The sequence below is a fragment of the Sarcophilus harrisii genome, chromosome 2 (genome assembly GCF_902635505.1).
Source record: "Sarcophilus harrisii chromosome 2, mSarHar1.11, whole genome shotgun sequence".
In the NCBI taxonomy this organism is placed as follows: Eukaryota; Metazoa; Chordata; class Mammalia; order Dasyuromorphia; family Dasyuridae; genus Sarcophilus; species Sarcophilus harrisii.
Window position 1 is genome coordinate 14851048 of NC_045427.1, and position 278479 is coordinate 15129526.

The following is a 278479-nucleotide window of genomic DNA, read 5'->3' on the forward strand; positions in this document are numbered from 1 at the left end:
CCTTAAGAAGGTTTTTTTTTTCCATAGAGGGAAGAAAATATATACTTTCATATTTATGCGCAAAATAAAATAAGTACATATAAATATAAATAAAATAAATACAAAGTTATTTAGGGGAGAAGCAAAATGGATAAACAAATGTAAAATAATTTGAGGAGCATGAGAGCAATCACAAGCAAGTCCATAAATAAGAAGCTGATAGCAAGGAGAGGTAGGGCCTGATCCACATTTCAGTATTTCCAATATCTGTGATTTATCTAAGTGACTCTTCTCTCCAGCCACACAGATCACAGCCCTTCCATAGACCTCAGAGACACCAAAAATGGCAGGAAGGGAGGGAGGGAGGAAAAGAGAGAGAGAGGGAGGAAAAGAGGGAGAGAGGGAGGGAGGGAGGAAGGAAGGAAGGAAAGAAGGAAGGAAGGAAGGAAGGAAGGAAGGAAGGAAGGAAGGAAGGAAGGAAGGAAGGAAGGAAGGAAGGAAAGAAGGAAGGAAGGAAGGAAGGAAGGAAGAGGAACGAAAAAAGAAACAAAGAACTTGAAGGAACCTAACTGTCATCTGACCTAACTTCCTCATTCTACAAAGGTGCAAACTGAGGGTTCCAGTAATTTAATGACTTTTCTTTGATCACAGCTTTTTATTAGAGGTGCTCATGAGGCATCACAAAAGCCCACCTAGTACAACTTATTTGAAATGAGCTCTCAGATGGAAAGTAGGGACAGGAAGGAAAGGAAGAAATGGGCTTGGGAGAAACCCCAACTCACCATTAGACAGCTTTGATTGGAATCCATTGTATTTGATAATTAGCTGCTGAGCTCTCCTGTTTGATGTGCTCTCAGAATGCTCCACTCCCTGAAAATGTGGTGTCCCGGGCAGAACCCCTGGGACCCCAAACTCATTTCTGCCTATAGTCACATGAGTAGGTGTCGAAGTTGGGATTCAACTTGCCTGACTCCAAGCATAGTTTACTTCCCACTACGTCACTTGCCTCACTAGTCCATTGTATACATAAGATAAAAAATTAATTTTATTTCAGGTCTGTTGATCTTGCTTCTCCACTGTTACTTGATGGTAAACATTATGCTTGATATACTTTTCTTGTATTCACTACAACATTTAGAATTTATGTTGTTTTTCAGATAGAGATTCCATATAAATGCTGACTATTGTCTCTGTCTCTGTCTCTCTCTTGTTCTGTGTGTGGCTCTCTGTCTCTGTCTATCTGTCTCTCTCTGTGTGTGTCTCTGTCTGTTTCTCTCTCTCCTTGCCTCCCTCCCTCTCTTCCTCCTTCCCTCTTCTTCAATTTTTCCTTCTTTGTTTTGCTCCATTTTGCCTTCCCCTTCTCGCTTAACCATCATATACATGAATATTTGAATTTCTGCACCTTAAGAGCCAATGGACTGCTCCAAAAGGAAAAATTTAGTCAAGACACATTAAATGGCTTTGCTGTCAGTAACGATCACATTTTCTCATCCATCATCTCAGCATCCTAATGCAGCTGACAGTCAGAGGTGGCTTATGGTTCAGCATCTCTGTATTTAATCAAGTACTTAAAAAATCTCCCTGCACAAATCTGAATACATTTTGACTTGGTGTTTTCCCTGACTTTCAAAACAAGACTCTGTCTTCTTTCTCCTTCTGGCTTCTTTAACATGTTCCAGCATTCAAGCTACAAAACTGTGGTATAAATAAAAGGATGTATGTATTCAGTGTTGATGAGGATGAGTTGAGAGAAAGAGAGAGGAGACAGAGAGACAAACACAGTGAGAGAGAGAAGAAAGAAAGAAAGAAAGAAAGAAAGAAAGAAAGAAAGAAAGAAAGAAAGAAAGAAAGAAAGAAAGAAAGGAAGGAAGGAAGGAAGGAAGGAAGGAAGGAAGGAAGAAAGAAAGAAAGAAAGAAAGAAAGAAAGAAAGAAAGAAAGAAAGAAAGAAAGAAAGAAGGAAGGAAGGAAGGAAGGAAGGAAGGAAGGAAGGAAGGAAGGAAGGAAGGAAGGAAGAAGAAAGAAAGAAAGAAAGAAAGAAAGAAAGAAAGAAAGAAAGAAAGAAAGAAAGAAAGAAAAACTCAGTCCAGTCTACAGATGATCTCTGTATCATACAGTTAGAACACATGGCTAATATATAAGTAAGGCAGGATTTTTCAAGTTTTCCTGAATCCAAGTCTAGATCTGGTTTCTGAAGCCCTGGAATATTTCGCCGGAGAAGAAAAAAGAATGGTCTGTCTTCAAGAATTCAAATGAGCCTTTATGTTTAAAAAAAGAAAGGAGACAATCCAAATGGGAATATGAGAGGGTATCAAGAAGTAAAGTAAGTCTTGCAATAAGGAAAAGCAGTCTAGCTATTAGAGCTCTTCTAAATTGGAATGGGATACCTGAGGAAGGGCAGAGCAAGGGTTTCCATTCCTGGAGACCTTCTAGAGTTAACTGGAAAAATTGCACAGCATTTGGGGGGAATAGGATTCAAGTCACATCCAACAGCATGTGCCAACAATGCATTATAAAGGAAGTAGTGATCTGAATATTTTAATTTTTTTAAGTGATAGAATAATCATGCATCATATTTACATGGGGCTTTGAGGCACTTTGCCAGTAGTATCTCATTTCATCTTCAAAGTGTCCTGTGAAGTTGTGACTACTATGATCCTCATCTTATAAAAGAGGTCACTGAGGCTGGTGAAGTTCAATGTGGCTTTCCCAGTGGCTGTGGCTAATAAATAGGTAAGACAGTGTTTACACTCAGATCTTCTTGAATCCAAGTTTAGTATTCTAAACATTGAATCATGTACCAACCCCAAAATCTATTGTAATTTTGGGAAATTATTAAATATTCCAAAAATGGAATAAATTATAAGATATATAACTAGACAATTTAAAAATTCTAGTTAACAAACTCCTTAATAATCAGAGAAATGCAAAATAAAATCATGCTTATACCATCTTATAGTCATTAAATTAGCAAAAAATAATTTAAAATATGACATTTATTATGGGACAAGAAAAACAGGTATGGATATAGAACTGAACTCTTAGCCAAGAAGTCTTGGATTCAAGTTTTGCTTTGCAGACTTGCTGGTTATGTGACCTAGGCAAGTAAGTCACTTCAGCTCTGTTTACTTCAATATCCTCACCTATTAATGTGGGTTTGAACTCAGTGGCTCCTTGGGTCCTTTCAAGTTCTAAAAAAAATTAAGTTCTATGATATTATCACACTACCTTTGGGGCTGGCAATCAGTGCAACCTTTTTGGAGACTAATGTGATATCCTTCAATCATAGTTACAAAATTGTTCATACTTCTTATTACTGAAAGAAAAAGAAAGGCCTATCAATTTTTTTATTTTATTTTAATGTATGGAATAAAACAAGTATTTCCATAGCACAATACAATTTCAAAAAAGAAAGAAAGGGGAAAAAAAGCCTGGCAAAATTATTTGTAAAAGCAGACAACTATTAAAAAATCTGATTAATAAATTGTGACAAATGGATGAAATAGAATGTTATTTTGTGGCAAGAAAGAGCAAAAATGGAAAACACAAAGAAAAAAGAAAAGATCTGTAAGTCTTTTAAAGCAAGACCAAAACACAAAAAACAAAGGGAATGCAACTATTTAAGCAATAGAATTTAAGTAAAAGAACAAAAAAATACACTTAAGAAATACTTCAGAAAGAAACATAATAATCATCAATCAACAAGTATTTGTTAAGCACATACTAATGTGCCAAAGACTATGTTAAGTTGGTTATTTGTTGTTCTTAAACTGGATCAAATGACATGAACATGAAATGAAATGTTGGACTTAAATTACAGTATATGCAACTGTGACTGATCGGACCAAGTTCAAGTTCAAGTTCAGAATCCTCTACCACAGGTCAAGCTCAAATGAACATTTGAAGTGGATTCTCTAAATTTGTGCATCTCATGATTCTTTTGAACTACATTGATGGTCCTTTGCTCATAGAGTACAGCACTTTCCTTAATGAGAGTACTCCATGCTGAGTGGTCCTGTAATGCAATCAAGACTTAGAGAGTGTCCTTGTCTTTTTAATTCTGACCACAAGTGAGTGATTACCTTGTGTGAGTTTTCCATAAAATAGTTTTTCAGGCAAACATAGGTCTGACATTCAAACAGTGTGGGCAGCCCATCTGAGTTGCTCTATCTATAATAGAGCTACAATGTTTGCCAGTTGAGCTTGAGAAAGGACCTCAGTGTCTACTACTTTATCCTCCCAGATGACCTTTGAAATCTTCAATTCACATGGAAGAGATTCAGTTTCCTGGCACAGCACTTTCTGGTAGATTGTCCAAGAGCTTACAATAATGAAATCAGTACAATAGTTCTGTAGACCTTCGATCCAGTATTCAGTCTAATAACTTTTCTCTCCCACACTTTCCTTCAGAACCTCCCAAACGCTGAGCTAATTCTGGCACTGTGTGCATCAACCTCATTATCAATATGCACATCTCTGGAAAGTATATTGCTAAGAAAAGTAAATTTATCCACAGTGTTCCAAACCCCTACATTTGTTATAACCAGTGGTTCTACATATGGATGGCGTGGTGCTGGCTGGTGGAGCATTTATGTTTTCTTGGTGTTAATTATTAGGTCAAAATTAGTACAAGCAGAAGAGAATCGATCCATATTTTGTTGCATCAGGCTTCAGAGGCTACATTGAGTGCACAATCATCTGCAAACAAAAATTAGCGCGCAAACTGTCCCTCCACTTTGGTCTTGTCTTGTAGCCTTTTCAGTTAAATAATTTACCATCAGTGTGGTAGCTGACCTTAAGTAGTGAGGACATAAACACACAAAAAGCTCACTATTCTCAAAGAGCTTATGTTCTATGAGGAGAAAGAAGGGGTATATAGATAACCATGTGCAGAACATATAAGATAATTACCAAATCATTTTTGTTGTAGACATTGGCAGCCGGGAGAATTGGGAAACCAATGGATGTTTTTGCTATTATATGACTAAAGTGACTAGACCCATTTTGGAGCTTTGAAATTATAAACAGAAGTTTAGGATTTTCTACAAAGTTATTTTTTAATTCTTATTTGCATGTTTGAAAGTTTTAGTTGATTTGAATTCATAATAAATAAAATGAAGTTGGACTAGATGAACCTCAAGGTGTGATCCAATTCTAAAACCCTGCATCCAGGAGATCTAATAATTGGATAATTCATGCTACAAAGGATTGGAAGGGCTGTAACCTGGAAAGGGGATAAGCTTAATTCTGTTTGGCCCTAGAGAGCTGACCTGGGATCCATGTATGAATATTATAGACAGGTATGTTCCTGATATAAGAAGAACAGAGCTTTTACTAGTGAATGGAGCCAGAATGAAAAGCAGTATCCCTTATGCAAAACCAAAGTGATTGTCAGATATATTGTAGATTTTGATTTTTACTTAGGCAAGAGTTACACAAGATGATTACTGAGGTCCCTTCCTATCCTTCCTGTCATTTGGTTTACAGAAATATTAGGAAAATAGAATAATAGCTTTCTAAATTTCCAGATCTCTTCTTAAGACTTCCTGGACCAACTTCTAAAGCATGTGTTTACGTTCCTCTGGGTTATGTTTGACCGCCATTTCCTTAAATAGCGTCACTAAAATACCTCAACTAGCTTTCTGTTAAGATCTTCCTTTTGTCAAGATAGCATATTCCCAGAAATACAAAAGTGAGCTAGAGACAAGTTGTTTTTCACTTGGTGCCAGGCTCACTGGGAAATACTAGCAGGAAATCCACAATAATAAGGAGAAGGAAGAAAAACAAAGAACAAACCCCCTTCTAAGATAAATTCCCATCATATTGGGAGTGGTCTAATTTCATGCTTCTGGGTACAAAAGGATTTATTGTTGGGGTAGAAGCAGAGAGACCATCTTCGATGGGAAACTTCAGCAAGACACAGACAAGAACCCTAGAAGATCGCTACTGACTACTTTGGCTCCCTATGACCTCTAGAATAAAATACTCAATCCTCTGTTTAGTATTTAAAGCCTTCATTGTCTTACCAACGCTAGTGCAGAGGTATTATTTTCTCTTTATTCTTGGAAGCTCTGCCTTTCATCACTCAATCCAAGATCACATTGCCATTTTTTTTTTTTGGCTACCATATCACACAGCTAATGAAATTGCTTTTGTGGCCCACTAAAACCGCTTTTCAGACAAACTTTGGGCTAACAACATCACCACTTCTCGTACTTGGGAAGCTGCTGTATTTTAAATCCAAGTGTAAGACATTAAAATTATTTCTATTTAATTCTATTTTGTTAGATTAAGTTTTATGGTCTAGCCTGTCAAAATTTTTAATATCCTAATTCTGTGTTTATAATCCCATCCCAATTTCTTGAATACTGAAAATTTGACAAGCAAGTCATCTGTGCCTTTATCTCTGGTAGCAATGCCCTTCCTCCTCAAGTAAAAGGAGGGGAGATGACAGGTATAAAGTATTGCATGTGCTGTTGGACATGGTCATTTGGGGATTAGTTTTGCTTAACTGTTTATCTTTGTCACACAGAATACTCAGGAGGAAGTTATTGGGGAAGGATTGTGAAATTACAAATGAAAGACATAAATAAAACTTTTTTTTAAAAGTTATTGTGGACAAGAAATTGACTCATAAAATCTGATGCCTAGATGCTCTAAAATCTTTTTTTAAAAAAATGATTATATTAAATTAAATCTAGAATTATATTACAAAGTGTATCCCTTAGGAGTAGGAACCATTTCATCCCTTAAGAGTACTCTATAGAACATTGGAACTAGAGTCAAGAAGATCTGAATTCATATCTGAATTCAGACACTTACCATATCTGTGATTCTGAACAAGTCACTTAACCTTGGTTTGCCTGTTTCTTCATCTGTAAAATAAGGATAATAATAATATCTATTCCTCAAGATTATATAGTAAAAAAAATGAGTTAATATTTTTTCATTGTTTTGCAAATCTTGAAGTGCAATTCAAATGCTAGTCAATTATTTTTGTTATTATTTTGGTCTTTGTATCTCCAACAAAACTGGCATCAACATTGACTATATTAATTTCATACTAAAAATTAACCAATGTAAAATAATTACCATAATGAGGAAAACAAAGGTTTAAAATATAAACTCTATAAGAATTATGAGTATTTATAGGGACAATTAGATGATAAAGCAGAGAAAACAATTGGGGAGGAAGCCAGTCTTAAAAAAAAAAAACGGTAAGTAAACCAACTAAGTCATACCAAGGACAATCAAAAAGGAAAACAGAAAAGTTCTACAAAAAGAAGAAAAATGGAAAAGATTTGCAAAACCTATTTTAACAAATGATATTCTCCATCAAGGTTGGTGGAACCATTGCACTTGGATCAGAAGATCACATAGTTCCTGGGATGCTCATAGAAAGTAAATATGTTTTTTTTTTCCTTTTTGATCTGATTTTTCTCATGAAGCATGATAATTGTGGAAATACATAATAGAAGAATTGCACATGTTTAACATATATTGGATTACTTGCCACTTAGGGGAGTGGAGAGGGAGAAGGGAGGGAGAAAAAAATTTGGATGCAAGATTTTGCAAGGGTGAATGCTAAAAATTATCTATGCATATGCTTTGAAAATAAAAAGCATTAATTATTAAAATAAAAAAAGAAATTTAATATGACACTAAAGAGAAAAAAAGTGAGACAGGTCCAGACAGACTGGACCAAAAGAGATCCATACTGAGGGTGATATAAGTGTGAAAACATTGAAGGAGGAATATACAAAGTATCTGAAAGAGAAGATGCTGAAGATATGGGAAATGCCTGTAAATCTCCTAATACTAGAAAAAGTTGAAGAAAACATCTGTAATTCTTAAATCTTTATGAGTGCATATGTACATGAATGGAGGATACCTTCCATGGTTATTAATAGGAACAAACAATCTTCTGCCAATAGCATTTGATGATGGATCTACTTTCAGGGAGCTTATGTTCTGCAAGGTACATCTATAACTATGAATAGAACAGATAATATATATAGAAGATTATTTTTGCTGGTAAGATATTAGCAGCTGGGAGAATCAGGAAACGGATGGGTGATTTTGTTACTATATTGTCAAAGTAACCAGATGTACCTTAGAGTGTTGAAATTATTAGCAGAAGTTTGAAGTTTTATGTAAATTTTTTTATTTTTATTTGAATGTTTGAAAGTTTTAATTAATTTAAATTCATAATAAAATAAAATAAAGAGATTGGATTTGATGGCCTCATCTCATAACTAATTGAAAGATGTAAAAAATGTAATCTTACATTTGGGTTTTTATGGTTTGTTAATTTTGAAAAGAAGAATTTGATTAAGCAGAAAAAGCATTGCCTTTTAAACTCTTTTAGAGCACACCACTATATCATGATCATTTTAAATTTCTTAGAAAATGTAACAACAGAATGGATCCAACCATTCTGGGGAGTAATTTGGAACTGGGCACAAAGGGCTATCAAACTGGGCATACCGTTTGATCCAGCAGTGTCCCTACTGGGCCTGTATCCCAAAGAGATCACAACAAAAAGGAAAAGGACTGCAAAAATGTAACAGCAAGGAAATGAAAATTGAGTGGAAATCCATCATTTGGGGAATGGCTGAATAAATTTTGGTGTATGAATGTTATGGAATATTATTGTTCTATAAGAAACGATCAGCCGGATGATTTCAGAGAGGCCTGGAGAGACGTAGGTGAACTGATGCTAAGTGAGCAGAAACAAGAGGACATTGTACACAGCAACAACAAGATTGTGTGATGAATTACTGTGACAGGCTTGGCTCTTTTCAACAATGAGGTAATACAAGGCAGTTCCAATGGACTTGTGATGGAAAAAGCCAATCGCATCCAGAGAGGATTATGGAGACTAAAAGTGGGTCAAAGCATAGTATTTTCACCTTTGTTTTGTTGTTGTTTGTTTGCTTGCTTATTTTTTCTTATTTTTTTCTTTTGATCTGATTTTTTTTTGTGCCACATGATAAATGTGGAAATAGATTTAGAAGAACTGCACGTTTAACTTACATTAGATTATTTGTTGTCTAGCACAGGGGAGAAGAAGGGAGAAAAATTTGGAACACAAGATTTTGCAAGGATGAATGTTGAAAACTAGCTTTTGTTTGCTTGCTTATTTTTTCTCATTTTTTTCTTTTGATCTGATTTTTTTTTGTGCCACATGATAAATGTGGAAATAGATTTAGAAGAACTGCACGTTTAACTTACATTAGATTATTTGTTGTCTAGCACAGGAGAGAAGAAGGGAGAAAAATTTGGAACACAAGATTTTGCAAGGATGAATGTTGAAAACTAGCTTTGAAAAATTAAAAAGCTATTTTATTACTATTATATATTTTTAAAAAGGAAATTTAATAAAAATGTAACAGAAATAACCCTTTTCAATGACCCTCTGGTGATAAAAACTGAACAAATCATAAAATAGGGATGTATATGCTTACTAAAGGTAGAGATGTGATAGAGGATTTCCAGCTCTTCTCTCTGTTAACGTTGACCATGTGATCACTAAAAGTTCCTGGAAGGCCAGCAAAGGCTGGTGAGAAACAACAATCTCTCCTGAATCCACTGAAGTCAGAGCAGCAGCAATCGGGAACGGGTGCCAGAGAGAAAGAACACACTGCAAAGAAAATCTCTCTTGGTATTTGGTCCCATCTATCAGTGTAAAGTGTAATGTCAAATGGCTAATTAGCAACCCCCCAGCCCTGTTTTTATATCCTAAAAAGGCCTGGATAATAACCTCCCGACTGACTATAAAAAAGGCAACTTGGCAGAGAAAAAGAGTTCTCCTAGCAAGTCAGAAGGTGTTAGTTCAAATCTTGACTGATATAAACCGCACGGATCTGGGCAAGACATTTCACATCTCTGTGCCTCAGTTTCCTTATTTATAAAATTAAGGGATTGGATTCAATGACTTCTAAGGTCCCTTCCAGCTCTAAATCTTTGATCTTACAAAATAATCATCTTTTCTTTTCGCCCTTTTTCAGGAAAGGTTTGGACTCAATGACTCTAAGGTGATCTAGGACCCTGTGATAACTCTTCCAGAATCAATACTTTCATCACTCCTTCTGTGTCCATAAACTAAAATTGCCATAGCCAGAAATGTATTGGCAAACCTTGTTGATGAACCTCTCTGAAATTAGCCAGGCTGGTCCTTAGATGAGGGCCCATAAGTGTTCTGTAAGTTGTAGAAGGCTGAAACTCTGAAAAGGTGTACTTGAATCTGAGACAGCAGAGCACTTAAGACTAATTACCTTTTCTTTTTTTTCTCTCTCTCTTTTTTCTTTTTCTAATTATCTTTTCAATGTGAGATAATGGTTCAATATACACATATTTAGATGAGATGGTGATGAGATGGCTCTCCTCACCATTGGTGCTGGCTGAATGTATGATGGTGAGATAATAGGCAAGGACTGGAGGGCTGAGGGAGAGAGGTCAGTCACTCTGCCACAGAATGAGGAGGAGAGAGACTTCAGGCTCCAGACTCCAGAGTCCAGGATCCATCTTTGATGAGCCATGTGGCAGCTCACCTGCCTCCTTCATTCTCCCTCTAAAAACCAAGGACTTTGATTGATCCTGATTCTGACTGATCCTGAGGCCCTCCAGAGAGTTAGCTCAGACATTAAAGTACGTGATCCCCTCCCATGATGGTAGGATCAGCCACAGCCTATGACCCACTAATAATCTTCAAAAACACAGTGTTTTCTTCACTCTCTAAGGAGGCACCATTGAAATGGTGACCACTTCTTCAATAGCCATATTTTTATCCCCCTGTCCCCGCTGGAACAAATAGGCTAGTTTCTTGTTCCTCCATTTTTCTAAGTATTGCTTTTTCATGTTTAATGCTTTGACCTACATGGACCGAAGCAGTCAGTATGCCATGAGATATGACGCTAGCTCAGTCCCCTACATTTATATGATAAAGCCAACAACTTTTTACTAACTAGTAATTTTCCCCTTTTTTGTTGTTTTGCTTCTAATTTGTTGTTACCCGGCGCTGAGTTATTAGAGCTTGAATCCAATTATTGAATCTCTATTCTTCTATTCCCCTAATTAATTTTCTTGTTTTCAACACCAGACCAGATGGTTTTGATTATTATTGTTTTACAATATGCTTTTAAAATGGCTAGGATGAGTCCACCATCATTACCTTTGAAAATATAGATATTGTTTGCTATTTGTGCCTGTTTATTCTTCCAGATGAATTTCACTATTAACTTGTCAAGTTCTATAAAATATCCAGCAGGGATTGTAATTGGTATTGCCTCGAATCTATATATTCACTAAGGGGATATTGTCATCTTTACTATGTTTAGCCAGCCCGGCTAGAGGCAAAGTATATCTCTGCTTTTATTCATGGCTTTCTTTATTTCTTCTATAGAGGTTTGTAAATTTTCCTCGAATAAATCTTTCATGTCCCAAGGTAAGTTAATGCCTGAGAATTTAATAGTGTTGTTGCTAGTCTGAGTAGAATCTCTTATTTTGGTATTTCAAGCTGTGAGGTATTAGAGCTGGATGGGTACGGGTACCAAGAAAGTGTTTCTCCATTCACCATTTTTCATGTCAGAGATAAGGAAGTCCTCAGGGAAAGGAGCTTGGGACCTTGTTAGGCATAAGTGGCCGGGTATGGCAGATGTTTCCTGGGAAGCCCGTTCTGCTAAGAGGCATCTCCCTCTAACGGTCGAGGATGGATGTAAATAGATGACCGACAATGATCATACTTGAGATGTGACATAAAAGGTTTATGGAGCAATACATGGACCTAGTGTCTCATTAGCATTGGAAAATGGAGATTGGCAACTGCCTAGCAACTTATAGTCTTAGAAAGATGAGCCAGAGAATGCATAGGTTCATAGATTTGGAGCTGGAAGGGATCTCAGAAGTCATTTTGCCCAACCCCCTAATTTTATAGATGAAGTAACTGAGAATCGGAGACTTCTACAATATGTCAAAGACAATACTTGAACCTAGATCTTCCTGACTTAATAGAAGATGTGGATAATATATGCATTTAATAAGTATAATAAAGGAAAGGAAATGGGCCCTCATTTATTACTTGGACAAGTCAATTCATTCCTGTTTGCCTCAGTTTCCCCAACTGTAAAGCATTCTAATGATCAAATGAGATACTATTTATAAAACTCTTAATAGCCGACATGGAGCATTATATGAATTCTAGCTATTATTATTATTAAGATCACCATTATGGTCACTGTTATTACTGTCATTTAGTGAGACCAAAGCAAAACAGATAAATAGTCTTTGCAGTATGAGATGTCCTGCATGGACTGAGTGACTCACCTATAGAAGTGTCTCCATCGCCATTGAAGTACCAAAGCCAAAGTTACCTGGATCTTTGTGGTTGTTATTGTAGCTGTCATTTTGGTCACATCCAACTCTTTGTGACCCCATTTGGAGTCTTCTTGGCAAAGGTACCGGAGTGGTTTTCCATTTCCTTCTCCAGCTCATTTTACAGATGAGGAAACTGAGGTAAATGGGGTAAAGTGACTTACCCAGTATCACACAGCTAGTAAGTGTCTGAGGTTAGATTTGCACTCAGGAAAATGAGTCTTCCTATCTCCAGGCCTGGCACTCTTACTACTGAGCCACATTTTTAAATCTGTTATCCTATAAACCCCATGAGAAAAGGAAGCATGTTATATCTAAACAGAAGCAACTACATAGTGTAGTGAGTAGAGTGCTGGACCTGGAATCAGGAAGATCTGAATTCAAATCCTGCCTCAGAAACGAACTCCGTGACCTCTTCTTATTTCTTTGAGCCTCAACTGTTTGGCTGTAGAATGGGGAAATGAAATAGTGAAGATCAAATAAAATATCCCATGGAGTGCTCTATAAACTTTTAAGTGCCATAGAATTGTCAACTATTATTGTTAATATTTGTCTCTGTCTCAGTACAGATTTCTATATGTCATAACAATGCTTGTTGAATGAATTTTTTCACTGAATTGCCTTGTTTTTATTTTTCTGTACATGTTGTAGCTCTCAACAATACATCAACAAGCCTTTGTTAAGCACTGTGAGCCAGGCAAGAGGCAGCAGGAAATGGGAGTAAATGGAGAGCTGGCTTCAGAGTCAGAAAGAAGCGGATTCAAATGCTCCTTTGGCACATTGTTCCTGAAACCCTGGACCGGGCTCCATCTCTCAGTTGCCAAGGCAACTGCCTAATACCGTAGCTTGTAGAACAGTTCCAAATTTGCATCACCTGAAGTTCCTTCCTTCCTATCACAACCATCCCCCCCTTCCAAAATCCTCAGACACTGTGCCAGGGATATAAAGTTAAAAATGAAAAGTCTCTCGTCTCAAAGAGTTTATATTTGCTAATAATAAAGAAAAAATAAATGTTTTATTATCATTAATTTCTTGAGGACAAAGATATTCCTTTTTGTCCCTGTACTCAGCACATAGTAGATAGTTAATAATTTTTGTTCCAGTTGAAGTCATTGTCTTTTTTTTATCTCTAATAACTTTTCAGTGGATACTCTTGGATTTTTCGCAGCAGACAAATATGCCATCTGAAAAGGTGACTATTTTATTTCCTTCTTCAATTTCTGCCTTTTATTTATTTTTTCTTGGCCAGTTTTTCCTATTGTGCATTGAATCAGGGCAGTGACAGAAGCAGCCTCATTTTATTTCTGTTTTTAAAGGGAATGACTTCAGTATTTCACTATCAAATATAATATTGACTCTTTGCTTTAAATATATGTTCTTTATCGCGTTTTTAAAGAACCATTCTGTGCCCATTTTTCTTGTTTGAATCTGAGGCCATAAGAATTTCTTTACTTCAATACTCCAAGGATCCATATTTCCATTCATGAGGGCACTCGCTCCCACCTTGCACCAATAAAGATCATAGTCTCTCTGTGCCTTAGTCCATGTGCCTAAAATTTTAGGAAATGAGGGAATGGGAGAGGTTTGGAATCTGTTATTTACTACTCTTATCTTCATCTTTCTAAGTCTCAGTTTCCTTAACTCTAAAATGAAGGGGTTAGACTCAGTTTCCTCAATGGTTTTTTCCCATGATTCCTCAAAGGCTAGACAAGCAAGTTGGAGTGATTCTGTAGAAGGCCTTAAATGCCATATCAAGTGAAAATGTTTGCTCTGAAGAAGGATTATTGGCTTGGGATATGCTGCAAAGTAAAAAGGATTAGAATGATACCATCTTTTCAACCTCAGAATTTAACATAATTGTTTAATTAAAAATGTTCAGTTTTCAATCACATCACCTTCTGCACACAACTGTCCCCTAATCAGCAACCAGTGAATAAAAAAATTCATTTTAATTACCAACCTGTACTGAGGCTCAATGGACAGCTACGTGGTACAGTGGATAGAGCTTGGAATCAGAAAAACTCATGTTCAAGAGTTCAAATCCAGCCCCAGACACTTACTAGTTGTATGACCCTGATCAAGTCACTTAACCCCAATTGCCCAAGCAAAAAAAAAATCTTTCCTTCAGAATGAAGTGAAAAACAGATGGGAAGGGGAAAAAGTAAGCTCTTTTCAAGTGTTTTCAAGAATTTTCAAAGTTGCTCCTTGTGTCCACAGCTTGAATGCTTTGCTATTAACATGGAGATTCCCCGGGGCTCCAAAAGGCAAACCTCTGAATGGAGTAGTTTTACCCAGTGCCCTTTGCTCAGCTAAATGAGATCATCACAACTGAGAGGCTAGAGGAAGACTGAAATCCCGAGTGTGTGGGAAGATGAAAGCCATCTCATATGGGAACAACTCCTTTATTACTGCCACCTCTGCCAGACGCATTTAGCCTTGGTCTAAATTAACCAGTGGGGCAGCTGGGTGGCCCAGTGGTTAGAGTGAGGACTTGGAATCAGGAAGACTCATATTCCAGAGTTCAAATCTGACCTCAGACACTTCTTAACTATATGACTCTGGCCAAGTCACTTAATCCTATTTGCCTCAATTTCCTCAAATGTTAAATGAGCTGGAGAAGGAAACGACAAACTGTCCAGTATCTGCACCAAGAAAACCCCAAATAAAATCATAAAGTCAGACACAACGGAAACGACTGAACAACAAGCATATTAACCAGTATTCAAGATGGTGCTGCTACTGATGATCTGATTGTTGCCCCTCCATATATACTCCACCTGTCAAACCCCTAACTAACCACTGTGCTGAAATACTGTTTTAGAATGAGGGCTTTATGGATGTCTGTGGTGAAAAAGTACATGCAGAACTGGAGCTTGTGGGTCTGCAGTAGGTGGTACAATACCTCTACTAGTTTTTTCTGTGTGAAAGTCTGTGCTTCCCAATCAATCCTTCTTGCACTGACCCAAGGAACATCAATTTTCATTCTTCTGGAGAATCGGTATCCTCCAGAAAGATGGTGGGGAAGGAGAGCAGGGAAGTTCTGTTGATCAGAAATCTGGAAAGTCGAAGAAATGACCCAAGCTGGCCAACTGCAAAGGATGTTAGCTACTGAAAAGAGTTGGTTCCACAGGGGCCTACTTAGACAGAATGGTCAGTGTTAAAGTCTGTCTTCCCCAAGTCCTTCCCATAATCATTCTCTGCCGTGAAGAGAAAATGCTAAAAAATAAAATAATATATCTATTTACCAATGCCTTTATATTAAGAAGCTGGGATTCTGTCAGGAAGAGAACTGTCTGTAGCTCCATATCCCATATATAATTTGAATAGATAAGTTTCAGGACTTTCCTGAGTCTCAGGGAAGTTGGTTGACTTGACTAGAGTCACACAGCTATTTAAGTGTCAGAAGAGAGAGTTGGACGCAGATTTTCCTAAGTCTAAGGTCATCATTTATCCATTATGTCTTTTTTTTTTTTTTTGCTTAGGTAATTGGGGTTAAGTGACTTGTCCAGGGTCACATAGCTGGGAAGTGTTAAGTGTCTGAGGTCAGATTTGAACTCAAGTCGTCCTGACTTCAGGGCTGGTGCTCTATCCACTTTGCCCCCTAGCTGCCCCTTGTCCACTAGTCCTATTGCCTCTTATCCTTTTACTTAGAATTTGCCCAATAGAAATCATTCTAATTTCTTTATTATAGCAGACCCCCTAAGGCTCTTGATTGGCTCTTTAATCTGATTGGATTTGCTGGGTAAACTTGGATATCATAAAAACCGATTTTCTCATCAAATAACTCAGAATTCAGATTTGACTCATATTTATCCAGGCCCCACTCGGCCAAAAACCAGCTCCTTGATCTACTTTGACCTAACACTGAACCCCGCTGTTGACAGTAAAAGCCAGGTGATCACCAGCCCTGACCTGTGCCCCAGCTAATTCGATTCTGATGGCGAACAGCTGCTGGGCACAGCCGGCCATCCACAAACCAGAGGATGCTCCAAGGTCGGGCACTGAGCTGAACCTCCAGCTTGTGCAATTCAAAGGTGCCAGGAGACAGAAAGCAAGCGGAACCAAATCAGGGCCAAAGATGCCTTTGGATTAGAAGTGAGGCAGGAAAAGCTCATCATTTTGCCTTCCCGTGACGTGTACGGGGAATGGAAGAAGCCACTGGTGAGACTGCAGAACTGGAAGCTGATGGAGCAGCAAAGGGGGAGCCACGGAGAAGCATGTGTCACTGGGCGAAAACTGCTTGGCGACAGCTCTCCATCTGGATGCTTTCCCTCCTCACACAGACTGGATAGCTGTACACACAGAGCAGGTGGCTCTCGAGAATGGCTCAATAAGGACCCGGCTTCTGGGATCCAGGCTGCAGAGAAAACAGCGCCAACAGCACATTATGTCACAGCTTATTTCTTCACCATGACAGGAGCAAATTTCCAAAGACTCCTCCCAGCTCCACCAATGGGAATTTTGCTCAGCCTTCAAAACCCTGGCTCCTACGCCACCTTCTCTGTAAAGTCTTCCCTGATCTTCCTTTCCACAGACCTTTCTCATGCCCTGTTCTACTTTATGATCATCATAAACATAGGGAACATTTGGCTTGGCTTGTCCTCTTGACAGATCATCCATTGTCTTTATCTTTGAATCTCTACCCCCTCCCCAAATATATCATGATATTTTGTAGATATTAGGTACTTAGCAAATGGGGGAAAGAGGAAGGAAGGAAGGAAGGAAGGAAGGAAGGAAGGAAGGAAGGAAGGAAGGAAGGAAGGAAGGAAGGAAGGAAGGAAGGAAGGGAGGAGGGAGGGAGGAAAGGAAGGGAGGGAGGGAGGAAGAAGGGAGGGAGGGAGGAAGGGAGGAGGAGGGAGGGAAGGAAGGAGGGAGGAGGGAGGAGAGGGAGGGAGGGAAGAAGGGAGGGAGGGAAGGTAGGGAGGGAGGGAGGGAGGCAAATTGACCCTTATATTATTAAACTTCTTCTTGCATATTCCTTCCATTCCTTGAAATCATAGAAATCTATATCCCCTCAGAAGACAGGGACTCTCTGGCTACTTTCCAGAATTAAATTCCCCTTCCCTCTTGCCACATACACACCCCAAATCCACTTTCTCCAACATGTTGGGCCAGAAGAAGGAGGAAGCCCTCTTTTCACTCTCACTGAAGATTCTGACCCACTCCCATCTGAGGGAACGAACCACTCTGACTCCATCTTGTGACTGATTTCTAGATCTGGCTCAGTTATGGGTCAATTTCTTTCTTGAAACATTATTCAGATATAGGAGTGTGAGAACACTTCACTGAGTTGTTTAACCTCAGTCCTGTTTGGCTGGAAAGGTAGACCACCCCCCTACCATTGCTTACCTGAGGACCTAAGTTATGCTGGCTAGAAACCTAGTCAGATCCAAAGATTTATGCAAGGGGTTTTCTCAGAATTATTCATCTTAAACAACCTATGTATCAGAGACCTGGCCCTACTGGGCAATCAGTTCTATCAGTTATTGATTCCATCTTCCTTTTGATTGAATACAGACAGTTGGGGAAAATGTGATACCTCTTTTTCTGATTTCAGGGAATTGCACCTGTTCAGTCTCCTTTTCCCAACTTAGAATGTCCTTAATCTTTTTTTTCCCGATTAGAAATCAGATCACCTAATTCTGGCTTGTATCCTATTAATTGTCTTCTTTTAATATATAAAATCTGTCTCTCCCTATATTTGGGGCCCCATGCCAAAGCTGAGAGGCCTATTCCTGACTTGTGTCACTTAATAAATCCACGTGTCCAGTTATTAGCCCCCAGATTGTCCTCCCACTTTCTTAAGGAGTTCACTAGTTGGCCCTCAGTCTTTCCCTCCTCCCCAATTCTTGGTCTAATTTCCCCGATTATATATGGCAGACTCATCATTTGAGCCCAGATTATTTGACTCCAAATCTAATGCTCAGGCTAATATGAGAAAATGGCACTATGGGGATTAAAGCGTTAAAGGAATACAAGTTGTTGCTGTTATGTGTTTTCCACCTGTACCTAGGGCCATTCCTAAATGACCTAGACAGAGTTGGCAAAATAAGAGAGCAAAATCTTGCTTTGAGATCTTGGCTTATTTGTTGCTTTTCTTCCATCACTTTCCATCTCTCCCATCTTTTATGGTTCCTATCATGCATGAAAAGTCCTTCCTCCTCAGCTCCTTCTCTGAGCAGACTGGCTTCCTTTAAGAACACCTCAAACCCACCTACTGAAGGCTTTCCTGCTTCCTCCCAGACTGGAATATACTCAGAGCAACTAGGTGATCATTAAATAAAGTGAGGCATTTATTCGGGGTCAAGGAATTGCACTTTGGGACAACATGGTCCCCTGTTTGATAAGGAGGCCCAGGGAGAGAAAGGAGAAGGGGATTCTTAGAGGGCGTAACCATGGGAAACAGCAAAAAGGAAGGAAATGTTGGAGGTGTTAAGGGACTGCAAAAACGAGGGCACAGAAACATCCTTAGAACTCTCTGTGTCCAGGAAAAGGGACAGTTAGAAATTTCTGGTCAGAGTAAGGTAGGGGCCCAGATTTTCTCAGGAGGTGGCACTTTTAATCTCCTCTGTATATATCTTATTGATACCTAGTTATCTATATTATCTCCTTCTTTGAGGTCAGGGATTATTTTTGCCTTTTATAAAGCACTTAGCAGCAGTGTCTGGCACAAAATAATACTTATTAAATGCTTACTTTCATCCTTGCTTCTTGCCTGCTTCCCCTCTTTTCTTTTCTTCCTTTCTCCCTCCTCTTCCTTTCTTTATTTCTTTCTTTTCTTCCTCCCTTCTTCACTCCCTCCCTTGCTTCTTTTCTTTCTCCTTCCCTCTTTTTTCTTTCCTTCTTCCTTCATTCCTTCTTTCCTTCCTTCCCTCCTGTCTTTTCTGCCTTCTTCCCTCTCTTCCTTGCTTCTTTTCTCTCTGCTTCCCTCTTTGCTTCTTTCCTTCTTCCTTCCTTCCTTCCTTCTTTCCTTCTTTTCTCTCTTCCTTTCTTCCTTCCCTCCTTCTGTCTTTTCTTCCTTCCTCCCTCCCTTTCTTGCTTCTTTCATCTCTCCTTCTCTCTTTTTTTTCTTTTTTCTTTTCTTCTTTCCTTCTTTTCTCTCTCCCTTTCTTTCTTCTTCCCCTCCTTCTGTCTTTTCTTCCTTCCTCCCTCCCTTCCTTGCTTCTTTCCTCTCTCCTTCCCTCTTTCCTTTTTTCCTTTCTTCCTTTCTTCCTATCCCCAGAACTTAGTAGTGGGCACAAAATAAACACCTAATACATGCTTGTTGATCAACATATAGGAGGGGATACATGCATAACAGAAAGAATAGGAGCTGGAACTTGAGTCTCGCCTTTATCCACATCTCCAATAGACTTTGCCACAAAAATATTAAACGATTCCTTTAGGAAGCTACGTCTGCCCAAACCAAGCATCTCAGAGGTGACTTTGAATGTCCTCCCTCAGCGACAACCTGGCAGTTCCACACAGGTCAAGGCTCGAAACCAAAAGACTTGTTGGGACCGGCCCGGGTAACGGGTAACATTCTTCCATGGATTCAGTAACAAAATGCCCCTTTGTTCTGAGGAAACTCGGTAACTCTTCTGGCTGCCAGTGTGTTCCACCTGGTGCAATTGCCCCGCGTTCCCAAAGTCTGTTTGTCTAGAGACGCTCCAAAAGCTGTTCAAACATTACAAGAAAAGCTGGACACTGTGTGGAGCAGGAGGAAAGGCAGTTAGGAAGCTCGGGTGATGTCTGAGGCTTTGGCCCTAGGTTAATAACTGCCATTGAGGCCATGGGCCCCTCCCTTTGTAACTGGCTACAGAACCTAGGGCCCGCCAACAGACTCCCCATAGTTACCAGAATGTAAGGCTGTCTCTGTGGGTGGTCTGTTTGCTTACCACTCGCTACCTGTTGGAAATAGGAAAAGCTACAAGAAGCAAATATTGGGCTTCGAGCCTCTTTTCAAGCCCTCAGACTATTGTTATAAATGCTATTTGAATGAATGGATTCCTAGGGGGCTCGCAGGAAGAAATTTCTTTCCATTGTAGGGGCATTGGTGCCACCTAGTGGAAAGAGAATGAGAAATAGGTTCTTTATCAGTTCTAGCTCCTTCCTCGTCTAGTGTTTTATGAAAACTATAAGATCAGAAACTGTGAATTGGAAGGGACTTCAAAGGTCTGCTAATCATAGAATCCTTGCCCAAATTTACGATACTCTATTCTAAGCTCCCCATTTGACATATAAGGAAACTGAGGCTCAAAGAGATTAATTAACCTACTCAGAGTCCCATTGGTAAATGATTAGAATTTAAACCCAGCTCCTCTGACTCCTGACCCTGACCCTCTTTGTATTAGACTTCTGATTCTTTAAATCCACTTCTGATGTGTATTTATAATACCTTTATAATCACATAATTAATAGACTCGGGTCTTGGTTTCCTGATATGTAAAATGAAAAAGGTAGGACTATGTGGCCTTTATATCCCTTCCAGAGCCAAATCTATGAGCCTACAAAGATTTAGACATGGAAAGGATTGAGATGCCATGACTTCCACCCCACTCCCAATTTTACAGATGAAAAAAAATGAAGTCCAAGGTAGGTTATGTGACTTGTCCAAGATGACACAGATCATAAGCGTCAGAGCTAGGATCTGAAGTCCAGTTCCCCTCCTACAGTTAATGCATAGGATCTTCAGCTACAAGGAGCATTGGAAGTCATCTATTTCAACTCATTTTACACGAGGAAATTAAGGCACAGAAGGGAAGTGATGATGAACATCATCATAAGGAGCAAAAACGGATAACGAGGGCATACAGAAAGAGCTGAAAGGGACCAAAAAGGATTGCTACAGAAGGCCAGTTATTAGCTCATTCTGGATAGAGAAGAGGGTAATGGGGATAAAAAGCAAAGTTTGGTGTCTGCCATAGCGGGGATGGGGAACATCTGGCCCCCGAGCCACACAAGGTCCACAAAATCTGTCCCTTCCAAGGCAGCGACAGGCAGTGATGAGCCGAAAGCTAAATACGACAACTTCCTACTGCTTGAGTTCTTTAAATTGATAATTTCATGTGGCCGACAAATGGTGTCATAAATATCCAAATGGCCCATGGCACCCCTGGGTTGTGGAGAAGAATCCAATGATTAAAAACCAAGCCCTATAAAGTGGCTCATTTTTTCTAGAATAAGTAAGCTATTCAAGGGTATGAATACTATTTTGAAGAAGGGGTACTCCTATTCCTCCCCATCATCCTTCTAAAACTGAGAGAAGTAAGGAAGTTAAACTAATAAGAACCCTTTATATTTACAGCAGAGGCAACAGCATGACATCATCAGTAGAGATCCAACCTGAGTGTTAGGAAGATCTACATCCAAATTCTAACTGCCGTTTAAGACAGAAATAACAGAAATGGCTGAACAACACTAATGACCAGAGGCAGCTGGGTGGCACAGTGGATAAAGCCCTGCCTCAAATGTGGCCTCAGATACTTACCAGCTGTGTGATCCTGGGCAAGTCATTTTACCTGTGTTTTCCTCAGTTTCCTTATCTGTAAAATGAACTAGAAAAAGAAATGGCAAACCATTCCAGTATCTTTACCAAGAAAATCCCAAATGAGATCCTACCTAAAATGACTAAACAACAACATGATAATAAACAAATAATTCCATCTCCCTGTGCCTCGATTTCCTCATCAATAAATTGTACTAGAAATACCCATCCAATCCCTCAAGAGTATTCCTAGAACCCTGGCAGGGAGATATAGCCTTGCTCTGAGGGACTTGTTAGTTATTGGCTGTAAGAGTTAGAATAAAGATTCACAGAATCTCTAAGGATTCTAGCTGAGAGGTGGGGAGGGATCATGGGAAGGTGCTGTTGTTATTGCTATTGTATTGATAGAGATGTGTGAGCAGAAGCAGATGGGAAGAAAGATGCAAGATGACAGAAAGTAGGAAGGGGGAGCGGATAAATAGGAGCAAGGTCCAGAAAAGGTGATGGCAAAAATAAATAATAGCTAGCATTAGCTTTTTAATGTAGCACTGTAAGGTTTGCAAAGTCCTTTGTTATTTCACTTGATTCTTATAATAATGCTATTATTATTTCTACTTTACCAATGAGGAAACTAAGGTTAAGTGACTTGCCCAAAATCCCAGAGCTAGTAAATACCTGAGATAGGATTCAAACCCAGGGCTAATCTGACTGGGATCCATCATTCTCTACAACTATATCCCCCCAAATAAGTTCAAGGCACACAGATGAAATAGGGATTTGATTGGCAAAGTGGAGGGGTCACCACGACACCTTAGATAAGAAGGGAAGAGAGGCTTGGAGATAGGAGAATGGCCTGAATTTCTCCAGAAAGGAGATGCCATGAAAATACAAGGAGAGTTTGGGGCTTGAGGAGACTTGGAACAGCTGCTATGTTGAATGTGATGGGGAATCAACAAGAGGTGAATCCAAATAAATTATGTTGATGTTATTGTCGTCATTATAAAGAATGGGGTTATGGTGTCACTGCTTTGGAACCCTCCAGCGGAGGAAACTCTGGTTCTCGATGGAAGTTACCCAGACACCTTCTTTACCAATGAGAGTCTTAGAAAGTTGCTTGGGAGAGTCAGTCTACAATCGTGTGCCGGGAAGTGGACTAAGTATTGGGATTACCAAGGAATTCAAGGACACAGTCCTTGCCATCAAGGAGTTCATTTCCTGGGGAGTGAGACAGGAAAACAAGTACTCTTGCCAATAATGATAATAACAACAATAGCTAGATTTCCAGAGAATTTCCAAATTTGCAAAGTCCTTTCCCGCTATTATCTCATTTGAATTTCCCAGAAATCCTAGATGATAGGTGCCATTATTGTCCCTGCTTTACAGGTAAAGAAACAGATCATAATTGATCACTACCTTTTAGTATCTCCAGCACTTCACACAATGCTTCGTTCACAGTAGGTACTTTGTAAATGTTTAGTTATTGATTATTGATTGACTGATTGTTTGAAACCAAGGTTAAATAGCTTGCCCAGTGTCATAGCTAAGAGTTATCTGACTTAATTTGGGTCTTCCTAATTCCAGATCCAGTGTTCTACTCGCTCAGCCAGCTAGCTGTCATTACAACTATACCTTTTACCACTGTGTATCTACAAGATACAGACATTATAAATGAGGAATGGGAGGTAACCTCAGAGGAAAGGCAGCCTTGCCAGGATGGGGGTGGAAGGAGAAAGGGCAGATTGTAAGATTTGAACTGAGTCTTGAAGGAAGCCAGGAGGCAGAGGTGAGGAAGGAGTACTTTCCAAGAATGGGGGATGACCAGGAAAAGGCATGAGCAATATAGGTATAAGAGAAAGAGCAAGGTGGCCAATGTAATAAAGTCCATAGAGGAAGGTAAGTAGACAAATGCAGGAAAGGTGGGAAGGAGAAAGATTGTGGAAGGCTTTGAATCCCAGAGCCTTTAGGAAGCCATTGGAAGTTATTAAGTTCCAGTTGGCCAAACGTAGAGTGGGCTGCTATGAAAGATGGTGGACTTCCCTTCCTTTCAGATCATTAAGTAGAGGCTGGTGGATCACCTGTCGGATATGTTAAAATGGCAATCCCCTTGGGGTATACAATGGACTAATTGGCCACAGAGGGCCCTGCCAATCTCATTCCGGGAAATATTTGAAAACACCTCTGAGGCTGCCCCCTGTCTTCCCTCCTTCATCTTTAATTCCTTCAACCAATGCTCATATGATATGTGTCCAGACTCCTCCCTTCTTCTCCATCTCATTAAATATAACATCCAGTCAATAATGAGCTTTAAAAACAAAATGACACGAAGACTTTTGGAATACTATATCCCTACATATTTATTGGTAATTGTTGTTTCTTTTGTATTTAGCTCTTCGTGACCCTAGTTAGGGTTTTCCTGGCAGAGATCCTGGAGTGCTTTGCCATTTCTTTCTCCAGCTCATTTTACAGATGAGGAAACTGAGGCACTGTATTATGTGACTTGCTCAGGGTCACAAGCTAGTGAATATCTGTCACTAGATTTGAACTCAGGAAGATGTCACTTAGCCACCCCATGTTTTATATGTATATGTATATACAAACATATGTGTATATCACACATATAGATACCACCCAGATTTCTGTGTAATTACATATATTACATATGTGTTGTGTGTTCTATATAAGCAAATTTAACATACTTAGATGGGAATATGTTTATGTATTTAAATAGAAGTATTATCTACCTATACATATGTGCATATGCATGATGCAAAAATAGATACATGAATCATACCTCTCAAGCCATTTAATTTTCTTTTCTCAGCTATAAAATGAAAGGGCTGGACTAAATGATCGCTGAACTCCCACCGAGGTCTAGATCAATGATCTTATGATTAATCGTGGCTAAGCCAGGACTAGATCAGGAGGGAGAGCCCAAAGGGGTCATCACCCCATCATTCTTAACCTGTCTAGTGCTCTTTTCCAAGCCCATGACTAACACTGCATTCTGGGAGATGAAACAAGCTTCACTAATGCCAGGAACTGCCTTCATGGGGAATTCTCCCCTTAGCCCATTCTGGCCTTCAGTTTACTTAAGATGGCATTCCTGTCTTCATAAAACCCAAAACTGGCTCCCACCTGAGTCATCTCCATCCCAAGGGAGGAAGCCCAAAGCTAGTGGAGACCCTCCTGGTTTGGGGACAGTTGGAAGGATCTCCTCTGATCACTCACCAGCTCAGAGGACTAGGACCATTCCGTTTTGATTATTGTGTTCCTGGATACAGAGAAATAGGGACTGGATCTGTGATATCATTGCTAAAGGAGAAGAAACTGACCCTCCTGATAAAATCCCACACCGCTAAAAGTTCTCTAGTCTTAGAACTTAAACAATGAGAGCTTAAATAACTTGCCCGGTATATGTCAGGAGGAACTGAAGAGAACCTGGCTCCCTTGTACCCACAAAGCCTCTCCAGCACCCAGTAGGTCTTTCAACCATTGCTGATTGATTAGACTGCAGGGATGGAGAGCTTCTGCCAAGGGCCATTCGGATATTTCTAACATCATTGGCGAACCAGACAACTTACAGTGACAGGAAGGTGATTGTACCCAGCTTTCAGCTCATCATCATCTGCAGTTGAGTTGGCAAACGATTTTGTGGGGCCTGTACGGCCCATAGGCCAGACGTTCCCCACCCTTGGATTAGAGGTATGGAGAGCCCCCACTCCCTCCTCAGAACATCCCAACACAGACACACACCCTGAAACAACAACATTTGTCTTTATTAGGCGTTTCCATGGTAATATTACACAGAGTTCTTAAGGAATAATAAACACAACTTTTTTTTACCATAATTATTTTGCCATTAAGACAGTGGTAAAAAAAAGAAAGGAAAAAAAAGCACTGTTTGTCTACACACATGATCAGCTTTAGCACTTACAGCTCCTTCACTCATGGTTCACAATCACAAATCCAAAGGTTAAAATCCAACTAGTCCGCAATCCTACAAACATCTTAGAGCATCAAGTCACTGCAGTTAGTCCGTTCCAAATCATTGTCAATTCTCTTAGCATTTACATAGGACATTCATTAAACAGACACAAAAAGCGAGCCAATGGGGAGACATGCTTACATAGCCTGCAAACATCGTTAGGGTTTTTTTTTTCTTTTGCTTGCTTATTTGTGAGCTTTTTATCTTTTAGAACAACCAAAAGAACTGAAACTGTCAGAAATAGGAGAAAAAAAGGGAAGATGAAAGTGAATGGTGAGAGGCTGCCGACACGGCTGAGAATGGAAATAAGACTGGGGCTTTCTCCACCTTGTTCCAATTTCCTTCAAATGCAGGTGATAGAAGAACAACGGTTGGAGGGGGGGAGGAACTAGAAAATATTTTAAATTAACCAATTATTTTTTTAAAGTGCTTTTTTTAACTTTAAAAAAATAGAAAAATAAACAATAAAAACAACCCCAAATCTATATGTCTGGACAGATGAAGGGACTGGCTACCAAGGACTTACTGCTTATATTTGAACAAAGCAGATCTCTTTATATTGAGGTTTTTTAAAGAACCTACAGATACCGTTAAGAAAAACCTGTCGACACACAGAGAAATAAATGTCACACTTATCAGGGTAACATTGGAAACTGAGGGGAGGGCAGAGGATTCAGCTAATGGAAACTACTCCAAGATACCAAGACTCTAGGCAGTTTTAAGGTGAGGTGACCCATAGGCTCAAGCATGGCCCATAAAAAGTAAGTTTGCCAGACATTTCCCACCAATGTTGTGTTGTTTGCAAATGTCAACATGCAATGAAGTGCCCTTTGTTTGAAAAAAAAGAAATAAAAGCGTGGCTCCTCCATTTTGCCAAATAAGAGACTTCCCTGTGTCAGAATTCTCAGAGATTTTGTGTAGGTGTGTGTGTTTCTAAGGCCTCTAGGCATTGTTTTCCCACCAAGTTGGCTTCCACAAGGTAAAATCGTGGGCACCAGGATGTTCTGCTGGAGCCAGTTCCCAGTGGGTCTTTAACTCCTCCAAAGAATCCTCCAGGTCAAATTAAAAGGGGCTCGGAGGATGCTATCGAACCAGCCTCCAATTCCTCCAGCTGTTCTCTTCTGGTGGCTGGCCCTGGGATGAGTTAGCCCATCCAATCATATAGGGTGCTCATGAGACCTTGGGCAGCAGTTGGGTGCCCGTTTTGCCCAGGGAAAAACCCACTTTCCAAAAGCACCGACTCTCAACCTCTCACAGCTCAGTCTGACCCATCCCTGCTCCTGGAAAACACTGAGTCAGACACCAATGGCTGCCATGGGTTCCTCGGTGACAACCTGCACAACATGAGCCAACTCAGCACTCAGAGTGATGGGACAGCACCTTGTTTCCCCTGGGCCGGGTAGCTATGGCAACAATGGAAAAGCCAAGGGGCTATTGATAGGGAGAGGCAGCTGGGACAGGGAGAAAAATGTTGTCTAAAACCAAGACCCATCGTTTCATCTACTGGGCCCTGGAAAGGGCCTTCGAGGCTCCCAAATCCAATACCTCCAAGTTACACAAGAAACCGAGGGACAAATAAGTTAAGTAATAATGGCCAGAGGTGGGATTTGAACCCAGTCCTCTGTTATAAGATCCAGTGCTATCCCCACTATGCCATGCTGTCTCTCAGAAGCCAATGAGAGAGGAGCAACTGAAAATGTTCTGTAAAACAAAACAAAAAGCCAGAGAATTTTAAAGAGAGGAGAGAGAGAGGAACCTCAAAGGATACACATTGGAGCCAAATCCAGAACAAAGAGAAATCACATGAGGCATCCTGTCAGGAGCTGAGCCAGACTGAAAGGTCCCAATGTCAACAGACATGGTCTGGAGCCATCTGGGCGGGGGACTGCTGGTCTACCAACTTCACTCAACTGTCAAACACTTTCTCAACTCGTGGACATTCTGAACCCAAGTTAGTATTTGATTGGGTCTTCCAACATCACATTTTAACCACTTTCTGCGACTCCCCCCCTTCCTCCTTCTGGGGAGGAAAAAAAGGCAGCTCTCAGGGAATTCACTTCATCCCTCCCTTAGGAAAAGAAAACTGTTCGTGAGAACAACAGGGATCCTGGATGAAAACCACTCTCTCTGTTGCAGGGAGTGGTTCCAGCTTTTTGTTTTGCATCCTTGTGGTGTCAGGTCACATTCTGTCTCTGGAGTCAGTGTGTGAACATGTATGTAATGCTATCAGAAGTGGATAAACATGGGTGAGCAAAATCGGTAACATCAGGGTTAAGGAGGACTGAGTGTGGGGCCCAGAAGTAAGCCCCATGGACTGACTGCCCCACAGTAACTATCACAGGCTCTAAAAAATAATAATAATAATAATAAACAAAACCCAATGTCCTCAGGTGCCCCACCCCTCACCCCCCTTGCCCAGTCTGCTACTGCTGCTCCACGACTGGGGGGCTCTAGCCCAAGCTGGTGATGTTGGCGCGGCCGCCCGGGGGAGCCACGATGCGCTGGGTGGTACGGCGAGGGATGTTGTCATCGATCTGGGCACCTGGAGGGAGGAGAAGAAAAGGAGGGAGACGGGGTTAAAGAGAGTCCCAGGAGTTCCTCCCTCTGCGCCGGCTGATCTGGAACACGGCATTAGCCCGATCGGACCTCAGTCTCCCTATCAGTAAAGCCCACAACAGATGGGCCCTAAGGTCTGATATTTAATGACTATGACTGGTGAATCAATCGAGAATTAATTTGTGCCACATTATATGCCAGGGATAGTGCTGGGCACTGGGAATAGAGCTGGAAAGTCTGAAACAACTCCTCTTCCTCATGCGAAAGGTAGTTATAGGGTGAGGTCCAGGAAAGGCTTCACATAGGTCTTGTCTGAGCCCAGTCTTGAAAGAAATCAAGGATTTTAGGAGATAAAAAGGTGGAGGAAGCATGTCCTAACCACGTGCCCAAGAACACTTTCTCTTTAGTGACTCTTCATTCATCAGCACTGATGTACTCTGGCTTGTCTTGGGTCCTACAGAGGCAGCCTGGCCTAATCCAAAGAAAAGTGGCCTCCCCTTGGAGGCAAGTAAGATTAGGAGTCAAAGATTCTGAAAGCACTTCATCCATAAAATGGGGGCAATAATAATCTTGAGAGGCAATCCCTGCCTCTCAGGATTGCTATGATACAAGCAATTTGTTAGTTTTAATAAACTACGGGGATAAAGAGATCATAAAGAAGGGAAAGGGACCTGTATGTGCAAGAATGTATGTGGCAGCCCTGTTTGTAGTGGCCAGAAACTGGAAACTGAGCAGATACCCATCAATTGGAGAACGGTTGGGTAAATTATGGTATATGAATATTATGGAATATTTTTGTTCTGTAAGAAATGACCAACAGGATGATTTCAGAAAGGCCTGGAGAGACTTACATGAACTGATGCTGAGTGAAATGAGCAGGGCCAGGAGATCATTGTATACCTCAACAATGATACTGTATGATGATCAATTCTGAAGGACATGGCCCTCTCCAGCAATGAGATGAACCAAATCAGTTCCAATGGAGCAACAATGAACTGAACCAGCTACACCCAGTGAAAGAACTCTGGGAGATGACTATGAACAATTACATAGAATTCCCAATCCCTCCATTTTTGTCTGCCTGCATTTTTTATTTCCTTCAGATTTCTTGCCCTTTCTTTTTCCAAATATAAATCTGTTCCTTTCCCACAGTCCCACAGCTTCAATCAAGAATCACTCAATGAGCATTTATTAAGCACCTCAGATGTTCCAAACAGTGAGAGGAGCCAGTGTTCCAAATAGTTGAGTTATTTCTCCTCCCATTTTCCAAATGTAAATCTGTTCCTTTCCCATAATCCCACAGCTTCAATCAACAATCACTCAATGAGTATTTATTAAGCACCTCAGATTGTTCCAAATAGTGAGAGGGGCTAGTGCTCCAAATAGTGGAGAACTGCAAGCGCCATCCGCCATCCTTGCTACTTGATTTTCTTTAACGTTTTAAGTAATTATTTTTAACATTTATCTGAGACAATTTTGCTCAATGTTTTAAATAAAGATATGTAGCATTTATTTTCTATTTGAGACAATTTTGTTTGTGTTGTTTTTTTAATAGTAAGCATTAAAAGAACACTTAAAAAATCTGCAAAGTATCTGACCAATATCTCATTTTATTATCACAAAATATCATGTTGGGAAGGAGGGTAGTTGGAGGAGTGATGTGCCAAAAAGAAAATGTATAAGCCTTAGAGAAAGAATCTCTGAGAAAGGCAACAGGGCCAAGGGGAAAGAATACGGGCTTTGGAAAGTTCAAATCCCAGCTTCCCCACTTACTACTAAACTGACATTAGGCAAGTAATCTCATCTCACAGGTCTGTTTTTTCATGTGTAAAATGAAAGGGCTGTTCGTATATATATATATATGTAAGATGCCTACTATGTGCTGGGCTGAATGACATGAGATTAAAAGATCTTTTGAAGATCCTTTGAAATTCTAGAATCCATGATCCTTTGGGAGTATGTCAATTCCCCTTTCTGGTCTTCCATTCCCTCACTATGAAATGAGACGGGGTAGGTGGATCCAGAAGATGCTGTTCAGGTCCACACCTATTGTCTCTGCAGAGCTCCAGGTGACTTATTTGGAGTCAAAGCTTTCCAAAGCACATGGCCGGGGGCTAGACTTCTGTTGCCCCTGTTTTCTTGGGCAGTTATGGACTCTGGCTTAATTTCTATTTACTGATAATCAAGAGAGAGTGGAGTTTTACTGCCAGTTAGTTGAACCTTGAATCTGGAAGCCAGTAGCCCAAACCTCTAAGACTTATTAGCAGAGTGATCTGGAACAAAAGACAAGTTCTCCGAGCCTCAGTTTCTGTAAAACAGAGACATCTGTAGCTCACATTGTCGTCATGCTCTGATCAGAACATGCACACAAAGAGCTTATTGTCAGCTAATATGATTAGTATTAAAAGCCCCTTAAGTGGCAAAAGGAAGAATATATATGATCCATGGAATTGGAAATGGAGTAATGGTCATCAGACGTCTCTAATTCTATCAGAGGAGATAACGTATATATAAATGCTAGCTATTATTAAAAAGAGGGATTGTTTCAAGGAGGAGGAAGAAAGAAAGGGATCCTCATAACTAGAAGCCATCTGGCCCAAGATAAATCTGAAGCATCAAAACTTTCTACATTCTCCCCAGTAAATCACTGTCTAGCTTTTACATAAAGGATTTTAATTTTGTACACGGTAACTGCAAGATGATGATCCACTGTGATGGACTTGGCTCTTTCACCGATGCAGAGATTCAAGGCAGTTGCAATCGACTTGGGATAAGAAATGCCATCTGCATTCAGAGACAGAACTGTGCAGAATGAATATGGAAAGAAGCGTAGTATTTTCCCTTTTTGTTTGCTTGTTTATCATGTTTTTGTTTTCCCTTTTTTTCTGATTTTTCTTGCACAAGACGAATATGGAAATGTGTTTAAAAGGATTGCGTATATTTAACCTCAATCAGATGGCTTGTTGTCTTGGAAGGGAGGGAGGGAGAAAAATTTGGAACGCAAAGTCTTATAAAAATGAATGTTGAAAAACTATGTTTACATGTATTTGGAAAATAAAATACTATTGGAAATTTTAAAAAATTAAAATGTTGAGAAACTTACTCCCTATTAAAGCAGCTCCTCTCAGAAACATGGAGTCCCAAGAGTTTCTTTGATCACCTTCTCTTTTCCTTTCTCCCCAAATACATTAGAAAGCTACCAACATTTCCTTCTCAAGGACACATCATGTGTTCTCTGCTGGCTCCTTTTTAGGGTTTCCAGCCATGAGAATCTTCCTGTTATTTCTATGCTATCCTATAATCTAGGTACACACCAGATCATACCCAGCATTCACCTCCTTATTTATGGCAAATTCTAATTTAATCCGGGCAAGCCTCCTTCAAATTCTTACAACTTCTACTTTGTCTTCCTCACTGGCCAGACTCAGGTGCAAGGAGCAGTTCCCTCATGACTTACCTCCAAAAAGTACCAGCCACTTTGTCTCTACAAAGTTTGGCAGATACCTGCCTAGGTAGAGTCCCTATAGGTTTATTCTGCCTCTGTGGCAAGTAGCAAGTGTCGCAGAGCACTGGCATTGGAATAGCTGTGGGACCCTGAGCTAGTCACTTAATTGCTGTTTGCTTCAGTTTGCAAAATGGGGATAATAAGAAGTATGTTTATACCCATTTTACAAGTAAACAAACTAAGGTTCTTGAAGGCTACATGATTCGGCCATGATGACACTGGCTGGACTGGAATTAACAGAAGTCTGGTGATTTTTTGAGTTTATATTCATGATGCCAGAGGTCCCATTTTATCTAAACTTTGTAACTTCCTCAGAATCTGCCAAAATGCTCAGTGAATAGTAAACACTTAACAAATGATTTTTGAATGAATTAGGGATGGATGGTGGACAGATGGATGGATGTATGCATAAATGGCAGGATGGATGGATGGATGTAAGGATGGATGGCAGGATGGATAAATAGATGTATAAATGGAAGGATGGATGTCTGGATGGATGCAAAGATGTACAGATGGAAAGATGGATGGAAGGATGGATATAATGAATCTGCTGAACCCCAACTCTTGTCAAAGACTTCCCCCAGAAGATAATAAACGTTTGCTGACTGATCGCCCAAACCCACATTAATCCACAACTCTTCCGATGGGCACATCAAAGTTCGTCAAATGGAAAACAAAGGCTCTAACTTTTGGAGAAGAGTCACTTTGCGTACGGGTCCTTACCGGACAAGCTGAATCCAGACTGGTGCAGGTTCCGGACGGGTGGGGCCTGCTGTTTGGCAGGAGAAGTCTTGGCGGAGGAGGCCGGAGTCACGGTCTTGGGCGTCACGGACACTTCGCACACCGGCCCGTCGTAGAGGCCCCGGGGAACACCCCTCAGCTCTGCCAACTGAAAACACAAGAGCCAGTGAGCCGGGCCCAAGAGCCAGGGTTTTCTGAGGCAAGGGAGCCAGGGCTCAGTCTCATGAGGGAAGGGAGGTACCTCTCTGGATGAGGATGAAAGGCCGCCTCTGATTGGCTGACTGACCACAAGCCCGGGATTGATAGATGGTCCCCAGAAGGGAGGATGTAAAAGAAACCACGCAGATACAAGATCGCCCAGCAGGTGGCGGGCATTCACCACCGTGTTCCTCACTCCATAACTGACTCAGAAAGCTTGGGAGAGTGGAATAAATGTATTTCGGGATTAAAAAGAGATTTTGCCCTTTAAGATTTCCTGTCAGAAGTACTTCGCCTCTAAACTCATGTATTATTTAAGGGATTCTCTGTCCCCAAGTATGGTCTCTCCTTCCGACCAGAACGGGCGACTGACAACAACTTCCATTAGACTGTAAGCTCCTTGAGGGCAGGGATGCTCTTTGGACTCTTCCCGTATCCCCAGCATTTAGCCCACCGTAGCCCACAGTAGGCACTAGATAAAATATTGATTAATCTCTGAGCCTCATCCCTATTTCTATTTATTTATTTTTAACATTAACATCATCTCTTTTACTTATTTATTTTTATTTTTTAATTTATTTTTTACTTGTAGTTTTTTTTTTTTGAGGTCATCCCAGCTCCATTTCTGTGAACCTCCATCCCTAAGTGAAGCAGAGGGAATCCCCTGTGGAGCATAGCCCCCTCCCCTCTGGAAGTCACCATAATCCTTAGAAAAGGAAATATGGGTAAGTCTTAGTGCCCTTTCCTGACTGACCCTCCTGACTGACCCACAGCTATTGGCTATGGTTAAATGTTCTCCTGTCTAAAAGCAGCAAGGAAACTCCAGCTTCTGGGATCAGAACTCACCATTTCACAAAAATTGCTGGGAAAACTGGAAAATAAAGTCAGCATGGATCTGGGCCAGAGGTTTCCAGCCTCTGTCATGCTTAGGCCCTTAGGAGGGAGACTAGATCTCCCAGGGAGGAAATCCTCTCTACTAAAGCAGGGCGGCAACTAGGCAGCCGGTGTGGCCATCCCAGCACTTAAGACACACGTTTAAGATGATAATCCTAAAACCGGGACATACTGTGCTAGTTTCTACGCCTTTTTACAGCCAGGGGAAACAGAGGCCAAAGAGTCAAAATGATTTGCACAGAATCAATCCCTCCTTTCTCTACAAAGATGCTGGATCCCAGAGGCAGACTCTGACAGCAATCTTATGCAATGAATAAGCCAAATGGGAAGGCAAAGTTGGGACCATTTGCCCAGGTCTGAATGGCTACAGGCAAGAGTCAATGATCCTGCAAGCCCAGAGCCTTCCCATCCGAGGATCCCCAGTTACTCACCCGGCTCCGGGCCTTGATGCGCTTGTACACGAAGTCGGGGAAAGGTTTGCGGGGGATGTAGCGGCCCGATCCCTCAGTCACGTGGAGGTTGCCATCCTCCAAGACGATCTTCCCCTGGCTGATGACCACCAGTGGGGAGCCTCGGCATTCCATGCCCTCGAAGATGTTGTACTCAAGAGACTGGGGGAAGAGAGAGCACCCACAGCATTAGAGCAGAACCAGGAGCTCTGCATTCAGCTACTCCATCATCCAGCTGCCCACTGAGTAAATCCTGCACATAGACTCAGCTTATTACTATGTAATTCTAGGGAACAAGTCAGTACCTCCATGGTACCTCAGTTTCCCCAGCTGTAAATCTGAAAAAATTTCTAACCTACAGCATCAGTTAGAGCTAAATGAACTTTGGATCATTCAGGCCAAATATTCCCTTCAGGCAATAGGAGAAGTGATAGATTCAAGCTCGGGGTCTTGGATCCCAGTTCCAATAGATATCTAAGCCATACTGCTCCCTCAGCACCTAATCCAGTGTTCTGCATACAGCAGGTGTTAAACAAATGTTTACCAGAATTGTTCTTTCCATCCATGGCACTATCTTTTGCTTCTTAATTTGGCGAGCAGATTTATTCAACAAACTTGCTCATTTATTCAACAAACACTTATTAAGCCCCACCAGTCACTGTGCTTTTTAGGGATGCAAAGACAGATGTGAAAGTCCCTGCCCTCACGATGCTTACATTCTATTAGGAGGAAATAACACGTACGCGTATAAGTTTAAACAAATCCGAGACGGTTTGGGACATGGGGCAACATGGGAATCTGATTTGCTGAACTGTACACATTTTCTCCAAGGGCTCTGTTTTCTATTTTCTCTTTTAAAGTGAAAGAGGAATAAAGAAGAGAGAAAAAATAAATCCTTGTTAAATAAAAAATTCATGACAAAGAAATTCAGGGGGGAAGGGGAAGAGCTGCTAGCTTATCTTCAAAGGTCCAAAGACTCTGTGTTTTATCCAAGGGGGCATAGTGCCCCTCTGGAGCTTTTGGAACACCGGAGGGTCAGACCCGGCTTCAGGGACACCCCACTAGCAGCCTCGTGGAGGATGGATTGGAAGGACAGAGCCTGGCAGGAGGATGCCACGCCTGCCAACCTGGATGCCCAGAATGGCTACAGAAATGGGAAAGTCCAGAGCAAAGGCGGGTTATGGGGCAAGATCAAGAGCTCCCAGGTTTCCGCCCCAGCCTCGCCTGCTTCCCATGGCCTCGTTAGAACGTGGTTAAGCCAAAAGCAAAGCAAAGCCCCAAATGAAAGGATTGTGGTGGCTTAAGAGAACCGTCTTCGCCCAAATGTCTGAGCTCACTGAATGCCAAGAAAAACAGAGTGCGGCCCTGTGGCTCCGAGCACGCCCTAGGCAACGGGGCCACATCTGCCCAAGCTCTTGGGAAACACTGCTGGCTCTGTGTTTGGGCACAGGGACTGGGAGTGGGGGGGTAGGAGGGGGAGGAAAAGTTATCTGGGACACAGAAATCGCCACACAGGGCAGCCCAACGCCGCTCTACCGAGTCACACCCAGAGCGGCCCAGTGGTCATGTCTGTCGCTCGCCTTTTAGTCTGGCAACATGATCTGGGCCAGTTGCCTAACTCTCCATCTCCCACCTCCATGTACTTGCACAGGTCATCCCTCCATCCAAATGCTCCCTTCTCACCAGGTTGCTTAGAATCCAAACTTCCCTTAAAGTTCAGCTCTGGTGCTTTGAGAAAATTGTTAGTGTCCAGCAAGCTAGAGTTGGGTTCAAATTCAGGCTCAGATACTCACTAGAATGTGACCCTTAGGGGAGTCAAAACTCTGTTTGCCTCAGTTTCCTCACATGTAAAATGGGAATAACAATGGCACTCACCTTCCAAAGTTATAATCTAATGAGATCACATTTATTATGAGATATAGCACTTCATACAGTAGGTGCTACATAAATGCTCATTATTTTCCCTCTCTTGATGCTTAATTTTAGTGCCTTCATTTTGCTGCGTATTTTAGTGCCTTTATTCTGCTGTGTATCTCCAAGTTATCCTGTAAATATCCTCTTCATATTGTTTGCATGTTGTCTCCCCCATTGTTTGCCTAGAATGGGAAATTTAGCCTTCTTGGAATCCCCCATGCCGGTGCTTACTAAATGTTTACGGCCTCACTAGTGTCATCTATTCCATGATCCCCCTAGCGATTAATTCTTCTCTCACTCCGCGAGTTATCTTGAGTTTACTCAGCTGCTCACGTTTGCAGACTCACAAGCCCCCCGCCTCCTCCGACAGAGGGCAATCGGGGGACAAGGGCTACCTCCTCTCCATCTCTGTGCCCCTCATCTAGTGTTCTATCCGCTGCTAATGGGCCAGCGAACATTTGCTAAGCTGAAGAGAATGGCCCTTTCCCAGGGTCCCCCCGCCCCAGGATGCAGACGCTCAGACGGGCAGCTTCTATTTTGCAAACCGGCCGGGTTTCAGTTGAACCTGGAAAATTAAACATTCCAGCAAGATGACCACAGCCATGCAAACGAGCCCAAGCCCCAAAGGCTGCAAGCCTGAAAGCCATTACGCAGTGGCCACGGAGGAATGGAAGGAAAACAAAGATCTCTCTCTCAGAAGTTGCCGACGGACATCTCAGGCTGTGGGCTGGCGGGGTGGGGATGCCGGTGGCGGGAGAGATGCTATCAGGGCCCCCGGTTTGTTTAGATTCCGCTACAGGAGGGATTAGGACAACCGGAGCTAAGTGGCGGATTGTACCACTTGGGCCGGAGAACACATTTACTACTCAGCCCAATGACAGGAATCAGGGAGGCTCTTGGAAAACTGCAGGCTCATAGGAAGAAATGGAAGGGAAGGAGAGACAAAATTCTTCTCTTCTGCAGGCTCAGGGCCTGGACTCAGGGCCCTTCTTGGACACCCTCCAGATGATCAAAGTCCTTCCTAAAAACCGGGGTGCCCACCCACCCAGCACTAGAAGGCCCAGGTTCATGGAGCCTGAGATTCTACTCCTTAGCCTTCTGGCTGCCATGTTTCCTGGCTGGCCGCAAAAGCTCACACCCATACACCAAGCGACAGCCCCTTTGTCGTTCTCTCTCCTGCTATCATGGGCTGAGCCCCCACCCATCCACTTCCCCGGGGAAGAGTAAATGATGAATAATAATTTTATAATGGGTAAACTGGGAGATAAGGGAGGTTGCTAACGGGCCTAAGTGAGCAAAGCAGAGAAATCAGGAGTAGAACCCAGGCTTGTCTAGTCCTGTGATCAACAGATCACAGGAATGAAAACCTGAGGAGACCTCAGACCACGCGCCAGCCAATTCATGTATTAAATAAGAAAGAACGAGATCCAGGAAAGAGGCGGCCTTTGTCCGAGGGAATCGGCTCCCTCTCCTGCTGTGGCGACTCAAAGCGGCCATTCTGCCGCCATTGATGGAATGGTTGGCCCTCATCTCCATCTCACTTTGTCAGTTACCACCATTTAATACTCCCCTCAAAAAGCATGTGTCCCCTCAAGCCCCTTCCAATTATTTTTGCACATAATACATGCTTAAGAAATTCTCATTAAATGGGCACATGCACGGATGAATCAGCCCTTTGGGTACTGGAGAAAGGACTGAGGTTCCATCCCCTCTCAGTTCCACTGGCTTGTACTAGACTTTTCCGTTATTCTCACACACATTTTCTCATTTGATCTTCACGTCAATCCTATTACAAAGCAGACAGATGCAGACGATGGGAAGTTGGGCAAACCCTTGGGTTCCAGACCTGTTCCTGGGGTTTCCCTGCACTGGGTGAGGAGTTCCTTTGTGGGGGCCCCCTGAACATATAAATCACAGGGTGATCTAACCCTCCCCCAACCCTGCAAGACAGGGGGTTCCACAGATGCCATCAGCCCCATTTTATAGCTCAGGAAACAGGACTTCAGAAAGAGTAAAGACTGACTTGCCCACGGACACAGAGATAGTATGAGTTAAAGCAGAGATTCGAATCCAGATCCCCAGGGGAATCCAAATCTATTCCTCTTCTCCTGGCCTTGCTGTTACACGGGGCCATTTTGGATGGTTCACCAAGGCCCTGCCCCAATCCCCAAAGTCACAAGTCCCGTTCAAAGGGAGCTCTGGCGTGGCCGGCGCAGCATTTACATGCAGGTTGGCTGCGGGACCATTTTACAGTCCCAGAGCTCTTTTCAGAAGAGTTTTGGAATAGGCCCAAAGAGAACAATAGGTACTTTCCCTCCCAGAATTCCCTGGATAACTGCTCTGGGATTCCAAATCTGGAGGGAGCCTGTCAGCAGTGCCATGGCTGTACATGCAGCTTCATGGAAAAAGGGAAAAAAAGACAAAGGGGGAGTCTTCCTGAACTCACTCCCAGGGGGACCAAGCCCCAAGCTCCAGGAACCAATGTGGAGGCTCTGCTCTCACACAATGGCTCAGGATGCTGGCAGCAGCCTCACCCAGTGACATCAGGCAGGGCTTGTTTATCTCTTCAGTCCAGGCCTGGAAAGTACCAGGAGGAGCTGGGAACGTCAGGAGGACAAGAAGGCTGCTTGGGCACAAAAGGATCCAGCCCCGCTCCCTGCCCAGAAGCAACAAAGCAGCTCAGGGCAATCACAGGCATGAGCCCCTCTAGGCCATCAGACTGAGGAACCATGGGAAGAGAGAACTGAAAAAGCCTTCTCTGGTGCTTGCTGCTCCCTGCTTCTCGGTAATCTCACCAGCCTCTGATCTCTAGTGCCCAGAACTGGGCCCTGGCGACACACCGAGTGCTCGGGGATCTCTTCTGGGGGGTCTCTTCTGGACCCACCTCTGTCTTTTCCATGAATTTCACAGAAACCGCACTGGAGGCAAATGACACTGCTCTCATTTACGAGGGAAAGCCAAGCTTTTAACGCTAGGTGACATAATGCCATATGATTTGACATCCCCGGGGATCTGGATTTGAATCTCCCCTTTAACACATACTATCTCTGACGCCAGACAAGTCAATCACATAATCTTACTGATCTCTTATTTTCTGATCTTTTCCCCCCTATTTTTATCTTATTAATTTTATTTATTGATAAATCTGTTTTTAATACACATTATTTTGTGAATCATGTTAGGAGAAAAAAATCAGAACAAAAGGGAAAAAATCATGGGAGAGATAAGAAAAGAATAAAAAAAGGAGTGAACATATGTGCTGATTTACATTGTCTCTTTAGTTCTTTTTCTTGGGTGCAGATGGCATCTTCTGTCTAAATTCTATGGGGATTTTCTGATTTTTTCCCCTGAGGCAATTGGGTTAAATGACTTGCCCAGGGTCACATAGCTAGGAAGTGTTAAGTGTTAGAGGGAAGATTTGAACTACAGTCCTCCTGACTTCAGGGCTGGTGCTCTATCCACTGCACCAACTAGCTCTATCCCAAATTTCCTGATCTTTAAAATGGGTTTAATGGTATCTGTGCAACTTGCCTGCTTAACAGGGTTGAGGGAGGGTTAGCTCACCCTGTGATTTATATGTACAGGGGATCCCCAGAAGGAACTCCTCACCCAATGCAGGGAAACCCCAGGCACAGGTCTCAAACCCAAGGATTTTTGCCCAACTTCCTGGGCCTGCTTCTGTCTGCTTCATAATGGGATTGAGGTGAAGATCAAATGAGAAAATATATTTTTAAATAACAGGAAAGTCTAGTACAAGCCAGTGGACCTGAGAGGGGATGGAGCCTCTGATGGAACACTGGGAGTGAGGCAGTGGTACGGTCAGAACTGAGATTCAGATCCCGGGCATTGCTCACCCCGTTCCCCCCTTCCTTTACTTGGAGAGGTGGGGGCCTATGGGTAGAAACGCTGATGACACATTTTAACTACTTGGTCTTACTTAATTGCCTTTTTTTTCTTTCTTTGTTAAAAAAAAAAAAAAAAAAAAGCCAGTTCCCTGGAGAAGATATTTAGAAATGACTAATAAAAAAAAAGAAAGCAATAAAAATTTTAAAATAGAATAAAGAGAGTACATAAAATAAAAAAGAAAGGCAGCAACTGAAATAAATAAAATGAAGAGCCCATGAGTGCTCCACCTCCCTTGATTCCTTATTGCCAATAGCACTTTAAGGCTTTCCTCACACAAGAATCCAAGGCAAGCATTATTTCCCTGTTTTACATTTGAGGAAACTGAGGCTCAAGGCAATGAAAGGCCTGAAGCAGAATCACAGCCAAATGCTGCATCCAGGGCAGGGAAGCCCCATCTCCTGACTCCAAGTCCAAAGCCGTTCCCCTCCCCCTAGCTGCTTCCCCTAAAATTACCAATCTGGCCTGATGCCTGGAAAACTCCAGCGACAGGAGACAGGCCTGTTAAAGCCCATTAGTATAATGTTCCAAATTAAATTGCATTAGGCACAACCTAGGAAACACTGAGGGAGTGGGGCGGAGACAGGGAAGCCTCCTCAGTGCGTTTTCCAGAAGACTCGGGGTCACTTCTTGGGCCGGATCTCCCCAGCATGAAGGAATCTGGGGAAATGAGCGGAGATGAAGTCACCTGAGGAAGGTCGCCTGAAGGTGAAGAGAGCATCTCTGGGCCCGCTCGCTGCAGCCGGGCCTTGGCTCTCACTGTTCTCCAAGTCTGAAAGACTTGGGCCCCTCCGCTCCTCTCCTACAGGAGCCCTGCTCATCCTCGAGGTCTCAGCCTTGCAAAGGAAAGGGTCTCACAGACAAAAGGGTCAATCAAACAGTTACAGCAGGTGCTAGACACTGCTCCAACCCGGGGGAACCTTCTCTCCATTGGGATCCAGCCTTGGCCCCAGGACCTCCAAGGAATGGGAGCCCCTGGGCACTGCAGGAAGTCCATACCACCCAGGACAGCATTAACCCTTTGCCTCTCCCCACATACCCCTACTCGTCCCAGCCAGTCACTCCTGGCCACTCCAGGAAGTCCATTCCCCCTGAGGTCAACACTAGCCCTTTACCCCTCCCCACATACCCCTACTCGTCCCACCCAGTCACTCTAGCCACTCCAGGAAGTCCATTCCCCCTGCGGTCAGCACTAGCCCTTAGCCCGTGGCCACTCCAGGAAGTCCATTCCACTTGAAGCTAGCCCTAAGCACTAGCAAGTCTTTCCTTCAAAGAGCTTTTCCTAAATTTGCATTTGCAATTTCCCCCATCATTCCTGCTTCTGCCCTCTTACAATATGTTTAACCCCTCTTCTAAATGCTTATTCTTCAAATATTGGAAGCCAGCAACGGTGTCAGCTCCAAGCCCTAACTTCTCTAAGCAAAAGATCCCTCAATGAATCCAATATAAAATTAATTCCAGCCCCTTGATGACCCTTTTCTGACATGGTTCAACTTGTTCATGTTGGTTTTTTTTTTTTCCCAGATGATACTGGAACAACATCAGTCAATCAACAAGCACTTATTAGGTACCTACTACATGCTGGGCACCAGGCTAAATGTTGGGTGTGTAAGGAAAGGCAAGATGGGCCCTCCTGTCAAAGAGATCTCAGTCTAACCAAGCGACAACATGGAGACGGGTATGTGCAAACAAGCCTTAGATAGATCAAAAAAGGCTTCTTTGGTCACCTGCATCCAGAGGGAGGACTGTGGGGACTGAATGTGACTCCCAACATAGTATGTTCACCTTTGTTGTTGTCTGCTTGCCTGTTTTTTTTCCTTTTTCCTTTCCTGATTATAAAGCATGATTAATGTGGAAATACGTTTAGAAGAACTGCACGCGTTTAACCTACATTGGACGGCTTGCTCTCTAGGGGAGGTGGGAGGTGAGGAGGGAGGGAGAAAAATATAGAACACAAGGTTTTGCAAGGATGAATATTGAAAACTCTCTTTGCACGGATTTTGAAAAATAAAAAACTATTTTTAAAAAAGGCTTCTTTTGAAGGTGAGACTTCAAATCTGACTTGCCCAGAAAACTCTTCTCATGTGAACACTGTGTCTCTTAATGGGTTTTTTGTCTCGTGACTGCTATGACACGCCATTAATTCATATTGAATTTGGGATCCACAAGACCCCCAGATCTTCAGAGTTTGTTTTTTTTTTTTGTTAGACTGAATGGTTTCCAAGGTTAGTACAGACAATCTTTTATAACAGCTGCTGGAAAAAAAGTTCAAGAAGTCCCCAAGAAATCTCTAATACCTGGAAATTTTGGAAAAGTAGTTCAAAAGATTCCCTAGGAACAGAAGTCATCTAGGACTTGGTTCCAAAACAGCTTCCCACCTTGGGACGAAGGTCACACTTTTCAGGGCTCTTTCCATTATGATTTCATTGAGGAGAAATTTTCAATGAGATAAGTGCTAATGGAAGGAAGGTTCGACCTGAATTCTCTTTCGAGCGAGGGCACAAAGGCCCAGGAGCCCAAGAGGCTACAGATAAAGAAGCCATGTCCCAGAAGGCTGACTCCACTTTAGAAATAATTCTTTCAAGACACCAGAGAATGACTCATCCTTCCTGCTTCCACTCCTCCGACCCCTGCAACCCCTCCTAGAAGGCCCGGCTCATATCAAAGAAAGGGCTTTCTTTGCTGAGCTCCCCTGCATCCAGCCCTGGGCTGAAAGATGGACGTCCTATTGAAAGAGATCTGTCAGCTGCCCTCCAGGAGGGGACCTTAAAGCGATCCCATCCAGCAACATCTCCAAGACAAAAGCCCAAGGGGCTTGGAGGGAACAGCCCATCATTTCAAAGAGAAGGAGTTATATTTCCCCTGCAATGTTTCCTATGAGAAAAATAAGCCTGATCCCTATTCCTTCTGCATTTTAAAGTCTGTCGCCTCAATCCTGGGCCCTTCACCCTGTCTCTATGGCCTGAGAATCGCAAGGTGATTAGTCCAGAGCCGGGAGGGTCTCCACCTCCACCTCCAGTAGCACAATTTAGCCAGGCGAGGGCTGTAAGGGTTGAGGAACTTACAATGTTATGAGTCTTGGCTGAGATGGTCTTGACACTATCAGGGTCCCAGATGACCAGGTCAGCATCAGAGCCCACGGCAATACGGCCCTTCCGGGGATACAGATTGAAAATCTTGGCGGCATTGGTGCTGGTCACGGCCACAAACTGGTTCTCATCCATCTTTCCAGTCACCTGAGGAAGAGAAAAACAAAATAATAAAACCAATGGCTCCCGGAAAGGATCCCAATCCAATCCCACGTATTCCTGACTTGAAAGTTAGGGAGCTCTGAGTTCAACTCCCAGATCTGACACAGGTTGGCTGTGTGACCATGGGCACCAATCAAGTGAGTCTGGAAGTCTCTACGTTACGAAAGAATGGCAGATCTGTATCAGGGAGGGGGCGTCTACCTCGGGAAGGACCCCACTAAGGTGAAAGCCCAAAACATGAATAACTAAGTAGGGACAGCCAGGGAGAGGGCAGATAGAACAGAATTCAAATCCAGCTTCAGACACTCAACACTTCCTCGCTTGGGTGACTCTGGGCAAGTCTTGCAAAAAAAGTAAAATAAAATAATTGACAAAATAAGTAAACACAAAGAACAAATGAAATACACAATAATTTTTAAAGAAAACCTTCATCAAGAGAGAGGGTACAAATAAGGAAAGGCCTCATGTAAGTGAAAGGGAATTTTGAAGGAAGATTGTAAAGAAAAACTTTTGAACATTTAGTAGCTGATTAAAAAGGGACTGAGCTTCTCTTTATTGGGTTTTGAAAGAAGCTAGGTAAGAGATAACATTCCGCTCACAGGGAGCCACGTGTGCAAAGACAGATGGGAGATGGGGAGCCATATTTAGGGAAACAGCCTACATGACTGCTGAGTCACACAGAGAGAAACATTACAGGAAGGCGCCAATCTCCCGGAAATGTGAACGACCCAACCAATTTGTCTTGCCGTGAAGACAAATCTCTGTTCACGCAATTTTAGAGCAAAAAGGGATTTTAGAGACCATCTCATCTAAACCTTTTATCTTGTCGTTCAGTCATTTCCGTCACGTCTGACTCTTTAGGACCCCATTTGGGATTTTCTTGGCAGAAATACTGGAACGTTTTGCCACTTCCTTGGCCAGGTCGTTTTACAGATGAGGAAACTGAGGCAAACTGTGTTAAATGACCTACCCAACTAGTAAGAGTCAGAGGCTGCATTTGAACTCAGAGCACCTATAAAAGGCCCAGAGGCCCTTTGCTTAAGCAAGTAGACTGAGATCCGAAAGTCACCCAGTTTGAATCTTATATTTACTTATTTTTGTATACATTGTTTCCCCCAGTAGAATGTAAACTCCATTCCTCCTTGGCTTTGTCCTCCCATTATCGGGTACAATGCCTGGCACACAGGTGCTTAATACATGCTGGCTGCCCCCTGGGCCAGCCTTCCTCTGTCCACTATAGGACATGGCCTCTCGGGGCACACGCGCCTCTATGGAGGCCACGACGTTTATAACACTGACATCAGCTTGATGAGATTAGCCTTCAGTGTGCAAACCTATGATGATCCCCTTGCAAAAATAAGGACCATCAACAATGGTCACAAGGGGCTCGCCAAAAAATCAGACTCACCCTCTAGGGTCTGCTTTAAGGGGCAGAGTCAAAGCAGCGAGAACCAACAAGCGAACCAACAAGCCGTGCGTTGGGCACTGGGGCAATGCCCAGGGCACAGAGGTAAAATGGGAAATCACCCTGTGTTCACCAAGCGCATATTCTGCTTTTGGTGTGCCGCGGGCAATCAGAGAAGGGTGTCGGGATGACTGGAGGACATTCTCAAGGACCGGGAATGCCGCCAGCCCGGGGCAGGGGGACCTCCCACCACCGGGGGATGCCCTACCACAGCCTTATCCCAGATGACGGACATCCTCTCCTCAGTTCCATTGGTGCCCTCGGGAATCAGGGTGAAGTTGTCCTTGCCCACAGCCTTCTGCGCAGTGTTGAAGGTACAGTGGGCACTGCCAGTGACCTGGAGATCGCCACTGAAAGGCAAAGAATAGAGACAGTGAAGCGGGAAGACTGGAAAGAAAATAAGAGAACCCCAAATGCTTACAGCTGCTCCACCACTGACCCAAGAGGGAGGCAAGAAGAGCCCCCGCTACCATCTGGATGTCTAGGGAGACACAGGGGCCACAGGCACCTCATTCAGCCTGGAGGATTTGTGCACTATTATATACCATTTATCTGAGTGGGTCCACTTTCCTCCCCCAGAAAGAAGGAAAAGTCAATGGAATCACTCATTATTTCTTTGGACAACACTGCAGCTTGACGGCTACTGCTTCTCAGCAAAAAGATGGCGGCCTATGATGGTGAAATGAGGCCCACACTTTCAGACAAGGTCAGCATGTGCGTGTGCTCTGTTTAAGTGTTTGCTGTGATGGAGAAGCACAGAGTCAGAGTCACCAGTGACAGTGACTTTTTTTTTTAACAGATTGCAAAGATCCTGGGATTTCACTGACTTGGAGACCTCCAATGGGATCTTCTAGAGTAGTTCATTCCCTTTTTAGATAGCTATTAAAGTTTTCATTATATTTTTACATCTATTTTTATATATAATATATAATCATTTAATCTATATTATACATAATAATATGTTTATATATAATAATATAGTATGTTATACATAATATATTTATATAGAATATATAATATACAATTGTGTATTTAATAATATATTAATGATATATTAATATAATAATATATAATAGTGTATTTATACAAATTTATCTATAAATAATTTACAATTATTTGCATTTAACTCAAATTTCCCTCTGTAGCTTCTCCTTTTTCTTGGTTCCATCCTCTAGGATCAAATAGAACCATTGTAGTGTCTCCTCCGTGCGTCAGCTCTTTCAGCTACTTGAAAGCAGCAATCACAGGCTGTGAACCTTCGCTTCTCGGGCTGAACTTCCCTCTCTCCCCCAATGATCGCATGTGGCGTGGGCTCACAGCCCCCGGCCCTATGTCACTCTGCAGCTAGCAGTGCTAACACGAGGCTTCCTGGGTGTCAGGCTGGTGAAATTAGCGACTCCCTGCAAGCCTGTTTTTATCCCTTACATCCATCAATGTGACTGAAGCCGAGTCTACTGAAGGATGAGGGGAAAAGATGGCAGAGAACGCCCTGGGGACCTGGAGGCGTTGGGAAGCATCCACCACTCACCATGAGAGCAAGGAGTTGAGGAAGTCGGGGGTGGTCGGGTCAGGGCTCAGAGGTGGAGAGGCGACGAAGGCCGCTGCCTTAGCCCAGTTCTTGCTCCAGTAGTGAGATCCGTCCGTCCCCAAGCTGGCCGTGATGGGCTCCCCGTACACCACGGTGCCTAGGAATGCAACACCCCAACAATCAGCAACACCCCATGGCTTCAGTCCCCACCCCCCCCCAGGCCACAGGATAATACAATGGCATCACCAGCAGCCCGGGCACCAGCCCTCAGATGAAGAAACAGGTTTAAGGATTCTATTATCTGATGTGCCCAAGCCCCCCTAGCTCATAAGGGGGGGCTGGGATTTGAATCGAGGACAAGGGACCCCAGATTCAGTGTTTTGAGCACTTCCCCAACCGCCTCTGCAAGTCCCCCCAAGCAAGTCCCAGAACATGAGTCTGGCTCTCTTCCCACACCTCCTGAACGCAAACATCTCCGGCAGCTCCGAAAGCCAGACGTTTCCCAGAATGGAATGCGCCTCCTCTCCCTTCGCCTCCGGAGGCCGGGTTATCGTTTGATAAATATATTACGACACCCTGTTTGCTGGGCCTCCCACCTCAGGAATCCCTCAGAGGGTGACCCAGCCGGGCAGGGCCCCCCGGGCGGGAGGCCGTTGGGACCCCGGGGAGAGCAAGAATAAACATCCTCCAAAGCCTCGGCCGCCGACCCGGGCCAAGCGTCTGGCAGCCGTCAGCCAGCTCTGAAAATATCTGTGAGGCACAAAGGGCCCCTGAGCCTACTCCTCCGGGTAGGCAAGTCCCTCCTGCAGCCGGCCCCGAACCGAGCCACGCGGCCTGGGAGGAGGGCGGCCGCTCCGCCTCCAGCCAGCGCCGACCATTAGGGAGTGTCTCCCCATCAAGCCTGAAGGGTGGGTCTGGATTCCTGGCTCTAGCTCCGGCCTCTGGGCCCAAACAGCGTCCCCAGCCACGGTATGATCTCAGGGCCCCTCGGCCCCCCTTTCCACCTGTACCCCCGAGACTTAGCACAATGCCGGCCCACAGCAGGTGTCCCAGAAGGGCCTTTTCTCTATTTTATGTACAGAGAGAATATATTTATATAGATACATACATATAGAGAGATAGACACATATATAGTCTAGTTTATAGAGAAAGAGAATATGTATGTTTCCATAACTATATAGAGATATATGTCTAAATATACATGCATACTCTACATATATACCACATATATATAGATATTGATACATAGATATATTTATTTTACATATATAGCATATACATATCTATATCTGCATATCGATACATGTATGCATACATGTGTAAATACATATATACACACATACCATGCATGTATATACATACATAGATAGATATAGATATATTCCACTTTATACAGAGAATCTATATATGTATATATAGAAAGATGTATATAAATACACACACACATATACTATATATATAGGTACATATGTTCTATTTTACATATATAGAATATATGTGTGTATAGATATATACATATAGGCATGTATGCATATGTATATACATATATACTATACATATAAACTATATACACTCATATATTCTATTTTATATAGAAAAAATATATGTATTTCTATAGATATAGACATATATAAATATACATACATATGTATATACATAAACACACACATATACATATATATAGTATGTACATGTATATGTATGTGTATGGGCATGTACATATATTTATATACATACACATATAGATACATATATTTTATTTTATATGATAGAGAATATATATGTATCTGTATATACATAAGTACATAGAGACATAAATTCATATATATATAAATAATACATAAATATATACACATATACTATTTACATACATACATAGATATAGAGACATATATATTCTATAGATTCAAGTCCAGTCCTTCTCCATAAGAGCCTTTCAAATGCTTGGTGAGAGCCGGCAGAATCCACCCAAGGTCTAGAGACAGGATAGCTCAGTGGGCAGATCCCTGGCTCTAGAATCACAAAGAAAATCTGGGCTCACGTTCCCCCCACTCTCCTCACTGCCTGTGGCTGGAGGCAACTCACAGCTTCACCAAAACTCAGTTTCCTCATCTGTCAAATGAGCTTGAGCAGACGGCTCCTGCAAGCCCTTGAGGCTCAATATATGTGACCTTGGAGCCCCAATTTTCTAACCACTCCTCAATAACGATGACGATGATGATGATGATGACAATGGGGAGAGAGAACAGACATTTAATGTCACTTGCACAGGAACTCCTGAAGAGGAAGTTCCTTCCACCCGTTCAGGTCAGTTTGAGCTCCTTTGCCACTGAGCGATAATCAATATTCATGTAGCATCAGTACTAAATAGATCACATTTCTACATTTAAGATGCACAAAGCATTTTGCATGTGCCCTCACTTGAGTTTCACAACAAGCCTGCGAGGTAAATGCTATTACTACGGTCATTTGACAGATGAGGAAACGGAGGCTCAAGGAAGTTGTCTTCCACTAGCATTTATTAAACTCTAAGGGAAACAGCCCGTCTCCAAGCACTCACACTCCGGTGGAGCAGGAGGGCAGATCTGGCTGCAAAACACAGGATCGGTGGCAGGTGACCTGGGAGGGAAAGGCAGCTCCCGGGGCCCCGGGACTAATAAGTGTCTGAAGGCAGGATTGGAAGCCAGGGAGGTGCTCTAACCATTCCACCACCCAGTCTCCTCAAATGCAGAAGAGTGGACAGGATGCCAGCCTTCAAGGCAGCAAGACCTGGATTCGAATTTCACCTCGAATACTTCCTGGCTCTGGGTCCCCGGCAGGACTCTAAAGCTCACTGCCATCCCCTGTGAGATGAGTGATACTAAGACCCGTACTGCCTTCCTCAAGAAGTAGCCGTAAGGTATGTAAGAAAAAGCTGAGCATACAAAAGCTCTGCAGATGTAAAAGAGCTGGAGAAAGGTCCCTGGGATCTCCAGGGCCGCCAGAGAATGGGGCCGTGCCCAAGGAGCCTCTGGACTCCTCCATTATGGATGGACTAGGAAAAAGCACCGCAATGGGAAGGAGAGAGCCCTGGCCGCTGACCGACAGGCTCTATGAAATGCAAATGGTGGGGGTCGTCACCCAGGCCAGAACCCTGCGTTTCTGTGGGGCAGCAACCCAAACAGGACCCACTGACCGAGTCTCCTGAACGCTCCAGGCCTGGGGCGGCATTCGGAACCACCATCTCACTCAGAGCCTCAAAAGCCAGGATGAGAATGAGCCATCTGTCAGCACCCCAAAGGGCTCAGAGGCCACAGTATGGGCTGCCCATCACCAACCTGGCAAGGCACAGAATGGGCCTCCCTCAGTGCCCCAAAGGGCACAGAGGCCACAGAATAGGTCTAAACTAGCAAATCAGAACTCATGATGAACTTGAAATAGAGAAGGAAACGATCCCAACACTTCCTCCCAGACTCCCCTGCAGAGGAGAAGGCGCAGGGCTGGGCAGTGGTACATTCGCTTTCAGACCAGCTAAGACACCGGGTCCTTTTTAGCTCAGCTACTTTCTTCCTCTTTCTTTTTTAACCACACCAGCCCTGCTTTTATAATAACTTTTTTCTTTTTCTTTCTCTTGTTTTTTCAGGGAGGGTGGGGAGGGATAGAGAACCTGCCATTTCATCAATGTGAGGAACTCCCAGCGAGCCAAGTCCCTCCAGCAGTGCAAATCAGCCCCAGCTCTGAACTTTCTGCTCTGCCTTATGGTTCTCTGCCTCAGTTACTTCCCCGGGGTCACACAACCAGCAGCTAAAGACTGAGGCAAGACCCCTGGCTCTGATAATAAACAAGTGACTGGAGAGCCTTAGCAGAAGCATTTTAGTCAAGTGGCAGGGACAGAAACCAGATTCTATAGCCTTGGAGAGGAAGACATCAGGTACATACTTTTTCCAAAGAAGTCTGTGGGTGCAGAGGGAAAAGGCCTCACATGTATAATGTTTGGTGGAGCGCTTTTTCTGATGGCAAGGAAATGGACATTGAGTGGATATAAATGTAATGGGATATTATTGTTGTACAAGAAATGATGAGGGGGCAGCCAGGTGGTGCAGTGGATAGAGCATCGGCCCTGAAGTCAGGAGAACCTGAGTTCAAATCTGGTCTCAGAAGGAAGGAAGGAAAGGAGGAGGAAGGGAGGGAAGGAAAGAAAAAGGGAGGGAAGGAAAGAAGGAGGGAGGGAGGGAGAAAGGGAAGGAGGGAGGGAGGAAAGGGGGGAGGGAAGGAGGGAAGGAAGGAAGGAAGGAGAGGGAGGGAGAAAGGGAAGGAGGGAAGGAGGAAAGAAGGGAGGGAAAGAAAGAGGGAGGGAGGGAGGAAGAGGAAGGAGAATTTCACAATTTACAAATCAATTTCTTGCCACTGCATCTCAGTAAGATAGGTAGGGCAAGGATTTTTATCCCCATTCTATAGACTAGCAAGGCTGAGTTCTGGAGATTTAAGTTACTTGCCCTAGTTAACGTAGCCTAGCAGTGTGAGTGAGGGGACAGGAACCCCATCTCTTCCCTATTAGGACCCCAGATTCAGGGCTGGACGTCACTTTATGAGGGCCCAACCCCTCACTTTATCTTTCAAAGCACCAGAGCCAGAGGGAGGGTTGCTTGGCCGCTGGCCCAGGGCCTCTGACCTCCCCCCCAGGGGCTTTCTACCACGCCTCTTCTTTACTAACTTAGTAAATGGAGTTTTCAGAAATAAAAGAGCACCTCATGGGACCCCAGGAGGGACCTTGGGGCCTCAAAGTCTAGCTCGCTCATCTGACATATGAGGAAACTAAGGCACTGGGACATTTAGTGACTTAATGAGGATTAAGCCGCTAGTAAGTAGCTGAGGAAGGGTCTAGACCTGGTCTTCCCAACCTGCAGTCCAGTGCCCCATCCCCTGGTCCTGGAGCCCCTTGAAGACCAGGGGACACGGGCACCCAGACCCTGACTGAGGATGGGAACGGCCTCCTCAGTCCTTCCCCCTCCAGCCTTATCACAGAGGAGGCTCCGGGTCTGGGGGAGAAGTTGGGGTCCCAGAGGAGCCCCTCAGCAGCCAGACATGGCACCGTGTGCAGGGGAGGCTCCAAGCCTGGCACAGGGAGGGAGGAGAAAAGCTCGCCACCCACTCTGGGCAGTGCAGGGACTTCAGATGCCAAGCGGCCCCTGGGAGCGGGCAAAGGGGTAACCCGAGCTTTGGTCGCTGTAATTAGGTTAATGCTGGAGCGAGATAAAAGTAGCCGGCTTGGAGGAGCGCCTGGAAGGGGCCCCCGCCCCGGGTTGCCGGCGCCACGGGCCACTCACCCTTCTTCCGGGCCTGGGCGATGACCTCAGCGGCACTTTTGCTCATCACCTTCGTGACGTACAGCGGGCAGTTGGTCTGGTTGGCGATGGTGATCGCCCGGTTCACAGCCTCGGCCTCCACCTGCAAGGCAACATCCACACGTGAGCCCCCAAAACTGCGCCCAGGCTCCCTCCTTCAGCCCCCCAAACACTGCTAAGATCCTCCCTCCTTCAGCCCCCCCTCCCTGGACACTGTTAGGATCCATAGGATGTACAAGTAACGCAATGAGGAGTCCCCTTTTGAAGAGCTTTCCCTACCCAATATTCCTAAAACTCAGATCTAACCATTTCACCTCCACTTAAAAAAACCTTCTATAGCTCCCTATCACCCGCAGGACTCTGCTGTTCGGTCGTGCCTGACTCTGTGACCCCATTTGGAGTTTTCCTGGCAGGGACACTGGAGCAGTTGGCCCTTTCCTTCTCCAGCTCATTTTACAGATGAGAAAACTGAGGTAAATGGGGTGAAGTGACCTGCCCAGGATCACACAACCAGTAAGTGTCCAGAGCCATATTTGAGTTCAGGCTTCCTGAGGCGAGGCGCCCAATCCTTCTAGGACAATACAGCAACCAATCTAGCAGTGAGAGCTTCTGCAACCCCTTCCCCTTTCGGGTAACTTCATGCTTCTCCTGGGCTCCCGCTCCACCATTTCCCACCTGCATTTCGCCTCCACCCTCTGCACCTTGGCACAAATGGCTCCCCACGTGTCTCACAGCACCCTGAGCTTCCTGCACTGTAGGACAGCACCCCCGGCCTTTCCTGCCTCCCCCCAGTGTCAGACCTGCCCTAAGTGACTTTTCATTCACCCGATCCACCAGCTCGCGGGCTGCGTCCCAGACCCCCGCCCTCCTCCTCCTCCCCCAACCAGGTACAAAATCGTGGGGAGCACAGACGGTCTCATTTCCTGAGAGATCTTCAGCCCCAAAGACTGCCTGGCCCATTGGGGACGCCGCAGGAGAATCAGAACCACGGGGTTTCCCACAGCCCCTCACAGATGCCATATCTAACCCTCCTCATTCACTGAGGCTCAGAAAACGGAAGGAGGAAACCGGACTCTCCAAAACCGACACACGCTTGACAGCCTTCGGCCGGGTCTCGGCTTCTGTCAGAGGCCGAGCCTCCCGGGCACCGAACACTGAGTCCCGGGGAGAGGGAGGACGGGGCAGGCGTGGTTCTGGTGCGGAAGATCCGCCAAGAAAAGGCACCGACGGAAGGGAAGGAATGATGGAGGGTCCTGTCTGGGGCTGAAGAGCCAATGCAGGGGACAGCCCCCTCCTCTGCAGGGATCCTGGGGGGACCAGGCAGCTACCACCTTCTTCAGAGGAAAAATAAGTCATGTGAGAGGGCCTTCCTGTAAAGGAAGATGTTGCACAGAGGATAGAGAGCCAGCTCTGGAGTCAGGAGAACTGAGTTCAAATCCAGCCTCAGGCTGAGAGACAGAGAGAGAGAGACAAAGAGACTGAGGGATAGAGAAACAAAGACAGAGGGAGAAAGAAAGAGAAGTATAATGAGAGACAGAGGGAGAGATATACAGAAAGAGACAGAGGGAGACAGAGACAGAAAGAGAGAGAGAGAGAGAGAGAGAGAGAGAGAGACTGACTCAGAGACAGACAGGGAGAGGGGTCACCTTGTCTGCCGTCTACACTAAAGGTAAACATTTGGGTTATTTTTTTAATATCTGAAATTAACATAAGGAATGAAGAGCTTTCAGGTTCGGTCCCAGGTTTCAGGCTCACATCCTGGCTGTGTGACTCTGGGCAAGTCACTCAACCAGTCAAGTTTCCAGGCAACTAAGAATCCCAGTTACGGCCAAGTTGCCGATCCGTATCAGTGTAAGAAGTTCCCACGTCCAGAGCTCTATAAATCAATGAAATCTCAAATCTCCCATGAAAATAAACTACCAACATAGTAAATTTGCCTCGCAATTATTTACACAGAAATAAATTCGTTGACATGCTTGCAATATCAGAATTTTCCTTCAGAATTCTTCATCCCCTTTCCTCCTCCAGATCTCTGGCTCTCTTTCTCCAGGACACTTTTAATCACATCTTGGAGAAAGGATTTCCCAGACCCCTTTGGGCCCTTCTTCCCCGGGAGTCTGGGCAGCATCCCAGCAAACCGCCGTGTGGATGGGCCAGGATTCATCCCCATCAGCCCGCCGCTGAGGATTCGAACTCCTTGCAATCTCTGACCATTACAGCTCACACTGGGATAAAATTATCAAAGGTTACATTATTTTCCTCACTTTTGCTGCACTCTTGGAGACAGCTCTCCTAAAATATTCAACTAGCTGAGAATTCCAGTGAGAGGCACTGTGGGAGTGCACTTGTGTGTGTGTGAGTGTGTGTGTACACTTGAGTGTGTGAGTGCACTTGTGTGTGCATGAGTGTGCTTATGTGCACTTGTGTGAGTGTGTGCACTTGTGAGTGTGCACAAGGGTGAGTGTGTGAGTGCTTGTGTGAGAGTGAGTGCTTGTGTGCACTTGCATGAATGCTTGTGTACTTGTGAGTGTGTATGCACTTGTGAACATGCATAAGAGTGAGTGTGAGTGCTTGTGCGTTTGCATGTGAGGCTCTGCAAGTCTTCCGCACCCCAAGTTTCTTTGCCACTTTCAGGTATACGGAGCCCAATCCCAACACTATTTTAATCCACATCTCTTTGCCGGTTCCTGGGCCTGAGCTTTTTCCAAAGCATCATTACTGAGCCGGGTGCACCCTTTTCCTTTCCTGTTTCCCTTCCTGCTGGCGACGGCTAACAAAGTTTGGATCGGGTTTCTCCTGTGGAGAGTCACCGCCTTCCACAGGGCACACCGTGACCTGTATTACATCTACATCGTCTGAGAGACCGCATCCTAATGAGATTTTCCAGTAGCCTGGCCCAAAGTTCGTACTCGGGGATTCTGCTGATGGCGCTCTGGCTTGATAAGTTCAAGATGATTTCCTTCCCATTCGGCTTCCCGTTGTGTATGACACAAGGTCGCTAAATTGGGAAGTTGACGGGGCGAGGATCTGGGAGGATTAATTATCAATGCATTAAGCTTTCTGATGATGCAAAGCTGGGGGGGGGGGAGGGGGCAATGAGCATCCCAGGCATTGGAATCAGGACCTCACAAGAGCTCTAAAGGCTGAATGAAAGGTAATGGATAAGGATAACCAGAGAGCCCCGCAGTCTGGTTCAAAGGAACCAAAAAGCTGCAAAAGCGTGCAGTGGGGAAATGTGGCTACACCACAGAGAAGTGAAAAAGAGCAGACTTTAATGGACCATGTGGTCAACACATCAAGAGGGCAACGGGTCAAGCAGATACTCCAAAGCCAGCTCACGCTGCATTAGCAAAAGTGTAGTGTTCGGAGAAGGGCAAGAATGAGTCCCACTGTGCGATGTTAAACTTGGGACCGATGCCCTGGGGTTTAAAAAAGAAATTGTGGGACCCTGAGGATCGCCAGCCCATCCAGGAGAAGGCAATTGGGGTAGAGAGGGGTCCGGAGGGGTGGGTTTTGCTTTCCAGGCAAACGGTCCTGACTTCCCTGACTTGTGCTTCTAAAACTGACTTTTCACCCAAGTGGAACTTTCCCTAAACTACGGAACTTCAACTCATCGGCGTCTTCGGTCCAATGCTCCAGTACCTGAGAAACCTCTGAATCCTGATTCTGTCAAAATGCTGACTGTTCCTCCTTGTTCCGTGTCAGCACGGAGGCTAAAGTATTCTAGATGTCACTGATTAGAGTATTCAGTGGCCCCGGCGGCCCTCCCCTGGACGCCTGCCTTAGCACTGGTGAATCCTCAGGCAAAGGACTCCAGCCCGAGTCTCTCCCACAGGAGGAGGTGTTTCAGTAGCAAACATTCAGGTTCCCTTCCAGCAGAGCTTTCAAACTTCCATCATTAGCCCAAGTCTCACGGTAGTCCTAGCAGAAGGGAACTCCAGACATCATTGTCTCCATTTTATTAAGGAGGAGAGAATAAAGAAAGTGTCTGGGGCCAGATTTGAACTCAGGGCTTGATTCCAAGTTCAGCTCTTACTGTGACCTCTGGCTGCTTTCCCCTCTTTGAACCTGTTTGTTCATCTATAAAGAGAAGGGGATGGGGGACAACTCCAACATCATTATCTCCACTTTATTAAGAAGGAGAGAATAAAGGAGGTATCTGGGGCTGGATCTGAACTCAGGGCTTGTTGATTCCAAGTTCAGCTCTTACTGTGACCTCTGGCATTTTCCCCTCTCTGAGCTTTTTTGTTCCTCTATAAAGAATGGATGGAGAAGGGGTTGACCCTGAATTCTCTCGTTTTTGTAGTTAACCTCAGTGGGGTCTTCAGACACTGGAAGGTTTCCTTCCCCAGCTCATTTCACAGAGGGGAAACTGAGGCACACAGAGCTAAGTGACATGCCCAGGGTCAGAGAGCTACCAGGTGTCTGAGGTCCTCCTCCTGCTGGTTCTAGAGCCCAACAAAGTCGTGCCAACTGCCGGATCCGGCTTTTCCTCCTGCCATCAGCAGCAGCCCCGCCCCACCGCTCCCCAGCCCCAGCTCCCACACAAGTAACTTAGCTCTGAATGGGCCGGTTCAGCTCAGGCTCCTCCAGGGTTCTTGGGGCTCCCTCCCTTCTCGTGCCTCTCACAGGTAAACATGGGGCCTCAGAGCGGCCGGCATTAGACTAGAAACAATGGGGTCCAAGAGTTCTCAAGTTCTTATCTCCAATTACTCGGTGCTCTGGCGGCTCCGCTCTCCTGGCTCTGAGTCTCGCTCCCCCATCGGCCCCATTGCTCTCCATCATTTAAAGACCTATCCAGAAGTCGGTTCTTCTGGGAAAGTTTGGGATCCTCCTCCCCAACTCAGCGATGACTTCCCCCTCAGACCTCAGGAAGAACTGGGGGTAGACCTACATACAGACGCTCAGCCTTTAATTCCTGCAGAGCACTTGCTGGACCCCATTATCTCATCACAGCTCCACAGCAACCTGAGGAAGGAGCTGCCATAGGTACCATCATACCCACTTCACAGATGAAAAAGTTAAGCCTCTAAGAATTATTGACTTCCTGGGGGGATCACAGATTTGGACCCCATTCTTTCCTGACTCTAGCCGCTGCCCCACACTGCCTCCCAATTGGACCACATAATCCAGTTCTAATGCTAACGCTTGTGCCCTCTGTTCCCCTTCAGCCAGAAGCCTTCAACACTCTATTCCCATCACTCCCAGCTTCGTTCTCCTCATCTGTAACACATCCGGTCCAGAGACAATGTTTGAACAGCATGACAACATCGTTACAGCATCTCAATGAGGGCTCCCATTTCCACTCAAGGCTTACCGACGCTCTTCTCTAAAAGCAACCCATTTTACAGAAGAGGCAATGGAGAAGGCGGGAGACAATGTCATTATTTGAACCCAGATATCCTAATTCCAAGTCCAGTCTTCTCTAAATCACAAAACTAGAGCAAATATAGCACAAAAACTTTCCTGAAACAGAAGTGACCGATTTGGGGCAAAGACGGAGACTTTTTGTGTTTTAACATAGCCAGTATGGGAATTGGTCTTGTTAGGCTCCATTTGTTTGCAATGGGCTCAGGGAGAAGAAAGATGATATTTTCATTATCAGGGTCTCCACCTTCCCAGTAGAGTATAAGCTAAAGACTTTTAGCCTTTTTGTCACCAGGTTCAGTGTACTTCCTGTCACATAGTAATAGAATGGAAGCTCCTTACAGGCAGAGACTGGGTTTACCTATGAGTGCCAGGTATACAGGAAGTGCTTAATACGTGCTTGTTGAATGGCGTTGAATAAATGCTTATTGGTTAAATGAATGCATAATAAATACTGTTCACTAGATTCAAAGATAGTAATAACTTAGCAAACACCAGAGTCTCAGAGTATCAATCTGGCTCCGAACAAGAGGCCTTGGACCCTCCAAGTGGTCATCCAGTTTCTACTCAAAGGCCTGCCATGATGGGCACCTGACCACCAGGTAATCCCCTGGCCATTGGGCAGCTAACTCTTAAACTCCAGTCCTTCCAGTGACTGAGGGCTCTGCCAAACGTGGGACCCGGGTCACATGGAACACATTTCTAATGACGGCGGATCTTGGAGCTCTCTTTCCAGTTCTAAACCGGACTCTCTGAGCCCACAAAGCAAACGACAGAGAGCTTCCTTCTTCCATGCTTCCCACCTAGGAAGCTGGTTTTCCCAGATCAGCCAAGCCCCTGAGGAAGCCGACTGAATCCACTGCTAGAGCTTTTGGGAAACGCTCAAGATGACAGCTTCAATCAGGGAGAGAATTTTCCCGAGGCTCTGAATATGGTCTTACTTTATTCAAATAAACACTAAATTATTCCCCTCTGTTAGAACATCCTTTTTTTCCCCTTTTTTTAAGGGAAAAATTTGAGGAAGAAGGCTAAAAGGAACCGCTCTCTGCAGGGGAGCTCCTAAAAACATTAAATTATTCCCCTTTGTTAGAACATCCTCTTTTTTTTCCCTTTTTTTAAGGGAAACATTTGAGGAAGAAGGCTAAAATGAATCCATCTCTCTGCAGGAGAGCCCCAGCGATATCTAGAAAACACTAAATTATTCTGTCAGAGCATTATTTTTTTTCCCTTTTTTTTAAGGGAAATATTTGAGGAAGAAGGCTAAAATGAACCCGTCTCTGCAAGGGAGTCCCAGTGAAATCTAGAAAACACCAAATTATTCCTTGTCAGAACATCATTTTTTTTTTTGTTTTTTTTTCCCTTTTTTAAGGGAAACATTTGAGGAAGAAAGCTAAAATGAACTGCTCTCTGCAGGGAAGCCCCAGCGAAATCTAGAAAACATTATTCCCCTCTGTTGGAAGATCATTTGGGGTTTTTTTCCTTTTTTTAAGGGAAACATTTGAGGAAGAAGGCTAAAATGAACTCCTCTCTGCAGGGAAGTCCCAGTGAAATCTAGAAAATATTATTCCCCTCTGTTGGAAGATCATTTGGGTTTTTTTTTCATTTTTTTAAGGGAAACGTTGAGGAAGAAGGCTAAAATGAACCCGTCTCTGCAGGGAAGCCCCAGCGAAATCTAGAAAACATTATTCCCCTCTGTCGGAAGATCATTTGGGTTTTTTTTTCCTTTTTTTTAAGGGAAACATTTGAGGAAGAAGGCTAAAATGAACCCCTCTCTGCAAGGGAGTCCCAGCGATATCTAGAAAACATATTATTCCCCTCTGTTGGAACATCATTTTGGAGTTTTTTCCTTTTTTTAAGGGAAACATTTGAAGAAGAAGGCTAAAAGGAACCCCTCTCTCTGCAGGGGGGCCCCAGCAATATTTAGAAAACACTAAATTATTCCCTGTCAGAACATCATTTTGATTTTTTTCCCCTTTTTTAAGGGAAACATTTGAGGAAGAAGGCTAAAATGAACCCATCTCTGCAGGGAAGCCTCAGTGAAATCTAGAAAACATTATTCCCCTCTGTCGGAAGATCATTTGGGTTTTTTTTCCTTTTTTTAAGGAAAACATTTGAGGAAGAAGGCTAAAATGAACTCCTCTCTGCAGGGAAGTCCCAATGAAATCTAGAAAACATTATTCCCCTCTGTCGGAAAATCATTTTGGAGTTTTTTTCCCTTTTTTAAGGGAAATATTTGAGGAAGAAGGCTTAAAATGAACCCCTCTCTGCAGGGGAGCCCCAGCGATATCTGGGCAGCAATCTGGAGCCCTTGTGCAAAGGGGAAGGGCAGCAGGGCGCAGAGCCCCCGGGAAGGCTCGGAACATTCAACAAAAGACTTGGGCCCTACAAATTGTCTCCGGGGACTGTGCTAAGGGCCACACAGCTGTGCTCACATAGCCACATCTGTTCCTGCTCTTGTTTTTAACAGGAACAAGATGGCCCCAGCTTCTCGGACCTCCTCCACAATTCCCATCCGCTAGCAAACCGGGGCAAGACAAGAGCTCGGCTTTTCAAATGAAACAAGGTCGCAGACAGAGCCCCTGCCTGGCAACACAGAACCCTCCGGTCTCAAGCTAAAGTCTTGGGCTGAGAACCGTTCTACAAAAACATCCTGAGGGCAGGAAAGATTTTGTCTTTGTCTGAATGGCACAGCCCAGGTATTTAATGAAAGCTTATCCATTGATAATGGTAGAGGTAGAGGTAGAGATAGTAAGATGTGAATGGGACTGAGAGGGTCGACTGCTGGAGATGACGGAAGGGTTTGGGGAGAAAACTTTGCCATCCTGCCTCTGAGGAACTCAGAAAGTCCCTTAACTTCCCTGGACCTCAGTTTCCCTTTCTGTAAAATGAGATGATTGAACCACTGGTCCCTGCAGCATTAGAGCCAGAATTCTGGGTACGAGCCCATGAGCCTCTTCCCTCTGAGAACTTACACCCCCCCTCCTCTCCCTCCTGACTTCTTGCCCCTGTTCTTTCCATGCTTCTCTGAAAGTACGAAGACAATGGTCACCAGAGGAACAGACGGTCCCCGTCACTGCAGCTGGTCAGACTTGGTCTGTGTGACAGGAAGGGAAGGAAGCTGCAAGGGGCCACGTTCTGGCCTGGGTTCCCCTGGAGATAGTGAGCTCTCCCCCATGGGAACCTCCGAGGAGGACAGATGGCCAGCAGGTGGGTCTGGGATGGGGGTCCTGAGCAGGACCATCAGGAGCCCCCCCACACATCCATGGGCAGACCGACGCTGCCTTCACTCTCAGTTCCCTCCCGGAGAGGAGATGTCCGAGATTTGGGATCATGCAGCATCGAGAGACAGATTCCCCACCATCTGGGCAGAGATGGCCACCTCTAGAACCAGAGCCCCAGCATTGTGTCCAGCACACAGTAAGTGCTTAATAAATGCTTGACTGATTGATCTCCTTGGACCTATATTTCTTCATCTTCAAGATCAACAGATTCCAAGGCCTCTTCCACTTCCAGGTCTAGAACTCTATCATTTGAAGCAGGGCAAATGAGCCAAGAGAAGAGAAAGCCTTGGCAGGTACGTGGCACCTTATCTGGGCCCGAGTTCAACTCCAGCTTTAGACACTTAGTAGCTCTGTAATTCTGGGCAATTCCCTTCACCACTACCTGCCTCAGCTTCCTCATGTGTAAAATGGGGATAATAATAGCACCTAGCCTCCACGGTTGCTGTGAGGAGCAAATGAGACTTCTTTGCAAATTGCTTAGCCACATATACAGTAAGCACTTAATAAATGATCTGGAAATCCCAAATAGTATTTTCACTTTTTGTTGTTATTTACTAGTTTTTTTTCCTTTCTAATTTTTTCCCTTTTGATCTGATTTTTCCTGTGCAAGACAATAAATAAAATAAATTAGAAGAATTGCATATGTTTACTTGCTATATTAGATTACTTGCTATGGGGAGGGGGTAAGAGAGGGAGAAGAAGATGGAACAAGATTTTGCATGGATGAATGTTGAGAACTATCTTTGCATGTATTGGGGGAATAAAAAGCTTTTACTAAGAAAAAATAAAAATAAATGCTTATTCCTTTTCCTTCCCTTTGGGTGACTGAGGGAAGTTCATAAGCAAGTCTGAGTAGAACAAAGGAGAATACAGAGGGAAGGGGCAGGAGGCAAGGTAAGAAAGGTAAGCTGGGACCAGATTGTGGCAGCCCTTGAAGGACAAGCCAGGGACTCTGGGGCTTATCATAAAATCAGAAAGAGACCGTAGAAGGTTTTACCATAAGGGAGCGACACGATCAGAGGTAAGCATAAGAAGATTAAGCAGGAGACTTCAGATTTTAGGGGGAAGAGAAGAGATGGCCAGAAGCTTGCTACAAGAATGAGCTGCTTGGAGTGTGCCCTTGCCTTATACCTTCCTCAGTTTCCTCATCTGTAAACTGGGGAGACCCCACCCCAGTCCAGTTGTTCAATCCCATCATCCTCCTCCTCCATCCTTCTCTCCTACACTCCATCAAACGTTCTACATTCCAGCCAAACTCCGTCACTTCCTTTGTCCTACCCTCTGTCCCCTTTAGGCTCCTTCCCATGCTTGTGCCCTCTGCCCTCTTTAGGCCCTTGCCCACACTTGTGCCCTGTGCCACCTTTAGGCCCTTGCCCACCCATTTGCCCCTACCACCTTTAGGCCCTTGCCCATGCTTGTGCCCTCTGCCACCATTAGACCCTTGCCCACCCACTTGCCACTACCACCTTTAGGCCCTTGCTCCTGCTTGTGCCCTCTGCCACCTTCAGGTGCTTGTTTCTTGTGTCTATAATGGAATGCTTCTCCTTGTTTCGATAAGTGGGGCTGGATCTTTGACCTCTGAGGTCGCTGCCAGAGGCTACATTGCCTGGCACACAGTAAGCGCTCAATAGACTGACTGATACAGGCATCTGGGCTTCAATCCTGGACAAGCAACCTCATTTCTTTGGTCTCTGCTTCCTACAACTCATAACCCCAATTCCCAGAGGACTATGAGAGCACCAACCAAAAAGCTACAGCACTGGGCGCTGCTCCTCCCCCACACCTCAAGCTGGGAACCTCAAGAAGGGTCCAGGATTGGCCCAGAATGGGCTGTCTCTCCAGACCAGGGGCTGCCAGTCCATGTCCTCCCCAAGCACCCCCTGCCCAGCCCACAAGGGAGACACATGGGCAAGCATTTACCTCTTCAGGCCGGCTCAGGACATGTCCCTCAGGGCCAGTGATTCCCAGGTCCAGGATCCTCTGCTGCTCCTGTGATGTTGGGGAAAGAAAAGAAAACTGTTTAAGTACCATCAGTTGGGGAAACTTGCCAGAGATGGGTGGCAAGCCCGATGGGCAGGTTTTAGGCATGCTGGATCCCCCAGGGGACGTCAGCAAAGAGCCACGAGAGGCAGTGGGGAGCCTGCACTCAGGGCACACTGAGGGAGGTCTGGGAGTTACGGTCGCCTGCGTGTCTAAGGCTCTGGGCAGGCTGAGAAGGGACGTGGTCCTGGCCCAGGAGCTCCAAGGCCAAAGGTCCAGGCTTGCCCCAAGAAGGATGGATTCCCCCCCAGAGCCAGGGGCCCAGTAGCCCTTGGGGAATGGTCCCCCCATAGGCAGAGAAGGACCACTGAGGTCTCCGGAGAGCTCACAGGATTTACCGGTGTGCCAGGCTAGGGCAATGCCCAATGGGCCGCCATTGTCTGCTTTGTTCCCGGCAGGGCCGGCATCCCCAGGCCCGACCCCCTCCATTTGGGGGCTCAGAAGGAAACGTTACCTCTGCGATGATGTCGCCATTTTCAGCATGGACCTGGGCGATGGCGCCGATGTCCCGGATCACGCTCAGGACTTCGTAGATCTGGAAGAGAGTGGACTCCGTTAGTGGCCGTGGCAGGCGCCTCCTCCCAAATCACAGCTTTGCCGCTGGAAGGACCGCCTCTGCTTTACAGATGAGCGCCCTGAGGCCCTGGGCAATGGAATGATCTGGGCACTTAGACACATAAAAGGGAGGGCCAGGATTTGAATTCAGATCCTGCCGCTGCCATGTCAGTGCTCTCCCCTACACCACACAGCTTCCCCTGCAATCCTGCCTCTTTAAGTCTCCTTCCAAGCCCTCAAAGAGACATTTATGGGGCAGGGCTCTCACAGAGGGGCCACTCGGCATTTCAGAGGCAGCATAACCTAGAAAATCCTGGAAGGGGACCCAAAAGCTGCTGAATTACTCTGCTGTTTCAGGCTCACTCAGGAAAACCCTAAGGACGCCCTGGGAAAATGGAGAAAACATCATTAACAAAGCAAGAGCCTTCCAGGCTCAGGAGGCCGGCGCTGTCCCAAAGCACACAATGGGCAGAAAACACGTTCATGGGATGGAGACAAAACACACCTTCATAGGATGGAAAGGAAAAGGTCCCTGAGAAAACACCTTTATAGGATGGAGGGAAAAGGTCCCTGAGAAAACATGTTCATGGGATGGAGACAAAAAATACCTTCATAAGATGGAGAGGAAAAAGTCCCTGAGAAGTCCGTCAGGCTGACATCAAGGGAGCACCAGGCCCAGCTCTGGTCAGGGCCCCACAGCAATGGCCAATGTCCAGAGGAGGGCAAGAGGCCCGGTGAGGGGGCTGGAGGGGGCCCGGGCCACGTGAAGTTTGGGTAAGGGAACCAGGCACCTCTAGCCAGAACAAGAAAAGATTTGGGGGAGTGAAGAAGAGGAACAATGGACACTTTAAGGCTGTTCTGTAAAAAGGATTCTGGACCTTCTGGCTCCAGGAGACAGCACTGGAAGGCAGGGTGGGAGCTGAAAATGGAAGCCAACCAAGGCTGGATCTCAGGAAAAAAGGAAGAGGAGTGCAAGAGGGAACCGGCTGTCTCAGGCAGAGGCAGACATCTTCAACCAGAGGGGTGGGAAACCACATGATGGGCGCCATCGTGAACACTTTTGGGGGATGTGGACTGGCCTGGATGGCCGCTGAGATCCACTCTAACTCCGTGTTCCATGATTCTATAGTCCAGTCCCTGTTTTTACACACCAGGAAACTGAGGCTGGTAAAGATGAAATCAAGAGTCCATCATCACATAGCTTAAGTGAAGGGAAGGAAAAGGAAGGAAAAGGAGAAGGGAAAGGAGAAAGGAAAGAAGGAAGAAAAGGAGGAAGGGAAGAAGGAAGGGATGAAGGAAGGGAAGGAGGAAAGGAAGGAGGAAGGGAAGGAGGAATGGAAGGAAAGGTTGTCACATACTGACAAGTCCCTTGGAGACAAGGCCATAACTCCTACCTGAGAATCTGTGAGCTGGAAGCGATCTTTGAAGGCCATGTACACTAAGAAGGAGTTCACGCCTGGTGAACAGAGAGAGAGAAGAAAGAAACTGTCAGACCAACCAAATAAGGCAGAGGGGGAAAGGAACTTGCCCTTAGTGGGGGAAGGACTTGGGAAGGCATGCTGCCTCCAAAGGGCGCCAAGGGTTTGCTGACTGACTGATTCCAAGGTGCTCTTCTTCCAGGACCTGGCCACCCATCTTTCAGCCAATCTACACCGATTCATTTTTTTTTTCCTATTTTACTCAATTTACTTGATTTTTTAAGTTTTTATTTTTATATTTTATATTTTTATATTCTCTTCCTTTCCCAATACTCATTAGTATTCCCTTAGCCCTTTGAGATTTTTGCATGTTATCATATTTGACCCTCACAAAAACTCCAGTAAATGTTTGTTGAATTGAACCCAACTGAACGTACACATATACATATCACCCATCATGATAAGTAAAAACAGAGGCCCAAGAAGGGACCTCTCCACAAGGGCCACGGGGCACTGCCAACCTACCATGGTCCTTCACCAGGGTTTCCATCTCCTCCTGGATCCCTTTATGCCATTCTGTGATGTCCACGTGCAGTGAGTAGTCACAGCAAGATTTGCTATCTGCCCATTCCCTCCACTGGTCAAAGGCCGTCAGCAGGCTGGTCCCGGGTTCAGGAACAACATGATCAACTGAAAAGAAGCAAACGATTACGGCCATTACTGAAAGAGTACGTTCTTGTCGCCGCTCACAATTAGAACGACCAAACCAAGATGGCGCTCCCTCTGGCTGGTATCCAGGAGTCCACTTGGGCAACCTGATGCCTAAGGATGCGCGGTTAAATCAGAACTCGGCTACAAAAGTTTACGGGTGAAACTGAGTGGGAAAGACGCGGATCCGGTTTCCCGATTCAAGACCCATGAAAACTTAGGCCTCGGGAAAATGCCCTGGACAAGGTTTCCTTAGACACAGCATAAGTGTCGAGTGACCAGCCAGACAATCTCATCTCTGGTTTTAGAACATTCACCTCCCATGAGATGCTTTAAGATGCTGAACCGGGCGAGGGGCCACGGAGAATGGTCTCCTTGAGAGTTCCCTCACCTATCCCCTTTCCCTGGCTCTGATAAGGCAGGAGGGAGTAAGCAACTCGCCCCCACTCCAGTTTCAACAGCATAATATGACTCAGGATTTCTGTGGGAGCTTTCATCTGAAGAACTCGAAGCATTTCAAAAGCCGCTCCCACATTGTGTCTGCTATTACACAGAAAATCTAGGAATCTGAAAGCTGGAACTCGGCAGCCACCCAAACCACGTAGTCTCCACTACAACAAAAAGCACCGGGCTCAGCATCAGAAGGATCTGGCTTCAAGTTCTGCCTCAGGCACTTAATATCCATGCAGACTACAAATTGACTTAGAAAACCACAAATTAACATGATCTATGTGTACTGCATTGGTGTTTATATTTTTAAACATTTCCTAATTTTATTTTCCTCTGGTTCTGCCTGGCAGAGTGGAGAGTTTGACCCTGTAGCCTGGATGAAAAGTCCAATCCTTTAATCCTCTCTGAAAATGTCAAGTGCCTCAGTTTTCTCTTCTGAAAAATGGAGGAGTTGGGCCAGTCAGTTTCTGATTCTCTGACTCTAGATTCAGGGATCTTTCTCCCAAACAGCATTGCCTCTGATTCCTTTATGGAATACAGCTCTGCCTTCTTTCTCCCAACCCTTTTTACCAATGAGGAAACTGAGGTATAAAGAATTCAAATAATTTAACAAGAACTCCACGGGTACCAAGTGGCAAAGTCTCTGGCTCTCTACCTCCACATCATCCCACCAGAAGCCAGCCAGGTTAGAGACAAGATAGGAGGACTTCCCTGCAACCAAGCTCAGAGAGAGCCTGCGAGATAACCAGAAAATGATTCTAACCAAGGATGGAAGTCAATATTTATTCCATATGCAACCGTCTTTTTATTCTGGTGTTATGGAATTGTTTGCTTTATTCCACAAATAAAACATAAAATAAATAAATGCTGAAAAAATAAATATTGAGTGCCCACTTGGAGATGCAGGTGTTCATGTTGGGGATGCCAAAAGAGATCCAGTAGAGATCCTACCCTCAGGAAGGTTACATTTCAAAGAAGGGAAGATATAATCATCACAGGTTCTGACACAAGGGAAGGGATGATGTGGTCCAGGAGGAGAACAGGAACAAGACTCAAAGGGCCTGTTTTCAAGTCCTGTGTCTGCCATCTTCTGCCTACGGGATCTATGACTATATCTTTTCTAGTCTCATTTTCCTCAACAGAAAATGAGGAGGACTAGACGAGATGAGCTCTGGATCTAAGGTCCAGGATCCTAGGATGCTTGTGGCCCAAACACTGGGATTTCTAGCTATGTGACCCTTCTCGTGTCCTTTTCTCCATATATGTAATGGGACCGAGAATAAAGACTGCAAATCTCACCGGTTTGTTGTGAGGACCAAATGGGAAGATAATGTATGGATAGTCCTGGGACTACTTTAAAGTGCTATAGAAATGTCAGTTATTATCTCAGGAAAGTGGGAGGACTGAAAAGAGATCCAGGCCATGGTCTAAGAATGATCAGACCAGATCTGAGCAAAGACCAAGGATCAGGATGGACATCAACAAAAGGTCATGAAGAAGAGAGAGCCACGTGTTGTCTTGAAGGAAGGTGGAGACTCCAACCACAGAGAAGGCTGAGGGCAGGGGATTAGACCTGTGACCTCCCAGATAAGAAGCCTTGCAGAAGCCAGCAGGTCACCTTCTCTAATAATAGGCTCAGGGTGGCTCAGAGGACTTAGTGACTAGGGTCACTAAGGAAGAGATGGGTCTTGAACTCAGATTTCTTGACTCTGAGGCAAGCTCTCTGACCACGACAAACACTGCCTTTAATCTGATTTCTACATGGTATTTATCGCCAATAATTTTCAGAGGCTGAATCTAGGTCTTAAGTGAAAACTCGGGCTTTAATGCTACCCATTAAAAAACAGGTTTCCTGAAAGGATCTGAAGTTTGAGAACTTCATAAAAGTGTCTCTTTCCCCGACTCCTGGAAATTCAATACTTAAGACATTCAGGAACATGTTTCTGAGAAGCTCCCACATGTTTTCCCACAGTGTTGCTTTCTTGATGTCCTCTTGGGAGAAAAGGGCCTGAAGGGGGAAGGACAGAATGTCCTCTGATCTTCTCCACTGGATGGAGAATCCCTAGCTTTGAGATGACCCTGGGAAGGGCTGGGACAGGATGCACAGCCCTGGGATAACTAAGCAGATCTATCTCTCTCTCTCTCTCTCTCTCTCTCTCTCTCTCTCTCTCTTTCTGTCTATCTTTCTTTCTCTCTTTTTCTCTCTATCTCTTTCTCTCTGTCTTTCTCTCTCTTCTCTCGTTCTCTCTCTCTGTTTCTGTCTGTTTTTCTTTCTCTCTCTCCTTTCTCTCTTTTTCTCTTTCTTTCTGTCTCTCTTCTCTTGTTCTCTCTGTTTCTGTCTGTCTTTCTCGCTCTCTTTTCTCTCTCTTTTTCTCTCTCTCTCTTTTCTCTCTTTTTCTCTTTCTCTTTCTGTCTTTCTCTCTTCTCTTGTTCTCTCTCTGTTTCTGTCTGTCTTTCTCTCTCTCTTTTCTGTCTGTCTTTCTCTCTCTTTTCTCTTTTTTCTCTCTCTTTCTCTCTCTTCTCTCATTCTCTCTCTGTTTCTGTCTGTCTTTCTCTCTCTTTTCTCTCTTTTTCTCTCTTTTCTCTCTTTTTCTCTCTCTTTCTGTCTCTCTCTCTTCTCTTGTTCTCTCTCTCTGTTTCTGTCTTTCTCGCTCTTTCTCTCTTTTTCTCTCTCTCTCTTTTCTCTCTCTCTTTTTCTCTTTCTCTTTCTGTCTTTCTCTCTCTTCTCTTGTTCTCTCTCTCTCTCTCTCTCTTTCTCTCTCTCTCTCCTCCCCCCAAGGACACACAGACTTTTATTGGGAATAAGAAAAAACTCAGTTCCTGAGGCCACATGGGAAAACCTCTCTTCAAGAGGAGCTGTCAAGCTGGCAGCTATAAACAAGTCCTTTGAAGACTAGTGTTTAGAAATGAAGAGAAATTCCCTGCAAGAGTGAGTTTATAAGAGAGCTGGGAAGCAATCCCAGAGTGTTTAGATATTTAAGGTAATGTCTTGGAAGTGCTTGTCTCTAGGAACTACTTGGAAACAAAGGCAGAATAAGAGTTCTTGTTAAAAAGAGAAAAAGGAGGGGAAAAAAGGCTTTCCAAAGACACCCATATCTCCCAAAGATTATAAACTTGTTACAATCAAAAGATTTGGAGCCAATTTGGAGCCAAAAGATAATGGAAGAGCATTGATTGGAGTTGGAGGCCCTGAATTCAAATCCTCTTCTGTTTCTATGTGATCCTGATCAAGTCACTTAATCTGTTTGTCTCAACTGTCTCAACTGTAAATTTGGAATAATAATAGCACTTATATTTCAGGTTGTTCTGAGGATCAAATGAGATCAGATTTATAAAAGCATTGAGCAAAGTGCTGGAAGAGTCAGCTCTAAATAAATGCTTATTTCCTACCAACTTTCCCCATTGGGCAAGACACTCTAGTTCTTTGCGTCTTGATTTACCCATCTGTAAAAAAAAAAAAAAAAAAAAAAAAAAAAGGAGTTGAACTTCAAGGGTCCCAAATCTACGCTCCTTTGTCTAGAAGCCTTGAAAAGTCCCTTCCAGCTCCCTATCCAGGGTCAGATGTGAAATTCAAAGTAAACAAAAAGCCTGGGATCAGATCTCAGTCCTGCTAGTCCATGTGATTTATCTGAGTTTCAGTCTTTTTTATCTGTAATATGACAAGGTTGCACTAGATGATCCCGTCCAGTTCCAGAGCTGGGACTCGATGTCCTAAGAACTAATCAGTGGAATTTCAGCTGAGATGTCCCACTGGAAATATTTCTAGCTCATGAAAACAGAAGATGCCTGAACAGCCACTTGAAAAAAAATCTGACATCAGATAAATCTATCAGAATACTTTGTAATTATAAGATCCAATTTTGGCCAAAAGAGAAGTGAAAAAAAGCTTCCCACCTTTTGTGGCAGTGGTGGGGGGTCTGCGGGTATAGAATGGTGCACAGACTGGCAGCCTCAGCTGACAAAACTGGCTGGTTTGGCTTATTCTGCTTTTCCCTAATTATTTTGGTATTCTCCGTTACAAGGGATGCTCACTGGACAGGGTCGGGGAGAGAGAATCAGAAATGAACCTGACGTCAAACCAAAAGATTTCAACAAAAAAAAATTAAATTGTAAAAATATAAAGTTTAAAAACAAAATCTATCAGGGTGGTGGGGAGGTGTTTGTAGAGAAGAGACGGAAGCTAGAACACGCAGAAGAATGAGCTAGAACAGCAGAGATCGGCTGAAATGTAGGCACAGTTTCTCAAAATCATATTTTTAAATAAATAAAATATTGCCTGACTGTGCAACTGTTTTTTATTTTTCTTTTTATTCCAAAAGGAGGAAGGAGAGGAAATTGATTTTTATAATTGATTACAAAGGAAAGCAATTACATGGAAATATAATTATCAAAGTATTAAAAACAAATTCATGAGGTTCGAATTCAAACCCTTTGCCCTTCTACCTCACCTGCTCAGTTTACAAAGGACCCAGAAATCTCAGAAAAGCTAAGAGATTTGCCCAATAAGTAGGATCTGAACTCAGATTCTCCAGGCCTTAAATCAACATCCTTTCCCCTGTGCTGCCTCTATCTCCCCCAGCCCTGAATCACCACAGCTTGGACCCCAGAGTCCCGCTCCCAGCCAAACCCCTCCTTTTCCCAGGCTCAGCACAGCCTTCCCCACACTGTCCCAGATGGACAAAAGTTTGATTCACAGCACAGACAACGTTCAGTTCCATTCCCAAGGCGCCCGTCTATCGGGGCTCCCCATCGCCAGCCCCTCACTCACTCCAGCGGTCATTACCACCTGCTCTCCACTCCAGTGTGCATGTAAGTAGATTGTGAGTCTGTCTCTCTCTCTTTCTTCTGGGGCAAATTAATCAGCTAGAGATTAAAACCAAGCCGGCATCCAAAGGGAGACAACACGAACACTGTTGGCTTATCTGGGTGGTTTTCCTTTGTGAGAGCTGGCACTCGGCCAGCCCTGAAACATTCTACAGCCGTAGAGGCGATGGGTGAAGGCTTTGTGGGGGACAGAAAGGCCTTTGGTCCCCAGCCCAGCCCTCGGAACCATCAAAGTTTGTAATGAATAAAACAGAAGCGGGCCCCTGCCCCAGAGTGGAAGAAGGATTCCATTGAAATGAAAATTTAAATTCTTTTTCAAGGAGAAAGCACAATACACATACATATATGTGAAAGGCTGTCAAAGGGAAGGACTATTAGACTTCTCCTTAGTCCCAGAAAGACTCAGAAATAGGGACAATGAGTAAAAGTAATTTTTTAAAAAATCATGTTGGGAAAAATTCCTAATTATTACAGCTATCCAAAAATGGAATGGGCTAAAATGTTTGTCAACCTTTGACTCAGGGTGTCCCCAGTAGGCCTATATTCCAAAGACATCAAAGAAAGACAGACTCAAATGCACAGAAATGTTTATAGCAGCTCTTTTCATAGCAACAAAGAACAGGAAACTAAGGTGTGTCCATCAATTGGGGGATGGACAAACAAATTATGGTATAAAAGGTGATGGAACACTATTGTGTTGGAAGAAATGCTGAAGGGGATGGGGTCAGCAAAACCCGGGATGAGCTGTATGAACTGATAAGAGTCAAATAAGCAGAACCAAGAGAAAAAACTGTAAAATACCAACACTGTAAAAAAAAATTAAAGTAAATAAAATTGTAAAAATAAAAATATCAACACTATAAAACAAATTACAAATAAAAATAAATAAAATTTTTAAAATAAAATATAATACCAATACTATAAATGCAAATTTGAAAGCTTTAAAGACTTTGACCAAGCAAGACTCTTATCCACATCTGGACAGAGAAGTGATGAACTCCAAGTACAGAAGAAGACACATTTTTTGGTCATGGCAAATATGAGAATTTGTTTCCACTTGACTATGCATGTTTATTATTAGGTTTCTTTTTGTTTTCTTTTTTATCAATGGGAGAGGCACAGAAAATCAACTTTTGTCAATTAAAAAAAATAATTCTAAAAAAAAGTGGAAAGGGTAGTGAGTCTCCCCTCTGGGGGGGGGGGTCTTCAAAAAAAAGGCTTTTTAACTGCTTGTTCAAGATCAATGGGTTCATCTTGAGGTTCCTTCTAGCTGAGATTCTACTATCTCTGCACCTTTTATTATTATTACTATTATTTCCTAATTATGTAGCACTTAAATGTTCACAAAGAGCTTACATACACTATATCATTTGCTCCTAGCAACAATAATACAAGTAGGTGCTATTATTTTCCCATTTTACAAAGGAGGAAACTGAGGTTAAGGGAAGACTCATTAACTCTTCGGGCAACTTTTCCATATTAATATTAATGATGATACACTGCAATGAAGGTAACTAGTTTTTCTGGAAATAATTTATTCTCCACTAATTTACCAGTTGGAAAGTCAACTCTACAATGGAAAGCATTGATCCAGAGGACGTTCAACTGTTTAGAAGCTCTTGGACAAGTAAATTCCTCATATGGTCCTCTTTTATAAAATGAGAAGGCTGGGAAGAATCCTCTCTAAGGTACTAGTCAGTTCTATCTATGATCCTGTTACTTTAATCAAGAGACAACAGTACCTTTTTACAAGTTCAATTTTACAAGATGCCCAAGAACAAAAAATTCCCATCTTCCAATGTCTTCTTGGGGAAAACATGACTTTTTTATATGGGGCTAAGCACACAGCATTTTCTAATTGTCCACCATACTCGGCCTTGGCTAAGCACTCCATTCCATTTGGAAGGACCACTAGTGACCAGCTTCCTAGCATTTCTATTAATAGTACCCAATTCCAATTTCTGTAACCTTTTCAATTATGCTAACAAACCGATCATGCAAAACACATGGGAGCTATCCCTAGAGAGTCAACTAATGATCCTAGCACAGTGGGAAGATGGCAAAGAGGATCCAGCTTGAATAATGCAAATCAACTTGGGGTGCTAGTTAGGGGTTGTATTAAAACTTAAGCACCTCATAAAATGTTCTTTCTTTGAGGATTGGGGCAGCCCATGCCCAGCAGGCCTTCTGGCACTTCAGATCAAAGGCGAGGCTGATGGGATCTCGAGAGAGTGATGAAGAGTCATTTATAATGTGTAAATCCTTCAAGAGTGACGAACTAAACTCTGAACAGAAGTCTTTCCCTTGAATCATTGAAACCAGACTTAGAAAGAGTGGCGGGGTCCCTCTGGCACATCTGTGGGCAACATGAAGGCCATGAAATCTTCCCAGAAATTTGGTGCATTGAAGTAAAAATGGAGTTTGAATGGGGGACTGTCAGTAAGGAACCCACTACCTTAGGTAGACTGGAGTGTGGGATGGATTTTGACTCCGAAAGCCTGGCTCCAAAGCTTGCCTCCGTTGATTACTAGTTGTATGGCTGAGCAATTCACAATAGTTTCCTCATATGTAAAAATGGAAAATAATATCACCTACTTAACAGAATTGCTGCAGGAGAAGTCCTTTAAAATTTTCACGCATATACTCTATTACATGAAGCTTTCCAAGATTGTGGGTGATCAACATTAAATGAATTTTCTACTCATGTAGGTACATTCATACTTCTGTTCTCCCCCAAGCTCCTTGAGGCAAGAGAATGCTTTTTTTATTTTGTATTTGTAGCCTCAGTGGTTAGCACAGAGCCTGACAAATGGTAGATGCTTAATAAATTATTTGTTGAATAACTGATTGTTGAACCAAAAAAAGAAGGGCTAACGAGATGTGGCAACGGAAGAATATTATATAGCTGATTCCTTCCAAGAGACAAATCACCATTTACCCATCTTTCCCCTTTCTTCTCATTCGAGGCCATTCCTTGGGTGATGAATCCAAATCTCCCAACAGGCTGAACACTATTCTCTTGAGTTTTCGTACATGAAATAAGATCCCATACCCCAAGAGTAAAGAGGCCTTCCTAAGCCTCCTCCCACCAAGTCCACAAATCTGATCCTGCACAGTCTTCCCACAAGAATCCAATAGCTGGAATGGGAAATGGGAAGGGAAAGGAGGAAGGGGAAGGTAGCAACTCCTATATTCTATATAAGGATGTTCCCTCATGTAACTTGGGATTTAACCAGCACACATGTGGAAGAAATCAGACTGCATAACTGAAGGAAGTGGAGAAGGGGAAAGAAAGAGGAAGGGAACAAGAAAGGGGAAGATGAAAAAAGCTTGGAAAAGCAAAGAAACAGGGAAGCAAAATAGAGATGGGTGACATCCAGCTAGAGATGCCAGCCAGACCCCCCAGCCAAGGCTCCTCTCCTAAAATGGGTAATTTAAGGAAACAGCCAGCCCAGCTGAGAAGTCATTACACTGAGCCCCATGTTCTGTCTGCACAATCAAACTGGCTCTACCACTGTCAATTGCAGCCAGTCAAATAAAACCACTGGCCAAGCCCAGAAACTGGAGTCTAAGATTATTCAGGAAAAGAATTCTCATAAAGAGACTGCCTACTTTTCTACCTCTTCGAGAGAAAGCCACTATCATAGGTTCATATATCTAGAGCTAGAAGGGACCTGAGAAGCTATTTAGTGCAACCCCTCATTTTACAGATACAGAAACTGAGGCTCGGAGATGTTTAGTGGCTGTCCAAAATATTAGAGTGACCACTCTAGAAGGAGGTGATCGAATCCCCAAAGTACAGAATAGGTCTACCTTGAATAGTTAGGGAGATGCTTCCATCAGAGAAAGTAGCATTTCCTATTTCCTAGATTTTTCAGGATATCATTCCATCACCATTTCTTCTCCTTTTGCTTTTGTTTTGCTCTGACAATGCACTCCACCAGCCTGAATAAACAACCCAAATCTCTCCAGCGATCATGTCAACTGTCGAACTCAATGAACTCCAGTGATTCCATGGCACCTCCAAATGCCACGGTTTACATGCTTACAGATGTTTGTTTAGTATGAAGTTTACAGCTCTTGATAGCTTGGTTTCCAGCCTTCTTCTGCCTCATTCTCCATTATGTTCTATTGGGTACTTCCAGCTACGAGGGCTTGCTAGTTATTCACTCGGCTCTCAGCTTGGGCCATGTCCCTCTTTTGCTGGCTTCTCTATCCCACTCTGTTCATCTCCCACAAATCCCAACATGACCATCACTATCACTCCCACAGGGCTTAGGATTACAGTGTAGAGCCCACATATTTTTTAAATAATGAAATGAACAGCAAATGGCAATATTTCAAACTCTGAGAGAGAAGGAAGTGTAAGAAATTATGAAGGGAATGGCTGCAGAGAAATCTAAGCATTCATGTGAACTAATGCAGAATAAGGAAGGAAGAAAGAGGAAAATCAATTATACAATTCCAATATTGTAAAGACACAAACCTTTTAAAATTTTTAGAACTCTGATCAAGGGAAAGGCTGACCAGGATTCCAAAGGACTCATGCTGAATTAAACATGCTTCCCATCTCCTGACAGAGAGGGGATGGATTCAGGACATAGATTGAGACGTGTATTTTTGATATAGTCTATGTGGAAATTTGCTTTTGCTTGACTATACATATTTTTACAAGAGTTTTCTTTTTTTTCAACCCAACTTTTTGTGGAAGGGGAATGGAAGGACAAGATAATAGATTTTTAATTGAAAAAAAATGAATTAAATTTTAAACAGAAAAGTCAAGCCCAAATGACTAAGCAATTTGCTTGAAGTCTCCTGGGATCTTGTGACAGAGCTATCGATAAATCTAGCAGATTCTGTAATTTACATCTGCATATAAAGGAAAACAGATCCATATTTAAGTGATGGACAGAAACTTAATAAAAAAGATGATTATTAAAAAAATGATATTTAATGGCAAGTGTCACTGGCAAAAATGGGAATGAAATTGTAGATGGGAAAGGGGAGAGGAGGCAGCTAGGTAGCACTGAGTGGATGGACTGCAAGACTAAAGAATCAGGAAGAATTATCCTCCTAAGTTCAGATCTGGCCTCAGATATTTACAAGACACTTCACCCTGCTTGCCTCAATTTCCTCATCTGTAAAATGAGTTGGAGATAGAAATGGCAAATCATTCCAAAAAACCTCAAATGGGGTCATGGACTGAAAAATGACTTAACAACAACAAAGAGGAGGACAGGAAAAGGTGAGTAACTGGAATAAAATGTATTCATATTGAGTGGAAGCTTGGAACTCAAGGGAGAATTGCTATAGAAAATCTTAAAAGAATTCATTAATTTCAGGGAAGGTCATATTTCCCATAATTAGCCAAGTACTGTATTAGGTATTAAAAAAAACTCTTGAACAATTAAAGTTGTCACCAATTACAGTAAGAGGTAGTTTGTTCCTCCTCCTTGACAGTCTTTGAGCAAAAACTGGATGACACCTTGTCAAGTAGGTTGGACAGTATATTCCTGGACTAAAGGGCCTCCGAGGTCCCTTCCCATTCAATGATTCTGGCCCAAGAGATACCCTTATCTCTTACCTAAAATAACAAGAAGGCTTCCAATGCATTTGGTGGTTCTATGGAACAACCATGGAAAGTGAATTCGGAACTGCACAGGCTATTGTTAAAGAGGAAGATTGTAGTTTTCTTTCTTTTTTCGTTTATTTTCTTCTATTCAGTTTTTTTTAATTTTTTAATTTTACTGATTTAATATTTTCCTCAGTTATATTCAAAACACATTTTTTTACATTTGCTTTTAAAATTTTTGAGTTCTATGTTCTCTCCCTTATTCCCACTCACAATTAAGAAACCACATGTGAAGTTATACAAAACATTTCCATAAAAGTCAAGTTGTAAAAGAAAACATAGCTCTCCCACCCTGATAAAAATAAGAACCCTCACGAAAAATTAACTTAAGAAGAGAGAGACAGAGAGGGAAAGAGAATGCTTCGATCTGTATTGAGACACAATCAGTTCCTTCTCGGGGTATGAATAGGAGTTTTCATCATAAGTCCTTCAAGTAGCTGTGGATGATTGTACTACTGAGAACAGCAAAATTATTCATAGCTGGTCATCCCAGAACATCGCTATTACTCTGTATACAGTACATTTCCCTTGGCTTGAGTTCCTGGAGGACTTTACAGGTTTTTTTTTATTTCTGAGAGCATCCTGCTCATCATTTCCCATAGAACAATAATATTTCATCACAAACACATCCTGAAGTTTATTGAGCCATTCCCCAATTGATGGGCATCGAGGGATGTAATTTTCATAGAAGCAGGGAACATTTTCATTGATCAGATCAAGTACACATTTAAGTGTCCAGACTTTTAGGAACTGGTCACAGGATCCTCTGGGAGATATAGCGCAATACTGGGATGATGGCATTATATGAGACAGTACAAGATCCTGAAATGTGTAAAACCTTAGAATGGGGGGGAGGGGAAGGAAGGGCACTGGGGGAGGCTGTGGTTCTCCAGAAATGCAAGAGATGGGCAGAGAAGGAGAAGAAAAAGGAGTCACGGCACAGAATTTGGGTGGCCAGAAGCTTCATGCCCTGCAGGCAGCAGCACTAAGGACCAGATGGGGAAAATAGAGATATTTTCCCCACCACCACCATCTGAATTGTACCAATGTGTCTAACAGTATTCAAAGTGTGTCCATCAGGAGATTATGGCTCTGAAGGAGTTTTGTAGTTCAGAAAATATATAAGCTAGGGCCCAACTTAACTAGCTTGATAGAGATAACCTGAGGGCACTGTGAGCTAATTTTATTATTTATTATGTTTATTTTATATTTATATTATAATTATTTATTATCTATTATTATTATTATATTTTATAACCTTTTCACTCCCTAACAACAGAGAGGGGATTTCATGTGGATCTGGGCTATTGGCTTCCCTGATGACTAAAAGAGCCTGAACTTTCATGGCTGTTCTAACCAACATTAAGGTTTTTAGGAGAGTCCATCCTTCTAGGATGAAATGGACTTGAAACTCACAGCTCTGTATTACTCCCTGCCCCTTGGGTCCCTCCCTCTCTCTGATGGGACAGGGTGGAGGATGGACAATGGTAGAGCTCCCCCCAGCTCATCCTCACAAGGCAAGGGCCCAGCAGCCTCTTCACCATTCATCATCCCATGATACCCTACCTTCCCATCTTCACTTATTTTTGATATGTTGCCTTCCCCATTCAATTCTGAGTTTTTCTCTTTCTTTGTAATCACAGAGCTTAGGACAATGTCTGACACATAAGAGAGTCCTTAATCAATGTCTACTGGCATTGATCCAAGCAAAGAAAGGGCGGCACAAGATGGGACTAGAGGAAAATTTCCTGCCTCCCAGCTGGTCCAGAAGGCAGAGAGAGAGAAGGGGTCTGGGAGGCTTTCAACCCTGCTAGGGTCCCCTGAGAAAGGGATGGAGTGAGTCACCAGCCACTCACCCTTGGGCTCTACAGTGACAGCTAGTACTTACAGAAGCAGTTCTTTACAAACTGCTTTCCCTAAAGCAAATTTAAGAGGTAAACTGCACATGTTATTAACTGCATTTCTGAGTTGGTGGTTTACAGATTAGGAAACTGAGGATGGAGTTTTAAGGTCAGCTGGGCAGCAAAAGAGGGGGGAGAACAGGTAGGGAGCCAAGAGCTTCACTCGTACATGTAAAATGTTAAAGATGTGGAGGAAGGGGAACCTCTAACCTACTGGGTAAAGAAAATTAAAACCCCATCGATGAGATCTGCTCTAGTGTCTCCTGGACACCATATTCTAAGGTTGTCTGGTCCAGAGTCCTGGGACCAGCTCATCTGGGAAATCTTAGAATCATAGAATCTAAGGGAAAGAAGGTCCCCAGAAGCCACTTAAATAAGGGGCAGGGATCTAGGGGAGGGGGTGGGGGGGTAAGAGGTGAAAAATTGGAACAAGAGGTTTGGCAATTGTTAATGCTGTAAAGTTACCCATGTATATATCCTGTAAATAAAAGGCTATTAAATAAATAAATAAAAATAAAATTTAAAAAAAAAATAAGGGGCAGGGGGTTTACAAACTGACTGGGCAAGTCTCTTATGGCCCCTCGATGCCCTTGACAACTTCCTCATGCCACAAATTACAGAGGAGGTGCCAGCCGGCATTGGCAGGAGTTTCCCATACAGGGGATCTTCATACCAGAGAAATCACAGATCTAATCTCTCTCTTTTCTGCTTCAAGGTTTACAAAGCAGCTCTTGGCTCAAAACAGACTTGGGGGGAGGGGGAGAGTAATGGTAATTCCATTTTACAGATGAGGAAGGTGAAGTCCGAAATGGTTAAAAGGCTTTTTCCAGAGTCACTGGGTGGGTATTTCTTAGAGACAGGATAAAAAAAAGATGGCCCCTGCCCCTTAGAGAGCTCACAGATGGTCACTAAAAACCCTTCCAGGCTGAGAATTGTGTGACTAAAGAGATGTGTTTGCCCAGCAACAGTGTCTTTGGCAGCCCACGTAAAGGAAAGAGTTTAACAAATGGCGATGGAGTCCGTTTTAGGGGAACTGGGAGTGCGGAGCTGCCCTCCTCTCTCTCCACTTCCCCATCTTCAATAGAGTTTTTGGGAAAGGGAGGGACTTTCCATTTGGAACTAATCCTAATTGAGAACAAATTCTTGAAGGTAAGTTGGAAAGAAACAAGCAAAAAGACCCCCAAAAGGAATAAACTTAAAATAAAACTCCATCCTGTTCTCCCATCTACTTTCCCCAAGATTTAACGGCTAGGGAACCCCCTCTCTGGAGTCCCCTGGGGTTGGATGTGTCAGGATGATAATGAAGTGGCTGAGAGAAGCGTGTGAGTAATGGGACTTCCTCTGTTTGTCTCAGTGCTGGGTTGCTCGGGGCTACCAGACCACAGATCTGGGCCCGGCCTGCCAAAAATAAGAACTTCCCGGACTGTGTGGCAGAGAGCGCACACAAAGGCTCGGCCTGCTTTGCTTTCATGATTGAAGGCCAGCTCTGTCTCACAGCTTTCCTTCCTGTCCCTTCCCTGCCGAGAAAGGGATCCAAGGGACGGAGAGCCCCGCGTCTTCCTCCTAGAGCCAGGGTGTTCAGAAACACACATGTGCTCAAATGTTCCACTGGCTGCAGACCACGGGCTGACATCAACCGCCAGCGGAGAACAATAAGCAAATGGGTAGAACCAAGTCCTGTTTACATGGCCGTTGCCACGGGTGATCACTTGTTAGCCTAAGACGGTCATTCTTATGCCTAGATTTTTTTTTAATCTTTTAATTTCTGGTCTAAATCTGTGATTTCATCAGGATAGGGAAATCCCAGTATGGAAACTCCCTCCGAAATTAGACTGCCAATTCATGTGTTTTAAAAGAGTGTCTAGAGAATGGCCGGTCAGAGTCAAGAGAAAGTCAGTGAGCATTTATTAAGCACCCATTATATGTCAGGAAAGCAAACCTCTACCTGCCAGGTTCTGCTCTCCCATTTTTCTTAATTACAATGATTGTGTGTACTTATTGACTGAGCTCCCACTCTGAAATGACACTGGTAAAATCTGAATTTGGGGCAGCTGGGCGGGGCAGTGGGGAAAAAAAAGGCTGGATCTAGAGTTAAAAAGACTCATCTTTCTGAGTTCAAATGCAGCCTCCGATTCTTCCTAGCTGTGTGACCCTGAGCAAGTCACTTAACCCTCTTTGTCTCAGTTTCCTCATCTGTAAAATGAGCTGGAGAAGGAAATGGCCAAGAAAATGGGGTCAAAGAGAGTCTGGGTCCAAATGACTGAACAACCACAAAAACATGCACATACTATAGAATTTAAATATCTCGTTTGCTAACAGGCTTAGCAGTGGTGGAAGGAGTGGCTAACCACGCTTTGTATAAAGCTTCAAGGTCTGCAAAGCACTTCACAAATATTATCCCGCTTAGGCTAAACACTCAGCGGCAAAGGCTTTTCCCGGAGACTTAGAAAGGACCTCAAAGATGAGTGAAATAGGAACAGCGAGGCGCTCTAGAACCTCTCCAAGAAGGGGTAATCTGGACTTTGCCTGAAGACTTCAGGTGACAGATCCCTCTCCTGTGGGACATCTCACCTTCTCCCATTTAGGGAGATCATTCTACACTGGGATATCTCACTCTCCTTCTCCCACATAAGGAGGCCATGCTAACACTGGGACATCTCACTCCCCTTCTCCCATTTAGGGAGACAATTCTACACTGGGACATCTCACTCCCCCTTCCCTCTCCCAAAAAGGCCATTCTCCCATGGGACAGCTCTCCCTCCTCTAAGTGGGCCACTCTCCTGTGGGACAGCCCTGTCCCACCTAAGGAGGCTGCTGTCCAGTTCTCATTGGTAGCAGGTGTTTTTCTCCCACTATGTCTACACTAGAGTGAGCATCTCCCATTCTACCCTACAGCTCCTGGGTCTGCCCTCTGGGTCCAGAAATAACAAAGCGGATCCTGGTCTCTTGACAGCCCTTCCAATACTGCTGTCATCTCCTCCCCAGGCTTCCACCCTCGCTACTAGACATGGCCTTGAGGCCCTTCCACATCCTCCTCACCCCTAGCCACTCTCCCCTTGGTCAGTGTCCCTCTTAACCTTTGTGCCCAGAACTGAACACAAGCCTCCAGATGTGGCCGAGGATGGCTGCTCCAAAAACAAGGGAGCCCAGTTCCAACAACACACACTGAACAGCCAACTCACAAACAGGTCCCTAATTAATGAAGGCCCTAACTGTTCCTGGGGATGCTGTGAGGCTCCCTGCCAACCCCCCCCCAATAGGAACATGTATGAAAAATCCAGCTGTCAGCCTGCAGCTGAGGATGCGGGGGCCCACTGAGCTGTGCCTCAAAGGCTACTTCCAAGGTTACACAACTCTCCGACTTGCCCCCCCAGAGAAGGCCAGCCCATCAGGGCAGGAAGTGCAGGTGACGTCATCTGTTATTTAGGGTCTGTCTAGAGCCAGCAGGACTGACAGGCTCCCCCACCCCTAAGCCCCGCCAGGAGCCTGGACCGAGTTCAGGAACTTAACACAACACATCTCTATTCTGGGACACGGCCATTGTGCCATTGTGTGCCCCTGGCTTGGCCAAATTTGGCCGGGCTCCGGCTTGTTGACTAGGGCCCTTTCTCCTCCACTGATTCCAGCCCCAATATCTGAATAAAAGTTGGTGTGTTTAGACAACGGGTTAGGGCCAGATTAGGGGGCAGGGAGTTCAGAGACCCATTAATTATCCTTCACAGTTGTTTGGATTGTCCAAAGTTCAAACCCTCGGCCAAAGCCAGCCTGGGCTTCCTCTCCATGTACTTAAAGGGCCTCCTCCCATAGATCCTCTTCCACCTCGGGGACGCAATGATAAGCTCAGAGGAGCCAAGGGCACAAGGTTCTCTCCAAGGCATTTCTTAAAGGCAGCCAGAATTGGTGAAAAGCTGGCAGGAACATCAGAAGATCTGGGGCTCTAATGGAGAGAAGAGGAAACCCAAGATGGAACGCCAAGGGAAGCCCAGTGACTCTGGGGATGCCCTCGGGCCCCAAATCAAAGAAACCCAAGGAACAAGATGCACCTACCTGGGGCTCCTCCCCATAGGCTCTGAATCCCATGATCCTACAGGGGTGTTCGGGCCAAAAAGATCCTTAGAGCTAGAAGAGCAGGACAGCCCAAGGGGAGAAAGAGTGGTTTTCAGGGAAGGGGTAAAGAGACTGGGAAGGATTTGTGCTAGCAGGAGAGCAGTCTGGGTGACAAAGAAACGTGGATGGGGAAAATGAGAAGAGAGAAAATGGATAGCAATGGCCGAGCTACGTTAAGCAGCTCTCTACCCAACCCTAAACTCACCACACAGCACGTTTCTTAAAGAAAAGGGTGGTACAGGGAGTGAGCACTCCTGACCTTCCAAGCTTTTCCCCACTCCCTCTTCACCTTCCCCCATTAGAACGAAACTTCCCTAGGAACAAGGAATGCCTTTCTTTCATAAATATATGTAATCCCAGATTTCAGTGCGGTGCCTGGCACACAGTGAGCATTTAAGACCTGCTAGTTGTCTGGCTCTGTGACTTTGGGCAAGTCACTTAATTTATTTGGGCCTCAGATTCCTCATCTGTAAAATGAGGGGTTTGGAATAAACAATCTCTAAGGTTCCAATCCTAAATGTATGATCCTATAAACAAGAATGGCCTGAGAGACTAAGCCAGAGACTCAGAGAGAGTCATTTAGTACTTTCTGTTATGAATAAAATAAATAAATCAATAAATCAATAAGTAGATGAATAAAGGAACAAATAAATAAATGGATGAATGAATAAATAAAAAGGTGGATGAATAAATAAATGAACAAACAAATAAATGGATGAATAGATAAATAAATGAATAAGTAAAAATAAAAAGCATCCTTGGGGGAGGTGGAAATAAAGGGGAAATGGAGGAATTGCTCCATCTGAATGGACCTTCTCACTAGGGTTCCACTGCTCAGCTCACAAGTTTGCAGCTCCCTCCCCCAGGGCTTTGGGGACACATTCCAGCCTGTTATTCATGGTCCTCCCAGCTCATTCCTGCTCTATCTCTCCAACTTTCTCATCACTCCCCACTCCTGCCCTCCCTGCTGTCCTCAGGACATTCCAGCAGTATTCAGTTCCTACAAGCTTTGCCCTCCCTCCTTCTGCAAAGCCTTCCATTGCACAGGATGCATCCCACCTGCCTTCCTAGAACCGGGTCAGATCCCATGTTTCCCAGGAAGCTTTCTACGACAAGCATATGCTTCTGCCTCTAATTGCATTAAAGCCCCTGCTTCCAATTGTGATGATCCTGGTTCTAATCCTGATTCTGACACTTATTAGCTCTGTAAGGCCAGACAAGCTCCTTACTAACCTTTCTCAGTCTCAGTTTTCTCTCTTCTTCTGTAAGAAGGGTGAAATAATAGCACTTATTTCGCAGGATTATTGCGAAGATCAAATGAATATAGATGAGTGCTTGATAGACTTTAAAGTGCTGCATATATATTAGCTAGTAGTAGTAATAGAAGTAGTGGTGGTGGCAGTAGTAATAATTGTAGTAATAATAATGGTGTTGGTAGTAGTGGTGGTATAACAGTAAGAGTTAGAGTGGTGGGGGGGTGGTAGTAGTAGTAGTAATAACAGTAATAGTAGTAGTGGTATTAGGAGGAGAAGGAGGAGGTGGAGGAGGAGTAATAGTAAGAATAGTAGTAGTAGTAGTGGTAGTAGTAACATAAGTAGTAGTAGTAATATTGATAGTAGTAGTAATAGTGGTAGTAGTAGTAATAACAGTAATAGTAGTAGTAGTAACAGAAGTAGTAATAGTAGTATTGACAGTAGTAGTAGTAATACGAAGAGGAGGAGGAAGAGGAGGAGGAGGAGTAATAGTAATAGTGGTAGTAGTAGTGGTAGTGGTAGTAGCAGAAGTAGTAGTAACAATAGTAAAAGTAATAGTAGTAGTAGCAGCAGTAGTAGTCATACTAGTGGCAGTAGAAGTAGTAATTGTGGCAGTGGTAGCACATACCACTTTATGCCGTTAACTAAACAGTTAGTGCTTTCTCTGCTTTGCTTCTACACTGAGCTCACAAACTCGAGGACATCACACATTGTTTTTCTATCTTCCATTAATCAATCAACTAATTAGCCAACATGTTATGTGTCAACTGTCCACCACTCCAGGCACTGGGGACATGAGTACGAAGCATGAAATAATCCCCTTAAACCCAGAGGCAACAATTGACAAATGGCCATCCCGGCGAAATGAATTGAGGTTTCTTCCAGCTCCAAGATTCCCTCATTCTGGAACAGTAACACCAAAATTTCAGCTTTAATTCCCTTATAGGCCAAGGGACAGGGCAGAAGGCTATCACTGGACATCCAAGCTGGAAGAAGCCTCAGTGGCCAACCCAAACTTCAGCGAGTCTCCTACTAAGTCGGTCTCATTCCACTCAGGCTTGGAGATCCCCAGCAAGGGGAAGCCCCTCCGAGGGGCACTTAGGGACAACTCTAACAATAGGAAAATCTCACCTTCCCTCTTAAGCTCTCTCTGGAAAAAGATGTCAGACGAAATAACGTTCCAGGGGTCAACTGGGAGCAATGTCCCAAATGGATTTAAACACATTACAGCATTACCAAAGACTGAAGTTTTCCTAATACGACAACAATGTCATTATGAAATGCTGGCTGTGATGACTTTATGAAGACTATGTCTAAACACAAAAGAGTCTAAGTAAATATTAAATTATTAAAAACGCATCAAAGAAATACACTCTTCCCTGCACTGAGCTGTAGCCTGTCCTGCTTGAACCACATCTAGGAATAGCCATGGTCAAAAAATACTCAGAATGAGTCGCTCCCTCCCCACTTTTGAGACTGGGGGGAAATTATGGCTTGAGTTTCATGGAATACTGAGCCACTTTCTGACTGTGGGACGTCCCTTCTTTTTGATTTTCATCTTTACGGTCATTGACCATCGAGGAAGATCATTCCCTGTCCTCCCCTCCCAAAGAGGAGCTCCCTCTTTGAACTTGCAGTCCTCAAAGAGAATCTGCAGTGAGCAGCAACCAAACCGAGCCAGTGACAGAGATGCAGCCATACTGCGGGCCCCCAAACTACACCGACACCTCGGGCTCTGCTGCCATCTCAGGGCTCATCGCTGCCAAGGCAGTAGGGCCTGATTCCAACGCCAGCCAAGTTCAATATAGTTCACAAGTGGGGAGAGGGTCTTCTCATCCCTTAGAATGCTAGAGCTGGGAGAGTCTTGAGATACCCTCAGTTCTGACAATCCCATTCCACAGGGATGAGAGAACCAAAGCTTGGAAAGCTAATGGGGCTTGCTAATCAAGGACACAGCCAGGTGCTCAAATGCTTAACTCTTAAGCAATAAGCATTCATTAAACACTGACTGTGTATCAGCCTTATACTTAATGCATAGAATCCAAAGACAAGCAAGAGACTCTCTGGCCCCCAACTGCTTTATATTTCCTCAGGGAAGACCACAGGTATACGTAAAAGCCTAATTTTTTTTTTACAATGCAAGGTAATTTTTAGGAAACCGCTGAAAGATCGGTGATTCAACCAATGGAGAGCCTCCATTAGTTGAAATTAATGTCCTGATTTGCCTAAAAGCAGATAGGGCCTGGACTTCAAGTGAGGAAAATCTGAATTCAAATCTTCCAAATGTGTGCTGTGACATTGAGCAAGTAATTTAACCTCTCTGAGCCCCAGATTCCTCATCTGTAAAATGAAGGACCTGGACTTGGCCTCTAAGAAAGCAACCAGCTTGTGATGGAGGACTGATGATGATGATGATGATGATGAATTGGATGATGACTCTTATATCACTTTGAGAACTGCAAAGAACTTCACATACTTTAATCTCATTTTAACCTTATAGCAACCCTGTGAGGTGAACACTAGCATCCTCATTTTACAGAGGGGGAAACTGAGGTTCAGGGATCTCAATTTACCCAAGATCACACAGGTAAGTAGCGTTAGAGGCTGAATTTGAATTGTAGCCTTCTAACTGCAGAGCAGTGCTAGAAACCAGTCCTAGGAGATAAAATCAATCTCTCTCTCTCTCTCTCTCTCTCTCTCTTTCTCTCTCTCTCTCTCCAGGAAGGAATAATATCATTCTACAATTATTTATAATAAACATCTCACCATATGCTGGACAGAAAGGTTATCAAGATAAAAAGGAAACAGACCCGCCCTTGAGCAGCTTACATTTTGTGGCGAAAACTACATACCCAAAGAGGTAAACATCAAAAACATCCAAAAGAGCAGCATAGGACAAAGAGCTGGTCTCTGAGCCCAGAAAACCTGAGTTCAAGTCTTACAATGGAAATATCCTGACTGTGTGATCCTGAACAAGTCACTGAAGGCAACTACCCTCTCCCTCCTCCCAGAAAATAATCCCTTCCTCCTTTTCCATAAGGAATCAAGCTTCTGTCATTCTAGAAAATACTGTCGTTATTGTTCTACTAAAAAAAAATTATGTACAACAAGAAAATAACTGTTTGGACATGTATACATATATTGTATTTAACCTATACTTTAACATATTTAACATGTATTGGTCAACCTGCCATGGGGGAGGGGGGGAAGGAGGGGAAAAATTGGAACAAAAGATTTGGCAATTGTCAATGCTGAAAAATTACCCATGCATATATCTTGTAAATAAAAAGCTATAATAATAAAAAAAGAAAAAATAGACTATTGAAGAAAAAAATGATGTACAAGACAATTTTAGAAAGGCCTGAGAAGATTTACATGAACTGATGCTGAGGGAAACAAACAGAAGCAGGAATACACTGTATACAGTAATAGCAACAATGTCCGATGATCAACTATGAAAGCCTTGGTTCTTCTCAGCGGTTCAGGGATCTAAAGCAAATAGACTTTAGACAGAAAGTGCCGTCTGCATCCAGAAAAAGAACTAAGGAGACTGAATATAAACCAACACGTTCTATGTTTGCTTTTTTTTCCTTTTTCTCCTGTTTATTTTCCCTCTTGTGATTTTACCCTTTTGTTCTGATTTTTCTTTCCCAACATGATTTATAAAGAAATGCATATATTTGAAATGTACACGTATAACCAGAAAAATAAAGAAAACAATTAAAAAAAGAAAAAGAAAAAAAGAAAATACTGTCATCGAGTATGCGTATTTCCTCAAAAACCTCTCAGGCCCCTCTCCTCAAGCTCAGAATGGAGAGTCTGGAGCTCCTCTAAGATCCTCCATTACAGGAGGGCCCAAGATCAGCTTTACTGCCCACTGCTCTGGACTTTATCACTCTCCCTTGGGTGCCCTCATCCTCTCTGTCTCTCTCTCTGTGTCTCTCTCTCTCTGTGTCTCTCTTTCCCTGTCTCTATCTTTCTGTGTCTCTCTCTGTCTCTGTGTCTCTCCCTCTTTTTATATAGCTTCTTTTTATGTGTTGCCCACCCTCACTACACAGTGAGCTCCCTGAGGGCAGGGCCCAGCTTCTGCTTTTTTGCATCCCCACTGCCCAGAACAGTGGCTGGCACAGAGTAGCCATGGGATGTTTACTGAGTGACTGGCTCTAAGATGTAGGATATATAAAGGGTGGGACCCAGAGGCAAAAGAGCTCCAATTCAGCCTCAGGACCTGGTGGTGTGACACTGAACAAGGCAGATCACCTCAATTTAGTCATCTGGAAGACGAAGAGAATAGTTACACCCCCAAAGGACACAGTAAGGATCAAATGGGATACTTGTCCAGTGTTTTGCAGATCCTAAAACACAACATAAATGCTAGATATTATCCCAGGTTTCAAAGAATCAGCAATGAGGGAGGTTCCTCGTCTCCAAGTCCCCTACAAAGTAAATTGGGGGAAGAGAGAAGTGGGAGAACCAAGAAGGGCCTCCCATGAGCCCTGGCTCTCCAGCTGAGCCTTGAAGGAAGCTCAGAGGGCTGAAGATGAGCTGAAGATGAAAGAACATTCCAGTCACTGAGAACAGCTCATTCCTCATTTTATTGCTGAGCCATCCACACCGGAAATCCGCCCAGTGGTGACTATTCTGGAACATGGGTTGAGCGTGAGGGCCAATGGGAACAGCTTGACATTTAGCCTCAGGGGGCCAGATGGGGTCTGGATAGTCACTGGTCATCAGCTGAGACAGAAGTAAGCTTGGCTTCCTGACAGCATGGGAAACTCGGAAGCGTCCCCCAAGGAAGACCGCCACACGGAGGCTGACAGACCGATAACCCACGCCATCTACCCCAAGCTGAGAAGCAGAAGGCTCATGGGAGGAGGCAAAGGACGGTCACCCAGCTGAAAGGGGTCGTGCTCACTTACTTCTGAATGATGCATATGAGGAATGGCCCCAAATGGGATCTTGCCAAAGAGCCGGGGACTTGGACCAGGACCCAGGGCGGAAATCTGAGACAGATCATAGCTGCCACAGTGGACATAACACCACCCCCCTTCAGAAATGAAATCTCCATGCCTTGAGACCCAGCCCGTGGATGACATTATTTCTTTCCCAGAGCAACAGGAATTTCATGCAAAGAGTTTCTCATTCCTCATATACAATTTCACATTTCCAGCTTCCATGACTTTGCAAAGAAATCCCTGATCTCCTAACCTCCAGGATGTTGATTCCCTAGTTTCCTTTTTTCCCCTGAGGCAATTTAAGTTAAGTGACTTGCCCAGGGTCATACAGTTAGGAAGAGTTTACAAATTTGAACTCAGGTCTTCCTGACTTCAGGGCTGGTGCTCTACCCACTGGCCCCTAGCTTCTTTAAAAGCACACTTCAGATGATATTTTCTAAGGATTCCTCCCCCTCTCCCCAACATTTACTGCTCTCTCTTTCTTGAGGTTACTTTGTTTTCCCTGATATATATGAATGTTTACACAGAGGGTAAACTCCTTGCAGGCAGGGACTACTTTTGTATTTCTTTGTATCCCCGCACTTTGCATAGTGCCTGACACAGTAACCACTGATTGTTATTGTTTCATTTTTGCAGCACTAGGTGCAATAGTCCCCTCTAGATATTTGCTGAGTTAAATGGAGGGGGCTTGAAAGCAAGAGAGCAGACAATAAAGGAGCAGCTGATTTGTCTCTGTATCTCACTTTATCTCTCTTTCCCTGTCTTTCTCTGTTTCTGTCTCACTGTCTCTGTTTTTCTTTGTCTCTCTCACTGTCTGTCTACCCCTTCTGCCTCTGTCTCTCTCTGTCTCTATCTCTCTCATGTACAATTATGGGACTCTGCAGGCCCCCAATAGGAACTCATCGCCATGGTGAGGGGGCCGGCCTCCAGGATCGCAAAGGCCCTTCTTCTTGCACATCTCTCCTCCCGTGGCCCAGCTGAGCCGGGCCAGCCTCATCCCCTTTCTGAGGACAGGCTCCCTTTCTCGGACCCGGCAGGGGAAGTCCATCACTGACACCAGCGCCATGTAAACAAGGTCAGGGAAGGCGGCGATGAGCCCCCGCACTTGGGAGCACAGTGTGAGTGTCAGGCTGAGGAAAGGGGGAGGCATCCCGGCGGGAGCCTGGAACGAGGCCAGCCCGGACAAAGCAGGGCCGAGAGGACCGGTGGGAAAGCCAGCCCGAGTTCTGAAAGCACTGGAAAATTCAATTCAAACTCCCCTCATCTTCGGGGTGAGTCTGTTTCCCGGTGACACATCTGGTGGGCCAGATGTGCTGTCAAGAAACTTCGGCTCTGGATTCTCCAGAGAAAACAAATAAGGAAAAACAAAAGAGAGCCCCGTGAGAGACCCTCCAAAATGAAAAAAGTGGGGAAAGGGTCCCGCTCATGTCGGAAACTCAGACTCCACAGCACCATGCCCAAGTCTGGGAACAGCTCCCACAGCCAAAGTTCTAAGGTGTCCCCAGCACAGTCACCGCAGCCTTAAAGATCCCTTCCAACTCTGATATTCTCTGCTTGATGTTGTAAGGTCTCTCCTAGCTCAGACATTCCATGTTCTAAGGGCTCTCTCAGCTCTGAAATTCGATGTTCTATGTCCTAAGCCCCCTCTCAGGTCGGAAAAGGAAGAGGGGAGGAGAGGAAGAGGGAGACAGAGACTGAGATTAAATTTTTGATTTTACTGGGATAAGGAATTTCCAGAGCTACAGATAGAGGAGCCTGGAGTCAAGAAGGCCTGAGTTCAAATCCAGCTTCAGACATATACTGGCTGGTGACGAAGGGCAAGTAACTTGGATAGTTTCCTAAAACACTGAGAGACTAAGTAACAACAGTCATGTGTTCAAAGCCAGGTTTTACTCCAGCTCTCGGGGGACCAAAGCCTACTTTCTATCCAATCCCAGACTCTAATCTAGACCTTTCAAGAGAATACACTGTCTACATCTATTCTAGATCTTTCAAGAGAATACATAGCTTTCTCCTAGTCTAGACCTTTCAGGAGAAGACGTTGTTTATTCCTAAAATATTCAAAGAGAAGACAACTGTGCTTTGCTCCTCATTCCACAACCATTTTTCACTTGTCAAAGGAGAATCTCCCAAGTGTAAAATGCTCTCCTCAGCCCCAAAGGGAATCCCAGATATAAAAAGCCTGGGTCCCCCATGGAAGGGAGAAGAGAGACACTGGGCACTGAAGCAGGAGAGGACTATCTTCAAGAGCCCTCTCCGGGGTAAATCTTCCACTTATCTGAGGGATAAACGGAGCCTTGGCTTTTGAGTGATCTGAGTGCCAGGGCACCTCTGGCATGGTTCAGATTCATTCAAGCATCTTCATAAGAAATCACCAAGCACCAGGAATTCCTGTCCAAGTACTAGGGTCCTATAGAGTCACCAATTCAATAAAAGACCATTCAATTCCCAAAATCTCTTCTTGGGGTTTGGTCACTTTGGGCACCGAAGAACACAACTGCTGGCATCCATTCATTAGTTCCACAAATATTCACAGGGGACCTACTAATGAGATTTGGGGTCCCAGAATCCCACCGCTACCCGGGAGCAGGAACCAGGGCTGCTGAAGCTCAGTCTCAGGCTCTTTCGGGCACACTTAGAGCTCAGCCACATTTATGGACTGATATGGAACTAAAACAGATCCTCCATCCAAAACCCTTCATTTCATGGCATGGCCGCCAGCCTGTCAGCTCATGGGCACTGCTGTGTTCTCTGCTCTGCTCCCACCACTTTGAAGTTGACAGCAGCTGGCAGAAGCCCGAGGGCAAGCTCCTGCTGGGAGGAAACACTGGCAGGAAGAGTCGAGTTGCAGGGAAGACCTTGGAAACAGCTCCCAGAAGGCCTCAGAGTTCATTTAACCAAGTCAACACGCTCAGCCCCAAGACCCACATCCCCATGGCTCGTCCCCATATCATTAGGGTAAGAAATAGTCAAGTTCAAAGAGGGCTGCCTTCCGATGGTTCGGCCAAGAAGCAGCTTTGTTTCTAGTTAGCGGAAATTACCCTCTGCCATTATCGGGGCCCTCCACCAAATGTCACTCGCAGCGGCTTTGCCAAGGACAAGAGCCCAGTTCTCAAAATCCAGAAGATAAATAATCGTTTCCTGAGAAGAGGCAGCAGTGGGTTCCTAGGACTATACCCTAAGGACGTTAGTGACGCAGGCGAGGGTAAGTCCGAGCTACTCAATCTGTCTGATTCTTAATGGTCCAAAAAATCTTAGAAATAATGACCAGGAGATAGCTCGCCAAATTGTGCCACAGGATCATAATGGAATATGACAGATAGGAAGAATCATGCACAGAAGCTTATGTGAGGTGGGATAGAGAGAAGAAATCACAATCGGCCCCAAAAATGAAGGATTATGTCATCCCAGAGGCAGAAGGAAAGGATTTTCCTTGAATTCCTCCAGCAACGAGGAGCTTGCTACCTCATAAAATGGCTCCGGATTCTTTCCACATAACGACTCCAGCCACTCCTGGCTCCAGAGAACTGCCCAGCAGAAGGCTTCAGAGATCCTGGGTTCTCTTCCTTACCAGGATTATGTGTCCTGAAGCCCAAGCGCTTTCTCCAGGTCTCCCCAGCCCAAGTGAATTTATCTGGAAAAGGTGATGCTCTGAAGGAAGCTCTCAGGCATCTGGCCCCTGTATAATTTGGGGTATCAGCACCAGAATTACTGTTACAACTCTGATCCCTGTCCTTAAGCACCACGCAGTCTAATAATGTTGACCGCTACATCTCCTGGGGGGACAGGGGAACCCCTAAAAGGTGACTTCTAAAAGGTAGAATAAGGTCCCCCTGCGGACTCAGACACTGGAGATCGTTAACTGGAATAAAAGATAGAGAGAGAAATAGAGATGCTAGAGCTATAGAAATAGAGATGTAGAGATAAAAATAGAGAGATAGATGTAGAGATAAAGATAGAATGAAGAGATAGAGGTGAGATAGAGACAGAGATATATATAGAGATGAGATAGAAATAGAGATATAGATGTAGACATAGAGAGATAGAGATGAGACAGAAATAGAGATAGAGATAGAGATGTGGAGATAGAGATAGAGATGTAGAGATAGAGATGAGATAGAAATAGAAATAGAGAGATATGGAGATAGAGATGTAGAGATAGAGAGATAAAGATGAGACAGAAAGAGACAGATATCGAGATAGATGTAGAAATAGAAATAGAGATGAGATAGAAATAGAAATAAAGATAGAGATGTAGAGATAAAGATGAGATAGAGAGACAGATATAGAGATAGATGTAGAAATATAGAGATGAGATAGAAATAGAAATAGAGATAGAGATGTAGAGAGAGAGAGATAAAGATGAGATAGAAAGAGACAGATATAGAGATAGATGTAGAGATAGAGATGAGATAGAGAGATAGAGAGATATACAGTTATATAAATGTATATAGAGATATAGATTGAGATATAGAAATAGATAGAGATATATAAATAGAGATATAGAGATAGAGACATAGAGATATTGAGACAGAAATAGAGAAACAGATATAGATATATAAATGTATAGATATAACTATATAGATATAGATGGAGATATAGATATAGAGAGAGAAATGTAGCTGAAGGTGTTCAGATAGAGATATATATTTATAACTCTCAATATATACACATTTATATTTATACATATATATTTTTACCAAAATAATTATAGCAGTAGTTTTGTGACAGGAAAGATCTCTCTCTGTGTTGCTGGTACTCCACCAGGAGACTTTCCTCCCAACCATGGCTGCGTGGTACGGTGACAACAGCCCTGAGACAGTCGCAAAGATCTGAGTTTGAATCCTCCCATTGAATCCTAATAGTGCGACCCAGGGGTCACCCTTAAAGGCCCTCAGCCTGTGTCCTCGACTGGGAAATAAGGTGACCAAGAGCATCTGCCCCCCCAGGACTTTGTGAGGACTGAATGAGAGAAGGCCTGTAAAGCGCTTTGCAAATGCGAAATCACCAAGATGATGTTATACAGCCAATAGCTGTGGGTCAGGCGGGAGGACAGGAAAGAGAACTAAGACTTGCCCAGATCTCCATTTCTAAGGATTACGGTGACTTCCAGAGGGGAGGGGATATGCTCCACAGGGGATTCCCTCTGCTTCACTTAGGGACGGAGGTTCACAGAAATGGAGTTGGAATGACCACAGAAAAAATAAAAATCTATAAAGAAATAAAAAATAAATTAAAAAATAAAAATAAATAAGTAAAAGAGATGATGTTAATGTTAAAAATAAATAAATAAAAATAGGGATGTTTATTGTTACTATTATTATTTGTTTCCTGTAGAGACCCTGGCCCAGGAAGTTCAAGGTTACCTCACTCCAACCAAGACATTATCTGTAAGAAAGCCACTTCCTTTCTGTTACCTCAGTTTCCTCCTCTGCAAAATGGGTGAGATGTGCTTTCTGGAGCCTCTGAGACTCCTGACTGATCTAAGTGCTTTCTAAGTACTTAGAAAACAGCTAACAAGCAGTCCAGAGATCAAGGACTCCTCCAGGACACCTCATGGATTATACTGGAAAAGTTAGAGCTCTCGGCCCCAACCAGAGACCAAACGGAAAAGGGCAAAGGGTGCCCCCTCCTGCCCTCAGCCGGGGCCTCCCCACAATGGCCCCATTGTTTGGCCCTCAATAGACGGCTCTGTCTCCGAGGCAATAATGTTATTTTGTGCTGCTGACGTGGCCCCCCGCCCATATTTCAATGAGCTACATTTAGTGCGCTCCTGGGTGCCCGGTGGAGCCGCGTCACGCCACAGCCGGCGGCACCCGGCGCAAGCATCTTGGCTTGCCAGTCACTAAACGGAGGCCCTTGTCTCCCACCATCGTTTCACTGGAAGAAGGAGAAGCCTCCAGCCTCAGCCTTCTCAATCCCTCTGCCCCATTTGCCAACAATGATCACTCATTCCTTCTCAATGATCTCCCTGCCTCCGGACTTCAGGATCCTGCTCCCCCTGGAATTCCGGAGTGTGGGCACCCGAATTACCAATTATGACTGAGCTCTGCCCTCAAGCAGCCTGAGAAGGCCAATGGCTACATCTCACACAACTTTCTTCCTATCTTTCAGACCACTTCTCTCTCCATGGGTTTGCAAAGGAAGCCCTAAGTGAGGGTGAACCCCCTAAAGCGAGGGTGAACCCCAAAAGTGAGGGTGAACCCCCTAAAGTGAGGATGAACCCTGAGGCTGAGCCCCAGGCCCCTGGTGATCTCATCAGCTCCCTCGGACTCAACTGTCACCCTCCACAGGAGACTTCAAGGTCAAATATCTAGCCATCATCTCACTCCTGAGCTCCAGAGCCACATCCCACAGTGTATCGTACATCACCGTCCGGATGTCCTGAGAGCAAATTCACCGTGTCCAAGTTGGAACTCATCAGGGAGAGAGTCCCGGGCCTAGTCAGAAAGTAGGACACTTAGTACTTGTGTGACTCTGGGCTATGTGCCTCAATTTCCTCAACCGTAAAATGGGGATAATAACAGCACCTACTTACAGGGTTGTTGTGAGGATATAATAATTGCAGAGCTCTCTTAGCACAGTGCCAGGTACATAGTAGGTGCTTTATAAATGCAGGTTTCCCTCCCAGCTAAAGCCCCTCTCCCTCTTAATTCTGTTTCTATTGAGGGGACCCCACTCGTGGGGTTCACAGCCTAAGAGTCAATCTCACCTGCCCCCTTTGCTCCCCACCCACTGCTGTCAGCAGCTACTGTGTTCATTCTGCATTCTCCTCTTCCTACCACAATCGCCCTGGCTCGCTCCCTTATTACCTCTTCACTGAACTACTGAAACAGCCTCTCCTCGGTCTCCCTGTCTCCAAACTGCCTCCTCCCAGGCGTCTCCCACAGAGATGAGCTTCCCAGAGCTCAGGCTGCCCATGTTCCCCTTCTCAGGCTCCCCTTTGCCTTTAGAATGAAGTGCCAACCTCCCCCTCAGCATTTCAGACTCTACGATCTGGTGAACATCGCCTCCCCTCCCTCACACACTCTGTGCTCCAACCAGGCTCCGTCTCCCGCCTCCCGGCCTTCACCCCCTCGGCATCTGAGACACTCTCCCGCCAAACAGAAAATCAATCGTCCAGAACAATTTCCTCAACCCATCCCAGAGCGCTGGACATTTATTCTCAATCGCTTCTGTATTTACTTATCCGCACACAGGCTGTATTCCCCAGGAGGAGATCAAGCAATCAATCAATAAACATACATTAAGCACCACTTACATGCCAGGGATACAAAAGGAGACGGCCCTCTGCCCTCGAGACAGACTGACGAGGAGTAGAGACCACCCCACTTGTGCCTCTGTGCGCCCCTACAGACCAGTCATTGATTTAGTGTCCAACTCCCCATGACCCCATTTGGGGTTTCTTGGCAAATAGTGCTTGGCCATTGTCTTCTCCAGTTCATTTTACAGAGGGGGAAACTGAGGCAAACTGACTTAAGTGACTTGCCCAGAGTCACACAGCTAGTACGTTTCTGAATCCGGATTTGAACTCAGGAAGAGGAGTGCTCCTGACTCCAGGTCTGGCGCTCCACCACCTAGCTGGGGGGGAACAACTATACTGGCTCATCAATGCACCCCAAATTCACCCTGATTCCCACGCCCACGTTAAACTGTTCTATTTCTAAAAGAAGTTCTGTTCTGCAGGCCCAGCCAAGGCTAAATCTCTTTCAGTTCCCCTTCTTGGCAGGGAGCTCCCTCTCAGTTTCCTGGTCCCCGGGGACACCCATCCACTCCCCCTCTCAGTCCCTCATCTGGGCTAGCCCGGCCCGGCAGAAGCCGGCTCCCTCCAGGAGGGGCTCAAAGGGACTGGAAGCAGCAGAACTCCCACTGGTTTGGAAGCAAGTGCTGACAAGAAGAACAGGAAAGGGTTAGAGTGGGGCCTGTGACCTCTCTGAAATGGAGGCAGCATCCTCCAGTAACAGGGTCCCAGAGCGGTGCTCTCAACCCGATTAGCATCTGACCCAGATGGGCAGTCCCAGACCCAAAAGCCTAGGGAAGCCTTCGAAGACGTACGATCTTAAATCCACCAAAGATAACGCACAGGATCAAGAGGCTCCTGTTCCGGTGGTCCAATCAACAGCCGTTTAGGAGCCATGGATCTAGAACCTCTTTCTTGTCTAGAGTGCTTGAAGAATTGCTCAGAGAGGAGACTGGACCTGGTCTCCCCGGCTCTTTGTAGCCAAGCTGATAATAACTAAGAGATTGAGGAGACAAGAAGCAAGATGGAGACGGCGGCTCGATCAGCGGAACAGAGAACAGGGAAGCAGCCACACGGAGGAGGGCCTGGCCACGGCCTTTCAAGAAGGCTTGAGAGAAAGTGTGTCTGGATCCACCAAGAAGTCAACAGAATCAGGCACAAAACTGAGACCCTGGGATCTTAGGACCAAGATCCCACAGGCTGGGGACTCAAAGGGAGCCCACTTGGCCAACTTTATCATTGGACAGATGAGGAAACTGAGGCACCAAGGCTCAGGATTTACTCAGGGTCACATGGGGGGGAGAGTCATCCCCCCAGTATCCAGACTTCAAACTCAGTGCTCTAACCACTGTCCTCCATTGGGTTCTGCCTCCATGTGTGTGGCGGGCTGTGCAAAGTCCCAAATTGGATATAAAAGAGACCAGCCTCAGGAGAAGGGGCTGGAGGACCAGACCCACTCTGCAGCCAGCTCCCTCAGGTTCTCAAGCCCATGTCATAAGAACTGAAGGAATTGGGGCATTTGACCTGGAAGAGAAGGGAGTGGCGCACAGAGGGCAGGGTTGGGCCTGGGAGATATTCAAGCATTTCAGGGCTGCCTTTTCTTTCTTGGCCCAGAGCCTGAGCCAGGAAAAGTGGGGGAAAGCCACACCCTCAGGTTCAGGTTTGAGACCCAGAGGGGCTAGGATGCAGGAGAGCTCCCGGGTGAGGGGCCCAGAAGGCTTCAAGCAATGAGGCCGTTCCTGGGGCTTCGGCCACCAAGGACCGGCCCAGAGAGGCTGCCAAGGGCAGTGGCACACAGCGACCCCCAGAAAAGGGCAGGAGCTACCCAGGAGAGCTTAGCCAAGAGTCACGGTGGGGACCGTCCCTGACTGTCAGGTGGAGGAAGGGAGAGAAGGCCCGATAAACCAGTGGAAGGAAGACCAGGCCCGAGAACCTGCTACCCACCAATCCTACTGGGGCAAGCCCTGTAGGAAATCCCAGTATTCTGGCTTCCTCCTCTGTCAGACACAGAAGGGGATGTGGTCAGCCTCTCAAAGGCAGTGGGGGGAATGGGGGCAGGGCAGTAATTAGAAATTCAGATATCAAACCCGTTAGCTAACAGAGCAGGCAAACCTTGATCTGATTCACCATAACCCTAAATCCCTTCTAGTCCCCTCCAACAATGACCTAAGGCTTCTCCCAATCCTGACCTCCTGCGTCCTATGCTCAGTGTTCTAAGGTCTCTTCCAGCTCTAAGCTTCAATGTTCTATGTTCCAATGACCTTTCCAATTCTGAACTTCTATGATCTAAAGTCTCCTCTAGCTCTACCTTCTCTGCTCTATGTCCCAAGGCCCCTCCAGCTCTGATGTTCTATGTTTTAAGGTCCTCTTGTGTTCTATGTTCTAAGGTCCTTCCCAGCTCTGATAGTCTCTACGCTAAGAACCCTCCAACTCTGGTGTTCTATGTTCTAAGGTCCCTTCTAGCTTTGGTGTTCTATATTCTAAGGTCCTTTCCAGCTATGATGGTCTCTGTTCTAAGAAACCATGAACTCTGGCATTCTTTGATTCCTTCCAGAATTGATGTTCTATGTTCTAAGGTCCTTCCCAGCTCTGATGGTCTCTGCTCTAAGAACCCTCCAACATTGGCGTTCTATGTTCTGAAGTTCCTTCCAGCTCTGAGGCATTCTCTGTTCTATGTCCTAAGGTCCCTTCTAGCTCTTGTTTTCTATGTTCTAAGGTCCTTCCCTGCTCTGATGGTCTCTGCTCTAAGAACCCTCCAAATTTGTGTTCTATGTTCTGAGATTCCTTCCAGATCTGATGTTCCATGTTCTAAGGTCCCTTCTAGATCTGGTGTTCATACATTCTACAGCAATATTCTTTCCAACTCTGATTTTCTACATTCTAAGGTCCTTCCCATCTCTGATAGTCTCTGCTCTAAGAACCCTCCAACTCAGGTGTTCTATGTTCTGCGGTTCCTTCCAGCTCTGGTGTTCCATGCTGTGAAGCTCCCCCAGCTCTGATGGTCTACATTCTAAGACCCCTTTCCAGTGGGGACATCCAATGGTTTGATAGTTTCAACCTAACCCTTGGATGATTCGATGGGAAGAAACTTTTTTTTTAATTTTCTCTCCTCTCTTCTTGTTGATGTTTTCATAATCAACTCAGTTGGATGAGGAACTGGTTATGGTACAGGCTAATAACAAAAATAACAACCCCAAGCACAACGAGAGGCACTGGTGCCCTCTGAGCCTCCCAACTACCCTATAAGTAAGTGCTGCAGGAGTCACTGTCCCCATTTTACAAATAGGGAAACTGAGGTTCAGAGAAGTTAAGAGGTTTGCCTGGGGTCACAGAGTGAGTGCGGATCTGAGACAGGATTGACCACATTTTCCTGCTGCCAGCTCCCGATATCTTATCCATTATGCCAGGGATCTGCAACCTGAAGCCAGTGGATTGTATAATTTACCAACCTCTGCACTACACTCTCCTAGTGAGAGCAAAGAACGGGTTCTTTCCCAGTGTGGACGAGTTAGCAGTCAGTTGTCCTCAATCCCTGGGACTATGTTGATTCAGAAAAAGCCATGTGAGTGTCTAAATGATGGGGGGTGAAGGGGAGGCAAATAGAAATGCCCAATTAATGACAAGACTCAATAGAAACACCTTCCAAACCAAAAGACAGTATATTTTAAAATAAATTTCTTCTGTTTCTACTGAAGTCCCATAGCTAGTCCTGCCCCGTCAATTCTCAGAAAGGCCCTTAGTTCAATTCATTTCCAGCCCGGCCCAAAGACTGTTCCTCATTCCTTCCAGTATCAGGGGAGAAATTAGAAATCCAAAGTCCCATCCCACGTCCCTTGCCCAGTATTACTATCTCCCATCCTCATTCCCAGAATGCTATGCAACCAGGGAGATACGAGGAGACAGGCCTCAGGATACTATATTTAATATTTAATAACAACGAAGCTACTGACTATTGGGAAGTTTTTTTTTTTTTTGAAAGAATCAAGCTTCAGAGGATCATGCAAAAAAATGAGTCCATTGTTCTGAAAATAATCCCCGCTGAATCACATTTTTGTTTGAGGAAAACAAACCTCTAGCCTCCAAAATGATGACAAAAGCCCTTCTCTGCCTCCAGAAATCCACCAGAAAACCAGAGGCATCTTCCTTGGCCACTGGAAAAACTCACAGACCACCAGAAAATGCCCCATCGAAGGACATGCCTCCTAGGGAGAACATCCCGCCACCTCCCTTCCTTGGGAACTTCCACAAGACCAGAAGCCAAATGGCGGCCTTTTAGAAAGGCCCTCCAAACAATGGAGACTTATCCTCGGACCAGAACGGCACTTGCAAGTTAAAGGTCAGCTTAAAAATAAAACAGAGACTTGTCTTACTGATCATTGTGGTCCCTCCTGCCAGGGAGGCCTTGGTCCCCTGGAAGAAGTCATCAGCAGAGGTCATCCCCTGGTCTGGCATCTGGAAACGGGTGTGCACGTCGATCCCACCGGGCACCACCATCCGGGAATGGGCTTCGATGGTCTTCACGCCCCCGGGCACAATCAGGTTCTCGCCTATTTGCCTGCATTAAACAAGCATGGGGGTCAGTGAGGAGGGTCATTACGGAGAGTCCATCCCCTTCTCTGGGGAAGCCCCGGCCTTCAAGAGCATGATGGGACCAGGATGGGAGCCAGGGGAAACTTTTCTAAGTTATTCCCTTCTATTCCTCAGAAGGTCCCTCACCCTCGGGAGGCTACTATCTTCAGGTTACCATCATCCCAGAAGGCTGGGATCCCCCTAGCTCTCCAGGTGAGTAATTCAGATGCTATGGATAAACTTAAAAAACTGATTTGCTAACTTTAAAAATTAATTTACTAAAATTGATTCACCGATACCCAAGGACAGAGGATTCACTCTATGGATTAAATTCAATATGGACAAATATGAAAAAATATTTTAAAAGTCCATGGAAGAATGAGACAATTATAAACGTGAAAATATCATTAAAATGCTCTCACAGAATAAGTGAAAATTTGCAGAAGCTTTCAGAGAGCTCATCTGAAGGGAGGGACTTGCCACAGAACCAATAAAGGACCTCATTTGAATAAAAAATAGGAGAGAATAGCTAACATTTAGACAGTAACTATTATCAGCCAGACACTGTGCTAAACACCTTACAAACATTATCTCCCTTTGAGGCTCACAACAATCCTGAGAGGAAGGTGCTATTATTATCCCCATTTTACAGATGAGAAAATTGAGGCAAGCAGAGGCTGCTAAGTGATTTCACACAGCTAGAAAAAGTCTGAGTTTAAATCAGGTCTTTTTAGCTCAAAACCCACTGAGACACCTAGACATTCTCTCTGACTGAGGAAGGATTTGAATTATGGACTGCCTTCTAGTTAAAGAAATTAGATATATAGGTAAAGATAAGTAGATATCAGCATATATATGTATATATATACATAAAATTATACATATAAGATAGATTTATATAATATAACCATGTATTATTTTACAATTCATTTGTGTAAATATAATATATAAATAAATAATGTATGGAGTTTATTATGTATGTTTTTTATTTTTTTATATAGACACATATATATATATATATATATATATATATATATATATATATTAGTGTCTGTTTCTATAACAAGGCTACTGGGAATTTGTAGAAAATGTCACTATTATTCATGGGTTCAAATCCAAACTCTCCCATTTCCTACCCATATGATCTTGGCAAGGCATTTTCCCTTTCTGGCCTCAGTTACTCCATTTGTAAAATAGAGAGGTTGGGCCATATGCTTTTGAAGGCCTCTTCCAGCTCTCTCCCTAGGATCCCAGGATCTCACACTGAAGAGAGAGTGAAGCAGTAGGTGTAAGGTGGCCTCGAAGGCCAAGAAGACCTGATTTTAAAATTCTGCTACCTTTGACTCCTACTGATTGTATGACCCTGGAAAAGTCACTGATAATTCTCCAAGATTAGAAGTTAACAGACAAAGCAGAGATTACAGTTCTTTGCCCAGGATGAGAGTTTAAAAAATGCTTTTTCATTCATCCATTCATTCGTATGAGAGTATGGGAAGTTTCCCCTACAGTTCTCTCACACAGTGAAACCCCAGATCTGGATCTCCCCCAAAACAAAAATTTCCCCAAACATCTCAGAACTGCATGGGGTCTCAACTTCATTCGTTCAATTCCTCCCTCTGCACCCCCCTGCAAAACAGGGGAGAAAAAAGAGAGGGGGCCACTAGTGGCCAGTGACAGAGGTCAGTGACAGAGACCAAGGCAGCACCCTACTCCGCTGCTTGCTCTCTGCGGCCCTAAAGTCCAGAGAACATAAGCCAAAGGCCCTGGGGGGTTCTGGGAGTAAGGTCTGAAATAGATGGACTTTGTGAAACCGAGGTAAGCACAGAAATGTAATAGCTAACTTCCAAGCCGTGTTTAGCACAGCACTTGACACATATGGTGCTTAATATAATAATATATGTATATCTTATATAATATAGTATAATATGATAAAATAAGAATAATAAAATAAGTGCTTAATAAGGATTTATTGGCCAGCCCGATTTCCCTTGGTATATTGATTTAATATCACCATGTGTTCTTTGTGCAATGCATTTACATAAATATAATATATAAATAATGTATGTTTTTATTGCCTATGAGTTTTTTATTTTTATATATACATATGGCAAATGTATACTATATGTCTGTGTCTGTGTCTCAAGGCTGTCCCATCCCTGGCCATGTGGTATATTGGCACCTGGTGCATTCTGGGTACCATGTCATCTGCTGGTATGTTTGTCCCTAATCAGAGTGACGTGCGGCTTCTTTGGGGACACGTGAGCTTCTGGCAGTACAAGAAGGGATGGAGGAGGAGATGACGAGTCCTCCATCCTGGCATGTGCCAAACCCTCCCCTAAGCTACCCCGAGGTACCACGGCCACTTGGTCTCTGGCTTTGCTCTTGTAACACACAGCCTAGCTGAAGCAGTCTTCCAGGTTCCATGCAGAATCAAGGCTGAGACCCCAAAGAGGCCGTTGGAAAGATTTGTTTCTAGTCCCTCATAGTAATTAATTAGACGTCCTCCTCCGGGACCCCTGATTAAGAAAGCCAGCGTGCTGACCCGAAGAGGTCACATTCCAGACTCCCAAGCCCCAGAGGAGCGTCTCCCCCGGCACCACATTCCAAGGGAGCCTTGTGGACACTTAACATACTGGAGATGGAGTATTTGAATAAGAAATACACACTTTCAACTAAGTGAAGAATACGGAACTATCTGGGAGCTCCCATACCCCGATCCCAAGAGGAAGAAGGAAGTGGCAATTGCTCAACAATCACAGAAGCTCTTCCTCCGGGGACTGCTGCCCACCCCTGGACTCATACTGTCTTTGGACCACTCTTTAAGAGGAAGAAAATGTAAACTGATCCTTAACTTTGAATTCCTAAGCCTTTCCAAACAGGATTTTTTAAATTCATCACATGTTACTGGTCAGGCCGGAGAGGATGTGGGAAAACTGGGACACAAATACATCGTTGGTGGAGTTGTGAACTGATCCAATGCCTCTGGAGAGCAATTTGGATCAAACTGTGCACACTCTTTGATCCAGCAATGTTTCTACTGGGCCTGTATCCCAAAAAGATCTTTTGGAGGGAAAGAGACCCACGTGTGCAAAAATGTTTGTGGCAGCCCGTTTTGTAGTGTCAGGGAACTGGAAATTGAGTGGATGCCCATCAGTTGGGGAATGGCTGCATAAGTTATGGCATATGCATGCTATGGAAATTATTCTTTAAGAAACAATCGGCAGGATGATTTCAGAGAGGCCAGAGAGATTTACATGAACTGATGCTGAGTGAAAATGAGCAGGACCAGGAGATCACTGTACAGGGCAACAACAAGATTATACAATGATCAATTCTGATGCATATGGCTCTTTTCAAAAGCGAGGTGATTCAGGCCAGTTCCAATGGTCTTGTGATGGAGAGAGCCTTCTGCACCCAGAAAGGGGACTATGGGGACCGAGTGTGAATCACACATAGTATTTTTGCATTTTTGTGGTTTGCTTACTTTCCATTTTTTTGTCATTTTTTCCTTTTTGATGTGATTTTTCTTGTGCAACATGATAATTGTGGAAATATATATAGAATTGCACAAGTTTAACATATACTGGATTACTTGCTGTCTAGGGGAGGGAGTGAAGGAAAGGAAGGGAGAAAAATTTGGAACACAAGGTTTTGCAAGGGTGAATGTCAAAAACGATCTTTGCGTGTATTTCAAAAATAAAAGCTATCATTTAAAAAAAATAAAAGGGCATCAGGTTGTTTGTTATTCTCATTATAATCTGACACCATATTCCCTCCTCAAAAATCTTTCTGGGATGCTTCATCTGGGCAAGGGGCTACCTGAAGGCTAACCTAGTTCCTACAAGGCCAACCAAGCTGAAAGGCCTTTGAGTGGAGCAACTGTAGTCTGAGAGCCAGCCCCAGAAGGCTCAACCACATTTGGTCATCACATGATAAATACTTTGACTGAAGATCCTCTCAAAGACCACGCAGCAATCTTCACGTGAGGCAGAATGGGCCTGATTTCTATCAGCAATGAAAGAACACAAACCCATAAAAACAGCATAGTCCTGAAGGATTACAATGACATATTAACGAATTTAAAGTTTAGATGGCACAGAGGAAAGCACACTGGACTTGGGAGTTAAGAGAGTCAGAATTGTAACTGAACATTACTACCTATTTCGCCATCGGCGAGGCTGTTTGAGCCTCAGTTTTTTCATCTATAAATCAAAATCGTGGAACAAGATGACCACTAACGTCCCCTTCAGCTCAACATCTGGAATCCTATGTGAAAAAATGTGGTATCATATGGCAGAAAGAACATGGATTTAAGTGTCCGAAGGCCTGGGTCCAAATTCTGACTCTTCTCCTATCTTTGGAATATTCACTTTACCCCCTTACTTCTCCTCCACCCCAAGCTTGTTTCCTCAATACTAACTTTGGCAAGATGATCTCAAAGAGCCCTAACACTTCAAAATGCTATGATAAGATTACTCCGGCTAACGGGCAAGGTTAGTGGCACAAATGGCACTGAAGTGAGTTAGGAAACTCAAGTAGAGTGATCCGAGCTCTTCTGTGAACTCATCTTATCCAAAACATGTTGAGAGAATGGGACTGAATGAATTCCTCCCATCACACTTTCAGCTCTTAAAAGCTATTTGTAAACAGTTCTAAACAATGAATTCTTTGGGGAATAATGTCACAAACCCTGTCAGGGCAGTGGTGACTTTCTTCTTCACCGTGTTTCTTTATTGGCTGATAACAGCAAGGAAATGTCCAGAAACGATTATTATTTTAAAACAATAAAATTTATAAAAATAAAATAAAAATGAAAGCTATCATTAGTTAAGAAAAAATACTTACTTTATCAACCCATCTTCCATATAAATATCTGCATAGAAGGACTGGTCATCATTCACGATCTTGCCACCCTTGATCAAAAGTCGATCACTCTAAAACAAGAAAAGGAACCGGTCAATAACATTCAGCTCATTCCGACCTGAAGGAAGGAGACAGGAAAATCTGTACATTAGTCCCGGGTGATGCTGGAATAAGACAATCAGGAAGTAAACTCAGGCAGTGGGGTGAGGCTGCACATGATCATCCATTTCCTCCTAGATAAAAGACTTTTTTTTATTATTATTGTCATACCTGCAAACTCATAAAAACAAACTCAAACAATCACCCATTGAAAAGCAGGGAACACAGTTTCAGATGGAATAGATAATGGTTTTCCAGCAGATCCTCTTTTTTAAAAAAAAGCATTATTATTCACACCCACACATAGTAAAGTCACTTCTTGGCTAAATTTGAGTCAGTTACAGTCAGAAAATTTGACGAAAAGTCTGTTGCTATTGGTAACTCAACACAAACAAACTCATTTAATCCAGCTGTTGAAGGTTCCAAAGTCTTCCCTTCTAGGCAAATTGCAAAGTAGCAAAGGAAGACCTCCATTTTTTCTTAATAAGGTGGATGACTGGGTATTTTCAGGTGAGAAAATCCTCTCTACCAATTAAAGGCAGCACCTTCTCCGAAACTTAAAGAGTTTAAGAGACTTGTCTGGTCCTGGTTTTAAGTGACTGAACAGGGTAACAAAGGGCTGTACCAAACACAGCACTTGAACCCAGATCCTCTTCCTAGGTTCCGAGACAACTCTTACGTGCCGCCTTCCCCTCTTTGCCGCACTCTCTTCCCAATAAGAATTATCAAGAGGATGTGAAACAGAGATGTCTCTCTGGAAATGCAGAAGTGACAGCAAATATCTCCAGCAAAGCCCCCCTTACCAAGGTCTGACTACCCTTATCACCTCCTTGGCAGGTATCTGTGCAGAATGTTTGTGAACGCTATTCAGCAACCTCAAGGGAGGCTGGAAGAGAAGAAGAAATGCAGCGTGACCCCCCCCCAACTGTTCCCAATTAAATGCAAAATTAATGTCGTATGTTCCCAAACATCTGACTCTATTATTCTGGATTAAATGGAAGCCGTGCAAGCTGGACCAGACCATGACATGTTATGGGACTGTAAGTTTAAAAGAAAGACTCATATTTTGGCTACCAACAGGATGGCTAAGTGACAAGTGCCTGGCTCACTTCAGGGTTGGAAGACAGCAATTATGACTCCATTACTCCACCCATGTGGGTGCTATCTCCAAAGGTGCCGGTCAAATGGCAACCACGTCTGCCAAGCACGGAGGCCACGTTCCCCAGGAAACCCACCCCTGAGGAGAGTTCCCTCGTGTGTGACAAATCAGTGAGGATGTATAAAGCTGAAGATTTGGGCTACATGTGTGTGAGGGTTTGGCTGGGTATGTAAAAATAGGACCACAGGCCATTTCTGGGTCTATAGCTGGAAGGGATTCGTCCACCTAGTCCAGCCTTTTACAAATCAGGAAACTGAGGCCCCAAAATGGTAAGTGATCCAAAGTCACATGGGTCAGTAAGAAGCAGTGACCGGAATCAAATTCAAATCCAGAGTTCTTTCCTGGCAATGTAATATTTTTTTTGGGGGGGGGGAGGGGGGAGGGAAAGGGATGTTCTAGTTATTCATTTTAATCTAGAAACCATTTTCACAGATTCCGCTCTGGCTGTAAAGCCACTAAATGTATATTTAAAAGCTGTACATTACAGGCCTCTTTCTTCTAGTTCATCTTTTCAGAGAGGCAGATTCAAATCCGGTATCAAATAAGCAAATAAATATTCTATTGAGCCCAGGCTCAAGCTCACCTCCAGGAAGTGGATCATAACCTGCATCAGCCATTCCCTGAGGGACTGCATTATCAGAATGGCCACCTTGTCTAATTATCTGAGGCCCCATGCCATGGAGGAACCACTCTCCGCCTCATTTTCCCTTTGTGTTAAATGGAGGGATTGGACTGGGTAATGGCTGAAGCCCTTTTCCTCAGGGAGATTCTGTGAACTTTTTAACCTCCCTGGGCTTCAGTTTCTGTACCCGAAGTGGAGATAATCTCTGAGGTTCCTTCAAGCTTCTTGTAGCATCCAAGCCATGCCACAAGGGATCACACATTCTACAGATGCTATTGGGAGATGGGGAATTAAGGGGGAAGGATGCAAGAGAAGGATCTGATTTTTTTTTTTTTGCTTTCTTATGAAAAATAACATTTTAACCTCCCTGGGCTTCAGTTTCTGTATACCAAGTGCTCGTGATCTCTGAGGTTCCTTCCAGCTTCTGTCATCCCATCCTAGTCATGCTACAAGGGATCACACATTCTACAGATGCTATTGGGAAATTGGGAAATAGGGAATTGGGGGGGGGGATGGAAGAGAAGGATCTGATTCTATTTTTTTTTTTTTGCTTTCTTATGAAAAATAACATTTTAACCTCCCTGGGCTTCAGTTTCTGTATACTGAAGTGCTCATGATCTCCGAGGTTCCTTCCAGCTTCTAACATCTCCTCCTGGTCATGCTACAGGGATCATAGATTCTACAGATGCTACTGGGAAAAGGAAAATGGGAGGAGGGAGAGAGAATGGAAGAGAGGGGAAGAATCTGATCTTATTTATTCTTGCTCTCTTATGAAAAATAACACTAAGGTCTTTCGAAAGGCGAGGCTTTGGATTGACTTGTCGTTCTCCCTCCCCTTCCTTTTCAAATACATTTTGTTCACTTGTGAAGCCTCCTTAAATGGGGTTTAAATGGGGTGCAGCACCCCCAATGCCCCCAGCTTCATCCAGCCCCCTCCCAGCTCTTGCAGGGTGAGAGATATTTAATAGTTTCCAGGAGAGAAAGCTTTCCATGGAGGAAGGGGGGCAAATCCCCATCCCTGGGCTAGGAAGCAGCCAGTTCACACTGAGGCCAGCCTACAGAGACCTCACACCCAAATTCCATCTTTCCATGCATCTGGTTCTCCTCCCTTCTCCCCCTCCTTTCTCCCTGGAAGGAAAGAAGCCCAAGATGGGTGTGCCCTCTGGGCCCGAGGAGCAAGGCTGGCTGGGGAGGCCGGACTGGCAAGGTGAGCTAAGGCCCCGCAGGGAGAAAGGCCCAGAGGATGTCCCCTCACGGAGCATCCTTCCGCCGGGGACCGGTCCAAGGCCTCCCCCTCAGCCTTCTACACAGAAATCGGTGCCGGACTGGAGAAAAACATAGAGTTACATAACAATGACCGCCCTCCCTCCCTCCGTCCCTCCCTCTCCCGCTCCCCCCCCCCCCCCCCCCCCAGCTCACTCAGGGATGCACACCACAAGAGCTGGCAAGATTTTTCCAGGCGAGGACGATGGGGGCGGGGAGGGGGCAAAAATTCTTCTCTGGGGCTCTAAACTCCCGACGTGGATTTGTTTTTGTGGTGATTTGTAAAAGGAGGGAGGGAAGGGGAGGGGGAGGGGAGGAGGAGGTAGCAGCGGCAGCAGCCGCCGCCGACAACAGCAGCAGCAGCAGCAGCAGCGGCCGCCGCAGCATCCTCCCACCCTTTGTCATCATTGTTTTCTGCGGGACTGGAGGGGACGGGAGCTCAGGGGCCATCTGTTCTGTTCAGGCTCGGGAGCAGCGCCATTCCCTCCGGACAAACACTCGGGCGCTGTCCCCCGCTTCCAGCCGCTGCCGTTACGGCGAAAGCCCCTTTGTATGAGCCAGGGCTGGCGGGCGGGCAAAAAGAGGGCAGCTTCCTTCGCACTCGCGGGGGCAAGGCGGGGGAGGGATGGGGAGCTCGGGAACCCAGGAGCCCCGCCAGATCACTAGCGCCAGGAGAAAGAGCGCCAAGCCCAGGGAGGAAAGAGAGGGAGAGACGGAGGGAGAGAAGAAGGGAAGATACGGGATCGGGGGGAGAGGGATTGGGGAGGGGAAGACAAGGATGGGAGGAGAGAGGGAATGAAGGAGGAGGGAAAGAACTGAGGGGGAGGAGAGGGAATGACGAGGAAAAAAAGAGAATGAGAGGGAGAAAAGGAATGGAGGAAGGAAGAGGAAATAAGGGGAGAGAAAGTGGATGAGAGGGAGAAGAGGGAATGGGCAGGGGGGGGGCAAATGAGGAAGGGGAAGGGGAGAAAGAAGTAAAAAAAGACAGGGACGAAGGAGGAGGGAGAGAAGAAGGGAAAATGCGTAGGGAGAGGAGGAGAGAAGAGAGAAGAAGCAAAGAGGAGGGGAAGAGAGCTCATAGGGATCGGGGAGAAAAAAACGAAGGAATTAGGGACAGGGAAGAGAGGTAACAAAAACACGTCGCGGGCGGGGGAGGACGGGGGCCCCACACCAATGGAGCCTCGGAGCCCTGGCTCTCCATCATCCTCGCTCAGCTTTGGCAGCACGTCCCGGGATTTTCCCCCTCCATCCTTCTTCTGTCATTATTTCTCTGCCTTCGTCCCCATCACCCACCCCGCCCGTACACACACCATTCTTTCTCCGGAGAGTAGGATGGAGAGGAGGGGGGAGGCTGACACCTTTTCTGGGAGGGGGAGCGGGCTGGCGGAGCTCCCCGCATCGCTCCCCGCCCGGGCCCCACGTCGCCCCACTGCAGCCCCCGCCGGCGCCCGGGCACTGGGCCGGGCATCCCTCCGCTCCGAACGCCGGCGCAGTCAGGGGCCGGAGCATCCCCGCCGCCCCGGGCCACCGAGGGCCGCCTGGGCCGGACGGGGCTCGGCCCCGAAAGCCAGAAATCTTAATGCAATTAAGCTCCGTGCTTAAAGCCTTTGCTCATTCGCAGATTAGTCCTGGGGAGGGATCCTCATTAATCTCTTCCCCCGCTCCCGCCCTTCCCTCTCCGCGTCTGCTGATCGGCTGCCGCACAAAGGGCGCCTGGCGCTCCCCGGACACCCACTCACCGTGATGCGCGGGATGTTTTTCTTCCCCTGATAAGACATCGCGCTCTCGCTCGGGGACCAGAAACCGCAGGGAACTGCCCGCTCGGGGTGCCCAGAAAGGAGCCCGGCTCTGTGCGAGATGCAGGAACGGGCAGGCGGTGCGGAGGCTGCTACCGAGGGCACCGAGCGAATGCAACCCCGCGCGCTGTCTGCCCCTCTTTCTGCCTCTGCTCCCAGCCCAGCCCCGGCTTAGAGCAAAAGAGAGAGAGCGCGAGAGAGAGAAAGAGAGAGAGAGAGGGAGAGAGGGAGGGAGAGGGAGAGCGCGAGAGAGCGCGAGAGAGAGAGAGATGGGAGGGGGGTGTGCGGGCGTAGAGACAGCAATAAAAGCCTGGGTTCCAGGCGGATTCCGCGGCGCATGCGCCACCAACCACTCCCTTTCCTCCTCGGCAAAAGCCGTCCGCTTCGGCGGGGGCGGGCGCTGATTGGCTGAGGCGAAAGGGATATGCAAATGACTAAGCAAGTGGTGCAATGAGGGGCTGGGCCCGGGAGCCGAGCGAGGCCCGGGGCTGGGGCGGTTAGGGACTAGGGCTCGCGCCAACTGCAGCCGCTGCTGCCGCCGCCGCTGCCGCGCTCGCGCCGTCCCGCAGCCCCTGCAGCTGCAGCATCCCCGGGGCAGGCTCTGCAGCGCCCTGGGCGGGGAGGCCCCTGCCAGAGAGGGGGGAGGGGAGGAGCGGTATCGGTGCAGAGGCGCACGCGGCGAATGGGCACACGCGCACGCACGCCTCTCCCGCGAGGTTGCGGCTGCCGTCCGTTCTCGTCCCCGTCCCCGCGTAGGGTGACTGCCGCAGAGCCAATGGCCTGGGCGGACGGCTGCAGGAGGGGCCGCGGCGACCCAGCCCTCCTCCCTCCCTCCCTCCCTTCCGGGAAGGCTCGCGCCAGGGGCCGGAGCCGCCCCGCAGGGAGGGAACGGGGCACGAGCCGCGGGGGAGCGATGCAGCAGCCGAGCCACGCCCTGCGCTCTGCGGAGCCCCCAGTGCGCGGGGATGCTGCGGCCGGCGTGGCGCACCAGCTCTGGGGAGGGCGCGGAGCATCCAGGGAGGGCGGGGCTGCTCTGCAAAATGCAAAAGCGGGGGGCGGGAGGCAAGGAGGGGGGGCTCCCGGCAGCCGTTGCTTGGCAGCTGCATTTAAAAGAAGGCGAGGTCCTCAAGAGCCTGGGGGCGGGAGACGTGCCAGGGGAGGCTGGGCTGCAGCCAGGCTGGAAGGGCCGAATGGAGATGCTGCTGCTGCAGGAAATGCCCCTCACCCAGCCTGGAGTACGGGGCCTTCCAAGGCCGGGATCCCGCCCGGGGTGGCCCCTCCCACACCCAGAGTTCTTTATTAGGGGCCATCGGCTCTTTTACCGAAGAGAAAACTGGGGTCCAGCTAAGGACGGTGGCACTGAAGTCGCCCAGCAAGCTGGGATTGTGAGCCAGGCCTTTGTGGCATCGGGGAAAGGGAATGCCCTGAGGCCCAAATGCTGCCCCGAGGCTTCTTATTCCCTGGGTGTCCTTGGCAAGTCTGCCTTAGGTTGCGGCTCCTCACCTGTAAAGATGGGGAGCTAAGCTAGATCCTGGCAGAGGCCCCGTGCAGCTCTCAATTTATGGCTCCAAATCTAGACCCGAGGGAAGATTTTCCTCAGCTCCAGTCACCCTTCACCATTCCTGCAGTCAAGCCAGGGGCACTAAAATACCCTGCAGGGAGAAGCCTGGTTGGCCCCAAATCCCTGAAAGTCCCCAAAAGCTCACCTCTCTGATCCCTCTTCCCCAAAGCAAGAAGCAGATCTGAGGAGGGGTCCTAACCACCCCCACCTTTCAAGGAACTCCCAACAGGTTCAAATGGAAAGACAAGGAAGGAGGCCTCCAGCAGGCAGCCCAAAAGATAGAAGGTGGAAGTACTGGGAGGAGGAAGGGCAAGAAGAGAGGAAGGGAAGTAATCATTCTCCCCAGTTTGCAAGGTAGGGAAACAAAGGATCTGCCCCACCCCCCAGTCAAGATCAGAAAAACTATCTGGAGGGACTCCCATAGTCCAAGATTTTCAAACGGATGCCTCTAGTGACCCAGGGAGGGAAGCAGCTTTAGGGGCCTTTAGTTTAGCTGCCATTCTTGGGAAAAGGCTGGAGAACACAGGTTTGACAATAAGATGGCCTGGCCCCAAACACAAGCAGACTCCCTCCTTAGGGATGGTGGGGCAGCCTCCTATAGGGAGGAACTAGAGGCTTGACTTTGGGGCCAGAGGACCAGGTTCAAATCCAGACCCTGCTACTTCTGACTCAGGACAAATTATCTAACCATTCAGCTGCAATTTCAGCTGTAAAATGAGGACTTTGGATCAGAAGAGCTCTGAGGTTCTTTCCAACTCTGAAGCTCTGATTCTATTATTTAATCCCAGCCTTTAGGTGACAAGTACATGAAAATCATCACCATGGGGAGGGGGGGTCTTCCAGGCATTTCAGTATTTACATGGGCAGTGTTGTGACTAGGAAATCAGAAGGGTAAATTCAACTTGGGAAGAGAGGCAATGAGGTTGAGAGCAGATATTTCCATTGTCAGGACACAGACTGACCAGTGGGGGGAGGGGAACAGCAAAAAAAAGGCCACAAGATGGCCACTGTAGAATTTGCTTCGGGAAAAAGTGATAGAGGCAGAAATAGAGTAGGATAGGGCTGGAGTGGACTTGGGAAAACTCACCTGATGTTTCTGAGTAGGTACCTGCAACACTGATGCTGAAGAAATGGAGTCCTCACTAGAATTCAATGCATTACTCCCTTGGATGTCAGCACCCTAGAAACAGCCCAGGTCACCTGCCCTAGTTACAGTTCAGTACATAGATGGGCACATAGGCAGGTCTGTACGATAGATATGATAATATCATCCATATAATAATACATAAAAGAGGTACAATAAGCATATTCCATTGAATTGCCTGGAACATCCACCCTAGCCTAGCCTGCTACATAACCTTCCCCAGCTGAAATCTTGCAGTGGGTTTCTATCCTCCCACTAGATGCAGTCTTCCCACATATGAAAAAAAAGAACCCTCCTTTTAACTAATTAGTATATGATTAGCAAAGCCCTTAACTCCTGCCCTTTGCAGACAGGCCCTAAACATGTCACCAGCTCAGGAAGCATTTTGGTGCCATTCTTCCCTCACCTGACAATTTTGCCAACAGCCACTCCTCTCTGCCATCTTACAAGGATGCCTTTCTACCATAGTAGTAGAAAGACCATTTGGACTTGCTTCTTGCTATATGTAATTTGGGGCAAATCACTTCCTTCGGCCTTAGTTTCCTCATCTGTAAAATGAGGGATTTGGACTTGATGAGCTCTAAGGTACTTTCCAGCACTAAATCTCTGGTCATAAACCTCATGGGACTCTCTCAGAAAGGGAGAGGAAGTCCAAGAGGAGGTCATGGTTCAAATTTTATTTGAAAGCTAGGGCAGCTTGCTCTGGCTGGAATTATGTTCCACTGCCTGATAGAGTAACCTCGAGGCCCTGCATGGGAGAATACATGCTCATAGGTCGACACAGGTTGAGTTAACTTGTGGATCTGGAAGATAATGTGGGAGTCTTCTCCTTCCCCCACCCACCAGCTGCCTGACATCTGGATTTCTCTGCAGAATTGCCTGAAAAGCTAAAAGCAAAGTGAGGTAGTGTCAGCAGATTCTGGTGTCAGCTAGCAGGAGTTGAAATCCCAGGCTGAGGAAGCATAAAGAGCCCTCCCTCACCACCTGGGGAAAAGCAGTATTTTTCAACCAGCACTATTTTCTCTTTGTCCTTTTAAAAGATCTCCTAGTCACAACACTGCCCATGCTTTAAAAGCATCAGAGATGTCATCAACCAAATCAACTGTCACATGCAAATTGTTCACAACAGAAAGTTCCCATCAACCCCGATAATATCTTTTGCATTCTCAAAGCCTATATGATTTCTATTTACAAATTCTAACAAATGTGTTCTCTTCAGTTTTCCCCATATTATTTCTTCAATCATTTTTCATTGGAATCAAATTGAATCCCTAGTTATTCCCTTAACCTTGGAATTCTATTTCCTACCTCCACACCTTTGCATATGCCATCCTGCTTGCTTGCAAGGTACCTGAATGTGACCTCAAGTGCTTCAAGTCTCTCTCTCCTCAAAGGCTCAGCTCAGAGCTCCTCCTCCTTCTAGAAGCCTTCCCTGATTTCCAAACCCTACTGGTCTTCTCTCTCCCTTCAGTTTACTTTTTATTTATTCATCTGAGAACATATTTTCCTCCAGTAGAAAGTAAATCCTTTAAGGTCCAGAACCATTTCATATTTGCCTTAGCCACAGTAAGATTACTTGTTTGGGGACTGTTTGTTCTTGTTTTTGGTTTTTCATTGAGGAGGGGATCATTGTAGCACTAAGATGTCATCAGTGTGGGCAATCCCTTCAAGCAATGTCGGTAGTCTAGAACCTAGAACCCTTGATTTGGCCAGAATCACGTGATAGTCTGTGTCAGAGATGTCTAGACTCTAGGGCTTGGGGACTCTAACCACTCTATAACGCTGCTTCCCAGTAAGTGATTAATAAATGGTAAATAAATTTAATACCTCCTCCACTCAGGTGCTTCTGCACCTTATGTTGATATGCAGATGAGCCCAGCTTCTAGGTACGCCAGTGGAGCCCAAGCTTGAGAAAACTACCTGGAAAGGCATCTGTGATCCAATCCAGTCAGTATTTATTTAGCACCTAGTGTGTGCCAGGCAACTATGCTAACTGCTGGAGACCCAGAGACAAAAATGAATAGCCCCAGACCCCAAAATGAATAGCCCCAGACCCCAAGGAGCTTAAATCTTAGTGGGTAGAGGGGAATATCCATACAGATAAATACAATACATACTAAATATGTCAAAAAGATTTGGGGGAGGGATGATTAAGTGCCACAGTGAAGAGAAGACTAGGCCTAGAGTCAGGAGCACCTGAGTCCAAACCTGGCCTCAGACACTTACTAGCTATATGACTCTGGGCAAGTCACCTGACCCTATTTGCCTCAGTTTCCTCATCTGTAAAATGAGCTGGAAAAGGAAATAGCAAATTACTCCAGTAAATTTGCTCCACACACACACAAATAGAGTCATGAAGAGCCAGACATGAATGAATAACAATTACCAATAGGACACCTGTTTGACTCCCAAGTATGTTGTTTATCCTCAACAAGTGTTCCCCCACCACCACCAAGTACCTCATTTCCTATCCTGGGCTTAGGGTGCTTCATCTGTAAAAAACAGGGGATTAAACTAGGCAACTCCAGAGTCCAAGTGATAATAGATTGGAAGCAGAGAGCATCCAGTCTCATTGCCTCATTTTACAAATGGGGAAACAGACCCAGAGAGATTAATGACTTTCCCAAAAGTTTGAACCCTGGTTCGTCTGACTCAAGTGCAATCTGCTTTCCACCACACCATGGTTATTCCACTTTCAACATTAGATTTTTATGTTCAAACTGTAGAGGGAGGAAGGGAATCAGAAGCCCTTGGGCAGGAGGTGGCGATTAAGCTTAGCCTTGAAGGACAGATGGAAGAAATGCCAAAGGAGAGCATCCAAGGAACGAAGACTGCCCTGTACAAAGGAAGTGAGTCAGATGGGATGTTGTGGACCTCAGAGAAAGGAGATGAGTGTTGTTGAAATGTAGAGTGTCTAAAAGACTCAAGTCTAGTCAACCTAGAAAAATAGAATAGAATCAGAGAGTGAAGAGCTCTATAGGCCAACTAATTTTATGTTGGAAGCAATAGAAAGCCACCGAAGCTTCTTGAACAGGAGAAAAATATGGTCAAATCTATGCTTTAGGAACAATAATTTGGAGTACCGTCCATTAGAAGTGTCATCTGAGGAACAGCGTGGTAGAAAGGGCCCTTGGTTTGAAGTCAAATCATGTCCTTATCATCAGGAGGACCTTGAATAAGTCACTTTAAGCATTCTGGGACGGTTTCTTCATCTGTAAAATGGATGCAGAGAGGAATGAGTGAAATGGTTTATAAATTCCCTTTATGATCTTGGGGTCACCCCAGTTAAGATTAGAGACTCACCAACAGAGGGGAATCCTGGGAAAGGAATGTTCTGAACACAAGTAATTCATGGAAACACACACATACACACACACAGAGGCTTTCCATATCTGTGATGGAAGCAACCAGTCCAGTAAAATCCAGATCCTTTAAACATCAAAAACTTAGAGGGGGCTGGGATCTGAATTAGTTCAATCCCATTAGTTGCAAAATCCAGATTCTTGGCTGATAAATGGATATCAGCTACCCATTTGCAGATGAAATGACTCAAGATTCCCTTGAGTCATTTATCTTGAGTCATTCCATCTATAAATGAAATTCGCGCTGGCTTCTTCAGACAGACTATGGACCAGATTCTCCCAGTGTTTTCTGCCCTCTAGCTCCCAGCCCCCAACCCTACCTTTCAAGTGGAAAAGACTTTCCACTTCATACACTAACTGACTAAAATCTGCTGTGCTTTGTGTCAAAAGAAAAAGACAGCTTGCTCTAACACAGAGAGTCCACATGTTGGGAGTCACATCTGTGTTCTGGACCTGGTCCTAAGGCCAGTCATTAGCTATGTGATCTCAATGGAAATTTCCTTCTTATCCTTAGGTCTCAATTTTCTTATCTCTATAAGGAAATTGGATTAGATGAAAACTCCTAGAACGACTAAAAGACTTAGGATGAGGTTCTGCTACAGGGGACTGGACTGGATGATTTCTAGAGTTTCTTTTAGTATCAAAGGTCTCTTATTCTAAGATTTGTTATTCAGAAGTACCGATGGAAGTATAGAAGCCATGGGACCTGAACGAGCGTTCCCTCTCATAACATACCCAGTAAGTGGCCGTCCCCTGTTGCGGGAGGGAGAATCCATCACCTCTCTAAGCAGCCCATGTTGCTCTACTAGCTAAGAAGCCAGCCTTGGCTTGGAGGCTAAAAGTACTTCCTTGCATTTTCCACTCTTTGCTCCGGTTGGTGGACAATAAGCAAAAACAATTGAAACCTGCCTTGTTCCATGCCACAGAGTATGACGATCAGAACTTGGGGAACCTGGAAGATCTTAAACAATGGCATAAGGGGCAGTTAGTTCCATAAGAAAGTTACAAATGCAGGGAGAAGGCTAGATATAAGTTAACAGCATCGGTTATAACGGATCAGCAATGTTACTATTTAATTGCTTCGCTCAGGGTTACATTATGCTGTATCTTCCCCTACAGCCTTTGCAGTTGACCATGTGATCTCATGCTGGCAGGGACAGGAACAGCTTGGTTCGGGCTCCTGTTTCCAGTAAGCCATGCCCTCCCGCCCTCTGGTTTTCCCGATTGGCCACACGCAGATCATCTCTACCTCTAGCTCAGAAGGGCTTTCTGAAGTGCTAAGAGCAAGACTTTTTAAAATATTGATAGGGCTAATGGACAGTCGATCAAACTTCAGACACCTAAGCAGGAAATGCTGTCAGGGAGGTTTGGGTTTACATCTGAGAAAGAGCTAAAAATAAGAACAATGATAATAATTTTTAAAAGCCCACAAATGTTGCAATTTGAGAGTTCGGGTGTGGTTTTGGATGCTGCTGCAGAGTTTAAAATTACTGCAACAGCAAAGAAAAAGCTCCAGTGTCTGCAGTGTCTAAAGCCAAGGGCACAGCTGAGGACACTTGAGATTCGAATCGTTCCATTTTTCTGTAGGTGAAAAGGGTCACCTATTCTGGGACTCCAAATTTCCAGAAAATACCTAAAGAGCAGCAGCCAATACAACTGAAGCCAAGTTCAAATTCTGAGTCTGCTATTTATTACCTGATTGACTTTAGTCATGTCTCGTCTGCCATTTCTCAAAATGAGGAGGTTGACATTAAAGTCACTGACCTTGAAGTTAGGAATACCTGGATTTAAATTTCACAGAAGACCTCACTACATATGATCTTAGGCAAGTCACCTAACTTCTCAGTGCCTCATTTTTCTCAACTATAAAGAGGGGTGTCTTGGGACTTGATGACCTCTAAAATCTCCTCTAGCACTATCTTAAACTATCTTGCTTACCTAGACCTACCTTTCCTATTCACACTGCATTCTTTTATCTTTCCTACCTTCATTTTTTCTTCCATTTTCCTTAGCCCCCTCATCTTCCTTCCTTCCTTCCTTCTTCCTCCTTCCCTGCTTCCTTCCTTCCTCCTTCTTACTTTCTTTTTTCTTTCACTTTTGAGACAATAAGAGTTAAGTGACCTGCCCAGAGTCACTCAACTAGTAAGTGTCTGAGGCCATATTTGAATTCAGATCTTCCTGAGCCCCCACTCCAGTGCTCTATCCACTATACTACCTTCCTGTCCCCTTTTTTCTTTTTTTCTTCCCCTTTTCATTTTCTCTCCTTTCTTTCTCTCCCTCTTTCTTTTTTATTCCTTTTTCTTTCTTTGCTTTCTTTTTTCTTTACTCTTTCTTTCCTCCCTCCTCTCCCTCTCTTCTTTCTCTCCTTTTCTCCCTCTCTGCTTTTCTTCCTTTTCTAGATATTTTAAACTTAACATTATTTTTTTACCCAAACCTTCAAATCCCTTTAGGGCCCAAACCTCCTTCCCCTCTCCCTTTTCCCTGGCTTTCCCCCCCCCATTCCCATTGGCAAATGGATTATGAATGCCAGGAAAACCCAGTATTCTAGCATTTTTTGAAAGACCCGGAAAGGTTTCACAGTGGGCCAAATTTTAAAAGCTAAACTCTGTCCCCTTTTTTTTCCCTTTTCTTTTTCCCTTTCCTCAAATTTCTTTTTTGGCCTAAATTCCCTCCTTTTCCTCCCCCCCCGGGGCCCCCCAGAAAAGGGGGAAGGGGAGGCGAAGGGGAAGGGGAAACCACAGGGACGGCAAGGCAGGGATCCCAAACAAAAACCAAAGAGGAGGAAAAACAGGACAGCCCAAAAAGGGGGAAAGAGACAGCAGGGATTTTGAGAGGAAAAGCACACCAAGCAGAAGAGGGGAGACAAAAGCAGAAACCGAACAAGACAGCAGGAAAAGAAACAGAGAGGAGAGAGGAAGAGGGGAATAACGTGCATTCAACCTAATTTAATTTAGTGAACTATTTCTTGTCTTTCCTACATGTGAAACATGGTCCAGGAAGCTTTACTTTTCCCATTTTCTTCTTTAAAGCCCCGCCACTAGCAAAGCCATGGAGAAAAGGGGAGAAGGTCCCCTGCTTTCCAGGGAAGAAATGTCAAACCCTGGCCAGAGGGGCAGCAGAACAGGCTGGAGGCAGGGGCAGGGTCTCCCAAGGAGGCGCCCCAGTCCCAGAAGGAGGGCGAGGGATGAATGGGGTCCGCCTGCAGGGTTCACCCCACGGACCCAGCCCCAACTGTCGGGTCCCGCGCCCGGACCGGCCTCCCTGCAAGGGGACCGGGCCGAGGGAGCGCAGGGCTAATCTGACAACAGGGTCCCCAGGGGAAACAGGCTACGGCCAGGGCGGGGGCTCAACGCTGGCGGTTCAGAGACAAGGCCCCTGCCAGGGGCGGGGACAGGAGGGCATGCAGGACATGGGGCGGGAGGAGCGCAGGAGGGAGAAGGCCGGCCCAGCCCTTTTACCCAGCCGCCGAGGCGCTACCAGGCATGTGAAACCGGTGCCCACCGGGCAGCCTTTGGGGCCGGCCATCTTTCAGCCTGGCCGCTCGGGACGCGCTCAGGGAGGGGAAAGGGAGAGGGCCGCCCTCCTTCCAGGGAATGCGCCAGCGGCGACAAGACGGGGGAGAGGGTGCGGGGAGGGCTGGGGCCGATGCGAGGCGCCAACGGCCGTCCAGAAGGAGGGCGCGCTAGGACTGAGGGGACAAGGGAGGGCAGCCACCGAGGGAAAGGAGGAGAGGGGGGAGGGAGGAGGAGGGAAGGGAGAGGAGGAGGGGAGGGGAGGGAAGGAAGGAAGAAGGAGGAAGGAAGGAAGGAAGGAAAAGGGGGAGGGAGGAAGAAGGAAGGGGAAGGAAGGAAGGAGGGGGGGGGAAAGAGGGAGAGGAAGGGAAGGAGGGAGGAGAGGGGGAGAAGAAGGAGAGAAAGGAGGAAGGAGGGGAGAGGAAGGAAGGAGGAAGGAAAGGGGGAGGAGGGGGGAGGGAAAGGGAGGGAAGGGGAGGAGGGAAAAGGAGGGAGGAGGGAGGGAGGGAAAGGAAGGAGGAGGGGGGGGGAGGGAGGAGGGAGGGGGGAGGGGAAGGAAGGAGGGAGGGAGAGAAGGGGGGAAGGAGGAGGGAGAGAAGGAAGGAAGGGGGAAGGAGGGAGGAAGAAGGAAGGAGGGAGGAGGGAAGGGAAGGAGGAGGAAGGGGAGAGGGAGGGAGGAGGAAGGGAGGGGAAGGAGGGGGAGGGAGGAAGAGGAGGGAGGAAGGAAGGGAAGGAAGGAGGGAGAGGAGGGAGGAGGAAGGAAGGGAAGGAAGGAAGGGAGGGGAGGGGAGAAGGGAGGAAGGGAAGGAAGGGGAGGAGGGAAGGAAGGAAGGAGGGAGAGGGAGGGAGAAGGAGGGAGGAGGGAGGGAAGGAAGGAAGGAAGGAAGGAGGAAGGAAGGAGGAAGGAGGGAAGGAGGGAGGGAGGGAAAGGGAAGGAAGGAAGGAGGAGGGAGAGAAGGAGGAAGGAAGGAAGGGAGGAGAGAAGGGAGGAGGGGGAGGAGGAAGGAAGGAGGGAAGGAAGGAGGGGAAGGAAGGAGGAGGGAGGAAGGGAGGGAGGAGAAGGAAGGAAGGAAGGAAGGGAAGGGGAGGAAGGAAGGAAGGAGGGAGAGGAAGGAAGGAAGGGAAAGGAAGGAGGGGAGGGAGAAAGGAAGGAAGGAAGGAAGGAAGGAAGGAAGGAAGGGGAGGGAGAAGGAAGGGAGGAAGGAAGGGAGGAGGGAGGGAGAGGAAGGAAGGAAGGAAGGAAGGGGAGAAGGAAGGAGGAAGGAAGGAGGAGAAAGGAAGGAAGGAAGGGAGGGAGAAGGGAGGGAGGGAGGAGGGAGGAGGGAGGGGAGAGGAAGGAAGGAAGGAAGGAAGGAAGGAGGGAAGGAGGGAGGGAGAAAGGGAAGGAAGGAAGGAGGGAGGGAGAGAAGGAAGGAAGGAGGGAGAGAAGGAAGGAGAGAGGAGGGAGGGAGGGAGAGGAAGGAAGGAAGGAAGGAAGGAAGGAAGGGAAGGAAGGAAGGAAGGAAGGAAGGGAAGGAGGGAGAGGGAGAAAGGGAAGGAAGGAAGGGAAGGAGGGAGGGAGAAAAGGAAGGAAGGAAGGAGGAAGGAAGGAAGGAAGGAGGGAGGGAGAAAAGGAAGGAAGGAAGGAAGGAGAGAAGGAAGGAAGGGAAGGGAAGGAGGGAGGAGGGGAGGGAGGGGAAGGGAGAGAAGGAAGGAAGGAAGGAAGGAGGGAGGGAGAGAAGGAAGGAGGAAGGAAAGGAAGGAAGGGGAAGGGAAAAGGAAGGAAGGAGGAAGGAAGGGAAGGAGGAGGGAGGGAGAGAAGGAAGGAAGGAGAAAAGGAAGGAGGGAGGGAGAAAAGGAAGGAAGGAAGGAAGGAAGGAAGGAAGGAGGGAGGGAGGGAAGGAAGGAAGGAAGGAGGGAGGAGGGGAGGGAGGGAAGGGAGGAGGGAAGGAAGGGAAGGAGGAAGGAGGGAGGGAGGGAGGAGGAGGGAGGAAGAGGAAAAGGAAGGAAGGGAAGGAAGGAAGGGAGGGGAGAGAAAGGAAGGAAGGAGAAGAAGGAGGAGGGAAAAGGAAGGGAAGGAAGGAAGGAAGGAAGGAAGGAAGGAAGGAGGGAGGGAGAAAAGGAAGGAAGGAGGGAGAGAAGGAAGGAAGGAGAAAAGGAAGGAGGGAGGGAGAAAGGAAGGAGGAAGGAAGGAAGGAAGGAAGGGAAGGAAGGAGGGAGGAGAAAAGGAAGGAAGGAAGGAAGGGAGGGAGAAGGGAGGGAGGGAGGAGGAAGAAGGAGGGAGGGAGGGGAGAGGAAGGAAGGAAGGAGGGAGAGAAGGGAAGGAAGGAAGGAAGGAAGGAGGGAAGGAGGGAGGGAGAAAAGGAAGGAAGGAGGAAGGAAGGAAGGAGGGAGAAAAGGAAGGAGGGAGGGAGAAAAGGAAGGAAGGAAGGAAGGAGGAAGGAAGGAAGGAAGGGAGGAAGGAAGGGAAGGAAGGAAGAGAGGGAGGGAAAATGGAAGGAAAAGAGAGGAAGACACAGAGAGAGAAAAAGGAAGGAAAGGAAGACAATAATAAAAATCCTAAGCTTTAGATTGAGATGTGATCTCCCAGTGACCTAAAAACCAAACACCCGAAGGCCCCGTCCAGGGCCTGACTCATGCACTAGACTCCTCCCTCCTTCCCTCTGGCCCTCACAGGCAATCTGGTCCAATCCATTCATTCTCCGGACAAGTGTTGGCCTTAGGAGATGAATCCCAAGTCACGGGTGCCCAGCAAGCAGGTTCCAAGTTCCGTCGGATCCCTACTCTCTCCACTCTCCTGCATCATCAGTGCCCCGGCTCCCCACCCAGAGAATCTTTTTTATCCTCTAATCCGTAACTTTGGCTGCATTCATAGGATCCCAGAGGTAACCTGGCTCTACCCCGCCTCATATGTGAACAGAGAGGTCAAGTCATTTGTCTAGCATCACACGGGTAGCAAAAACGACTGGATTTGACCCTAGATTTTCTGACTCCAAATCTGGTATTCTTACCACTCATCATCCCCATTCATAACCTGTAAGGTCTGGCCCTCCCACTCCCAAGGGGTCCAGCTCTGTCTTCAAAACTCAGCTCAAATCTCACCTTCTGCAGGCATTTCCTGCTTCCTCTTCCTTTTCCCCCCCATTCCTAATTTTTTAAACGGCAGTCCATTATAGGTTTGTGTATATGCTAGTATATATTATCTAAAATAATCAACACAATATGTTATATACATATATATTTAGTTATTTTGGCAGTTGATCTCTTTTCCCCCCAAGGCAATTTGGGTTAAGTGACTTGCCCAGGGTCACATAGCCAGGAAGCCTTAAGTGTCTGAAGTCCCATGTGAACTCAGGTCCTCCTGACTCCAGGATTGGAGTTCCATCCACTGCACCACCAGCTGCCCCCCCTCAATGTTTATTTCTTTAGAAATGATTCCTGAGGGAGGGGTGTCATTTCCTGTATTCTTAGAACAGTAACACAAGAAGCATTAATTTTTGACTTCCGCCCGCCTTTGTGACAGGAAACAACACCATTTTATTGTTTGGTTTTTTTGTTTGTTTGTTTTGTTCCCCTCCACCTTTTGCAAAGGAGCTCAATGGTCCTTTAGTGTTTCCTTTGGGCCTTCCTTATGGCCCTGCTCATAGGCTCTTTCTTTAAGGCCATCTGTGGGGCAACGAGGAGGCAGATGGCACAAAGTGGCCCTCTTCACCCAAGTGCTGCCTAAGCCAGATTCAGGCGTTTGAAAAGACAAAATAAATTAGAAAGGAACATAACCAATGAACTCTGGTTTCTAAGCCATGGTAACTGCAGGATCCTTGTGTATAATTTAGTTGTGTGTCTATTAGAGTTTGACATTATTAGGTCTCAATTCAGAATCAGGAAGACTGATTTCAGATCCTCCCTCAGACTCTTGCTATTTATATGAACTCAACAAGTTCTTCCCTCTGTTGTCTCAGTTTTTCTGCAAGGAGTTCCCAAAGCTGTGGCCTAATCTATGACTTTAAATCCCACCACTCTGCAACCCTCAGTTTTTAAAATCGGAACTCTGGGAAGCCCGCGAGCTGAACCCAAACCAGGTCTTCCTGCCTCCAAATCAATTTAAGCCACTCCCAGTTTTGCAATAATAGGGATAATTCATGCCTCCTTAAGCAGAGATAACCACAATGGAGGAACCAAGAAAGATCCTGGAAATAATTCTCCCAAGTCCTGGGTTCAAGATGCAGTTCTATTGTAACCAATTCATCTTTCTAGTTTCTGCTTCCTGCTCAAGAAAATGAAGGAGCTTAACTAAGTCACAGTCCCTATGATCCTTCCAATTTCAAGACTCCATGGCCTTCAAATTTCTTCCATGGAGAATAAATAAGGCAAGTATTTTACAGAGGGAGAAACTGAGTCACAAAAAAGATGAAATAGCAAACTAAGGTAGCCTACCTAGAACTGCCTTCCTGGAGTCTCATGCTCCAGGATGGTTTCTTTATCTTCCATCATTCCCCCCAAACTCCTACCCTCTCATCCAAATCTCTGTTCCTTCAGGGGTCAGCCAAGTCTCCCCAGGGGAAATCTGAGGAACTGAAATGGTTAATAATGACTTAATATGACCCTTTCCCAGGAGCACTTGCAGTTTTAAAGAGGCTGATGGTTAGCCCAAAGAAATTAATCTCAATGGAACTTTGGGGGTCAGACACAACTTAAGCAAAGAGTTAACCCTAAAACCAAATGATGGAGACAGCTTCTCACTAATTTTCTTTACCGAAAACTGGTCCGGCAGGAAAAAGGAAGTGAAGAAAGCCAAGGATTTCCTATTCTAAAGCATGGGATCCTGGAATCATAATGGACTGAAGCCATCTAAGTCACTCCATTTTATATATGAGGGAACAGGAATACATGAAAGGTTATAAGACAGTGAAAAGATATAAGCCACAGTGAAAGATATAGATGGAATTTGAACTTGGGTCCCTGTACTTTGAATTCTACACATTTTCTTTCCATTTCTTTCCATTGTACCACATTGTCTTTTAAAGCTCACAATAACCCCATAAGAAAAGTAATGCAAAAATTCTAACTCTTCTTTTACAAATAAGGAGCCACGGTCAGAAAAATTAAGTTACACAGCTAGTAAGTATCAGAGCCAAGATTCAGTTCCAGGTCTCCTCACTCAGGACTAGAGATTCAAAAAAGCCCAGAGCAAACTTTCTGCCTTCACCTACCTGAATGGCAGAGCAGGAAAGCTACCAAGTAGTGAAAAACTCCCAACATCCCTCTTGTTTCATTTCTTAATTTAAAAAATCATAAATTAAGTGAATGGACCAGATTTGGTGGCAGTATATTATCAAGGCTCCAACTAGTGAAAATAAAACTTCCAAAGACCAGGTTCCCTCTCCCATTGGGAATAAAAAGGGAAGCCAAAATATAGAAGGTCTAATATTCAAGGAAAAGCATGGTTTGGTGTAAGACTAAAGAGAGCACTCAAAAAGTCATAATTACTACAAGTGTGACCCTCCATTACAGCCCTTGGATACTGAGCTGTACCAGACCTGTGAAAATACAGCAAAAGCTCATTAATTGGAACCCCATTCATTCAGAATCTGTGTTCATTTAGATTGGGGCAGGACTGCCAATGGAAAAGGGCATCTTCACGTACCAGATAAACAAGGAAAGAGAACAGAAGGGATATACCTAAAGGCAAACAGTAGTCGTGCATTTTAGAAACACCAGTTTACCCATAATTCATGTGCTGATGACAGTCTCCCTCATAGCAGTCATTAAGGTGGGATAATACTCAAAGCTAATGTATATATGGGGTTTTATGATCACAAAGGGCTTTACATACATATCATCTCACTTGAGCTTCAAAAATCACCTTGGGACTAAGCTGCTAATGCAGAAAATGAAGCTGAGACTGTGATCTCACAACTAATAAATCTCTGAGGAGGGAGTTAATCCAGGTCATGATCTGAAGTCTAGAAGACCTGAATTTAAATCCTGCCTCAGATACCCACTAGCCATGGGCAAGTCATCTTCTTTCCTGGTTTGTCCTTCAGCCTTTCATCTGAAAAGGGTGATAATAACACCATTGACTTGCCCCAGCTACTTTAAGGATCAAATGGGGTAGTGTTGGTAAAGTGCTTTATGAACCTTCAATCGCTATTGAAATACTAGCCATCATTACTTTCAACACTGATACTCAGCTGGTTAACACTTGGTAAATCCAGTAGAAAATCGTCATATGAACTGAAAGCCTTGAAACTACCTGGGAAGGGGGAGGGCGGGCTGGGGAGGGTCTCTATAACTGAGATTTTTTATACATTTAGGATGCTCATAATCACCTCTACCACCTGTCCCCAGTTAGAACAAATGGGTGAGCCTCTCTAGTCTTGAGAAATAATAGCTGTCTTATTATGTACCTGCCTTTAATGGACTCTAGGGAAATCCAGGTGTTTGTTCAAACAGATGAGGAACTATTTTACTTGCAAATTATCCTCTTGGTGTTACACCAGTTATTTGCATGGGGTGGGTGGCACGCCACATTATTGCAGTGCCAACCAGGAAAGACATTACTTTGGAGGTTGAAGCAGGTGCCTACAATTCATTGGTTCTCCAGGTTAATTCTGGGTTGGAGATTGGTTGAACCGTCTACCTTATAGAAAGCCCCCAATCTGAGGACCTGGTTTTGGCCCAACATCTGAGAACCTTCAAACTCCCTTTAGATAAAATAGAAAGCACGTTTGAAAAACAGATTATAAATCTCTCACAGTCTCTCACAGGAAATAGGACATTCAAGCCCCAATGGGTTCATCACAAGCATTTTTAACCCAATCATTAAAGCAGGTCCCCTAAGGACCTTTACTAGACAGCATGTAGAATAGCCTCAATCAGGTAAAAAACTGAATATTCACTAAAATCAAATCAAAGCAGGACCCAGAGCACCTGCTTAGATTGGGGTCAAGTTCTCTATTAGGGTTTGGAATTGCAGTTTTTTTAAGTAAAACTAATATCATTTGATTGACAAAGTTGTCAGTTATCGGAGAGGGTAACATCGCGAAGGGGCAAAGAAATGAAGTTTCTGCAGTCCTTAGTGAGCTCAAAGCTCAAAAACAGAAGAAGTTACCCTGGAATCTTGTTAAAACATGATATCCCTTCCCATCCCCTGAACTCTGGCTCTGCCACTTATTGCCACTCTCTGGGACTCAGTTTACTTTTCTGTAAAATAAGATGGCTGGACCAGGACTCCCCTAAAGTTTTCTCCAGCTCAAAATCTCTTATCCTATGTTAGACTTTAGTCAACTGTCATTAGCTACTAGGAAAAGAGCATTTAAACAAAGTCTCAGCTGTAACATGATTCTATAATGTGGCTTTGTTAAAAGTATGGATTTGGAATCTCTCCTGGGACAGCCTTGGGTATAAAGGCAGATTTGAGTTGTCTACCTATATAAAAACTGTAGAAAGATTTGGGTCTCTTGTCCCATCAGAACCCCAAACTTCCTGATCTTTTCTATAATACTCTTCTCCCCTCTCCTTTGCCCTCCACTCCCTGCCCCATCCATAATATACCAGGAAAATATCAGATAATAGCCTGAGGATTCAGAATGTGTTGCTCCCAGGGAGTCCCTCTTCCCAACAGTCTCAAGCCCAGGACAATAGAAAGCCTGCTGGATTTGGAAGCAAAGACCAGCTCTATGATCTTGGGCAAGTCACTTGGATTTCTGAACCTAGGTTTTTCATCTATAAAATAATGGAAGAAAATCAGGTGCTCTCCTTAGTCCAATTCATGATCCTGGGGACATGTAGAGAGAGCAGCAAATTACCCACTCAAGAGAGGAAGTCCCTTTAACTTCAGAACTGATGGCTCCTGCCAAGACCATGACTGGCTCCATTTTGCTCTGTCACTCCTTAAAATATCCTCACTCTGCCTTTGTTCTGGACTCCCTCCAGATTCAGTATCTATTTGATCCTGGCCATAACCTTGATCTCAGCTGACGGTCTTACTAAAAGTTTTCACCTCCATTCACAAAAGCACAGAATCATCGGCTCTCTGAGAGTTAGAAGGAAATTCAGCAGCTATCATCGAGCTCACAACTGGCCAAAACTAGAACCCTCTCTGCCTATAATAATAACAACAAGAACAAGAACTTACATTCACGTAATATTTTTTTCTAAATAGAGCTCTTCTCAGGTAGCACAGTAGGAAGCACCTGGACTCAGATCTTACCTCCAGTTACTGACTGATTTTGTGACTATGGGCAAATCATTTAACACTTACAGACCTTAATTTCCACAAAAAAAATGGCATTAGAATAACATCTGGTCTTTATCATGGACTAGGAGTCAAGAAGGTCTTAGTTCAAATTTTGCCTCTAGAACTTATGAGCTGTACAACCCTAACAAGTCCTGAAATTTCTGAGCTTCTCATCACTTAGTTCCTTAATTATAAAATGGGAGATACATGATTTGTAACTGTTTATTTCACTGCTTTCTACTCTCAGAGAGCACCAATTGTTAGGATGTTTTAACTCACATAGAGCCAAAAGCTGCCTTCTCACACCTTCCCTGTTAGCAGAGAACCACAGAAGCTGAGAACTGGAAGAGATCTCGATTCTATTTCCTACAATCTGGAGAGGAAGGAATCTCCACCAATGGTCCTCCAGCCTCCGCTTGGGGACCTTCAGAGAGGGGAGCCCTCACCTCCCAAGGCAGCCCATTCCCCTTTGGGCTAGCTTTCGTTATTAGGAATTTTTCCTTACTTCAAGGTTACATTTGCTTCCCTGGTTTGATGGACAAGTTAAGGATGTATTAAATCCTATGTCCACGATCACCAGCTGACTTCCATGTCCTACCTACCTCCTAAGAAGAGCTGACTTCCATCTTTCCTTAACCTCCTTCCAGGGATTTGCCATAATGAGGGCTTCAGAATTTCACCCATTCTAGATTGGAAGCTAGTAAGAATAATCCAGGTCAACTTCTTCCATTTCACATATTGAGAAACTGAGGACCAGGGAGATTAACTGGCCAACCCAAGGATTTACAGAGGGTGGCAGGGTTGGCATTTAAACCCAAGTTCTCCGATCCTGGTTCCAGCAGATTTCTCATCCCACCACCCTGCCAAAGTGCCAGGCACTTCTCTGTTGGACAAGCTCAAAACTCCAAGGGCAGCAAGCTGAGAAAACGGGATACACGCTGGAGCTACAATTAGAATTATACAAGGCTTATCAGCAGCTATGATAAAAGACCACAGGTCCTGGAAGCATATCTACAGACAAGCAAAAGAACTAGGCCTGTGACCAAAAATATCATATCCAGCAAAATTATCCATAATTTTGAATGAAAAAAATGGACATTGAGCAATTTCCAGGACTTTCTGTCAACCAAACCTGAACTTCACAGAAAATTCAACATATAAGAGCAAAGATCAGTTTTAAGGAACTCAACATAGACAAACTGTTTAAATATGGACAAATTGTTTATGTTTCTTTTACATAGGAAATTTAGGATAATTCAAAAGAAAGATTGATGAAGTAAAAGCTAAAATAATAATCCTATTATACAAATGAGGTTCAGAGGAAGAACTGATACAGAGAATTAGAGGAGGGAGAGGAGTACTCATAGTTCTGAACACCTATTTACATTTAGAAATGGGTTCAATAGGCAACCCTACATATATACCATAAAAAGTATGACTCTCCAAAAAAACTATAAAGAAATGAGAGGGGAAAGATAGATTGATGGGAAAGCAAAAGGTAAAGGAAGAAAACAAGGGACGGATCCCTGGGTCAGGGGAGGTTAAGTAATAATAAGCCAAGTTATAGAGCAGAATGTATTGAGTCATCAGGGATTAGAAAGACGTGTGTCTGTATATCTGGGGTGTGGGCTGTGCGAGTTGTAATTATGTATATATCTACATGTGTATACATAAATATCTCTTTTATTAACTGTGGCTTGGGAGTGAGGGTGAAAAGATGTGTGTATCTATGGGTGTGTATGTGTGTGTGTGTGTGTTTATCTACATGTGTGTATATATTCTTTCTTAACTGTAGCCTGATTGAAGTGATGGGGGAATGAAAGGGGAGGAAAATGTGTGCATCAAGGAACAAAAGAATAATTTATAAGGAAGTAAAGAAAAGACAAACCCTCATAAATATAATTTCTTCTACTAATATATATATATATATATATATATATATATATGTATATACATATATACTTTCTTAAACTGGTATTTGTTGTTATATAGTTTGAATCCTCCCTGATGTTCTGCTTGGGCATGTGACAGTGTTCTCTTTTGTTTTCTTTTATTTTGTTTTTCTTTTCTCTTACTCTTTTTCTTCAAATAAAATAAATTTGATTAAAGAAAAAGAGATGATTGCAGATCAGCAGCCTACCTACACCTCATATTAGCATATGAGTTACCAAGGAAATGAAAAATAAAATCAGTTGCTATGTACTTATGTAATAACTCCCATGTTGATGAATTTATCAAGTGAGACCCTTCAGAAACCCGCTAATCTGGTTTGATTTCCCATTTTCCTTTGGTTTTCATCTTCTTTCCTAAGATGTCAGGAAAGGCAAAATCACCTCCTCTTGGGGGGTTTTCACCCCTTTTTTGAGGAGTCAGGGAAGGCGTGATCACCTCCTTTTGGGGGTTCTCACCTCCTTGAGAAGTCAGGGAGGGTGTGAACAACTTATGTTCTAAAACAAAAGAAAGTGGGAGATGTTATGGGCCAGAACTCTGAACTTGAAACCAGGATTCTTACAAGGTGTTAAGTCAGTGGGATCGATAAGACAATGATTATCTAGATTAGCATAGGGATTAATATTATCCTAGTTCAGTACATGTACTTAGTACTTAATATAGTTCTACAAAATTCACACCTATGATAATGGAGTATATAACAGCCAGCAAGGACTGGACAAGATTCATTTCTTCTTCATCAGCCTTGTGATGGCTGGCCTGGCCTCCTGCACTTCCTCCACTGAAACCAAGACTCTGGAAGGCCCCTAAGAAAGCTAACCGAGCCTCAGGCAAGGAGGCAATAAAGACTTTTGAACTTTAACACCTGGCTATTCTTGGGGAAATTGTCCTGCTGAAAAGAAGGCTGTCCAGAGACCCTGAGAAAATGAACTAAGAACACTACAAGAAAAGACAAAGACTCATGAATATAATTTCTTCTACTAATATATAATATATATATATATATATATACTTTCTTAAACTGGTATTTATTATATAGATAGTATTACCTTCATCTATACATCATTCATTGAGGCTAATTTCGACTCCACTTTTCCATATTTCTTCCCTTCCTCTCCACATCTCTTTTTGCTGAAATTCTTTTTTCTTTCTCTGGAAATTATTCTTGAGATCACCAAGCCTGGGCAATCCAGAAGCTTTATAGCTCAGTAGCACAGGCTAAAGTCCTAGAAAAGCCATGGACGCCTTCCCATCTTACTGAGGCATCACAGCAAGACATCAGTAGTGGATGGGAGAATCCGTGACTTGCTGTGAATTCATAGCATTCATTTGTGCAACTATGAAGCCCTCCCCACCTCCCTTTTTGTCCCCTATGCAAATATAGGTCCTATCTACAACTTAGCATATGAGTTACCAAGGAAGTGAAAAGTAAAATCAATTGTCAAGGATCACACTGCCAGTGTCTATCAAAGGTAAAGCTTAAACCCTAAGTTTTCTTGAATCAAAAAACAGAATTTTAAAACAACAAAATAAGGGATTCTTTTTGAATTGAGAAATTGTATGCATACAATCAAATCTCTATTCATTATAATAATAGCTATTAAATAGGGGTCAAAACAGCACCAGAATTGTGAGGATTCAATGCAATGATATTTGTAAAATGTGTAATACAGTACCTGGTACATAGTATGTATTTCATAAATATTTCCTTCCTTTCTAATAGCTCCTATTTCTATTTGTTCACAGATATCTTTCCTCACAAGAATCTCATGGCACACGTAGATCCTACAAGAATTATTGTTTTCTTTTTTTCAGGCAAAGAAACTTAATTAAAAGTTAAGTAATATTCCCATTGTTACAAATTAAGAAGTGTACCGAGTGGGATTTGAACTCCAATCTCCTGAATCTAAAGCCTTTGTTCTTTTTACTTGACTAGGAAAGGGGGCAAAGCCAACGGTGTCCCTTCCAGTCCAATGAATGGGCATCCCTGACACATGACAAACACTAGAGGGGTCATGATGAAGTCACAGCCCCAGATTTAATACCATTATGGTCCAGTTTGATTAATACACACGGTAGCCCTGGCAGCATCTTCCTGGGAACAAGGGTGAGGAGATCAAAAACTGAGATTGCTACAGGGCAGCCGGGAATCACGTTAGGAATTTAGTATAATCATAATAACCAAGAAACTGAACCTGACTTGGGACTGGTCTATACCTACCAGGCAAAATGGAAACTTTGAATAATTTCAGGATAATTCTAAAGACTCTGATTTTGCTTCAACTCTCCAAATATTTGGAACAAGAAAAATAATTTCACAATCCTATAGTTGGAAGAGACCTCAGAAGAAAATTAGTTTGACACAAGAATCCCTTCTTCAACTTCCTGGAAAATAATAATGATCACAATGAAAATAACAGTAATAACATTTACATGGCACTTTAAGATTTGTACAACACTTTGTATATCATCCTATTTGGTCCTCAAAGTGATCCTGTGAGTTAGAGGCTATTGATATCCCTCTTTTGAAGATGAACAAACTGAGTTAAGTAACTTGCCTAGGATCACACAGCTAGCAATAGTCTGAGGCAAGAATTGAAGGGGGGAAAGGGGAATAAGCTTTTATTTAGCACCACCTGTGTGCTAGGCACTGGGTTAAGAGCTTTAGAAATATTACCTCACTTGGTCCTCACAATAGATTTTCAAGGTAAATGCTATTAGCCCCATTTTACAGGTGGGGAAATTAAGTCAAAGAGAAGTTGCGATTTGCCTATTATCACATGATTGGTAAGTGTCAAAGGCAGGATTTGAAAGCAGGTCTTCCCAAGTCCAAGTTCAGCACTCTATCAACTGCACATCCAGCTGTCCCAGCTATCATTCAGCCTCTGCTTAAAGAATTCCAGTAATTCTAGTTCAGCCCTTAAAATCACTAAATCAGCCCTTAAACTGCTGTTAGACCGCTGCAAAACTTTAATTATTGGAAAGTTGATCCATATATGAAACTTAATTCTGCCTCCTTCCAACATCCTCTCATTGCTTCTGATTCTGTCTCTTGGAACCAAGAATATAATAATATTATATTATATATTACACATATTATTATGTTATATATTATAATGTGTATATTATATATTTTACATAATATAATATTATTATTATAATAATGTAATAAGTCTATTCCCTTTGGGGAGCTTTCATTCTCCCCTAGGGTGGGAGATGCAGTGCTGTTCATCTTTCTTTTCCAAGAGGACCGGTGACATGACCAATGACAGTCAGACATGACTGAAAACATCTGAATAACAAAACAATCCATTAGTGTTATCCAACTCCTCATGACCCCATTTGGGATATTCTTTGCAAAGATGATAGAGTGGTTTACCTTTTCCTTATCTGGCTCATTTTACAGAGAAACTGAGGCAAATTGGGTTAAGTGACTTGCCTACATAACTAGTATCTGGGGTCAAATTTGAACTCAGATCCCTCTGACTTTAGTCCCAGCACCTTATCCACCATACTACCTAGCTGCCACCCATGAGAAAATTCAATTACTAAAAGAAAAAAAGACAGCAAAACAGCAATAGAATAAGGAATAGGATCCAGGGGTCCTGACTTCAGTGTTCTTTCTGCTTACTCCCAAACATCAGATCCATTTAAATCAGTCACCAGGAAGCACCTTCTTCCTGTTGACTGTAACTTTAACCCATATCCTTCACAACTCAGAGATGTACATTTCATTAGGGACTTCCTCCAGACATGCTCCTTTTATGGCATATTATAATTAATTTTCCCTTCTCCCAACCATTTTCCTACTGGATATTGAGTAAGAGAGCAAAGAAATCAAAACACCCTTTATTTCTTCTGAAATAAACTTTTTACTAAGTTTCTCTTTTGTTTTCACTCTCCCCACAGCCAACCTCTCCTTCTCCTTGGCCAGATCCAATCCATTTCCCATAATCCTTTGGTTTCCTCTCTCCTGGAAATTTTGCACAAATTTCAAAGCAGTAGTTTTTAACTTTAGTTATGTTATGGACCCCAGTGGCAGTCTGGAGAAGCCTATGGACCCCTTCTCAGAACAATAAAGTATATAAGAGGGCAATGCTAAATATCTGTTAGAAATGAGTGAAAATAACAAGGCATTTTTTTCTCATCCAAGTTCATGCCCCATCCCCTTAAGTCTATTCACAGGCTCCTGGACCACATGTTAAAAAAAATCCTATTTTAAAGGAAATATATAATCTAACTCTCTATCGAGTTAGACAGTAAGTTCAACAAGATCCATTATTTTTCATCTCTAAAAATCGCTCTTAATAAATTTGTTATTAGAAAGAAAATGAGCTGCCCCAGCAGGGCTGCCTCTCACTAGAGTTCCAAAAGTAGGGACTGGGAAACATTTGTCAAGATTCTTGTCTAGATATAGGTTAAAAATAAGTGGTCTCTGCCATTCTGTTCCATGATTCCATACGGTTCAAAATGTTATGATTGGACCTGGAAGTCTCATCCAATTCATTCATTTTACAGATAATAAATTGAGGTCCAGAAATAGAATGAGTTTACACCTTAACAAAGCTGTTATTAGACTCCAAATTTCACCTCATCTTCTTTCCACTAGATGAAAGCAATCAGAAGAGAGAATATACGTAAAATATTTTATAAACCTTAAAATGTGATATAAATGTTACTTTCTGTTATTACTATTCCAGAGATTGAATAACTTACTAAACGTGACTCTGGGGCTTCATAAAATCATATTAGATACGATAAGTGCAAAGACCATTGGTTGGATTCAAATCCTGTCTCTGTTTATTATCCATCTGCTCTTAGTCAACACATTCAACCTCTCGGTCACCCCCCCCCACCTAAAATGAGGGGGGTCGCACTAAATGATCCCATCTGGCTTGAAAGCTGTGATCCTCTAAGATTTGTTCTGCTTAGCCCCAGAGGGCACAATGAGGAAAAAGGGCTAGGAATTTAAGCTGGATGCTTGGGAAAGCTCCCTAACCATGAGAGGTAAGTGGAGTGGGCTGACTGGATGACCACTTGGCAGTGAAATTGCTTAGGGGATTATGGTACAGGTGCTTGATGTCTGGACTTCCTTCCAACTCAGAGTTCAGAGCCTCTTATTTCTAGACCTCTTATTTCTAGGTTTTTTCCAAACCATGTTCCATGGAAATTTGGTATTCTAAGTGCTATAAAAGGCTTGATGTAAGTGATCTTTTCTTCTCTAAATAATTTTTAATTATTTATGCATCAAAAATACTTAGGATATGTGGACTTTTAAAAATATATATAAAATTAAATCTTATATTTCCTACACACTCACATACACACAACCACAAGGGCATTCCATATCCCAGGCCCCTCAAACTAGTATTTATGGTTCTTCCCCTCTATAATTTAAAGCCCTAAAGTGATCAGTGGCCAGATTAGCTTGGGAGGGCCCTGATATAGAACAATCCCCCTTGGGATGAGTGGTTTTCTTTAATCGTCCTCAATAATCTATAACGGAGCCTCTGACAATCTGATAAGCCTGGTTCCCTGGTATGGTCCACTGCCCATTGTGGTCTATTTATAGTTTTCCGAAAAGCTTAGATGATTGTACTGCCTTTAATACTATATAATTAGAATTGAAAGTCCTTATTCCATAATCATACCCTTAAGCTTTAATGTAGCATAGATTGAAGTTGTCTCTCTGAGAATTTATAAGTGTACTAAGGAAAAACATGTTTAGCTAAAATCCATTTCCAATTTTATCATTTTTGAGAGTCTACAATGGATCTCATTCTTGTCAATATTCCTCTTTGGATACCGGTTGCACCTTGGCAATTCTGGTCCAAGAACTGTCAGATTCTGTCTTTAGAATCCACACTCCAGACAAATCCAGAGCTTAGGACCACAGTATTTGGGAGCACTTGTCTTCATGCTCTACAGGGAAGAAAGAAAAGGCCCAAAGCAATTAGGTGACTTGCCCAAGATGGCAAAGGTGGAAAGTACCTGCATGCAATTCAAACCCACATCTTTGGATCCCAAGCTATTCCCACTTCCTTGGGAGTGGCCTTTTATGAAAGGATTCTTGTACATGCTGGGACTTAGGAAAAAGGCAGTTTTCCTTACCCCATGATTCCCAAAAAAGGGGGGGGAGAGAGAGTTGGGGAACAGGATATAAAGATACAAACTACAACTGGTTCAAAGAGCATTTCTTCCCAAAACAGAATGGCTGTTTTGAGACTTTATGGACACAGCCAGTATGACCTGCCCTAAATCATTGTATCCAAAGAAATAGGAAGAGAAAAGGAGAAAAGAGGAGAGAGGAAAAGAGAGAAGAAAGAAGGAGAGATTGGAGGAGAATAGAAGGAATGAAGGAAGAAAGAGAGGAGGGAAGGAGGGAGAGAAGAAAGGATGGAGGGAGGGAGGGAGGGAGGGAGGAGGAAGAAAGGAGGGAGGGAAGGAAGGAAGGAAGGAAGGAAGGAAGGAAGGAAGGAAGGGAAGGAGGGAGGAGAGGAAGGAAAGGAAGGAGGAAGAGAGGGAGGAAGGAAGGAAGGAAGAAGGAAGGAAGGAAGAGAAGAAGGGAGAAGGAAGGAAGGAAGGAGGAAGGAAGGAAGGAAGGAAAGGGAAGAGGAAGGAAGGAAGGAAGAGAGGAAGAGTGAAAGGAAGGAAGGAAGGAGGAAGGAAGAGGGAGAGGAAGGAAGGAAGGAAGGAAAGTGAGGAAGAGAGGAAGGAAGGAGGAAGGGAAGGAGGAAGGAGGGAGGAAGGGGGAAGGAAGGAGAGGAAAGGAAGGAAGGGAGGAAGGAAGGGAGGAAGGAAGGAGAGAAAGGGAGGGAGGAAGGAAGGAAGGAAGGAAGGAAGGAAGGAAGAAGGGAGGAAGGAAGGAAGGAAGGAAGAAGAGAAAGGGAAGGAGGGAGGAAGGAGGAAGGAAGGAAGGGAGGGAGGAAGGAAGGAAGGAAGGAAGGAAGGGAGGGAAGGGGAAGGGAGGAAGGAAGGAAGGAAGGAAGAAGAGGGGAGAAGGAAGAAAAGAGGAAGAAGGAAGGAGAGGAAGGGAAGGAAGGAAGAAGAGAGGGAGGAAGAAGGAAGAAGGAGAGAGGAGGAAGAGAGGAAGGAAGGAAGGAAGGAAGGAAGAGGAAGGAAGGAAGAGAAAGGAAGGAAGGAAGGAAGGAAGGAAGGAAGGAGAGGGAGAAGGAAGGAAGGAAGGAAAGAAAGGGAAGGAAGGAAGGAAGGAAGGGAAGGAAGGAAGGAAAGGAAGGAAGGAAGGAAGGAAAGAGGAAGGAAGGGAGGGAGGAAGGGAGGAAGAGGAGGAAGGAGGAAGGAAGGGAAGGAAGGAGAGGAAGGAAGGAAGGAAGGAAGGAAGGAAGGAAGGAGAGGGAGGAAAGGAGGAAGGAAGAGAAGGAAGGGAAGGAGGAAGGAAGGAAGGAAGGAAGGAAGGAGGAGAAAGGAGAAGGAGGAAGGAAGGAGAGGAAGGGAAGGGAGGAAGGAAGGAAGGAAGGAAGGAGGGAGGAAGGAAGGAAGGAAGGAAGGAAGAAAGGAAGGAAGAAGGAAGGGAAGGAAGGAAGGAAGGAAGGAAGGAAGGGAGAGGAAAGGAAGGAAGGAAGAAAGGAAGGGAGGGAAGGAAGGAAGAAGGAAGGAAGGAAGGAAGGGAAGGAGAGGAAGGAAGGAAGGGAAGGAAGGAAGGAAGGAAGGGAGAAGGAGGGAGGGAAGGAAGAAGGAAGGAGGGAGGGAAGGAAGAAGGAAGGAAGGAAGGAAGGGAGAGGGAAGGAAGGAAGGAAGGAAGGGAAGGAAGGGAGAAGGAGGAAGGAGGGAGGAAGGAGAAGGGAGGAAGGGAGGGAAGGAGGAAGGAAGGAAGGAAGGAAGAAGGAAGGAAGGAAGGAAGAAGAGAGGGAGAAGAAGAGGAGGGAGGAGAAGGAAGAAGGAGGAAGAGGAAAGGAAGGAGGAAGGGAAGAGGAAGGAAGGAAGGAAGGAAGGAAGAAGGATATGGAAGTTCGTCAGTTAGAAGGATGGAGATTGGAATGGAAGGAAGGAAGGAGAGGAAGGGTAATGCAGGAAGGAGCATGGAGGAAGGAAGGAAGTTGATAGCAAGAGGAAGGTATGGGATGGAAGGGCAAGGAAGAAGGAAGTAGAACGGAGGAAGGAAGGAATGGATAGGCTAAGGAAGGAGTGAGAGGATAGTTGAAGGCAGAAGGAATTGGACCTCCTTTGAGGAAGGAAGTCGAAGAAGGAAGGGTAACGTAAGTGAAGAGGAAAGAACGAGGATATGAGACCTGCAGGAAGAGCATGGACTGGATTACAGTTGAGGCACTGACTCAGATCTGTGACCTGCCGAGGAGATCAAGCGAGCCTCAGTAAGGAAGCTCAAGGTCCCACAAGTTTTGGCAAGACATGTCTCTGCAGGGATGAGTGGAGGCAGGGAATGTAATAAAGTCCAAGGTACTAGAAGAGCTAATTAAATATGAGTCTGCAGAAAGCTGCTCTGTTAGCATGGGAGTCCCATCCAACTAAAGGCCTACTTGGCATCCATAAGCATCGAAGTGACCCAGAAATCCAGATAGACTAATGTGCTCTCATTTCCGACAAGTCCAGCCTTACATGCAATAAGACAGATTCCTGTTCTGATAGGTCTCTAAGTGGAGGCAGTTCTAGGATTACCTATAGACACAAACCTGATTGATCCATGTTAGAATGGAGCAGCTGTACCATTAAATACAGATGACATGCTTCCTACGGGCCCCTTAAAATTTTTTGGGGGAAGTTTTCAAACCCTTTTTCAAATTCTTTTTTTTTGGGTTAAATTTTTGGTAAAAAGGGGGGCCCCATTAATAAAAAACCCCCTCTTTTTAAAAGGGAAGCGGGTTTTTTTCCCTTTCCAAAAATTTCCCCCCCCAAAAAAAATTTTCTTTAAATTAAATAAATTTGTTACTTCCCCCAAAAACCCTTTTTTAAAAATCCTTTTTAGATTAACTATAGCACTGACTGGATAGCTTCTGAATTCTGACACAAATCTGAGATCCTGTGATACTAGTCTATCTGAACATTTCAACAAAGCCAATCATTAAGAAGCTTAAGGTGTGGGGAAGTTGATTGTCCACATTTCGATTCCAATGTCTCGTTGTCATGGTGATGGAGACTTGGTCAATGTGGGAAGACGGAATAATGCTCAAAAACATCTGGGAAAAGGCTACTGTTGTTCTCTATGCTAAAAGCTGTTTTTTGTGTGGTATGCAAGTATATCAACAAAACTATTTTCTTTCTCCAACATTCTTTTCATTAAAAAGTCACTGATTGATGGCTTCCCCATAATCCCTATTTATGTCAATATTGTCCCTTTGAAGTCCCTTGCAGCTATGTAATTTTGACCTCCTCTTTCTGATAAGATCCGGTCTGAAGATCACAGATTGAAGGGCTTCTGGGTAACTTCCAGGTGGGGCACAAAACTGGTCAGATTAGAGACCTGGGCCATGCCAAAAGCAGAATGATTCAGTTCAAGGAATGCTCCAAGTGACTGCTCAGCATCAGCTTTGGAGCCCCTAGATAACTCCCTCAAGGTCCTCCCACCACAAGCTTTTGGCAAACCTGTCTTCTGCAGGATGTGGAGCCAGGTGTAATAATCAGTTTTCCAAGTTTAAAGAGCTAATTAAATATGAGTCCCTGCAGGAACAGCTGCCCTGTTAGCTGGGGGCCTCCATCCCTAATCCCCTACCCCAGGCCCCTTGGCATCCATCCAGGTATCCAAGGACCCAGAAAAGGAAGTACTGCTATGTGCTCTCCCCCACTCTTTCCACCAATGTCCCCCAGCCTTACATCTGACAAAAGGAACCCAGAATCTCCACAGTCCTGACCTTTAGGCTCCCTTCCCAAAAGTAGGAGGTCAGGTCTCTCTAGGATCCCTACCCTATAGAATAAACCTGATTACTTCCGCTGTTTAAATGAGCAGCTGTACCATTAAATACCAGATGGACAGCCTCCCTCAGACTTACCATGAGCCTTGAGCCATATCTTGGGGTTAGGGGAGCTTAACCCTCTGAGCTGCCGCTCTGCCCTCTAGACACCTGGGCACTGCCAGCTCACCTCTGGATGAGATTAAGGCCACTTGGGTCTTGCCATCTGCACTCCACTCAAACCTACAGACTTCAACTTCTTCCACTCAGAAGCTGAGCCTCCTTGTATATTATCTCTCCCATTTAAATGGCAACCTCTTGAGAGTAGACCGTTAAGTTTTTCTTCTTTGTATCTTCAGTGCTTGGCACATAGCAAACATTTAATACATTTTTAATTATTTGATTTTTAATAATTTTGATATTTTAAAATAATTCTCATCCATCCCTTTACAATGACCTCTTCCAATGACCTTCACATGACATAGGGTTGACCCTGGGTTTTCCAAGTCTGTCAGTAGCACATACATCTCTCCTTTTGAAAGAGTTTTCTCATGGAACCAGCACTAAATACTAGCTTCTTTCTAAGGATCGGCCTGGTTAAACACAGAAAGGTTCATCACCAATGGGCTAGTCACATGGAGATAAATTATGTGGTTATTACAACCCAAAGACTTCAAAGAAAAAGCAAAATGGAGCATGGTGTCATGCAAGGGGGCCCCATTCTACTTCTTCAGCAATAGAGGCAGAGGAAAAAGAAGGATATCTGAAGAATCATAGGTTTTAGACCCTCTAAAAATTTTAACTCAAGTATTAGTCATTCTAACTTAGCTGTTATCTCAAACCAACCCTGATATCTTGTCCATGAAACACATGGAAAGTCACTGGAGGAGCTGAAACACATCCCTCTTGACATTCTTATTTTGAATGTAAGAATGAGGGGACAGCTACTGGACAATACAGAAATCCTGAGGGATTTCCCAAATCAGACACAATCTGTGTGTGCTCCTAGGCAAGTCACATCACATCTCAATGATTCAGTTTTTTCATCTATAAAAATAAATGGGTTGGACCTGATGACCATAAAATCTATGATGCTATGACCATATTCTTTTCAATGGTCCCATGAGACTCTCTATGACTCTAAAAGATAAAGATTACAGGCTGTACAATCTAGACCAGCTCTAAATAATGTCCATCTAATCATCCACTTGTAGTCTGAACAATAATCATTCTTCATCCATTCTGTTTTTCCTTTATGGATAGTCACATCCAATTTTTTGAGTGATTATTACTGGGCTTTGCTATGTTGTGGAACTTATTACAGAAATCACGTCATTTACAAGCAGGAGGGTTTGGACAATGTCACCAGCTAGACATGAAATCCCTCTTCCATTTATTTGGATTCTTCACTGGACATCCCCTATAACCACAGCAAGTGCCTTTGGTGAGCAGCTAGGGGCTACATTAGACAAAGCATTAGATCTGGCTTAAGGAAGACATGAAATCAAATCTAGCTTCAGTTATTTACTAGCTATGTGTCTATATTATATTATATGGCTACAATAGTAGCTCCTCTCTCCCAGAGCTGTTATGAGGATCAAATGAGGTAATAATTGTAAAAGTGCTTACTTAGCACAGTGCCTGGCACATTGTAAGAATTATATAAACGTTAATTATTATTATCATTAGCATGTACCTTCTTATTTTATGCTTCTCTTGATATTAAGAATCAGAGGATGGACAAAATATTCTCTTGTTATTAGAGCTTTCAAGAAATCATGTTTGAAAGATCAGAGGATCGTAGACTTGGATCTGAAAGGATCTAATCCAGCTCCTGTATTTTACAGATGAGGAAACCGAGACCCAGAGAGGCAAAGTTCATTCATCTATAGCGACAGAGCAAAAATGTGAATCCAGGTTGTCTGCCTCCAGAACCAGCATAGTCCACTCCACCATCCTGCCTCTCAATTAACTGTTACACAAAAGATCATCTAAATGCATCAGGGAGGTACACACATACCCACACACACATTAATACAGTATACACACATGTAAACATGTATACGCACATATAAACACATGCACATGTATGTACATATATACATATGTACAACACATGCAGGAATTTTAAATGCACTCATCATGGGGCGGGCCAACCACACTTTTGCAGTATAGCAGAAACAATACTTTGCTAGCTAAAAAAAGGTCTACTTTTCACGAGCTCCTGGCAGATGATACTCAAAATATCATCTGCCATCTTGGCTTCCAAGCCCATCCCTAGTGTGAAATTTCTCTTTTAATGGTTGCCAAGGATTTCTCAAGTGCTAGCTATACTGGCCCATTTTCATCCCTCTTTTTCTTGGTAACTTTTGACGTACCACATGCCCAAGAGAATGTAAGCTTCTTAAGGGCAGGAGCTGTTCTTATATTTATTCCCCAGGATGTAGAACAATGTGAGGGCCATAGTGGATCTTTAACAACTGGTTGTTGGATTAAGTTTAACTACACGCCTTGATATCACTATCATGAGTCTTCTGATACTTGTCCATCCACTTCTCCATCTCCTTTGATCATCATCCCTCTCCCGATTCCTAGCAATGGGTTAATCCCAAGGCTAAGTCCTGGGTTTTCTAGTCTTCTCTCTCTACATTTGCTCCCTTGCCGATCTCATCCATTCCTACGAGATTAAATATAGTCTCTAAGTAGATGACTCCCAGATATAGATACATAATTCTGACTTCTTTGAACTGTAATCCCAAATCAGTAAGATCCTGTCAATCATTGCCAACTGCTTATTTTGCCAACATTTCAAATTCAATACACACCATATGGAACTCACCTATGCTAAACCCCTTTCTCCTACTAGCTTCCCTATTTCTGTCAAAGATGCTATCATCTTATAGTCATATAAAAAAGGACTCTAAATCACTATTGATCAGAGAAATGCAAATTAAGACAACTCTGGGTGCTGCCTCACACTTCTTAGACTGGCTAAGATGACAGGAAAAAATAATGATAAATGTTGGAGGGGATATGGGAAAACCGGGACACTAATACATTGTTGGTGGAGTTGTGAATGGATCCAACCATTCTGGAGAGCAGTTTGGAAATATGCCCAAAGGGCTATGATACTGTGCATTCCCTTTGTTTCAACAATTCCATTATTGGGCTTGTATCCCTAAGAGATCATAAAAGAGGGAAAATGACCTATATGCATAAAAATGTAGCAGCAATTTTTGGAAATTAAGTGGATGTCCATCCATTGGGCAATGGCTGAATAAGTTGTGAATATAATGGAATAGAATTGTTCTATAAGAAATGATGAACAGGCTGGTTTCAAAAAAGCCTGGAGTGAAATGAGCAGAACCAAGAGAACCATTGCATACAGCAACAACAAGATTATGTGATGATCAATAAACTGGGAAAATATTTTTACAGTCAAAGGTTCTGATAAAGGCCTCATTTCCAAAATATATAGAGAATTAACTCTAATTTATAAAAAATCAAGCCATTCTCCAATTGAAAAATGGTCAAAGGATATGAACAGACAATTCTCAGATGAAGAAATTGAAACTATTTCTAGTCATATGAAAAGATGCTCCAAGTCATTATTAATCAGAGAAATGCAAATTAAGACAACTCTAAGATACCACTACACACCTGTCAGATTGGCTAAGATGACAGGAAAAAATAATGATGATTGTTGGAGGGGATGCGGGAAAACTGGGACATTGATGCATTGTTGGTGGAGTTGTGAACGAATCCAACCATTTTGGAGAGTAGTTTGGAACTATGCTCAAAAAGTTAATCAAACTGTGCATACCCTTTGATCCAGCAGTGTTACTACTGGGATTATATCCCAAAGAGATTATAAAGAAGGGAAAGGGACCTGTATGTGCACGAATGTTTGTGGCAGCCCTTTTTGTAGTGGCTAGAAACTGGAAACTGAATGGATGTCCATCAGTTGGAGAATGGCTGAATAAATTGTGGTATATGAATATTATGGAATATTACTGTTCTGTAAGAAATGACCAACAGGATGATTTCAGAAAGGCCTGGAGAGACTTACACGAACTGATGCTGAGTGAAATGAGCAGGACCAGGAGATCATTATATACTTCAACAACAATACTATATGATGACCAGTTCTGATGGACCAGGCCATCCTCAGCAACGAGATCAACCAAATCATTTCTAATGGAGCAGTAATGAACTGAACTAGCTATGCCCAGAAAAAGAACTCTGGGAGATGACTAAAAACCATTACATTGAATTCCCAATCCCTATATTTATGCACACCTGCATTTTTGATTTCCTTCAGAAGCTAATGGTACAATATTTCAGAGTCTGATTCTTTTTCTACAGCAAAATAACGTTTTGGTCAGGTATACTTATTGTGTATCTAATTTATATTTTAATATATTTAACATCTACTGGTCATCCTGCCATCTGGGGGAGGGGGTGGGAGGTAAGAGATGAAAAATTGGAACAAGAGGTTTGGCAATTGTTAATGCTGTAAAGTTACCCATGTATATATCCTGTAAATAAAAGGCTATTAAATAAAAAAAAATCTAATATGCTGAAGCAACAGAGACCTCAATAGTTGCACTGCACCACCAAAAAAAAAAAAAAAAAAAAAAAAAAAAAGATTATGTGATGATCAACTATGATAGACTGAGCTCTTCTCATCAGTGTAATGGGCCAAGACAATTCTAATTACATTGGGATGAAAAGTGTCATCTGCATCCAGAAAGAGAACTATAAAGATTAAATATGGATCAAAGAACAGTATTTTCACCTTTTGTTTGTTTATTTGTTTTCTTTCTCATTTTTTCCCTTTTGTTCTAATTTTTCTTTAATCACATGACAAATATGAAAATATTTGTGATGTACATGTATAGCCTATATCAGATTATCTGCTGTCTTGGGGAGAAGGAAGGTAAAGGAGAGAGAAAGAAAAAAATTAGAACTCAAAATGCTACAAAAATGAATGTCCAAAAGTATCTTTACATATAACTGGAAAAATAAAATACTAGTGAGGGAAAAAAAGGATATACAGATTTCATAAACTCAAAGTGAATCTTGAGTCTTTCTTCTTCCTCATAGCTCATAACTAATAGATCTTCTTGATTCCATCTCCAAGGCTTTATATACATATACATACATATATGTAATATATACACACATACAAAATCCTTTTTTCCCCACACTCACACAATCACTTCTCCAAATTCAGACATTTGTCACCTCTTGGGCCAATTTTGTAGTAGTCTCTTATTTCATTTTCCTGCTCCAACTTCTCGGTATCCAGCCCTTCCTCCACAAACCTACTCAAATAATCTTATAGGCCTCTACACGAATAACTGTATCACTACCCTACTCAAAAACTACTTTGCTTATTGCCTTTGAGGCAGAAACACAAGCCATCTAGCTCGTCACGTAAAGTCTTCCATAATTAATTGGGCTCCAATCCAAGAGTAAAAGAGGGCAATTAATCAAATGAGAAGAAGTGAGCTTTCGGTCCAACCTTGGTCATTACTTGTGTGATCTTGGACAAGTCACTCTATTTCTCTAAACTTCAGTTTCTTCATCTAAAGAGAAAGATCTACTTAATTAAAATGGATAGAATAACAATGGTAGTCATCACCTCTCAAGATTCTTATGAGAATCAAATGTATCTAAGTATATTTATACAATATATAAAAAATACTTTGAAAATGGCAAAAAAAAAGACATATAAATTCTAATTGTTATTCATAATATGTGGAGGAAGGATAAGATTTAGTATTTCATTGGTGTAGGGAATTCCCAGTGAGAAAACTCCCTTTCCCAAAGAAGGCTGACATTTGCTCTGTGCCTTAAAGCCTGAGAAAATTGTCTGAAACACTGGGAAATTAAGTGACTTGTCCAAGTATACACAGCCAGTATATGTCAGAGATTGGTCTTCTTGGCTCCAATGTCAACTATCCTATCCATGATACCATATTGCCTCCATTATCATCTTATTACTTCCTTGTACAAATTCTATGTTCCAGTTACACTTGACTGCTCTCTATCTTCCACACCCAGAATTCCCTATCTCCGTGGGTTTCCATGGACATCTCTTATGCCTAAAATATATTCCCTTCATTTCCCTCGAAATCTTTGTCTTTCTGCAAGGCTGAATTTAATTACCACCTCTTCCTGGTAGCCTTCCCTGATCCCCAAACTGCTAGTATCCTTCCCTTCTCCAAAAAACCTTGTATTTACTTATCCAGACAGATACCACACCCTAGCAGAATGTAAGCTCCTTGAAGACAGAGACTTTGTCCTTTGGGGGAAATTATTCCATATTTTTAAGTAAATAAATTCAAAGGATCCCCATAGCATATCTTGTTCCAATCAGATAAATGAGATAAAAATTCACAGAAATGAAACGCAGGGGTCTCCCTCTGGAGATTGCTGCTATGCCAAGGATGTGGTAAAGGTTATTTGTGCCATGAATGAGAAATGATCAAAAGACCTTTGCTTGTCCCCATACAATCTACTAGACCAGAATGATAGAAATGGATGGTTTCCCTGCCCTTTAGTCCAATTCTCTCATTCTAAATAAGGAGAGTCATTTTTTAGAGAATGGGCATTTTATGTGCTGCCCCCCATACCCAGAATGCTCTCTGGTCTCATCTCTACTTCCTGACTAAATTCCAGATAAAAGTCCACTTTCCACAGGTAGAATGATCCCTCTTAATTCTGGTGTCTTCTATTGATTATTTCCAATTTATCTGGTAGAGAGTTTATTTGTACATAGTTGTTTTCACATTGCTTCCTCCATTAGAGTGTGAGTTCCTGGGCAGGGATTGTCTTTTGCCCCTTTGTATTCCAGTGCTTAGCGCAGTGCCTGGTATATAGTAGGCTCTTAATAAATGTTTACAAACTGGCAGTGCCAGGATTTGGATTATAGATCTGAAACTGGAAGAGAACTAAGAGGGTATCTAGTTGAACTTTCTCATTTTATCAGTGGGGAAACTGAGGCTTGGAGAATTTAAATGACTTGTTCAAGGTCCACAAGCAGTAATATCTGTGGTAGGATTTGAATCCAGGTTTTCTGACTCTAGAAGAAGTGCTTTCCCTTGTTTTAGGGAGAACTGGGTGAAGCAAGCGTTAAAGGACTTAGTGATTTCCCAAACACAATCTAGCCCAGTCTCTTTCTCCTATTTATTTATTTTTATTAAAGCTTTTTTTCACTCCTATTTAATTCTCAGTTCAATTCATTAACCATTTTGCCCTCATTGTTCAAAATACATGGATGACTCTATATTCACCCACAGCAAGGAAACAAGTATCTATTAAGTGCCTACTATGTGCTAGGTATGAGGCTAAAAACTTCACAAATATCTCATTTGGTCCTAACAACAACCCTGGTAAAGAGATGCTTTCATGATCCCTATTTGACAATTGAGAAAACTGAGGCAGACAAAAGTTATGTTACTTGCCCAGGATCACAAAGCTAGTAAGTATCTGAGGTCAAATTTGAATTCAGATCTCCCTTCCTCCAAAATCAGGACTTAATCCACTTTACTACTTAGTTCCTTCTGCCATAAGTTAAATACAGATGATAGGTATGACTGTCCCAAAAAATTTTGTTGTTATTCAGTCATTTCAGTCATATCCAGTTCTTCATGACCCTATCACAGATTTTCTTGGAAATAATACAGGGCTGGTTGGATATTTCCTTCTCCAGCTCATTTCATATGTGAGAAACTGAGACAAACAGGACCAAGTGACTTGCCCAGCATCACACAGCTAGTTAGTATCTGATTTGAACTAAGAAAAACGAGTCCAGGACCAGCACCCCTCTCCACTGTGCCATGTAAATGCCCATCTCAAAAACCAGCATTTTTCTTCACATGCTTTTGCCATTCATCTCATGTGGAGGCTCACACAGATAGCAAGTGGCAGAAATTGACTTCAGGCCTTAATATCCAAAGACCAGTATTTTTTTCCAAGAAAAGTCCATCACTGAACCATCCTAAAAGTCTCATCCCATGCTACCTACAGAGATTTGGATGAGTTTCTCATGTGAAAGGGGCGGGGAGGAGAGGTCCAGGTTTTTTAACTTAGAGTGATTTATAAAGACAACATATATTGTGTTCATGATCATTATTATCATTTTAATAAACTCGTGTCTGTCTGGCCCTTTCCAGCTAACAATATGCTTTCAATCCATTAACCCACCTCAACCTCATGACAACTCCGCAAGGAAAAATGACCTCAGCCGGCAGACTCTGTGACAAGTGGGCATCCAGGCTGCTTTCTGTCTTTTGTTCGCTGGAAACAGACAGAGATAAATTGGCAGTGTCTGGAAAGCATACGTGGGATGCAGAATGTATTACTTGCCAGATGAGGCTAGGCCTTTACGTTCACCAAATCTATCTCTGACAATGTATTGTATCCTAATGAGCCTGATTTCCCTTTCCCTTCCCAATGGAGTTGGGAGAGACTGGCTGTCTTCCATTCAACAAGACCCTAAAGACAGCCTCTCTCTTCTAGGGGAGATTGTCTTCCCATTCCACTTTTTTTTGAAAAAGCACTAGAGATGGAACCAGAAGACATGAGTTCAAAGCCTCAAATGTGTGCAACTTAATTATTAATTTAAGCCTCAGTTTCCCCAAATATAAATTGAAGTTGGACTAGATGATTTCTAACTCCCCTTCCAGCTGTGTCCATGATCCTATTATTTTCATGCCACGTTGAATTCAATTCACAAACATTATCAAGTGCTTACAATTAATAAATCAACAAAAATTCTGTCAATGAACAAGCATTTGCCCCATGCTCACCACTGGGAACACAAAGGCAAAAACACAATCTCTGCCCTCCCCAAACATTGTGGGCACCATAGTTAGAAAGGCAAAATAATGGGTTTTTTCCAAGTAGTAAGTCACTAGAAATAATCACTACTATAATCACCTATTATATGCTAGGCACTATGTTAAGTACTTTACCATTATCTCTTCTGATTCTCTCAATAACTCTGGATAGTATTATTATTATCCTCCTTTTCCAGATGAAGAAACTAAGGTAAACAGAAGTTAAGTGTCTTGTGTAGGGACACACAATCAGCAAGTATATGAGTCAAGATTTAAATTCAAATCTTCATGATTTTAAGCCCAGCATTCTAACCACTGCACCACCAGCTGCTTATTATTATAAACCTGTAAGTAAGCATGCCATTTAACTTCTCAAACTCCCCAATTCACACATCAAAAAAAAAAAATAAAGAGATTCTAAAGTCCCTTTAACACTTAAATTTATTATCCATATTCCTCTGAACACTATAAAGGAGAGAGACAGAGAGGAATAGAGACAAAGAAATAGAGTGAGAAATATATATATATATATATATATATATATATATATATATATATATATAGAGAGAGAGAGAGAGAGAGAGAGAGAGAGAGAGAGAGAGAGAAAGAAAGAGAGAGAGAGAGAGAAAACAAAGGCCCTGTAGGAGGGGGCACCAAGCTTGACTTTGGAGCAATCTATGCTTTCTGAAATGGATATGAGAAAGGTGTACATTTCAAAAATAGGCACAGTCTGTGCAAAGTCACAGAGGTGGAAGATGGAACATCATGGAACCATGAAGTCTATGGCAGTCAAACCAGAATAGCTAAGTTGAAGAAGTTCCTCAACAGAAAATAGTCATTTGGGAGCATGAAAACTTCAGGAAAGGATGAATCTGGGTGGAGCACCATCGTGAAGGATTCTGGGAAGTATGAAGACATGGAATGCATGGAGAAGTAGGGGAAAGGAGTATCAAAAAATGAGAGGGGAAAAGAATAGAAAGAGTTGTAAGGTAACATAGAATAGTTGAAATTTGGATGGGCAGTGCTCCCACAAATAAATTCACATGTTATAACAACATAGATGCAGAATCATTAAGATTGTAGATATAGAGCAAGAAAGAAGCTCAGAGGCCATTCATTCCAACCACATCATATAAAGATGACAAAAATAAGGATTGGAAAAGTTAAGTGACTAATCCAAAGTCATAGCATCAGAAAAGCATAGATATAGATGTAAAAGGGACTTTGGAGGCCACCTAACCCTACCCTCCCATCTATAAATGAAGAAACTGAGGCTCGGAGAGAGTAAGGGTTTTCTCCAAGGTCCTACATGTAGTATAAGCGCTAGAGTTGGAACTTTAATACAGGTCCTCTAACTTTAAATTTGGAATTCTTTCCATTGAACCCACTTTTTTCCCTAATATTCCAATATCTCTTGGTTATCCTTTGCATTCATTTCATATACAAAGTAAGGCACCATTTGGGAGAGAACCAGGCTCTGAACCCTTGATGAAGGGAATGGGAGAAGACCTAATGGAGAGAGGAATGACTCGAGGGATAATTGCACTCTTTCTGCTAGCATTGGTAAGAACATTGAGTGTGCATAGCATACAACAGCACCGGAATCCATAACTGGTTTCAATCATTGGGAGAGCAATGAAAAAAAAATTGACTTGTATCCATTGAGCTCCTTTTTCTCTAAATAGGAGACCGGGAAAGCCAGATTCAGCACCATGGTCAGGGATTCCTTTCCCAATCTTTTATCTAATCTTTTATCAACAGTCCTGAATCATAGTTATTATGACTGTCCCTTCCATTTAGGCAATGATGAAGAAATGAAGTTTGGAGGCCCAAGTCTTTTCCTAAATAGTATCCTTGTCAACATTCTGAATTCATTAAAAGGCTCTTCAAGGGATATGAGGTTACCAAGGATGAACAAAATATAATTCAAATTAATTCAATAACCAGTTTGTTAATACACATGAATCAATAATCTATCATAGTGATTTTTTTAGGACTAGTAGATCAAAAGCACAATAGCCTGTCAGACAAAGAAAAGACAAATTTTCCCGTTTTGTGGTCTCTCCTTTGGCAGAGTTAGCCTCTAAACGAGGGGCCATCACTTCAGATCATAGAATGTTGGATTTTGAAGAGAAATCAGAGTCCATCAAATGTAATCACATCATTTTACAAATGGAAAAGACCTAATGCTGAGCTATGTTAACAGGCTTTTCCAAAATACAATTTCTATATTCTAATTCCAGAATCTTAAACTCTGCTTATTCCCATGAAATTATGCTATAATTAAAGAACCATATTTCTAACCCACATTTCCAGAATGGCCTCACCCCTTCTCAGTATTTCCACCATACATTTCCATATTTAGAGACACATTTATGTTAAGTAGTTTCCTTTGCAAAAGTTCAAAATCCCTTGCAGGTCACCTATTCACAGTATAGCATGAATCACTTTCCTCATATGTCCTCCATGACTACATGGAGTGGGGATTTTAACCGGGAATGAAAAAAAAAAGGGGGGGGGAATAATCTTTGAAGCACTTATGGGAAGGGAATACCTAGAGACAGCATTATGAGAGGACACATTGGGTTGGCAGAGGAGAACTAAGAAGTAGAAGAAGGAGGTAGTGGAAATTTTCCAAATTAATACTTTCCTATTTGAGCAATTCTGATCATGTTTCCATGTTAAAAAATATATTTCCAAATGTTTAAAATGTTTTCATTCAGGAGAGGTCAGTGGAATGATGAAAAATTACAAAGAACACAGGTCAAAAATCTCAGTTCTACCACTTATGGATTTGCTTAATTTTGTGATCTTGAATCTTTGTGAGCTTTTACCTCTCCAGGTTCCCAGTTGCTCCTCTGTGGAATAAGGGGGTCATGTCCAACTCTCTATAACGACATTTGGGGGTTTCTTGGAAAAAACTAGAATGGTTTGCCATTTTCTTCTCCAGCTCATTTTAAAGATGAAGAAAGTCAGGCAAGCCAGGTTAAGTGACTTGCCCAGAGTCACACAGCTAATAGGTGTCTAAGACTGGATTTGAACTCAGGAAGCTAAATCTTTTTTACTTCAAGCCTAGTTACTTATCTACTGCACCATCTAAGTGCCCCTACAGTCTTCATTTATTACGGAGGACCTAAGAAGAAAAGGGACTTGCCCAATGTCACAAGATGAATATGTGGCAGAGTTGGGACTTGAATATTGAACTCTAAACTCAGGCCACACATGCTTAGTGATTTAAGTGTGCAGACACCCTAGAATATGAGGTTTCATTCATCCAGACCTTCTCATTTACTAGACTCAAAGCCCATTTGGTATGAAAGTCTTCCTGAGAATGGCAGAAAGACAAATACACATATATTGTTGGTGGAGCTGTGAATTGGTCTAACCATCCTATAAAACAATTCAAAATTATTTTAACAACAAAACTGAGTAAAATATCTATACCTTTTGGCCCAGATATCCCAATGCTAAGGTTATACCCTAAGAAGGTCAAAGATAGGTCTATATACGCAAAAAATATTCATAATAGCATTTTTACATAGTAATAAAGAACTGGAAACAAAGTAGATGCTTATCAATTGAAGAATAGCTAACTACTATTAGCTGGAAGAAACAATGACTGAAGTCTTCAGAGATATGTGGAAAAACAAACATGAACCGAATGAAGATGTGCACAGATTACAACAGAAAGAACAACAGCAATAAAGCTGCAAGGTATCTAATAATAGTGACTAAGCTTGATCCCAGTTTCCTTTATCAGAATTTTATCTGATCATGCACTAACAAAAATTCAGGAACAAATCCATTATCAAAATAGTAGGAGCTCTCAAAAAGTTATCAAACTGCGCATACCCTTTGATCCAGCAATGTTACTGCTGGGTTTATATCCCAAAGAGATTTCAAAAAAGGGAAAGGGACCTGTATGTGCAAGAATGTTTGTGGTAGCCCTGTTTGTAGTGGCCAGAAACTGGAAACTGAGTGGATGCCCATCAATTGGAGAACGGCTGAATAAATTGTGGTATATGAATATTATGGAATATTATTGTTCGCTAAGAAATGACCAGCAGGAGGATTTCAGAAAGGCCTGGAGAGACTTATGGGAACTGATGGAAGTGAAGTGAGCAGGACCAGGAGATCATTATATACTTCAACAACAATACTATATGATGATCAATTCTGATGGACGTGGCCCTCTTCAACAATGAGATGAACCAAATCATTTCCAATGGAGCAGTAATGAACTGAATCACGCAGCGAAATAACTCTGGGAGATGACTATGAACTACTACATAGAATTCCCAATCCCTCTATTTTCATCCACTTGCATTTTTGATTTCCTTCACAGGCTAATTGTACACTATTCCAAAGTCTGATTCTTCTTGTGTAGCAAAATAACTGTATGGACATGTATACATATATTGTATTTAACATATACTTTAACATATTTAACATGTATTGGTCTACCTGCCATGTGGGGGAGAGGGTGGGGTGGAGGGGAAAAATTGGAACAAAAGGTTTTGCAATTGTCAATGCTGAAAATTTACCCATCCATATATCTTGTAAATAAAAAGCTATAATAAAAAAGGGGGAAAAAAGAAATCATTAAAAAATTATAATTAAAAATAAATTAAAAATAATAGGAACGCTTTTGTCTCTGATCTTGTCTGTATTAAGTTGTTTTTGTTGTTGTAGGTGTGGTTGTTTTAGGTTAAATGTGCAATTCTTCTAAAGATATTTCCACATTCATCATGCTGTGCAACAAAAATAAGATCAAAAGGGGGAAAACAGGAAAAAGAAAAAAACAAACAACAATAATCCCCCCAAAAGTGAAAATACTATACTTTGATCCAGATCCAGTCTCCATAGTTCTCTCTCTGGATCACATCTCTCCATCACAAGTCTATTGGATTTGCCTTGAATCCCTCATCATTGAAAAGAGCCAAGATCATCACAGATTATCACATAATCTTGTTGCTCTGTACAATGTTCTCTCGCTTCTACTCATGTCACTTAACATCAGTTTATGTAAGTCTTTCCAGGCTTTTCTGAAATCGGCTTACTCATTATTTCTTATAGAACAGCAATATTCCATAACATTCATATACTATAGCTTATTCAGCTATTCCTCAACTGATGGGTTTCCAGGTCCTTGCCACTACAAAAAGGACTGCTACAAACATTTTCATATGTACAAACATTTCACATTGTTTCTCTTATACTTTGAGCTACTTGAGGGTAGGAACAGTGTGGGGTTTTTTTTTCTATATCCCTAGTGCTTAGTATAATGCCTGGTATACAGCAAGTACTTAATAAATGCTTGTGTAGAAAAATCTATCCATTCACAAAGGAGGACATATCAAATTCTTTGTTTTCCTCCTGCATAGAAACAAAGTAATTGAGCACTAAATGAGCTGATCCATGGTTTCTCATAATTGCTCTTTGTCCTGAATGCTCAAGCATGGTAGAAAGGGTCCTAAATGATATAGGAACAAGTCAGAGAATACAGACAGTGACTTGGAAATTTCAAGCCAAAATCTCTCTCTCTCTTCTCTCTCTCTCTCTCTCTCTCTCACACACACACACACACACACACACACACACACTGCTCTAAATAGCCAGATAATTGAGGCACTTGCTACATCTGAGGACTGAAAAGGCCCCAGTGCACAACTGAAGTTCCTGTCTCGGGTCTCCCCTTTGTGGAGTCAGAATATCCCCAGGATATTTCTGCCATTTCCCATTTGCATGATGGGATCATCCCAACTTCTCTGGAAGTCAGGCCATGTTCAGATCAGTACTTCTGGTAATCAACAGCATTGTCCTCTAAAGGGCTGCCAAAGCATATGGGCTATTAGCCCATATTTTCAGTGTTACCCTTTACACATATGGACCCCCTTCCTCATTAGTGGGGATGCCTGAATAAAGCCATCATCTTTCATTGTTTTGGCTGTTCCTCATTTTCTAGCCTGAATTTGCATTCTTACTGGTACATGCCCCGTTAAAGGGACTGACACAAGTTGTGGAGTCCTATGTCAGTGAATTATTGGGAGGTGAAGACTGGGTAGCCTTCAAAGTCTCCTCTCACTGTAAAAAAACAAGAATTTTCCTTCCTCAATGCTTATAAACAGCGACCAGATACTGCTCGTGGACCCAAATGAAGTCAATAGTTGTTGACCTTGAAAAAGAGTGTGTTGTTGTTGTTGTGTGTGTGTGGAGGGCTAGATCAGACATCAGAAGGAAATGGGTTTGAAGCTCAATACACCTTTCATATTTACTATCTGGGTGAACAAGGGTATTCATATAACTGCTTTGAGTCTCAATCTTCTCATCTGCAAAATGGGGATGAGAATACCTACACAAAGTGCTTCTGAGAAAGAGCTATGTGATGTTAATTTCTCGTTTATTTTTTGGTCCAGATGTGTGATTTCATCTAGAAAATTCTCAGTGTGGAAATTCCCTCCTGATCTCAATCAGTAAGTCAACTATTACAGTACTTATCATATTGGAGAGTTGATGGAGTAGGGAAAGGTTAGGACTCGCTGCTAATGTTTGTCAAAGATTAGGCTTTCTTTGCCGGGCCAGTTATCCACCTCACTAGGCTACCTGTCCCTGTATTATATCAGGAAGATGGATTCATCCTCCCATTGCACTTACCATTCAGAGCCGTATTTGGCTTTTCATCCTCGGCATCTGACCCATTGTCCCGACACATTGTAAGTGCTTAATAAAATTCTTCTGAAATTCAGCTGAATCATGGTTCCCTATAGAGGCTGGACCAAGAACTCCCTGAGGACTAGAACTTTCCTTTGAGCTTCTTTTGTATCCCCTGCAGGATGCCCAGCACGGGGCACATGGCTGAGGGACCCAACGGGCGCTAGTTAGTTGAATGACTTTCCACCCCACTAAAAGTACATCCAATGTGAAAGACACTGACAAGGGATGATGCTATTTATCGGTGTGCAGTGCCTGGGGAGCAGGCAAGGACAGCCCTCCACAAAGGTGAGTGTCCTACAGAGAAGAAAATTTAAAGTGAACCCTTGGTGAGAGGTCGATCATTGAGCACCAGCATGATCTTCTGTGGTCAGATACAATCTTGGCAAAGGATCTCCTGAATGGGGGTCCCACGAGTCATCCCCCATTAAACCAACACACAGGAAATTGTGACTCGAGGGCTCTGCCCTCCTGGAGAATCCTCTTTGGCAAAGTGGTTCCTTAATCTCCTGACTCCTGCCCCACCCCTTTCCCAGCGTTCCCCCCAAAGGGCCTCTGGGATCTGGTCCTGGGACAGCCTTTGGGGGGATACTAGGCAGCACTTTATTCACTCCCTGGGTTATCTACAAGCTGTTCGGTTCCCTCGGCCGAACCTGGCTCCTAAAAAGCTGCAGATAGGAGGTGAGGGTTTTGAAAGTCTCCCCGTCAGAGAAAAAAACGGCCATTGGGTAGCTGACCATGGTCCTGGAGTGACAGCTGCGGGAGCACCCTGGGTGGGGCGGGTAGATGGGAGGGAAAGGGAGGCGGGGGAGTCAGAAAGAGGGGCTCTGGGCTTCCTGGTGGGACACTATGTGATCGCTCGCCCGCCCCCCCCCCCCCCCCCCCCCCCCCCCCCCCCCCCGATGACATGGTAACCCAGAGGGAAGCGCGTGGTGGGGAAGCAGCCAGCTCTCCAAGCCACGCTGCTCCAGCTGCATTTTCGGGATCTGCATCCAAAAAAAAAAAAAGGGTGGGGCATTCTGCTCCAAGCGCCATCCATGGCCACGGGCAGAAGTGGGATGGGAGGGCGATCTCCCGGAGGAGGCTGCTGCAGGCTCCATCTGCCCGCGCCCCCACTCCCACCTCCCTCCAGCCCCGACATTTTTTTTTTTTTTTAATTCCTTCCCTAAGGTGGGGCCCCGGCGAGCAGATCCGGCCTCCCGGGCGCACGACCTCCGCCCGCGGAGAGGAGCCGGGCCACCGGGAGGTGCGCGTGGACGTGGGCGTGGGCGTGGGTGTGGAGGGAGAGGCCGATTCCCGGAAGGGAGGCCCTTCCGCAGTCCGGAGGGCGAGCTGCGCGGCCCCCGCCCCGGGCCGCCCCTCTGCCCAGCCCAGCACCCCCCTCCCCTCCCCCCGACCCACCTGGTCGCAGATGTTCTGCAGGGCTTCCTTGCCCGTGGCCCTCCGGATCTCCACCTTCCTCCCGGCCGATTCAACAGATGGCTGGCGGCCGGGGCCGTGGCGGGAGTAAGGGGGCTGCCCGTCGGAGCCCAGGTGGGCCACGTCCCGCTGCTGGGCCACCACCTGGCCCGAGCCCCGGCCCACGGACAGCGAGTCGAAGTCGATGGTCTTGTTCTCGGACGAGCCTTCCACGGGGCAGAACATGCCGCAGAATTTCTGCCGGGGCTTGGGGCTGCCCGAGCCCAGGTTTTTGAAAAAGGCCGGCACCTCCTCGTCGTCCCCCTGCTTCCCCGCTGAGCCTTTCCTCTCGGCCATGGCTCCCCTGGCGCCGCCGCGGGGCTCCGGGCACGCTGGCTTTGCCTCCGCTAGCTGGAGGTAGCTGTGCTCTGGCTTGGCTAGCTGGGTGTGGACTCTCTCTCTCTCTCTCTCTCTCTCTCTCTCTCTCTCTCTCTCTCTCTCCTCCCCTTATCTCTCTCTCCTTCCCTCCCTTCTGTCTCCCTGTCCTTCCCTCCTTTCTTCTCTCTCTTTTTCTCTTTCCCTCCCTCCTCCTTCCCTCTCCCCGTCTCCCCCACAGGAAAATCCGCTGGCTGCCAGCCGGCCGCTGCCTTTTCCAGAACGCTAGATGCTCGCGAAGGGAAGGATCCCCCTCCCCTGGCCCGCCCCTGGCCCGACCCTTGCCTCCTCTAGCCCGTCTCCTTCCTCTGCTCTCCCACGCTCCGGGGAGCCGGGCCGGCCTCGGGGTGGGGGGCGGGCAGCCAACTTCTGTCCGGGAGATTGGATTCTGCCGCTGCAATGGGGAGGGGGCAAAGGGGTGGAGGAGGAGGAAGAAGGATGTGACCGATTCCCAGCAGCCCGAGGAGGGAGAGAAAGAGAGGATGGGGCGAGGGGCGGGTCTGGCTGCTTGGGAGGTGGGGGCTATCCAGCGGCTGAAGCCTGAGCGGAGATCCGGAAGTGATGCGACCAGTGGTCCATTGGCAAATGGATCTGAAGGGGTCGTGGGCGACGAACCCGGGGAGGGGGGAGGGGACAAGCTCTTACAAGTGAGACGAAAGACTAAGTCTGGGGAAGAAAAGGGAGGAGCCCCGAAACTCGGGTCTCAGCCCTGCTGCTGCCCCACCCAGCTCCCAGCCCAGGGTCTCCAGCAGAGCTTGGACGACCCAGACCCCGTCTTTTCCCACCAAGAAACACCTGTTAGATTTCGTCACTCTACCCAGTCCCTATTGTTCCACTTCATTTAGAATCGCTGATTCTCCATACTGAACCTCCCTCAACCTTCAGACTTAAGGACCAAAAGGGAAGAAATGACTTGTTCAAAGTCACACAGTCTGACTGGGTCCGAATTTAAGCCCAACGTCACAGAATCACCTATTTGCCCCCAACCCCATGTGTCAGGCAAGGAGGAGCTGGATTAGAATCGCCCAGAACTACATCGCCCCATTGGAAGACTTTGGCCCTAAGTTTGGGACACCTCCATCACAGACACCTCCCCTGTTACCACTCCAGAAATAGGGACAAACAATGCCAGCAGGCTGCTGCTAGAGCAAAGTGGGCAGAAGGCCCCAAGAGGGAAGTTTTTGGATACGCTAATTTTCCATTCCAGAAAACCCTATTCTGTGTGAGCAGTAAGTACAGTATTTGTTTTGTGCCAAATCCTACAATTCTCCTGCAGCTCTAGTTCCCTCCTTCCTCATCTCTGTCTATCAGACTCCTCTTCATCAAGACTGGTTTAGCAATGGGCTCCCCAAGGCCCTGTGAAATCCCTAATGTCATTTCTCTGTCTCTGTGTGTGTCTCTCTGTCTCTCTGTCTCTGTCTCTCCTTCCCAACATAAGTTTGTATTAATTACTTGGGAATATGTTGAGTTCCTTGAGAACAAACACTGCTTTGTCTTTGACTCTCCAGTGCCTGTAACAGTGCTTTGGATGCAGTAAGTATTTAACGTGTGTGAACCAAATCAAACCAAGCCATGTTTTCTAACAAAGACTCAAAATCACCAATGGACAAGACCCAGAGCTGTGCCATTCTCATCCCCTGCCTAGGGAGGGATACAAACGCTGGCTTTGTTTCTAAGGCAGCTTTCTGCAGTTTCTGCCTATATCCACTGCTCTTCCTAAAGCCTGCTGGGATGGAAAGGTGTGATGGAAAAGAGAACAGGGAATCAGCATTCTAGACTGGTGCCCTAATGGAGAGAAGATGGAAGAGACTTTCATTGCAGCCTTGCCTTATTGCATTATAATTCTCTACAAAGAAAGAGCAGCGAGATGATGTAATGAATAGGGCACAGGCTCTGGAGTCAGGAGGACCTGAGTTTCAATCCAGTATCATATACTTGACACTTATTAGCTGTACGACCTTGAACAAGTCATCTAACCCCATTTGCCTGAAAAGAAAAAAAAAAGTGTCAGCCATCTTTAAAGAATGCTTTAACTATGGCATTCCCTTTCCTCTTGTTCTCAGGTTTTCTATAACCCTCAATTTCTCTCAGAATCTTATATCAAATTAGTGTTGGATTTGGCATCCTAAAGGGCAGAGTTCCAATTCTGCCCCACACACTTACTAGCTGTGGGATCCTAGGCAAGTCTTGGCCCTCAGCTTTTCTGAGGAAGTAGGATTCAGTGAGCCCTCTTCTCCCCCTCAAGGTCCCTTTTAGATCTAACTCTATGATCTACAGCTGCAATCCCACCTCTACAATTGGGCAAGTCTCTTAATTTCTCTAGTGGCTCAGTTTCCTCTTCTACATAACAGAAAGGTAAACTAAGTGATCCCCCAGATCCCTTCAAGTTCTACTTATCTTCTTCTGATCCATGATCTCTGCTTCCTGGTGAGGGAATTTTCCTGGTCTTTGGGTGTCAGGGTTGCTAGGAAGGGGAGAAAAGCCAAGGGGCAAAGGGGAGAGAAACCAGAGTGTCAGTGAAGGAACTCACCATCACAGGCCTGAAGCTGAAATTCCTAGGGAAGGCAGGGGGAGGAGCCTGAGGAGAATATCACAATGGATCAGGATTGCTTCATGGGCTCCCTCCCCTGCGTTTTGGAGTATCAAGAGCTAAAGGCTACAGGAGTAGGTAGATTGACAAATAAACAGGGGGCAAAGCCGGGTTCCTTCAATATTCTGGCCCCTCCATCTCCATCCAAACACACACACTCCCCTCGTGCCTTTCAGTGTGGGTCTGCAAGGTTGCCTAGCACTGGCAGGAAAGCCTGCCGGCATGTCTGCTTTTGTTTGGGGAGGGAGGGCGACTGTCAGTCTGTGTGTATGTGTGTGTGTGTGTGTTGTGTTGTGTTGTGTTGTGTTGTGTTGTGTTGTGTTGTGTTCCAACAATGGACACCTACTGACAAGGTGAACACCCCAAATCTTACTAGCGCCTCGGATGCTCCCTTCCCATGGTGCTCCTCCCATAACTTCAGCATCCCCATCCCTTCCCTGCTCCAGGCACTAGCTCCAGCCCCTGTTGCTTCTCTCCTCTCTCTGCAGCTGCTCCAACCTGAAGGGATGCGGTCTGCATGCTGAAATTCAAATGTGACTGAGGCAGAACAACTGGGCATGCCCAGAAACTGGGGTGACTGGAGGTGGAAATTAAATGAGCTTCCAAATGTGGCAATGCAGCCCTACCTGAGATCTTGACCCGCTAGAAGGCTGAATGGGACCGGGCACTTCATTCCCCAATTGTAATGCAGTTGAATGGGTTTGAATTAGGAGGTGGCATTTGTCGGTGTGACCAGCTTGGATAGCTGGGTGGGGAGAGGGAAGGGGGTGCTGTAATCTCAGATTGAAAAGAGAAAGGAAATTAGGAAAGAAAAAAATGCACGGGGTGTGCAGAGAAGGGAAGGGGAAGAGAAAGAGAATCAGAAGCCTCATGTACTTAGCATCATGACAGGGAAATACTAATCCACTCTTTGTTAATTAGCAATAGGAAAAAAGTCCCTTGAACAGACTTGCTCACTCTAGATTCTCCCTTTAGTATGAAGGGGACAGTGGCTTTTCAAAGGAAGCACGAGAAAATAGAGGAAATGGCACTGGGTTGAAAAGCAAGTCATGTGTCAGCTGGATAAAATGACCTCTGAAGTCCAAAATTCTGTAGTTGTAGCTCTGTGGAACTGATTTCTAGCTCTTCCACTACTAGTTGTGCAGACCTAGGAAAATAATTTAGGCTCCCCAGGCCTCAGTTTCCCTATCAAAACAGTTTTGTAGATGATGTCTAATGGCCCTGTTGGCTTCAAAGCCCATAATTCTAAATCTAAGAAATATCAAATAGAGCATTGGATCGGAGTCAGGAATATCTGGGTACAATTTCTGCCTTATACAGTGCGGATCATGGAGTTAGAGGGCTTCAGAGGCAGTCTAGTCCAACCCTTTAGTCCAATCCAAGAAGGGATTTGAACCAGGGTCTTCCATCTGCAAAACCAATGTTCTCTTCATTTACCATTTGGGTATAATCATAGATAAGTCCTTTAACTTTTTTGAGTCTGATTTCCTCATCTGTAAAGGGGAGCTAATAACACCTCAAACACCCTTCCCCCATATAATCCATATAGTATTTTTCTATGGACAGAATAAGACTTTGTTTCTAACACTTTACCAAGGTACTTGTCAGTTGTTAAGACCAACCTTCGATGGTTTTGATGACTGGTCTAGCAAAGGATTTTTTTAAAAGTATCAGCAGAACCCTTTCTGGCCAAATTAATTTATGGGCCAAAGCAGGGATGGCATCCCAATCTGCTTTGGTGATGGAATTCCCTTACTGAGCAAACCATGAAGTTTAAAGGGCTGAAACTCTGAGTTGATGCACTGAGGACAGACAACCGAGCACTTAAGCTAATTACTGATTGGACACTACTCTATTGGCATATGCTTGGAAAACGGACCTTCCCACTATTCTGTGCTGGTTCAATCTTTTGGTGTATACAGAGAATTGTGGGAAAGATTAGGGGGTGGAGTAAGACAAGCCAGAGTCACTTTGGCGGTAGAGGAAGAGAAGGAAGGTCCTGTGTCCATCCTGTTCCCTTCTACCACTAAAGACCAAGAATAAAGACCAAGGACTTTTGCTTATCCTGACTCCGGCTGATTCTAAGGTATCCAGGGCGTTAACTCCATCTTCACAATGAAGGAAGATTGTTTTGTATTGGAGACTCTGTTTTCTTCTTCAATTAAGTCCATCATGTACCAGTCCTCTTATACAAGGTGCCTCATTTGTTACACTATTCTATAAAGATAAGACTTTGGATGATATTGTTATTGTAGACCAGTGGTGTGTGATACTCAGACACCTGTAGGTCCCAAAGACACTTTCAGAGGGTCTGCAAAGTCAAAATTATTTTGATACTAATACTAAGGTGTTTGTGTAGATAGTCCAAGATTGGGAGAGGTCTGGTGTAGCTGGGAGTAATTTGGCAGAGGGTTATTTTCCCTATCTAAGAGTTACTCAGCCCTTCAGTTTAATATAGCTTACCTTTAATCAGTTAACCAAAGTTAGATTTCACTGTTGTTTGATGGACCACCTACTGCTTAAAAGTTATATAAACTGTGAGTTATACCCACTGCAGTAATTATCTATGGTCTAAGAGAGAAGGTCAATCACTATCCTTTTATTGATAACCTGTTGTCTTTATTAATAAAAATGATTAAATTGCCCAGAAAATGTACTACTAAGTTGCTATTTGCCTAATAGAATATTTGTCCCCTTTCCAACTACAAATTTCTGTGAAATTGGCATATACTTCAAGCAAAACAATATAAGACAGATTGGATACATAAGCAGGCATGAGAATTGAGCTATCTTGAATAGTGACTGATATTAAAGAGATTCATAAAAACTATGTAAAAAAATAATACTACTCTCCTCATATTTGTTTTATTTCTATTTATTTATTTTTTTAACCAAGGTAATTGGGGTTAAGTGACTTGCCCAGGGTCACACAACTAGAAAGTGTTAAGTGTCTGACACCAGATTTGAACTTAGGTCCTCCTGATTTCAGAGCTGGTGCTCTATCCACTGAGCTATCTAGCTGCCTCATAAAATAGCTATTTTCTTAAAACATTGCTTATGTTCATTTATAATGGATTTATTATTATGTTAAATGAATTAATAAATATTTTTTAAATTTTATCAGTTTCAATTTATAGTGAGAAATACAAATATATGTGACCCACATAAATCAAACCTCTTTTGGGTCCTCTATCATTTTAAGAGATTAAAGATTTGGGAAACATTGGTGCTGACCATTGCTAGGAAGAATGATGTGAAAGGAGTAACAGCAGCAATAGTAATAATGATGGTGGTGGTGGTTAGTAGTTGTAATAGTTGTTTTAATTATGCAGTATTTTAAAATTTGAAATTACGTACACATGACTTCATTTAATCTTCATCACAACTTAGTGAGATAAGTATGATAGGTATTGTAAATATTATATTCCTCTCTTACAGATCAGAAATAAAAATGGCTTGCCCCATGTAAAAGAATTGTCAATGCCTAGAAGCAAGATTTGAAACCAAATAAATTTGTTTAGTATGCTTTCTACACTGTACTACTCTAGTACCTACAACTCTGAGTTGTTGTTAGGATGAATAAATGAAAAAAAAATTGTTGTGTTTATGTCATAGGCCAAGAAGTTAGTAAAACTAACTAACAGGGAGTCTTGAATCAATGATAAAACATTCCCACCAGCAGCTAGCTCTGTTTTATTTTTATTTTATTTTTTGTTGAGACAATTGGGATTAAGTGACTTGCCTAGGGTCACACAGCTAGGCAATGTAAGTGTCTGAGACCAGATCTGAACTCAGGTCCCCCAGCTTCAGGGCTGGTGCTCTATCCACTGTACCACCTAGCTGCTCTGCCAGCTCTGTTTTAAAATAAGACTTGGTAAAGCAGATCTAGAGAAGTCTGAGTTAATTTTGTTGCCAGGTGGAATACTCTATGACCCAATTCTGGGCAAAAAGACAGTTTTAGGATTTAGTGGAGAATTTTTGAGCCCCTTGGGGACTTCCTTTAGGACTGCTTTTATCTTTTTGCTAGGGGCTTTTAGCTGCTTTTACTTTATGGTAAACTTATTTATCCTTATTTATTCATTGTTTTTACCTAGAGTCATTTTATTAAAGCACTGATTATCTGAATCCTTGGTTGCATTTGGCCAGTTCCTTTCCTCTGAGATTATGTCCAACTGATCCTATCTGTATCTCATTTGTTCATAGGTAGGGGTTTTCTTTCATTTTCTCTCCTCCATTTTTACCTTTCTTTGTATCACCTCCCCTTGTCGCCATGCCTATCACATGGGAACACTCAATTGACTAAATGATCAGGCTGGAAAAGTACAGTGTGTCAAGGACTGTGCTAAACATTTGGGGCACCAAAACAAAACCTAAACCACAGTCTTCCTTCAAGAAGACTCCTAATGACCCATTCTAATGGGTCATTCTAATGACCCATTCTAATGACTCAACAAACACATAGACAAAGGAAATATTTTAGTAAAGCATTTTGAAAATACAATGTGAACTACAAGTGAATGTATATATAATTCCCATGATATTATGAATTCCCAGGGCCTCAACTTCCTCACCGTCAACATAAAAGTATCGAACTAGATTATCAGGGTGGACACTTTCAGCTCTAAATCTATGATTTTGACCCTATTATTATTATTATCAAAACCATTATCTTCTTCCTTCTGCTCATCATCATTATTAAAATGGTAGAAATAGTATTATTTTTTCCTAAAAACTTAAAGCAATTTTACAAACATTTTTTCACTGTATCCTGAAAACATCCTTTGGGAATATCTGAACACTCTCTGATCCTCCCCTCATTGCTCAAGTGGTAAAATTGAAGCCTAGAGCAGTCCTGTGACTGGCCGAAGGTCATACAATCTGTAGCAAAGATGAGAGGTCAGATCTTGCTTTTCTGGTCTTGAGGCGCTGTCCTTTCAGCACCACAGATCTCAACTGAGGGAAATGCTGGGCTGCTGCTGCTGCTGCTGCTGCTTCAGTGATAAGTCAGCATTTACAATAGAGAGGCACTCCCTAGGACTGATGGATATTTGTATGGCCAGGAAAGAATGATGAATGCACCTCAACAGACACCACAGGACAGCAAATGTAGTGGCAGCTATCCATACTTCGATTTATCAAATCCTTGCCTCAAAAATGGATTGATAGGCTTTCTTTCCTCCACTTCCTATAAGTCCCAAGTGACTCATTAACCACATTTAAATGACTAAGAAGGAAAAGTATTATACTAATAACTGGCATTTAATATGCAACGAAACACCTAGATGTGCATTTGCAAAGACAGGCTGATACTCCACCAAAGAAAACTAATGCAGGAATAAGTTTCACTTGTTTTACCCAGTGATTTTATTTTCCAAATTTCACTTCTAGACTTATTTCCCTTATAATTATGAGTAATGTAAAATTGGATGGCTTTAGTCACTCAAATTATTGTTTTTTGATTTTCAAATGTATTTTTCTAATTATATGTAAAAACAATTTAAACTTTCTCTTATTTAATTTTGAGTTTCAAATTTTCTCTCTTTCTCTCCCTTCTCTCCTCAATGAGAAGACAAATAATTTGATATAGGTAATACACATGAAGCTATGCAAAATATATTTCCATATTAGTCATGTTGTGGAGGGAAAAAAAGGCCAAAAATAAAGATAAATAAAGTTTAAAAACAGTATGCTTCAATCTGCATTCACATTCATCAGTTCTTTTTCTGAAGTGGATGGTATTTTTCACCAGAATTCCTTGAAATAGTTCTGGATCACTATGTTTGGATCACTGAATCACATAGAATAGGTAAGTCATTCTAAGTTGATCACCATACAATATTGCTATTATTGTATATAATGTTCTCATGGTTCTGCTCACTTTCCTTCGTATCAGTTCATGGAAGGCTTTCCAGGTTTTTCTAAAGACATCCAGTTCATCATTTCTTTATATCCATGACCAACTCCAGTCATCCTAATCTACATCTTGTCACTGGACCCAGATGATTTCAGGAGGAAAGGTGAGAATGGTGACTTTGTATGGCCCTCACTCACTTAAATCCAATTCATTTTCATGTTATGACATCACTTCATTCAAATAGTCCTCTTGGAGAACAAAAGACAAACAACAATAGCATAAAAGTATTCCACCATAATCATATACCACAAATTGCTTAGTCTTTCCCCAATTGACGAGTAGCTCCTCAATTTCCAGTTCTGTGCCATCACAAAGAGTTGCTAGAAATATTTCTGTACATTTAGATCTTTTTCTTTTTCTTTGATCTCTTTATGGTACAGGCCTAGTAGTGCTATTATTGGATCAAAGGGTAAGCACAGTTTTACATCTCTTCAGAAATAGTTCCAAATTGCTCTCCAGAACAGTTGATCAGTTCACGACTCCTCCACCAACAGTGCATTAGTGTTCCAGTTTTCCCACATCCCCTCCAACATTTGTCATATTCCTTTTCTGTCATATTAGATAATCTAATAGATATAATACTTCAGATTTGTTTTAATTTGTATTCTTTGATCAATAATGTTAGAGCATTTTTCACATGATTATAGATAGTTTTGATTTCATTGTCTAAAAACTACCTGTTCATATCTTTTGGTCATGGATCATTTGAATAATGACTTATATTATTATAAATTTGACTCTATTATTTATACATTTGAAAATTTTATTTTTATTTATTTATAATATTTATAAATGACAATTTATTTTCATATATATTAGTCATGTCATGTCTCATCCTATGCCAAATCAGATGATATTTTACAACATTGCATTGCATTGCATCATATAATAATGTACTATATTACATTATGCTGTATCATATCGCATTGTATCATAACATTGTGTCATGTCATATCATATGTTGTTGTTCAGTAACATCAGTCATTTCCAAGTCTCCATAACTTCATTTGGGATTTCCTTGGCAAAGATACTTGAATGGTTTGCCATTTCCTTCTGAAGCTCATCTTATAGATGAGAAAACTGAAGCAAACAGGGTTAAGTGACCTGCCCAACATCATACAGCTAGTAGATGTCTTAGGCTGGATTTGAATTCAGATCTTCCTTATTGCAAGCCCAGTGCTCCATTCATTGTATCACTAACTCCACTCATTGTGTCGTATTATACTAAAAGCAGCACGATGGATAGATTGTTGGACTCGAAATCAGAAAGATCTGAGTATCAAATCCTGTCTGTGAAACTTACTCACTATATAACCTTCAGCAAATCACTTGATTTCTCCGCACCTGAAACAATTCTCAAAAACTTATTTATTAAGCTAGATGCCAGTTGCTATCTTTATCAATAGAGGAACTTCCCACACTGGCAAAATCACAGGTTGTTGACATATTAATAAGTTATTTTGGAATCTAATAATACTATTGTGGCTGTGGAAAAATCTGAGATGGCACTGAGAGACATGGAGTCTAGATGAAACAGGTGATTATTTTTGCTTCTTTCTATCCTTGTCAGATCCTATCTGAAGTGTTATGTTGAGACTGAAGTGCCACATCATGAGGAAGATTAGAAAGCCAGAGAGAATGCAGAAGAGGGCATCAGAGACGGTGACCTTGAAATCAAATCATGTCATTGAGAAAGGATTGAGGAAATGACTTCAAATTTGATAGCCTGGAATAAAGGAAAGGGAGTAGATAAAACTCAAAATTATTTACTAGAAGTACATGGATGTAGATTTTAGTTCAATATTTTTAAAAATCCCTAACAATTCAAGCTGTTCAAAAATGCCTAGATAAACAAGAATAATAAGAGTATTTTATAGTTATAAAATGATTTAAGGTTCTGATGTAATGAGTTGTCTACCACTAGAAATATTTATGAAAAGGCCGAATCATCATATGCTAAAGATACTGCAAAGATTACTGCATGGAATAGGAGGATGGACTAGATTAAAAGTTCTGGCAACCAAGAAAAGTAATGTGACCCTGGGCTATTTGGAGAAGGTCACAGCTTTCAGGATCATGGAGGAATAGGAATAGGGTCACTGTCTTCTGCTCTACTCAAACCACATTCAGAGAATTGTCTTCAGATAAGGTTCTGGAGTCAAGAAACCTGGATTCAGATTTGACCTCAGATACTTACTGACTATGTGATCCCAAACAAATCACTTAACCCTATTTGCCTCCGTTTCCTCATTTGAAAAATGAGCTACATAAGGAAATAACAATCTACTCTAATATGTTGGTCAAGAAAACGCTAAATGGAGCCACAAAGAGTCAGACAAAACTGAAATGAATGAAGAACAAAAAGGACATCATTGTTTAGGCAGAACATTGATAATCTGCAGAGAACTGAAGAGATTCCAGAAAAGGTCAATCAGAATGGAGAAGGGGCTTGAGGTTGTGACTCCTTGCGAAGCTTAGCTCAAGCTCCACATTCAACATAAGGCTTTTCCCAAATCCCCCATTTGTTTCCTCTTCCCACAAAAAAAAGAGTTTGCATTTACTGTGTGTATGAGTGTATACATGCATAAGTATACATGTATATATAGTGTACATATGTGCATATAAATATAATGTGTGTGTATATATTTAGAGAGAGAGAGAAGAAGTGGGAATAGTCAGCCTAAAAAAAGAAAACTCTGGGGAATATGATAGCTGACTTTGGGTCCTTGAAGGAGTATCATATAGAAGAGGATTCAGATTTGTTCCTTTTGGATCAAAAGAGCAAAACCAGGAATCATGAGTAAAAGTTAGAGACCAATTTCATCTTTGTTTCAGGAAAATTACCCCTACAATTGAAGTTATCCAAAGGAAAAAGAAGCTGTCTTGAAATACGGTGGGTTCCCCTTCAATAAGAATTTTCAGCAAAGGATGAATGACCGTGTATTGGGTATGTCATGGGAGAATCTTTTTTCAAGGACAAGTTGGACTAGATTGTTCATTTTGTCCTTTCCAAATGGAAAATCTTGTAATTCTAGTACCTCTAACTTTGAGATGCCATGATTCCACAGATTTAGTGGTATGTAACCATTCATCAATTTGGACACTAATCAATAAAATAACATCCTACTATTGTTACTGCTGCTGCTATGGCTTATGTAACACATTTTAACAAACTTAGCCCTTCAAAAATTTAGGTAGTGCCTTTTAATCATAGCTTTGGAGCAAAAATTGTCTGGATTCCCCATTTTCAAAAAAGAAAGTATTTTGAATTTTGATAACAAAAGCTTCACTAAAAAAAATTTAGACATAGACTTAAAGAATTGTTCCATATACTTTAACATATTTAACATTATTGGACTACCTGCCATCTGGAGGAGGAGGTGAGGGGAAGGAGGGGAAAAGTTGGAAGAGAAGGTTTTGCAAGGGTCAATGTTGAAAAATTAACCATGCATATGTTTTGTAAATAAAAAGCTATAATAATAATAATAAAAGAATAAAAGAAAGAAAGAAATAATAAAATAAATAATAATAATAAAAATAAAAAATAAAATAAAATCACTTAATCAAAAGGATCTTGACAACATTCATCAAGTTTACCAATACTTCCGAAGAACAATGATTAGAAAGGTAAAAATCACTTATTAAGTATTTCCAGTTTTTCAGTTTAATTCAACTCTCTCAAATGATCAGATTTTTTCCAAGCACCTGCAAGATTAACAAGGCATTGCAATAGGTACCATAAAAAGAACATAGAGGATAATGAGACATAAGACTTAGAGGAACAAAATCTCTGCCCTCAAGGAGGGCAATAATCTAGTTGATGATAAAATAAACACATGAGATTTTAAATCATACAATAATTATATGTCAGTCCAAAATAGCGACAGAAAAGATGTCTTCATGGTGGATTACCACATGAATTATAATTTCTAAGGAGAAAATTCTTATAATGGTTAGTGATGCTGAGTGAAAAGAACATTGAATTTGGTTTATTATTTAAAGCTCTTTATAATCTGGCTCCAATCTAACTTGGCAGCATTATTCTTCCTGACTGCTACTCATACACTCTAGCTTTTGGCTCTTTTGCTTCCTGTTCCTCACACACAACATCCCATTTTCTTCCTTTGATACCTTTTTATGAGCTAAAATGCAGTCTCTTCTCACTTCTGCCTCTTTGAATGTCTCACTGGTGCCCTGTGAAGCTTAGATCAAGCTCTACATTCAACATAAGGCTTTTCCCAAATCCCCCATTTGTTTCCTCTTCCCACAACATAAAGAGTTTGTTATTTACTCTTTATAATTGGTCATTGAGCATGTATATCATGCATAAGTATACATATATATTAGTTATATATGTGCATATAAAATATATGTTGTGTTATATATTTAGAGAGAGAGAAGAAGTGGAATAGCTTTCACTTAAGAACTCTGTGAATAGATAGCTGACTTTGGTCCTTGAAGGAGTTATCATATATAAGAGGATTCTCAGATTTGTTCCTTTTGGATCAAAAGAGCAAAACCAGGAATCATGAGTAAAAGTTAGAGACCAATTTCATCTTTGTTTCAGGAAAATTACCCCTACAATTGAAGTTATCCAAAGGAAAAAGAAGCTGTCTTGAAATACGGTGGGTTCCCCTTCAATAAGAATTTTCAGCAAAGGATGAATGACCGTGTATTGGGTATGTCATGGGAGATCTTTTCAAGGACAAGTTGGATTCAGATTGTTCATTTTGTCCTTTCAAATGGAAAAATCTTGTAATTTAGTACCAATTTACTTTTTGAGATGCCATGATTCCACAGATTTAGTGGTATGTAAACAATTCATCAATTTGGTCACTAATCAATCAAAAGATAATCCTACTATTGTATGTCTGCTTTCATGGCTTATGTAAATACATTTGTTAACAAATCTTAGCTTCAAAAATTTAGGTAGTGCCTTTAATCATAGTTTGGAGAAAATTTCAATTGGACTTCATTTCAAAAAAAACATATTTTGAATTTTGATAACATAAGCTTCACTAAAAAATTTAGACAATTGACTTAAAGAATTGTTCATATCTTTAATCATATTTACAAATTATTGGACTACCTGCCATCTGAAGGAGAGAGGTGATGGAATTGGAGGAAAAAGTTGAAAGAAGAGTTTTGCATAGGTCAACTGTGAAAAATTAACCATGCATATAGTTTTTATTAACCGGAGAGGAATGAATAGATAAAAAAATTAATAAAAGCTATAATAATAATAATAAAAGAATAAAAGAAAGAAAGAAATAATAAAATAAATAATAATAATAAAAATAAAAAATAAAATAAAATCACTTAATCAAAAGGATCTTGACAACATTCATCAAGTTTACCAATACTTCCGAAGAACAATGATTAGAAAGGTAAAAATCACTTATTAAGTATTTCCAGTTTTTCAGTTTAATTCAACTCTCTCAAATGATCAGATTTTTTCCAAGCACCTGCAAGATTAACAAGGCATTGCAATAGGTACCATAAAAAGAACATAGAGGATAATGAGACATAAGACTTAGAGGAACAAAATCTCTGCCCTCAAGGAGGGCAATAATCTAGTTGATGATAAAATAAACACATGAGATTTTAAATCATACAATAATTATATGTCAGTCCAAAATAGCGACAGAAAAGATGTCTTCATGATGGATTACCACATGAATTATAATTTCTAAGGAGAAAATTCTTATAATGGTTAGTGATGCTGAGTGAAAAGAACATTGAATTTGGTTTATTATTTAAAGCTCTTTATAATCTGGCTCCAATCTAACTTGGCAGCATTATTCTTCCTGACTGCTACTCATACACTCTAGCTTTTGGCTCTTTTGCTTCCTGTTCCTCACACACAACATCCCATTTTCTTCCTTTGATACCTTTTTATGAGCTAAAATGCAGTCTCTTCTCACTTCTGCCTCTTTGAATGTCTCACTGGTGCCCTGTGAAGCTTAGATCAAGCTCTACATTCAACATAAGGCTTTTCCCAAATCCCCCATTTGTTTCCTCTTCCCACACAAAAAAGAGTTTGCATTTACTGTGTGTATGAGTGTATATAGGCATAAGTACACATGTATATATAGTGTACATATGTGCATATACATATAGTGTGTGTACATATATCATGAGGTCATATATGGAAAGTGTTTTGCAAACCTTAAAATTCTACATAAATGCTAAATTTTTCTTCTATACCCACACACTAACTCTGTGATCCTGTGCAAGTCACTTAACTCTCTCAGACTCAGTTTCTTTAATTGTAAAAGGGGGTAATAATATTACCCACCTACCAAGGTTGTTGAAAAATCAAATGAAATTGTGTACATGCAGTACTTTGCAAATCTTAGTGCTAATCTTAATATCTTAAAATCTTAATCTTAATAAATGGTAGCTATGATTATGATTCTTTGCTTCCCTACATGATTTTTCTTTCACTACTAGTAGAAAATAAATTGAGGACAGCTAGGTGACATGATAGATAAGAGTGCTGGGCCTGGAGTCAGGAAAAACTGAGTTCAGATCCTATCTCAGACACTCTCTAGATGTGTGACTTTGGACAAGTCATTTAATCTCTGTTTTCCTTAATGCGTTGAAAAAAAAAAACTATTGTATCTTTAACAAGAAAATCCCAAGTGAAATCACAGAGAGTTGAACATGACTAAAAATGACTCAATAACAACAATAAGAATAAAGCTTCTTAAGAATGGAGAATGCTTTTGCCTCCTCTCTATGGCATACAAAGGATAGAGAATTGTCCTTAAAGACAAACAGTTCTGGATTCAAATCCTGCCTCGGGTACAGATTGACTGGAAGACTGTGAAAACCGAGTTAGCACTCTGGATAGCTTCGAATCAGCCGGAGTCGGGATAAGCAAAAGTCCTTGGTCTTTATTCTTGGTGTTTAAAAGTAGAAGTGAACAGGATGGACACAGAATCTCCATGACCTCCTTCTTCCTCATCTACTGCCAAAGTGACTCTGGCTAGTCTTACTCCACACCCTAGTCCCTCCTACAATTCTCTGTATACACCAATTATCGAACCAGCACAGGATAGTGAGAAGGGCCATTTTCCAAGCATATGCTTATAGAGTATTGGGCAATCAGTAATTAGCTTTAAGTGCTCTGTTGTCTGACCTCAGTGCATCAACTTAAGAGTTTCAGCCCCTTACAGGAGACAGTCTTCCCAAAGACTTTAAATTGGCAAAGTGCCAACCAGCCCGGAGAAAGGGTGTTATAGCAATCAGCTATTCCCTATATGAATGAAATCACACAAGGTTATCCTATGTCCAGTCCCTGCACTAGATCATTACCCACCAACTCTCCTCTCAAGTTGAAACCCTTCTGATTACAAGAGAAGAACAGCCCAACAAAGGCTGAAGGCGGCAGCTTCTGATCACTTACTGCCTTCCCCAACCAGACTAGAAGTTCCTTCAGGGAAAGAATTATTTCACTTTAGTCTTTTCGATGCCAGCACCTAACAGAGTACAGAGCATATAGTCAGGAGTTAATAGATGCCTTTCTGTTGATTTGTTAATAAGAGCACCCCGGACTGTGGAGTCCTGGTGAGCAGGAATTCAGAGTCAGAAGACTGGGTTTGAAAGCCTGACTCCAACCAGGGCCTCTGTATAATCATGGCCAAATTAGTTCTGGTTCTCAGTTTCCTCCTCTTTAAATGAGGGGTCTTAAATAGATGACTTCGAAAGTCACTTGCAACTCTAAATTCATGATTCCATGATCAAATACTTAATATTAAAATTCATGATTCCATGTTCCTATATCTTATGACATTCATTCTAAGTCTTCAAAAGCCAAGAGCACAATGAGCAAGACACAATCCTCATTGATTTCCCCTGGAAAAAAAATAAAAGGAGCCAGATGGAATCCAGTTCCCTGAGAGACTTCAATCTCATTAATCATTAAAGCAGCATGAGTGCCACACCCAGACTCTCTGGCTATTAAGAGCCTGTGTACATCACCCATTGAAAATCAGAAATGGTTTTTCATAACAAGTTTGCACTCTGGGTTAAATTCTGCCTCAGATAAAATTGATATGAAGCATGAAGATGGAAGGACACCCCTAGAATCAACATTGTTCTTTGGTTTTAGCGGCCATTTCGACTTGCCCTCTTTGGAGTGCCCCAATCCTCTTAATTCCCCTTGAAAGTGCTGCAATCTATTACTCAGGGGAAGCCATGTACTGCCCCATAATGGAGTGTGCTGTTAGCACTTTAATTCTTCATTACCAGGAAGCCCCCAGATGTCATCCTTTCCATTCCTGGCCCCCATTATAAGCCATAAATAAAAGCTCTTGCAGAAATGAATAAAAAAGGACAGCATCCCATTGCTTTACTAATAGGGAGTCTGAGCAAAAGCAATCACTGAACATGGCTACCCCCTGATACCCTGGGTTTTGTGTAACGGAAATGTTTAATAAATGCTTGTTGAGTTTTATGATTACAATAACCAAGTTTGATCCAGAGGAGAGATGACAAAATGTTCTTCCTTCCCTTCTGAGCAGAAGTGGTGGACTATGGGTGTAAAATAGTGCAGATGATGGTGATGATAATGATAATGACCACGAGCATTTGTTTGCAAAGGACTTTCCATGTCTCATTTTGATCATTACAACATTCGTGAGACAGGTGCCATTTTTGTTATCATTTTACAAAGGAAAAAACTGAGACTTCAAGAAGTTCAAATGACTCGACCAGGATCACACAGCTTGTACATGTCAAAAACAGATTTTGAACTCAGGTCTTCCTGATTCTAAGCCCAGTTCTCTACCCATAGTGGTACCTTAGAGCTGCCTCAGATGATAAGTTGGTTAATTTTACTGAATTGTTTTTTTTCTCTTTCCTTTTTTACTTTTTGTTCTAAAGAATGGTTTTCTGAAAAAAGGATGGAATAGGTTTAGAAACTGATGGCATAAAATCAAAAAAAGGTGGCTTAACTGGTTCAGTGGATAAAGTACCGAGCCTGGAAACAGGAAAACTCTTCCTCATGAATTCAAATCCAGTCTCAGACACTTACTAGCTATGTGTCCCTGAGCAAAGTTTCAACTCTGTCTCAGTTTCCTCATTTGTAAAATAAACTCAAAAAGAAATGGCAAAGGATTCCATTATCTTTGGCAAAAAAATAAAAATAAAAATAAACCAAATAGGATCAGAAAGAGTTAGACAATTGAAATGACTCAATAAAATTTAAAAATATCAATGACAATTTTGAACAATACTTGATAAATTTAATGGAATTAGAAAAATCCCATCTCATTAATTGATAGATACATTAGTAATCAGCGGGCACAGAGGTTAGAGCACTCAAAGGTTCAAATCATATTATTCCCCCAGCATCTACTCCTAGGAACAAGATATCACAGGCTTAGGGCTGGAAAGTATATCAGAAGCAGTCTATTTTATTGATAAGACAACTGAGATCTAGAATTAAGCACAAAGATAGTAGCAGAGCTGAGATTTTAACCCAGGTCCTGGAATTACAAGTGTAGCACTACACCGCATGGTGGAGGGAGTTCCAATGCCAGAGCTCCCTGACATTTATGGAATTATTGCTCCCGCTTATGTTACAATCTATAATTATTTACAATAATGTTTCCTGAACTTACTCAGCTGAGCTTTGAAACCTACTTTAAGAACCCATAAAAACAGGATAAAATAGCTGGGAAACATAGAATCCCCCCAGGGCAAAGAGGCATTGGAGACATGGGAACTAAGCCAATGGCACTGAGAATTTGTCAGGTGTCATAAATCATTTTCCATCTAATTTCTTGTTTCCTTTAGTAGAGTTCTTGAAGGCTGGGCCAGTGGAAGGCAAATATTGCAAGGTCTTGTCAAGCAGTTGCAGGACATTTTGTAATCATTGCAACAACATTTTAGATGATTTTCAAGTCATCTAAAAATGTTGTTGTTACTATTATTAGCTTTGCAAAGCAATTAATATAAATTAATTATCTAACTTAATACTTATTCTAGTAGCAGATTCTATTCTCATATATCTGCTTCCTATTTGTTATTATTATTAGTTGTTGTTAATAATATCTAGCCTCATGGATTGCAAAACATTCATTTTATCCTCATAATAACACAAAGTGTTGGCTGTCTCATCATCTCCTTTTTACATTTGAGGAAACTGAGGCACAAAGAAGTTACATGAGCTGCCCAGGACCACACAAGTAGCAATTACATGAGGTGGGATTCAAAGCAAGGGTTCAAGTTACTCCAAGTACAACCCTCTTTTCACTAGACCATGTTGCATATTCACAAGTAGTCACGTACCCGTGATCTGAACTGCTACCCATGATCTTTCTTCTGCATTATGAAGAGAACATGGCAGGGTATGGAATCAATAAGAAATAGGTTCAAATCCTGTCTCAGACACTTACTAGCTGTCACAATCTCTTTCGCTTTGTTTCCTCCTCTGTAAAATGGGGTGACAGCACCTATAACACAGGTTTATTGGAAGGATCAGATGAGATAAATACAGAAATCTTTTTTACAACTTTGGAGAGTTATATAAAGTTGCAATAATAATTATTTTTTCCTCTGAGACAATTTATTGAAGAATGACTAATATCGCCATATAATTATGTCAGTTCACTAGGTATTTTAAAGACCAGATTTTGTCGGTAATTTTTAAAGCACATATCTTCCTACTCCATCAATTCTCTTTTAATTCTAATTTGTTCAGAATTTTTAATTTTATAAAGTTGTCTATTATATATTTTTTATATAATGGCTGTATATGCATACTGTTTTGCATTTTTTAAATTGCATTTAAATTTAAATTTTTTTAATGTAATAGCATTTTATTTTTCCAAATACATGAAAACTATTACTATTATTAAGTGGAAAATTATAGCCTAAATGAGAGGCTGTTAATCAGTTTTGTGGTCTGATCCAATGGCAGACCACATGGGATGTAATTGCATAATCATATCCCTATATAGGAGGGGCTCAAGAAAAAGATACACTTCCATACAGCTGTGATGTTGAATACAAATCTTTTTGTTTTTACTTGAAATCTCCACTACAGCAATATACTTCTGCATATCCTTGCTCTTTTCCATTTCCATCTTTCTAGTCTTCTTATATCTTATACCCAACCATGAATTCTACAATGCAACCACACTGGTCTCCTTGCTATTTCTGCAACAAGACATTCCATCTCCAAACTCCATCCCATCTTGAGTTCTACTGCCATGTCTCAATTGATTATTTCCTATTTATCTTGTATATATAGTTTGTTTTATCTGTTATTTGTTTATTTGTTGTCTCTCTATAACTCCTTGAGAGAAGGGACAGTTTTTGCCTCTTTTTATATTTCCAGAATTTATCACGATGCCCAACATGCAGTAGACAGTTAATAAATGTTTATTTATTGAGTGACTCCAAGCATTTTCACGGACTGTCCCCCGTATATAGAATATTCTGCCTCCTCCTCTCCATCTCCAGACTTCCTTCAAGTTCTACTTTCTACAGGAAACCTTTCTTTATCCTTAATTCTAATATCTTCCTTCTGTTGATTATTTCCAATTTATTCTGTATTTTGCTTCTTTGTACAGAGTTATTCACATATTGTCTCTCTCATTAGATTGTAAACTCCTCAAGGGAGTTATTATCTTTTACTTTTTTTTGTATCCCTAACACTTAACTAGGACTAGTATATAGTTGGTGCTTAATAAATGTATATTAACTGCAATTACAAGATACACACATGAACAAAAGATACAACCAACTTATTCACTCTAAATGTACATAATACAACATACATATATGTATATACAAATACAAACACATGTGCACATACATAAATATACACACATACATATGCATATATGTATATATATATATATATATATACATATTAGATATGTAATAAATGTGTCCTTTCATCTTTTAGGGCAATGCTTCTTAAACTTTTTCCATTTACTTGAGATTTGTGATCCCATGATCTCAATGAAAAACACTGCTCTTCTAAATCATATATATGCATATGTATATATATGCATATATATACATATATATGCATGTGTGTATATTTATGTATATTTAAGAATAAGCCAAGGACATATAATTAACTCTTTCTCTGTGTGTGTGTGTGTGTGTCTCTCTCTCCCCATATGTGTGTGTATGTGTGTGCATGTAAAAGAAAATACAGTATTTTTCATTGAGATCATGGGATCACAGATCCAGAGCTGAAAGGAATCTCACAGGTCAGGTAGTCCAACAGTCTTATTTTATATATGAGAAAGCTGAGGAAGATTATGAAATTTTCCTGAGATCATACAATAGAAAAATAGCAGAATAACATTTGAATCCAGATCCTCTGACTCAGGAATAAGTGCTTTTTAAAGATGAGAAGTAAGCATCATTGTGAAAGCTAAGGACAGAACTCACTTGATTCAATGCACTGTAATAACTTCTTGCCAACTCAGGACATTGAGCAACTTGGGAGGCCTTTAGAAAATGACCAAAAAGGGGGCAGTTAGGTGGTGCAGTAAATAGAGCACCAGCCCTAAAGTCAGGAGGATGAAAGAAAGAAAGAAGAAAGAAAGGAAGGAAGGAAGGAAGGAAGGAAGGAAGGAAGGAAGGAAGGAAGGAAGGAAGGAAGGAAGGAAGGAAGGAAGGAAGGAAGACCAGAAAGGACCAGAGCTGTCATGTGCTGGAACAATTCCCTGGAATAAGACAAAATTGTCTTATGGGTCCCCAACCTATTTCAGAATTTCTCTTCATATGATTTTGAAATCTCTGTCCAACTTGGAGTAAAAAAAGAGGGAAAGCTGATTCAGAAACATGGCCAGTCTGGTTCTGAACCAAGCCGCTATTCCAAGTCTTTGGTTATGAAGCATTATGAGAACAAGGCTTTAACACCATAATTCTCATTGGCAAGATTAGTGTTCAAAAAACAAAGAAAGGCAGCCTTTGCTTCCAGAGAGAAGTCTGTGGTTACCAGAAGCTCTCCACAATTCCCCAATGACACCTCAGTCCACTCTTGGGGACTGTTGCACTCGAGGCTTTGCTCCTTCCCTGTGAGAAGTGTCCATCCCAGATGTGGATACTGAAGAAGTGACTCTGTGGGCTGCCAATCCAACACATAGATCTCTCTGTAATTTTGTTTTTCCAACAGTGAAGATCACAATTCCTCTATAATTTAAAAGATAAATACATGGTATTCACACCCCTGTTAGACATCGCACTTCAAATAAATAATTAGCCTTATGGAGCCGGGATCTGCCACATGGTAGATGCTTAATAAATATTTATTGACTAATTACTGATATTTCAGTCAATTCAATTCCGCTGGCATGGTTTATAATTATCCTGCATATATTTATACATCTATTTGCTGCCATTGTCATTAGAATGTAAGATTTCATAAGGATTCTTCATTCTCTGAGTCCATATGATCAGTGCTTGGTGCATTGTAGGTGCTTTAAAAGTACATTAATTGATTGACGTGACTGTAATGTGCCAGGTACTGTCCTGGATACTGAGTACACAAATATGGTGAAGGAAGAGTCCCTACCTTCATGGAGTCCACAATCTACTGCCCAGTGGCCAGATTGCCACAATCTCTGAAAAATCAATATGGCGGACCAAGCAACAAGCAATGGAGAGATGCACAACAGCATATTCTATGGCATATTCATAGACTGTGGCAAATTTGCAACAATGATACACAATGAGGAAAAAAATTAAAGACAAAGCATGTACCCAATGATTGATGAATGACAGGATAAGGTACAAGACGTAACAAAATATAACAACACTGTAAGGGGCTGCGAATATGGAAAATTTGGGGAAATCTGGGAGTCATCTAGAGAGATAGAAAAGAAAGAAAACCACATTAGGAAAATGTCATATACTATGACTTCAACAATGTAAATTATGAAAGTCATGAAAGGTTCAGTCAGAGACAATGGACAGCGTCGGCATGGTGGGAAACAAGCGGTCTCAAAGCCAGTACGACCTGCAGTTGGCAAATATTGTGTGTACCTTTTGGTAAATCACTCAATCGCTCCCAAAGCAAACCCATTCTTCTGACTTTCCAGACTTCACCACCACCCTTCATCAAACTTAGATGTTACTAAACATCTCTCTGGCATTCGGTCCCCTTCTACTATTGGTGTGTTCCATCTGAAGCCTCCATATTGAAGAGGAACCCAAGTTGGTCAGCCTTCATTCCCCTCCCAACTGTGCTCCTGACTTTCTAGACTCCAATATTATTCTCTTATGCAAATATCTTCACTTTTACTTTCAGCCTTTTTAAACTCCCTTTTATATGTTATCTTCCACCATTCAATCGCATGCCCTACTAGATTAGGAACCATCTTGCTTTTTGCTTGAGTTTGCATCCCCATCACTTACCATGGTTGTTGGAATACAGTAAGTACTTAATAAATGCCTTTCATTTCTTGATTCATTTCTTTGTTATTAAAGCTTTTTTATTTTTCAAAACACATGCGTGGACAATTCTTCAACATTAGCCCTTGCAGAACCTTGTGTTCCAATTTTCCTCCCCTTCCCTCATACCCTCTCCTAGATGGCAAATAGTCCAATATATGTTAAACATGGTAGAAATATGTTAAATCCAATACATGCATACATATTTATACAATTATCGTGCCTCATAAGAAAAATCAAATGAAACCAAAAAAATCAATAATAATAAAATGCAAGCAAACAACAACAAAAGAGAATGCTGTGTTGTGGTCCACACTCAGTTCCCACAATCCTCTCTCTGGGTGTAGATGGCTCTCTTCATCACTGCACAATTGGAACTGGTTTGAATTATCTCATTGCTGAAGAGATCCACGTCCATCAGAACTGATCATCGTATATTGTTGCCGTGTATAGTGAGCTCCTGGTTCTATTCATTTCACTTACCTTGATTCATTTCTTGATCTGCTCTGTCTCCTGGACACTTTTCCTCTTAGTAAACCGGCATAGACATTTGCCTCTAAGCCTATACATTGCAAAGAAGGTGCCTTGGTGGGGAAAGCTTCCTCACATCAGAGTACCTTCATTAAGCAGATCTCAATCTGGTCCCATAAGTTGCTCCTTACAATATCCCTGAAAGATAATTGCTACAATTATTATCACTCTTCTATTCCAGATAAAGAAATGAGGCTCCCATAGTTTAAGTGATTTACTGATGGTCACACAGCTGACACATAGGTGCCAGTGGTGACATTTGAATCCACGTCCTCCTGATTCCCAGATCGGGCTTGTTCTCAGTCTGTCACATTGTTTCTTTATGGTTGTGTCTGCATTATGTCAAAACAATCTATCATTTTGATTATCAAAGCTATCTCTGAGACTTTGTTCTTGTGATTCATACTCCCAGAATACTCTCCCTCCCCTTCCCCTGAGCCTTGTCAGATCTTAGACACAATTCAAGGTTCAGCCCAATTGCTACCTCTTCCTTGAAGCCTTCCCTAGATTTCCCCAATACTCACTGATTTCTCACTTCTCTGGGACTTCATGGCCCAGCCATGTAGATGCTGTCTGGCAACTGTCCAGTGCTAGACAGGGAGACAACTCCCTAAGTAGACAGCAAGTCCTTCCATATCTCTCCTGTTTCCCACCATGTTGGGCAAAAACTGGGAAATAAATGCTTAAATGAAGGACTGAATTCAGAGAATCAATCAACTAAGCCAGGTCAAACACAAAGACGGCTTGAAAGTGCAGATGACCCCCAAAGACCCCCAGTCAACACATAAGGATCCTCTGGGAAGAGTTCCCATTGATGCTTATTATGAGGGGAGGAGAGAAGAGGTTCTGTCTTCCCCAATACACAGATGCTGCTGATAAATGGGCAGTGGCTCAAAGAGCATATTGGGGCTGGGGGAAAGGGAGAAGGAATAAGATGGGCAGAGTGGCTCTCAAGGGTGTGCTCGGTTGTTCAGCTCCAGGACTGGGCAGGGCTAAATCATTTCTGACAGCAGGCAGGCAGTGCGGAGCATGGTGGAGTCCAGAGGGAAACAGAGTGTATGGGTGATGGATGTGGGAACCAGCAGCCTGTAGTAAAACCAGAGGCAGGGGCCAGAGGGGTGGTGCTAGAGCACTTCAATAATAATGTTTGGTGGAATTTTTGTTTGTTTGTTTTTTGCACCTAGGACTCCCAATGAGGAAATTCCCTGCACCAATGAAAATTGCTGCCTTCTCCCAGATCTTTAGTTTTGAAGAATTGCCTGGGGTACTAACTAGCATATGTCAAAAGTTGTACTCAAACCCAGCTCTTCTTGACTCTAATGCCAGCCTTCTATTCATTATACCACACTGAAATAATTTGTGTGTATGTGTGTAATGTGTGTGTGTGTTTTAAAACTTCCAAAGTGCTTTCCTCACTACAATCCTGCTAAGAAGATAGGACAAGAATGATTTGAAGGGGATTGAACTTCTTGGGCATATAATATTAAGACCTAAAACATAATAAAAATCATAAGGCGTTTGATGGGCTATCATTTGAAAAAGATTCAAATCTTTTTTTTGGTCTCAAATGACAAGAATAAAAGCAATGAGGAGACATTGTAAAGGGTCAAATTCCTGATAGGACTGGGGAGGAACTTCCTAACAATGAGACTTTTACAAAGGTGGGGAGCTCATGATTGCCCCTCATTGGAGGTCTTCAGATAGTCTGGGTAACCACTTTTATAATAGGGAGTAGCGAGGGTTCTTTTTAGTCTCTAGGTTGGACAGGATGATAGTCAAAGCCCTCCAATTCTGATCCTCATTTGATAGATTAGGAAGCATACAGCTTGGGCTAGATTGACCACACAGCTGGTTGTCAACAGAGCCAGGAGCAGTATAGAATATTCCTGACTCCAAGTCCAGTTTTTTCCCACTCTGAGATTGATTCTCTTTGGTATCTTGGGTTCAATCAGTGATTTCAACAATTTGGTAGTTCCCTTCAATGATCCATCCAATCCTTCCCATCCCTTTGTCCACATCCTCCCATAAGTTTGTCACAATATGCTTTAGGCCTGTTGACCTGTCATTTCTCTCCTCTGAGGCTAAAATTAAGACATTAAGTCTTTGACTCACCCATTTCATAGGGGAATAATCAAGGCCAAGAGAGATTAAATTACTTGTCCAAGATCACCCAGAGCTGGCATTTGGGTTCCTCTGGGTTCTGGAAATACAGCATCCTTCTAACCCTGCACTACCCTGTTTCCCAATGAAGATGAAGAAAATGGCTTGGCCTAGATGGTCTATGAAATCTCTTCCAGAAATAGAGCTAAGAACCTATCAACCAATATCATCTTTGACTCCTGTTGACTGTCTCAATACACCGCAACCTAAAGTTTGATTGGTCCCTTATGAACAGATACAGTTTGGCAGCTAAAGGACTTACCTTTTCACTCTTTTAAAGGCAAGTGTTTCTCAGAAGACAGATTCATATATTGCCCTTGAAAGATGGAGATGTTTGTTTGCTTGTGCTTTGCCTGATGGGGACCTGGCCTCTGCGGTTGCTGAGTTAACAGGACTTGTATTGTGGCTTAGCTTAATTCAAAGGCCTTCTCCCTGCAGATGGGGAACAATCCATTTTTGCTGACCACATTTTCTCTGGGCACTCTCAAAGGCATTTTACACTTCAGTGAAGGAGCCTTGGTGAACTGATTCATGAATGTCTCTGTTCTCTGTGCTTACCCTGTAAGTGAACAAAACCCCCTCAAGACCAAGGTAACAGGATGCTCTTTGGCGAGCCTTCCCTTCCCCGTATGATTTTGAGTGAGTCCTTTTGTATCTTTGAACCTCCATTTCCTCATCTGTAAAATGGAGGGGTCGGACTTTAGGTCCCTCAAGGTCCCTGCGATTCTGTAATGGGAACCAAGCTTGTGTTTGATGCCCAGGGAAGGGCTGGGAAATTACTCTGCCAGTCTTCCTAGCTGCTGCTTGCTGGCTCATGGCCCCACTGCTGTTCTGGCAGGAGAACAGACTGCAGCTTTGCTGAAATGATGCCCACTGTTGCCCTTCTTGGCAGCCGCTGTGGCTCGCTGCCTCCCCCACCTGCCCACTTAGAGGCCTGTGGCTCAGCTGGCTGGCAAAAGCAAGTGGGTTATGAGTAGTTCAGACTTTGGAGAACAAAGAGCCAGGTTGGTGTTCTCAATTCCATCACTTACTAACTTGTTGATAACTTGGGATAATTATCTATGATCTTTAATTTCCTCCTCACTACAATGAGGGTAATACTGATTTTACCTCCCACCCAGGCTAGGTTTCTTTGGGGAGAAAAGAATTAGAGTTGCTGAATTGCAATTCATTCAGTTTAATTCTTAAAACTCTCCTATGGGCCAGGAATTGTGCTAGGTCTTGGGATACAAAGACCCCCCCGAAATTCAGCCTTGTACTCAAGAAGTTTATTTTGCAGCTCACAAGGTTCCACATAAAATAAATGTACTTCTCTGGTCCAGAGCTAGGAAGAACCTTAAAGACCCATTTTGTGAAGTAGAAAACTGAGACCACTCCTGAGAATCTACCTCAATGATCTGCAATTTCATCATTGTGTTCTGGTTGGAGTCTGTTGCAAGGCTCTAAAGGGACTTTGCAGAAAGAGAAGGAGCTGTTCAGTGCTGAAAGCGAAAGTCCTTTTTTCAATGACATTAAGGGAAAGATGATGTGTGTAAACTGAAGTCACCCAAGATTCAAGGGAAACAGGAGCAACAGCAAAGGGGACTAAAGTGTCCCCTGACCCAAAACAGTGGCATTGGGATTAAAACCTATCAATGATGTTGGTGATATAATAGCATTTATTTAGCACTTGGACGTTTGCTAAGCATTTCATGAATCTCATTTGATATTCATAACAACCCAGGGAGGTAGATGTTATTATTCTCATGGTTTTATAGATAAGGAAATTGAGGCAGCCAGGGGTTAAGTGACTTAACCAGATTCATATAAGATAAAAATATTTTTCTGTAGATAAATTCAATTTTTTTTTAAATACCTGGGGCAGCTAGGTGGTGCAGTGGACAGAGCAGAGTCAGGAGGACCTGAGTTCAAATCTGACCTCAGATACTTAACACTTCTCAGCTGTGTGACTCTGGACAAGTCACTTAACCCCAATTGTCTCAGAAAAAAAAAGAAAGAAAAAATGCAAAAGAAGAAAAGTAAATATATGAGGCAAGGTTTGAACCCAAGCCTTCATGAGTCCAAATCCATTAGTGCACCCATATGCCACATGTCTACAATGTCTCTTTGTCCAGGAACTCTGGCCATGCTGGTCTTGGCAGAAGGAGAGATCAAGCAAAGTCTTTCTTGCAAGAATTGTTCCCAGGATCTGGTACACCTTTACACCAAGCTGTCTGTTCCTGAGTTTTCTGAGTCCATCTTCACACTATGTACAAGAAAATATTTTACAGGAAGACAGTGTTCTGCTCAGTTGGGATTGTTTCATTCTGGGTACTCCATCTTCCAACCCAGTATAGCTCCTGGTACATTGTAGGTGAGTAATAAATGCTTACTGACTTGGAGGTCATAGGTAAGGAAACACCAATCAGAGAACAAGCTCGAGGTTTCCAGCTCGGGAGATTCCAGATAGAGTGATCTCTAGAAAATCAGCTCCAGAAGGAAGAGAATTAAGAGCCAGATTAGGCAGCAAACCAGAGGCATGGGGGGCTTATTTGACAAATCAAAGACTCAGCCCAAAAATCTATAGGATTTTGTGGACTCCAATGTAAGAACCTTCCCAGCCCCTCAGACCACAATCCCTCAGTGGCCTAGTGGATGGCTTCCTAGAGCCTCTGTGGCCAAAGAGCTCACCTCTCTGCAGTCAACCTGGCAATAAATCTCTCTGCACTTAGCTCAGCTGGTGCTTAAAAACTGACATGGAATTCACTCTTGGGTCTTGTCCATTGGTAGAAATTTCCAGAGCTTGAGCTATACTTGCCTTAGATAATTCAGTCACCATAATAGAGGAATCAATGGAGAAGAAAACATCTACTGTATACAGAACCCTCCCTAGCTAGAAAGGGGAAAGGAGAGAGTATATCACCACTCATGATCAACATAGGGGACATTAGATCATAAGTAACAATAAGAGGCAGCACAGGATAATTCAATCCAAGCACATTTACTGTGTTAATAACAGCTAACATTTACATGATCCTTACAAATGTTGTACAATATTATTCCATTTGATGCTCACAACAGCCCCTAAAGTAGGGCTATTATGATCCCTGCTTTAGAGATGGGTTGCAATCCTTTCATTCTGTTTCATCCAATACAATTGTTTCTTGTCCATTATCTCCCATAAGTCCATCAGAGACTTTCTAAGTATCATCCTTTTCAGTGCTTTCTTGGAGAAACTGAGGCTGAAAGGAACTAATTGATTTACCCTAAATCACATTATCTATTTGAAGGGGAAGAGGTTTTAAAGTTGGAAAAAGGGAAATTTTAAAGGGGGGGGGAAAAAAAAAGGGAGGGAAAAGGAAAAATGGAGAAAAAGGGGGGAAAAAGGGGAAAAAAAGAAAAGGAAAGGAGGAAGAAGGGAAGGAGAAAAGAGGAGGGGGAAAGAAAGGAGAAGAAAAAAAAGGAAAGGGGGGAAAGGGAAGAAAAGGGGAAAAAGGGGGGGGAAGGGAAGGGGGAAAGAAGGGGGGGAAAGAGGGAAAAGGGGAGAAGGGGAAAAAGGGAAAGGGAAGGGGGGAAAAGGAAGGAAAAGGGGGGGGGGGGAAAAAGAGGGAGGAAAGGGGGGAAAAAGGGAAAAGAGGAAGGGGAGAGAAAAGGGAAAAGGAAAAGGAGAAGGGAAGGAGAGGAAAAAAAGGGGGAAAGGAGGGAAAGAAAAGGAGGGAAGGAAAAAAAGGGGGGGGGAAAAGGGGGAAAGGAAAAAGGGAAGGGGAGGAAAAAAAAGGGAGAAAGGAAGGAGGGGAAGGGAAAGGGGGGGAAAGAGGAAGGGGGGAAAAAAGGGGAAAAAAGGGGGGAAAAAAAGGGAAAAAAAAGGGAAGGAAGGGAGAAAAAAAAGGAAAAGGAAAAAAAGGAAGGAAAGGGAAAAAGGAGGAGGGAGGAGGGAAGAGAGGAGGGAGGAGGGAGGGGAGGAGGAGAGGAGAGGGGAGGAGGAGAGGGGAGAGGAGAGGAGAGGAGGGAGGGGGAGGAGGGAGAGGGGGAGAGGAGGGAGAGGGAGGGAGGGAGGGAGGAGAGGAGAGGGGAGAGGAGAGGAGAGGAGAGGAGGGGAAGGGAGGAGGGGGGGGGGGGAGAGGAGGAGAGGAGGGGAGGAGAGGAGAGGAGAGGAGAGGAGAGGAGAGGGAGGAGAGGAGAGGAGAGGAGGGAGAGGGAAGGGAGAGGAGAGAGAGGGAGAGGGAGAGGAAGGGAGAGGAGAGGAAGGAGGAGAGGGGAAAGGAAGGGGGAGGAGAGGAAAAAGAGGGAGGAGGAGAGGGAAAAAAGAAAGGGGAAGGGGGGGGGGGGGGGAAAAGGGGGGGGGGAAGGGGGAAAAGGGGGGGGAAGGGGAAAAAGGGGGGGGGGGGGGGGGGGGGGGGGGGGGGAAGGGGGGGAGGGGGGGGGGAGGGGGGAGGGGGGAGGGGAAAAGGGGGAGGGGGGGGGGGGAGGGGGGGGAAAAGGGGGAAGGAAAAAAAAGAGGGAAAAAAAAAAAAGGGGGGAAAAGGGGAAAAAAAGGGAAAAGGGGGGGGGGGAAAAGGGGGGAGGGGGGGAAAGGGGGGAGGGGAGGAAGGGGGGGGGGGGGGGGAGGGGGGGGGGGGGGGAAGGGGGGGGGGGGGAAAGGGGGTGAGGGGGGGGGAGGGGGAAAGGGGAAAAAAAAGGAGAAAGAGGAGGGAAAAAAGAGGAAAAAAAAGGGGAAGGGAAGAAGGGAAAGAAGAAAGGAGGGAAAAGGGAGAGGAAAGGGAGAGGAGAGGAGGGAGAGGAGAGGGGAGGAGAGGAGAGGAGAGGAGAGAGGAGAGGAAGGGAGAGGAGGAGGAGGGAGGAAAAGAAGGGAGGGAGGAGGGAAAGAGGGAGAGGAAGGAAGAAAAAGGAAAAACAAAAAGAGGAAGAGAAAAAAAAGGGAAGGAAAAAGGGGGTTAAAAATTTAAAAAAAAAGGGCCTAAAGAGGTTTGGGAGGAGACCAAAGAGGAAGGGAAAGGGGAAGAGACCTACAGGAATGTCCGGGAGATGGAATTGGTGAGGGATGTTGCCATGGAAGAGAAAGGGGAGTAAGGGAGAGTGTTTAAGGTAGGGTCTTAATAATTAGCCTTTTAATACTTACCTATTCCTCTTTAGTTTTAGGGAGTTTATTTTAGGGGGAAAGTTCAGGCACATCGCTGCAAACCCCTTCTTGGGAAAATTCCTAACATCTCTACCAAGACTGGGCTATAGAACCTTATCTTTCCCAGGCCTCCTTATAGTTGAGGCAGAATTCAGTTTGCTGAAAACGTTTTGGTCCCAAACCAGAATAATCCATTAAAGTGTCTGTGAATAGTAGGCCTTGGGGAAAGGAGGAGAGCTGGAAGTTAGAGTGAGAACAGCTCTTTTCTAGGGATTTGCCTCAGTCTTGATCCTCTACTTTGAGATAATTTTAGGGCAAATGACTCTCCTCAATATCTCCCTCCTCTGCCCCACATCAGTCAGTCTTTGCTCCTAAAAGGTGTTCTAGAAATGCCCCCATCTCTCAAATTCAGACCTTTATAACCTCTCCCTACCCACTGAGGCTGGGTTCCAATCCGGCCTCTTGATACTTGCTAATTCTGTGACCCTGGAATGCACTTAACCTTGATGGATCTCAGTTTTCTCAACTATAAAATTGGGGAGTTTGACTAGGTGGCTTCTGATGTCTCCTCCTGCTGTAAGTATTTTTTCCCATGATTCTATACCTGTCGCTTGTCATTAGTAACTCCAGGTTACAAATCCACCTCCCTGGGTCTGAGTTCCTTCATTTGTAAAACAGGTGGATTAGATTAAAAGGTGAGTCTAGATTTATGATCCCGAGGTCCTAATGAGCCAGAGAAGGTAAGTTAAGGTCAAGTTGTAAAGGACCCCAGCTATCTCTAGACTCTATTCAGTCCAGTCAAGGGAAGCACTGACTAAGGGACTGGACGTGAATAATAGGGCATTTCTCTCTAGGGATCTGCAGCTCACAAAGATGTGCATCATGGGATTTTAGGATGGAGAAGTGGAAGGAATTGTGGAGACCCTCTACTTCAACTGCCCTTCCCTCTCCCCATTTTACAGATACGTAAACCCAGACTTAGCGGGGCTAGGGGACATATTCAGGGATTGTGAAAAAGCAATGGTAAGCCCAGTCTTGAGACTCCAGTCAGAGGATTGCACTGCACTGTCACTGAGGGCAACACCCAGCATCTCCCCACCATCTGGAGAGGCTGACAGTGATAAGAGCACAAGACGGGAACCGAGCCTCACTAGCGATTGTCTAAGCCTTTCTGATTGCACTTCCAAGGCTATTGTCCAAATGGTGGCTGGGAAAAAAAAGCTTCTAATCGTTCACCGTTTTCTTTCTGAAACAGGAACCAACAGTGCTAATGTGACATGTGACATGCACACCAGCTGCCACTCGATGTGCCCGTTTGTTCTGCTGGGGGTGCAGGAACAAGCTCGGGTGTGGAGTCTTTCCTCTCAGCACCTCGTCGATCACTCCTTCAGAATCTCAGCCCATCAGAAGGGGGCAGGCAGGGATGTGGGGAGAACGCCGAGGGATGCCTGATGTGTCCTCCCAGCTTGGTCATCACCCTGATTTTGCAGAATCTGAGAAAGGCACAGGAGACAGCAATGGCTCAGTGAATTCCATCAGGAGAAAAGGAAAGGAAGGAAGGAAGGAAGGAAGGAAGGAAGGAAGGAAGGAAGGAAGGAAGGAAGGAAGGAAGGAAGGAGGATGGGAGAGTAGAAGGAAAAAAGAGATAAAGAAAGAGAAATGGAAAGGAAGAGAGAAAGAGAGAGAAAAGAGGGAGAGGGGAGGGAGAAAGGAAGGGCACTGTGATTTTCTTTTCTTTTTATTCTTTTAAAATTATCTTAATCATTTTAAGATTAAGATTAAATCCTGTTAGTTGTGGATAATAAAGGCAGATTTGGGGGGAGGGGGAGGTAAATATTTTTTCCTTTCTTCTTCACCTCCATCCTCACAGAACTCATTCTTGAAACAATAAAAAACATTCCAACAAAACTGATAGACCAGTCAGCCTCCTTTGATCCCTATTCTGCCATCCATAATCTCCATCTCTGGAGGGAAGAGGAAAGTGCTTGCCTAGGAATAAAAGAGCTCACTATAGTTTTTTAGATTTTTTCTTTCCTTCCTTCCTTCCTTCCTCCCTGCCCCCCTCTCTTTCTTTCTTTCTCCCCCCCCTCTAATTATTGCTTCCATTTCTGTGGTCAGTGTGCTTCCTGTTGTCTTTGTTCTGAAAAGTTGACATTTTTCACAGCCCTTCAAAGCCTGCAAAGTCTTTATATTCATCCATTGTCAGTTTTTTCCCCTAGAATGGACTCAGTCCATGTCTATCTGTTGCCTCTCTCTCTCTCTCTCTCTCTCTCTCTCTCTCTCTCTCTCTCTCTCTCTCTGTCTCTCTCTCTCACACACACACACACACACACACAAACACACACACACACACACACACACACACACACACACATCTTTTTTTTTTAATGGGAAGAAATCATCTCCATGTTGCAAATTTTCACCAGATCAGACTGGAATGTAGAACTCCCTGGTCCTTTCCTATGATGACCAGTTCTTCAGGGCTCTGTGGCCATCATCTTGGAGTCTTCCTCCACCATCCCAACAAGACTTACTTCATAGATCTTGAGAATTGCTAGGGCCAAAAGATCGTTTCCCTATGACCAACTTGGAGACCAGCCTTTCTGAATTTAGCCAGACTAAGTCTGAGATAAGATAATAGATCACTTCTAGATCACATACCCCCCAAAATTAAAAAGTGCTCAGACCTCCAGAGAGCACCAGGACATTGCCCTACCTCTCTCCAAAGTAGCTCTAGCCTGGATCTTGGTGCACAGCAGGTATAGCTGTAAATATAAATCACCAACTTCTACAACTAAAGAATGAAATCTTCATTGCATTACTGCATCGGAATAAGTCTGTTTACTGCAACCTTCAAAGTCTTCTCTCTGCATCCCCCTCATTGCTGCAAGAAAGATTCGCACTGGCCACCAGGTCCTAGGCCAAGCCCCACTGGGTCATTGTTTGGCTCAGATGGAATGTAAATAGCAGCCATTTCTTCTTTGACCAGAAACCCTGAGGTTCTTCCCCTCCCAGATTCATTCATTCCTTTAGATTTTGGGGGATTAAGTGATTTTTGCCTCAATTACAACCTAGCTTTAACCATTAAATGGGTTTGGCCCAAGTCAAACTGAGACCTGTTGAAGACCTCAGCTTAAAAGGCTCTCTTTGCATCCAGGGTCATCTCCAGTTGTCTTGATTTATATCTGGCCACTGGATCTAGAAGGCTCTGGTGGGGAAAGTAAGGCAGGTGACCTTACCCAGTGCTCCCTCACTTCAATCCAATTCACTTGCATGTCATGGCGTCCCCTCCCTGATGTCCTGGTCCACTTCAAGAATGAAGAACAAACAATATTTTTAATGATACAAAGATCCTATGACTGTTCTTCATCACAACATTCAATGGCTCCCAACTGCCTAACAGATGAAATCCAACTTCTTTACCTGGCCTTCAGAATTTGTTAAAATTTGGCCTCAAATTACCTTTTCCAACTTACTTTCTAAAACTCCCTTTCATGAGCCCCATGTTTTAGCCAAGGACTCTTTGAACATCTCCCAGCACATCCTGAATTTCTGCGTTTTCTCAGGCTCTGTGCCCACCTGCTAGAACGCATTCTCCTCACAACTCTACCCCTTAAATCCCTCCTATCTTTAAAAATCCAACTTAGCATGCACAGTGAGGAATAACCCCATTATTGTTGCTGTTCTTTGTCTTCTGTTTACAAGAGGACCAGTGACATCGCGGGATGATATCTTAACCTATAAATATATTTATAGATTTATTTTTATTTATATATATAATATAAATATATATTTATATGTATAATAGATATGAATATATATATGGACCCTTCTGTCTCCACCATCAAGAGGAAACAATTGTTTCTGTCCTCCTACTCCTACAGCTTTTAAACCTCTTTCACTGTGTGCCCTACACGCTGTTTTGTCTTATTTGTCTCCTTATCTTATTCGTAGATCTAGACATTTAGAATAGAAGCCTGAGACAAACTGAATTGGTCATTTCATAAAGAAGATGCTCCACAAACGTCCATTGAATGCATCATGGCACTGAAGGATTTTAGACCAATTTTAGATCAATTTCTCTGAATCCATCAGTCGGAATTCATTGAACTTGTCCTGAGCACAGGAGTGGAGTTTCTTCCCCCTCCCTGGTTCAGGTCCTGGCCACCAGCCATCCACGGAAATAGCTTCAAAGTCTCCCAGCAAGTTTTCTCTCCCATCCTCTCCGTTTGCACTAATCTTCCTTATGCAAAGATCTGGTTACATCATTCTTTTGCTCAAAAGTCTTCAATGGCTCCCTCAACTTGGACACAGGAAGACCAGACATCCAATGCTGCCTCAGATACTTACTGATTGTATGAAACTGGGCAAGACTCTTGATTTTTCTCAATTTGCTCTTCCACCAAATAGTGATTATAATCACCATGATTATAATCATTCTAGCATAGAATAATAGATAGGGAGACAGCCTCAAAGAAAGGAAGACCCAAGTTCAAATCTCACAAATGATCTTTTGGTTATGTGAGCTACCATTCAGTAGCTATTGTTGTTAAGTCATTTTTCAGTCATGTCTTATTCTCTGTGACCCTATTTGGGAGAAATATTGGAGTGATTTCCTATTCCCTACTAGAGCTCATTTAACGGATGAGGAAATTGAGGCAAAAAGTGTTAAGTGACTTGCTCAGGGTCATAGTAAGTGTCTGAGATTAGATTTGAACTCAGGAGGATGAATCTTCCTGTCTCCAGAGCCCATATTCTATCTCCTGTGCCATGTACCTGTTAGCCTCCGAGATATCTTCCCAATTTAGATCTCCAACCCTATAAACATACAATTACTCCAAACTTCTCTTAGACTCTAGAAAACTGGCCCTTTCGCCATCCTGGACTCATGGTATGAACTTCCTTACCTTACCTCTGTGTCTTTTTCATGTTGTTCCCTACAGTGCCAATGACCCCCTTCTCCCTCTTGAAATCTTGCACAATCTTGCAAGCCCCAACCAAATGTCAATGAGTCAACCGATGAGTGTTTGTTGAGCTTTTTATTACCTTATGCCAGACACATTAAGTGCTGAGGATAACAAGAAACACAACTTAAAAGTCAATCCCTGCCCTGAAGGATCTTCTATTCGAATTGGGATCTACAACACAGAAATTAGCCCACGCAAGTTTCACTCAGAGCTGGTGGAAGCTAACATCGGGGAGGAGGGCACTCAAATTCTTAAATCCTAAAAAGATTTCCTACAGAAGGTGAGTCTTCTAGGAAGCCAGAATCATGAGAGACACAGCTGAGGAGGGAGGATGTTCCAGGATAGTCACTAGTGACCCTTCCCCCTCTTCATGAAGTTCATGGAGTGTAAATTCTCTAGGAAATCCACATCCTCCAGTTGCCATATCCTCATTAAAGCATAACCCCATGGAAAGAACTTTGGAATTGGAGCCAGAAGACCCCCTTTGGAATCCCTAGGTTTTTTCTTAGTCAATCTGTGACAGGAGGCAAGTCAAGCTTCCCCTTGGCCTTTTTTCTTCATCTCTAAAATGATGGGGTTGACCTCAATGATCCCATGGTCCTTTCATCTCAGCCCACTGACTTGAAGCCCCTGCTGGTCCCAGCTCTAGCTTCTAAAAGCCTTAGCGACTACTTGCAGGCTGAGGATGAAGGAAGAAGAGCAGGCAGATCCAGTCCGGATGTGCAAAGTCGTTCTTCCCCCAAATTAGCAAATTGTGCAATGCCATAAATAGCTCTTGTTGATGCGGCTGTCATCGAGTTTTCAGACTTCAGAAAGTTAGCATCTCCTTAACCCTTTGGGGAACCGCCCCCGGCCCTCCACACAATCAGCCTCCCTCTCTCCTCCATTTATTTCTAATCTTCCTGCGGGCTTTGGGCATCCAGTCTCTCTCCCTTGTCTAATCTCCTTTATGGTGCTGGACAGTTCTCAGTTCAAGGAAGGCAGGAGGGGGTCTGACAGGCCAAGAAACAATTTCAAAGAGGAACCGGTTGCCAGGGTAACCAGCTGTCAAATGCTTGTCTGCTCAGGACGTGTCAAGGGTTCCACCAGGGTTTTTCCTGGGGCAGGCTGAATGCAGTCTTTGGTTCTGGCAAAACCAGAAATGGAGGCCAGTGACTCGGTGGAAAATGGAAGCAGGTACAGGCTGTTCTTAGTGGCCACTAGATGATGATGGGAGGAAAGGGAGAAAAGCTGGGAGAAACTGGATTCAGTTCCACAGTTCTCTGTTTTCAAGTGTTGGAGGGGGGCTGGCAAGTAGAAGAGAGCATTAGCCTCATTCTTCTTGGTGCCGGGGGGGTAGAACTGGCAGAAGTGGTTAAATATTACAGAGAAGCAGCTTGAAGCTGGCCAGTAGCTTTCTCCCAATTGTCTGTCTATCTATCTATCCATCCATCTATCTATGAAAGAAAGAAAAAAATGAGAGAGGGAAAGGAAGGAGAGGAAGAGGGAGGAAGAGAGGAAGGAGAAAAAGAAAGAAAGATGGAAAGAAAGAAAGAAAGAAGAAAAAGAAAGAAAGAGAGGAAGAGAAAGGTAAAGAAAGAAAAAAAGAAAGAAAATAAGGAGGGAAGGAAGGAAGGAAGAAAAGAAGGGAGGGAGGAAGTAGATAGATAGATGCATAGATGCATAGATGGATAGATGGATGATTGGGTGGTTAGATAGAATACACAGATGATAGATACAATAAACTATGCAGACAATAGATTAGATGAGTTGATAGAATGTGCAGATAAGAGGTAGATAGATGATAAATAGATTATATAAACAATAGATAGATATAAGATAGACAGAACATACAGACAATAGTTAGGCAGACAGGCAATCCCATTTGACCCCTACAATAGTCCTGTGAGATAAGTACTGGTTTTGTCCCCAGCTTGCAGAAAAGGAGACTTAGAGAGCATAAGTCAACTTGCCTAAGGAGACACAACTAGGAAGGATCTGAAGCAGGATTTTAAAATCAACAGAGAGATTGAAAAATGAATTAGTGAAAAAAAAACAGTCTCCAATACCATAAAAATAACTATTGGGAAAGAGAATACAAGGAAGAATATACTCAAGAAAAAGACAGTGTGATGGTAACATCAACCAGCCCTCCAGAAATAGTCATAGCACTTACATAACACTTTAAGGATTGCAAAACATTTTACAAAAATTATTTTATTTTGTCCTCACAACAATCTTGGGAAGAAGAAAGATGCTGTTATTATAATGCCTATTTTACAGATGGGGAAAATGAGGCAAAGAGAAGCTAAGTGGCCCGTTCAGGGATGCCCTGCTACATTTTAACTCAGGACTTCCTGACTCCGGGTCCCTCATTCCATACACTTTGCTACCTAGTTGCCTGAAATGATCCTTGAATGACCGTGGGAACCCCCAGAGTGATTGTGATTGGAATCTCTGTGCAGCTGTAAATATTAGAATACAAGCTCCTGGGGAATAGTAATAGCTTCATTCTTTAAATTTATATTCCCAGCATGCAGTATTGATCCCAGCAGGGAGTAGTTGCTTAATAAGTGCTTCTTTGAATGACCAATTGCTATGACTGCCAAATTTACAACATGTTTGACCCATTCCCTCTCTTAAGCTCTGGCTTCTCTTTACCGAGATCTCCATCTCCATTGGATATCCCATAAGTATCTCAAAGTAGGCAGATCCAACATTGAAACCATCTTCCTTCTTAAAGCTCTCTGTTCTTCCTTACTTCCCATTAACTGTCAAGGACAATTCCATCTTTAGTTCTTTTCTGTCATCTGTTCCTCATCCATCAGCTTTAAATTAGACAGCCAGCCTCAGATTTGGGATGATTTAGATTCAAGTCTCATCTGTGACATATTAGTTGTTTAATCCTGGGCAGGTTTCTTTAACCCTCCTCATGCTAGGAAATGATTCTCAGTTGCAGAGAAGTGATGACCTACATTGGCAAAGGGAATCTCCTCAGCAGGGAAGTAAGAGGTCACTCTCTAGTCTTATCCTTCCTACTTATCATAGTAAAAAAAAATCCTCATCATAATAATGAGTTCATAGAAAGGAAAGAAAGAGAGAAAGAGAGAGAGAAAGAAAGAATCAAAGAAAGAAAGAGAAAGAAAAAAGAAAGAAAGAAAGAAAGAAAGAAAGAAAGAAAGAAAGAAAGAAAGAAAGAAAGAAAGAAAGAAAGAAAGAAAGAAAGAAATGGTGGTGCAGTAGATAGAGCACCAGCCCTGAAGTCAGGAGGACTTGAGTTCAAATCTGACCTCTTAATACTTCCTAGCTGTGTGACCCTGGGCAAGTCACTTAACCCCAATTGCCTCAGCAAAAATAATAATAATAATAATGAGTTCACAATAAGCTTCAAAGTCTTGACTTTTCTGCTTCCACATTATATTTCATATCCCTGTCCTTCTCTCCATTGTCAAGGCCACCAACAAAGTTCAAATCCTCATGATTTCTTGGCTGGACTATTGCAGCCTCCTAATCAGTATCCCCTCTGATGTAGCTTCCACAAAACTGTCAGATTAATATTCCTGGTGGACAATTCTGAACAAGCCACTCTACTACTCAAGAAATTCCATTTTCTCCTTCTTGCCTCTTGGATGATGGAAGAGAGCCTACTATGTCCTGAGAGTGAGATATAAAACTTCAAAAGCAAACACTATCCCTTGCCTTGGGATATGTTATGTTCTAACAGGGAAGATGGCACACTTAGGAGAGTGATGGACAAAGAAGGGTGCTTTGATCCAGAAAGTTACGGTGAGGTCACCGAGAGAATAGGTTGACATGTCCCATCCAGGAACACTTGCCAAGGCCATTTAATCATGGCTCATGTTTCCAGAACTGGAGTGGGAGGTAGGGAGGAAAGGGGACCTCAGCAGTGGCAAGGAGGTTGGCAAGGCTGTAGAAAAGATAGATAGAGGGTAAAAAGTAAAGTGAGTCATGGCCACTGGGGTTTTACTAAAAGACCCCTTTTTTGAGGGGGAAAAAATAGTGATCAAATTGGAAACTGATCCCCTCAGTCAGAAGTTTCTTTATGGGGCCAGGGAAGTTAGACACACTATGAGAGGGATGGCTGGGGAACTGGAAATTAAGTCAACCAGGAACATGTGCCTGTCTAGATAAGCCATAATTCCCAATCATTTTCTTCTGACTTGGGGTTTCATCATCAGCCAGTGATCCTGAGAAATGGACATTTTCAGATCCAGTGGGTTGAGATTTCAGATCCAGAAAGTTGTGGGTTGAGCATCCTGAGGTTTGGGACCCACTGCCCAAAGGAAGGTGTTTTTCCTAAATGTTCTCAGTGGAGAAGAATCAGCTACTGCTGATTTAATTCAACCCCTGCCAACAAGGAGAGAGACCTAGGGAGGTGTCTGAGCAATGCACGCTGGGAATACAAGGAAGCAATACCTAATCAGGAACCTCATAAAGTTGCCTTCACCTCCTGAGCAAAGCACATGAGAGCATCATATTATTTCAGAAGCATCCGTCCTGTTTCTTAAGGCTTGTCTCTGGGTCTTTGGGGGATTCAGTCCATCAATGCACGCTTATTGAGAGCCTGTGTTGTACCAGGTACTGTGCTAAGTGCTGGGGATGCCCAGAAAGACAAGCATCAAATAGTTTTTGTTCTCAAGGATCTCACAGTCCAAAGGAGGGAGGACACCATGAAATACTTGTGCACAATTAAGATTATATATGGATAATGAGGGGCAGCTAGGTGGTGCAGTGGGTAGAGCACCAGTCCTGAAATCAGAAGGACCTGAGTTCAAATCTCTCAGACACTTAAGACTTAACACTTTCCTGGCTGTGTGACCCTGTGTTATGATTCTTACAAGATACTAAGACAGTGCAATTGATCTGATTTAGTTAGCAAAACTAAAATAAAGGAAGTACCGGTACATAATTTTTTGTTTACAAATGAGAGCCTCTGAAGCTGATATGCAACCAAGTATGGAGCAATTTGCTAATTGTGCTAATTTTGACAGAACAATTAACACCAAGAAAATGAAGGTGCTCCACCAGCCAGCATCTCACCAGCCAGATGGGGAACCATCAGTTACATACAGCAAATGGAGAAGTTTTGAATTCTAGTGACCAGTTCACTGACCTCTGCAGTATATGTTCCAGAAATTTAGACATTGATAATGAGGATGATACCTGCATTGGCAGAGCTAGATCAGTGTTCAGGAGACAAGAACAGACTGCCTACCCATCTAAAACCCTACAGAGCTATTGTGCTGAGCTCATTAGTTTATGCCTCTGAAACATGGACAGTCTATTAGCACCATATTAGAATAGTGAATGGCTTCCATTTGAATTGTCTTAAGAAGATTCTGAAGATCACCTGGCAGACAAGGTACTGAGACCCCCCCCCCTTTTTTTAATTGCAGTAGCAGTTGTCTTATTGTCACTAGAATAACGTACAGACACTTTAGATTTCAAAACACTTGACAACATGGTTTCAACCTATCTTTCTAACTTCATTATCTATTCCATCCCTCTTACATTTTATTTTATTTTTGAATTTTTTAATTAAAGCTTTTTATTTTCAAAATATATACATGGATAGTTTTTGACATTTATGCCTATAAAACCGTGTTTTAATTTTTTCCCTCCCTTCTTCCCATCCCTTCCCCCAGTCGGCAAGTAATATGTTAAACATGTGCAATCATATTTCCATAAATATCCTGCTGCACAAGAAAAATCAGATCAAAAAGGAAAAAAAATGAGAAAAGAAACAAAATGCAAGCAAACAACAACAAAAATAGTGAGAACGCTGTGTTATGATCCACACTCAGTCCCCACAGTCTCTCTCTCTGGGTGTAGATGCTCTGTCCATCACAAGACCATTGGAAGTGGTTTGAATCACCTCATTGTTGACGAGAGTCACATCCATCAGAATTGATCCTCCTATTGTCTTATTATTGCCGGGTACAATGATCTCTAAGGTCCTTTCTTGAACTCAACTGCCAAAAGCACTCATACTTTACTTCCGACGGGCTGGCCACAGTTGTTCAAATCCCAAAAGTACACTTGTCCACAAGACTATTTTATGGAGAACTCACACAAGACAAGCACTCCCATGGTGCTCAGAAGAAACATTATAAAGATTTAAATGAGATTTAAATGAGAAATCTGTAGAGGAGCTTGAGAACTTAAAAAAGACTTCCTAACCATCCATAGTTATTATCATCCTTGATTTTACCCATAACCACTCAGTGTAAAGTCATTAGTAAAGACCAATGGCAGCCTTGGGCTTGGAATGGTTGTGAAATACACCAGTCTTCGCTCCTGCTCCAGTGAAGCTTTTAGCAGTCCCCTCAATAACGATATGGATGCCATGGTTCCCTCCATATTGCATCCCCATCAGACTTGGAACCCCTGGCCAGCAGAAGCTGCTTGGTTTGTAGGTTATTAAGCCTTTCTTGGCATCTTAGCATTGTGTCTGATGCATTTATTAACTAACAGTTAACTCCCTGGTGTGTGAGAGGGGGGAAATCACTAACAGGGGATGAGAAAAGGCATCTTGTACGAGTCCTAAGCTTTAAAGAATACAGGATTCTAAGAGGCCGCGGTGGTGAGGGAGACCAGCGCGGGCAAAGGGACAGTCAATGCTAAGGCACAGATGGGAAACTGAGCTTTCTGCGGAGGAATAGAAGGAGAAAGGGGCCAAGGTGGTGCCCAGTGGTGTGCGTGAAGGGAAGAAAGTGTGATCAGACTGAGCGAGTCAGAGAAAGCCAACTTGGGAAGGGGTGGAAACGCCTCACAGAAGAATCCCGAATTTGGCAGTTTTGTACGTGAAACCTCGAATTCCTATTACTTACTGCTTGCTTTTCCTTTTAAGTATATAATAAATTCAATGTGTAACTGAAAAGCTGTCCTGCTTGTCTGTGATTCCTTCTGGCCTTCCTTCTGTTCTCTCCTGAGAACTTTACAAATGCTTTAATGAACCTCTTTTTCTGATGGGGGAGGAGAGATGACAACTCTATTGTCAGTTATTCTGTACTACCACCCCCTAATAGGAAGAAAGAAGGGAGGGAGGGAAGGAGGGAGGGAAGAAAGAAGGAAAAAAGGGAAGGGTGAAGGAAGGAAGGAAGGAAGGAAGGAAGGAAGGAAGGAAGGAAGGAAGGAAGGCAGGCAGAGAAGGAGGGAGGGAGGGAGGGAGGAGGAAGGAAAGATAAAAGAAAGGAAAACAAAACTTTTGTGAAAAGTATGCAAGACCAAGTCATTCTTATACTGTCCATATCCCAAAATATGTATCTCTGCACCCTGAACCCCTCAGTTCTTTGTCAGGAAAGGGGTGACAGGCTTCACCTTCAGTCCTCTAAAGTCCTAGTTTTTACCTTGATCTTTAAGAAAGATCTGAAGTCTTTTCAAGCCTGAACTGAAGAGTTTCTACTCGATTCTGGGGGTGATAGAAAGTCATGGAGGCTCATTAAGTAGGGGGTGACATGGTTAGACTTGTCCTTTAGCAAAATCACTTTGGCAACTGACAGGAAGGTGGACTTGAGCCGGGAGGGCTCCAGCAGGCCTGAAGTCTCCACCTAGAACATTGTGGGTGTTCAATAAATGCTTATTTTCTTTCTCCCTTCCGAACCTCAGCTACCCCCTCCCTTCTTCTTCCCCCTCCCCCATGGATCATCCTTCAGTATGTCCCCTTCTACTTGGGTCCTGCTAGATCTCCCACAAATCCCAGCAGCGACTCCACTTCCTGACCCTCCAAAGATCCCAGTCATGGCCATCTTCAGTCTCCTTCCCCTCAAAGCAGGAAGGCTGGACACGACAGAGGTGGTGGCAAAAGGAGGACGGAGCCTCCAGGCCTGATCTAGCCCCCCAAAGCCAGCCAGCAATGCATCCCTTGGCTAACCAGTCACAGGAGGACCACTCATGGCCCAGGCTGGACGACCAAGCCTTCCCCTCCCACCCTGCCGGGGCTTTCTGGAAGCAGTCCCTCAGCCAAGCTCGGAGAATGGAGTCCCATTACACACACATGGTCTCCTTGTGGAAGGCAGGCGCCCCACTTGTTTTCATTCCCCATGGAGATTCTTGGAAGTTAAACAGACTTCAGAAAGCTAACTCTGTAACTCTGGGCTCCGAAGGGGGGAACCCTAGGCCCGAAGGGAGGAACCCCAGGCCCAAAGGGAGGAACTCCAGGCCCGAAGGGAGGAACCCCAGGCCCGAAGGGAGGAAACCCAGGCCTGAAGGGAGGAACCCCAGGCCAGAAGGGGGGAACCCCAGGCCCGAAGGGGGGAACCCCAGGCCCAAAGGGAAGAACCCCAGACCCAAAGGGAGGAACTCCAGGCCCAAAGGGAGGAACTCCAGGCCCGAAGGGAAGAACCCCAGGCCCAAAGGGAGGAAACCCAGGCCTGAAGGGAGGAACCCCAGGCCAGAAAGGGGGAACCCCAGGCCCGAAGGGGGGAACTCCAGGCCCAAAGGCAGGAACCCCAGGGCCGAAGGGGGGAACACCAGGCCCAAAGGGAAGAACCCCAGACCCAAAGGGAGGAACCCCAGGTCCAAAGCTCTCTGAGCCAGAATCTATTCCAACAAAAACCCCGTCTGTTTGTTCAGAGGGGCCGTGGCTGAGGATCCTCGAGATCAGGAGTTCCATCGGTTCCCAGCAGGGCCCTCGAGATGGCTGCCATTCCTGGGCAGGTATTAGACACAAAGGAATGACCCTGAAAATGCGGCAGCTCCGTTAAGTGTCGGGCCACGGCCTGGGAACCTCTCCCGGTAGATTCTTGTCCACAAGCCAAGGGCAGTTCTGAAGGCCTGATTCTAAACACAAGGGGATTGCTGGAGACAACCTTTCTCTGACACCCAAATGGCAGCCAAGGGGAGATTCAAACCCAGGCCCAGTTACTCCTGGGCCAGTTATTTTTTCCTATTCTTATCTAAGCATAAGACACGTCTCTGGATATAAAAAGATTAGAAAATCAGAATAGTAGGATGATTACTGAGCCCTTATTTAGGGTTTATCCTCAGGCAAAATTGGAAAGATCTTTGGCTCTGGATCAGGGCTGCTGGGGCTGGCCTGGTGGTTCTGGGGGTGTTTCAGTCCTTCCTGACCTCTGGACCACAACAGTCCAAGCCCTTCTGTCCTTGACTGTCTCTCACAGTCTGCTGCCCAAGTTCAAGTGCATGGTTTCCATGACACTATTTCATTTTTTTCAGTTCCCACTTCCAACGGATACCAGTTGGGTCCAGAAGCTGGGGTCCCTTCTCTGAGTCTCAGTTTCTTATCTGTAAAATGAGAAATTTGGGCCAAATAACCTAGAAGGTCCTTTGCAGACCTCCCTCCATGAAGCCCCTTCACCTCCTGAGGGTTCCCCCTCCTCCTCCATAAAACCACAAACCATCTTGGGTCTTTCTCATGGGATATCCCCTGTAGCACCCCCTGGTGTCAGCCCAGTGTCTTATCAGGAAAATGGCAGGCTGCATCTCCAGGGTCCCTTCCATAGAATCTATGATATATATACAAAATCTACTCCTTTGACCAAATCATTTACATAGATATTAAGTAACATGGAGCCTAGAACAGATCTTGGGGCAGGCATTGTCCCTTCCTCTGTATCCCCAGAACATAGCAAAACCTGGCAAACAATAAGTGTCTAATAAATGTTTATTAGCTTGACTTGATTTGACAGCGATTGAACAAACCAGGTCACCCCAGGAGCTGTTGACTGTGGGTACCTTCTAGAACCCCCCTCAGACCATCTGACCTTGGAAGGAAGCCCTGTCTTCTGCTTCGTAGGTCCACACAAACTGGTGTGACTAAATTAAGCAAAATTTCAGCCCTGAACTCAGTTTATTTATCTACATAACACCAACCTACCAATTTAGTAGATTTCCACATGCACACACATTTTTTTCTTTTTCTTTTTTTTTCTTTCTTTTTTTTTTTTTTTTGAGGCAATTGGGGTTAAGTGACTTGCCCAGGGTCACACAGCCAGGCAGTGTTAAGTGTCTGAGGTCATATTTGAACTCAGCTCCTCCTGGCTTCAGGGGTGGGGCTCTATCCACTGCACCCCCTAGCTGCCCTCTCCCTATTTTTCAACTACCCCACTGACCGAGAGAAGGAAGGGGTTTGTGGGGATGCCCCAGGACTCCTTGTATCCCTGAAGCCGCCGGGAAATGGAATCCTCTGCCCCTTGAACAGTGCCTATTGAAACACCCACTTGGGCTGTGTTGGGAGATGAAATTCTGTGATTCTAAGACCTAGAAGAGATTTCACAAGCGGAACTCTATCCAGCATCGTAAGAGCATAGATTTATAACTGGGAAGGACCCTAGAGGCCATTAATTTTACAGATTAAAAAATTGCTCTGTTATTCAATTGCTTCAATTTTGCCTGACTCTGACCCTTTTTGGGGTTTTCTTGGCAAAGATACTGGAGGATTCTGCCATTTCCTTCTCCAACTCATTTTACAGATGAGGAAACTGAGGCAGACAGGGTGAAGTGACTTGTCCAGAGTCACACAGCTAGTCAGTGTCTGAAACTGAATCTGAACTCTGGTCTTCTTGACTTTAGGCTGGGCATCAATCCAAGCTGCCCTTGTTTACATTGGGTATTATCCGGATGTAAACTCAGCTTTTATTGACTTCTGTCACATCTTCTACATTACTTTACATTAACAAACTTTACATTAACAAAAAAAGAGGTGAGAGTGGCATGTTGGAAAGAATTATAGTTTTTCGAATGGGATGGTCTGAGTTCAGATCCTGGCTCTGCCACACAGATCTATGTGACCTTAAACAAATCATTTCACTTTATGGAGCCTCAATTTCCCTATCTGTAAATCTGTTTAAAAAAATCTGTGTAAAAAGATCTGTAGAACAAGGGGCTGGACTAACCTGTAACTTGGAAGAAAAAGCACCTCTCTGGTACAATCCAGAAAATAATGCTCCTTCCTCATGGCCTTGCCCTTTAGTGTCTTCCACCTACATCCGAGAGGCTTTATCCCATTAGGGTAATGAAATTGCCCACAAGGCAATGCCCTGCTGTGCCCCTAGGACTGGGCAAATGGGGAGGTGATGAGGGAGGCAAGAAGGTTCTTGTCAACATCCTCAGCTTGCCAGGAATCATCTGAGGCGGAGGTGGAGGTGGAGGTCTAGGGGCAGAGGCTGGAGGCTGGGGCTGGGGGCAGAGATTAAGGGCTGGGGGCTGAGGGCTTCCTTCAGGGATTCCTCCCAGCAGACAATGCAATGTAGAGGCAGAATCTCAGGGCTCCTACCTTCTCTCCTCCCTGTAGCATCTATATGTCCCTGAGCTAGTGTGCCCACCGTCATAGACTCTGTGGGACTGAGTTTCTGATTCTGTGCACAGAATAATGGCCTTTGCCTGGACTTGCCGGATTTTCAAACAAGATAATATATGCAAAGTGCCCGACAAATTACTACCCAGGAACAGATTTCTAGCCAGAAGGAACCTTGGAGATGATCACATCCAACCCTTTCATTTCTTAGAACAGAAAACTGAAAAGCAGAAAGGTCAAGGACTTGCCCAAGTTTCAGTGGCAGAGCTGGGGCTGCCCTCTCCACAGTCACCCTGCCTCAGGTGGGAGCAACTTCCTCCATCTCTGAATCTGGGCGTTGGGAGCAATCTCAGCAGCTACTTATTACCCAGTCCCTCCTCTCGGGCTTGTGGGAGCCCAGCCAGACCACTCACTCTCTGACCCTCGGCTCCCTCAGCGTTCAATGAAGGGTTTGGACTAAATGGCCTCTCATGTGGCTTCTGGGTCTTAATCTATGGCTCTGTGACCCGCCAGAACCTCCGATTCCTCATCTAGAAAATGTAGAATTTGGACTCAATGGCCCTTAAGGTCCCAATCAACTTTAAATTTAGGGAGCGGTGGTTCAGTAAATAACAATAATTATCATTATTGTTGTTCTGTTAATTTAGTCCTGTCTGACTCTTCATGACCTCTTTTGGGAGTCTTATTGGCAAAGATACTGGAACAGCTGGCCATTTCCTTCTTCAGCCCGTTTTACAGATGAGGAAACTGAGGAACAATGTTAAGTAACTTACCCAGGATCATACTTGTCGGAGGCTGGACTTGAACTCAGGTCTTCTTGACTTGAATTCAAATCAGACACTTTCTAAATCAGTGACTGCAGGAAATCACTTCACCTCCATTTGTCTCAATTTTCATCAGCAGTAAAATGGAGATAATAATCGCACTCATGGGATTGTGGGGATGCTCAGATAACACAGAAAAAGTGCTTCATCCCCTACTTTGCACACAGTAGGCACTACATAAATGCTCTTCCCTTATTCTCCTAACTCCTCATTTATACAATGAAGCAAATGATCATTAAGGTTCTTTCTGACTCTGAATTCATGATCTCAGTGATCCTGTGATATCCATCTCCTGTAACTTACATCCTAAGAGGAATCCCTACTGACAAATGGTCCCCTAGCTTCTGCTTGAGGATCTCCAGGGATGAAAGAGGAATATATGTGTGTGTACATACACATGTGTAATAAATACACACAGAGATATACATATACACGTGTGTAATGTACATACAAACACACATTATTCAAACGTCTCATTGGAGTTCCATAGCCTCCCAGTGGGCCTCCCCGTTGAGCTGCCTCCTCTCCGGTCCAGCCTCCACACAGCTAACAAGTCAATATTGCTCCACTTTCCCACGCTGCCCCTGTCTCCTCAGTGAACTCCAAGTGGCTCCCGTTTGTCTCCACAGTAAAATAAGCCTTCTCCCATTTCCCGTTCAGGACCCCGGACACCGCTCCTCTCTCTCACTCCCTGTGAGTCCGTTTGCTGTTTCACATGCACAGTCTATCATCTCTCTTCTCTTTGCATTGGCCCAAATTGCCCAGAAATCACTCCCTCCTCATCTTCCTCTCTTGTATGACTCCTAGTTTCAGGGCGAGTGGCTGATGCCCTAAAAATAATATTCATGAGAAAGTCAAATTCACGAGAAGAGGCCCAGGGGCTGACTTTCCCAAAGACCTCAGGACCACCAGGGGGCAGTCAGCCTACAGATTCTTTTTGGTTCTTTCCATCGTCGGTGGATTGGAACTCCAAGAGACAGTGGGAAGCTGGATGGGGCAGTGGGTAAAGAGAAGGGAGACTCATTTCCCTGATTCAAACTGTCCTCAGACGCTTACTAGCTGTGTGACCTTGGGCAAGTCACTTAATTTTGTTTGTAAAATATAAAATGAGCTGGAGAAAGAAATGAGCAAACCATTCCAGCATCACTCCAAGGAAAGGGAGCTCAAAGAGTCTGCCGGGACTGAAATAGTCGAACAACAACAACTCAGTGCTGGGCACCTTGCTAAGCCCTGGGAGTACAAAGAAAGGCAAAAAGTGTCCCTGACCTTGAGGAGCTCGCAGACTATTGAACCAGCTCATGGCACCAGAGTTCTCATCCTGGCTCCAACATAGAAACAGAAGTGGGATCTAGAATAAAAAGAAAGCTGGACACGGGACTACAATTGTATTGGTGAAGGAGGCTTGTAAGTCAACATTTTCTAGTCTGAGAAATTTACTTTAAAAAGTGGGAAATCAAATGACTTGTCTAGGGTCACACAGCTAGGAAGTGTTAGGTATCTGCAGCCAGATTTGAACTCAGGTCCTCCTGACTTAGGGCTGGTGCTCTATCCACTGAGCCACCTAGCTGCCCCTTAAGTATCCTTAAACATCAGATATGATCAAGAAAAGATTGATGTGGCTGAAACATCTGAACAAAAATATGGCTGACTTGACTTTGCCTAGAATGTGAAGCAGCTTAAAGTGGTTGAAAAGTCATTGTCCTTAACCCATCTGAAGAGACTTCCTAAGTCTGAGCAGGTCATTGGAGCTCTCTGTCCTTTCATTTGCTCATCTATAAGTATCTACGTATGGATTTATCTACTTCATAGTTATTTATTGTAGGGCTCCAATAATTCGACCTAGAGAGTATTTTGCAAATCTCAACATAAGTGAATTAGACTTCGAGGGAAGAGATCCAATGGCCACGGGACAAATCTAGACACAATACAATGCGATCTTGCCCAGCTCCCAGAGAGTGAGCTCCCTAGTCCTAGAAAACCCTCTGAGAGCCATAGAAAGTCAGAATTAGAAGAAACATTCGCCTTCAGCTAAGGCCAACTGCTTCATTTTCCAAATGAGGTAACTCTAGAAGTCCAGACTCATGGCTTTAGTCATCACTTAGCCAAGAACACTCTATATGGACCTTGAGCATCCCCTTATTGTTCTCTGCCCTCTGTATCCCCTACATCCCTGAAGCGGAGGATGAGAAAGCGCGGACAGCTCCCTCTCAGGAATATTGTAGCAGACACTCCCAAACTGGACACGAAGCTGGAAAAGGGCCCCTCCCGGGTCACTTTCTACTCCAGAGCCTGTGAAAAGCCACTTAAGGACTTACACAGCGGCCTAGCCGGCCCAGGAATCATGTACTTAATTCAATTTGAGGATCACCAAGAAGGTTAACAGGGAATCAAATATTTCTCTCCTACTTAAGTTCCCATGGACTCTTAAAAGTCCCGGAGAAACGTCTTGGAAGTATGGCTCAAGTCCTCAGGGCCATTATTAGCTGGCCCAGTGGTTGGAAAAAAAGATTTGAGTGGTCTACAGCCTCAATATGAGTCACCTGTGTGAGCTGGTAGGAAATTTGACTTCACCAATCAAGATGCATTTATTAAATGCCTACTGTATATCAGATACTGGTATATACACTGGTATATACACAACAGCCCCTCAGTATTAGCTTACACCCTGGAGAAAAGGAGACATGTTGTCTTCAGGTATTTGAGGGTCCGTGTTGCAGGGGTGTCAGATTTATTCTGCTTGGTTCCAGAAGGCAGAGCAATAACTTAAAGGCCCCCAGAGAATTCAAATCGTCAGGAAAACTTCCTAACAAGTAGAATCATTGGGAAAGGAAAATGGGTTGTCTCTGGGGGTGGAGAGTTTCACCTCATTGGAGATCTCAAAGCAAAGACTAGATTCCTGCTTATTGAGGATGAGTAGAAGTGGCCAGTACCGAGGAAACCCCCAAGTTTGTTAATCGATTGGGCGGTGTTCTTGTTCAGGCACTGATTGGACTAAATAATCCCCATGCGGACAATGAAAAGAGTGCCAAACTAGGCATTGGAGCCCCTGGATTTGAAAGCCTGGTTCTGTCACTTGAGTGATCTTGGGCAAGTCATCTTATGTCTTTGGGTCTCAGTTTCCCTATCTGTAAAATGTGGAGGATGGACTTGCTGGTCAGTCTGAGGTTCCTTTCAGCTCCAAAATTATGACCCTATAAATGTACTTGTGTGACTTTGGACAAAGTTCTTTCAGCTTTGGGGATCTTGGTTTCCCTTGTTTGGGGTGAAATTAAGAGATTGGACCCCACAACCTGAAGGTCCCTGTCAGCCGGAAATCTGTGGCTCCTTCCAGTTCTGTAAATTCTCCATCTTCTGCAGGAAGTGGGTTCAAGAGCCATGGGCAGAGCTTGGGGAGGGATAGAGGAGAGGGAAGGGCAGTTCTAATGTGAAATGGCCCAAGAACTCTGCTCTCTGTTAGTCACAAAGGGCAAGGACCAGGCCCTGGTCTCCTGCTGATTTGTGGGAGAAGGGCCCGGGCTGGGAGGAGTGGGTGACGTCTCCGGGTTCCAGTGCTTCCTGTTCCTGGGTGCAGCGGCCTCTGGCTGAGATGCTTATCGAAGGGCAGAAGGAAGGAGGAGCTGGAGCTCCCATTTCCCTGCTGTTTCTGGCCCGGGAACACCGTTTCAGAGCCGACTTGACCCCCAACTGTTCCTTCTGCCTCTCCTGCTCCTCCTCGGCCTCCTTGGATAGAGGCCAGGACCTGAGTCACAAACAGTGGCCGGAAGTCTGGGCCTTCCGGCTCCCGCTGGCTCCACTGTGGGTTCAGGAATGTGGAGCATCTCCTCCTGGCAGAGAAAGGCCACAATCTCAGTCCTGGCCTTCTCTGGTCTCTGGGACCCTCCCAGGCTGGAAGCTCCCCACCCCCTTCTTCCGCTGCAGAGACCTGGACCCAGCTTTTGTGCTCAGTGCATAGCACCATGGGTCATGGATCAGGGACTTGGGGCTAGAAGGGGCTTCTGACGCCCTCATTTTGCAGATGGGAAAACTGAGGCCCGGGGAAGGAGAACTTTGACCAAAGTCCTAGAGATTGTGGGGAGAGCTAGGATTTGAACTCCCATCCCTTGGCTCTGATTTAATTCTTTCTCACACTCGTTTTCTCCCCTCCTCTTTCCACTCTTGGTATAGACAGAGCTTCTCTGGCCCTCCTGAGGTCCCGGCTGGCCAGGGTCCCCTCTGACTTCCTTTCCCAGGCTTGCCATGTCCCTTCCCCAAACCTGGAGTCCTGCCCAGCTCCTCCCTCCCCTCGCTGCTCACGGGGAGCTGCCATCTCTCGTTCACTCAGTCTGTACAATCTGGGCCCAGACACACGGCTATGCCCTCCTCATGTTCCCCAGACTCCTGCTTTCCTTGCCTCCCATCTCTCCTTCTCAAGACCATCTCATACAGCTGCCAAAGTGACTTTCTTGTGGCTCTTGTCGCTCCCCTGCTCAGGAAACTCTCTGGGGCCTCAAACTTTTTAAATAGGGGGCCATTTCACTGTCCCTCAGACTGTGGAGGGCTGGACTATAGTAAAAGCAAAAACTTTGTTTTGTGGGTCTTTAAATAAAGAAACTCCATAGCCCTGGGGGAGGGGGATAATTGTCTTCAGCTATCGCATCTGGCCCAAGGGCTGTAGTTTGAGGACCCCTGCATCTAGTGGCTCCCTATTAAACCTAGGGTTTAGTATTTCAAAGACCTCACAATCCGGCTCCAGCTTCCCTTTGGGGATTACCCCGTGCCTTGCTTGGTTAAGGATACATCGGTCCAGAGCTGAGAGAGACGGATCAGCTGTTTTCCTCTATAATATATATATATATTTCCAATACAATATAATATAGTATAGTCTAATCTAATCTATTGAATATATTGTGGAATATGGTAGAGGGTGCTGGTCTAAGCCTAGTTTCTGCCAGATGACTTTCCAGTTTTCCCAAATAGGGAAAGAACTTCCACTGTAGTAGGGAAGAGAATATGATTGTGTGTGTGTGTGTGTGTGTATATATATATATATATATATATATATATATATATATATATATATGTATATACAGAAAAGATACAAAGGGGATACAAGGTAATTGGAGGAGGAGATGGAGGGATCTAGCAGCCCAGGATCAGCTTATGTAGGAGGTGGCTCAAGCTGAGTCTTGAAGAAAATCAGGGATTAAAAATCTTTCTAATTTTTGTGCATATAATAATTGGAGAAACTTATGAGATGACAATAGTCTGGGTTTTTTTTTAATGGCAGATGACATCGTCACAATCCTTCAGTTGAGCTCCTGGTCCAAAGATGGCGCTTACAAATGCTTATCGACCGACTACAGAGAATAAAAAATCTCACTGTGCTCATTGGGAAATAAGTCTACTACATTTGGGTCCGTAGAGCAAAGAGGAGTACTCGCAGGACAGAATGTCTCCCAGGCATCCAAATGTAGTATCTACTGTAGATATCCGTTTCTGATTCTGTTCCTCCCTCCCCAATATACCCCTGGTTGGAGGGAGGGCCTTGAAACTCTGAAGGTTTGAAAGACTCCTCATCTTCCGATGATTATTCAATTAAAAAGTCTTTCTGTTTAGGAATGGCTCTCTAGGAGGGAACTATAACTGGGCAATGCCAGCATAAAATATTAAAGATTTCAGAAAGAAACACATGTAATTTTTTTTAAAGGATCACCCGATTCCCTGACGCAGAAGAGATTTCCTATCACAGCCCACCAGTGATGGATGGCAAGGAAGGCAGAAGGGAGAGAAGCATATGTTTGTGAGGGATGCTCGGCCCTGCCAGAGCTCTGTCCGGCCCAGAAGGCACAGATGCGTTCCCCGGGGCTGGCAGGGCCCTCCAGAGGTTCCTTTCTGTGAACCACATGGGGCTGATTGCAGGACGCCCTGAGCCCCGGGGTGCACCAGCTGTCCCTCAGCAGCACCTTGTACTAGCCCGCCAGTGCCTGCGGGAAAAGCCGAGGGGAAGCAGTGATGCTCTGATGATGGTGGCGCTTGAGGGGCCTGAGGAGCAGACTCATGCTAGCCACCAACTGTGGAAGGAATAATGGAAGCAAGGGAAGAGCCGGGCTGGCTCACACAAAGGTCAGATGTGTAGGGCTTTTGATGATCGCCAACCATTCCTTTCTTCCAAAGCCAATTTTTTAAAATGACAACACATTAGGGGCAGCTAGATGGTGCGATGGATAGAGCCCTAAAGTCAGGAGGATCTGAGTTCAAATCTGGCCTCAGACACTGAGCAGTTCCTAGTTGGGTGACCCTGGGCAGGTCAACCCTAGTTGCCTCAGCACAAAAAAAAAAAAGAAAAACCAAAAGGCAGATGGGTAGGAGATCAAATATAATAAAGTCCAGAATTATCCAAAGGATTTGATTCTATCACAGGTCTCTTCCTCTTTCCTGTGGGCCCCAAAGCTAGCTCCTCTAACAATTAAAAAGTTTGAGCGACATAGTTTCTGAGCAATTTAATCATTTTGTTATTAAGGCCAGAAGGTTATTAGTAAAAGGATCATCATTTGGACATCTCTCTGATGGTGGCAGGGGTCACAGTTTATGCAAACTTCAAAGAGGAAATATTCCTTAGGGATGGCAAGGAACTCGGATTGTTTAATACAAAAACGGGTGCCGGCCATATTAAAATGAAGATCTTGGGGTATTACTTTGGTCACTCAACTCTTGGTCAGAGACATCAATTTCCCTCTCATCTCTTTTGATAATAAGGAGAACCATCATTTTCCCAGACCTATCTGAGCAAACACATGAGCAGAAGAAATACACCCATTTGCCGAAACTTAGGATTTCTTTACTGTCCAGTTAGATTTTGACCTGTATAAATCTCTAAGAGAAATCTCCCACACCAGTGGATTTCTGGATCAGGAAACAGAAGAGAAACCTTGGTCCTAATACAAAAATTAGTCATTCGATACAAGAGAGGAATATTTCTTTTTCACACTCCCGTCTTCTGCTTTCAACCTGCAGTCATATCTTTCTTCCTCTGGAAGAGGGCGAAAGGTCTCCATGCTTTCTTGGGAAGCTGGACTTTGCCTAATCCTTCAATTCTAGTAGCATTTCCTAGAACTTATTCCACTCGTCTTTTATTCTCATCAGATGATTTTATTGCCACCACCGATTATTCTGTTTTCCTTTTTTCCTTTTGATCTTTTGGATTTTCTTTCCTGGGACCTGAGCCCACACCTGGGACTTCATGATTCTCACCAAATGATTCCTCTTTTAGACTGGAAGATTCTCACAATCAGAAACTTAGAAGGGATCCCAGAGGGCATCTGTTCAAAAAAATACACAAAAGGTATCTCCATCTAACCAAGTGGTCATCCAGATTTATCCTGAAGTCTGCCCTCTAGTGACGGGAAAACTGATTCCTCCCAAGGCAGCCCCGTCCATTTTGGGGCATCTCTCACTGTTAGGAACATTTTTCTTCACATTTGCCTCTTTGCAACTTCCCCCCTTTCCTCAAAATTTCTGCTGAATCTGAGCCCTCTCGTGGTTCTCTTGGGGCTCTCTGCTCATGGTCTGAATTACATCTGGCAGACCTACTATGGGCCAACCAGCCCTGGAAAATCTCCTCACCTCAGGGCCGTGAGTCATTTGCCCAAATTTATGTTTCCTCTTGGAGATGAGCTCCCCGAACCACACCCTCGCCATAATTAAAATGCAAAATACAGATGACATAATAGTAATAATGATAGAGCTGTCCCTCAGTAATGGGGCAGGGACATTTCCTGGTGAGTGTCAAAAATAGCACCAGCACATGACAACCCCAATCCCTGAAGGCTGAATGAACTTGGAGCCTTCTCTCCTTAACCTCCCTGGGCCTCAGATCTGGATAGAATGAGGACTGTACCGAGCTCAAGCAGAGATACTCTGACTGCTTTGGGCCACCCTGGTTCAGTACTGAAGGACTTTGGGTACTTTGGAAGGGCAAGTTCCTTGGGGTCTCCTTAGCCCTCTGATTGGAGGGGGTTGGAAAAAGGGAGGATTTATATCTGTTTAAAAAGAAAAATGGAGGCAATGTTATCCTTCTCTTCCTTCCAACTCTCCTGTGGGGCAAGTAGTTTTCTTTCATTAGTCTAGTGGATCCCAAAGTGTGGTCTAGGTCCCCCCTGGGAGCGGGGGGTCTCTGAAACTCCTTCAGGAGGTACATCGCATTAAAACTGATTTCATAATAATATTAATATTATCATGAAATTAAGAAACTTCTCTTTCTACTCTGGTCGATAACCCACATAACCAAAAGCTCTTGGGGAAAGAGGGCGGTTTTGATCATTCTTCCCAGTGCAAAAGGGATCCTGAGACTAAAGCCATTGAGAGGCTCTGTTGTGGACTTGATGGGAGTCTAGCAGGATGATGGCTGCTCCCTCTGTGATGTCTTTGAGCTTGGCTCTTCTGCTCAGCTGCTTCCCCAAGAAGTGTCTAAGCCCAATCTCCAGATGGTTGTGTCCGGGCTTGTAAATTCCAGAGATCTGAAAATCCTGGATCAATGAGTGGGAGCTGAGTCGGGGGAAGCTCCTTCCCTGCCCCACTCACCGGGAGAGAAGGATCTGGACGATCCATAGCCGGAGGGGGAAGGGGCTCGCTCGGCAGTGCCATAATTAGATCATGTCTTGTCTTGACGTTCTAAATATCAACTTGCCAGAAGAGGGCAACAGTAATTATGATTCTAAGCCGTGGCTATTATTAAGTGTTCGGTGAGGGGGCACTTGGGAGTCTTATTTATTTAAGGATTCCTTTTGTCCCAGGAACTAAACAGCTGTCCCATACTACCTCATTTGGATTAAGTATATTTTTCGTTTCCAAATCTGAGTAGTTCCCCACCACCACAAGGGGGAAGGGCCCGAAGAGCCAAAATAAATGGAAAGGGAAGTCTGACCCTTTTAATGAGATGTCAGGCCCCCTTGAGTTCCAAACAACCATTGTCTGGGAGGATCCAAAGCAGAGGGAGCCCTTGTGGAGAGGAAATCAGAATAAGGGCCCAGCCTCTGGGATGGTTCAGAGTCACACAGCGAATAAGAATCTGAGACAGAATTTAAACTCAGGTCTTCTTGACCTTGACTTTGACCAGAAAAGATCAGAAAAGAGTATTTACTCTTTGGGGCCTGGAGTTAGCAAAATAATAATAATAATAATAATAATAATAATAATAATAATAATGTGGATGTGAACTCATCCTGCCTCAAACACTTACTTAACTGTGTGACCCTAGAAATCTCTGCTTGCCTCAATTTACTCATCTGTAAAATGGGGATAATAATAGTATCCACCTCCCAAGATTGTTATATCAAATAAGATAATTTTTGTAAAGCATTTGGCCACCCTTCAAACACTCCACAGATGAGACCTATAATTATTCCTCCCAATAACTCTGTAAAGCAACGGGTTCTCCCAATATCATTAACCTTGTTTTACAAATGAGGACACCAAAGACAGAAAAGGACACCGAAGCTCAGACGTCTTTCTGAAATAAGATTGAAACCCAAGTCTCCCGAGTCTAAAATCGGGTATTTAATCCTAGAATCCCATGCTGCCTCCCAAGAGAAGCCCACGCCGCCACCCTCGGTAGTTATGGCAAAGTCATGAGCCCAAACAATGACTCAAAGCGTGGCCATCCATGGGAGATTTCTGAAATGAAGACTAGTGAGTGAATGAATGAATGAATGAAACAAGGAGGCAAAGTGGAGAGAATGAAGGACTTGGGATCAGAGAGTCAGTCAGTGGTTCAGTCCCATCCAACTGTTCTTGGCAGAGACACTGGACCATTTTGTCATTTCCTTCTTCTGTTCATTTTACAGAGAAGGAACTGAGGCAAACAGGGTTAGCTGACCCGCTTAAGGTCACACAGCTGGCGTGTCTGAGGCCAGATCTGAATTCAGGTCTTTGTCTCCAGACTTGACCCTCTCTCCCCTGCTCCAGTAGAGTTGCTTTAGCCCTTAGAGCACAAGGATTCAAATACTACCCCCATCCATTTTCTGTCTCTGAGACTCCGGGCTAATCCCTGAGCTTTTTCTTGTGCCTCAGTTGTCTCCTTTGTAAAATGGGGATGCTAATGTAGTACCAACTACCTCAGAGGGTTGTCAGGAGGCTCCTCCCACCAATATTTCCTTAGGTTCCCCCGCCCCAGATACTCCCACCAAGTCCATGGACATAGAGTCAAAAACAACAGACTCTGCCTCTGAGGAGCTGCTTCTGTGGCAAAGCGCGCTGTGAATCTTCAAGCCCCCCGTAAACTGGCAGCTATTTAGACCATTCCTCAGGGAAGGTCTGAAGTCGTGTCAGCATTAAAGTGGGGAGCACTTAAGGTTAAGTTAGACCACATCTAGTGCTGGGGTTAGGGTTAGAATTGGGAGCATTTAGGGTTAGAATTGGGAGCATTTAGGGTTAGAATTGAGAGCATTTAGGGTTAAGTTAGAGCATTAGGGTTAGGGTTAGAATTGGGAGCATTTAGGGTTACGGTTGGGCTTAGGGTTAGGGTTAGAATTGAGAGCTTTTAGGGTTAAGTTAGAGCATTAGGGTTAGGATTAGAATTGGGAACATTTAGGGTTAGGGTTTGGATAAGCTCTTCTTGACTCAGGATCTTAATTCAAATCCTCCCTCGGATATTTTTTACCTTTTTGACCTTGGGCAACATTCCCACCAATCCAGACTTCTACTTCCTCATCTGTACATTGGAAAGTTAGAAGGATGATGAGGATGAGGAAGAGAAGGAATAGGAGGAGGAGGAAGAGGAGGAGGAAGATGTCCAAGTTCCCTTTCATCTCTCATTTCAGCTCCTAACACTATCTGACCTCTAAAGTCGCTTCCAGGTCTCAATCTTCCCTCCACAAGAAATCCCTATTGCCTTTTCCAGGATGAAGAAATGCAAGCTTCCCAAAGTTCCATGTGCTGCCCTGGATTACCAGCCAGAAAGTATCTGAGGCTCAGTGAAAATCCACATCATCCTGACCCCAAATTCGACATTTCCCAGTCCTGCTCCCATTATAGGAGAACTTTTGCACTTTCCCTCAAGTCCCAATGACTTTGGGAGCCACAGGGGATGAGGGATGGGAAGGCAGAAGCCAAGAAGGACATTCAGCGCCATCAATGTCAGCGTCTAAGATAAGCCATCTTGAAGGGAAGGAAAAGGTCTGATTGCTGACACAGTTTCTCCTACGTGCAGTTTACTTTGCACGTTACAATTGCTGTTTCATTTGATCCCCACAACAACCTTGAGAGGGAGGTGCTGCTATCATTCCCATTTTACAGATAAAAAAACTGCCAAGATTAGGGAACTTGGCCAAGATCACACAGCTAATGAGTGTTTGAGGTTGGACTTGAATTCAGGTTTTCCTGATCCCAAGTTCAGCCATCGATCCACTAGGTTTCTTCACTCACTGCCTTCAGAATCAAGCTCAGGATGTGAAAACAATGTTTGTATGTAAGATTTTACTGGTAGAGAGTCCCTGGAGAGGGAACTTTTGGGGAGGACCTGTATTGATTTGATTATGGATCTAGATCAGCAGGGAAGGGGACTGGGCAAGGAGTCATCAAGTGGTGAAAGTACAGTGGGAGAAGGGAGGAGGAGTCAAAGAAAGCAAGGCTGGAGTGATTGGGTGGATACAGTGGTCCACACATGAGATATTCACTAATCAGGACCTGGGGACCTCAAGGATAGAAATCTGGAGCTAAGAGGGTTAAAGATCACGAGGGAGGGAGAGGCAAAGACAAAGAGACAGTACACTGCAACAAGCTGCCGAGGAGACCATTGCCAGGAAGTGGAGTAGGGTGGGACTACAGAAGTAAGGAGTTGTGGGGGGGGAAGGAGGCGGGGAGAAGAAAAGAGGCCTCTCAATGCTTCCTACTGGAATAATTTAATTATTCCTGCCAACTAATTTGTAAGCTGCACCGTATTTTAAAAGTCATTTTTATATTTGCACCCTCTAAATTTTGGTGCCCTGGGAGAATTCCCAACCCCTCCACCCTAGTTGTAGCTCTGAAGGAGAGTTGTAATGTTGTGGCGAATCCCCCGGAATCCACACATCTGGACTGATGTTTCAGGCCTTAGGGAAGCGGGAGTCCAGATGGAGACCAAACAAGCAGCTTGGAAGGACCATGTGTGGAGCTGTCCCTCCTGCTGTCCTTACTCCTGTTGTCCTCCCCCAGGAAGCCAGCTGCTGGCCAAGCCTGCCTCCTCCCCACACCCCGTCTCCCTGGCCTGGGGCCCATTGTCGGGCAGACATTTTTCAGGGTGCTAGGCCCTCCGCAAAGGCTTCTGGGGAAGCAAAGGAATGTTACAAGGTCACTGGGAGAGCTGGGCCAGCTACCAGCCTTCTTTCTGCTTATTCCACACCCTGTCGGGCAGGAGGGGGAGGAAATGTGTCTGTGAAGTTAAAAAGGAGGCCACCAGGAGCCACCGGAAGAGGAAAGGAGCCAGAATCGCCCCCTCCCTCCCAGGCTAAAACTTGGCTCCAGTTTGAAAGATTGCTGCTCATAGACAAAGATGGAGGAGCCCAGTAATGAGAAGAGATGGATGATGCCATGGAATCACCTGCTGCAAGTGCAGCCAGCTGGAGCCTGGTAGCCCGGGGCTGGTGCAGACAGGCAGGTGAGGGACAGGAGCTCTCCAGAGCCTTGCCACTAAGGCAGGGGGCAAGGAGAGCCCCGGGGTCTCATCCCCGCTCGGCCGCCACCTACTTTTGTGACTTTACACACTTCTCTAGGTCTCAATTTCCTCATCTCTAAAAGAGGAGTGAGCAAAATATTTAGCTTACCCCAGGAAACTATTTATGTATTAAATGTAATAATAATGTTTTATTATTAAATATTATTAAAATAATAATTCTTATTTATTTATTTAGCTGAAGCAATTGGGGTTAAGGGACTTGCTGAGGCTCACCCAGCCAGGAAGTGTTAAGTGTCTGAGACCGGATTTGAACTCAGGTCCTCCTGATTTCAGGGCTGCACCACCTCGATGCTCCTCAAAGCAGATAATTTTAAAGATATCTATTATAAACTTTCTTAGACTCGTATCAGGGAAACGGATGAAGTGAGAGTAGAACTGGACTCTCTCATGAAAACCCTCTAAGTTTTGCCCTTTACAGACGGACAGTACTTAGCATTCTTTCTGCGCACAGTAGGTACTGTGTGTGTCCATTCTTACTTCATCCCCTTCTATCACTGAGATGCCAATAAGAAAACTTAAAAGAAAAACAACAAAAAAGGAAAAACAACATGCACGTATATACGTCTGTGTGTATATAATCTGTATGTATAGATACATGCAGCAACACCCTAGGCACACAGTACATGTAAGTTTTACATGTCCAGGGAAAGCCTGGGCAGCAAAGGAAGAGAAGTTATACCTTCATCAGGGGACAGTAAAGGCAAAAATTCACTCGACTCCTCTGGCTCATGATACTTAATAAAAACAACCAGCACTTCATTTAGGTTTATAAGTATGAGGATGATCATAGGATTTAAGACTACAAGGGATTGTAAAGGTCATCTTCCTCTGCATCTCTGCCTCCTCGGTCCAGCCTCCGGCCTCCAAACCAGCTCCTCCCAAGGGAACCAAACTCCCGCTGGGTGCTAATTAATTCTTCATACCTAGTCCGGCCTCAGGTAAAGACCCAACATGTTCCCACCTGGCCATCTCCATCCCAGGTAACCACGCACCTGCCTAGCCTCTCCCTGCTTTCCACCTCAGGCTCTTGGAACTATAATCCAAACAGTGCTATGGCCCTGAAAAGTCTGAGTCAGAGAATGGCCTTTTTGCTCTGTTTTCCATCCCTGGGAGTCCCAGGCCCCAAAAGCCTTCTCTGGAGAAGGTTTCCCTAAATGTACCATCTTCCCCTAGTAGAGGAGGGACTCTTGCTTTTGGCACAGGTGCATTATCCAGAGCACAGTGCCCGGAAGCAGAATAAATGCTTTTTATTTTTTATTTTTTTCATTCACTCATTCATCTTGTCCAACTTCTTGTTTTCCTACATGAGAACAATTTTTAGCAACATCTGAGAAAGTCTCAGGACAATCTTCTCTATTCGGTGGCCTAAAAAATAACCCAATAAACTCAGAGGAAGAAATCCAAGCTATCTATAGCCGTGGGGGGAAAAACATATTAAATCTCAATAATGAGGGAAATGCAAATTAAAGCAACTGGGATTGGTCAAGAAGACAAACAAGGAAAATGACAAATACTGGAAGGGTCATGGGAAAGCAGGGACACTAATGCTCTATTGATGGGACTGTGAAGTGGTCCCGCTATTCTGGAGAACAACTTGAGTCTGTGACCAAAAAATGATTAAATCACATATACCCTTTGACCCAGGTACTGCTTGCTATTAGGTCTATACCCAGTGGACAGACTGCTGGCCCTGAAGTCAGGAGGACTGAGTTCAAATCTAGCCTTAGACATATCCTAGCTGTGTGACTCTGGGTTAAGCCAGTTAACCCCATCTGCCTCAGTTTCCTCATCTGTAAAATGAGCTGAAGAGGAAATGGCTAACCACTACAGAATCTCTGCCAAGAAAACCCCAAATGGGGTCAAGGAAAGTCAGCGAGTTGGATATGACTGAAATGACTCAGCAGCAACAACACAAACAAATATATATATATATATATATATATATATATGACATACATATACACGTGTCTATACATATATGTGCCACATATGTGTACCAATCTATGTATATACATATATACATATGTGTGTGTGCCTATGGATCTTGCTGCATTATCTATATATACAGATTATATACACACAGATGTGTCTACGTGCATGTTGTTTTTAAGTTTTCTTATTGGCTTCTCAGTGATGGAAGGGAATGCAGTTAAGAATGAACATGAAACCTACTGTGCGCAGAAAGAGTACTAAGTGCTTTCTATACATATCACTGATATTTACAGCACTGAGGGAGAGGGGCTATCAGCCTCATTTTGCAGATGAGGAAACTGAGGCAAAGAGGTTGCCACTGAGCTCAAATTTGAACTCAGATCTTCCTGACTCCAAGCTAGTCCTCTATGTACTTTTTCATGAGGTGCCTCAAGGATGAGAAAGAGAGAGAGAGAGAGAGAGAGAGAGAGAGAAACTGACAGAGAAAGTCAGATAGAAAAACAGAAACAGAGACATAGACAGACATAGACAGACAAAAACAGACAAACAAATAGACACAGAGAGACAGAAAGAGACAGATAGAAAAACAGGAACAGAGACAGAGACATAGCCAGATAGACAAAAATAGACACAGAAAAATAGACACAGAGAGACAGAGAGAGATAGACAGAGACAAACGCAGAGACGGAGATAGACAGATAGACAAAGACAGACAAGCAAACACAAAGAGACAGAGACAGATAGAAATTCGGATAAACAAAGACAGAGACAGATAGAGACAAAAAGATAAACAGAGACATTCAGAGACAGACAGATACACAGAGATCGGCAGAGACAGAGAGACAAGAGACAGAGAAGCACAGAGAAACAGAGTGACAGATTCAGAGAATTCAAATCCTAAATCAAACTGAAATGTTTTCCACTACAAGCCGGGCTTCCTTCATTGGGTCCTTGCCCCCTTATCAGGTCCTTGCCCCCTTGTCAGGTCCTTGTCCCCTTATTGGGTTCTTGTCCCCCTGCATTCACAGCCCCCTCCACCCCCACCCCGCCAGGGCCAGTGCTGGAAGCGACTCCTTCTGGATCCCTGCCCAAGCCTGACGCCAGCCTGGCCCTTTGCCTTGATTTCATCTTCCCCAGCTGTGGACGCTGGGACACGCTTGGGGGAATTCTGGAGAGAGGTTCCGAGCAGGCAAAGGGGGCCAGAAGGCGAGGGCGCCCCCAGGAAGGGCAAAGGTCACACTCTCTAGCTGACCAGAGAGTGAGTGACGATTGTTGACCTGCCTTGATGGCATTTTCTTGTTCAAAAGGGGAAGGAACCAAGAAGTGTTCTCTCTGATTCTCACCAAGCCAGGGGAGAAAAAGGGGAAAAATGTATATGATAATTGTATTATACATTTAAAAGGAATAGCTAGTTATACATAATAGATCTGAAGTTTCGTGAGCAATCACCTTTTAAAATTATACCATGTTATGGAAATGCTTGTTTTATCTCACAAATTACATTAAAAAAAAATAAAGCTAGGATCTAAGGAGTCCTGGTAGAACTTGTAAGTTTGATCTGTGACTTCAGTCTTTTCCAACACCATCATTTCCCAATACATTGGCTTCTCTTGTCACTAAGAACAATGAGTGACCTTTTCTCACACATGCAACGGGCCAAGTCCTGGTTCTTCCCTCTCTAATAAGTGGCACCTTCTCTAATAGGCGTTCTCAGGGACCCAGATGGAACTTTGCTTTGAGGTGACTTGAGCGGCCTTTGACGTCACAGAAATCGTTCAGCAGATTCTTCTCCGGGGGCTGCTTTTTCTTCTTCTTTTTTAAAATTTTATTTTATTAAAGTTTTTGATTTACAAAACATATCCATGGGTAATTTTTCAACATTGACCCTTGTAAAACCTTCTGGGGGAGGGGCTGCTTTCTTTGCTCTGCCTCGGTTTACACAAGTCTTCCCAAGTCTCGGAAGCCCAGACATGGAAAGCTTGCTGATGGGACAACCTGATTTAATGGATGATTCCAGAACCAAAGCACAAAGTCACACAGTAGGCGGCTATATGGGAATCGAATCTAGGACTCTGACTCTAATCACTACATTTTTCCCACTGGACCAGGATCACTCCCTTTTTTCCTGCTTTGTTCAATGTTCCTCTAAAGCACAAACTATTGCAATTAAATGTATTTCTCCTGACGTGGGGACTCGGACCCTGACCCTCTCATTCTTGCAGTGTAAACCACTGGCACGGTATCCAGTGTGGACTTCTCTCTCTCTAGGCCGGCTCACTCACCTCCATCTATACCTGTTGCTATGTGCTCCATGGGAGGGGTGATGGCTCTAGGGGAGGGACTGGCCCCAGCCAGAGCCAGGCTGTTATTGCTCATTTTTAAGGTCTGATGGGTAAATGGGTAACCATGGGTGGAGAGATACACCCCTATTACTCACCCCTTAAGTTCAAGTCTCCACCATATACATCCCCTCTGCTTAAATCAATCACAAATGACACTGTGGACCTTAAACATGAAATGATGGGAGATGAGCATTCTTTCCTGGAGTTTGTGATAGAGAAACATAAAAGTGGGCAAAAGCTGATGTCCCATCTGGGCAGAGTTTTAGGAAGCTCAGAAAAAAAGGATCTCCTGGAAATTACCTGGAAGGGGGGAGATGCTCAACGTCCTTCACCCTTGTCTCACATGAAGAAGACGGACCCTTCTAACCATGCACTGTCCACCCCTGCTTCCAACAGACTGCCCCATGTCCTTCCCACACTATCACGGCTCTTCAGTGTCCCCATGACTGCTTCCCACTAATCACAAACGTTCCCATGTCTCATCCTCAAGCGACCTTCACTCAGTTCTTGGACTTATTTGATCAGACTTAGCTTCTCTCCTAACCCCCAGTCTTGCAACTACTGGACATCTCAAGCCAGAGGTCTCATAAATGAACTCCACAATCCAAAAATGAATTCATTATCATTACCCCCAAATCCTTCCCTTTTCCTGATTCCCTAATTCCTAATCGGAGAGTTGTCTGGCTAGAGTTTTGCTAAATTTTTGGTAAAGCATCTCCTACTCTTCTTGTGGCAGAGACTGAACAATATGATTAGACAATAATATAATCAGATAAAGAACTGGTCAGATGGTCAGATTCAAAAGGCAGATATCAATAATCCACTGTCAACACTGAAGATCTCTATGGGAAGGTCTCAGGGATCTGTACTTGGACATGTGTGTTTAATATTTTTTATCAATGATTTGAATAAAGATATTCCAGGAGGCTGAGTAGCTATCTGAACCTCAGGTATTGAAATGATGGAAATAACTGACCCTATACAAATAAGGTAGGTAAAGAGAGAGGAAAGAGGCAAAGACAGAGAGAAAGAGAGAGATGTGTGAATGAATAGATAAATGACAGAAACAGATATAGAGATAGATATAGGTGTAGATATAGCTATATCTCTCAATGAGCTTACTCAGCTGATAAGGATGTTAATTGTTAAACATAGGGAAAAGATGCATCAAATAACCAATCGAGTATTTATTAAGCACCAATTCATTACATGATATTCAGATTGTAAAGAATGAAATAATATCTATTTACAATGAGCTTAGCTTCTAACAGAGGCGAAATTACATACAAAATATGTATACCTCATAAATATAAAATGAATAAATACAAATATAAACAAAGTAGGTAAATGTCTTGAAACAGAGAATCCTAGCAGTTGTGGGGAATCCAGATAGGCTTGAAGAAAAGATGTAAGGCAGACCCAGACCTAGGACTGCTCTCACTTCCTTATTTCCTATTTCTGTCCAAATCTGGGCATTGTCTTGGACCGCCCACTTGTATTCACTTAATAATATCAACAACAAACAGGTTTGCAAAGCACTTTTCTACTTATCTCACTTGATTCTCACAAGGTTATCATTATCCCCATCTTCCAGATGGGGCAAGTAAAGCCAACATCCAAACGATGGCCAAATTCTGTTCATGTCACCTTCATTGGACCTCTTTTTTCCACTAGTGGAGTTGCCACCTTGATCTCTCATCACCTGTGATCCTCCTAACTGATTTTCTTCCTTCCAGTTGCTCTGACGTCCATCCAGTCTTGGTTACCAAAGTGATTTTCATTTAGCACAGATCTCACCTCACCCAGGGAAAAAATGTAACCCTCTCCCCCAGCAATATCATTAGCTCGTAAAGCTTTTCACAGTTTTTTCACAGTTTAATCCCTCTCCACCTTGTTTTTCAGACTCTTCTCCGCCCTCTATTTGACAGCTTTTGTTTAATTCTTCCTAATAGGGGTGAAGTTACTTTCCAGATAAGTCTTAAGACTATGTCTGTAAATCCCCCATGGGGGATTGGTAATTGAGTGTGGACAAAGCCCATGACATAGTTGGTGAGCTCATCTGATGACACAAAAAGGACGGTTCCAAGGCTAATAATGTGGATGCCAGAGAGAATTGGGCTAAATCTCAAAAGCGGTAATTCAATCGGAAAAAATGGAAAATCTTGGACCTAGATACAAAATGGGGAAGGAAGTATGGACCGACATCCATTGTTCTGAAAAAGGATCTGAGGATTATAGTGGACTACAGGCATATAAGTGAGTCATAGGACGTGGTGGACAGAAAAGCTAAAGAGGCCTTAGGCTATCTAGGTGAAGAGACAACTTCCAGGACTAAAAGGTGACAATCCTGCAGGGCATCAGAAGGCTTTTGAGCTCATGATGTAGGATATTCCATTGAAGGAACTAGAAATATATCTATCCTGTGCCCATCAGTTCGGGAATGGCTGAATAAGTTATTGTATATCAAGGTAATGGAATATTATTGTTCTATAAGAAATGATCAGCAGGCTGAGTTCAGAAAAGCCCAGAAAGGCTTACGTAAAATGATGCTAAGTGAGGCGACTAGAACCAAGAGAATACTGTACACGGAACAAGATTATGTGATGACCAACCGTGATGGTGGCGGCTCTTTTCAACAATATGATGATTCAAGGCAATTCCAATAGATTTAGGATGGAAAGTGTCGATCACCTCCAGAGAGAGAACTACAAGAACTGACTGAGGATGAAAGAATAGTCTTTTTACCTTTTTTGTTTGTTTTCTTTCTCATGTTTTGCTTTTTCCTTTTGGTTTAATTTTTCTTGCACAATATGATAAATATGCACACAGGTTTAAAAGGATCGCACATATTTAACCTATATCAGATTATTTGCTATCTTGGGGAGGGAGGAGGTGAGGAAGGGAGAAAAATTTAGAACACAAAGTTGTACCAAAATGAATGTTGACAACTCTTTAAATGTATTTGGAAAAATAAAATTTTATTTAAAAATTATGTTTAAAAGATATATATATATATATATATATATATATATATATATATATATATATATATATATATATATATATATATATATATATAACACAATAAGCAAAGATTTAGGAGAGACATGGAGTTATTTACAAGGAGTTAAAGTACTGCTGCATGGAAGAGGGATTAGCCTTTTCCTGCTTGACCACAGAGAAGTCTAACTAGCCCCAAATGAGTGGAAATAGCAAAGAAGCCAATTTAGGTTTGATAACAGGATTTAGTTCATAATAATTAGCTATTCAAAAGCGACATGAGGCAATGGGTTCCCTGTCACTGGAGGTCCTCAGGCGGAGGTTAGATGATCATCCGAATGAGCAGAATGAGAATTTCTTTCAGATAATGGTCGGGAATAGAGGGAGAACAGCTCACATCTCAACTCAGATTCTATTTTTTTCAGTGTCTCCCATGTCGCCATTTTTTTTGTTGCATCCTATGTGCGTTATTTTCCTTTTTTCTTCTGTCACAGCCTGGGGTCCTGCACAAAGAGCCGCCCCTTGTCCCAGGGCCCAGGGCCCACAGATACCCTTCCCCACCATGCAGAAGTACCTAAGAATCCTACTCCAAGCTCTCTCTCTGTTTGCCATTGATTCTTGACAGGGTCTAGGAGCTCCCTGAAGGCCTGGTACAGAAGGACTACTCCCTCCCACAGAGGGAGGAGTTCCAGGGCCATAAAAACGGGCACCCTTAGAAACAGTCACTTCCAAAAGTCTTTGACCGTGTGCCCGAGCCTGCTCAGCGTCCCTTGGGGCTAGCTCTGGGTAGCACGCAAGGGGCTGCTTGGCAATCCGAGTCTCCCACTCCCAATCAACCTGACGCCTTGTGGGCGACTCTTAAACTCGTCACGGCAGAAAGGAACTCGCTACTTTCCTCCTCAAACTCCCTCTTCCTACCTTCCTATTCCGGGGCCCCGCTGGGCCAGGCTCCCACCTCAGTTCTCCCCGCTCTCGCCCCTGCTCCCCGTCCGACGCCCTTTCTGCCGGTACAGGGCCCTCTCTCGGCGGCCACTAGCAGGGGGAGTGCAGGTCGAGGGCGCCTCAAGGCCAGCCCATGCAGGCGCCTCCGGGCCGCCTCCCTGCCCCCTCCGCACGCGTCAGCCCCACGCTCACCGCCCAGCATTCAGGAGCTCTCTGCTGCCTCCAGGCTCCTGTCTGCCTTTTAAGCCCTTCATCACCTGTCACACGCACCTTCCCTCCCCTCCCCCTTCCTCGCCCCCGCCTCCGGGACCTCCTCGCTTCCCTCAGCTCGCAGCGCGCCCCCTGCCTTGCGCAGCCCCTTCCCCTCGTTCGCCATCGCCCTTCGCCCGCATTGTCGCGTTGGGGCCCAGGCGTCCCCGCGCCGCCGCCCCGCCGGGAGAGCCCCTGGACAGCTGCGGAGCCCGTCCCGATCCCGGCGCTCAGTAACAGACGCTGATCGACGCGCGGCCGGGCCGGGCTGTGAGTCCCGGATCTCCAGCCGGGCCCCCCCACGGCCGTACGGGATCCAGGAGGGGTTTGGGACCCCCCCGAAACTGCTCCTGACGGGCGAAACGGCGCAAATCCGGGGTCCCGAGGCCCTCGTGGGCACATGAACGGCTTTCCGCAGCCCGGGTCCGCCCCGCCTCCGTCCCCCGCCTCTCTCCGGGGGCTGCAGACCGCCCGGGCCTCTCCCCCTCCCCCGGGGCTCTGATAGGGGCACGTGAGCGGCCCGTCCGGTGGCTCCTCCCCTCACCGCCTCGGAGCTCCCCAACCTCCCCGGCCCCCGCCCTCCTCCTCTGGGTGGCTTCCGCCTTTAGAAAGCGAACTCCGGGAGCTCAGCGAGCGTCCGGCTTTTGTCTTTCCCCGGCGCTCGGAACTCGGCGGGCACGAAACGCTGGGGGAACGTTTGTTGGTTCATTCATTCATCCGCGTCCGGCTGCCCACCCACCTCCCATCCATCCCCATCCATCCATTCATCCATCATCTATCCCCTCCTCCTCCATCCCTCCCCCATCCACCCACGCGGGGACCCGGCGGGCTCGCAGGCCGCCGGGGGGGGAGGGGCCCTTTCCCACGCCCTGGTGCCCCCCGCAGCGGGCCCCGCGACCTCTCCGCCCCCTCCCCCCACCGGGGAGGGAGTAGCCGATCTCCCCAGCTAAGCGCGAGTCTCCAGCTCACCTCCCACCCCTCCCGAGGCCGGGCCTCCAGCGGGGCGGGACCCCAGCTCATACCACCGCTCTCGCAGCCAATCAGCTTCCCCCGCAGCCCCGAGTCTCCCCTTCCCCCTCCCGGGAGCCCGCAGCCCGCAATCCGGCCCCCGCGGTGGCTACGTGTGTGTACGTGGGGGCCGTGAGCCCCACGGGGGAGAACCGGGCCCCGAAGGGCGGGCGGCCCGGGGGCGCCCGGCCAGGCTGGGGGTGGGGGCGGGAAGCGGAAGGCCGGGCAGCCCCCTCCGGCTCCAGCGCCGGGTACCGGGGCTCTGCCCGCGGGCTCCTGGCCGGGAAGGCGGCTGAGCCCGCTCCGAGCCAGCGAAGCGCGCCTTGCCGAGCCGGGCCCCGGGTTCGGATCCCCCTCTGCCCGTTAGGAGTTAGCGCCTCTCCGGGGCGTGTCCCCATCTCCAACAGTCGGGGGTCTGGACCTAGCGGGTGGGTGCGGCTGACCTGTCCGGCTTTAGATACGCGCCTCCTGGCCGAGTCGCTCCGCCTCAGTTTCCTCCTTAGGAACACATGCCGGGAGATTCATCTGGGAAGCCCAGAGGCTCACGGGGCACGAGGGGCAGCCCCAAAGCGGAGCGGGATCCCCCCCTTCCCAACCCCCACATCCAGGATTGGCCCAGAACTCGTCCCCCAGCCCAGGCAGCCCGGCTGAGGCGACATTTCCCCGACGTTCCCCCAGAAGCCCACTTTCCGCACAGTCCCGGTGCCAGCCTGCCCTGGCACAGGGGCTCAAAGGGCCAGGACTTCAGTCAGCCCCATCTAGAGAACTCAGGCTCACTGCCTCCCTCTGGGCCCAGGGGAGGATGGCCCCTGCTGGAGAGCCCGAAGGAAACCCCGTGGATCCCGAGACCCCAGGGGCGCGCCCTGCCTCCCCCTTACAGAAGCAGCAGGGGGTCCCCCTGAGGAAGCTGCCAAGCGGGAATTCAAAGCCGGCTCCTCCGACTCGGAGCCAGGGCTCTTGCCGCTGATCCACACTGCCCCGCCCCCAAACCGGGCCTCGGGCCCCCGAGCTGTCCATCCTCCCGGGTCGGGGACACCATGTGGGCCGGCACCGCTGTTTCTTCAGCTGGGAAAACAAGCGCCCCTCCCTGCCCCCCTCCCCGCTTTCTCACCTGTGCCATCACCCCGAGCACCCGCAGCCCCTGCTTGCGCAAACGCCACTTATTCATTCCCCAAACACTCATCAGGCGTCGGCCCCAGCGGCGCTCTCAGATCTGGCCTTTGGAGACGGCAGCCGCGGGAGCGCCTCCTGGATCCTGCCCTCCCCCCTGCTGCCATCCCCTCCTCCCCGGCTGCCATCCCCCCCCCCGCTGCCATCCCCTCGCCAGCCGGCTGGTACCCAGCTCCGCTTCCTAGCAGCAGGGGCAGGACGTGGGCCAGAGCGCCCACAGTGAGTGGCGCCGGCTGAACACCAAACTCTCCGAGCCTCAGTTTCCCCCGCATAACTACTTCAAAAACCATTTTTTAGGTTTCATGCTTTTTCCCGTGGCTGCCCCGGGCCTGGAACACTGTCCCTCCCCTCTTGGAATCCCCGGTTTCCTTCAAGACTCATCCCACTCCCAACACACAAGGAGCCCTTTTGTTTGTCTCCTATGGATGGGGGGTCCCTCCCCCGCTCTCCAGGGAGCATGGGGCCATCCTTCGGTTCAAACGGAGGCAGACTGGCCCTCTTCTCCTTCCACTTCTGCCGGGACAGGGAGCTGGAGACCGAGGCCAGAAGCGGGGCCACTCCACTGCCCTCGGAGGGGGGCTACCAGCTCCAATGAGTTCCCTCTGCTCCCTTAAGTATTCTTTTTAAATATTAATTTAATTATTATGATAAACAAAATAATTAAATGCATCTATTTATTTAGAGTAAATCATTACATTTAAATATTATTCATCCAGGGGATGTGGTTTTCGGAGTCGAGCTAGACTCCTGATCTCTTTCTTTAATGGAGGAAAGGATCCAAGCTTTACATCCAAGAGTTGGTCCCTTTCCCAACAAATATCAATCCCACCAAAAACAGACATAAGAGAGAAATCAGGGAAGGTACACACAGGGAATACACAGAAGAGGCTGAATATGGAACTTCTCCCAGATCCCCCAGAGGGCAGCTTCCCAAAGATGGCGGCCACCAGCTCCCCACATGTTGCCGTCTCCCCGTCTCATTCTCTCTTCAACGTCCTGAGGTACAGCTGCCATTTCATTTTCTCTCTCAAAGCCGGGGCCGAAGGACACACCGGCTTCTACCAGTGGGAGCCCCACGCCGGCAGGCTTTGGGCCCAGCTTACAGACTTACCTGCCCTGCACCGTCTCCCAAGTTAGAATGTCGCAGGGCCTCCGGGCTTTTGTCTCTGTGTCCCCATCACCTGGCACTCGGATGCTGACTGACCCCAACTGAGGATCTGCAGGAGTTTTATGGGAGGGGATGTAGATTTATTCTTTCCAGCCCCCCCCCCCCCCCCCCCACCCCCCCCCCCCCCCCCCCATGGCTACAAGTTAACCAGAAGAAAACAGCCCACAGCTGGAGCTGTCCAAAAGTGGAATGAATAAGCCGGCCTTGAGGTCACCGTGTCCTTGCCAGGCATAGGAAAGGCCGGATGCCATTTGTTCGGTCTATTTTAAAGGACATTTTGGGAGGTTCCATTTGGACTAGGGCCTTTGAGAAATCTCTGGGATGCTTGTATTTTGGGTTTTTTTTTTTTTTTTCCAGTATCCCAGTACCCACCCAAGTCAGGCTGAGGGTGTCCTCAGTTACACAAGACTGGTGCGGTCCTGATGGCCAATGCTGTAGGTTCATCGTGAATGGGGTCTCCTTGGCTAGCCTGGGAATCTAAACCAACACTGGGTGACACAGTTTCCCGCAAAGAGTGCCAGACAACTGCCTGGGGAGTCAACTTTAGGAACATAATCCATGAGCAGTTTGGAACTAGGCCCCAAAAGTTATCAAACTGAGCAGACCCTTTGACCCAGCAGTGTTATTACTGAGCCTACATCCCAAAGAGATCTTAAAGGAGGAAAAGGGACATGTGTGCAAAAATGTTTGTGGCAGCCCTTTGTGTAGTGGCTAGAAATTGGAAACTGAGTGGCTGCCATCAGTGGCTGAATAAATTATGGTATATGAATGTGATGGAATATTATTGTTCTGTAAGAAATGACCAGCAGCATGATGTCAGAGAGGCTTGGAGAGACTTATGGGAACTGATGGAAGTGAAGTGAGCAGAACCAGATCATTGTACATGGCAACAACAAAACTACATGACGATCAATTGTGATGGATGTGGCTCTTACCAACAATAAGATGACTGAGGCCAGTTTCAATGATCTTGTGATGAAGAGAGCTAGAGAAGGGACTGTGAGAAATGAATGTGGATCACAACATAACTTTCTCATTCTTTTTGTTGTTGTTCACTTGCATTTTGTTTTCTTACTCATTTTCTTTCCTTCTTGATCTGATCATTCTTGTTCAGCAAGGTAATTGTACAAATATGTTTACGTATATTGGATTTGACATTTATTTTAACATGTATTGGACTACCTGCCATCTAAAGGAGGGGTGGGGAAAGAAGGGGAAAATTTGGAGCACAAGGCTATGCAAGGGTCAATGTTGGAAACTTATCTGTGCATATGTTTTAATAAATAAAAGCTTTGATAAAAAAGTAAATTAAAAAAAGGGGGGGAGGGAATACAATGCATGGGTGAGCCAAGCCCTGTGTTCCAACTCAGGCTCTTTACAAGCTCCCTTGGACCTGTTCGCCTAGTACTTGGTCCTGCAGGACTTTAGGAAGCAAAGTGTAATCCAATGGGTTGGGAAAGGAATAATACCCAAAGAGCATCTTGGTAGGACAATGGAGAGAGCACAGGCCTTGGAGTGAGGAAGACTGGAGTTTAAATGCTGCCTTAGACACTTAGAGCTGGCAAGCCACCTAACCTTTTTGTGCTTTAGGTTCCCCATTTGTAAAATTGGGGTGATAACAGCATCTACCTCCCAGGTAATTCAAACGTGAGGTTCAAATGACTTTAATATCTATAAAAGTGCTTTGCAAATCTTAAAAGCACTGTTTTAAAAGCTTTTATTAATGGGGTATGGAATTCTTAAAAAAGAAACTGAATAATATATCATTTTTGTGGGCATTGACCAAATTTGACCTTTAAGAAGCTGGGAAAATACACCTCACAAAAAAAGCAAGAAAATGCATCTCCCTTCCTTCTTGGCAGAAGTGTCAAACTTGGGCAAATTTGGTTGGTTTTTAAAAAACTGTTTCTTTGCCTTCTTTTTCCTTTTTGTTACAAGAGATGGCTCTCTGGGAATTTTTTTTTTTAATTCTTTTCCCTTTTTTGTTACAAGGGATGGTTCTCTGTGAATTGATTTTTAAAAACTTTCTTTCCCTTTTTTTTCTTTTTGTTACAAGAGATGGCTCTCTGGGAATTTTTTTTTCTTTTCCTTTTTGTTACAAGGGATGGTTCTCTGTGAATTGATTTTTAAAAACTTTCTTTCCTTTTTTTTCTTTTTGTTACAAGGGATGGCTCTCTGGGAATTTTTTATTAATTCTTTTCCTTTTTGTTAGATGGGATAACTCTCTGTGAATTGCTTTTTTAAAACTGTTTCTTTCCCTTTTTTTTTTTTTTTTTTTTTTTTGTTACAAGGGATGGCTCTCTAGAAATTGGTTTTTTGAAACTGTTTCTTTCCCTTCTTTTTCCTTTTTGTTACAAGAGATGAATCTCTGGGAATTGTTTTTTTGAAACTGTTTCTTTCCCTTCTCTTTCCTTTTTGTTACAAGGGATGGCTCTCTAGGAATTGTTTTTGTTTTTGTTTTTTTGTAATTCTTTTCCTTTTTTGTTACAAGGGATAGTTCTCTGTGAATTGGTTTCTTTTCTTTTTTTTTTTTTAAACTATTTCTTTCCCTTCTTTTTCCTTTTTATTACAAGGGATGAATCTCTGGGGATTGGTTTTTTAAAACTATTTCTTTCCCTTCTCTTTCCTTTTTGTCACAAAGGCTGGCTCTCTGGGACAAGGATAGGCTTAAAAAGGAAGGCAGCGTGAAGGACAACTATCATTAAAAATGATTTGCACAAAAAAGAAAATGGAAGCTTCTAATTCCAGCCATCCTTTCCCTGACATGCCATGTAAAGAAAGGGTTTCCTCGTTGCAACTGGTCACGTTGGCTGACCTTTCTACGGGACAGCTGTGTGTTCCTAGCACAGTGCTCAGCAATTAGGAAGCACCTGATATACTTCTTTTTGCCTAGAACCATGCCCTCCTGGTGCTTACATCCTACTAGATCCAGATGCACTGGGATGATCAGAAATCACACCCTTCATTGTTCTACAACTTGCTCCAGAGATACTGTGGAGATAATGCAGGCTCCGCTCAGAACTTTGTATGTCTCTCATGCACTGGGCCTCCAAGCTACCGAGTAATTCTATTGTATCAGAAAGGAAATCAGCGTTTAGGAAGGGCCTGCCATGTGCCGAGTCCTTTACGATGATTCCTTTATCTGAGCTTCACAACCACCCTGGAAGGAAATTACCTTGTCACTTGAGAAGCAGGTGCAGGGCCTGTCAGGGGGAGAATGGGCTCCTGCCAGAGAAGCCCCCTTCTCACTGGGACTGGGAACAGTGGCCCAGTCCTTTGCACTAGCTCGTAGGGATCTGTCCCTGCACTGGGCTCTATGGAGTCTATTCCCTGGCCAGAGCACTTGTCTTCATCTTAAACATGTTCTTTTCTCACTTCATCTATTCTCTGGCTCTCCCTGAGATCTGACTTCCTCCCATGGACACTGCATCCCTCAACACACTTCCTAATAGTGGCTCTATTGCCATTCTTCCACTGGTGGTTCTGAAGGGGAGGCCGGACTCCTCCCAGTTGCCCAATGGTCCTTCTACTTTCCCTCGGCCACCAGGGAACCCCTTCTTTCTCGATGCCCCCAAATTGGTTTTTGATCCCGAGGTCATCCTCCTGCCTTCCTCAATGAGTTCAGCGTTCATTATCTGGCTCCCGGTCTTTCCCCAGGGCCTTATAGCAGGGACTTCAAGCTATCTGCTGATACTCCCTCCAGTCAGTATCCAGACTCCCCACTTCCTCAGTCACTTTCTTTCCCAAGAATTACTTTTCCACCCCAGTCAGAGCCTGGCCTGGCCCATCACCCACAAAGGCACCACTTTCAGGCTTTATCAGGCTCTCTTCCTATAATTCCATCTTTCCCTCTACCTGACAACCCCAACCTGTTCTCTTCTGCGTGACCTCTACCCCCTTCTCTCTACTCTGCTTCCACCCCCATTCGGGCCTTCGCCACTTTTGGCCTGGATTGTTGAAACCGTCTCCTGATGTTACTTCCTCCAGTCCATCTAAGCTAAATGATATTCATAAAGCAGGTTTATGGGATGTCTCCTACTAGAAAATGACTTCCAGTTGCCCTGAGGAAAACTACAAACTCCTCTGCCTGGCCCAGATTCCCCATTCCAGTCTGACTGGTCTGCTGGCTGTTCCCATTATGACATTCCACCTGCCTCCGCCGGCTTTGTACAAGCACCTGGAACGCGTCTCTGCTTACGTCCGGCCGGAAGAATGTCCGCCTTCCTTCGGACTCGGGATCGGGAGCCAGTTCCTCCCCAAGGCCTTCCTTGATCTACTCACTTGTGTCCCTGTCTCCATCCTCCTTACAAATCAGTCCTATTCCAGGTGTTCTTGTCGAATCCCCTCTATAATAGAAACTTCCTGGGGGTAAGGGCACTTTCAGAGTTTCCTCGGCTCCTTACAGTCCCAGTCTATGATGGAATTGAAACCCAGATGTGTTCAACAAACTGACTCCCTCCTCCAAAGGGCAGCCTTTTTTTTTTTTTTTTTTGCTGAGGCAATTGGGTTAAGTGACTTGCCCAGGAAGTGTTAAGTGTCCGAGGCCGGATTTGAACTCAGGTCCTCCTGACTTCAGGCCTGGTGCTCTATCCACTGTACCACCTACTGCCCCAAGGACAGCCTTTCTAACCGCTTAGCTGACCACTAGCCTGGAGATCCAAAGCTCCTGGTTTCAGAACTGGAAACAGCAAATTCCGCACACAAATTCTGTCCTTCAGTCAGTCTATCAGCCCTTAAACAGTTATTAAGTACTTGCTGTGTGCGAGGCTCCAGTCACTGCTGCCAGCACAGCAGTCAGAGAACAAATATCTGGAGAGCCAGACCTGAATTCCAGTCCCGATTCAGTCTCCCTAGAGAAGATTCCTTGAGAGGGAGGTGGAGTGGATGTCTAAAAGAACATTCAGCTCTAGAACTCTATGACTAGCCCCAACGCCAAAGCTTGGAGGAAGGAAAGAAAAGAGCATTTATTAAGTGCCTACTATGTGCCAGGCACTGCACCCTCCAGATATCATCTCCGATTCTGACCACAATCCTGAGAGCCAAGGGATATTATCCCTATTTCAAACTGGGGAAGCTGGGGCAGAGGCGGAGTAACTTGCCCAGGATCATACAGCTAGTGGGTTACTACAGTAAGCAGACAACTACTTCCACTCAGTTTATCCTACTGGCCTAGATACTTCCTCTGCAATTAATATACAGGGTGGGGGTGGTTTGGTTTTGTGTTGCACCAGGATGGTTCCTTCCTCGGGTGCTGTGTAGCTCAAATAAATCTTCCCCCCAGCACCCAGTGGTCAGTCTAGCCTCGGGACCTGTTAAAGAGCCTGGAGGAAGGACCCAAAGCCTTTCTACTTCAGGATGGGGCACTGAGCTGAGGGCTCCCAACTCTACAGGCATTCAAGCATAAATTTAAGATTCCCTCTTTTTGTAAAAACCTGTATTTTAGTAAATGGCTCTGACTTTTTGAGATGAACAGACATTTCAAGATGCGATTCACCCGGTCTGGAAGCCTGATCTAGCTGGAGAAAAACCCCATTTCTCAGAGGCAACCTCATTTCTGAGACAGCTAAACCACTGTCCTAAACTACTCAGAAGGGGGTAAATGATAAAAACAAGCTTCAGAACAAATAGCTGAAACAGAGTTAGTTCCCCTTTCATATCTCTTATGCTATATCCTAATTCCACTATCATAAGAGAAGTTGCCCAAGAGAGATGTTTCCTATGTGACAACTCAAATTGCAAATCATAAGATATTCGTGAGGCTTTTAACTTTTCAAAAATTTTCAAAATATTTTACATATGTGATTCCCATTAGATCCTGACAACCATCATGGAAGATGATCCTTTCTCCATTTTACAGACGTGGAAATTGAATGACACAGCCAGTAAATGCCACTAAAAAGTGAGGTTTTCAGCAGTATGACTACCGGGCTTATATCCCAAAGAGATCTTAAAGAAGGGAAAGGGACCTGTATGTGCAAAGATATTTGTGGCAGCCCTGTTTGTAGTGGCCAGAAACTGGAAACTGAGTGGATGCCCCTCAATTGGAGAATGGCTGAATAAGTTGTGGTATGGGAATCTTATGAAATATTATTGTTCTATAAGAAATGATCAGTAGGAGGATTTCAGAGAGGCCTGGAGAGACTTACATGAACTGATGTTAAGTGAAATGAGCAGAACCAGATCATTATATACTTCAACAACAATATTATAGGATGATCAATTATGAAGGACATGGCTCTCTTCAGCAATGAGATGAACCAAATCAATTCCATTTGTTCAATAATGAATAGAACCAGCTACACCCAATGAAAGAACTCTGGCATATGACTGTGAACCACTACATAGTATTTTCAATCGCTCTGTTTTTGTTCGCCTGCATTTTTTTTATTTCCTTCTCAGGTCAATTTTACCTTATTTCAAAGTCCGATTCTTCTTTTGCATCAAAATAACTGTATGGACGTGTATACATATATTGTATTTAACATATACTTTAACATATTAACATGTATTGGACTACTTGCCATCTGGGGGAGGGGTGGGGGGAAGGAGGGGAAAAGTTGGAATAGAAGGTTTTGCAAGGGTCAATGCTGAAAAATTACCCATGCATGTATCTTGTAAATAAAAAGCTATAATAAAAAGAAAAAATAGGGGGATTTCACAGAATCACAGAATCTGGAGTTAGAATTTCAGCCTTCTTCTAGCCCAACTGAAACATGGAAAGGAATCCCACTCCGACACACAGGAGGTCATACAATTTACTTGAAGACTTCCAAGAAGGAGAAACTACTACCCGTTAAAGTAGTTCATTCTTCTTTTGGACAATTTCCATGGAGAGCTATTTCATCCTCGGAGGTTTCTTTAGACTTTTGATTTTCTGGTCTATCTTCTGGGGTCTAATACTCCCAGGGCTGCTTTAGGTGAAACGTTCCATGCCCTTCACTGTTTCCAGTTTAAAAACCTTCTTAAACCAAGGGACCCTACTCCAAATAAGGTCTAACAAGGCAAAATTCATTAGGATTCCGTCTGCTTATTTCAGAAAGCTGTGCCCCTTTCAATATAGGCCAAGGTTGCTGGTCGCTATACCACAATGCAATCTCATACTGAGATTGAACTTCTTCAGAACAAATGTTGGCAAATCACCTTACACCTGCCATCTTACACCTGTGAAATTCATTTTTTGGGCCTACAGAGAAATCTTTACATTTATCTCTACTGTTTACATCTCATTATAGTTCAACATTCTGCCAATCATCTCCCATTTGAACCATATCTCCTGCCTCTAAGCCCAATTCTTTTCCTACTCTATCAAATATCCTCTCCATATCGAATTCAACTTGATCAGACTTATTTAACAGATCAAAAGATCCAGAGAACATCTTATTTCAAATTTATTTCAAAGTTTAGATCAAGTGATAATTTAAGAGTCCTGCAATGGTTATTCTCTATTCCCACCACGTTTCCCTGTTTTATGACTTTTTTGACTTCATCCCCACCATCACCCACTCCTCAGGCCATCATGCACATACCTCCCTACTGCCTACCAATGCATCCATGTCTCCATCTTTCAAACACCTGCCGCCCTCCACAACCCCAATTGATCCCTTCCTGCAAACTTACCATCCTCTAGTTCTCCTCATCAGAAACATTCAACTCTTTTCCTTGGCTGAACCTTTACTGAAATCATGCTGGCCAATCATGGAGATCCCCGAGCTCTCCTCAACATGTCTTCCCTTTGAGATTACCTGTATTTTTCCCTGTACATAACTTGAATGGGCACTGCTGTTTGCACATTGTCTGCCCATTGAAAGGTGGGCTATTTAAGGGCACGGAGGATCTTAAACTCTCTTCTGTATCTCCAGGGCTTATTATTGTAATGTGACTTCCTTGGCATTTAGTAAAGACTTAAAAAAGGCTTGTTATTCACTTCACTATAGTCTTATTTACTGGTCTAACAGCACTGGAATTCGTTATTCAGGAGAATACTGACACTGGGGCCCTCAAATTTAAGTTCTTTCAATTATATCTAACTCTTGGTGACCCCTATTTGGGATTTTCTTGGCAAAGATACTGAAATCATTTTCCAGCTTATTTCATATGAGGAAACCAAGGCAAACAGAGTGAAAAGACTTGCCCAGGGACACACAGCCAGCGTCTAAGGCTGGACTTGAACTACGTCTTCTCGGTTCTCCTGAGCTCCAAACCCCCACTGCACAATCTTGCTGCCTTCAGGCCCTCAGTATATGCACTTAGTAACTGAAAAGCTACCGCCACTTTTTAAAGCATTGCTATCATTTCACGACAAACTTTCTCAGAGTGCACAACACCTCAAAATGGGATATTTTAGGAGGAGTGCATCCTTTTCACTTCTGATGAGCACCAGCTAACAATTACAGAACCCTCAAGAGTAGTTATTACTTATGTTTCTACCCTATTTAACATACATTGGACTACTTGCCATCTAGGGGAGGGCGGGGGTAAGGGGTGGGGGGAGATTGGAATACAGGATTTGCAAGGGCTAATGTTAGACTTGTCCATGCATATGTTTGGAAAAATGAAAAGCTTAGTAGTTACTAGACGCCAAGTGTCAAACCCATTCATTCCAGGCCAGCTTTTCACTGTTGCAACTCTTTTATAGCCAAAGGCAAGTGAAACACAACCTTTAGGTGCGATTTGTGAACATGGTGGGAGGTATTTCAAAGCTCTGTGGGGATTATGAGATGCCCAGCTAGAAGGCGGCCCTCCCAGTCTTACATGAACTTCATAACCCAAGCCCTTCTTTGCAGGGTCCTGCTCAGTCTGAACCACAATGCTTTTGGATACAGACAAGTGGTCGTGCTAGGGTGCCTCATAGAGTTCTCAAAGGATGAAAACGCTGAGATTCTGCCCCAACAAAAGGCTTTGCATCTGCCATCCCAAGACAGCCCAAGGACTGCTGCAAGGTTGACTATCAAGGCCACTAGATGAAGGGGCTCGAGCTATAGCTCCCACAAAGTTCATCTTCATTTGGATCATCTCCCTAGCACACAAAGGCCTTAATGGGTAATGAATTCTGTCACTGAAGGTCTTCAAGCAAAGGCTGCAGGTTCTAACTCAGATTGTGCAAAGTCCTGGCAGCCTGGGCCAAAGGGTGCTTGAGAAGGACCTTCCATGAAGCTCCCAGAATCTGCAGCAGGGGAAGGCAGGCTGGCCAATCAGGCTAGAGCCAGGGTTGGACCTGGAATATTCAGTGTTCTCTGAAATGGCCTCTGGCCCAGTTCTGAGCAGCACTCCTTGGCAACCTAGTCTTGGAGACTTAATGGGACACCAAGAGATTCAATCCCTTTAGCCAGGATTCTTTCAGGGCTTCCTTATTTCAAGGTTAGCTCTCTAGCGGCGATGTCACTCTGCCTCCTGCAAGTGGCCAGTCTTTGGTAAGCAAGAGATCAAAGACTAAAAGCAGACATATTAAAACCCCTTTCTCCTTTATATCCCAGCCCCCCTCAAAAAAAAAAAAAAAAAGCAGGGCATGAAATGACTTACTGATAGAAAAACCCAGTTTTGTGAGAGCTTTAATGGCACAAAATGTTTATAACTACAGCTTATACACATATTGTAAACTGTATATAATGTTACAAAGTGCTAATAACTAAATCGATGAGGAATGCAGAATCACTTTGGCTCAGTTAATTCCAATCATTTCATCAAATGGTTCAATTTGCTGAAAGAATCTGAATGGTGCTCTTCAATTTTTCTTTTTTTCCCTCGTACAGTCAATGCTTGGCTACAGCAAGCTAACTTGCTCCATGTTGCCCTGTGCAAGTTTATGCATTTTTGCTCTTGATCCTATTTACAAATATTTAAGCCAGTTTTCATTAAACAGAAATGAAGCCTGTGTTTATTTCCAAAACTGTAAACAGGTATAAAGCTTTTAAAACATTTATCTTAACAAAACTTCAACTGTCGTAAGAGCCGAAACCCTTGTCAGATTACACATTGATCTGTTTGTGTTCGCTCACAGTTTGGGACACCAAGACTTCCACCCCAAACCTCTAGGAGGGTTACCACTAAATACTGCCTCGTATCATCTTATGATAACAAGCTCTAGGCATTTTTATTTTGGTAAGATTCCAAGAACAGTTGATTTCACAGCTACTTGAGAAATTATAGGACAGAGGTGGATTTATTTTCAATGGTCAAAAAGCTGTAAAGATAATCAAGTTTGAAACACACTACAGATCAAAACCAGTATTTAACTTATAAAAAGGGGACGCATTTATTTCTCTTAAAAAGATGTGCTCAGTTTTAAATCAAAATCTTTTTTCTTGCTCCCCCCGGCCCCGGAACTGTGCCAATTCTAATACAAAACAAGGTGCCATTAATTAGTCCTTATGAGTAAACTAGCCTTTTCCATTTATATCACTTTTAAACCATGTGTTCACTGTCATCTTAGTGAATAGCTTCACCAGATTTCTCAATCACCTTCAAAGGAAATCCAAGATATATACTTGAATATACTTGAAATAAATAGGTTACAGAAAGCAAATCAAGTGTTACCACGTTCAGATGGAGAAGAGAAATAACAAAGACATCTAAAAAGAATTAATTGTTGTTTTTATTTTGGCCCTGGCTCACACCCTACAACGTCTTCTCGAATTGTAGGAGAAAACAAATTTAAGCACAATCGAGGAGTTACTTCATACTTGCCATAGCCAGTTGTACTAATACAAACAAGTCAGTTAAGAACTGAATTCTGTGTATGGACTGTTGGTTCATGTCTGCCAGAACTCATCCACTTTATAAAACATGATGCAGAAAAAACAGTTTGATGAAATGTCTCTGCAAATTGGCCAAGCTGGTTATCTTAGTATTTTACTCACATCAACCTAATGCACTAATAAATGAGCAAATTGCTAGTTGTCAAATTAACAATGGTTCTCTAAATAGCCAATATTAAAATCTATATCATAAACAGTAATTATTTATATAACAAACATATAGTAGTATCCTTCAGTCATGCTACATGTTCTGAAATCCAATAAAAGCTACTTGAGGACACTGGAAATCCTGATGCTTCCTAACAATTTGGTACTAAAGCTTCACATTTTGAAGAAGGAAAGTGTCACTGAAGAAGAGGCCGTGTTCCCCAAACACAGAGTTCCATCACCTAGAAAGGGTGCCCCGGAGACAGCCTGCTCGAGGGTCCCTGGCGTTGCCCTGGGGAAGATTGTACGGTAAACAGTAACAAACGGGAGCTCTGGACCGCCACCAGAAGGAACATCGTTTCAGAACTTGGTCAACTGCTCCCCACCCCCCAGGACGCTGCACAGAGCGGCCCCCGTGCTCGGCAGAGCTCTGGAGGCCCAAGGGAGTCTTTAAAGAGCTCCAGAAGAAATGGAATTTCCAATAACAAGAAGCCTAGAAATGCACCAAACCAATTAGAATTCATCAAGCAGAACTTCTCTTTAGGGGAAAAAAGGGGAAAACAATCCTTTTTAAGGAAAGAGATGAAGAACGAAACAACTTCACACATAGCAGGAAAACTCCCCCCCACCCACCCAAAGTTCCCAGCATCGTCCCTCCCCTTCCTTGTCTGGTCTAGCCTGCGGCCCTGCCTGCCAAAAGGGCGGGCTCGGCGTTCTGACAACTCTCTGGTCCTCGTACTGCTTAGTCGCCATCATTTATCCGTGCGGCCGACCTCCTGCACATTTCCAACGTGCCAGTCAACACGAAAATGGCCCCTAAGTGGGTTTTAAATACATTTTTTTATTGCCACAGACTACTTTTTTTGTGTTTCTTTTTCTTGTTTTTGTTACAACTATAAATTGTGAGCTTACGAGAGCTCGTCTTTATCTTGAAAAATCAAGGTTCGATAAGACGCTTGCTAACCTGCTTTCTTTTTAGAAGAGTGATGGCCGTTGTCCTAAAGCAGTCAATACTTCTATGGGAATGCTGCAGCTCTAACTGAGGTGGGATGGAAAAGGAGGCAACAAACGGGGTCATGGGGGGAAAAAGATCACTTGCTGGTGGCCTCTGTTGAAAAGAAGACTTTGCCAATTTCTAGACACCGGTAAACTCTGTGAGGAAACTGAGGGTCTTACAGGCCAGGAAGAGAACGAGGTCATAGCAAGGCCTCCCAAGAGCTTGGATAAAATACTGAATCCCAAGAGGAGCTGGACCGTGGACATGTACAAAGAGGGTCGCGGACTGGGGCATGCTGAGAATGGTCTCGAGTTCCAATACACTAACGGGACGGGGAGAGCACTTCACGGGCGCGTCCGGGCTCCTCGCCCTCAGTAGGAGCTAGCGGATGGGGAACTCAGCCGCTTCCCGATATAGATGCTGAAAAGAAACACAGTATGTTACATTCCGCCTCTGAGGGCTGTGCACCCAAATGCCGTCTCACCGAGCTGGTCACAAAGATGGGCCTTCTCAGCCATAGGACTGACCCACCTGCCCAGGACCTAGGGAACATCTGTGACGACTGACCGCTCAACCAGCTCCTCAATCTGGGCTTTGCCACTTACTATGGGCCTCTGGGACCGAGTCCTTCGCTAGGCAGGAGGTGGGGTACAGGCAGAGAGGGGAGCCCAGGGCAGCGGAGGAGGCTCCCAGGCCCTGCCCCCCCCCACTACTGAGGGGGTACAACATGCCCCCTCCATTTTTAGCCAATCCAAGAATATTAAATGGGCAGTGCTCATGAGCTGCTGCTGTTCGGCTGTTTTCTTCACTCATGTCTGACTCTTCATGACCCCACTTGGGGTTTTCTTATATTAGAGGGGCTGGTCAGCTCAATTTGCAGATGAGGAAACTGAGGCAAACTGAGTGAAGTGACTCACCCCAGAACTAGTCAGTGTCTAAGGCTGAATTTGAACTCAGGTCTCCTGATCACATACCTAGCATTCAATCCACTTAGCCATCTCTAGCTAACCCAAGAGCACAGCAGGTGCTTAACAAATGTTGGTTAACTTGTTTCTGTGATTAACTGCTTTCTGAGCAATGAGCTGGACAGGATGTGGGGGCGGGGGGAAGAGAAGGACAGAGAAGGGACACAGGTGGGGCCCTGCAATTAAGTGCCCACTGGGCTTGACTGCGAGAAAAGAGGGACCAAGAAGCCCCTCATCTGCCCTCCTGTCCGTTCCACCCCCTCCCCCCACAGGCTCCCCTGCACCCTTCCCCTCCAGCTTGGCTGGAGCTGCTGCCTCACGGCTCTGGGCTTCTGCAGGCTGACTCCTCTAAGGGAGGAGCAGGCCAAAAGGCAGGGCCTGAGTACCTGGGGCAGCCTGAGATGCCGCCCGAGGCTGCGCCACCAGGATGGTCAGAGGCCAGGCCTTAGGGCCAGCTCTAGTGCCCCACCCTTCCGGGCAGCTCCTCAAAGGGAATAACTCATCTTTTAGCTTATGTACAGTATCAACATAAAACGGGACTTTTCCTACCACTTGGTGGCTTCTTACATCTTTCACAGATTCTTGCTGATTTTTCAGCCCAAGATGAAACTGATATTCTATTTATAAATAAAGGCAATTTTATGGGTCGAGTCTACTGACCCAACATGCCTAGAATATGGAGGGGCTGGACACGAACATCATGGGAAATCGGCAACGTCGATATTTCTCCTTCCAATGACTGCACACGACATGAAAGAAAGCCTGCGGCTTTCAGTGGCAGGCTCGAAGTCCACCAAGGGGCATTTCAAAGACAAGTGTGTATTCTGACATCCCTGGAAGGGGACACCTATACAAATTGCTGGATTTTCTAGACACCTTGATATCAGAGGTTTTCTAAATATCTGTTGACATCGAATTTGAAAATAGTCTAAGATAAAGATAAGTATTCAGTCCGAGTTGTTGACAATACTTCAGCTGTGGCTGATGCATATTGTAGCAACCTAAGCCTTCTAATAATAACTCCCTGGAAATTCCCTGAAATAAAATGCAAGACACCACAAGATTTTTGAAAACACATTCTCTCCATTACAATCAGTCAACATTTACTAAGCACCTACTGTGTGCCAGGCACTGTGGTAAGCACTAGAAAGGGATTAAATGAATAATGCAAACATCCAAATTTCCCATGGACTTACCCTAGTCCCAAAGCCAAAACGTGAGAGATGAAAAGCGATGGAATGAACACTTTAAGAAATTCTGCAGAGAAAATGCCCCCTTTCTTCATAACTCCACTTTTCCTCATACTTAAAGAAACGGAACGTTTAGGGTGCCGAAAATGGAATTCCCTGGAGAAAGAAATACAGAGGAAGAAATGGGTTAGGAAGCCTATAACTGAGAAAGCCCAACAGGAGAGAAGAAAAGAAGAGGAGAGCACCAGGAATGGTCAGGTCCAACTACAGAGAATGGAGGGAACCAGTGAGCCATTAAAGCCTCTCGACGAACTGCTGGGTCACTCACTTGGGGGGGATGTTCTCAGGCCGACTGGACCAGTCCGATACCCAGTCCACACTTTTCTGCAAAGCTTCCACTTCTTTTTCTCCTTCTGCAGCTTCTTCTTCAGACTGGGAAGGAGAATTTATATTTTAATACAAGAAAAACAAAATAACACCACCTCGAATACAAGAGCAGCTAGCTTCAGGGACAGAAAGCAAAAAGACTACAGGTTATTTTAGTGTTATTACCATTAAGGACAATCCAAAATAATCCACTGCATAGATGCTGATGAATCTATGGCTCCTTTTTTCCTTTTCTACACAAGTCAGGCCTGATAAATATTTAACATCTTCCTAAAACTTCAAGTCAGTTTCATTGACTTAAGTAGTTTTAGAAAGTAAAGCTGGCCAAAATAAACAGCACAGGAAGTCAAAAATCAGCAGTAAAAGTTAAGAGATGGTATTTTTAGACTATCACTGCTCAAACTGGTTTAAACAGTTATTTGAAACTACCCTAAAAACTAATTTGGCTCAACCAAAAGTTATTTGGAAGATTTAATTTTCCTTCTGATTTTATTCCTCATCTATCTTATTAAGCAGGACTGTAGAGAAACGTCTTCTGTTCTTTAAAATCACCATCAAGCCAAAAGCAAGAAGATGGGAATTTCCAAAGGAGGTCCTGGAGAGGCTTCTAAGAAATCTGATGTTCTAGATTCAAAAGTAACCCAGCTTTTCCTTCAGGTTTTCAAAGAGAGTTGATTTGAATCAGGTTCCAAGTAAGACTCTCAGTGCTCAGTGCAATGGGAAACTGGCACATCTAAACCAGAATTTAGAACTAAAAAAGATTTCCAAGATCTGGTCTTGTGTCTTCACTGAACTTGGACTTGGAGGAGGGCTGGCTGGTCCAGAGGATTGCTGGTAATAAGAAGTGACTCAGGAATTTGTAATTAGAAGCCTGACTGCCTGATTCCAACACATAACCCCATTCACGATGTCGCTCTTCTTTCTGCAAAAGTGCATTTAAAAAGTTGTTTAAAAATCTCATTAATATGAAAACATCTTCAATTGGGATCATGCAACCAGTTTTGTTCTACATTTAAAAATAAGCTTTTTAAACCAGTGCTCTGAACTTGGGTTCCATAATGTTATTTTTTAAAACGTTGATAACTGTTTTCTAATATACTCAGTTCCCTTAATAATTCTATATATTCTATCTACATTCTGAGAATGGCTTCAGATGGCCACAAGGTAGGAGACAAAGGCAGAGGACTTACAATCCATCCAAGTTATGAAGACCTGTTCTGGACCGCTCTACTTTAGGGCTCTTGAAATAAGGTTATGATCTGTACTTTAACACCAAAGTGGCTCACAGCCTGAAGTTCACCTAGTCCAAGTCAGGCCTTGAAAAGTCATGTCTGCTCCTCTCCATTTCCAAAGGGGAACACACATAGGCACAAAGCTCTCCTTTTCTTTAATTACGAGATACTGGATTTAAACCATTCAACAGAAACCCTGAGATGATTTGGGTTCTGCAGTCTGCATCACTCGGTTTTTATTTTTATTCAACTTGCCAACTGGCACTGAAGAAGTACCCTGAAGTTCTGGTATTCCAGAATGGAAGGGCCGTCTCAGCAACTCATGAGCTTACATACAAAACAGAATTTCTTTAGATGGAAGACCCAGAGCTGGTAAGCCCGCTGTAGGGGTGGGTGTGTAAAACAGAAGGGCGGCTACATTACTAAAATGGATCACAACCTTATTTCAAGAGCCCTGAAACACAGGCTTAGAACTAGGCCTTCTTAATTTGTGTGGATTGATTATGGGCCCCACCTCCATGGCCATCTGAAGCCTCTGTCAGCCTGTTCTAATACATTCAATACACAGCCCTAGGAGGGCATCTATACTAGCCCCGAGATTCTTTTCTAAGATCAAAATGGACACCTTGAAATTGGCCATTCTTCGAGCTGGAGCTCTTCCTCTTCCCACTGCCAGACATCAGTCCCTGTTCTGGACCTTTTTGGGACAGAAGAGCCCTTGAAAATCTTTCTGTGACTTTGACAAGCCCTGGACAAACATGTCTCTGAGGAGCAAGTGCTGTCCTCAGTGCGGATCCCTGGGATAGAGATGGCAGCCTAAGAATCAGGGCCTGAAGTTCCGGAATGTGGATCCAGCAGAAGTCTCCTGCTGCACAGATGAGGGTCCCCCAGCTGTCAGGACGCTTATTAGAACTCCGTGTCCACATCCGGGGTTCTCTCCAGGAAACGTCTGCATCTCTCCTTCTGCTTGGTTCCCCCGTCACTAGGGGCTCGGTGTGCTCCCTTTCTCGTCTTGGTGGGCCAACTTGTTGAAGGAAACTGGGCGGGCTTGCTGGCCTTCTCCCCACACTCACAGAATTCCACAGGATTGCTCAAGCATCATTATTCCTTACAGCAACAAAGCTGCCCTTCCCCCCAAAGCTTAGGCTTGTGCAAGTTCAGTGATCCTCAGCTGGCTGGGGCCCCGTGACAGCCTTTCTGTGGCTGGAGACCTTCCAGCCTTGCCCTTTTGGGGCGCTCAGTGAACAGTAGCCCAGCAATCTGCCCACATTTCACTTGTCACTTAGGTGGACATATTGTATGCAACCACAACTAAGAAGAATCTCCTTTCCTCATTAAAAACCAAAACACAGAGTTCACTTAGCTTCACGCTGCTCCTGAGCCAAGGCTGTCATTCCCAGTCTCCTACCAAATCGTGGATACCCGAGAAAGGTTTCTCTCACCGCCATCCGGCACTAGGACCTCTTCCTGATGGGCTCCAGGCAACCTGGGGCAGGAATCTGAAGGAAAGGCCTGACGGATCTCACTTTTCAGGGAACGGCAGAAAAAGGAGAGGCAGTCTGAGGGAGCTCATCTTACTTTCCATCAGCTCACACCGTGAGGAACCAAACTGACACAAGCCGAAGCAGAAGGATGAAGACAGCATGCCGGCCCAGCTGCAGGCTCCCCCAGGAACCTTCTCTCTCATATAACTCTTCTGGGGACAGAGAGGGGAGGTGGCTTCTGACTGCAATTCCGAGGGAGGATCTGTTCCTCCAAAGATGACCAGCAGCCTCTACACAATGTGGTCTCGAGGGATGTCCAGGGCACCGTGAGGACACAAAGCATCGTGCCCCACATCTGAGTCGAACCTTCCCAATATTGGGCCAGCTCTAACCACTGGACCACTCTCAGGAGATAATAGTAATTTGCCCTTCTCTCCTTGGACCATCATTGTGATAAACAGTAGATAGGAGAACTTTCAGTCTTTATACACAGTCTTTATACAAATGAACATTCCCAAGCTCAAAAATCAGAAACCAAATGACTCATTTATTTCAACAAAACTTTTACCTTTTTATATATTAAGCAAAATGTTTTGTGTTGTGTTTTGTTTCTGAAAAAGGAGTTACATTTTGCTAGACATCTCCCTTGGAATGAGAAAAGGTACCTGAGAGCTATGGTCCCTGCTGGTGTGCATGTCCACATCAAACATTATCTGACCATCTTCTTGTGGGGAAGGGCTGAGGGGGAAAAAGGGTGCACCATTAGTTTTCATTCTGCTGGAAAGAAACTGAATGACCCAAAGCTACAGCCTATGTCCTTGCAAAAAAAAAACTTCAGTAAGGAATCAAGGAACATCCCCCCAATCCCTCCACACTCCCCCCATGTCACAATGTTGACAGGAAGCTGAAGAAAAGGGGGATAAAACACAATTAGTTGGTGAGAACCATTTCTTTATAAAAATAACTGAGAGGAAATAAAATTTCATCTAAAGCACCAAGTCCTTTCAGATTTTTTTCCCAAAAAAGCAGTTTCCCTTCAATAAAAGAATGTGGCCTTCATTCTGTTTTTTTTTCTTTTTTAGATATAGTACATAGTACATAAAATCCCAGGGAAATGCCCATTCCAAGCTGAGATTGTAGAAGCTCCAACCCCTCGCCCTTGACCATGCTCTGGCCCTGCTGCTTTACTCAGCAGGAATGAATGAATCCAATGGAATCCAGTGCCTCTCTCCAAGGATGATTGAGTCAATTTTAACTCCCAATTTCTAAAGAAAGCAAATATGACCCTAAGATTTGGAACTGCCTCTGGATGAACATAATTAAGGCATAATTCTGTGACCGCATTAAGATAGCTATTCCATCCACTGACACTAATCTCAACCTCACAGTGACTTAACAATAACAACTGTTTACACAGCACTTAAAGCTTGCAAAGGACTTTGGATACGTTACCCAAAAAAGCCTCTACAATAACCTGGAGAAGTAGGTAGATACTAGAGGGACTGCTCTCTCTTTTCTATAAAGAGGCTATAAAGAGGCCCCAAATTCACAACTCCATGTCTCCATCCACAACAAAGGCTCCAGGCTCCCAGGTCTCAGTAGGTTTGGCCACAAGCTCATGAGTCTGAGACCAAGCGGCTCATGGGCCTCCCAAAGCCTCACTGGGCTGCCCTTGGCCCAAGAAGCAGACACTTCATTGCCAGGAATAGCCTAGAATGCCAGAGCTTGTGTGCTGGATATCTCTGTGAAAACACAAGCTCATCAGGACATCCCTGGACCTCGCCTGCCTCACAACTGACTGGATGACCAGCTCCCAACTGAAGCTGATGACAAGCTGGTCACCGAGGAAGTGCTGGCAATCCGTGCAGGAGGTAACTGGCTCCCGCACACCATCGGAGCAGGAGCTTCTAACTCCTGCTGTTCTGAGATCCAGGTTTGGAGAGGACTACACACTGCCAAGACCTTGGACCCTCGGCCACCCGGGAGGTTCCGGCCCCCATCAGCCCCATCTGACGAGGAGGAAGCCCCATCCCGAGCTCAGCGCTTCCTTATCCCAGAAGCCTATGGCTTTACAGCCCAGCAACAGCAGATGTAAAAGAAAGTAAAGGCAGCTCAGGAAGTCATCATCAGACCAATTCAAAATGAAAATGAGGGAGGTTTTCCTATCAGTGCTTCATTAAACACTAACTCTAGAAATACTGATCAGCTACTTCAGGCCAGTCCTTTGGGATCTGACTTGCTAGGTGATAAGGTGATCCCAGGAACTCAATCATTCCCAGGCTCTTCTAAAATGCTGAGAGTCCAGGAGAGTCCAGTCCTCGGGGAGGAGCTGCAGAAGGGACTCAGCTCTACTTTACATTTACTACATCTCTGCCTTGGGGAAGGGACCATGGGAGGTGCCTGGAAAAGAGACTAAAGGTGCCCCAGGATGGCTGCCCTCCCGAGGGGACATTCCCATGGCCGGCTGCTGGTCACAGGGCTAGCTAGAGCGTGCTCCTTGGGGGAGGACCCTGATCTCTGGCATCAGGGACGGCTTCCTGGTGGGGAGCCTTGTGCTGTACCTCCAAGGAAGCGAAGGACTTTTAAGAGGTTTTAGGGAAAGAATGAAGGAGTCAGGGAAGATGGAAAACCAAATTCAGGAAGCAGCCATAGGCCAAGATAGCAGCAGGCATGAAGGGCTCGACATGCCGAGCAAAGCCATTTGGATAAATCAAGAGCCAATGTCGCTTCTGACACAGGAGAGCACGAGGGGCAAACCAACGCTCTCCATGTTCTTGTGGCAGCCAAGTAAGATGAAGTGGAGGCTGAACCCAGGCACTCCCCCACAGAGAGGAGGAGGGGGCTGGCTGTGGAAAGAGAGAGAAGAAAGCAAGGCCCTGGAGGCCCACCTGACAGCACCTGAAGAATGGCTGGACCTAGGATGGGGTGGGTCAGGGGGGATCCCTGCTCACAGATGACCTTGAGCGACCAGAGGATCAGGAGACTTACAGAAGGGGACAGGGCCCCCTCAAGTGTAGGGGGATGGGAGGTACACGTAGGGGCTGTCCTTCATCATGACACTATTAGAACTAAGTCATAGGTGATATTTATATCCTACATAGTAAATCAAAGGAAAGCTCTACAGCAGAATACTCTAGACCAGAAATAAAGGGTTAAATTTCTTTCTTTACTCAGCGAGAGCAACTGGTGAAAAACAACAACAGGTCCTCTGCTCCTGGGGTTCCCGAGTCACAGAATTCTGTGCACAATAAAAGTCTTATCTAGTGGCTGAGCAAAAATCCCATTTTAGATAATTCCTTATTTAAACATCATTCTGGAGCCACAGCTGATATTAAAGCCAATTTGGATAAACAATGAACTGCTGGAGGCAGAGGCAGGAAGAGGTCACTCACTGTTTACAGAGTTTGCTTTAAGAAATACAAAACAAAAATTAGCTGCTGACTCTTCAGACAGAACCAGAAACTTCTTCCTGTAAGACCCAAGAACATGTCTACACAAAACTATCTCCTGCCTCCTTCAGTGATCCTGGTAGCCCCAAAACATCTCTTTGGCTCAGGACCAAACAAGAATTTCAATGAACTATGAATCAGCCAAGACTTAAAAACCAGCCAGCATCCTCCTAAAAAAGGAAAAGGTGCTAAGCCAGAGGGGACCAAAGCAGTGCCCCCCCAGCCCAACACCCAGATGGCCGGAATGGCTGCTCGGGTTTCACTCAGCCTGTCAGTCTCTCCCCCACACTCAGGACCAGAAAGAAGGGCCTCTCCAGTGTAGAGCTGCCTGGCATGGAAGCCAGCTTTTGGATCAACAACTTCATACTTGCCAGGAGTTAAATCCATAAAATGCTTTGGTCTACCCTTCATTTTGTAACAAATGGCAAAAATAAAAGTCTCTTTTTACCTGTCGCAATGAGAACTGCCTCTGGAGCTACTCTGTCCTGATTCATGCTGGGCATCCAAAAGAATCTTCTCCATGTCTCCATTGTGAATGGAGGATGAGGAGGGAACATGCTCCAGACCCCCATTTTTCCCATTTCCATTCCCATCGTTGCCATTTCCGTTGCCGTTCATCTGGAGCTCCACCCAGGAACCTGTTGAGCAAGCCAGATAACTTCAGTTATAACCACAGTGAGACAAACATTTGCCATGCGCAGCAAACAGATGTGAATATGCTGAATCCTGATAACAATCCTGGCCACCCCAAAACAAACACAAAAACACTAAAGAAAAAGTGGAGAAAAGCAGACATTCATTACCCTACATATTGATTGCTATAGTAATTCATATAATCACTCAGCTCAGAGGAAATTAGGACTAAAAAACTTATTTTGAGAAATTATCTTCATTGTTTAAATAGAAAGGGAGATCAGACTGTGTACCTTCTTTTCTGGTTTATAATATCAACTCTTAAATATCCTAGTTACCCTATAATTTGTAGTGGGCCTCAGCTGTTAACTCTGCACATCCAAAACATAAACCATGCCATTAGCAAAGCTCTTCAATCAAAACAGATAACTACCAAATTTCTCAAATGTTCATCAATGTTACCAATCACTTCCAAATTCACTTTAGAACAAAAATTCTTAATATAGCCCAAAGTACTTAAACTCAACTACTCAAACACAACAAGCCTAAATTTGTTGAGCCTGAGGCTTCGCAAAATATAGTAGCTTCCAAAATAAAAGAGAACCAGTTTTGGAGAGAAGGAAATGAGGCTGAAGAGGTCAAGTGGCTTCCCAAGAAGAAATGGGACTAAAACCTAGTCCTTCAGATCCAGTCCAGTGGCTCTCTCCTCTAAACAGCCTCCCCAGGTAGCCCAGAAACAGGTCTAGATCACCCCCAAACTCGCTTCTCTCTCCTCCCCCCTCGCCTTCCATACACAAACCTACCTTGTAATCCGCTCTTATTTCTCCTGTCCCATAGGCTCTCCCTTTTTTCTTGGTTTTCTAGGGCTGTTTTGTACACAAACTCAGCATCTGCTCTGGCCTAACCCATCCTATTAAAAGGGAGAAGCTGTAGAGCTGGAGGGGGTGGAGCCAATAGGGAGATGGGGAGGGACTGTGCTAATGAAAATATCTGGTCATCCCAGGTTTCTGAACCCAGGGAACTTCTAACCTTCGTCACCTTTCACACACAGGTAAATTTGAAAGTTTTTAGACTTAATCAGGGATAGTTTTAATGAAGTGGATTCCCCCTTCATCAGGGTACTAAGGTAGATATCTATATTTTCCTACTCCTGTGTCCTCTGTACCAAGGCAGGGAGGCACTGGTCAGATTCTGTTCTCTACAGAAACCTCAGGTCACAGCAATACTAACAGTTACTAATTCTGTATCACAAAGAAACCAGAGAAAAAGAAAACGACCTACATGCATGAAATATTTAGAACAGATTTTGTGGTAGCAAAGAATTGGACGTTGAGGGGATGTCCACCAATTGGGGAATGGCTGAAAAAGCAATAGCATATGATTACCATGGAACACTACTGTGCCACAAGAAATGATGAGCAGGCTACTTTCAGAAAAACCTGGGAAAACTTACACAAACTGACACAAAGTGAAGTGAGCAGGATCAGGACTTCGTACACAGTGACAGCTACATCGTACAATGATTACCTTAGTTATTCTCAACAATACAAAGGACTCATGATGAAAAATGCTATCTCCCCCCCAGAGAAAAAACTAAGTGTCTGAATGCAGACGGAAACCTACTTTTTAAACTTTAATATTCTTGAGTGTTTTGTTTTTGTTTGTTTGGTTTTTTTTTGGGGGGGGCAGTGTTTTTGTTTCTGCAATATGGCTAAGATGGTAATGTCTTGCATGACTGGACATGTATAAAATTACATTAAATTGCTTGTCTTCTCAAGGCAGGGGAAAGGACAAAAGGAGAGAATTTTGGAACTCAGTATTTTTTAAATGAATGTTAATTTTTTTGGTTTATATGTAATTGAGAAACAAATAAAATAAAAATTAAATGTTTCAAAAAAGGAACAGCAGGTCAAGGGTGGAACCATTGCCCCTTGACAAGTACCACATTTGTTCAGAACAGTAGGTCTGGGAGATAAGTAAGCCATCATCATCAAGCAAACTAGTAGACACTGCTTCCCATGAGTACCACACTCAGTGAAAGGAGTTTTTCAATAATAGAGCTTTTTAAACATTACACCTTAGTGGCAATAACCTTGTGAGGTATTATTTAAAAAAAAAAAAAAAAAAAGCAAGGATTTGCATTCCCATTATACATATGAGGACAACAAAGTTCTCAGGATCACAAAAGGAAGCTACCTGCCTGTCAGTTTCATGTATATGGACTCCAAGTCCAAAGCTTGTTCTATGAATCTAGAACAGAATCCTTCATGGTTTCTTCCATGAAGAAACTGTCCATGATTGCCCAATTTCTACTCTAGCATGATGTCACTTGAAATTCCTCAGTCACTGGTATTATGGATCTGTATCTGCAAGAATCTTTCCAGAAGATGACATAAGCTCCCAGCAGGAAGTGACTGTGTGTGCTTTCTTTCTCAGCACCCCTACCAAAGTGCATTATACTTCTGAGTAAAAACAAATTGGGAAAACAAAGATCCTAACACAAGGTTCTCTTAATCACAAGTCTGGGCCAGATGAAGCAAGCCTTTGGGGGAAGGACTGTCACTTGACTAGAAAAAGATTCTGGGAATAATACTGGGAAGGGCACTAATTCCAGAGGCACAATTCATGATTTCCTTATTTCTGACGTTTCCAGGAAAGTTGCATACATACATATGAGGTGTCCGATCACAACAAGGAGAAAGAATGAGCCCCGGGAAAACAAATAAACAAGCACCAGTTCAGTTTTTCAAGGCTATGATGTCTTTCTAAGTCTACACAAGACGACATCCTCTCTGTAGGTCCCAGTTTCTTCATGGAAGAAATGAGAGATGAGACTCAGATTCAGAGTTCAAAATATTGAACCTCTTAATTTTATACAAGGAGAAACCCAAAATGTAAAATTAAATAACTTTCCTGAAGTTGTACATATACTAAATGGAAAATCAAGGCATCCGCTTGAAGGTTCTTTCTCTTTCAGGTCTCTTTTGTCCAAATATCCATGCCATGCCAGTGGCTCATCTCACTGAGTTTTTGGTCTCATAATTTGTCTACGTGGGCAAAGACAGAAACAGCAATAAGAGAAGCAGTAATGTTTGTCCTTCAGTGGAACTGTGCTTACAAATGTAATGATAGATGCGATATTCCTAACAGTTATTAGGTCTCAAAGTACTTTTAGGGAATTTCAAATTAACAGCTTGAAAAACAAACAAAGAGAAAAGCTAATACATGCAGTGATTTTTTAAAAATCCTTGGGCAGTTACTAAGATTTTATTCTGAGGCTAATGCTATTTGATTTTATTTCTTAAAAACCAAACTTCAAGGTATACCCATCAACAGGAATGGTTTAATTTCACACATTCTCTTATACTAGAAAAGTGAAATTTGCCTTTAACAGGAGATACATCTTATCCCATCCACCCAAGGTCTTTCTTAATAACAACCTCTGAATTTTTAAATACTCTAAATAGACAAGGAAAAAAAACCCCTCAATTCCACCTCGAGAAATAAGGCAAAAAAAAAAAAAAAAAAAAAATCTATGTACATGTCTAAATACAGAGACAATGAAACATAAGAGGGAAAAACTTTAAAAAGCAAACTTTATGCAATGAATGACTTTACTAGAATATTTTTAGGACTTTAAACAAATTAAAAATATGATTCGATTATCAAATGCTACTTTTTAAAAATCAGTTTTTTATGTATGTAATAGAAAATGGTATTGCTTTTTCAGCAGTAACAACTTTTTCCAGTCTAAGCCTCTGGGAGTGGCTGAGTTGGCATCTCAGCAGGCAAGCTACGTTCAGAACTGCACGTTTTCAGTTTCTGTTGAATACCACAGACATGTCCAGCTAATGACATTCACAATTATGACTACATGCACTATTAGGCGCTTCTGTGTCTCCTTCACAGTTAAGAGTAACCAACTCTTACATTTTTGGGGGGGGGAGGGGGTGTATTTCAGAGCAGGGAAGGAGACAAGATTGAAGAGACATTTTTTTCCCTTCTCCAACCCTTTTAAAGATCTTACACAGTGATCTGTCCAGGTAGACAAGGATCTTTTTACTCCAGTTTGTTATTTCTTTTCTTTAACCAAGCGTGCTCCCTAATTCTTCCAGGTAGAACTTATTTTAGCACTATATATGGTCCAGGAGCACCAGTGAGGGGCTGCATCTGAAGGCTTCCTTTGAAAAATACTTAGGTTCTGGATAAAATTGGGTCAGAATAATAATAGATCATATCTCCATAGCATATCACTTTTACAAAACTCCCACACAATAACCCTATCATAGGGAGCCAAATTATTATCCCCATTTCACATATGAAGAAACAGATGGCAGGCAGTTGTGATTTACCTCTTATCACAGACTAAGGATTGGGTACCAATATTTAAATCGGGTCTTGCTTCCATTCTAACCCGTGCTTTTTCACTATCATATAGCTTCCTCCTAAATGAGATCTCACTGACGCCAAATTTCAGGAAATGCGTCAGGAAATGCCGTCCCCAAAATGAACCTTGATGTTTCTGCAAATGCACATGTATTATCTGCTTGATGCTGACCCAGCTATAAATGAAAAAAATTCCTTTTAGTCAAAGTATATTAGGAACCCCAGTTAATTTGGGTTTTGTAACATGTGATTGCCTCCATTAAGGTCCTTGGATTCGCTAGTTCATTTAATAGCAATAGTAGGTCCTAGCAAGCTGGAAGAACTTTGAGTCTAGGAAAGAATTCTAAACGTTTTATCTATTGTCTGAAGCTTGTAGGTCTCAGCTGCTCAATTTTTGTGTCCAGAACTACTCACGAACTTCCTACGCCAGCACTGAGAAGGCGTGTTCCTGCAACATGACAACAACCCACATCAAAAATAAATGAACAAATAAAAAAATGAATTTCCAAGTCCGGGATAATTGCTATTATCTACATACAACTTTAAAATTTGAAAGGCAAGCCACAAATAACAGCTCAGTCAAGTGGCTGCTATCTTCATTTGCAGTACATGTCAATGACTTTTCAATGGTCTCAAAGTTAAAGGCAGAATTTGAACTCTCAAATCTAATTTGGTTTAGGATTTCTTTAGTGCCTCAAGTAGAATGAACACAAAGTCATACAGCTCAGCAATGCAATTAAATATTTCACTTTATCTATCTACAAATAAGAAAATTGCACCTGGAGGATTGTTTTAAAAGTCTAGTTGAAATATGTAAGAGATGTTTTTGAGAAAAATATTTTAACTTGTTTGCTGAGTTCAGGATAAAAATGGGGGGAAGTCAAAATCAATTAATACTAAGATTCTTTTTTCTTCTTTAGAACCAAAATAAGCATTTTGTTTCTACATTAAGCAATGGTCTGATAAAATACATCCTTGAGTGCCACCTAATCTTGTTTCCTCCACTTTCGTAAAGCTCTCTAGCTGGAAACTGCTCCTGACCATCACTATTGAGACCACAGACCAACAAGAGAAGATGCTTTGGAAAGTACTAAAAAGGTTTTTATCATCACCAGTGAGTTCAGTCTCAGCATCAACCTTAGATTAACTTCAGGGCAAGAAGCACCAGATTCCCAGATTTCACTGCCTTTAAGGAAGGCTCTGCTGCCAGTTCCTAGGGAAACACCTTCCAGGAAGGCAAGAAGACCGGGTGAAGAAGTCCCTCCTTCCAAGTGGCTCTGTCACCTGGTAGAGGTTTCTTAACTCATATGCTTTTTGGAAGACTAAATTACTGGACTAAGAATTAATATTATTTGGGGAAAACAATTTAGACATTTGTTTTCTTCAGTTCAGGGCTGTGTAATGAGCTAATCCCATGAGAAGCAAGAGGGCAATTAAAAACATTATCTAGCTGGCTTTTCAATAACTTAAAAGTTCCTCTCCTCTATTTCTTACACCATGACATTCTCACTACGAAATTTCCCACAGCAGCCTTCCCATTATCTCATTCTTGGTTTTCCTTCCAGCACAGGCAGGAAGACCAGAATGAACACAGTTGTTTGTGATTGGCCAGTGACAGCACTTCTTGAGACTGGCATAAAGGCCAACATTCGCTGCAGTCTAGCCCCATTTTCTCTGTCCTGTGGTCAAAGGGATATGAAAATCGTTTTTGATGGAACGTACTGATCACTTTTTTAAAGTGATCATAAAATTATTTTGTCATAAAGGATGAAACTGAACAAAAACCTCTTTAAGAGAAAATTTTAGTATCGTCTTCATTCACATTGTCAGGTCGCCAAATTCAAGAATGGTAGTGGTAACAAATTTCTCTGATCCCAGAGAAAACAGAGGTGCAAGATGAAATCCTCCATGTTTTATCAGAGGTGTTCATTTTCTTCATTTCTGATCAAATTTTTCTTTGCTATTAGTGAGGTTAGGATATCAGGAAATGTGTATCTAACGTGGAAAAAGGGTAAAGGCATAAAAGTCAGTAAACATTTTTACCTTTATTCAGGGATTTGTCATATCAGACACTGTGTGACCACAGTTGGGGTTTTCTTTGGTGAAGATACTGGACTGGTCTGTCATTTCCTTCTCCAGTTCATTTTACAGATGAGGAAACTGAGGCAAACAGGATGAAGAGACTTGCCCAGGATCACATAGCTAAGAAGTATCTAAAGCTAGATTTGAACTCAGGTCCTCCCAGCTCCAAGCCCAAATTCTATCCACTGCTAACTCTCTATTCTAATTCTGGTGTGTGGGGACAGGATTTGGAGAAATTATTTCAATGGAGGAAGAACTGTGCTATAAACAAAAAAGAATTTATAGAGATTTTAATTCATCTACAACAGTGTAAATTTCCCTAAATTTACAATCCAGGAATCCAGCTTTAAATGTAAAATGAGTTCTTCAAGGGGAAAAAAAAGAAAAGAAAGAAACACAAATATTCTAAATTGTTCTGGCCTTGGAGAAACCTGCATTCAAAGTTTGCTTCTGAGCATAAGTTGTGTAACCATGAAGAAACCTCTCACCCTGTCTGCTAACTACAATTTCCTCAATTGGAAAAAGGGGTTAACAGTGTTTTTAAATAGATGAAATACATTTCACAAGATTACAAAGGAAAGCAATTACACTGAAGCAGTTATCAATGGGAGAGATATGAAGAAGAAAATATCTTTAGATTAATAACATTCTATTCTGATCTCCAAGCCTCCTGAAGAGTGCTATTAAGCAGCATAAAGGATTTTCAGATGTCCATTCAAGGATCCTTCTCCAAAGCAAGGCTTCTTTTCTACAAGGGACTCATTTTTGCCCGGGCCATTTCCTCTATAACATGGGTATAAAGCAAACATTTGCAGGTAACAGTTTCCTGACCCCCACGTTCAGTTAAAAGATCTCACACAGGGCGGAGACCCAGAGTTTAAGAAGCTGGGATCTGAAAGACTTTATGAGCCAGATGTTTTGAAAGTTCTCTGACCTCTGAGCACAGTCCGTGTCCAGTTGGGAAAACCCCATCACTTGAGGATATAAGCCCGACCCCAATGACCCACCCAGAGAGGGGAGGTTGAGCAATCCCGGACCAGGGAAGCTGGGGCTCCGGCAGCAGCTCAGCTGGGAAGCCGTCCGCAAATCGCTGCCCAGCCACAGGTGGGAAAGCTTCCTGCAGGTCACTGTGCTTGGGAAGGGGGGGAGGGGATCACTGCCTTTGGAGAGGGGGGTCACAGCTTTTAGGGAGAGGCGGCCGCTGTCGTGCCGGGGAGCCCCTGCCCGGGCAGCGGAGTAATGGGCACTCTTGGGGAGCTCCTGGGAGGAGCCTGTGCGCGGCAGGGGCTGGCAGGGAGTTGGGAGTGGACCCGGGCCGGGCCGGTCCAGGACCCCCTGTCGGCTACATGGGCTCTAAGTCCGACTTTGCGCTCGGGAAGGTGCTCGGCCCGCTGCACTGTGGGTCAGGAACGCCAGGGGAGCACGGGGGCCCCGATCAAGCAGCACGGCAACCCCCGAGCTCGCCAGCCAGCGCGCCCCCAGGGCAAAAAGAGGGGAGGGGTCCGAGCGGGGCCCTCTTTCTCCGAGCGTCCCCATTCGGCCCCGCCAAAGGCCCAGACCCGTCTCTTAAGGCTACACGAGAGGGCTCGGGCTCGGGCCCGGGGACGTGCCCTCGCGTCCCCACCTGGGAAGCCCCGGCCGCCGCCTGCCTCAGTTTCCCCCTCCGCCGGCGGTCGCTGCCCCCATGCAGTCCTTCCCGCACCCCGGGCCAGCTCTTTCCTTCCAGCCCCCCGACAAGCAGCGGTCCCTCAGGGCCCACTCGCCGCTGCTCTCCCCCTCCTCATCCCCGCCCCCCCCCCAGCCTTAGCTTCTTCCTCCGTGGGCTGCCCCGGCCAAAGCCCGCCCTCCGCCGACTCGGATTGGAACGGGCCCGGCCGAGTGGCCAACCACGGGCCGCTGCGCCTGTCGCTCACGCGCGCGCCCCCGCCCCGACGCCAGGAGCCCCCCGAGTCCCAGACCGGACCCTCGGACGGGAACGAGGCTGAGGGCGGGAGGATGAGAGGCGGGGCCAGGGAAGACAGGCCACCGTGCCTATCAATCAGGCTGAGGACTCCAAGAGCCGGCCAATAGGTGTCCCCGGACCGCCCCCGGGCAGAAGCGGCGGCGGCGGCGGCGGCCGAAGCCAGGTTCCTCCTCCCATCCCCCCGACACTCACTGTTGAGGCCCGCGGGCGGGGCCAGCGGCTGCTCGCCCTCGTTATTGTTGTTGTTGTTGGGCAGCGGCGGCGGCTGCTCTACCAACGGAGACGACATAGTCGGGAGGCTCGAATAGCAGCGGCGGCGGCGGCGGAGGAGGAGAACTAGACTCTGGAAGCGGCGACGGCAGCTCAGGCTCCGTCTCTGGCTCTCGGGCGGCAACACAACAAGCCCAGGCCCCCGCCCCCTCGGCTGCGCATGCGCACCCCTCACCCCCGGGCCGTGACGTCAGGGCCCGCCCCACACACGTGACCACAACACAGCCTGCCGGCCATGTGATGGGAGCCGGACAGCACGGAGTCGCCAGTCTCAGGCCTCGGGGGCGGAGCCGGGAAGGGGGCGCCTGGCCGGTCCTTGCCTTTCCCCTCCGGCTCGGTCTGCGCCACGCCCCTCCTCCCTCCGCTCCTTAGGGCTTTCCTATTGGGCCCCAACCGCCCACGGCCCACCCTCGACGCCTCTCTAGCCTGTGGCCCTTCGCCTGGGCCGCCCTCAGCCCTTCCGAGGGCTCGTCTCCTCCCCGTCCCCGCCCCGCTTCCCCCCGACCCCCTCCCACACCGCGCTTTGGGCCAGGCGCGGCCCCCCGGGACCCGCTGGGGTGCTCCCGGCCGCTTACTCCTCCAGCTCCTCCTGCAGAGGGGGAAACTGAGGCAGCAAGTAACGCGTCCCGGGCCAGCGAGGTCCGAGACCGGAGCGGAACCCGAACGTGCAGTTCCCAGCGCGCTCAACTTCGCTCGGGGAGGTGGGCTCCGTTCCAGCCCTTTTCCGGCTCCGGGCGGGGCGAACCTTCCTCGGGAGGGCCAGGTCAGCCCGAGGCGGCCTCTTAGCGGGCGCGGACTTTCCGGGGAGTCGGCCCCGGCCCTCTGGCCCCCAGAGGCCGACTTCTGCCGGCCTGAGCAGCGGTTTGTCCGAGGGAGGTCCCGGCGGGGACCCTCCGCCGCCCTGGCTGGAAATTCGGGAAGCCGTGGTTGGCTCCTCGGCTCCCGAGCGAGGCAGCAAAGGGATCAGCGCACAACGAGCCGGCGCTGTGAGGGCCGAGCCCACGCGGATCCGGCTTGGTTTGGGTGAAGCCGCGGGGTGCGAGGGGGGTCCGGACCTAGTGTCCAGGCCTGCTCGGAGGGGACCCACTTAAATCTGGCCTGCCTGGCTAGCCTCTGCGGCCCAAGCCCGACTGAGGGACGGGGCTTTTATTTTCATGAACCTCCCACTGAATTTCAGAATTTTCTTCAGTTATGAATATATATTCGTACACATGTAATATACTTAGGTTATTCTGAGCAATCCAGTTTCCATAGGAAAGTAGATGTGGTCCGTGACATACATTTTAAAAAATTAGGATTAAGAACTTCCAGACTTGATGATTCTGATCCTGAATATGGATTCTAAAGAAAGAATTTGGAAGCGATATTCTTACTCATGGATTTACCATGGGCTCCTTTACAAGGAGGAACCCTCTGATAAATTCCAGTGAACAGGACTCAACACTGACCAAAGCAGATTAATGAACGAATTTGCCGATGAAAATCACTGGTTTGGAGAAGCTTCAGTTCTGTTCTGCTCAGGCCACTGAGTATTTGGTGACCTCTGACATGTCACAACCTCCCCAAAGCTCAGTTCCTTCCTCTGCCAAATGGAGTTTCCTGCCAAAGTAGAAGGGATTGTCTCCTTTTGCCTTGATGTCCTCAGTGACTCTCAGTGTTAAAGGGGAATTCAATTGAATCAAAATTATTACTTGAAAACTAGTCAGGGATATGGGAGATTGGATTTATACTTCAGCTCTTAGTGGGTCTAGTTAACTCCTAAGTTGTTCTTTTCAAGTAAAAAGTCTATGATTCTAAAGAATGACAAGAGACGGTAATTACAAGTGGGTGTGAGAGAAAAGGGGACACTGAGGCGTGACAGTATTCCCGGAAACCTAAAAACAATCTTATACTTCATTAAGACAAGCAAGTCTGGGTAGGGAGGATGCTGTTGTCTTCTACCCTGATGGGACCATACTTGATGGCTCCTTGCTTTGAGATTTATAGCTCTATGATTTAGTACAGTGCTTAGGACTTAGTAAGTTCTTGATGAATGCTTTTTCATTCATTCATCAGGTAATTACAGTACTTTAAGACCATTTTGTACGATAATGGCAGATGGGGTGGAGGGTGGGGTGAAATAGGATAGAGGGAAATACAGTCAGCAATAACTGAAAAAAATTTCGAAGTTTCTCTGATTAAGACTTCTCAAATTTATAAAAATATAAACCATTCCCCCAATTGATAAATGATCTAATATTAACAGTTTTCAGATAAAGCAATCAAAGCTATCTATAGCTATTTTTTAATGCTCTATTGATTAGAGAAATGAAAATTAATTCTGAACTGGCTAATATGACAAAAAAGGAAAATGACAAATGATGGCGGGGGGGGGGGGGGGGGGGGGGGGGGGAAGGAAAAAAAAAAAAAATGGGGGGGTGGGAAAGTGAAAACAGATACATTGTTGGAGTTGTGAAGTGATTCAACCATTCTGTAGAGCAATTTGGAACTATATTCCCAAGAAGCTATAAAACCCTGCATACTCTTTGTTCTAGCAAAACCACCATTAGATGTGTGTGCCAAAAGAAATTTGTGGTTTTTCTTGAGATTTTTTTTGAGGGGAGGGGAATCCTATGTTTTTCTTCCATAGTAATATGAAAATGCTTGTGTGATTACACATATATAACCTATATTGGAAACGCTTGCCTTCTCAATGAAAGGAGCTTGGGGAGGAAGAAGGGAGAAAACTTGAAACTCAAAAGCTAAAAGAATATTAAAAAGTATTTTTACATGTAACTGGGAGAAAATAAAATAAATTCAAAAAGAAAAGAAAAATAAGAATTTGAAGACTTTTGATGATTATGTACAGGGCAGCTAGGAGGGGATCAAGGTGTTAGTGGGATGTGGAAAGAGTAAGAGCAAGAAAACCAACTGGGGAGCTATCCTTCAATTGAGAATGAAGAAAACAGGGGCCCAAACTTTTTTGGGAATGGAGAAAAGGATCTATGTGTAAGAACTGATGAGCTTTGATGACTGACTGGGTGTGGAATGTGAGGAAGAAGGAAGAGTTCAATGATTGTGAGGTTGCTAACCTGACTGATTATAACAGCAGTCCAGTCACAGACAGAAATGGGGAAGTTCAGTGGAGGATCCACCTTGGTGGAAGTGACTGAGAAGGCTAGGAATTCGCTTCGGGATGTGCTAAATTTGAAGTGCCAGTGTGACTGTCGAGTAGAGATTTGTTCCTTCAAAAGCTGGAACTTGAGAAATAGGCCAAAACTGGGTATTTAGCAGGTATAAACTTAAAGATAACAGTTGAAGTCATTCTAATGGTTGAAATTCAACTAAATTCAAAAATAATTTATTAAACATAGCTTATGTATGTAAGGTATTAAGAAAAAAAAGGAAAGACTCAAGAATAGTGAAGATAAAATTGCAGCACTGAAAATAAATAGCAATCTAGAGTTATAAAAGATTTGAGCCTCATCAACAACGCCACAGGCTGGATGCCACAAGTATTAGCTTGGGATGGAAGGGTTAAGGAGAATGGGAAGAAGGAATCAGCTGATGGAAGATGGGCCATGAGGTTGGGAAAATGACTAACTCAGGTGACTGATTCATGAAGAGAGCAGCCCTGGAGCTCCAGAGTGACACCTAGTGTTTGTTTCAAGAGGGAATACTCTCCTGGGATCATTTTTTTCCTTTGATTTTCTTTTTATGGTATTAATGAAGTAATAATTACTCAAGTTCTACAGTGCTACAAGTGTTAAATTCTGATCTTGATTTTGTCAAGAATTTTTAATATTTTGATTGATGAACATTTTGTAGCTTGAATTCGAAGTTGAAATGAGCTCAACAGATAATGTAATTGATCATTTTGAGAATTATTATGTGTTCAAAATATGAACGCTATACAGTTTGGACTTTTTTTTGTCTTGGGATTTTTGCTGTTTTTTCAGATGACTTGTTTTCAAATTTTACTTGAGTGTTATAGTAGAAATTAATGTAAAAGTAATGTAAAAAAAAGTTCTGAGCACTTCCCATTTCTTGGCAATGGCTGGGTGTCAGAATGGACTGAGTGCCTAGCTGGATGAGACAGAGACTTCCTGAGTTCAGATCTGATTTTAGACACTTAGTAACCAAATTGCCCTAGGCAAGTCACTTCATCCCATTTGCCTCAGTTTCTTCATCCATAAAATGATCCCAAGGAAACAGCAAAGCACTCCAGTATCTTTACAAAGAAAACCCTAAAAAGGAATCATAATAAAGAATCAGGAATGAAAACAACTAGCAAAGTCCAAAACCCTTGACTGGAGGCCGACAAGGTCTTTTATAATAATTAGCAAGATGACAGAGCAAAATCTTGACCACCATAGATAGGTCTGATTGGCTATCGATGACATCATCAGAATCAAAATTACATCATTTGGACTTCCACTTCTCAAACCACCGCCAACCCCAAGCCTTAAACCACACCAAAGGCACAGGATCCTAGTGGGGTAGGTAGAGAATTGGACTTGCAGGTGATGGGATAGCTACAATCGTTTACATAACTGAGATTTGACCTTTTAAGGTTACAAAGGTGGGGTGATTGTAAAATAAAAGTTTAAACTTTATACAAGTTTCTCTGGGAATAGGGAAATGGAGTGAAATTTACCAAAGGAATGAACTGAGAAAAGGAATCTTAAATCAAGTTTAAGTCTTAGCAAAATAGAATTAAAATTAATTTTCAACTTTACATGAGCAGAACCTCTATACCCTGGCTCAAACATTTATTGTTATTAATATTATTTAGTGTTGCCAATGAGAATACCATAATTTATAAGAGTTTTTATTATGGCTATGGATTAGCATGTCATCTGTTTATGAACCTACTGAATGCTTACTATCACTTCTGAATTATATTTGACTAAATTGTTTCATCAACTGATATATTGCTCTTTGATGACTGGCATTACAGAATGACATGATTCTCCAACACTGTTATTAATATGAAACAACAAAAATAACACATTTATCATTTTGAGGCTTGAAAAGCACCTTACAAACATCTCATTTTATCCCCAACCATCTTGAGAGGTAACTTCTATTAGCCCCACTTTACATATGAGGGAAATGATTTGCCCCAGTTACTAGCAAGTGTGTGAAGCCAGTTTTAAACTGAGGTCTTCCTTCCAGGTCCAGCACTCTCTCTACTATACCACCTTCCCGCCTCTGAATATTGTCATTTTGAAGACTGGTGTGCACAAGGGTTTGCTGTTATCAGGAGAAGACCTTATGTTTTGGAATAAGGATGTTAGAGGGCGAGCAGAATAAGATTGTCCAACTAGCAATGGTTCAACAAGACACTAAAGATGTCTTATGTGAATTACCACTGTCATGGGATTGATAAATTACTAGAAAAAGTTCAGAGAGGAAACAATTTCTGCACGTGAGTTTGCTGTCCCATGCTATGTGAGGTAGAGGAAATATTTACTACAATAATGGCTCTGATGAGTAAAGGGGGCAAGACAGCACAGCAACTGAGGATCAAGTTTTGAAATACATTTATATTTTCCCAATTAAGGATCAGGAAAGCCTTTGGCAAGCAGAAATAATTTGTTTCTAGATGGCCAGGTTGGAATATCTCCCTTGAGTCAGGGACTAAGGTGGTCTATCATTTAATGGGGGTTCATTAAAATGGGTGAAAGATAGAGCAATACCTCCAAAAAGAGCATCACCAAAGTGGAGCCAGTTTACTGGAATCATACAAATGTGAGAAAGATTAATATTATCTCTGATTACTGCTGTACTGGTTCCAATTTTATGATGTATTAATTTGATAATTGAGTCTGCATCCACCAGGTCTCAGTTTAGCTCAGGTGTCCAGATGAGGCTGCTTCTACCTGGCTTAAAATGAGTTTAGAAATCCAGCTGAGCTAGCTCAAAGTTAGTTCAGTTGTAGAGAAAAATTGTTCTCTCTCCTTTGGTGTTGGTATCTGCTTTGATTATTAATTGCTATCCCCAAAAGATATGATCTGTCCTTTCCTGTTTTTATGTATTTAAGATTTTTTTATCTCCTCTTCCAAGGAGATAGGAAGTCTGTCCCTAGTAAAGAATATAAAATATAGATGGACTACCATAAAGTGAATAACACTCCTTAATTGTTAGAGACGTGCATGATCTTCCACACCTGAAAGCCAACCTATCTTTCCTCAATGGCAGCCAGTTGTGATATTCCTCCTTTCCTGTATCCCAAAAAGTGTCTTCCCCATCCTTTGGGCGTCTTAGCTTTGCTGAGGTGGCCAAGGACCCATTTATTAATGGCTACATGTGTCATTGTTAATAAACTGTTATCTTGCCTGGAAAACTTGCCTCAGTGTCCTTTTACTCAATGAACCCTGCTCTGAATGTGAGAATGAAGAGAAATTCACTGAATCAGGCAGAAAAGTTTTGCCAACAAAAAAATAGGATATGGCAGAGGAATGGTACTAGGTCAAAACAGAAACTTTCTTGGAAACTCCATGTCCTTCTTGGGAATAAGCATCAGAAACCTGAATTACACAAGTAATTAGTGACACACAAGTGTCACTAAACTCTATGTGAAGAATCTGGCATAGTCAAGTAAATGGCTAAAGAAAAACATCTGTGGGAAAGCCCCAGGACTTTCTGAAGGCCAGATAGATAACCAGAAACCCAGATATGAGATAGAAAATGTGTCTACAAAATTTGAACAATACTGGGGGCAAGTACTGTTCAATACTCAGGAGAGGAACTGAATAGCTTAGTCAAACATATTAGATATTGGTTGAATTTACATTTTAATGCAAAAATGAAAAATCATCGGACTTTTTCTCCATGTGAACATATTATAAAGATCAGAAGAACTTTGTACAGAAAAGCGTGACCATGAAAAATAGGATATACTGGAACACGTGTACATGGGCTTAAAATACAATGAAATCTAAAGAGTATAAATGGGTCATCCAAATTTCAGGCAGATGACAATATAGTAAAGAACATGGAAAATAGGCTCCAGGACACCCAGAAGGACACTCATTAGAGGCTCCACATGCAAATAATACAAGACCAGATGAGAAAACGCAGGCTAAAGATACAAATCTAAATCTCGGCATCTACAGCGATGCAGATTACAACTGAAGAAAGCTTCTAAGAGTACCATGGACAGCAACAGTTCCTTTGGAAATGTTCTGGACCAACCTGATACCTGTACAGTGGGGAGAGGCCGACTGGACTTTTGTTCCAGCCATCAAAAGCACTGACACCTGCGTCGCTGATCCAGGCAGTGCTGCACCAGCGGCCTCTGTGTTCCAGCCCTTTTACAAGAGGTATTTGAAAAAAAAATGTCTGTTGAGCTTCCACAGAGCTTCATGTGAGTTTTTTTTTTTTTTATTATATGTTCAGCACCCAGAATAGATAGTGAGTGTTTAATAAGTATTTGGTGAATCCAATATAGAATTAAATGGAAGCTGGTCTGCATGAAGCGCAAATAAAAAAGGGATTTTCTTTGGAGATTAAGTGACCAAAACTAACCATATTGAAATATACTGAAGTGACCCCCATACATCATGCTGAGAGCTCCAGATGACCCAGATTTCCTTTTTGGTTACACATGATTTTCTGTGTTGCATTTGCACAATGCCTATGGCCAGAGTCCTCTGGCAGCAATAGATAAAATGAAGAGTAATTTAATTTTCCAGTTGAATTTTACCAGTTTAAATATATGCCACCAGGACATCTCTGAGCTCCCTATTCAAGTCTCTTCCCATTCCAGTTAATTCTTCAACTCATTTATCAAACTGATCTTCCTCAAGCACTGATCTCATCACCTTCTCCTATTCAGTAAACTCCAGGAAGTCTCTATTACTTCCAGGAAACGAATTACTGAAATGAAGTCATACCCTGGGGCCCCTTTTCAGTCTTCATATATATATTATTCCACTCTACACATGCTGGGATCCAATGCCACTGGCCTCCTTGCTATCCTGACAAGACACAGCATCTCCTGACTCTGGAACTGTCACCAGCTGTCCCCAGGCACGGAATGCTCTGTCCCCGGGAGTAACCCAGTACACGGTTCTGATCCTCTTTTGAACTGCTAGATTTTTATCATCAGCAATTAATTTCCAGGAAACAAAAGCATTTATATAAGTATATCATAATTTATTTTTCAATTTTGTCTACTGCTTTTTCATTTCTTCCTGGGGGTGCCTTATCTCAGGTCTTTAGTCTCTCTGCCATATTTTGGTAAAATCTCTCACTCCAACTGAGCCTCACTGTTGCTATGTTTATTCACTTTGGTGCTATGGATAGGCAGGAACCACTGTGAAAGGTATTAGTAATGTTCTGCATTTGATTTACAGAAATAGCCTATCAGGTAATGCTTTGTCTCATGCTATATTTGTTGCACTTTTTTTTCCAATAAGCAAAACTCTACCTTCCGTCCCTCTTTTCATCCCTCTCTCCAAGTGAGAAAGAAAAACAAAACCTGTTACAAACATATATAGTCAAAGCCAAGATGGCAAAATGAAGCCAGGAAGCTATTCCAGCTTTCCCAGTTTCCCTTGAAAACAGCCTCTGAACAAAGTCCAAAGGAATGAAACCATTCGCCCACTCAAGATGGACTGGAAAGGACTTCACTAGGTGAAAGGGGTGTTCAGATCTACTGGTCATCCTGCCATCTAGGGGAGGGGGTGGGGGGGGGGAAGAGGTGAAAAATTAGAACAAGAGGTTTGGCAATTGTTAATGCTGTAAAGTTACCCATGTATATATCCTGTAAATAAAAGGCTATTAAATTAAAAAAAAAAAAAAGAAAGGGGTGTTCAGTCCAGCTCAAACTGTGTCCAGGAAAAGCCACTCAGAGGTGCTTAATCCCAGCAGGTCAACAACTGAGACCGTTGGTCCTAGCTCAATAGCAGAGTAGACCAGTGGGGCAGCCTCCAGTCCCAATACAGAAGGCAAATTGCCAGCCTGGGAAAGCAGACTATGGCCTGGAGAGAGCAAGCAAGACGACCCTCTACAATGAAGAGGAAATTAACACAATAATTAGGAACTATTTTGCCTAATTGTATGTCAAAAAAATTTGACAATCTAATTAAATGGATGAATATTTACAAAAACACCAATTGCCAAGATTAACAGAAGAGATACCCCATTTTAGAAAAAAAAAATTGAAAAAACCATCAATAAACTTACTAAGAAAAAATCTCCAGTACCAAATGAATTTTACAAGTGAATTCTACCAAACAGTTAAAGAACAATTAATTCCAATACTATGTAAACTATTTGGGGAAATAGCCAAAGGAAGTCCTGATAAATTGTTTCTATGGCACAAATATAGTGTTGATACCTAAACTAGGAAGAGCTAAAATAGAAAAAGAAAATTACAGACCAATCTCCCTCATGAATATTGATGCAAAAAAATTTAAATAAAATATTAACAAAGTAATTATAACTTATTTGCAAGATAATCCACTATGACTAAGTGGAATTATACCAAGAACACAAGGTTTATTTAATATAAGGAAAACTATTGGCATAATTAACAAAATCAATAACAAAACTAACAAATAATATGATAATCTCAATAGATACAAAAAAGGCTTTTGACAACTACCATTCCTATTTAAAAAAAAAAAAACGACAGAGTAGAGAAATAAGTAAAACTTTCCTTAAAATGATAAGCAGCATCTATCTAAAACTATTAGCAAGTATTATTTGTAATAGGGAGAAGCTAGATCCATTCCCAATAACATCAGGGGTGAAACAAGGATGCTTATTATCACCATTCTCAATCAACTTCTTCTAGTTATTATTGCCCTCTCCCACATGAAATCATTTTGTATGGATTTTGTAGTCCCTCATCTGTGTGTATTTTATATTCCCCTAGTAAAATACATTTCAGGCAGGTAATGGATGTGGTGATGATGTTGTTTTGCGGGGATGTGGGGTATGTTATATTTTTTGTATTTTATAGATTTTATTTTTTGCATATATTTTTGAGTTTGTACACACACATATATGTGTACATACATGTGCACACACAAATATGTATATATATGTGTATATACACACACACATATATCTCTCTGTGTATGTGTGTATGTGTGTGTTTTCTAGAATTTATGGTAGGTGTTCCCAAGGTGTGTGTTGAATCCAAAACATAAAAACAGAATGGAGCCTGACTTGCACAAAATCCAAATAAAAAAGGGAATCTGTATAATGATGATAGCTGACCTTTATATAAGGCATTAAAGTGTGCAAAACCTACTTGATATCCCCTCATCTCATTTCTAACCCCCAACACCCTGTGCGTTTTTGTCATGATTATCAACAACCTCATATAAGAAACAAAGCTGACAGAAGTTAAGGGTCTTCCATCAGGTAATAAACCTGTAATACCTGCTATGTGCCGTGCGCTGTGCTAAGTGCTGAGAATAGAGAAGCGAAAAACCGAGCCTGCCCCCAGCAGCTTTCACGCCCGGCATCAGCAGGAGAGCCATTGAAAGGAGGGGACACTGGACTGACAGAGCCCAGGGAGGGAAGGCTTCCTGCACAAGGTGGGCCCTGATGACACCGCAGCAGTCGGGGGCTGGATCCCAAACCACCTCAGTCAGCTCCTGGTCTCACACTGTGCCTGGGCCGCCTTCCTCGGAGTCCTTGCCCCATAGGGGAGCCCCCAGACTCTCTTCCCTGCTGTGACTTCATCGGTTCCCCCCACTTCTGGAGTCACCAGCCCAAGGCCTTGACCCAATCCCGGCTGTCACTGCGGCCTCTTGGACACCTACCTGTGCTCGGCCTCTGGACGCGGGACGTCCGTCCACAGCTCATGAGCTGCTCCCCACATGTGCTCCTGTTTCTCCTGAGGGCGGCTTCCATTCACACCGTTAGCCACCTCACCCTCAAGGCCCCATCATGACTCTTTCCCTCCCTCCCCCACAGGTTTCCTGCCTCTTCCCTCTCCCCTCACAGGACTACCACCCTGGCCAAGCGCTCACCACGGCTTTCTGCCCTCTGGCCAAAGCTTCCCAATGGCCCTGCCGCAAGGCTCTCCCCTCCCCAGATAGAAATCCCCAAAGCACGGCTCTTGTCATGTCACTCAAAAAGCTTTAGGAGTTCTCATCTGCTTCGAGAATAAAACACACTTTTCTGGCTTTGAAAGTGGAATTACATTTTCTACCTTGTCTCAAAAGCACCCACAGCGCTTTGGGCAAGAAGTCGGAAGGTACTTGGCCCCCTCTGTCCGGCTCTGGGCACTCGTTCCCCGTAGGGCAAGAAGGGCTTTTCCAGAGCTACCTGGAGGCAGCCTTTACAGGCTCGGGATACCTCCTTGTTCTGTCTTCCCAGTCAAAAGAAACGTTTCAGGTTTGGGGGAACATGTTGTTCTTACTCCCTTTAGAACATAAGTTCTTGGAGAAAAGGGACTTTCATTTGCTTCCTGGCAAACAATAGGGACTTAATAGATGCTCACTGTTACTCACTGCTGCCCACCTGGAGTCCGAGCACACAGGGCACTCCAAAGAGCCTGACTTGGCTACAATCAGTGCAGGAACAAGCACATGGGGGAGAAAGGTCCATTGTCCGGTCTTTGAGGCAGGGGTCTAACCCATCAGCGCCCCAATCTTCCGGCGTGGAACATGGCCTGGCCTCTCTCCTGCCGTGGCCCATGTCCTTCCACTTGGACAATGTAAAAGACCCCCAAGGGCTTCCCTGCTTTAAATCTCCTTCAATGAGGTCTGAAGTGACTTTTCCGAGGCATTCCATGTTCTTAGCTGACTAAACTCCAAAGAACCTCTACTATCTTTGGAATCAAGACCAGACTCCTCTCCCTGACCCTTGAATCCAGGCCCCCAGGCCCCAGCTGCTGTGGAAACCCTGCCATCCCCACAGGGCCCGCTTCAATAATGAGATGAACCAAATCAGCTCCATTTGTTCAATAATGAATAGAACCAGCTACACCCAGTGAAAGAACTCTGGGAAATGACTGTGAACCACTACACAGAATTCCCAGTACCTCTATTTTTTTGTCCACCTGCATTTTTGATTTCCTTCACAGGCCAATTATACACTATTTCAAAGTCTAATTCTTTTTGTACAGCAAAATAACTATACAGACATGTATACTTATTTTGTATTTAACTTATACTTTAACATATTTAACATTTATCAGCTACCTGCCATCTGGGGGAGGGGGTGGGAGGAAGGAGGGGAAAAGTTGGAACAGAAGATTTTGCAATTATTAATGCTGAAAAATTACCTATGAAAAATCACATGTATCTTGTAAATAAAAAGCTATAATAGAAATAAATAAAAATGGAATAAGCAAAAAAGAAAAAAGAAACCTTCCTATCCCTTGACTCTCCTTTCACCCCCTATCAGTAAGTCTGGCCTTCTCCCTGCCCTCCGTCTCTCAGCTCCCAGGCCTGGGCTCTCTTCCTTAGGATAGTTTTAAAAAACTCGGTGACAACTTGACTGGCCATCTGGGATTTTCTTGCCAGGGACTTTTCTGGTGAGGAAACCTGAGGCGAGGGGGGTGCACGACTGGGCCAAGGTCACATGGGGAGTCTGAGAACTTCCTGACTTTAGGATGGGCCCTCCCTGCCTGCTTCCCCTCTGAGCACTGCGCTCAATAAATATTTACTTCTAGAAGAAGCCTTTGGATTTCCTTTAGCTGCTGCTTTCTCATCCGCACGGAGCTTTTTGCGTGCTGTTTTGTTGCTTTTTGCTCCTTGAAAGCAGGGACCACGCTTTGCCTTTCCTTGTATCTCCACGACTTAACATGGTGCCCGACACATAGTAGGTGCTTAACAAATTCCTATTTTCTGAGACACCGGGCTCCCCCCTCCAACTATCAGAAAGTTTTTGGAATATATTTTTGGAGGTTCTCTCCTGGATAGAACTGTTTCTGAGGGTGGGGACTGCCTCATTTTTGCTTCCCCTACTTTGCCTCTGCTCACCTGCCTGGCTTCAGCTCCAGAGAACGAGATGTCCATCCCAAACTCAGCAATCCCTTCCAAATTCTGTGCCTTTGGCTAGCTCCACCTCCCCCAACCTCCTCTCTCCTTGGGCTCTGGAGGGCACCCCTCGGATGGCCTCCTTTACAGGGCCAAGACTGGCCACAGGCTCGCTCTCCTTGGCATCCACTGCCCTTCCTGGCTTCACCTCCCCTGGACAAGATGCCCTTGAAGCCAGGGACCTTGTGTGTTCCCCACTTTTACACCAGAAGCTCCTGGAGGGGAAAGCCCTTTTTTGGCTCCAGCACATAGGAGCCACCGCACAGATGCTTCCAACCAGACTGGATTGGATTATAACCGGCCTAGCTCTGACCATTGCCTTGGATGATTTCCTAAGGAGGCATTTTAACAAGGAGCACAATTTAAAGAAAAGCACTGACCTCTGATACCACGCTCATCGATACAGGGATCAGCATCCTCAGAATCAGACACACACATCAGACAAGATCAATGCGTTGGTTTGCTTTTGTTTGCAACAATGGAAGGTCATGTTTGAGATGGAACGAGATTGTCAACGGGAGGTGACGACGGATTTTTTTTTTTAAAGCCTTCATTTAAAGAAATGGCAGGCTCTTCATAGAGTGAGAACAAAGTTTAAAAGATGGACATTCATATACTGAGAACAAAGTTTAACAGATGGACATAAACTGTTATATTAGTGATCATGAACAAATGAATAAAATGAGTTTTACAAAGTATGACTACGTCCCAAGCTATCCAGATACAAACACAAAAGCAAAAGGGGTGCCGGCCCTCGAATTTACAGGTGAGATGAGGAGACAGTAAGCGCCAGCCTGGAGATACTTACCTAATGACCATAAAGTGGAGTGGAGGACTTGGGTCTAAATCTTGACAGAATCGCCGATTTAATCAGGTTTTTACTTTGGGTGGGAGAGAATCCAGGAGGCTGTAGAGGAGGATGTGAAGAGAAAGGCCTTCAGGAAGTATCCTGGGGGGTGTGGAAGAGAAGAACACTGGGTAAAATGCAATCTTTACTAATGGAGAATTACTTACAAGACTGAGATCCATTAAAGTAAGCAGGATTTTGCAAGTAGCCTTTCCTCTAGCTTACTTTTTCAAAATATTTTTTAGCACTTTTAACGGATTCCTTCATTCCAGAGGTCCTCCAGTATTTCAGAGGGCAGCTTGGGTGACATCCAAACCTTGCAGCAGAACGCAGTTACGACTGCCAGGGACGAATTAGCGATATGCAAATCAGTATCCTTTCACCTACACCGGATTATTTTTATCTATAAAAATGGGTCATTAGGCTATTCGATGGAAGGTAACCCACAAAACTCCCAACTGTCATGGAAACATATGGGAATCCACGGTCAGCATAATGTACATTAAAGCCTTGGGTACTCAGTCCTGAGCCAGGTGCTAGGGGAAGGCTGAAGCTAACTGAAGCTGAAGATGCTCCTGGGAAAGGTGCTGTGGCGAGTCCCAAAGCAAACAGCTGCGTTCTTTAAGAAGGGACATTAGGAGTAGAGTTTATGCCCAAGTCTCTAGATAAGAAATAGATTTTGGAAACGTGGACATTATCATTCTAGGAACAGAAAACGTAGGATGGAAGAGGGAGAAGGGAAAAGCTTCTGCTTGTCCACGAGCAGTGTGGGCTGACTCATCCTGTGTGTATCTGATGGATCTTAGCTAAGCCAAGATCTGGGCCATTCCCAGTGATCCTCATCTCTCCAAACACTGGACCCCAAGGCTCTAAGGGGAAAGTGAGGTAGATGGCCTTGCCCAGCCCGCCCTCACTTGCATGTCAAGGCGCCCACTCCCTGATTTCCCTGCTCCTCTTCAAGGACGAAGGGCAAACCACAAGTGACTTTTAGGGCGACTCCCTAAAAGTGTTCTAATACAGAGAAGCAGCCAACTCAATCTGCTTTGGATTGGAAGCTTCCCCTACAAATGAATTCACAGGCCCAGCCCTTCACCCTGCGAGGAGGGAAGCAAAGAATGGAAGCGAAGAATGAAAGGATGAACCAAAAATACAACATGTCACTAACTGGCCAACTGGTAAAAAAAAAAAAAAAAAAAAAAAAAAAAAACACCATGGAAACCGGGTCAGCCCTAAACTTCATTCTTCTTCTTTCTGCCCCGGTAAAGGGGCCCTTTCTCCCATATTTGGCAGCTGGATGGCACAGGAGAGCGAGCACTAGACCTGAAATAAGAAGACTTGGGTCCAAATTCAACCTCACTCCCTGGCTATTTGACTTTGAGCAAATCATTTAACCTGTTTGCCTGTTTTCTCCTCTGTAAAATGGGAATAACAGCACCAACCTTGCAAGGTTGGCAAGATAAAATTAGATGTTTGTAAAGTTCTTTTCCAACATTAAAATAATTTCAGTTGTCATTATTATTTCACCCCCTAAATGTGCAACTTCTAAGGATTGCTTAGAGATATCCAGGCACCTGGATTATGTCACCCATATCCCTCAGATCTGGGGCAAGTAAGTGGTGCAATAGACAGAACGCTTGGAATCAGGAGGACCCAAGTTCAAATCTGGCCTCAGGACAATAGTTGTGTGATCCTAGGCAAGTCGCTGAATGCTATTTGTCTCAGTTTCCTCACCTGTAAAATGAGCAGATGAAGGACGTGGCAAACCACTGCCAGGTCTCTGCCAGGAAAACCCAAGTGGGGTTACAGAGCCAGGAGACTGAAAAGTGACTGGACAGCCATGTGCTCTCTAGAGACCGGTGCTGCAGTCTGTGGGCCCTCACGAGCGAACGTTCTACTTCCCAGGTGTCATGTCTAGGATCTTGAGACGGCACAGCCCCTGGGGCAGCAAGAACCGGATCCCAATTCTGCCAACGAGGCTTCCGAGGTTTCTCTGAGCTCAAGGTCTGTGAGCCTATGGTCTCATCCAAGTGGACTCTCACCATTAGGAAAGCAGTGAGAGCCAACGAGCTCTGAGGTTCGTTCCACAATTTGAGCCCCCTTCGAGTAGCAGGGCCAGACTGAACCCCATTCTGAGAGGGGGAGAAGCAGGCAGTACTCACAGGGCCTTGTCCAGACTCCGTGGGGCATCTTTGGGGCCGGTCACTCCATAGTGAGGCTCTTTGCCACTGGGAGCTTCCCAAGCATCCTGGAAAGCACCTCATCACCCACCTGCGAGCAAAGAATACATTTAGATGACAAAAACGGGGACTGACACTGAGGCAGGAAAGCACTTTTCTCCTGCTGGGTCATTTCCAGGATCTCTCACATAGATTTTTAAGTCCCAGAAAATGTTTCACTGCCCCCTAGTGGGGGAATCCTCGAAGAAATCATTCTGTCTGTGCAAGCAGGCAGCTCAGGCTCAGAAAGGAAATCCTCAGGTAACCTTAGGAAACACCCAAACTGCAACAGAAAAACAGGCTGGCAACAAACGCAACTTCTCAATCTTGTTCCCTGACCCACTTACAGTCTGAAAAAGACTTATTCACCTCCTCTTGCTAGTCCAGTCATGGAGAGCTGGAAGGGCCTTTGGAGACCTCCATGTTACAGAGAATTGAGATCTGGAAGGGCCTTTGGAGACCTCCAAGGTACAGAAAACAGACCTGGAAGGGCCTTTGGAGACCTCCATGTTAGAGAGAACTGAGACCTGGAAGGGCCTTTGGAGACCTCCATATTACAGAGAACTGAGACCTGGAAGGGCCTTTGAAGACCTTAATGTTACAGAAAACAGACCTAGAAGGGTCTTTGGTGACCTCTATGTTAGAGAACTGAAACCTAGAGTGATGAAGCTCTCAAGATCACATAAAAAGCAGAGTCATGTTTTAATCACGTCTGACCTTAAAATCAGTATTCTTGCACAACACCTCCGGAACCTCACTGCTTTTTATTATCAACTGTCCAACAACTTGACAAATTTTCAAAGCAGACTTTATTTAGAAATAAAGGTAATTGGAAAGTGTAAAAGTAGTTTAAATTCTGCTCCACCATTAATCCAAGGTCACAACCTTATATTAATGGACCTTTAGAAAAAGGACATTCTGTTCAATGTAACCTGGCTCACATTTGTAAACTAAAAATTAAGGGGAAAAAAAAGTAGCTTTCTTAAGCAAGGACACTCAATGGGACTGCCCTGTCCCAGGACTTCTGGCCTCTTGAGTTTTTCCCTTTAATACATTTGGCCATTTCACTGTAAGTAAAAAAGTGGGCAGGGAATAATGATATGCTAAAATAGGGTTATACAAGCCACTCTTTAAGATGATGTTTATGGAAATCTGGTTAAACATATTTCGAGTTGCAGCACATATCTATGAATAATTATTTTTGAGAAGGCAAACACATGCAAGATATAACTGGAGCACATAAAATTTCACTTTCAACTTTCCAGAAAAACTCACTTAATAGTAATGGATCATTAAGTTAATCATCACTCAATGAATATCTAACACCTGACCTGAGATTTTTTCACAAATTTCTAAAACTTACTAGCTAAAATTGATGAACTAGGTAAAGCTAGTAGATTCTATCCACATGCGTTCTCTAATATTTTGTACATAACTTGCTATTCCACGTTGATGAATCTGGGTTGCTTGGCTATTTCAATTAAACGTAAATGACATTAAATTCGTACATCCCATACAAGTGGATTTCTGGGGATGTGGACTGAGTAACAAATCCTGGACTCCTTTGGCCCTATTTTTCATGTTTGGGGATGTAAGGCCTACAATATCGTCATTAAATTTATTTTTTTTTTAAAGCAAAATTTAAAATCCCATTCTACCAAAACACATATACACACACACACACACACACACAGCCTGTTCTTACATGAAGGTGAAAAACTCAAAGACGGGATGGATGTTCTCTGGTTTCCAAGGAAAAGATTTCTTGCATTAACTGTTTGACAAGCTTACCGGAAAAATCAGTCTGAGAAGTAGCATCAACGTATTAATTCTATTCAGTAACCGGAAAATTATATAGTTGTATGCATGTATAAATGGATGTATGTGTATGCATTACATATTATATGCATGTATAATTTATAGAAATAAGGAAAATATCCATTCCTCCTGCCAAGCCAAGGAATTATTAGAAGGGATAAATGCAAGTCAAGTTTCCCCACCCCAACTCCCAAAAGTGGGGATAGAAAGTAGTAGAATCAATTAGTGGTTAGAGAATGGGAGATACAAAGCAACTTGACAAGACTGTTTATTCTATGTATCACTTTTATTAATAAAAATATTAATCATGACCATATAAAATGAGTGGCTGGGCTTATAATTTGTAACACCAATGAAATTTAAAAAAAAAAAAAAATGAGTTTGTGAGAATACTGTTACAATGATTAGTCAATAGCAGTCCCTGATGGAGAAATATAATTAGATGTGGTTCAATGAATCCGAGAATCTCTAACCCATAGGGTCATGACAGAATATCACCTCAGCTAGTGACCAATCAAAAGAAAATTCCAAAGAGCTATTGGGTGGGCTTGTCTTAAGACATGCACCAGCAATTAAGGAAACCATCAGCCTTGCATAAAAATCTGGAAAGCTGCCCATTCAGCTGAGCTTAAAATGTCCCTGATTAACGCCCATAACATGATGGGGCAGACCCCAGCTTCCAATTCAAGTCTGAGGAGTAAATAATCTATTGGAGTTACTAATGTACCTAAGATATTCAATTACATTAGTCAAAAATGCCCCCACAATCTTAAGATTCTAATAATTAAAAAGAAATTCAGTTTTTAAAAATACAAATGCAGAATTAAGTTCAAAGATACAGGAGCATTAAATGTTACATAAAAGTACTTGTGCGTGCTCACAATCAGGCATGTAAAATTTACAAGACATTGTATTTTAATAAAAGTGTAGGGGAATTAAATTAAGGTGGAATGTTAAATAGGCAACTGTTTATAGTCAAATCTTCATAATTGAAAGATTAAAAAAATAAAATAATGAGTTATGGATACATATAGAAGCACTTAAACAATTCTCTCTACAAGTCAAGGTCAAGAGTTATAATCCTCTGAACCAAAATATACCAAGTTCTCTACCAATTTAAACACCCCCTCCCCCCTTCTGAAAATTATGTTGTTAAAATATAAAGTCCATTTTTCTTAAAGCTTCTGGAAGACCGAAGACATGTTCTACACGCTAATGACAAAAAGCAAAGGGTGACACTGTTTATCTTTGGATAAATTATTTGCTCATGAAAGTCTGTCATATGTTGATAACCACCAATATTTATTTCATGGGATTCTATGACTCAGTGAAGCACTTCCTGATCATTTTTACTTTTTAAAGTTTGTCTCTAATTGTAATAGCTTTGGAAAACCAAAAGAAAACTTGAGAAACATTCATGGTCAACTACATCTTCATTCATTACTGACAGCCATAAAATACAAGAGAAAATACCAGGTATATTTGATGCAGTGTTGCAAATTTTCTTATCTATATAAAAATCACTTGATATTTTAGACTACATTATATTGTTGAACAAGAAAAATTTAACAGTATTTTTTAAAGTGAACACTGTCAGTGACTTTATATTTGCTAGCAAGGAATTAAAGTTGGATGAGATTATGCAATGTAAAAAGTCCCATAAAATGGATCAAAGTTCCATAAATCTGATTCCCAGATACAACAGGATCTTGAGAGGAGATAAAAGGTTGTACATGTGCCCTTTATCATTTATAGCTATGACAATAT

General features: G+C 43.9%; 2 protein-coding genes across 4 annotated transcripts; both read right to left on the reverse strand.

Annotated features, from left to right (window-relative positions):
* Positions 1-25570: 25570 nt before the first annotated feature.
* On the reverse strand, positions 25571-156645 carry DPYSL2 (dihydropyrimidinase like 2). 2 transcript variants are annotated; one of them, XM_031949639.1, is made up of 14 exons: positions 156202-156645; positions 104674-104762; positions 99630-99814; positions 64715-64879; positions 64166-64227; positions 62671-62751; positions 62097-62165; positions 51511-51631; positions 46205-46361; positions 44885-45026; positions 43026-43196; positions 34126-34305; positions 32585-32750; positions 25571-28342 (listed from the first exon to the last, which is right to left on the reverse strand). In XM_031949639.1, the coding sequence occupies exons 1-14, from the start codon at positions 156553-156555 to the stop codon at positions 28251-28253; spliced, it is 2034 nt and encodes a 677-aa protein (XP_031805499.1). In that variant the 5' UTR covers positions 156556-156645; the 3' UTR covers positions 25571-28250. The 2 variants fall into 2 exon arrangements, with proteins under 2 accessions (XP_031805499.1, XP_012396008.1); XM_012540554.3 differs by lacking the exon at positions 156202-156645 and adding an exon at positions 109574-109872.
* Positions 156646-238431: 81786 nt separating this feature from the next.
* Positions 238432-259001, reverse strand: BNIP3L (BCL2 interacting protein 3 like). Of its 2 annotated transcripts, none has more exons than XM_031949640.1 (6): positions 258762-259001; positions 249954-250143; positions 246722-246794; positions 243282-243385; positions 242960-243109; positions 238432-241218 (listed from the first exon to the last, which is right to left on the reverse strand). In XM_031949640.1, exons 1-6 carry the CDS (start codon positions 258856-258858, stop codon positions 241170-241172), a joined length of 663 nt encoding a protein of 220 aa, XP_031805500.1. In that variant the 5' UTR covers positions 258859-259001; the 3' UTR covers positions 238432-241169. The 2 variants fall into 2 exon arrangements, with proteins under 2 accessions (XP_031805500.1, XP_031805501.1); XM_031949641.1 differs by lacking the exon at positions 258762-259001 and adding an exon at positions 250942-251085.
* Positions 259002-278479: the final 19478 nt, after the last annotated feature.

Bases quoted from the DNA above. Each gene is read 5' to 3' on its own strand.
- DPYSL2 (XM_031949639.1), bottom strand. From the start codon at position 156,555: ATGGCCGAGAGGAAAGGCTCAGCGGGGAAGCAGGGGGACGACGAGGAG. The intron at 46,362-51,510 runs GTGAGTGGCCCG...TTGCATTCCTAG, and splicing joins CGCCCAGGCCCGGAAGAAGG to GCACCGTGGTGTACGGGGAG. The intron at 28,343-32,584 runs GTAAGGACCCGT...TCCTCCCTCCAG, and splicing joins GTCTGGATTCAGCTTGTCCG to GTGCCCAGATCGATGACAAC.
- BNIP3L (XM_031949640.1), bottom strand. From the start codon at position 258,858: ATGTCGTCTCCGTTGGTAGAGCAGCCGCCGCCGCTGCCCAACAACAAC. The intron at 246,795-249,953 runs GTAAAAAGAGAC...TTTCCCCCTCAG, and splicing joins GGCAGTTCTCATTGCGACAG to CCCTTCCCCACAAGAAGATG. The intron at 243,110-243,281 runs GTGAGTGACCCA...TTCTTTCTCCAG, and splicing joins CCTGAGAACATCCCCCCCAA to GGAATTCCATTTTCGGCACC.